The sequence below is a fragment of the Anastrepha ludens genome, chromosome 6 (genome assembly GCF_028408465.1).
Source record: "Anastrepha ludens isolate Willacy chromosome 6, idAnaLude1.1, whole genome shotgun sequence".
NCBI classification, from domain to species: domain Eukaryota; kingdom Metazoa; phylum Arthropoda; class Insecta; order Diptera; family Tephritidae; genus Anastrepha; species Anastrepha ludens.
In genome coordinates this window covers 108,740,587-109,028,944 of record NC_071502.1, presented here as the reverse complement: position 1 = coordinate 109,028,944, position 288,358 = coordinate 108,740,587, and the positions used below count along the sequence as shown (strand labels likewise).

At 35.8% G+C, this 288,358-nt stretch overlaps 1 protein-coding gene across 1 annotated transcript; it reads left to right on the top strand.

Annotated features, from left to right (window-relative positions):
* The first annotated feature begins 142,671 nt into the window (after positions 1-142,671).
* On the top strand, positions 142,672-241,904 carry LOC128867683 (protein kinase C, brain isozyme-like). Its single transcript, XM_054109123.1, has 3 exons — positions 142,672-142,985; positions 151,634-153,186; positions 241,325-241,904. The coding sequence occupies exons 2-3, from the start codon at positions 152,990-152,992 to the stop codon at positions 241,326-241,328; spliced, it is 201 nt and encodes a 66-aa protein (XP_053965098.1). The 5' UTR covers positions 142,672-142,985; positions 151,634-152,989; the 3' UTR covers positions 241,329-241,904.
* Positions 241,905-288,358: the final 46,454 nt, after the last annotated feature.

The window sequence follows — 288,358 nt, the reverse complement described above, 5'->3', positions numbered from 1 at the left end:
AGCTCTTCTTGCGTTTGACACGGATTATCATTGAGCATTGCCTCCAATTCAGCGTTTTCGAAGGTTTTTGCTCTTCCCGCATGCAGACGGTCGTCAACATTAAAATCACCGTCTTTGAAGCGACGGAACCAATATCGGTACGTTGTTTCACGTCAAGTAGCATCTCCATAAACATTTGAAGCTCTCGATGCGCTTCAGCAATATATATTTAAATATATTTATATATTTATACTTTAATGAAATACTACAACAATTCTATTTTTAAAACATCGGCTTGAACTATTAAAGAAGAATGTTTCTTTTAAACTACTAAATATTTTTGAAAACCAAGAATAGGCATGCATTTACGGTGTTTTTTAAAAACACCTTTCGGATTGTTTTCTCTTCATCGCCTGAAATGAGACCCGATAAATGGCTTGGATATAAAAGTGGAGGCCCATGGTAAAAAACTTTATTGGCTAAAATCGCCAGGCGGTGATTTCCACTGTGGAAATGAAACATCAGAAACCACATCTGGGTACCCGTGCCTTGAAAAAAGCTTCTTATTAAAAAAATCTCGGAAAATCGGAAGCGGCAAGAAAAATGTATATATAGGCACTTCATATTGTGGACCCAAAAAAAAGGTCTATACAAATTACGAAAAAGGTTTGACTATCTTTCTCATTATTTTCTTATACCATAGTTCCATCCAACAACCCACTGTATCCTCAAACAAATTGTCGATTCAAACTCAAAAAACGAGCCAAGCGAAGAAAGTGCTGGCATGCCACTTGAGACTGCTATTGCCGAAACTGATGACCAGCAGTGACAACAAATTGGTGCTCATGGGTGGGAAAATGCCGAGTATACTTGAGTACATAGCAAAGCATATTCACGCTAGCAGATGCGCCTGAATCTGTGTAGGTGTTTGAAGATTCTAATGGGCTTGCGGGCAAATGACACAGGCGGCTGGCTGACAATGCAGTTCCAGCTACACTAGAAACACCACCTAAAACTGTTAACGATGCCAAAGCAATTTTTCGTACCAAACGAGAAAGTCACAAAGTATGCAATGACATGAAGTTTTTCCAATGAGCGGTAGGGAAGCAGATATGAAAAGATATCATCCTTTATGCGGTGTTCGAGCAAACAATATTTGGATGTGCTTGGTGTGTGAGTAAATATTGCAAGTAAAGGCGAACATAAAATATTTTTACAAGGTAAATAAATATATGCGAATGCGAAATATATTTAAAAGGTGCTGCTGCTCTTTTTATGCCACTCTACTTAAATTCAAATAAATTTTCGTTTGAGTGGGTTTGAGTTTGCTGCTTGCCTACTTTCAGGCGCATTTACGCAGTATATACATATATCATTGCTTTTGTCAGATATATGTTTATTCTGCTGTTTTTTGTTTTTATTTTTGTCTCACACTTCAGTGGTTTGTCTGCGCTTATTGGCCTGGAAAATTGTGCGATAAAGTTCACAGTAGAATTTTTTTAAATTCCTTATTTTTTATATGCGACAAATATTTGCAGCCATTCTCTGGCTTTTATTACTGCTTTTGCCATCAATCGAAAAGCTATAAAAGTGTGAAAAAAAAAAAAAATGTAAATAAATAAGTGAAAAAGCCGTCGTTTATGTGCAGAGATCGCCGATAAAGATCTGTAATAAAGTGTGCGCGAACATCGTGAAATAATGCGCTTATCACAGATTCCTTGTCATATTTTTGGATACGCACTTTCTTCGAATGATGACAAATGGCTAAACACCACCTTTTCTTCCCCACCTTAGTGAATGGAAGATGAGTATTTGTCACAATTTGTTTATTGTAAATTATTATGCGTCTAAACAATTTGGCTGTAATTTACTTTTGTGCTCCGCACCCTAAAAATATGCTATGCAAATTTGTTGTTGCAAGTGCGTAGGGACTTAAAATGAATATTTTCAATGTTGCCTTAGGCGAGCTTTAAGATTTTCTCGCCGTCAAATATGATAATTTTTAGTTAGTTTCCATTTTCTTTTATTCGTAGCGTAAAACGAATTTCTAAGCAAATATTTGCATATTTGTGGTACACAAATTCTATACGTAACTGTTTTAAGGCTACTTTACAAAAAGAATTTAAGTGTAAAAAAGTTTACAAAACAAAACAAAAGATTTCGTTAAAAATGTAGCCAATAAAGCCATAATTAAAGGTGATGTCTAATTTTGACCCCGTTTCCGCCATCGTCAAATTCTTCGTTATGCCCTCATGGAATAGCTACTTTCTATTTCAGATGGCTTGAAGTTAAACGGAAGAGTTGGTGGGGAGTATTCTGCGAAGGGCTCCCCTCTAAGCTGAGATTTAGGCTTCCGGACCACTGTAGTATTTTTTAAGCGAAAATAGCAGCAAATAAAGAAAGCAGTGGATTGTTTCCTTACTCCGACAGCCGAGCGGCAATCAGGGCTCGTTGTTTGTGCGTTCGAAATTAGTCGGGAATGCCTGACTTCTCTCTCGATTGGATCTGAGTACTTCAATATTAGGCTCATTTAGGTTCACAGTCACCGCGGCATAGAGGAAAACTGCTGGACTGATTAGCTGACTAGACAAGGGGCCCTGGAGACGGTTTCATCGCAAACTGAGAGGATTGGGCTTCCCTTGAGAACCTGTGGTCTGCTCTTGGGAAGATGGGACTGGTGTCAACTCAGCGAGCGCTGGGCTAGTGCGCAAACGTGCAAAGTCGCGATATCCTTCTGGCTACGGTTAGATCGAGGACGCTCGAGGGAACTTTTAAAACCAAAAAAATACGTTGCTCTCGAATTTGCTAGGTATCCTTACGAACATTGTCCGTTAGGTGTCCATGCGGTGAGGCTTGGGATTACTTCAAGGCCTTTCATCATTTCAGCATCTTCTTCTCAGCTGCGCTGCCCTCGTCGGGCAAACATTTACACATATGGGTTTAAATGTCACACATCTGGTGAGATTCAGCAGTAGCTTTAAGCGGTTAATACGAACGTAAACCGCCACCGTTGGCCATCATCTTCTACTCCAAAATCCCTTGTTGTTGTAGCAGCAAACACATTTCCCATACATGTACGGGAAGTGTTGTTGGAGTGATAATTCTTGGCCGGTATAAAGTAAAGCCGGATAGTTCCGGTAACGTAGAACCGACTGTAGTGGGAACTTCGACACATAATCTTGTTTGCGTTTCTCTTATTATGACCAATCGAAAAATGTAAGAAATGTAAATCCGGGTCATTCCAGTAACGTAGAACCGACTCTCGGAACTCTTCATCCTGTCTGGTTCCTTCTCTTCTCGTTTCCCCTCCCCTTCCACTGTCTGGTATTAAAACGGACAAATTTTTAATATTTGTCCAAATGGGCCCCTCGCAGTCATTTATCTTAACGTAAGTAAGAGTAAGAGTAAGGCCTGTCCTGTCAGTATTTCAACCAATATTTTGTATACCTGCCTTGGACTGGATAGAATAAAATGGGTTCGGGGCTTCCCATATAGACTTGCTTCCAGAGTTATCACTACGTCTACGTCTACGTCGTCTACTTCCGTGTTCAAAACTTAGAGTGAGGGAGATATGTTTCACGTACTCATCCTAGGCAAGCGGGCGCCTCCCTTAGCAACCTCTCTCATTTCTTTCTATTTCCTTGTGCGCTAGTAAAAGATTGTTTGATTCATGAAGATGTTTGCGCGAGTGTCTAGGGGAGTGAATCCCAACGCTAATTCAGCTGCTTTGGTTACAGCTTAGATCTCAGCTTGAAATATGTTTCAGTGAGTGCCTATAAGCCCATAAGCAAATAAAAAATAACGGGTTCTAAGACTGCATTAGCTCCCTTTACATAGTCACTCATTTAACTAAGACATTCACGACCATCTGAACCAGTCCAATTTCTTTTAAGAAGGGGTGACTTCTTATGCACCAAAGGTTTTGGGTCTGGTGAGGACTTGAGTTTTAAAAATTTTCTTTAAACAGTAGTGATACAGTAGAGACCCCAGTATGCCATAAAAATTCTGAGTCAAATAGACTAAATTTTGGGTAGTAGATTACGGATATGCTTTCCGGGTTTCTGGATAAGATAATTTTCTTAAAATATTTTGGTTTTCAGTTTTAATGGCTAACACGCCCATTATCTCGGCTATGGTATAATTAATGCTAACTTAAGACGCTGAATCGTTGGCAAAAGCGACAGAGCCTACCTCATGTGGAAGACGTTTGCGAAAGTAGGATGCAGTGTTGCAACGTAAATATGAAGTACAGGGTTGCCCATATTCGACGGACCCATCTGGCAGCTCTGTATCTTTTGACAGAGACGTCAGATCGCTTAATGACATACCGCGTTGGAAGCGTCAGTGTTGTCGTCGCGCAAGAATTTTTGCACTCGATCGAGTAGCAAAGAATAGCAAAAACAAAGACAAACAAGAAAATGATACGCAGATGTGCAGGTGTTCACTGAATGAAATCCAAAATCAAAGTATATTTTGTTTTACAGCTTTGATATAAAGTAAAGTAAAATGTAACATAGGGTTGCGGTGTGCAAAACTAAAAACTGTAGTAGGTGATGCCACTTAATTATGCTATGGCGCTCTGAACAGTCAGTCCAAATTTACATTCAACAAAAGAAGTCAATTGTGAAAACTCAACGTGCGTATAAAAAAATAAATAATGTGAAAAGTGCGCCTTCTAAGAACACCATTAAACGTTTGTACGAAAGCTTTTCGACTGGTGATGCTCTTTCTAACCCAAAGAGGCCAAATCAAAACCGACCAAGGCGATCGGATGAGAATATTGCTCTTGTACGGGCCAGTGTTGAGACGTCGCTTAGGACATCCCAAAATCGGGCAGTTGGGCATTGCTCGGACCACTTTACAACGAATTATCCGGATTGATTTGCATTTACTGCCGTAAAAAATTCAATTGACGCAAAGATTGTTGCCTGCGGACAAGCCTCGTCGATTGGAATGGGCAAAAAAACACATGGGTCCGTCGAATATGGGCAACCCAGTACAAAGTATGCATTTCCAAAAAATTATGGATGCCCGAAATATCCACTAAAAATTACAAACAAAATTATACATTTCTGCATGTTTCAAAATTATCAAATTCGCAAAACTTATTTGCGGTTTTAACCAAAAACTAGCTTAAAAGCGATGTAACTATGAGAGAAATTGAAATGTGCAATAACATATCCACATGCATGCATCCACATACAACTGTGCGCAAAAACTCAATAGCGGCGCAACCACAGGATATTATGCAACATGGCTTCGTAATCATTTTCACGCGAAATGTGACGCATACTCGTACATACATAAATTAGGACACATCAAAGGCTGGCTTACCGTTTAGCTATTAACCATAGGCCACCAGCATCAACCAGCTATGGATTTATACATAGAATTCCGGGTATTCGCTGAAATAGCGTTTTAACTGATTTTACCAACAATCCATCATAACCTTTGATACCGAAACTGACTAGAAATCCCGCATCTTTCAATGTTGCTGCGGAACTCCATGCTGGTATTTTGCTAAATGTATGCAGTTTGCTTACTACACATACATACATACATACATATGTACATACACACAAATATACGAGGGAAATTGCATGTTTTTGAGTGATTATAGCAAGCGTAAATGTATAAGTCTCATGTAAGTAAGTTGTTGTATTCACTGTTATGCTCCCCAATCATTTGGGTCGACAGCTGTTGACAGCTTGTCATGTTGCCAGCCGCTGGTCAGAAAACTCAATGTATCAGCAGCTTTTGTTGTTGAGGCGTAAAATGCTTTTATTGGAGCTGCTGGTCTTGCTTTTATTGCTGCAGCTGTTGTTTTCGTCACTTCTAGCCCTGTAGCTAATGACAACTGTAAGAGTAAAGAAGCCTTTGATGCTTGGCCAAATCCACTCAAAATTGCGGGTTATGACAGCTGGACTTTTTCATTGGAAAATTGGCCTTGCCAATTAAAATGCCGAAATTACGCAATGGGAATTTCGTTTGTAGCAGTTGAGGTTTAACTTAAACGACTTAAATGGTCGAATGAATGAAAAGTGAATATTTTTAAAGGAAAATGCTATGCCAAGGAGTAAACAAATTGTAGTAAATATGTGCAATAATGTATGTATGTATGTAGGAAGTACATTGCGAGATTTTACTGCATATCAGTTATTCATTTTATGCTAGAAAATGTGAAATTTTGAACTGCGTTATTGAGCTGCATAACTAAATTATTGAACTAAAGGAAAACTAAGACTCAAATCAAAATCAAAATTAAAAAGTTTAATAAAAAAAATTAACCCATATTAGTATATTTTTCATTTTTTCATTTCTAATACAATTACGAATAAATTAAACCAGAGAAATAAGCAAATGGTCTTGTGCTCTCAGAAGTTTTATTAATAAAGGGTGGTTAAATTTCAAGGGCCGATGTTGAATGTGAACCACACCTAAGCGTCAAGTTTTTTCTGCATTTCATTTGACATTCTGAACTATGGAAAGATACGCAATCGCGCAACGCGTTAAAGTTATTCAGGTTTATTATGAACACGGGCGTTCAAATCAAAATGCATATCGCGCACTTCGTGATTTATTCGGTCAATTTATTCGTTTTTTTTTTTATTTATTTGCGCAAACCGGGTCTGTATGAGATGTGAAAACACCAGTGCAGGCTCGTACAGCCCGTACTGCAAAAATATTGCAGCTGTTCGCGATAGTGTGGTTGAAGAGCCGTCCACCTCAAGTCGTCGGCGTGCCCAACAATTGCACCTCTCACGCTCGTCGTTGATGAACATTATGCATAAAGACTTGCAGTGATGAGGCACATTTTCACCTCTGTGGATTCGTCAATAAGCAGAATTGCCGCATTTGGGCAAATGATAATCCAAGAGGGATTGCCGAAAAACCAATGCACCCACAAAGAGTGACGTTTGGTGCGGTTTATGGGCCGGCGGCATCATGAGGCCGGTCAGGCAGTTACTGTGAATAATGTACGCTATCGTGTGCTGATAACGAACTTTTTATGGCCCGAATTGGAAGATATGTATGTAGACGATATGTAGTTTTAATAGGATAGTATCAGTTGTCACACAGCTAACGAAACAATGGCTCTTTTGCGCGAAAAATTTGATGGCCGAATAATCTCACGTCGCGACGATGTCAATTGGCCGCCAAGATCATGTGATTTGACACCGTTGGACTTCTTTTTTTGGTGTTATTTGAAAAAAAAGGTGTACGTCGATAAGCCAGCAACAATTCAAGAGCTAAAGGATGAGATAATTCGGCACATTAACGGCATAGAACCTCAATTATGCCTCAGCGCCTTGGAAATTTCGGACCATCGGATAGAGGTGTGCCGCCGAGGCCGCGACGGCCATTTGGCCGATGTTTTGTTTTATACGTAATTCAGCCACATCAATATTATCATAATGGAAAGAAACGATAATAATTTCCTAAAAAATTGTATTTTATTCAAAATCAACACCGGCCCTTGCAACTTAACCACCTTTTATTTTGAATTAAATTAAAATTAAAAAATAATAATAGGACTATGAATAAGTTCGTGCGGTTTTTTTTCGAAATTTGAAACTTTATTGACGTAAAATGGTTACAAATTTAATATTCAAAATATTGTCCATCGCTTACTACTACTTTTTCCCATCTTTCTGGCAATTCACGGATTCCCTTTGTGAAAGATTCGGTCGGTTTTGCCGCAATCCACGAATCGATCCATTTTTTGACTTCATCGTAATTACGGAAGTGCTGGTCAGCCAGGCCATGTTGCATCGATCGGAAGAGATAGTAATCGGATGGCGCAAGGTCTGGACTATACGGCGGGTGGGGTAGGACATCCCATTTGAGCGTTTCTAAGTATGTTTTGACCACTTGTGCAACATGTGGCCGAGCATTGTCATGTTGCAAAATAACTTTGTCGTGTCTATCGGCGTATTGCAGCCGTTTTTCTCGCAGTGCTCGGCTCAAACGCATCAATTGTCGTCGGTAGACATCCCCCGTAATCGTTTCATTCGGTTTCAGTAGCTCATAATACACAACACCCAGCTGGTCCCACCAGATACACAGCATAACCTTCAGGCCATGAATATTCTGCGCCGACGTCGATGTTGAAGCATGGCCAGGGTATCCATACGTTGCCCGACGTTTTGGATTGTCGTAATGGACCCACTTTTCATCGCCAGTCACAATTCGATGCAAAAAACCCTTTCTTTTGTGCCGTTGAAGCAGTTGTTCGCATGCCATAAAACGGCGTTCAACGTCTCTTGGCTTCAATTCATACGGCACCCAATGGCCTACCTTTCGGATCATTCCCATGGCTTTTAAACGTTTGGAAATGGTTGATTGATCAACTCCCAAAGTTTTTGCAACCTCTTCTTGCGTTTGAGCCGGATCTTGATCGAGCAATTCCTCCAATTCGGTATCCATGAACTTTGGCGGCGCACCCTCGCGTTCTTCGTCTTCCAAGCCAAAATCACCACTTTTAAAGCGTGCAAACCACTTCTGGCACGTTCGCTCAGATAGAGCATGCTCACCATAAACTTCCACCAAGATACGATGACTTTCGGCTGCTTTTTTCTTCATATTAAAATAATGAAGAAGAATTCCCCGCAAAAACACATTATTTGGCACGAAATTCGACATTTTCAAGTGTGGTAAAAATATTGTTGTTTACGCTTCAAATAAAAAACTTATACTGACGTTTGTGCCTTACGACAGTAGCTCTCCAATGAATGTTTGGAAATGTGGATCGATGGAATAATAATCAAGTTACGCCATCTGTTGTAAAACCGCACGAACTTATAAATAGACCTATTAAATAAAAAAAATATATTTTATTTAAATTCCTGAAGCCGTCCTGAACTGAAATATGTTTCACGGGATATAATTGTAGGTTTTAGAACATAATTAAGGCACAGCTTACGTTTCAAGCATACAAAAATATAAAATGTTTTGGAAAACAACTTTGAAACAAAAATTTAATTTTTGTTCGAAAATGTTTTTTTAAACAAAAATTTAATTTTGGTTCGAAAAATCTTTTTAGTACAAATAGCTATTCTTTAGAATACAAATTTTTAGTACATGTAGGTACTTTTATTTAGAAAAAAATAAGTTTTAGGTAAGTATAACATTTTAGTACAAAATCTTTGGTATAGACCAATTTTTTATCTATTTATAAAACTTGCAAATTATTTTATGAGTAATTACATTTAAAAATGAAGCTAAATTAGAGAAATATTTTAATTCACATGAAAAAACTTTTAGTAGTTGAAAGAATTTGTGTATCGGCTGCTGAACTTATTCTAATAAATTATTGGGTTGGCAACTAAGTAATTGCGGATTGCATCCATAGATAAAACACATTTTGTTATTTGATAGTTGGCAATTCAGCAGTGAATCAGTAAAAAAATGTTTTTTGATCGGTTGCGTAGTCTTCGTTTGGCGTCCGTTGGAAAATGGAAAATCAAAGGGAACATTTTCGTCATATTTTGCTTTTTAATTTCCGCAAAGGGAAAACCGCATCGCAAGCTCATAAAAAGTTAAGAGATGTTTATGGTGATGAAGCCTTAAAAAAACGGCAGTGTCAAAATTGGTTTGCCAAATTTCGTTCAAAGATGAGAAACACTCTGGTCGTCCAGTTGACGCATCACATATGTATATGCATTGAAAATATCTTAAAACAACGAGGCTATGTTGAAAAACTCGATACATGGGTTACTCACGAACTGAAGGAAACGCGGTTAACGCAAGGCATTAACAGCTCCGATTTGCTAAAGAAACGTAACGAAAATGATTCATTTTTAAAACAATTGATAACTGGCGATGAAAATGGGTTGTTTACAATAATATCAAGCGGAAAGGATCGTGGAGCAAGCCAGGAGAACCAACTCAAACATCATCAAAAGCTGATATTCATCAAAAGAAGGTTTTGTTACCAGTGGGATTATAATACTGCCTGAAAGGTGACAAAAGGTCATTGATCAAAATGGGCAATACATTACAGAAAAGTGTTATATAGTTCCATGAAAAAGTTGTCTTTGCTAAAAAAATCCGCAAATACTTAGTTGCCAACACAATATTTTTTTGTCTTTTTGTAGTAATGGCAAGAGGCAAATTTTATCACAAATTAAATAAGTTTTTAAGCACAAAGATTAAGTTTTTGGCAAATAGTTTAAATTACTAATAAAACTAATGAAGACCGTAGAGGCAAATAAAGATTTCCATCACTAAAAATCAATGTTTTTATTTAGTTAAAAAGTTATTTGAAAATAAAATTAATGTTGATTAATTTTGCGTCACCTTGTATAATCTTCAGTTCTTAAATGAAGTGCACAAAGTCTTCTAGCTTATCTTCTAAGCTTATAGCTGCTGCTCACCTCTTTTTCTGAAAAGCCCCATGGGAAACTGCATATTGCGCACGATTCATCTGGGATTTTTTTATATTATATTTTCAAATCTGAAATCGGCTGAATTTTTCTTTTAAAGAAACGAAATTACAAGTTTTAAAAGTAAAGTTAAATACATAAAATAATCTAAAGGCGTTACAAAAAGATTAAGTTTTACGTAAATAGATTAAATTACTAATAAAAATATTTTTTTTACCAAAACAAGAGCATACACTTTGAGTATACCATTAGACTTCTAGTTATAATGGAATACGTGCTGCTATTTAAATGTTTTAGTATGAAGTTAAGTTAAGATTTTAGTACTAACTGAAAATTTACCAAAATCCTAATATTTCAGTACAAAATTCAATTTTTCGGCCAAAGTTAAAATGCTTGGTACGCAATTGGAATTTTAGTACAAATTAAATGTTAAAAGTATCCTTATTTCTCAGTATAAAATTAATTTTTCGCATAAAGTTAAAGAAATTTAGTACATATTATAGTATCCATTTTTAGTACTAAATTGATAATATATACTTGTATCCTGCTGCTTCAGTATAAAGTTATATATTTCGTATGAAGATAATACTTTTAGTACGTTACCAGAGTTTTAGTACTTACTAAATGCTTGCTAATATTGTAATTTTTCAGTATAAAATTACATTTTTCGCATGAAGGAACAATTTTTAGTACAAAAATGGAACTCTGGTAACAAACATTCAAATATTTTAATTTTTTGTACACAGTTGTTATGTAATTAGACTTCTAGTACTAATAGAATATGTGCTAATGCCCTAATGTTTTAGTATAAACTTGAATAAAGAATTTAGTACTTATTGAACATTTGACAAGAGCCTAAGATTTCTGTGCAAAATTACATTTTTTGCCCCAAGTTAAAGTTAAGTTTAGTATACAATTGGAATTTTAGTACTAATTAATGTTTGCTAATATCCCAACTTCTCAGTATAAAATTACAATTTTCGCACGAAGTTAAAAATTTTAGTACACTTTTTAGTACACATTTTAGTACCCATTTTTCATTACTAAATTGCTAATATTTACTTGTGTCCTGCTCCTTCAGTATAAAGTTATATTTTTCGTAAAAAGGATAATACTTTTAGTATGGAACCAGAGTTTTAGTACTAATTTAATGTTTATTAATATCCTAATATTTCAGTACAAAGTCAAATGTTTCGTACGTACCCAAAACGTTTGGTGCAAAATTATAAATTTAGTACTAAATTCTACAAACATATGGCTGCCTTGCAATAACTGCGAATATTTCCAATTATTCCATTAATTAACTCCAAAATATCAAATTTCTTAACATTTTCGTACAAAGTTAAATGTTACGTACAAGTTCAATTTTCGCGATTTAAATTGGATGTTTAGTACGAGTGGTCACTCCAAGGACTTAGGAAACTTATTAGCATTAGAATGCACCCCTTTTTGTGTTAAATTTATTTTTAAATTTAAACCATATTTCTAGAGAAAAATTCATTTTTCGGGTTGAATTTTTTGAACATATTATTTAAGCATAAACGCAAAATTTTAATGCAAAACAGAAAATGCTTTTTAAAAAAACACGACAAAAACATTCGTATAAAATAGTTATACAAGTTTAAGCAACAGCCTAGAACCGTGTACGTTAGAAGAGTCTTGTCGAGGCCCAATGTTCCCGAGCGCAGTGGACAAGAAAAAAAAAGATAAGTAAAAAACAAAGTTGCTTAAAGGAATTGATAAATATCTTATATACGCATATATTTTTAGTACTACAGTTGTAGTACTAAATTAAGTACTAAATAAGTTGAGTACTAAGTAAAGTGCAACATTAATTCGTCCTGGTTTCGTGCAACTAACGTAATAATAAAAGAAAAATAAGGGTTTTAATCAAGAAGGACCGCATGCAAAACTTCTAATAAATACTTTTCGAAACTTTCGGATTATTTTTATTCAAGCAGTTTTGTATACTTAGACTCAAATGTTTGATTAAACCATAATTTTTTTGTAACTATATGGACATACTTTTTTTAATTTCGTTAGTGAGACATAAAAGTGGTAGTTTTTTAAAATTAAAAAAAATAAAACATAAATTATAAATAAATAAAAACCTAAATTATTAAATGGTGGCTGGGAAATAGCCAGATTAAAGTGGGCGGAGAATGCAGTGAGTGCAATTTTTTCGATTGACAAATAGTCTCTAGAAGATTTAATTAATGATTAACACGATTAACACGTTTTGAAGGAAATACAGAACATCCCTAAGTCTTTTGAAAAATGTGCTATATCTAGTTCGGATTTCTACAATTTTTCAAATACCTACCCTGTTTTTTTTACTTTGCTCCCCTTTGTTTTCAATTGAAAACTTTCTCCCAGCATTCATCAATAAAAAAGGCATTACACAAATTACAAGTTATAGTTGATGGTAGGGCTGTATTAGTTAATGTAAGTAACTACGGAAAAACACAAAAACGCGAGCGCGCATAATCAGCCAACCAAACGCATCTCCCCCAACAAACACCACACTGGCGCACAAGGTTGACATGACGTATACGTAACGCTCGAAGCATTTGAAACCTTAGTAAACAGTTGGAAATAAGTGCAAGTCAATACTACTAAGCACAGCACTTAGTTGGGAACAAACGGTACAATCAGAGCACGCGGAAACGTGAGGCCAGATGTGGAGGTGGTGTGGAGGTAAGGAAATAAAAATACAGGAATCAATTTCACCTTGAACGACAGCTCGTTGCACGCATCATTGAAAACTTTACAGCGCACACAGGGAAAGTTGACTGTTGCGGCAGTGAAGCAACATGTGCTGGTGGCAGCAGCAGTAGAAGATGAAGATGAAGAAAAAAATAGCCACAAGCAATTTGGAGATGTTATTAGTTGCGGTAGAGAGTTAAGTAAAGGTAAAGCGTCTAAGTAGGAGTAGGCAACTGATGGAGGAGCACAAGTTGTGCAGCGCAAAACAAGCTTTGGAAAATCGAACAGCGGGGCTGCTGTTTTGACAGTTATAAATTAAATGCTATGTTAAAGAAGTAGAAAGGGGAGAGAAGCAAACGGTATGGCAAGAAAAGCGAGCTGTAGCGGTGTTGGATACATTAGCGAAGCAGGATATAGCTGATGTAAGACGAAGAGCAGAAAAACTTTTGCACTCTACAAAAGGCAACTGCATTACAAGTTGTTGAGGCAGCATGAATGTCAGCCCCTGATGGTATGCAACAGCTGTTTAAGATTTTTTGTTTGCTCTCCTTTTTTCTGAAGAGAAAGAAAAGCAATTAAATGAAAAAAGAAGTTGCTTGGAAACTTAAGGTCAGTTTATTACCGGATGCAAGCTTGGGATAATTCTTCGATTTAAGGCATAATTGGCATTTTCACTAAAGGAACAATGCAGTGGATCAGGAAAAAACGAGATACAACTACATATGGGGAAAGAAGTACTATAATTTATATTAGTTTGTTTTTTGGGTGGTGCAGTGACTCAGAAAAATAATCTGACAATACTACATACCTATAAAAGAAAAAAAAATTTAATTTTTATTGGAGACGCGGTACTTCAGAAACGGAATCAAATAATATCGTACAGGTTAAAAGAAGTATTTAAAATTTTGGCATTATTTTAATCATAACAGTGAACAGTGAGATCCAATAAAAATCTGTATGTGCATTTAAGTGATAATAGTGTTTTTTTAGTATTAGTTTTCTACATATTTGTTAGGATTTCAGACTCTTATTCAACACAAAAAAAAAGCAGAAACGTACGAAAATGAATTACAGTGAAACCGCCCTTGGGCGGACAATCAGCGTCAATCAGCTTTTGTTCGTCCAAAATAGGTGTCCACTCCAAAAAGGGAAACTTCTTCCACTACATACGATTTGGTATCGAAATAAAAACTGTACTCAAGAGAGCTATCTGGCTAATAGAGGTGTCCGCTAAGACTGTTTACACTGTATTTAAAATTGTTTACTTTATTAAAGGTATTTTTGGTTTTTATTTACTCCATATAAGGTATGATTTAGCTGTTCGCTAATAGATCTTCACTTAGATTTGAAGTAGTATTATAATTTTCTCATTAACTAAATTAAATATGTTTTTAAATACCATTTTTGGAATAAATTTTGAATTTGGTTTTTTTAAACCCATCCCGCACAATTCATCAACGCAAGTCCATGTAGCTTTATTGTTAAATTTTGTCTTTTCAATGTAGTTACATTTATGATGAAATATTCTAGTCCCTCTTTCATCAAGATACATATATATGTCATATATAGGTGGCGCAAAATTAATCACCCTATTGGCATCTGCAATACACAAACAAACAACCAATGAAGGGCGTAGAGGCAAATACAGATTTCCATCACTAGAAATCAATTGTTTTATTTAGTTAAAAAGTTATTCGAAAATAAAATTAATGATGATTCATTTGTGTTTTTTTTTTTTTTTGTTTTTGGCGTTGAGGTTGGGGTAGAAATGCCTTCGCACCATACATCCTCCAAAAATTTGCGACGACATTCCATTTTTATTCGTCTATCATCATTTTCTCGATAATTCCTTCAGGTGTAAATACACCAATAGCTCATTGCAGACCTGTTCTCTCTATGTTCCACCTCTCGCATTTAAAGAAGGTGTGCGCCGCATCATTATATTCAGTATCTTCATAAATACAGTTTGGTTCGTTCACTTTTCCCATTCGCCACAAATACTTGCGAAAGGACCCATGCCCGGACAAAAACTGTGTGAGATAATAGCTAACCTCATCGTGCTTTCTTTCTACCCACTTTTTGGATCAGGTATTAGTCTCGCTGTCCATCTACCAAACCGTTCAGAGTTCCATCTTGCCTGCCAAAGCGTGAGCGTTTAAACTCTAATATCGGAGAAGCGTGATACTGGGATTTCTGTGTATTTGACGAAGCCACTCTGAGAGCGCTGGTGCGTTGCACAGTTTGCAGAGTTTTCCGCCGGCATTGCACCCTTAGCGAATCTGTTCATATTTCGCATCCGTATAAAAGAATCAAGTTCGTCGTATCAATTAAAAGTTTTCGCTTGCTCTGCGTTGGACCTCCAAGGTTTGCCATCAGCTTACTAAACATGCCGCTTACTTTGGCAGCTCTTGTGGCATCATGGTTTTGTGCGCCCAGTAAGTTAGCCTTGTGTCCACTCCTAGGTGCTTGACCACTCTTTTTGTCGACAAAGTGGCATCGAGTACTTGTATGTCTACTTCTAATGGGATACGTCTGTTCGTTAGAAGGATTAGCTCTGTTTTCTCTGTGGCCAATTTTAATCCATGGTCTTTAACTTCCTTTTGGCTTCGTCAGAGTTTTGGGCGATTATTACGGCTGCAATGCCATCTGCGTATCTCACTAAATGCACATCCTCAGGCATCTCTATTCGAAGGATTTCATCGTAGCTGATATTCCCAAGTTCAGGTCCAAGTATTGGTTCTTGGGCCGCACCTGCTGTTATTTGGTTAGCCCTTCTCGCGTTTCGATTAAGAGCACGCGATTGCTTAGATAGCTATGATGATTAATTTTGCGCCACCTTGTATAACCTTCAGTTCTTAAATGAAGTGCACAAAGTCTTCTAGCTTCTCTTTTAAGCTTATAGCTACTGCTCACCTCTTTTTCTGAAAAGCCCCACTGGAAACTGTTTACATTCGTAATTCTTCTGCATATTGCACACGATTCATCTGGCATTTTTTCATTTATTTTGTTTTTCAAAAAAAAGTAAACATTTTTTTATTTCATATATTCGAATCTGAAATCGGCTGAATTTTTCTTTTAAAGAAACGAAATTACGAGTTTTAAAAGTAAAGTTAAATATTATATAATAAATATAATAAAACTAAATAAAAAAATTGCTGAACGTTAAAATTGTCTGTATTAAACACTCTTTCTTCATACTCTTTGGGTTGTGGTTATTCTCTTTTACATACCTAACATCACAAGCGATTAATTCTCCTGTAGCTCCCTTGAGGCAAAACATGCAAATCATAAATCGACTGTCCACAAGTTACCAGATTGAAAAAGGTAATCGACCAGGAGCGGCCAGAATTGGTGAATAGGAAAGGTGTTGTGTAATAAAATAATCAATAATATTTCAATGGAAGATGCTGAGTACTACCAAAGTATACCAGTAGGATCAACAAGCTCCATAACATATTGAGTGGCTCACATAAAATCTTATCAAGTGAAGGCAATCGACTGATTTCTACAATACTTAGAAATATTATAAACAACATAAAAATAATATATTAAAAGAAATGACGTTTCACAAATCACAGTACAGCTGATCTCATTGGTGCTTAGAGCTAAACATTTACCTACAAATTAAATACTTCAAAGGCTGAATAATCAACATACGCTAAAAAGTTCATCGTCCTATTTTTCATACATCTACCTGCATTGGCCTTCAACCTGGTGTGGGCCACTCGCCGTCAATCAAAACGTTTAACATTTGTTAGCCAAAAATTTGGTGTGCCAAGTATTTATTAATAAAAAAATCAAACTTAATTAGTCTCTTGCTAATGGGCGTGGCATGTCATTGCGGCTGTGCGGGTGTATCTTATCAGACTTTTCAATTTTCATCTATTTTGGCACAGTAATTACGTTTAAATGCCAGCGGCTTTTAAACGGCAACAAAATTGGCATAATCAGCAAAAACACCCAAAAACAAAAAAAAAAACAGAAAAACCTTCTAAACAGCAGGATCAACAATGGCTGGCAGCATTTCCATGACAAGCAATTCAACAGCAATTTCAATATTGATGAATGATGTCGCCTATTAGCTTATAGGCAGTGTGTAAATACGAGTAGTCATGTTTATGGTTTGGACGCCGTAAAATATGCTACTTAAATGCATGCAATCGAGATGATTTTTGACTTTTTGTCACATAAAGAATGCTTGAAATGACTATAATTATGCTGGGTGAGTAATGCGAGAAAATTTTAGAAGCGGAGAAGCCCAAAGAAAAGGTGCATAATAAGTAGATTTTTATGATTTACATTGAAGTTATTTACAATACAAAATTAATTTGAGGGGGGATAAAATAAGGATCATACATAAGTTCCTTCTAGGAAGCGGTTCGCACTGGCGTGTTGCGGTAGCATTACTAGAGTAAACAAAGTAGATTTAATATGTTACATTCTTCTTATTTAGGCTAACTGGTGCGATCTCTCTTGAATGCATGTTTTCAAGCTTTGTATAAATACTTTCAATTGGTGAGTAGGAATGGGTTTGGAATTCCCGATTGCGCCAAACAAAATACTTTACCTAACATCTTTAGGCCTTTCGTTTGTTGCTGATTTTAATAGAAGGGTAAACGAAGCGTTGTAGGTTCTATCGGTGACAGTCACGCGGTTATTTTATATTTTTAAAGCAAGTCTGCTTTTCTTTTTCTATCATTTTGTGCCTGTTACTACTCTAACCTCTTAGATAAGACGATGGCCGGAAGCTGCTAAGTGACTTACGAGGTTAGCGCTGGTAGACGCAGGGATACATTTAGGGAGACGGATTATAAAGGAGGAATAAAGATGAAAGTATCTACTTTCAAACCATCCGACATTAGGTGAATGTTGGTTACATCTGGTAAAGAAAAAGCTATTCTTTTTGGGCGCTGTGCCAATTCTAACCCTACGAGCACTTGATTCCTTTTTACCGATGTCAGTATTTTAGAAAACTGCTATGAAAATATGCCTTAAAATAAAGCAAACTATTAAGGAAGCTATTTTTAAATGCAAAAATTTAAATCTACAAAACAGATTTCAATTCCAAAATCACAATTGCCAACAACGTTACCTTGCCCACTGCCATTATATATCGTTTTTAATAGCAATTCTCTTAACAATTATTGTTAAAAATTTAATTTCAATTAAAACAACAATTACAATTGCAATACTGAATTGAAATACAATTTAGTATTTATTATTTTATTATACAAATAACTACAATTATAATTGCAATTAAGGCTATTAGAATTAAAATAATAATTCAACTACAAATTACAATTACAAATGTAATTATAATGACAGTTGTTGCTAAAAGTATAATTAATTTTAATCATGATTACAATTGCAAATTTAATTATAACAAAATTGGACCGTTGACCGGTTACAATTATAATTACAATAGGAAATACGATTACAGTTTGAATTACTATTACTATTTACTATTACAACCGAATTCAGAGAGAGAACGTAAGTTCGAACCTCGGTGAAACACAAAATTAAGAAAAACATTTTTCTAATAGCGGGCGCCCCTCGGCAGGCAATGGCAAACCTCCGAGTGTATTTCTGACATGAAAAAGCTCCTCATAAAAATTCGATATAGCCATTCGTGAAACTGGCATTCGGGAAAATGGCATTCGGGATTTTGGTTATTCGGAATTTTAGACATTCGGGCCAGCGGCATTCGGGAAATTCGATTCGGGAAAATGACCGGATACCGTACGTGAGAATTATATAAATATACCTATATATATATTAATTGAAATTAAAATAACAGTTAGAATAATAATCATAATTACAATTACATTTATCATAATAATTACAATTACAATAACAATTACGCAATACAATACAACTAAAATTACCGCTAAAATTTCAATTATAATTTCAACTAATTATAATTATATTTACAACTACTATTATAATTACGAATACAATTACAAGTGCAATTACCATATAATTACATTTGTAATACTGCTATTATTACAAATATTATAAAATTATAATTCTAGACATAATTACAAATAATATTACAATTACAATTATAATTACGATTACGATTACAATTACAAGTACAATTATAATTACAATTGTAATGACTATTATTACAACTAAAATTACAATTCTAGTTATAATTTCAAGTACAATCACAATTACAGTTACATTGCAATTATAATTACTGTTACTTGAGGTATTATTAGAATTAAAATTAAAGTTATAATTACAGTCACAGTCCCATTGAAATTAAAATTACAGCTAAAATTATAACTTGGATTACAATTACAATAACAATTATAAATACAATGATAATTTAAATTAGTTTTGGAATTACAATTATAATTACAATTACAATTACAATTACAATTACAACTACAATTACAATTACAAACACAATTACCTTAAAGTTAAATGACAATTTTAATTAGAATTGCAATTACATTAAAGTTGCATTTTAAATAAAATCAAAATTACAATGACAACTAAAACAACAATTACGATTGTAATTATAACTATTACTTCAACTACAAGTATAATCATGGTTATAATTGCAATTGCAATAAGAATTGAATTAATTGAACTTGTTGTAATTAGAAATAATGTAACTGCATTACAACCATAATTACTTATATTATATTACAATTATAATTATATTTATAATTCCAATTCCAATGTACCAATTACCATTCACATAAGCACGAACTTTTGCATTAACATTTTTTTATCCATTTTTCCAATACCATTCATTGTGTTTTCATAACATTACTCTTTCCTGACTATTGAGTTGAAAACAAAAATCATTTTTCTCTGTTTTTCATTAAATTATCCACTGGAGTAAACTATAATAAACTCGTCAACAGAATAAATCCGAATTACTCATATGCCCCAGTGAACTCATAAAAAGTGCAATGCTGGTAATGGCTAAAGAATTTTTTACCGTTTTTTCCGTTTGCCTGCACAAATATGCAAATCTGCAGGATACAACCAATACATGCACACAAAGTCATAGAGCTATCAAATTGCTGCCTCAAAACGACAGTTGTCTGCAGAGTCAAGCTGCTGCCATTTGCCGCTTGCTGCTTCACAATTATGTGGTCACATTGAAAATGACGCTTTAAAGTGACACTAATTTGCAAAATCGACCAGCGAATCAGTAGTGGCGAGGTTAGCGGGCAATGGCAAACACATACACACACATACATATGTGGAATGATATAAATAGTAAGCATATAGGTATATGCGGGCGGTTTGAGTTGGGTGAATTTGTGCATGGAAATGAAATGCATCGCTAGTTGACTCAGCAATCGGGCAAATTCAAGCAGAGCAGAAATAATGGGTTGTATGGTCATAAGCCATTTGCCACGAGCCGCAAAATGAAATGCATATTAATTATGAATTAGCATATGATAAGTTGCACAAAAACTCTTTGTGACCATCTACTGGCGACTGTTGGTGCGTATGTGTGCAAAATGTTGGCATACAATTTTCTTAAGAAGCCATGAGCAGCGGAAGTGAAGTGAAAGCCTGAGCTGATCAGTGTGGAGTGAAATGGAATGGGAAAGCAATTTAATGAATAAATTTGTTAATGAAATAAATTAATAAATAAATAAGTAAAAAAATTAACAAAAAAAAAAACCATAAAAACACAGATAAATAGAAAATAAATAAATTATTATAAAATTAGATAAATAGAAAATATACATAAGTAAATATATTAAATAAATAAATAGAAAAGAAATAAATATTGTTGTTAACTTCTTAGAAGGGAATATCCTGCCCCAATTTATATTATACGTTTCAGTTAGCTTCACTTTCCATTTTAATCTCATTTGAATTCTCAGCTTCAATTTGGGCTCCATTTCAAAAAAATCCCATTTTATAAAAACTACCATCCATAAAGGCCACAACATCGCTGATGTGCTAACCTGCAATTCAAGCTCATCTCAAAAATTAATTGCAATTTCCACTTCAATATCAACCTCTACCTCAAGCTCCACTTCAAACTATACCGTAATCCTCGGTTGGACACCGTTTTTAAAACCTTCGGTTGGGCACCCGGGTCTGACCTTTTTTCGACCTATTCGAGGAACTTTTTTAAAACGTTTTATCCATTAAACGAGAGAAAATTTAATTTTAGGAAGCTACCTGGACGCAGAAAAGTCTGGCCAAACCTGCTTCAAAAGTATCATAGCGTTGGCAGGTTCTTTGTTTGAAAAAAAGGGAATTAAAAGCACTGTATTTTCGACAAGAAAACTATAACCTTTAAACGAAAATTATCTCTTTTAAGAAAATGACGAAACAAAGGATTATGACAACAAAAAATGTATTTAAATTAAAATAACATAAAAAGTTTATGTTGAACTGGTTGCCTTGCAGCCACGCATAGACCAATTCGGTTCATAGCGAATCAAGCATTTAAGTTATACTAAAATAGCAGTCTTTATAAACTGGAATGTTTTAATAATGTTTTATTTTAATAATTTTCTAATATTTTTATTAGGTGCGCAACAAAGTTCCCGCTGCTTGTCAATAGATGCCGCCAGCAGTGTGTGATACTCGATTCTAGCACAACCTAAATGACATAAACCAAGCTCAGACATATGGTGAACAAACTGCTTCGACACATTAGTGATTTTGTTTTGTTATACTTTTGGTTTTGTGAAAATGTCTGATTTTGTGCCGAATAATCGTCATCTGCGGGAAGTGGTAATTTTCTTCTTTTATTCGAAACAAATGGCGGCTGAAGCGCATCGAGAGCTACAAAAAGTTTATGGAGATGCTGCTTTAAGTGAAACAACGTGGCGATATTAGTTTCGTCGCTTCAAAGACGGTGATTTTAATGTTAACGGCCGTACGCATGAAGGAAGGCTAAAAACCTTCGAAAACGCTGAATTGGAGGCATTGCTCAATGAGGATCCATGTCAAACGCAAGAAGAGCTTGCTTCAGTATTAGAAGTTACCCGCCGACCCCCCAATCCATTTTCAAGCGATTTCATGCTTTGGGAATGATTCAGAAACAGGGGACTTGGGTTTCTTATGAGTGAAAACCAATGGATGTTGAACGTCGCTTTTTCGCCTGTGAACAACTGCTCCAGCGGCAAAAAAGGAAGTGTTTTCTTCATCGCATTGCAACGGGTGATGAAAAATGGATTCATTATGCTATGTATTTGGTGGGTCCAAGTTGGTGTTATTTATTATGAACTGTTAAAACCAAGCGAAACCGTCACTGCGGAACGCTATCGACTTCAATTAATGCGATTGAGCCGTGCACTGCGCGAGAAGCGATCGCAATACGCGGAGAGGCATGAAAAAGTGATTCTACAGCATAACAACGCTCGGCCTCACGTTGCCAAACCCATCAAAATCTACCTGGAAACACTGAAATGGGAAATCCTGCCCCATCCGCCATATTCTCCAGATCTCCAGATATTGCGCCGTACGATTATCACCTGTTCCGATCGGTGGCACATAGTCTAGCTGACAAGCAGTTCCATTCATATGAAGACATCAAAAAATGGCTTGATCCGTGGATAGCCTCTAAAGATGAACAGTTTTACCGCGACGGTATACGAGATCTACCAGAAAGATGGGAAAAGTAGTACCCAACGATGGACAATACTTTCAATGATTCATTTGTAACGATTTTTTCAGAATAAAGTTGTATTTTCATCAAAAAACAACGAGAACTTAGGTGCGCACCTAATATATAGAACCAGTTTCATTACTGTTGGTAATTTGTATTGTTCTTTTTTAACACACTTTTATTAGGTCGGGTTGTATGTATGTATGTATGTATGTAACGGAATCTTTGAGCTTAATTTTCACTGGCTTCTAAAAATCTGATCGACTTGGAATTTTGCACACTTATCAAGGACCGATGACAATGCAAAAATTTGATAAAAGTTTTCCATTATCCTTATTAGGATTGCCAGGATTAATATTTTCTTTTTTTACCTGTGGGCAAAAAGTAAGGTGAATTTGGTTGTAAAATGAAAAATCTTTATTTATTCTTGTAAATCAATTTCATCCCCTTCAAAACAATCTCCTCTCGATGAAATACACTTATGCCAACGATTTTTCCAATACCCGAAACATGCCAAATAGTCCATTTCCGGTAAAGCCATCAGCACCTTCTTCGATTCAGCTTTTATCTCCTCAATCGACTCGAAACGCGTTCCCCGGAGTGGTCTCTTGAGTTTTGGGAACAGCCAGAAGTCACACGGAGCCAAATCAAGCGGATACGGTGGTTGCGGAACGATATGCGTGGAATTTTTGGCGAAATGGTCACGAAAAACGAGTGCAGTGTGAGACGGTGCATTATCGTGATGCAAAAACCAAGAGTAGTTGGCCCATAAATCTGGTCTTTTTAGACGAATTGCTTCACGTAAACGACGCATAACGCTCAAATAATATTGAGCTTATTAACAGTTTGGCCAGGTGGAAAGAATTCATAGTACACCACACCACGAAAATCGAAAAAAACTGGCCAATGGAGTGGGGTAGCCGTTTCTCAGGCTCCATCACGAAATAAGTTATTCATCCCGATTACTTCTTTATCACGGCCGATAACTGCATAGCTTTAGACTCACAGTCGATAAGAAAGGAATTAAATATAACACGAATATATGGAATCATTAATTCACTGATTACAATGATAACAATAATTTTCTTTAATAATAGTCAACTACCTCAGAACAGAATTATAACTAAAATTAAGATACAAATAGAAGAATTCAAATTAGAGTTAAAAGCGTGGGATGCTTGATATAGTAAATATTACAATCATTCTATTGGCAAAATGCATCCCACGATTCGATTTGCTATTACTTCATTATAGGTCCCTTTGTCATTAAAATTTATTTTATACTTTTTAGTTCGATTGGCAATAAAAGCGTGTTTTTTAGTTTTTTTAAACTATTTTTTATTATTAGTTTGATTCGATTGCTCTAATTTGGTCCAATATTAAGGTTTTTGTGTTTTGAAAAATCTTTTCTTCCTAAATTTTACTTTTTGGTATACATTTTACTGCAGAGTGCTGAAATTTCTAACTTATTGCTTATTCTAATTTAGGAAAATATTCTGCCTATATTTGATATGGCGATTGAATCAATTGACGAAACGAATTGCAACGTTTTCGTCCTCAAAAATTCAATCTCAAAATATTTCCATATCAGTGTCGATCGTTAATTCTAGACAAGGAAAATTGATGTGGCGGAGTTCGTGGCATTCCCCTCAACTGTCTGTAATTATTTATTACATTTTTAGAGGACAATGAATGAAAGAGATTTGAAATTCAAATAGTACTACGAGGTAATTAAAGAAAAAATCACAAGGATATTCAATATATTACATTTGAAACTGTTAATCTGGCATTAGTTTTGAGGGATATTTGTGATTTCTATGTCAAGATTTGGACTTTGTTCATTTAAAATTTAAATGGTCAGGTTTCGATAAAAATCGTCTATTGTGATGCCACACAGAAAAAAAAACAAAGGAAAAAGAACCAAACAGGATGAAAAAGGAAGAAGGGGCTTTCAATTGGAGGATGACGACCAACGGTGGCTAATTACATTTGTGTTAACCGCTTCAAGCTATTAATGAAAATCACCAGGTGTGTACTATTTAATCATGCTTGCAGATGCAGAAAAGAGCAAGAGCCCAAATATCTGAAGCTTAGCTCGACGAGAGCAAGAGAACTGAGAAGAAGGTGCTGAGATGATTCCACTTCATCCTTCAGACAGCTTCAGCCGAAAGTTCTTGAAGTATACACAATTCTCACCGCATGGATAATGCCCGGTAAAGACACCCACCAAATTGGAAAGCTGCGGCTTTATTAGCCATAGAGGTTCTCTCAATCGTCCCTGATCTACCCGTGGCTATAAAGATCTCGCCAGCGATCGCTGAGTTGACGCGAGACTCATCTTTTCAGAAGTAGGTCATAGGTTATCAAGGTGATTCTAATACTCTTATTTTGCCTTGGCCCACTCTCTAGAGTCCATTGTATAGCCAGCTCTGCATGCCAGCAGTTTTCCGCTATGCAATTGTAACCGGAATGATGAGTCAGAATGAGCCTAATACCGAAGTATTCGGATGCAGTCGAGAAAGAGATTAGGCATTTCACGACTAATTTCGAACGCACAAACAACGAACCCAGGATCCCAATTGCTGACTGTCCTTGATACATTTTTCCTTTGGACAACTTAGCTACTATCCTCAGCGAAATAAGCTTAAATACTCGATTTAATATCGGTCTAAAAGTTGCTGAAAACTTTTCTGCCACCTGCATATTACGCTTTAACTTAAAGCACGACTTTCTTGTTCGGTACAATTTCCCTCTAATTTCACTTGAAATTTTACTAGAAATCACATCCTAAGTACACTTAAACTTTGACTTCAAAATTAAGTGAAACCAAATATCGACCTAAAGTTGCACCAAAGGGCATTTCATTAAATCATTTCATTATTCAATTAATTTGTATGTATTTCATATTCCATATTTCAATTTCATATTTGATTTATTCTTAAAATTTGAGTCAGGAAACCCAACAGTGAGCAGTATTGAATGCCTTCGCCACAGCACATCTATTAATATTCAGCCGCTCATTATTCGTAATCCTATTACAAATACGAAAATGCATAGCTTTCTCCTCAGTCATTATGATCTTAATGAAATTACCGCAATTAAACCGTTTCGGTATTGTAGTAATGTTGGTATTGTAGTAGTTAGTTGTTGCTTTTGGAGGCCCATTAAAATGTAATTAACTCAACACACAGCTGCTTGCTTAATTTGTATGCACGAGATGGATGTACCAGCGTTCCGATGAGTTGAGCGTTGACAATCCCACGGTCAGGCGGTGCCTGAAAATATGCAAAATGACTAAATTGTGGAAGGAAATTATATGAAAATATTCATTAAAAATGCCGTTTATAATTTATAAATTAGATTATACGAGTAAGATTACTTAAAGGAACCTGTTGCATTTTTCGTTGAATTGTCTAAAGTTGTTTAAGCGAAAAAATCTTGCATGCTTTTATGACGAAAATGCTCGCAAGTGATTGAGAAAGATGGTAAGGAATAAAACGGCTCAAATTTTAAGAATATTTATTTTTTGAAGTTGCAGTGGAAAACGATGTATATATTATATTTAGAGGCTGAAATATAATGTGTGAAAAGTTAGAAATAAAACTAGTCACATTTGATATATGAATCGGCATTACTGCGACAATCCTAGTGCTAGGCGATAGACGAAGGTATCAAAAATTGTTTTTTACATAAAATTAGATTTCGATTAATTGGATTATGGATTTATATATAAAAAATTTAAAAATATGAGTTTTTAGAGACATGCATTGATAAAGGGTGGTTAAGTTTCAAGGGTCGGTGTTGATTTCGAATAAAATACAAGTGTTTTAGGCAATTATTGTCGTTTCTCTTTATTATGATAATATTGGTATGGCTCAATTACATATAAAACAAAATATCAGCCACATGGCCGCCGCGGCCTTGGCGGCACACCTCCATCCGATGGTCCAAATTTTCGATGACGCTGAGGCATAATTGAGGTTCTATGTCGTTAATGTGCCGAATTATCTCATCCTTTAGCTCTAGAATTGTTGCTGGATTATCGACGTACACCTTTTTTTTCAAATAACCCCAAAGAAAGAAGTCCAACGGTGTCAAATCACATGATCTTGGCGACCAATTGACCTCGTCGCTACGTGAGATTATTCCGCCATCAAATTTTTCGCGCAAAAGAGCCATTATTTCGCTAGCTGTGTGACAAGTGGCATCGTCCTGTTAAAACCACATATCGTCCACATACAGGTCTTCCAATTCGGGCCATAAAAAGTTCGTTATCAGCACAAGATAGCGAACACTATTCACAGTAACTGCCTGACCGGCCTCATGTTGGAATGATGCCGCTGGCTCATAAACCGCACCAAACAGTCACTCTTTGTGGGTGCATTGGTTTTTCGGCAATTACTCTTGGATTATCATTCGCCCAAATGCGGCAATTCTGCTTATTGACGAATCCACAGAGGTGAAAATGTGCTTCATAACTGAAGATGATTTTCTTCACGATGTGCGCGATATGCATTTTGATTTGAACGCCCGTTTTCATAATAAGCCTGAATAACTTTAACGCGTTGCTCGATTATTTATCTTTCCATGATTCAAATTGAGTTAGTCTGAAATTGAAAAATGTCAAATGAAATGCAGAAAGAAACTTGACGTTAAGGTGAGGTTTACATTCAATATCGGCCTTTGAAATGTAACCACCCTTTATATAAACCAGGAAAAGGTGTTTTTTTAATAACTTGAGAACTGAAAATGATAATACAAAACAGAAATATTGTTGGAATTTTTTTCGATTATATTTTAGTAAATAATTCCATGGCATATATTTTTGCAGATGATACCCGGCATGTGTCCGCCGTAGCTACAACTTGTAGCCTACAAGTACCATTACAAAAAAAGTAGGACAAATTAGCCTAAAGCCTCCTCAGTACCTATTTGCCAAGGCTAAATTCTTTCAGTCAAAGCTTGTATAACTCCTTCAGTTTTCCTCTGATTCGCTTGAAATTTTCAACACAAAGCTACGAAGGCGTTAATATTTTTAAGGCCCATTTTCAGGTCAATTTTTTACTAGTTTTCCCAATAAATATGAGTACTAAATCTTAAAGCGCCTAAACAGCGAAAATGCGGCACAAGCGATGATACTTTGGCTTCCATTCTTGCACCACCTATATTTTATAGACACATAAGTCAATATCCTTACAAAAAAATGTCCACGTAATCGAAGGACAACGGTCAATCAGTTGGGAACGACGACGAATCGACGTTTCGGCGTCTTCATAAATATTTCGCTCTATGAATTTTACGAACAAATATTTCTTTTATTTTTCAAAATAAATTTCTTCAATTTGGAAGCATTGTTCTCGTGTTAAACGGTTCATGATGACTTGCCAAACCTTACTGAACAGAAACGTCAACACTGTTTGCCATTCTCAGCTGTCAAACCAGCGATCAGCGATAACCTCTTCATTCGACCGAAATTTCTTACCGGCGAGCATTTTTTAGATCTGCGAATCGCTGGACGCCAAACCTGGCTCTGTGGGAGCAATTCGTGGTTCAATTCATGTAGTTTTGTCATCATCAACACTTCCTATTGTTGGTCAACAGTGAGCAAACGCGGCACTCACTTTGAACAGAGCTTTTTCATAGTCAAAGGCTCATGCAATATAAAGCCTACACATTCTAACTCACGATGTCAGCTAACTAACGCATCTTCACTTTTCGATAATTCAAAACGATTTTTGGGGTTTTTTGATGTTTTCTGGTATTACCGCCTCATTTGGACGTCCACTGCGATGTGCATCATCGAATCATCGGTATATCTACGACCATATTTGGAGTCAGCAAACCATCGCTTTATTGTTGTTTCTGATAAAGTAGAGTTCCCATAACATTTTTCAAGCCATTTCTTCGCTTAAACGATATGTTTCCCCATCAAGAGCAATAAAATTAAAACACGACGTTTTTTTCAGTTAGTACTAACTAAAAAAGGGGTGAATGTAATAAAACGAGTGCTATCTATGTGTTAGGTCCGTGACTTTTCAGCCCATGTGTTATGTATAGCACACGCGTTTATTGGCAAGAGAGCTGTGGTTTCTTTGAAAAGCATGCCACTATTTTTCCTAATAATTTCAAGTGACGAGGCATAGCATACTTTTAGTTGCTTAAGCGTAATTGCACTAGTTTGGTATCTTTCAACGGTTTTTATAGTACACCAAGTATTGGAAGCTTTAGTTTTGAGTGAAAAATAAATTGAATAACTGAATTAAAAAAAAAAAAAATTAATGAAATTCCAGGGAATGGGGGACAGCATGTTATGCTTTCAGGTGAGTGCCCTCAATGGCTTTGTAAAATTTCTTTCAAAGAACTTTTCAGCTTGTTGGTTATGCAAACTAATTACGGCAGACATTTTGTGCCAATAAAAATTTTGCAGACCAATCTGTCGATTATTATTTATTAGTATTAGATTAGCATGGCAGCTTGTGCTTCGTTCTTAGAGTACAAAGTTATACGGTGAAAGTTATTGGCATAAGAAAGTGCGGGGTAAACAGATTGTCATGGGGAACTACGCAAAAATGCATATTTCCACACATTTTTATATAAAATAGTTGTTGCTGTTGCTGTTCAATTTTAATTAAACAGATCCGATATGACGTTCCGATAACTAATTAGAGAGTTCACTACAATGAAAAGTATGTAAATTGATATGCATATTCGCAGTTTTCAATACCTTTAATACAAAATCATTGCATACTGATAGGTGCTCTTGATTACTCTCAATTATTGTGTAGCCGCATTTGTTTTGCGGCTAAGGTTATTGACATGAAAAGCAGAGCACAGAATGCTATTTGAGCTAACAAAGAGTGCGAGCACCAGCAGTGCGAGAGAGTATAAGAGAGCGTGATGAAAGAGCGTCAAAAAATTTCTTAGCTGTGGTCGCTATGAACAAATAAGAGCAAGGTGAATTCTATCACCTACTGACACCGCTTCATAGTGTGCTTTGTCAGAGTATAAGCTCACACACCACGCTCTCAGAGGAGCGCTTCTGAGTAGGTCAGTAGTGAAATTGTTCACCTCGCTAGCTGTAAATATTTAAATTTGCACTTAAGGATTGGCGTGCATTGGCTTAAGGTCAGCCTTAGGCTGAGGTGGGTGCATGGCTTATGGATGTGTTTGAAAATGCAAATAGCCGTTCACGTTTGGCTAAATGGCATCGGTGTGCACAAAATTCACCATATCATTTTACAGTTTTTCTTTGATAAAGACGAGAATGCAAGCCAGGCCGCTGAAATTGTGAGTGATGTTTATGGTGCCGATACTGTAAGAGTTAATTATGTGCAATTTTGGTTTTAGCGATTCGATTCAGACATTTTTCATGTTAAAGAAAATGTCGATAAAATCACAGAAATAAGCGAAGTTGACCAACATTTTAGTGGTCGTAGCATCGCCCAGTGGCTAAAGATTGACCATAAAAGAGTTTGAAATCATTTGCATGAAAGTTTTAGCTAAAAATAATGGTATTCTTCCTCTCCAAATTAATATTAAGAATTGAAATAAAAAAAAATGGTTAAATTTAAAATATTTTAGTTTAGGTTCAGCAATGTCTATAGATTACCTTTATTATTTCAGATTTTTTCTTTTCGCACGAACCGCTTTATCTGATAGCATCAGGAAAAAGAGAAAGAGGAAGAGAACTTTACAATAATGACTGACCGGTGCTACCAAATTCTTGAACCTATAGGGAAAATATAAGAATTGTCAAGTCTTCGGTTGATGGTGCCGCCATCTGAATTTTAGCTCTATTTCCACTAGGGGTGGGACTATTCGAATAAAAATTATTCGAATAATAAAATCTTTTATTCGAGAGGTATTCGTAATTCGAATAATATTTATTCGAATTTTTTATTCGTTTATTCGAATAATGCTATTTGAATACTTCACTTTTCGAATATTTTTGGTAAATATTTACTTAGATTAGCGGACTACTAATCGGTTTCTGTACAAGTGCATGTACCTATGTATGCAAATTCAAAAACCACGCAAAGGCTTATATTAACACGTTCCCTGTCCCAATACATAAATGCAAAATTTACCGACAAGTCCAACAGGGGTTTTTGAATAATTTGTTTTTTTGTAGTCATAGGATAGCTTTAGTAATAATAATAATTAAAAAAAAAAACGGAAGTAGGGTATTTCTACCTGAAACACATGTGGTACATGAGCGTAGAGGGACATTTTTGCTTCTGCACGTTCATGAAACACATGTGGTTCATATACCCCCTGACGCACATATGGCTCAGGAACGTATTAGTGCTTATCAGGCGCACGTTTGCTGAACCATATGTGGCTCAGTGGACAGGGAACGTGTTAAATGACAATACTACCTACTTTTTATTGTGTCGGCGCTTTGTTTTTGTTTCATATTTTGGTAAATATTTACTTAGATTAGCGGACTACTCTTGCTTGAGGCATGAAATTATTTTCTTTTAGGTTTTTTTGCTTTTCGCAGAACTATTATATGCACATACATATACTCATATACTCTACCTGCTACTGACTGACCTAAGCCCGATAAACGAGTGCAGACAGTCCTACGACCATGCATACGCTTAGGTAACTGGCGATGAGAATTATATAGATGGACATTTGAGGCAAACTTTTCTTTGGGTTGAGTTAGATCACTCATTAAAATCAAGAACCTCAAGCAAGAACGTTCAGCCAATCTAATCATCAATCAAGACAAATAAAAATAATAATAATAATGCCCAGAAGCAAAGTTTGGCAACATTTCACAATCGTGGAAAATACCGGTGAGGCCTCCTGCAATTATTGTGGTGATATGCTGAAACGTATGGGATCCACCACTTGTTTATGGAACCATTATAACTTTAAGCATAAACTCAGTTATGGATTTGATAATCAACCGGAACCTTCGAGCAGCCGTGCTACAGGTGATTCAGAAGAAATTTTGCCTCCAAACCGGAAGCGGCAGTCACGGGTTAGTACTTCAACCAGCATTTCCACAAGTATTACCCAAGACCGCCAAGAACTAATTACCCAGACGTTAACGAAAATGTTAACAATGGATATGCTGCCGACATCCTTTGTTGAAAATGAAGGATTTAGATCGTTAATGAGTGTTTTCTACATGTACATAAATAAGTATATAGTAATTCCATCCTATTATTGGCCTTGAATAACTTCTAAATCTGTAGATTAAGCAAAAGAAGATTTTAAGGCTCCATATTTATCGTTTGAGAGAAAACCATTATTTCGTTCCGTTACCGAGAATGTTAAAACCGATGCGGACATAGAAAATGTGAAATCATATTTCTCCATACAATTTATATGGGAAATTGAAAAGTGCGGTGCGGGCCACCCTAATATTAATATTAAGGCGTCTAAACACAAGAATTGTTACGAGGGAAAACCAAATATTTTTTTAGAAACGCTCTGATGTTTTTATGCACATTTAGTTATGCACATACATATAAGTATGTATACCTGTCGATGTTTTATCAAGAACAATACCAAAGAAATCTTATCATATTAGCTAATTGAAACATGAAGCGGTCAAATCAAAAAATCACAATGTTCAAAAACCGAGAAAAACTGATTAGCACCGTGAGAAGGGCCAATGTAATTTTTATATTTTTAAAAGCATTTTCTCCCTGATATAAATGAATATATAGTGAGGTATTCGAATAGTGAGGTATTCGAATAGTAAAGTATTCGAATAGTGAGGTATAATAATAATGAACTATTCGAATAGTGAGGTATTCGAATAGTAAGGTATTCGAATAATGAACTATTCGAATTATTTGAAACGAATAGTATTATTCGTTTTATTCGAATAATGTTTATTCGAATATTATTCGAAAATAGTCCCACTCCTAATTTCCACACTAAATCGCCACAGCAGCGAAAATATTTATATATTTGTTTTTTTGTTTTTGGTATAATTTTTTTTCTGATATTTGTTATTGAAAGCAGAGCTGCAAGATAGCCAACTTGGAAAATGTGACTAGCTTAAGTTTTGGACTCCAAAACGTGTTTGTTGGCTGAGGAAACCTCGAAGTACTGGACAGAGTTCCGACATGACGTCATAATAAACATCATCGGCGATCAACTATTCACAAATGTACATATTGTTTGGATGATGAAGACTGTACAGAACATTTTCTCTGTCGCTGGCCTACTTTCGCCAAACTTAGATGATATATTTTTGGGTCGAATGCACTAAAAATGCACGCTCTGTATTCTCTTTCTCTCGACAAATTACTAGGACTCATAAAAATAGAAGTTTGCTGAGGAGTAAAAAATACCCACTGCACCGTTTTCTCCTATCCTTTTAAATCCTATCTGTTGGCCGTAAATGCAATGGGAGATATTTTCTAAGCGCTTGGTAACATTTTTGGCCAACCACAACTCCATTACATGCCGTTCCATTTTTCCACTTTCACCTCTATATTTTACCTTAAATACGTGTTTTAACACATAAAAATCACTTGTCTAAATACTTGTTTTTTGCACTCATTTCAGCTTAAACTTGACAGGTGACCAACACACAGACGCCACTACCCAAATGTTTAGTCCAATTTGATCTCCTTCATTGCCTCCTTTGCATAGTTCATGATTTTCATGATTGCTCTGCTTCTTCTTCAACAAACTTGCCTTTTTTTGGTCTCATCGAAGTTGGTTGCCACATTTTTCTATTTACTCATATTGGCCAGCCAACCAGCTGAATTTCAATTGATATTCATTCGGCATTGTTCTTTGCATTTTTGTTTGAACATTCATTTATTTTGCTGCATTTGAGTTGCTCTTCTTCGCATTTAAATGGTCGGTTATTGTGCTTGAAGAGGCGTTGAATGTGTTTCGAATGCAAATTTAGCTACTTTCTAAATACGGTTATAGACTTGCTGTAGTCGTGTGAGTGTGCACACTTTGGTGAGTGTGTTGGTACACAAGCTAACATAGTTGTAGAATTTCAATTAATTTGTTGATATTTACATAGCGTTGAAATGCGATAGTGGCAGAAAAGATCAAATTGCAAGAAAAACTGAGGACGATACTTCACTTTCAATAGGAAGGAAGATAAATTAAAGGCATCTACTTGAATAATTATAAGTATTAATAGTGGATGGCTGAATAAAGTGTTAGAAATTAGAGTAGAGTCGCAGAGAAAGGGATTTCAAAGGGTTGATGAGAAGTCTACATTTTTATTTTCAGAATTCGGAAAACCCTTAAGGGGTTATACGTAGTTGTGACTTTCAAAAAAATCGATTTTTTTATTGCATTTTTGTAATGTACATATATTCAAAAGTATACGCACGAAATTTGAAGTAGATCTAAGCAATACTTTCGGAGTTATACCTAAATATGTAGAGATGCCTCGGCACGTGAAACTTTAAACGTGTTTTTTTCAAAACGGCATTTTTCAAGTCGGTGTACACGATATCTCGAAAACGGCTTGTTTGATCGGTCAACCGTTTTAACTCAATCTTTAAAGATACATTTTCTAGTAATTAATCGTTCCTTTTGTAAATCTGATACTTATTTTCCGTTTTATAATCAATTTACGGCCAAATTTTAACGTAAAAATCGAAATCATTTCTTTTAAAAGCTGCCATTTTGTGAAAATTCACTATTTTGATTAGCCGAACGATTAATTACTAGATAATCTAATATATTAACAAAATTTGTTTGGTTTTTTGATTTCAGATAATCCAATCCTGAGTTACGATGTACACCGTAAATCATCTTTTTTTAAAGGAGGTTCCAGAAATCGCCTGCAGCGCGCTCTATAATCAACATTTTCATAAATAAAAAATTTTGTTATGTTCTTGAAGGATGCTTTTATAACCGCCAAAAATTTTCAAATTAAAATATTCTGAAGTTTCTTCAGGATAAATCTTTGACAACCCGTATTTTATTTGCTTCATAACTGCGTATAACCCCTTAAGGAATGGTAATCAACATTGCTAGTTCGAAGATAGACAATGGAATTTGAGTGGAATGGGACCCGAATAAATTGGGGATCTACCCATAATGTAGTCATAATATTTGTCATATAAATGCCGTGTCCATTGGTGAGACAAATATCGCATCCCATAGTAGACTATGGACAACTGGACAGGCCTTGGCAACATAGCTGAACTATGAATGCGGCTAGAAATGGTGATACTTATAAAGAAATTGGAAGCAGTATAAACTAAATTTAATTATTGTTCGCAGTAAAAAATTTTAATGTAAAAATAATTATTGTATGATCGCTAACATACGAAATCGAATAAACAAATATGGTTTAGGTTTAGATTATACTGGCTGCCTGAAGCCTCGCAGAGACTAGTTTGGTCCATAGCGATACCAGATCAGAGTCCTTTTTTGTTTAGCGAAAGTATGCACCACTCAAGATGCGCGTAGGTTCTGTTCGCGAATTTTAGAAGTCATTTCGTGCTCTAGTTCACCCATAGATTCTAGTCTTTCAAAACTGAGAGCACCCAGGTAGCATAGTCTAGCTTTCGAGAGAGCCGGACACTAGCATAGAAGATGCTCCAAGCTTTCTCTTGTGCTCGGCTCATTACATTTTCTGCAAACGACGTTAATGGTTAAATTTACCTTGTAAGAGTGTGCTTCAACTAGACAGTGCCCTGTTAGTATACCAATTAAAGTTCTGCAGTTTCTTCTATCGAACGATAGAATCGATTTAGTAGACTTGTCATCATATGCATGTTTACACATAATGCTGGCAACTTTGCAATTGGTTAGGCAAAAAGCAGATCCTTTTGCCTTTCTTAGCATGCGTTCTTCTAGTTCTTTATGAATTGTGCGCAGGGGTTTAAGTATCTGACTTATTTGATGCCCTGAAAGTTTTGTGCTTTCTTAGCTATTCCATCCACTGTCTCGTTTCCCTCTATTCCTTTATGCCCAGGAACGTAATAAGCACAAAGCCTGCCATAAAAAAGGAGAAGATCGTTGACCATCAGGATGCTCTGAAGAAAATTAGAACTTAAATAGTGAAATCAGAGATTACACAGGTTCACAAATAATTAAGTTTTATCCAAGCATCACACCATGCAATTTCAATGTAATATGCTGAGCATGAAAATCTTTCGAAAGAACCAACCGACCAGCAATTCGAAGTTGTGAAGACTTTTATTTACCTCGGCACCAGCATCAACAGCAAACATGACGACAGTCGATTAAAGGAGAATAACTCTTACCAACAGGTTTTACTTTGAGCTCCGCAAGCAATTGAGAAATAGAGCCCTCTCCCGAAGAACCAAACTGTCACTCTTCAAAACGCTCATCAATCCCGTCCTTCTAACTTTTATGACACACAAAAGCGCGAACGAAGTCAACAGCTGTTAAAAAATTTTTGAAAGCCTTCGAGTGAAAAATTCCATATATGATCTTTGGTCCCTTCCGCGTTGGTGAGAAGTATTGCTTACGGTGGAACAACGAGCTGTATGAGCTATATAGGGGCTTAAGCGTGTAAAAATACAACTGCTACTTGGCCGTGGCTGGCGTGGCTATGCCACTCGTATGAACGAAGACGTTCCAGAAAAGCCAGTCTTTGAAGCGATGCTCCGAAAAGGAAGACGAGGAAGGCCACATCTCTGGAAGGAGATGGTGGAAAGACCAAGTGCTGCAGGACTTGTCAGCACCTGAGATTTCTAACTGGCTCCAATGAGCGCAAGGCAGAAGCAGCAGACGCGCTATTTTGGATTCGGGCAAAACGGACATATGATTCTAGCGTCACATATAAAGTAAGAAAGTAAGTAAGATTTGGAGATAAAGTCAAATAATAATTTTGGATTAAAAGAAATAAGGGGATACAAAAAATGTGTAATATCTGGAAAACGCGACAAGCGATCACAGTAAGTCAAATCACATTCAACGGTAATAAAATTTGCTGATCTTTTGTTTTTCAATTAATATTTTTAAATTTTTTTTTAATTACAAAGTGAAAAAAAATATAAAAATTTTCTGGTTCTATGATGCCTTTTTGCTGTAAATTAATGTTATTAATTCTTACTTGTCTTGCTAAATCACTAAGGTGCATTTCTGCATAGTTCGTTTCGGTTAACATAAAGAATTGAACGAAATAGCGGATTAGATGAATGAAGATGATGAGGAGCTGGAGTAAAACAAGAAGTCGCCTATAAATAAAATTGTATTTTTGAAAAAGCTGAGGTTAAGAGAGGTTCAAATACGCTTATAGACAAAGTTAGAAAGGAAAGTACCAAATTCTTCACTTGACTTAACAAAGCGGCGGAACGCTTTTATAAAAGAGTGACCACTGGACTCTGTGGCCACGACGTAGCTATGTGGATTTATTGTGAATATTTTCTTTGAGTAGGTGCAGGAAGCTAATTCTCTAACCCAACCTCTTTGTAGCGAACTAAGGCCCTGTTCGGCCTAAACCATTTGCCGTCATCGATTATCTCTATCAGTCTAGGTGATATGAGTATACTCTAGTACTTATAACCAGGGTTTGCATTGCTGACTGTCAAATAGCAACAGCAATAGTAATTTGACTATTTCATTTTCAATGCATAGTCGTTTTTTGCGCAATAACCGTGACTATTGCTTTAGCTATGAAATAGCTGCATGTTAAATGGAAATGAAACATGCAAACACTCAAATGAAACGAACTGCTTAACTGACGACTATAAACGACGAACAAGTGTAAGCCGACAGCCACAGTTCTTCGTATAACAGTTAACTATTGCTGCTTATAAGAACTATAGTTGTTTGAATGCATCATTGTAATAACTGCGACAATAGCTTGGATAGCGAATTTAGGTGATCGATACACATCCCATATTTAGTTAATATATGTATACAGCTGTTAGTGTGTAGATCATCATGGCTCCGCGATTGAATAAAACCCGAATTTTTGAACATTTTAATGTGAAAGAAGATGATAATATTGCTATATGCAATATTTGCAACAGCAGTTTAAAAACAACTAGATTGTTTAATCTAAAAAAGAGGTTGCCTGTAAAGCCGGTTTACTGACGATAGTTTCACGTGACAACGTCATAAGAAAATATTGATGGAATGGTTGCAATTTTCAAAACAAAATTTTAATTTTATTTGTTTGATAGATATTTTGTATGGATATAGAGGTAAATGGAATTGCAATGGAATTGATCGAGTTACATTTACACAAACGTGAAAAATTATGAAATATTTATCAAATTCATGAAAGATATAAATTGTGCGATTTCGATTGTGCGTCAGATCTTAATAAGTCAGCAACACTAAGAGGCACCATCATCGATTTGCCATTTTCAAGACACTTTACACTCGAAACACTCCCTTTCATTTCCTACTTTTTCTATCATCGTTTATTCTCAACAGAGAAATGGTTCATTACCATGCACACAGGAAGAAGGCATATGCAAATACAAGTATGTGAATTTATATACCTACATATGCGCATATACATACATATATATGCTCACTCAAGTAGGACAGAGCCAGATGTCGAACGTTGCCGAACGCGGGGGCCGATTGTGCTCTTTGTCGTTCGTTCCGCGCTCTCGCTTGCAGTTCAAGCACATTAGCTTACATTTGCTTGCGTACGGAATAGGTTCGTATATTTGATATGTCCATATGATTTGTATGCATCTTTACATATAGATTTAGTCTTTTTTAAAATTGCGCGAAATTGTATATGTATATGCATGTTTATATACATATATTAGTATACAACATATCTTATAAGGTATGTGGTAAATATTACCATACATTTTTTCCTTCATATATAATAAAATAATAATCAATAAGAAGGCATATGCAAATACAAATACGTGAATTTATATATGTACATATGCGCATATACATACATATATACGCTCACTTAAGTAGGAGAGAGCAAGATGTCGAACGTTGCCGTTCGTTTGCTTTGTTTGCTTTGTCGTTCGTTCCGCGCTTTCGCTTGCAGTTCATTCAATGCCATGAGCGAGGTAACGACAAATGAGCAAGGTAACGGCAATGAGCAAGGTAACGACATATGAGCAAGGTAACACTAATGAGCAAGGTAACGACACATTTTTTCGTGCGTGCAGCCTGTTAAATCGAATTATAAGACGTTATCACGTCAAAATCATTTAAGCAATGTACATAAAGTTAATATTAGTGATGATGAAAATTCAAGCAGTTCTGGTAGTGGAATTGCTAAAACTGGATTTCGTAAACAATCAGTTAAAATTGAAATTAGCAAAAAGGAATTAATTAAAAGCTATATTGAACTGGTCACCGAAGAAAGTATTCCATTTAATGTGTTAGATTCTAAAAGTATGAAAAACATTATAGATCCCATCTGTCGTGGTTTGAGTGCCGAACCGAAGTTGTAAAAGTGTTTTGAAACAAGTTGCAAATAATACAAGAGAGAAAGTCAAAAAAGAACTACATAAGCGCTTATTATCATTAAACATCGATAGTGCATCTCGTCTATCACGTAATATATTTGCTCTTAGTGCACAATATATAAATAATTACAATATTCAATCAAGAATTCTCGGAATGGTAGAACTCAAGGGTGTTGCATCAAGTTCTTCCCGAAATATTGCTGCTGAATTTATGAAAATATTGAGGTGTCGGTCTTAATCAAGTTGTGTCTATCACATCTGATAATGGGGCAAACATGATTAAATCATCAAAAATTTTATCGCACTGCAGCGTTTTAAAAGAAGATAGAGACGATGTAGATGAAGCCAATGACGTTTATTTGAAAAACATAGAAATGTTTAATGACACATTAAAAACACAAATGGGAGACATTGAGATTTGCCGCTGTGCAGCACATACTGCTCAACTTTGCGCATTAGACAGCACTAAAGATCCTGTGATAAAAAGTTATTTAATGAACTGCCGAAATTTGACCAAGTACATAAAAAAAAATTCCAACGGTTACCGTGAAATTTTTGAACTAAAAAAATTAGCCCTACCTCAACTGGATTGCCCAACTAGATGGGGATCAACCTACAATATGATTAAAAACATATATAATTCCAAAGATGTATTAGTTAACATTGAGCCTGTAAAAAATATCGCAGGATGAAAACTTTGAACCGAAAGATGACTTATGGGCTTTTATAAAAAGTTACTATACAGTTTTTGAACCACTTCAAAAAACTATTATTAAATTTCAAGCAGAAGCATTGCATTATGGTGATTTCTATGCACAATGGCTAAGATGCAAACTTTTAACAGAAAAAACTTTGCAAACACATGATGATTCGTTGTCTCACACAATTGGAAAAAATCTGCTTCGCTACATTGAAATTAGGACGTCCAAGTTGCTAACAAATGATAGTCTAAACGCTTGTTTATTTTTGGATCCACGTTTCAATCACACCTTAACAGCGGATAAAAGAGCAGACGCAATCACCTATTTGAAAAAAATTTATGACAGGCTAAAAGAAATGGGATGCATTAAATCCGACAAAACAAATTCGTTCAATAACACATCAGTCAGATTGAATGAAGAGCATTGCGAAGATGAAGACGAATATATAAATGTATACCTTTGCCAAAACTTGGAGGCCAGAAATGACGATGACATCGATATATACAGCAAAATTGAAAATTTGAAATTATCTTTTCAAAGAATCAGCACAAACGTACTCGAATTCTGGAAAGAGAGGCAATTCGCTGATCCGGAACTGTATTCGCTCACTAATATATGCTTTGCGGTACCTCCAACGCAGGTAATTACTTAGAGTCAAAATCAAAAGCTAGTTAAAAATAATTTTTTTAATATCTAAAAAACGAGCAGAGTTCTAATTTCTCACTCGCGGTTCAAACATGTACATATGTATGTGTACTTAAATTTGTATTTCTTTAATTTTTTTATCACCCATGATTGAGACGCTACAAAATATTTTGCTTTGCTCACATACATACCTACATATGAACACAAAAATATTTTGGTAGTGGCTGTTCTCATAGACATTTCTATACACATACATATGTATGCATATTGTCAGTGTCCCTTCTACATCTTTCCCCTTTAGGTCTTTTGGTCAACTCATACGTGATTAATTAGGTTACCATTGAAAGGGCCAGGATATGTTAGAGGACATCCTAATTGTTAAGCTAAATCCGATGTATTTAGATAAAGCAGTTAACGAATTGTTCCTCTTTGAAGATATGGAAGGAATAATGGATTCGGTGGACTAACATATTCATATGATGGAATAAGTAACATACTGATTGAATTAATTTAATTTTCTTTTTGAAGTTTCAATGTTTATCTTTAAGTAAAAAAATTGTTATGGAATTATTTTGGTTTTAATATATACATATGTATTTATTTTTATCTGTACATATACGAAAAACTGTATCAATAAAATTTACAGTGTTGCCCCTGTAAAAATAAAAAATCACACAGAATTTAACAAAAAAAAAACCCAATTGTTTTTATTTGCGAGCATCTAGCTACTATGTATGTATGTATAACCAAATATATACTTATGCGTATACCTGAATACTGTGATTTTGTAAATATTTACACTTTGTACATATGCGTGTGCCTGAATGCTGGGTTTTTTTTTAAATATGTATACATTGTACCTGAATTTTGCAATAATAAAAGAACTACTTGAAGAATGAAAATATTTCCAAATATTTTTAACTGCATAAATTTACAGTTGGACTTTATATTTGTAAGTATATTTATGTATGTGAAAGTATACTTGGCATCACAAACGGCCATCAGAACGAAGCTAAAGAATTTTTTGTAGTTGTAATACATCGAACTTGACTTGGCTGGACATTTGATTGCAACATGCTTGCCATCGATTGCACCAACACGATTTGGAATGTTCCACATATCAAAAAAATCGTTTGCAATATCCTTGTACTGGGATTCTGTAGGTTCGCTAACGTAAACTGGAGAAAGTAGCCGCCAGATAACTTCACAAGTTTCCTGTATTATTTCGCGCACAGTCGTTGCACCTAACTTATAACTCCATGCAATGCTCTTCACAGATACGCCTTGTGACAAATATCTAAACAACCAATAAGAAATAAATATTAATCTACTTGAAGCCTCGCTTACGTCTTATCCACCTTAGTTTAACCCATCCCAATACTGACCTTCTGGTAAATTGAATTAAAGTGCGCCTAAAAGTGTGCCAACGCTCAAACCTAGTTTTCGGCCAATATGCCATCTGCATTTCTTGAATTTTTATTAAGTACCCATTCGTTTTTTTTTGCTGCTAAAAATTTTATTAAAAAACATAATCATCACACAAAATTCGTACTTTCATAAAAAATTTAAGTGCATACTTTTGTGCGCACAATTTATCATTTTAGGCCAGACAATCTTTCATTCGCATGGCCTTCAACACATAATGTATTGCCTATTTAACTGTCGTGCTGCTCTACTGTCATCGCTTCTAGCAACGGGCTGTCTGTCATGCTTGATTTAATTTGTCACGCTCCTTAAAGTAGGCACTTAAATTTCGAAATACCGCACTAGGAAATGTACGCCAACCAAAATGACTAATATTACTTAAATACATTTTTTCCATCATCCTACCCCTACGCATACTCTCCGGGCACACTTTTGGGATGCGTCAAATGCCCGTATCTTTATTGAATTTGTAACGTAGGCAGTAAAATACTTATTTTTCAGACGTCGTGTTGAACTGCACAAATCCCTTTTTTACAAATGCCTGCATTTATAAATTTTACTAGTCGTAAAAGTTGCAAGCTGTTGAGTGCTGGCCACAAGCACGTGGCACTTAGCTAATTGCTGAGTGTTGCCTACTCATAGGCGTTGAAAACTTAAAATCAATAGCTTTCACAATATTCTTCATTTCTCCGAGTTAAGTTGCGTAATCAACAGTTGAAAGCTCTGATAAATTACCCGAAGTGTTGTGAAAATATTATTTATGGTCATTGGCGACCAAAAAGTGGATTAAGATGGCAAATGTTTTGACAGAAGCATTTGCAGATGAAACAAAAATATGTATGAATGTTTGATGCAGCAAAGTTGAACGGATTTTAAAAGCTTTATTACCTTTTATAATTTCTGTGCGAGAAAATTAGCACTTCAGAGTATTGTGTGTATGTGTGTGTTTCACCTAATTTTTCGAAATATGAGTGTAAACAAATCTTGCAAACATTTTTCATATCTATCGCAACACAATTTTTACAACACTTTAATTGTCATCTCCCTTCTCCAATATAATTTATAGCATTTCTGGTCTGTTTATGCCCAATTAAAAGCAGCTTAGCTCAATTATGCTGCACGAAATGAAATAATTAGCACACCAAGTCGAAATTTTAATTGTGTTCGTCTTAAATTAAGCCTAAAGAGCCTTAGCAATGTAAGCGCCTTAAGGTAGGCTATAAAATGAAACAATTCATTTATTTATCTAAACAATCTAATTGCCCGAGCAAGCTTGCGTAAATTAATGAACGTTAAAATGGCCAAAGAAAATTTATAACCGAGGCATAATTTAACGAAAGAAGTGGAAGTGCAGCCAAATGGCGAATGCTTAAGAAAACAAGAGGGTCAATTGAATATTTGAGCTGTGTGCTGAAAAGCAGCTATTGAAGCAGATATTACATGTATCCATAGCTAATAGTCTTGTCGGAATACGTTGACTAACTTTGGTTACACATTTTGCCAGATGTGCAGCGCAGGAGTTTCAGATGCTTCACAGAACAAAGCATTGAGCTCGTAAAATCGGGGGCTTCGATTGAGAAATTTGCAGGTAGAACTAAGACTCCGAACGGCAGTTTTTTTTTTTATAAGGAGGTCTTTTATGGCAGAAATCCACTCGGAGGGTTGCCCTTGCCTGCCGAGGGGCAACCGCTATTAGGAAAATGTTTTCTTCCTTTTGGTCTTTCACCAAGATTCGTGCCTACATTCCTTGTGAATTCCGAATGGTAGTCACGCACCTACAAATTCGGCTACGGTGTAAAGTAATTTTTTTTTTTTTCTTTTTTTTTTTTTATTTATTTCCATTATAAATTACAATCTGTTAATATTAACAATAAGTAATTGGTGTTAGGGTTTGGAATTAAAATGTCCCGTCCCTTTGTAAGAGAACATTATTGTCTTTGGTGGTATTTAGTTACAATTTTACTAATACATAGTTTTCTATAATTTTATATTATTATATTTTATTTTATATTACAGTACGGGCAAGATCTGTCTCAGTCTCATCTCATGGTTTTTGTGCTCTAATAGTCGCAAGATGTGCTTACTGCTGCTTCTTTTTACTGCTTCAGTGACAGTGTCCATGCCGAGGTCGCGGTGAATATCGTCATTTTTTATATACGAATTTGCGTTTGTGATTGTCCTTAGCATCTTAGATTGACTTCTCTGAATGATTTGTAAGTTTGATTTACTGGCAGTCCCCCAAATTTCTGACCCGTAGGTCCATGTCGGTCTGATTATTGATTTGTCTATCATTTGTTTATTAAGTAAGCTTAGGGTTGATTGTTTTCCTAGTAGCCAGTAGAGTTGCCGGAATTTGTTTTTCATCTCGTTTCTCTTGTTTAGTATGTGTTTTTTCCATGTGAGTTTTGAGTCAATCGTTATGCCTAAGCATTTTGCACTTGAGTGTATTTTTATGTCTTCCCCGTTAATTTGGATTGGATATCTTACAGATTTTCTCTTCGCGTATATTGCATGTTGTATTTTGTCTTTATTTACCTCAATGCCCCATTTTTCAAACCATTTTGTTGTAGCTGATAGCGTATCTTGCAGTGTTTTTGTTCCTGCTTCTTCATTGTGGTTAGCTGACATTAAAACTGTGTCGTCTGCAAATGTAGCTATCATTGATCCTCGAGTTGTTAGTATATCAGATGTGTATACTAAGTATGGTATGGGACCCAGTACGCTTCCTTGAGGTACTCCAGCAGACGCCGTCAAGATAACAGAGCACTCATCGTCATATTTAATGAAGAAGTGTCTGTCAGTCATTTAGCTTTTAAGGATATTAAATATGTTAAGTCGTAAAATGGTTTTTAGTTTATATAGAAGTCCTTTGTGCCATACTCTGTCAAAAGCTTTCGCGATGTCCAAATACACGGCAAGGCAATATTTCTTCTTATCGAAGTCGTCTGTAATTTTGTTGACTAGTCTGTGAATCTGTTGCACAGTTGAATGTTGTTTTCGGAAACCGAACTGGTGTGAGGGGATAGCGTCTTTTTGTTTTAGAATCGGGGCAATTCTGACAAGCAGTATTTTTTCAAACAATTTAGAGAGGATGGGCAGCAAGCTAATTGGTCTGTACGAGCTAGCAACAGTGGCGTTCTTGTTTGGCTTGGAGATCGCTATAATTTGTGCAACTTTCCATGCTTTTGGGAAGTACTGTAACCTAATTATTCCGTTGAAGAGGTCTCGTATGTATTTTATTATAGTATCGGGTAGTTCCTTTAGTATTTTCCCATTTATTTGGTCATATCCCGGTAAAGTAATTAAAAACAAATGATCTATAAAATGGTATGTTTTCAGTTAAAATTTTTTTAATAATATTTCCATAGAGAGTTTTTAAATTACTTTTGTATAAGTCGAATTCTAGAGAAAGAATATTGGAGATTAGATTTGACAGACAGAATATCGGTATGCAAGAGAGTACACATACAATTTAATAATTTCAGAAAAAAAATTGTATTGCGATTGCCATTGAAGTTGTTTGATATTTTTTGTAAGAATATATATTTTGCCCACATTTTCCATTAGTTTCATTAATCTCCAAAAATTGTAAATCTTTCAGAAAATGTCGATTTTTTATAGAATAAAGAAGAAATTTTAATTTTAATATTTTGTTAGAGCTCACCAATAGATTTGCAGAAAATATGTAGAAATTTTTCTTTCATTACCCTTAATATTTGAAATAAAATTAAATATGAATGTATAAAGCGCAAACAAACAAAAAAATAATTGTTTTGTGAATATTGAATATCCCTTTCTAAAATTTGTCAAATATTTAGAAAAGTGCCTAAGCCTACTTCCACCCACTTCTTCTTCATGTCAATATTTACTAAAACAATTCAAGTATTTTTCCCAGAGTGCGAATACCTACAATTTTCCCATCATCCCGCACTTCAACGGCCATTGCATCCCATGGCTTCTTCAAATTACTTCAATTTATTTTATGTTTTTCATTGCATAAATTGCCCCATTGCATTGCTCATCGGCACCCACAAATGCCAGCTATTGAACAACGCAAATGTTAACTTTGACATTTGATGCCATAAACAGAAAGTAATTTGTTTTCTTAGACAGAAATTTACTCAACTTTATTTCAATTTCTTTTGCGTCATATATGCAACGACGTTCGACCGTGAACTGCTATGGTGGTGTGAGGTGGCTTTAACCAAATGAAGGTGGAATCACAAAAATGAAAATGATAAAAATAATATATATAAAAAATAAATGTATAAAATGCTTGCCTGAAGATGAAAAAATACATCATAAAAATAAATCGATTGAAATCTAAGAAAGAACCGAAGCTTCACTCCTCCCTGCCTCACTGCTTTGTCATGAGTGGTGTGAGAAAAGTTGGTTTCTCACTTTTTCAACTTTAATATCTTCCATTTATTTTCGCTCTATTTTCTGTGGAATTTCGTTGTTTGTTCCTTTCGTGCATTAATAAGTTGTCTTTTTACTTCTCTGCTGAATGGTGTGTATAAAGTAAATTTATGAATTTTCGGGCATACTTCTGAAAATCAAAAATACATTTCTTTACTGAGAATTTACCGAAGGTTGCATGCATTTTTTATTGATTTGAACTGCTTGCTGAAAATGGGTATAAGTTTGAAAACTTGAAATGTTTGCAAAAGGTTTTGGAGCGTACGAAAATAGCGAGCTGCGCGAATATCTTAACTGATGCCACTGCATAGATTGTAGACTGGCTGGCATAGGAGCTTCGAGGCTTTCAAACTTACACAATTGTAGACCTGTAATCATAGGTATTTATAGACTCATTGGCTTGATATGACTAAGCACTATTTAGCTAACATTTCGAATACAGTTTCAGTACTCCAAATTTCAATTTGACTTTAAAAAAATGTTGCCAGTAAATCACTTACTTTCTCTACTGAAATCTTGGCAAGTCCAGGCACATGCTTGAGAACCCGCGCTGCGAGCGCTTATCTGCATAGTACTGAATCCGAAGTGCTTAATTTAGGGTTATCCGATGAGAGGTGCTATTTTGATATTCAAAGAAAAATGCTATTTTTTAATATAAATGATCGGATGTTGTTTTCATTATAAAGAGGAAGGCATGCCATTAATAGTGGAAAATAACATCAGGCAAATGACCACCTCGACCACGCTTACAGGACAAAATTTTCATGAAATTTTCCTTTTTCCGTAAAAGGTGAAGGGTTTCGTTGCTTGTGTGGCACGTAGCGCCGTCTTGTTGAAAATAAACGTTGTCCAGATCAATACCATCAAATTCCGGCCATAAAAAATCGTTAGTAATCAATAATCACATCAAAACAACACCTGTTATTTGAAAACCCTTTATAAAAAGCGTTAGCTCGCAAGTGAGCTACTGAGCTGTTGAAGGAATTGTCCTATTGTACGACCTATCCTATGCTGACTACTAATCGCTAATGGCGTGCAGTAATAACATTGATGACTTTAGTTCGAAAGTGAATGTTTATTTTCACCACCGAGAACGCTGCGAGGAATTTCCGGCTTATCCGCACTAATTCCGCGACGACTCTCTTTACTACCTATGCGAAAGAGATTAAACTGCACCTTTGCTAGCTTGCTCTCCTTCTTGGCGTATACAACAACGATTGCTACTAAGGTCCAAAACGAGAACAAGGTCCTCAACTCGCTAAGCGGTAGCACTTGGCGCAATGACAAAAAAATTGTATAGCAGGATTTAAAGCAATTGGCTGGTCGTTTGTAAATTAGGCTGCGCCTATCTGGTTGCTGGCACTAGTGATTCGCAGTCGATAAGGTTACAGGCCTGTCTGAATACTGCTATCGAGGGACGCCTCCTTATGTCACCCGTACAACACCTTCACAACGAAGTTTCCATGCGGCCGGTTAAAGATCAGTGTAAGATGCTCAGCAAGTAGTTCCTGCTAGGGTGATATCGTAGGAATTAGCCCTGCAAGCCTATCACCTAAAGCCACCTCCAAGGCGAGTATGGAGACATCCTTTCTACTATACTGACGAGATTAAGGGCCAAACATGACTACAACTTCTAGATCGCACAGTGTACTGACGGACATTAAACGACATTCATCGGAGGACTCTCACTACCTTCCTAAACTGTCGGCCCCCAAATACCGTTATCGGAGCTCAACCGGCACCTACTACAGATGAACAGCTTCAGCTGCCGCGTAACTTTGGCTCAATTACATTCTGGACATTAAAGCAGGTTAAACTTCTACTTATGCCCTACTTACTCAATATACTGGTATGTCCGAATTGTGAAGGTACTCCGCACGATGCTAACCACCTATTCGCATACCCTTTCAAGCTTCCCTCTAGACCCAGCTCGTCGAAAGAACACTGGACTTACCGCTAGATGAGTTAGACGATGACGATGGACTAACACACCACACTGGCAGCGCTACAACAAAAACAACAATGAATTAGAAAAGTTGCCTTACTAATGGTCACGTACGAGGGGCAGCTGATAGGTTCGCAGTTTAAGACACTCAAGAATGAGAATTACGGTTTTATATTTTTGTGTTTTTCAATATAATACCCCTCAAGTGAAATCTGGCTTTCACATCGTATTTACAATGCTGTTATGTCACTGAAAAAATACTCCTTAAATTGTTTAATTCATGATCTTACAAATTTTGGGTCTCGAAAATTATTTGCGATGGTCATCTTCACGTTACTGTGCACCGAAAATCTTCCTTTTGTCCCCATAACTCTATTATAAAATTGAAAAAAATAAAAATAAAATGCTGGGGCTTAGCTTTGAACAGTGCATAAGTTGAGTGGCGAATTTCTGTAAACCACATAGGTTTTAACGCAAGCCTCGCAAGCCGATCTGTTGCATGTAATATGCGCTGCTTGTCTAACGAATGCAATGGGTTTTTTCTAATTTTTTAATTTTTTTAATATTTTCCTCGGCCTCTAGCGTTGTTTGAGAGATAAGACTAGTAGAAAATGTTCTAAAATCTATATTTTTGCTTAATTTCAAAGTAAATATTCTTAGGAATAACTTCAGATATCACATTACTACCGTTTTTGGCGTGCACTAGAAGTATTTTGACCCAAAAATACCAGTATGTTAAAATCCCAGCTACTAGTTACTAAAACAAGGAAAAATTTCTAAAATGAATTTACTAATCTACCAGTGCATAGACCTTGACGACATCAGCAATCGACTTATTCACATACAAATCGAACAGAAATTGCCAGTCTCTCCAGTTTGTCGCCACGTGCACAAATTACCGAATGATAACCAAAGAAATATGTTAGCTACACACACGTAAACAAATTGCCAAAATGTTCAAGCATCCACTTATTTGTCTAACGAGGTACTAAACTACAATTTTACGAGCGCCTAAAATGCTACTCACTTTTTCTCACACACGCACGCTGAGTTGTAATCGAGTTGGTTGGTGGGTCTACTTTATCATACAAAAAATTCGGGTACTTGCATGGGCTTCAAAGTAAATTTATGTGTATAAGCGGCTAAAAAATATGTGAAGCATCTTAGCTCAATGTTAAAATAGCTACCGACGTTTGAATATCTTCTACTACCTACTACCACCAGACAGTCTAGTCACTTAGATTAGCAGTAAGTTGTTACAAGCGACCATATCCGCATGCCAGCATTTGCAGTTACATATTTAGCATAAACGAATGTTAGCAAGCTTTTAGGCGCTTAATGATTTTCCATCAAGTTGTAGCATTGAATTAAATGGAAATCACTGAAGTATTGCACTAAAAAAGATGCTGAGATTTGCTTAAAATGCTGCAATTCGTCAATTAAAGCATACTTTTAGGCACAGACGAGTATACTCCAAAACGTCTTCTTATACTACTAATTGCTGTCGCTGTGCCCGTTACAAATTCAAGGTTTAGCAGGTACTTGTAGATGATAGGCGCCTCAAGCTTGCGTGAGAGTCATACTTTAAGGCTAATGAGCGCTACAGCTGACATTACTGAGTTCTTGTGAGTGAGTATGAGAAAATCTTAATCGCAGTCTCGATGGCAGCCAAATAAACTCACTCAAGCAAATATTTGGTTACGGCGCCGTAACGAAAGGTTTAATCCACTTGGCTGGGTTGCTACTACGAGCACTCGACAACTCGCTTTCTACTGCGCCTTGTTGCACCCTAATCAAAAATAAATAAGTTGGAAAAATAACGAGCGGAAAGTATGGATTTGAAAGCCTGCATATTGCAGCGATTTAATTGTGAATGCGGGTAAAAACAAATAATGGAATAAAATAAGTAGACGAAAATTGAGAAGTTAAGGAGATTAAAAGAGAAAATGTGTTGGAGGTGGGCGAGAGTTTAGAAACTTTGTTGGAATATTCAAATTATGAACGGTTGAGATACAGCGAATGGCAAAACATGTTGCAAAAAGAGTGGCACAGAGAACACTAAAATATGGCTAAAAGTGATTAAAATGAACGCCCGAAAATATGTACCATTACGCGATTGGTTACCTTGTACGCCACGGTAATCAACTTTTACTTAGGTTGACACAATTCCAAAGAGAGCAGGGAAGGCGCCTAAAAATGCGCTATTGAATGAGTTTTTTTGCATTTGCTTCAATTAACAAAAGAAGAAATACTGAAAATTACCTAAAATAAATGTTACATTTGTTTAATCTGCCTCTGTTGTACTCGTATTTGAGACTTTATTTTATTAAAAGCTGGTGCTAGGAATCTCAGAGGTGTGCTTGCAGCAAAATTAATTAAAATCTAAAACTAATCTTTTTCCGGTGATGTATTTCTGATTTTATAATTTTAGCGGAGGAAAAAGCACCCGCTGGTATGGGAGTACGACTCTTCTAGAATTTAAGAATTTCGCCTAAAATCATGCTTTGAAATAAATATTTTATTTGACGTACAATAAGTTACGCAGTCGGTTATTTAAAGCTCAATACTTTTGGTGGCCCTCGACACACTAAGCTAAGGTTAGGTTAAGGTTAAGGTGAAAGTTGCTAACTATACCTGGAAAGGACAGGGGAAAACATATTTAGTCATATCGGAAATAATAGTCCATTGCGATATTAAGCAAAATGATAAAGAAAAGAGAAGTGAAAACGCGAAAAGTTATTTCACACGCATAGTATCCCTGCGAAGCAAAAATTAGTATAGTCTTAGCACACTGATATGTGTTATAAACGGACACTGTCATTAAGGCAGGCAAGCTGACTCAAGGAGGAAGACCAATAGACGATCTCACACCTTTTCTCTCAAGACTTCGATTCACCATTTTAGGCAGATAATTTTTTAATGAGTTGAAAGACCTTAGTACTGTGGAAATCAGGGATCTTCTTATATTCATGAAAAGTTCACAGTGGTTTTAGGGAGATCAGGATATGTTCCCCAGGTGGTGTTACAATGTGATATGAACCTGCATGTTCTCATAGTGGACAACCGCTAAAAGCTAACCTAGCCTATCTCAAACTGATGCATTAAATGAACGGAGGTGTATGGTAGGTAAGCAAACTGCGTGACCGGTTAAGCCCTCGTAGATCATTCTAAATGTTTTTGAAGTAAGAAACAAGATATTTGAATCTCATGCTGAAAGAATTCTACATTCACATTCCGTTGCCGAGGTGTAGGAAACCGGACAGGTCTTAGGCGGCGGATTGTGAATTGCCTTCAGATATGCAGGTTAGCTGCGAATAAGTTTTTCCTAACAAATAAGCAGGCCCGGACAAGTAGTGGGGGGTGAATACAGATGTTAAAAGTTGGGCTCTGCATAATCTTATGAAAACTACATGGTTAAATCCATTATCGAGAATGCGAGGAAGTGCCGCCGGGTCTTTCAATAAGCTCTTAGTCCAAAACAGCGTCTGTCTGTCTGTCTTGTAGCAAGCGGCTGGGAAACGAAATGCTGCTCCAACCAACTAAATCTAAGATGGCAGCTCCATCGCGTGGCGAGACTTGTTTAGCTTATGAAATACACTCGATTGCACCTGAATCGCCCCAATTAAAAATATTTTGCCTTCTCACATAAGCCCTACTTGTCTAAGATCAGTTCCCAGAAAGTGAGCCTTCAAACTAGAACTCTGACTGTTTATACTGTTACAACAACAACGTCTTGCGCTCTAGAAACCCGAGTATTGAACAGTGCAAGTAGCTCTAACTTGAGGGGATTCAATGCATTCCTCGATTCTACAAATATTTGATCGAGCTTTTGAACAGCTAAACCAAAATTGCCAATATTATTCGTCAATATTTCTTTAGCCTTTCAACGACTGAGCATCGAACTGGTGTGCGTGTACGAAAATGCTCTAATAAAATCGGATGTTCTACTTTAGACTCTTACTGCTTAGAGGCACCAATTTGGGTGTCTGTTTTAAGTATAAGCAGTGTCCGGCCATAAAATTATCTGTCGTGAAAGGCGTTTGCTTGGTAATAAATTATTCACAAGCAACCAAAAAACGATTTCAGGCATTCAATCGATAATTTTCGTAAGCATTGCTAATGAAACTAGAGTTTTAAGTGCAGCTTCACTATTGGCATAAGTCTTAGCCTGCCTGCAACTTGTGAGAATCCGAGCGACTATTTTTTGATAGTGGGTATTTCTTCTTGAAGTGGACTGCAGGTATTCAAAAAATTGTCTTCGACAATAAGAGTTGTACCGTCCGCAGAAAAGTACTCAAAAGGTTCTTCTTTTTTGCAGTTCATTGATGATAACGAACGATTGATGATGATTACCACTGTCAAGGTTGTGGACGGCTAAAAGAAGGCGAAAATTTATAATTTTCCGTGCTTAATATTAGTTCATATATAAATACATAATATAAATACAAAACAAAATGGATGTGGGAAATTCAAAGCATTGCCAAAGTATCAGAACTCAATTATTAATTTTTTCTATCCATAAAAACGTAGGCATGATTTTAAAGTAGAAATTCCAAGCTTTTGAGCCTAACTGAAAAAAAAAAAAATTGTCAAAATAAGGAAAAATTTAGAAGAAAAACTTGGTCAAGAAAGTTATAAAAAAATTCTACTCAAGAAAAGTAAAAAAAAAAAAAATTCTCTAAATTTAATTTGAAAATTTTTTTTTAATTTTTGGTTCCATTTTAATCGGTAGTTATGGACAAAATACATTTGTACCGCTAATACATTTATTTTATTTTCTTAGATTGGCAAATATTTCCCTTGAAACTCGAAAAAAAAAATTGCTCAATAAAACGTCAAAATTTTGAACCTTTCCATCTCGGCAATCTCTCAATATTGCCACCTAACATTTCGCACAATTTATAATACTGTAAAATAGTGCATTTTCACCAAGTTTAATCAAAATGAAAGCATTGCAGTTTTTACTCGGGTACACATGCAAAGTGGCGCATAATTAATCATCCAATTTAGTTTTTCAATACTTCTTTCACTAAATAAAAATAAAAAAATTTTAATTATTTTGAGTTATGCTAATCTTGCAGCTGTCTAAGTCGCAAGTGTAAAATATGATTTGCGTACGACGCCGTCTGCAAAAATTATAAATATTCCAATAGGATGATTAATTTTGCGCCATCTTGGTTGCTGCGCATAATGCGGCTTTTAGCCTTAATTGAATGTTTTTGTGTGAGTTTTTCGCTACGCTTAGGAATTTGTAAACTTCCTTTGCTTAATTTAAACCTATTTAACTTCGAAACTTTGTACAACAAGGCGACACACTCTACAATGTAGTAGCGGCAAGGCATATGTAACAGCTAAGAATACCAGCAAATGAGCACTCATATACATATGCATGTCTTTATGTACACGCACACACACATATTACTGCCAGTTGAAATTCCTTAGCGTGTCGCGAAGATGCGAAAGTATTCTAAACTGCCTGATTAATTAAATTGGGGCGTACATTAAGGCGCACACACATGGTAAATGTATAATAAACTGCGCCTCACATATTTACAGAAACTTGCGTACATGCGGTGCTCGTCAGTTAGGGTGGCGTCAGCAGTATTTACCACTTACCGCAAGCTTATAGTAGATTTGCGCCTAAAAATGTGCTTCGCATGCACTCAAGCACCTAAAAGGTACCAGCAAAGAAGTGGGCTGGAGCGAAGGCGTTCACATAATTAAGAGAAATTAGTGCTGCAAAAGTTAAGTCCGTAATTGTGTTTGACTGAAAATTTGACAATGTGTAAAGGCATGCTTGTTTAAGTATTAGTAAGTATTTCCGCGGAAGCCTCCACTGACTGAACAGCCACGCGACAAGTGGCAGCAGTTCGCTCCAAAAGTGTTTCAACAGCGCGCAGCAAAGAATTGTTGAATTAAGTGCAAATGGGAGCTTATCCGTTTTTGATGTGTTTTCTATTTTTTTATTTTTTCTCTTACAAAAGGTATTTTTTCCTTTTGCTTCTGATAGCTCTCAAAATTTCGGATAGTAATAAAATTTCGTTTGCGCACGCATTGCCATTTGAATTTTTATCAAACAATCTTGCATGGAGTAAGTTCCTGTGCGTGCTCAGTGAAACGCATCATATGTCCTGATTGCTCCTTATTTCCTTATACGCCACATGGCCAAACAGATTAAAGGTATTGAAGGTGATGCGAGCCACACATTTTATTTTGATAACAGGAAGCTACAAACAAGCAGCAAAAAAGCAATCAGAGGGAATATGTGAAATGAAAGCAAAAAGGTCTTTATAACACCACCTGCTCATAAAGTGCAGGGGTGAATGTCATCGTATTTTGAAATTTGTGCACTCTAACCGCTTTCATAATGTACGGAATGTACGGCTGGTGAAATGGATGTAAAAGGCAATTTTCTGATTTTTATGATAAGTCACAATAAGTGTCAACTGGTGATAAATTTAATAACCTTGGAGAGGAGTAGATAGCACAGTAGACAATTTTCAGAGCTATTGTCAGAGTGTAAAATGATTTAAATTCAGTATTAGAGTAGTAGACCTACTATATAAGGTCCGGCACTCGAAGTGTAAATTTAGTTCGGAAAATTTCTTTTATTCAACTCAAAGTAAAAAATGTGAGAAAAGAATACAAATTTAATAATCAATTAACTTTTGCTCGATATGACCACATTTTGCCTTGACTATGACCTTGAAACGGTCCAGAAACGAATCACTAGCTGCCTGAAGGTGACTTGCAGGTATTTTGGCCCACTCGCGGGCAATGGCTTTATTCGGCGCCTCGAGACTGGTGAATATTTTAGTTCGGACCTTGCTCTCCAGAATGGCCCAAAATGAATAATCCATCGAATTCACGTCTAGTGAATTTGGAAGACATTTTGTGGACGTTGTGAAGTTCGGAAAGTTGTTTCTTAGATATTCTTGGTTCATTCGAGCTTTGTGAGTTGGTGCCGAGTCCTGTTGAAACGTCCATGGTCTGCCACAGAAATTTTTGTTTGCCCTCGGCTTCAAAGCAACCTACAGAATACTTTCCCGATAATATTTCTCATTTACCTTGACGCCCAACTGCGGTTACAGTGGCCCAAACCATTACCTGTGGCGGGTGCTGCCTCCTACTGGCCATAAGATGACTCAAAATCTGGTATGAACGGTCAGTCAAATTAGCCCTTTTTTCGTCAGAAAAAGCAATGTTCGGAAATTGACCGCTTCCGGCCAAACCAAGCAACTCGTACGCTATCTCAAGTCTGACTTATTGCTGCTTTGATGCCATGATCTCGCATCTCGCCTTTTGGATTTTGTAAGGCTTGACTTTGAAATAATTGTTCAGTATGAGGCGGATGCTACGGTCAAATATTTTCAGTTCTTTCGCCATTTGATTCGCACTTCGTCAGGCATTTCGCTCTAGCCGCTTCTTCACTTTTTGAACCATTTCACGTGACGCTGCAGTCTTTTGTTGACCACCTCCATAAGGTTTCGCGATGCTACCAGTATCATTGTAACGAGTAATGGTGCGATAAGCAAACACTTTATATACTTTAAAGCGCTCGAACTCACGAACAATCGCTGTTTGTGATTTTCCAGCAAAAAATAATGCAATCACACTATTACGTTTGAAAGCCATTACTGATTTTCTTTTTTCGCGTTTATTTTCTGCAAACTGCTTCCGCGCGCTTATAAATAATACTCTGGATAGTCATTTAGCCAACTAACAGACAGCTGATGCCCGTACAAAAGCTGCGTGAGCGGTCTGAAGTTGATTACCTTTCGAGTGCTGGACTCTGTAGTAAAATCTCCGATGCCATTACATTCCCAAGCGATGCACTATTTTTAGTGAGTTATAAAGTACAGAGCCTTTCAAGTTCGAGTTCTGCTTTTTCAATTCCAATATACTTGTATACTTTGAATTGGAATCGATTATCCGTTTAGTAGGTAGATAGTGGAAGGTTTGCAATTCACAGTGAAACTGCGATACAATGAATCTTAATAAAACGCCAAATTCAATATGAAAAAGTGTTTGCAAAGTCCCCTGAAAAGCTTTCGCTGCTGCATTTATACAAATCCCTAGATATAACACAGAAATTGTGGGCTGAACCCTGTCGCAATATTTTGACGTTTGAAATCCTGCTAGCAAAACCCTTTATACAAAGAAGTATTGACGTAAACGCCTCGATTTCCCATAACGAAGTATAGTACAGTGAATGGCTATTGTCAGTCTTATTTTAAAAAAGTAAAAAAAAAACTTACGGATCTACGTAACAAAATGTTCATAAAAACTTAGAACCAACATTTTTCCATTAAAAAGCAGCATTGCTTAAACCTTCATGTGCCCGGCTTACTACATTTGTAGTAAATTGTGAAAAAAAGTGAGATAAAAAAAAATTTTCCGAAACAACAATGCCCGAATTTTTTAGTAGCTTCCTGATTATCAAATCAAAGTCAATTAAGAGTATAATAACACTCGAACTATTATGGAGCCAAGAATGCATTTGCTTTTATCGAACAGTAATGCCTAAGTCACGCTTCAAAGAAATTGTTCGATTCATTAGATTTGACAGCGAGCGTACAAGAGCAGTTAGGCTAGAAGCCGATAAGGCTGCTCCAAGATCTGAATTGTGGACACAAATGAACGCAAATCTGCGCAAATATTACCAACCATCTGGAGAAATTACTGTGGATGAACAATTATTTGCTTATCGCGGTCGAACTAGGCTTACTCAGTACATACCCTCTAAGCCTGCCAAGTATGGGATAAAGGTTTGGTTTGCATGCGATGCTAAGTCGTTCTATCCACTCAAAAGTGAAATATATACTGGAAAAAACTCAAATGCTGGTCGAGCAAATAACGTAGGGGAAGGTGTTGTGCAAAGGTTAGTATGCCATTGGGAGAACACCGGAAGGGCTATTATTTGTGATAATTTTTTTACATCGCTAAACTTAGGCAAGTATTTAATGTCCAAAGGTCTTGCTATTCTTGGTACTGTTCGTCAAAATAAAACGTTTCTACCATATGAAATGAAAGCTGACCACAATCGTGCTGAAGAATCTTTCATTTTCGGGTTTCTCGATGGAAAGTTTTCTTTGGTATCTTATGTTCCAAAAAGAGGCGGATCAGTTATAATACTTGCCAGCACACCTTTGACAAATTCAATTGTAGCTGAAAAGAAAAACAAGCCGCAATAAATCCTTGATTACAATGCAAACAAAGGAGGCGTCGACGCAATGGATAAAATGCTTTCTGCATATTCAACGAAACGCAAAACATTGCGTTGGCCCTTGGCCATGTTTTATAACATGCTGGACATAAGTGCACTTGCATCATTCATCATTTACTCGGAAAACAATCCATATAACCGTCGCACAGACGCGCGACGAAAGTTCTTGCGGAGCTTGTCTAAGCAGCTTTTTATGCCAGCAATTTAACAACGCTCTCAAGTTCCCCGGGTGCTGGGATTCCATCAAACACGTAAAGCTATCAAAATGGCACTGGATCGACCCCTTTCTGCTACATCTAATTTGATTCATCTATTTTACCTGATATTTCCAACGATAAGCAACCAAAATATCCTGTACCTTGTCAATACTGTAAAATAAGAAGTCGTAACAACACACGAAAAATCTGCAGTTGGTGCAAAAAAACAGTGTGTAATGCACATGCCGAAACATATATTTTGGGAAAATGCTGTTCAACTCCTGAAAATTAAAACATTTTTTGTATTAAAATTATCACCTGAATTCAATATTTTTAAATAAAAAGGTTATTAAACACATAGAAGTAAAAAAAAACACCATACAAGTCTTTTTTTCTTAACATTACATTGGTTTTGTATGCAATTACGTAGTTACTACAAATGTAGTAAGCCGACCGGGTACGTAAGTCTTATATCCCGGGCACATGAAGGTTAAGTGGTGTTCCCCCACTGTGAACGCGTGAAAATTAAGTGATTTTCATGAATTTTTTTTTATAAGTAGGGATGAATATTTGAGGATAGGACAAATTATAATTTATTTAATATATATATTCAATACACATTTTTATTAAAAAAATATTAAAAATTACAATTGTTATTAATATTAATGCAATGACGTCATAACAAAGTGATGCACCCTGGTGGCCATGATACAGCGGTAAAAAATCATCTGAAAGCAAAAAACCAAAAAAATCCTAATCTATACATCAACGGCTTTCGTCGTACGAGGGGGGTTTTTTTTTAATTTTTTTTTGTTTTGAGAAAATGGTGCAGGTTTGAAAAATGTGTGTGAGTTTGTGTTTTTACCCTTTTTTTATTTTCGAAAGGCTTAAATTAAAAAAAAAAAACAAAAAAATAAATTAAAATCGGTTCATAAGTCTTCGAGAAATCGAGGCCACCGTGTTCAGAAAAGTCGTTTTGAGAAAAACGCGTTTAAAGTTTCCTTTGGCCGTTGTAACTCACTACCTGCACTTATTGTATTGGGCATAACTTCATCAATTTTCTATATTTTAATTTATAATTTTTCTACATATTTTTGAATAAATCTACTTTGAGAAAATGCAAAAAAAAAATCGAGTGTTTGAAAAATCACAGTAATGTTCCCCCTTAAAGAATTCAATTGCCTAAATAAATTTCTTTGCCGTAATTATATACTTCGTGCTGAGAATAATATTAAGTCACTCCACAAAATCCAAAGCGTGCGGCGCGAGGGTACCAACTACAGTTCAGCTGGCTGACGAAGTTGGCACCTCCGCTCTTTTCTCGCCAATTTAGTACTGTGGGCAAAAAGCAAGAGGAATTTATTTGTCAAACTTCGCGGGATTAAAATTTCGCTCTAGTTATTTCTTTCATGAGTTGGAAGCACTGTTAATAACATCGGGGCCAACTTTTATGTGAATGTCATTATCAGTAATATATTTACGCTTCTGTTTACCAAACGACCAAGAGTGCATTTTTGGATTTTTACAATGTCTGATTTGATTGAGCAGAGAAGTGCCATCAAATTTTGTTTGCGGAATGGAATTTCGGCTGCGGAAACGTTTAGCATGCAGACGGCATTTGGAGATTCGACCATGTCGCAGAAAAATGTTTATAAGTGGTACAAAGACTTCAAAGAGGGTCGAGAACGTGTTGATGACTTGGAGCGCTCCGGACGACCATCGACGTCAACAGATGACCAACACGTCAATAAAGTGAAGGAGTTAGTCCTCAAAAATCGTCGGTTGAATGTTAAAGACCTTACTGATATGATCGGAATATCAGAAGGATCTGTGAAAACCATTTTGAAAGACCATTTGGGCCTACGAAAAGTCAAATCTCGTTTGGTACCGAAAACTATCAATATCTTGGAAAAAAGTCGTCGCGTTGATGTGTGTGAAACAATGCTTTCAGACTATCAGGACAAGCTCAAATACATCATTACGGGAGATGCGACTTGGATTTATGCTTACGACCTTGAAACAACCGACCAATCAAGCGAATATCGTGCTAAAGGCGAGGCCAGACCGAAAGGAGCACGTCAAAGTCGTTCAAAAATAAAGGTAATGATGACAGTTTCTTTCGATTTTCGTGGTGTGGTGCACTATGAATTCCTTCCACCTGGTCAAACTGTTAATAAGGAATATTATTTCAGCGTTATGCGTCGTTTATGTGAAGCAATTCGTCTAAAAAGACCAGAATTATGGGCCAACAACTATTGGTTTTTGCATCACGATAATGCACCGTCTCACACTGCACTCGTTCTTCGTGACCATTTCGCCAAAAATTCCACGGATATCGTTCCGCAACCACCGTATTCGCCTGATTTGGCTCCGTGTGACTTCTGGCTATTCCCAAAACTTAAGACACCACTCCGGGGAACGGGTTTCGAGTCGATTGAGGAGATAAAAGCTGAATCGAAGAAGGTGCTGATGGCTATACCGGAAATGGACTATTTGACATGTTTCGGGGATTGGAAAATCGTTGGCATAAATGTATTTCATCGAGAGGGGATTATTTTGAAGGGGATGCAATTGATTTACAAGAATAAATAAAGATTTCTCATTTTACAACCAAATTCAGCTTACTTTTTGCCCACAGTATTATTAATCCAGTTTTTTCAATCAAAGTTTGGACGTGCAGTCACCATTGTGTCTAATATAATTTCTTCCTCAAATTTTCGTAGCTTGGATATCTCTATTGAGGGCGTCTCCGATGGAATATTAGCTTTGGAGCACTCATCCCAGATTGAGGGGGATGGACTTTCGATGAGCGAATGTACCAAAAACAGATTACAATGCAAAACCAAGTATAGCACAAGAGGCGTCCAAAGGCTTCTCAATATCTCTCAAAAGAAACACCAACAAATTGTTAAAACTGACAAATAAACTCGCTTTTATTTACCTACAAATTTTCCAAAAAGTGGAAAAAATGGTTAAGGGGACAGTTACCTGTAAACGGCCATATTTTCCCTGATTTTCATTAAAATTATTTAAAATGAAGAAGTCAGCTATTTTTTTCAAAATTGGCATACAGTTTATTTATAAATTAGAATAATATACATTTTTGTTTTTTATTTTAGTAATTTAAAATGGCGGATGTACATTCAATTCTTCCAGGAAGGTCGCAGCGGGGCTTCTCAATCGGCGGGCATTGTAGCATCGGCGTCAGTGACCTGAATACAAATAACCAAAAATGTTTTTGTTTATTAATGTCATAATTTTTATAGAAAAACTTATTTTTTCGAAGAACTTGTAAATTCACATAGAAGGTTAGGTTAGGTTAGGTTGAAACGGTTGTCCTGTGGGACACATTCAGGCTCATAGCCCATTGTTATGCCGCGTGGGGAGCTTGCCCCTATCACTCCTAAAACCAGTGCGTGCTTGTCAAAAATTTTAAAATATCTCTGATTTCTGTAGAACTCAGATCTTCCAATTCATCAAAAAATTGTTCACCCAGAATAGTAAACTTGCGTCTGGATAGAGCAGGACAGTGGCACAGTAGGTGCGAGATTGTCTCTTCCCCGTCCTCATCTAGACAACTTCTGCAGAAGTCATGTGTTTGCACTCCCATCCTTTGGGCGTGTCTACCTATTAAGCAATGCCCCGTTATAACTGAAATCAGTGTGCTAAGACTGTGTTTATTTTGGCTTAGCAGAGATTCTGTGCGTTTAGCATTTAGAATCGGCCATAGTTAACGGGCGATTTTGCAGGTGGCTTCATTGCGCCATCTTTCGTTTGCTTTCTTCACAATTTCTTCAAGGATGTGTAGTTTACGTGTTTGTAAGGGTATCCCTATGTCATTATCTATGTAGTCATCAGTCAATTTAGTGCCGAGTCTCGCCAGTTCATTGGCTCTACAGTTACCCTTAATGTCGATATGGTCAGGAACCCATGTTACCTTCAGAGTAAATGACTCAGCCATCTTGTTAAGAGATGTGCGGCATTTGATTACCTTGGAGGTTGTCTACTGTTTTGTGAGGGATTTTATCGCCGCTTGGCTATCAGTGAAAATGTATATATCATTTCCGGATATTGCATCACACTGTATCAGTGTCGCGGCTTTTGTTATTGCCATCAGTTCAGCCTGAAAGACACTAAAGTAGTCGAGGAGCAGAAAACTGAAGGAGATCCCCAGATGTTCGGAATATACACCTCCGCCCACCCTGCCCTCGACCTTTGAGCCATCTGTGTATACATGGATGGACTCGCCCTGTCTCACATCGTCCCGTTCCCACTCTTCCCTTGTGGGTAGGAGGGTCGTAAATGATGTAACGGCAAGTATAGGCGGGAGTGCATAGTCCGCCAGTCCGGGAAGCCCCAAAGTGCCAGTCAGGATTTTACCGTGACCATAATCCGTGTTTGACCACTTATTTAGAGTGTTCTGCCTTATTGCCGCGCTGCGTGCGTTCTATATTGCCTGCATATCTACCGGAAGGAAGTTTAATGTCGCATATAATGCTTTCGATGGTGTGGTTGACATGGCGCCGGTTATCAGAACAGATGCTAGTCTTTGCACCTTGTCAAGTTTCTTGATGTTCACACCCATCTGAAGGGCATCCCACCATATTACAATACCATAGTAGAGAATTGGCCTAACCACTGCTGTGTAGAGCCAATGTATCATTCTGTGTTCCAGTCCGCATTTCTTCCCGATAAGCCATGCGCAGGAGTACATTGCGGTCATAGCTTTGCGTGCTCTGTCTGCGTTTGTGAGCCCCGATTTTACATAGAAAATAATATCATGAAAAAATATGTGTGCAAAATTTCAGGTAGATCGGTCAATAACTTTTCGAGTTATCGTGTACGCTAATTCGAAAAATATAGTTTTGAGAAAAACGCCTCTAAAGTTTGAATACAACGTAACTATACCTCTCCCAGCGCTCGAACGCAAACAATTGAGTCGTCACGCATTACGATCTATAATATACGAAATACTTAAATTTACGTTCTAAAAATTTTTTGACATATTCCTAAAGGATTGTATTCATATTTTATGGGGGAAAAAAATTTTTTTTTTCGAAATTTTACAGGTATCTGTCTGTCTCATAGATAATGAGTGTGCGGCTATTGAGCTTTTTTGGTAGCTAGAACTTTTTAAATTCAATTAAACACTTTTATTTTCTTAAAATCTCATATTTATTTACAAATTGCGTGGTCGTGTGTTCTCTGCAATTTCACCGGTCAAAGCTGATGGCACAAATCGAGTATTGAAAACTTAGCTTAAAAGAGTTACTCAAAAATAAAATGAGATGATTTATTTTGTGCCACCTTTGTATAACTTAAAAAATGTTTTTTCATAAATTCAAAACTCAGAATATGCATTTTTTTCTGCTTAACCTGCTTAACTATACCAACTATTGATGTACGTGGATCACAAAGAATATTGGTCGACAAGAAATTCCCTTTTTTCTAATCTCTAATTATAGCAAAAAAGGTACGCTTATTATGCACAATACTGTACGCATATGAAACATGTAGCCAGTCGTGCACTCTCTATTAAATACGCATAATTCCACTTAACTCAAACAATCCACACATACATACACACTATACTTATACACACACACAATAATATGTACTAATTTGGCTTTGTTCGCAGCAAGCGTTAAATTAAAATTAAGTCGTCGACTCGGCTATTGTTTACTTTTGTGCGGGCGTAGCATTTCCTTTTTGTTGTTTGCAAAAACAATTGCTCATACTTATTTTTGAATTATTTCATTTTTGCTCAATGTTTGGTATTTTGTGGTGTTGTTTCGGGCTGTAATTTACTTATTACGTATTTTGTGGTTTTTGAGTAGTAACCATAAATCCAAAATATATGGCAAATAGCAGCGTCTGGTATAATTAGATTTGTGTCTGCGAGTGTATGTGTGTGTGAGTGAAAGTACGTTAAATGATATTCCTATACATTCTACATTACATTTTCTACAAAGAATGGAATAGAAAATGTAAATTAAGTTGTTTTCTTTTATCCGACTACTGTTTACAATGGTCCATAGAGAAAGTGAGGTTTATTATTTTACATCGTCTACGGTTTTCATTTTATGCTTGTGAAGTCTTGAATATCTACTGTGTCTGCTGGTGGTATTTGAATAATCTGGTGAAGTCAAACACCTGGTCATTGGCCTGCGCATATAGAACGGTGTCTGATGACGCAATCTGCGTAATAGCTAGAAAGGTACCTCTAAACCTCTTGGCAGATGAAATATTTCGGCTCTATAACGGAGAAGGAGCGCGGCCCACACCAGCAGAAAAAGCAGCGGAGCGACTGCTGACAATAGGCCGGTGGCAGCAGTGGTGTGATGAGTCACAAAGCGGTCGTTGGACCTACACACTCATACCACATGTTGATGAGTGGTTAATGAGCAAATATGGAGACACCGACTATCATCTTTCGCAGTTGCTCTGTGGACATGGCTGTTTTAAGGAATACCTGCACCGTTTTAAGCTGGCAGACAGCCCTGTCTGTCGAAACTGCCCGAACACTGACGAAAACGCAGAACACGTCATGTTTTATTGCGACCGCTTTAGAGAGGAACGAGCTATCCTGGAGCAAGCCCTGGGCCATCAACCGTCCGCCAGCACCCTCATACGAGATATGTGCGCAACCATCGGTAAGTGGGAGGCAGCGCAAACGTTCGCAGGTAAGATTATGACGCGACTTTGCCATATTGATTGGGAACGCAAAGCGTTTCAGCAACAGAAAAGGCGGACGGTTTCTGACGAACCGACAACAATCACAGACGTTTCAGTGAAACACTGAATACAGTATCGTGCAGAAGACAAGACGGTAGTGAGTTAAGATAATACTACTGCAAGTTTTCCGATGTCTCCTTTACTTTGGAACCACCTATAAACACAGTGGGAGTAATTGGGACTATCGACGGTGTATAGCCTTTATATGCCTACAGGAGAGGAACCTGGACGCAGGTACCTATTGTGTCTTCGGACATAAGCGCGGCTCTACCCAGAAGTTGTACTTTTGTGGTCCCAAGGTACAATTAGCCGAAGTGGAGGATTGTTATAGTATTAGTGGGAGCGTGCCCCACATACCATTGGTGTGACGGCACCTTTGAGATGTTTCTGACATTTCGATTTCAACCTCCTTTAAAAAAAAACCTCGTCATTTCGTTTGATTAAAAAGCTCCCAACTCCCAAAGCGTTTTAAGTTAAGTCATACTGGCTGTATGAGTCACCAAAAAGAAATTCTTTGGTCGAACGTGGAGACTGTACTCAGAGCCAATATGGTGCATTTGCAGTTTGCTGTTGTGAACCTGAGCATCCCGAAACACTTCACATTTTGTATGAACATACACTTAGGTAAGCTTGGTAAGTTGAAGCGGCAGTGGGCTTTTAAATCAACTCACTTAGACCCTAACCGGCCCGTTGTCCTCGTTAACACATTTTATTTTAATAGATCTGGTTAACAATTATATCCCTAAGGTAATCAGTATCATTCAAGAACGATGAGCCAAAGTATCTAAACTTTCTGGCATGCGCGCAGGGCAGTGGCAGAGAAGATGTCTGACAGACTCGTGCTCCTCCTCATTCCTGCAGTTTCTGCAATAGTCGAAATGAGGTATATACATTTAATCTTATCGGAGATAGTGGCCTTTAAGCAAAGCAGCTAGCATAGAGACGTTTTTCCAAAACCGATTGTGTAGCGTTTTTGAGCGCCTATCTTCTTATTTTGGCTAACCTATTTTTGTAGCGCTAAATTTTACACTATCAACCAATTTCGTGTTGGCTGAATGGGCAATGCTGTTTGTAGGTTGAGATGGGTATATCTACAATCTTCATACCAAGAGGAAGGTGAGTGAGCCTTATAATTATCTTGTATGTGACTATGCCCTGGTACCCATACCAGTGGGTTGCGAAAATATTCCACCCGCGTTTGCGAGCAATGATGGAATTAGTAACAATACCACCAAGAGTTTTAATCGCCACTTGGCTATTAGAATAAATATAGATTTCTCTACTCAGGTCAGGTACGTACTATTTGAATGCAAAAACTCTTTATTTCGCTTCGGGGTAATACATTTTCTATATACGGCCTGGTTTATGAAAAAAGAGATTAGGTATCAAAAAATCAATTTCTATCATATTTGAGTGCCAATTCGAATAGAGCTTGATGTGCATTTTCATATGGTGAACAGCAGAAAAATATAATTTGTTGAAAAGTTTGCTGAAATTGAAGAAAAATAAAAAAATTTAATTGAAAAAGAAACTGATTGAAACTGAACTGTTTACGTTTAACTGTTATTTCATCGAAAAATTGTTTTCATACATAAGCCTTTTCTCGTAGTTCCGGTCACATATATTCATTTCACTAGCAACGTTTTCACTTATAAACAACTTTTTAATAACTTTAACTGAAACTCAAAATATTTCATTGTGATCATCGGTCTGCGATATTCCTTAAACATAAAGAACGTAAAACACAATTATTAAAAAAAAGCTTGCCCCGTAGACTGAGTAAGACATGCTGCCCAGCCAATTTAAAGTGGAAGAAGCTGTAGCATGTTACCAAGGATTCCACAAGGCAGCGAATGAAAAGACTTAGCTGAGAAGTTTAGTTTACTTTTAGCCCTACTAGTCCTACCTACGCCATTGAGGGCTCATCTTGACAATCTTAATTAACTACATATAAGCTCGATGCTAATCACAGATTGTCCCACAACCAATAAAACCTGCCACAAAAGTCTTTCAGATTGAAGTCCAAACCTCCCTCTTTTCAGTCATACATTCACAGAAGATTTATTTGAAAAATTCAATACAAATTTTAAAATAATATCAGGGCATAGAAAAAAGCTCAATTTAAATCTTAGCAAGAAGCGCAACCTCCAACTCATTATCAAACTCAACTTCAATCTCGACATTTGTTTCGATTCCGACGCCAAGCGCTACTCAAACTGAAATTATGACCAAAACTGAAATTCTAGTTTAAAAAGATGTACCTCAAATCCAAAACCCCTTTATACTGTTATTATTTCTGAGTCTGAATATAATGCACTGCAACCTCTAATGTGGTCTATTGTGATTGACCGCTAGCCTGATATTGAAGGCTTCTAATGAATTTGAGTGCCGTCTCAGACTTTCTTGTTCCATATCACTATTGAATTTAGAGTCACACTCATACATAGATTTACGATGCTTCGACTTGCGAGAGCTGAATATTCGCAGATATAGTACTCTAGGGTTTCATCATCCAGTCCGCAAAAAGAACAGACGCTAATTTTTACAAATTCCAGTTTGCTAGAATAATAACGAAGACCTCAAGGTCCCGTGCATTATCCAGTAAGAGTTCGCGACTCCTCTTTATCGAGGCTTCGGAGCCAATCCAATACTCACGTATTGAAAATTATTATTTAATACAAACACAAATTAAAATTTAGCTCAAACCCGAACTTAATTTCACATTCAAACTTAACCTAAAGCCTAACTTTAGCCAAATTTTAACTATCATACCCCATTTCAACGGCCGCCGTGGCCGAAAGGGTAGCTGTGTGACTGCCATTCGGTAGTATTCGGGCTCAAATCCTCAGGCGTGAACACCAAAATGATAGAACAAGAATTTTCTAATAACAACCGCAGTCAATGGAAAACCTCTTACCGCATTTTTTGGTTTGAAAAGACAACTATAGACTCATTTAAACTTTTACCAACACACTCTTCCTCAAATTAAACCTCGAAATCGAACTCAAAATTCAAACTCAAATCCAAATTTTATCTCACATTAAAATAAAAACTCAATTAAAAATTCGATCTGCAACCAAAACTAATACGGTTTCCAAATTAAAATTCAAACTCAATCATAAACTAATCTCACCGCGCTCAAGTTTTAATTTAAATTGTATACTAATTTTGCTATAAATCTTAATCACGAACTTAAATTTAATCGCAACTGCAATCTTCTTCTTCTTAATTGGCGCGATAACCGCTTACGCGATTTTGGCCGAGATTAACAAAGCGCGCCAGTCGTTTCTCTCTCGTGCTAACCGGCGCCAATTGGACACACCAAGTGAAGCCAAGTCCTTCTCCACCTGATCTTTCCAACGCAGAGGAGGCCTTCCTCTTCCTCTGCTACCACCAGCTGGTACCGCATCGAATACTTTCAAAGCCGGAGCGTTTGTATCCATTCGGACGACATGACCCAGCCAACGAAGCCGCTGGATCTTTATTCGCTGCGCTATGTCTATGTCGTCGTAAAGCTCATACAGCTCATCGTTCCATCGTCTACGATATTCGCCATTGCCAACGTGCAAAGGTCCAAAAATCTTACGCAGAATCTTTCTCTCGAACACTCCAAGCGTCGCTTCATCGGATGTTGTCATCGTCCAAGCTTCTGCGCCATACGTTAGGACGGGCATGATGAGAGTCTTGTAGAGTGTTAGTTTTGTTCGTCGAGAGAGGACTTTACTGCTCAATTGCCTACTTAGTCCAAAGTAGCACTTGTTGGCAAGAGAAATTCTACGTTGGATTTCAAGGCTGACATTGCAATCCCTGCTTGAAAATTAATCCAACAACTTTGCTTACTTTCAATTCAATATTTCCAGCAACATGAACTTTAATCTTGCTTTTACCTTTAAGTTGAACATAAACTTTCCGCCCATATATACGCCCACTTTGATCAAAATCTTGATAGAAATGTATTTTACATATACTCTGTTCTATTTTCAATTTAAATACATCTTTTAAAGACACTAACAGTTCCCTCTCCACCTATTTAAAGCCACCTTATGTGAGGTTCAATTAAACAAAGTTTTCACTTCACGTGGCGGGGTGGTCTTAAATAGTCGTGCTTTGCGTTGACTGGCATAAAGTAGAAGCATATCTAAAGGCGCGCACGTGGTGCCAGCACTTGCAAGTAATAAAAGTATTCGCTCACGCGTACAGTAAATGTCATAAGTAATTAAATATTAATTAAGGAGATAGAGCGGAGCGCACACATACACACTCAAGCTAGCTAGTATACAAAAGAGACACACACTCATACACACTTATAGACGCTCAAGTGCGCTTAATGCTTAGCGTGCATTTGCGTTGGTAAGTGTTTGGAAAATTGCGGAGATGAAATACGACAGTAATACACATACAAAAGTACTCGAAATAGCACAGAAATAAAGTTTGTGTATGTGAGTGGAACAACATCAAGATGCTCGCCACAAATAGTAGAAGCTCGGCGAAGCACCCAAAAGGGGTGTAAGCACCAATTATATACATATATGTGGGTGGTTATACTGTTTTAGATATTACATACAAAACGTATGTGTTTGATTTTTTTGAAGAAGATACTTTTTTAGTTAGATACGAATTTATAAACAAATGGAAAGGAGGAAAATTAGTTTTTTCTGGACAAAAAGCGGCATTTTTAGATCGATAAAAAAGTATACAATTTTTATTTTTTATTATAATTTATTATACAATTTTTTTTATTTTTTCAAAGCTGGAGTCAAGCTTGTTCTGGAGGGTTCTCAGCTTCACACACAATTCAAATATTGGCAATTCGTCTCCTTTCTGTGTTGACCCCGTGACTTCATTTTTTTCGAAATTGAGATTTGTAGTGAAAAGCACACCTTAGCACTCCTGTTACGTCAAACAAAACATACAATGTTCATAATGATTATATAATTTTCTTCAGAGCGTTTCGATTTTTCTCGTATCTGCGTGTTCGAATTCAAAAACCTCGTATCTTCTATAAGTATCATATCAAATAAGTTATAACTTTTCAAAGAAGTTAAGTAACTCTAAACATTTTTATCGATTTAATGATTTTGTAGATACGAGGTTAACACAGAAAGGGGACGAATCGTTGATTGATTTTTTAAACAAAAAACTTATTTGAAGAAGGAGCTGTTAAGTCTAAGTCTTACCTCAACTTAAAGCTTAAGTTCCCAGTGTCACCCACAGATGAAAGTAGGTTAATAGTATTATGTTTCAAAACAAAGTAATTTTAAAACCGCGAATATTTATTTTTTTATACAAACATCAGAACTAAAAAAATTTAAACTTCTATCAAAGAAGTTTTCTTTGTAGCCAATCTTCCTGGATTAACGGCTAAAAACGTTTTGCTGTGTGTTTTGTGGGATTGGAGATCAATAATCTACAGTGAACTGCTTTCTTCGAGGCAAAACTTGGACCTTTGTTTTCGTAAATTGACCGGATTGGAATAGGGAATCTACCAGAAGCGGCTAGATTTTGTTGATAGTAAGAAGAGAGAGGATTGATTTCCACTAAGAACATTCCATTCCGTCTCAATGCCTTGGTGTAGATATCCTTAATGAGGAAATTCAGCTGGACGGATTTTTCTTCTTCAATCACTGAGCTATAAATCATTTTTAAATTGGACACGCATATTTGATCTAAATTGGATAATCCAATATATTAAAATCCCAGTTTGAAATGTAGCGTTCAAATGCTTCGAACTTTTTCTTGATCGGCGTCTCAAAATTAAAATTGGTTTCTGAAAAATTGATACATATCTCAAAATTAAAAAAATTTTTAAACTAATATATTACATTTTTTTAAATTTAATTTAATTAAAAAAAGAAAAATTTAGTTTTTATTTAAAGTTTTTTTTTTTTTAATTTTCCTTTATATCTAATTTTTTATAACATTAAAAAAAACTTTCTTATTTTTTTTTTTAATTTTGTAAATATCTTAAAAAATTGCAATTATTTTTTAAATTAAGTATAGCTAAAATATAGGAATTTTAATTGTTTCTTATTCCATATATCACTCATCGCTCAACAGATTCTCAAAATATTAGAAATTTTCAATGCTTTACTTTTTTTCATTCATCTAAAACGGTCACTTGGTGACATCACGAAAACTACATAACAGAAAAAAATTGTGTCGAATTCCGGACTCAGCGACTAAAGGGATATCCCTTTGCTTAGGAAGGGATAGTCTGCTTCTTGGGTTTTTTCGTTGTAAAATAATGTAATTAAACTTTGGAGCATACTTATATTTTACAAGTTATTAATGTATTTATTTCTATATGGCAATACCGTCTACTTGTTAAGATTTAATTTAAAGTTTTTCTTATATGGCAAAGCCCTAAAATTGTAACGACTACTAGAAGTCTTTTTACAAACTCTAAATTTGAATTTCATAATAGGATTGCCTTTGCCTATAAAAAGCCTGCGCGCTCCATGATTCAATTATTAAAGATTTGCCCACTAATGACATTCGATTTTTGGCACGAAAGATTATATTTAAGAAGGTGAATAAAGAGGAACAAATTAAATTCTTTTTGGTAAAAATTGTAAGCAAAAAAGTATTTTGTTACTTAAATGGAAACAAACTGCGAACGGTTTAAAAAATTAATTTTAATTAATATTTGAATGTAAATAATGGTACGAATACAATTTATTAGCGGAAATTGCCAAGTCTAATATTAAAACAAGCAATTATTTCATTTAATCCATTATAAAATTTTAAACCGACCGAAATTTGAAAGCTTCGCCAATATGAAACTATTTTGTTAGAAATAAATAAATAATAAATAAAAAAATAAATAATTGGCGCGTACACTTCTGTTAGGTGTTTGGCCGAGCTCCTCCTCCTATTTGTAGCGCGTGTCTTGATGTTGTTCCACAAATGGAAGGACCTACAGTTATAAGCCGATTCAGGCAGATGATTTTTTATGAGGAGCTTTTTCATGCTAGTACTGTGCTTTACTAAGCTTCCTCTGGGCACTTCATCCAACCATGGTAAGGTGGGCTCATTGGAAACAAGTTCCATCAATCCCAACTTTTTTATAATGAGGTATGCAATGTTATCGGTCGCGTCGGCTCTATCCAATTATTCTCACTGTCGTAACTCTTTGGGAAATGCTAGCTCTTTGCAAAATATGAACTCCTTCTAAATCAACACATCACAAGAAATAAATCTTTGTAAATTCTCCACTCATCGATTTTGGATTACGTCAAATACTCTATCATGTCCTAAATTAAGCGGTTGTATTTCATGTCAATCTACCGTAGTCCTGAACATACCGATGAAAACTCTTGAGGGAGTTGCTGGTCGTAAGCAGACCATGTTTTTTCTACAAATTCTACTTTTCCTCCACTTTTACTCAAAATTTCTAGAGCTAGCAAACCAGTGTCTTACTACGGGAGCCAATTTTTCAAGAAAGAACGAGAAAGCTGCTTACTGAGCAAAATCTTTTATCATTGAATCATGTGCGCGCTCTTGGAAAGGACACATTCCGTTTGGTAATCAGCGGTGAACAGAGCTTAGGTGCTTGCCAATGACTACCTTTGTAGTGTGGACAGCGTTGGCTGGCCGCTGCAGAACAGGTGTTGCTCTTGCTCGCGCAGCTTACTAAACGCATCAGTTTTTATTTCGGTTAAAAATACAAGAGTTATATTTTGTAATAAAATAAATATAGCTTTACAACTTGAAATTTTCTTTCAAAAGAATTTATTATTTGTATAACAAAGTGTAAGTTTTTTTAAGTAGCTTAAAATGTTCGTTGATTTTTAACAAGTTTTTTTTCGATGAAGTGTTGAAAATTTTCTTGCATATGAAAGACTTATGCTTGAAAATAGAAAAAATTCTGAAGATCGTATTCAACATCGACTTCAAACTTACCCTTTATCAAACCTACTCTTATACCAAAATAGAAGAGGCTATAATGCCTTAAAGTTTTCTGGAGATTTTGATTAAAAAATGAAAATTTTGGAGGCAATTTTTTTAAATCTGTTAAATTTATGAATTTTGCACAAAGTTTGGAGCTTTGAGTTGTTTGCTGTAGAATGCATTATATTTTTAAAAAGCAAAAACAAAAAAATTAAGTTAAATAAAAAAAAAAAAAAATGTGAATACTTGGTAATTCACCAACATCCTATAATTTTGAACAAAGGTGAACCATGGAATCAGAGTTTTAGCCCAAAATCAACCAACTATATACTTTGCGGGTTTCTACAAAAACTAAACTAATATTTTGCTTAAATCCTTTAATTCGGGTTACATACAAATACATATACATACATTTCATATAAAAACCTATTTTCTCTTTATCAAATTTAAAATTTTCCACTGCGGCTATTTTCGATTCTTCACCTCTTAATATACTTCGCTCACTACTTTACATAGTAAATTTACTAAGTAAATTTGTTCCCCTCAATTGCCATCGGACATTGCCACTGAATGGGCGGGTATTGCATTTTGTTGTCAATTGAATTTGTTATCGATGCGATCCATTGCAAATAGAAACAGCAATCCATGCACCAACAACAAACAGTAAAGTCAAATGGAGCTAAGGCGAGCTGCTGTTAAAGCTCAATTGCGCGTCAAGCAGTTCGGTTGGTGGTCGCAGTGACATGTGCCTTCTGGTTCGTTGGTTCCTGACTAACTGACTACGAGCTGCAACAATTTGATGATACTCGAGAGTAACGAAGGAATGCAAATTAAGTACAAGAAAACGCCAAGTCGATGGTTACGAGTTAGTTTGAAAATAACAAGGCAGCCAGGGAGTACATGTGGCTTAGTATAGAATATATTTATGGGAAATGTGCATCTAGGCGCCATCGCCGCATTTTCACATACAATGTATACGTACATATGCACTATAGTTAGTAGTAAAAGTGCAGGAGTATCCGCACAATTTTTCGCTTTTTAACTTATATTTATGGATGCAAATTTTGAGAAATATTGCAAAAACCCACCACACAATGCGTTCAATTTTCGTTTTTCTTCCCTTGGCCACAATCCGCTTATTGTGTGCCTTCTGCTCGCTGTTCCACTTTAAAGCAGCATTTTGTAGTTTTTTCTTTTACTCATTCTCCACCTCAATGTAAATGTTTACTTGAAGCACTTCAAATATGGTACATTAATTCAAAAGCGTTCTTGCTATGCTGCCTGTATGGGAAATATTGCTGGAGTAGCTACTTGTGACTGTTTGAGTATTTGCTTTGAGTTGCTGAGTTGACTTTGTAGTTAAAGGTATCTTCTTACGAGTGAATGTTACAAATTCAGTTGGAGTGATAAAAAATATGTATCAAGTTACCTCTACGCATGTTCTTGTTTCTTCGCTTTACATAAGAACAGACTTCATGTCGCTAAACAAAGCCACAGCGGCTAAAATCCAGGCTGATTCTGGGCATCGGCGGGAATTTTAATTAGCGAATATTTACTTCACGTACAGAGCCGGAATCACAGTAAGGCTACAGATTCGTAACCAAATATACCAACTGAAAACCATGCATACCTCTAGGGATCCTGATTGAAGTTGTGTGCAATATAGCGGCTTCATTCAGCCAATAAGAATTTCAAAGTTATTATCCCAGGGATAGGGATAGGAATGAAAGGGGAAAGCGAAAGTAAATGCAATATCAGTTTAAAACTATTGGTACTAAAATTTCTCAAGTGGCAAATATAAGCCCCTAACTTATCATTAGCAGTGTTAAGTAATAAAGTAAAAAATACGATAAATGCACCTTAACCTGATCAAAATATGACAGCTCTTACACTGTGTGACAAAAAAAAAAAATTAAATATACTTTTATGGAGACCTAGCACAACTTGTGGCTATAGAAAAACTAAAAAAAAATGGTATAGGAGAAATTTCCAACACACCCCCAAAATCTCATTTTATGGCCATAAAACCGTTTTTCAGTAGGTTGATGTGAAGAATAACTCCTAACTTTGCCAATGCGCATCCGATTTCGAATTTGATTTTTTAGTTCGAAAGAACAAAAACAAGCCTTTTTGACAGTGTGTTGACATTTTTTCTGAAATGACAACTGACGAGGCTGTAGACGGAAGTATTTGGAATTTTTTATTTTTTCTCTATTTTTCAGCTTTGACATCATTTTTACGATGTTATCCGATATTGAGGATTTTTTTTAGTACACTACTGTTATAGTAAATTTAATTTTGCGTCGAATGAGGTATATTTGACTGTAATTGAATTAAAATTAATAGAGTTGTGTGGGTTTTAATATTTTTTCTTTTTTTTACTACGAGATTGGGTATGCGTTTCGAAGCATGAAAATAATAACAAGTGTCATTATAAACACATAATATTTATTGGCGTATTGTGCAGTGCAGCACTGTACGGTATGGTACGGTGCGGTACGGTGCGGTACGGTGTAGTACACAACGGAACTGGTTCCAAACTTAAAAATGCATTGGAAACGGCCCTTTGGAGTTTAGTATGGTACGGTACATTTGTCATTCTCTTCATCAGTTTTGAATACTTCTCTGTAAGAAATTCGATCATCATCATTCATCTTAAGTCGTCATCAACTAAATTCCATTGTTTCAATCGAGAAGCGAGCGTTTCAGATTTATAAAAATAACAATCATTTGGTTTATGATAAGGCTGATGATGCCACATCATCGGAGAATATTGAGAAATTCGACTTTTCTGGCAACGTTTTAATTTATATCTCTTAAATTTCAATGAAACAAACAATAAAACTTTGACGTTTTAATAAGGTTAAATTATAATAACAAACTTCTTTTGTTAATCAATGTACAGTGTGAACTTTGGTACACTTGGGAGCTTTTTCATATTTCTATTGAAAAAAAAAAGTGCTATAATATGTCAGATATTTTCGTAAGTTCTAACCAGTTCTGTTGTATGCAGTACAGTACATATATACTCCAATAAATATTACGTATCTATAATAACGCATCAAAACACGTCCTTATTCCCATTTAGCATAAGCCATACCTACATACCAAATTAGTAAAAAAAAAAAAAAAATCTTAAAACTCACACAACTCTACTAATTTTATTTCAATTACAGTCAAATATAGCTCATTTGACGCAAAATTAAATTTACTATAACAGTAGGGTACTAAAAAAAATCCTCAATATCGGATAATATCGTCAAAGTTGAAAAAATAGCAAAAAATAAAAAAAATCCAAATACTTCCGTCTACAGGGTCGGCAGTTGTCATTTCAGAAAAATGTCAACACACTGTTAAAAAGGCTTGTTTTTGTTCTTTCGAACTAAAAAAGCAAATTCGAAATCGGATGGGCATTGGCAAAGTTAGGAGTTATTCTTCACATCAACCTACTGAAAAACGGTCTATGACACCTTTTTATCCTACAAATAGCTTGTAAAAGAAGAACTAAAAATATATAAGTGTTTCGTGTGTGTTTCCGTCTGAGAATCCCTTGATTATAGAAGATTGCTTCAAACAAGGAGACTTCCAGTATTACATGTTCTGGTATTTGCTCATTTGACAGTTACTGTTAATTGTTCCAAAATGGAGTTAAGAAAGAGAAATTTTGAAACTTTAGGAAGCCCAAGGCACAAAAATGGAATAAGTTTCAGCCAATGGATTCTGATAAAGCGGTAAAAAAATATACGGGTACTGACAACTTCAAAGTCCATTTCGGTATTTGTTTAGGAAGGGACGAAGTTCTCACCCTTTCGAAAATTTTCAAAAAACATCAGCGATTTGAAAGTTTACACTTCAAAGTTAAGTTAAAGTAGAAATGCCATACCTTAACCGTTAAGTGCATTTCGAAGTGCAGAAACTTAAAAATAGGTAGCAACATGAGCAGTAACGAGGAAATTAGTAATTTATTCATTCAATACCATTGCATTGCAACTGGTTATGGTTACGGCGTAAAACCTGTTGGTCTCTACGGTTATGGTTATGACTACGGAATTATGGCAGGGCAAGGGTTACCTCTAATGGATTATTGTGTTGCCCATATTTGGTGCAATCAGCAAACTTATGGCATTGTGGTTATGGCACCTCTACTTTGGGCTTTAACTCCTTTTGAACATTTTTGTGGTAAGCACGTATAGGAAACTATGTGACCCCAACAGTTTAGATATATGATATATTGAGCAATTTCATGTAAGAAACAACGAGGGCAATTTTTGTGGGCCATCGCCGCGGTCTAGCTCGTCAACAGATACACCTCTTTTGTCGCCTTTGTGGGTAAAAGTAACAGAGTAAGGGGTTAAAATTTATCACCAAAAAAATTTGCCATACTCAAAGCCCAAAAATTCAACTTAAACGCTAGAGATAATACACGACGGAAATGCAAATACATGGTAACTTAGGTATACAATAGGGCGGGTCGATTTAAAAATCGCTCATTGCTCTGTGAAAATCGTATTCTAGGGATCAAAATAAGAAACTTTGCCGAAGGAACCATACCTCTAAAACGAATTCTGATGTCCCCCAATTTGGGTCGAACGAAAAATCACACTTTGACCCATTTAGAGTGCTCCAATCGAGTCCAAATGTATGACCGACCCCCACTAACTTTGGACGGCCGATCCACCCATGCCAGTGGCACACCCCCTGGAACTCCGCTGGGGGGTTCCCCATACAATAATTTCAAAATATCACCATTTTTGGCCTTTACATGACAAAAGAAACTAAAAAGTTCGACCCAAATTGGGGGACATCAGAATTCGTTTTAGAGGTATGATTCCTTCGGCAAAGATTCTTATTTTGATCCCTAGAATATGATTTTCACAGAGCAATGGGCGATTTGTTTGCCTCCCCACAAATCGACCCGGCCTGGTATACAGGCCTGCTAGCTTCCTAGTATTTCTAATTACTTAGTGGCATTATTACTTAGATATCCAAAGAGGCACAATATTCTAAGAATACTGGAATTGAATACCCAGCAAATAGTCTATCGTAACGAAACTCCATTCTAAACACTGCCCATTTAGTACCAGTCACAATTTAAGGTAGTAGTCTGGTCAGTACTCATTTTTTATATATAATATATTTTTCAGGAATTTTGTTTTTAAGAAAATAAAGTACGATCGGTTTGATTTTATAGTATGCTATTATCATAGTATACGAAAACAATTTTTTTTTGACATATCTTTTTTTTTAAACCCGCTTACTTTGGTGCCACCCTACAACAAAAAAATATGTGAAAAAATGGTTTTTTGTATACTATTTGATGTCAATAATAACCTTAAGCAATTGAAGTAAAATTGAAGAAATTTTATTTTGTTTTTTAATTTGAGGAAATTATTGAAATAAAGACACAAATTTGAAAAGATTAAAAAAAAAAAATTAAGAAAAAAGTAAAAAGTTTGACTTTTGATTGAAAAGATTGAGATGAATAAAAAAGTAGACACTTAAGTTTCGTGTTTCAGTCAAACATTTTTAAAATTTTTTCCTTCTTATTAGATTTTACATTCCACTAGTTCTGATCCCAATCTGCCTTTTTCTTCTTTGATTTAAGTATTGGATCTTTCATTTTGGATAGCTGAAAGGACATATGAGTTTCTAAAATTTTTTGAATAATAATAGGACTATGAATAAGTTCGTGCGGGTTTTTTTCGAAATTTGAAACTTTATTGACGTAAAATGGTTACAAATTTAATATTCAAAATATTGTCCATCGCTTACTACTACTTTTTCCCATCTTTCTGGCAATTCACGGATTCCCTTTGTGAAAAATTCGGTCGGTTTTGCCGCAATCCACGAATCGATCCATTTTTTGACTTCATCGTAATTACGGAAGTGCTGGTCAGCCAGGCCATGTTGCATCGATCGGAAGAGATAGTAATCGGATGGCGCAAGGTCTGGACTATACGGCGGGTGGGGTAGGACATCCCATTTGAGCGTTTCTAAGTATGTTTTGACCACTTGTGCAACATGTGGCCGAGCATTGTCATGTTGCAAAATAACTTTGTCGTGTCTATCGGCGTATTGCGGCCGTTTTTCTCGCAGTGCTCGGCTCAAACGCATCAATTGTCGTCGGTAGACATCCCCCGTAATCGTTTCATTCGGTTTCAGTAGCTCATAATACACAACACCCAGCTGGTCCCACCAGATACACAGCATAACCTTCAGGCCATGAATATTCTGCGCCGACGTCGATGTTGAAGCATGGCCAGGGTATCCATACGATGCCCGACGTTTTGGATTGTCGTAATGGACCCACTTTTCATCGCCAGTCACAATTCGATGCAAAAAACCCTTTCTTTTGTGCCGTTGAAGCAGTTGTTCGCATGCCATAAAACGGCGTTCAACGTCTCTTGGCTTCAATTCATACGGCACCCAATGGCCTACCTTTCGGATCATTCCCATGGCTTTTAAACGTTTGGAAATGGTTGATTGATCAACTCCCAAAGTTTTTGCAACCTCTTCTTGCGTTTGAGCCGGATCTTGATCGAGCAATTCCTCCAATTCGGTATCCATGAACTTTGGCGGCGCACCCTCGCGTTCTTCGTCTTCCAAGCCAAAATCACCACTTTTAAAGCGTGCAAACCACTTCTGGCACGTTCGCTCAGATAGAGCATGCTCACCATAAACTTCCACCAAGATACGATGACTTTCGGCTGCTTTTTTCTTCATATTAAAAAAATGAAGAAGAATTCCCCGCAAAAACACATTATTTGGCACGAAATTCGACATTTTCAAGTGTGGTAAAAATATTGTTGTTTACGCTTCAAATAAAAAACTTATACTGACGTTTGTGCCTTACGACAGTAGCTCTCCAATGAATGTTTGGAAATGTGGATCGATGGAATAATTATCAAGTTACGCCATCTGTTGTAAAACCACACGAACTTATTCATAGTCCTATTAGTTTCCAGACAAAACTTTGCTTTAATGATGTAAGGTAGGGAATATATATATATATATATATATATAATTGGCGCGTACACCCTTTTTGGGTGTTTGGCCGAGCTCCTCCTCGTATTTGTGGTGTGCGCCTTGATGTTGTTCCACAAATGGAGGGGCCCACAGTTTCAAGCCGACTCCGAACGGCAGATATTCTTTTATGAGGAGCTTTTTCATAGCAGAGATTCGAACATACGTTCTCTCTGTGAATTCCGAATGGTAGTCGCGCACCAACCCATTCGGCTACGGCGGCCGCCGTAGGGGAATACTTAGAGAAAAATTACAATTTTAAAATTTTAACAAGCAACCATTTTTAACTGTCAGGGCTGTTAAATTTTATTGATGATTTTTATTAATTTGCATACCCTCTAGAAGTTTGGAATTTGGATAGTTCGGCCCAAGGAGCACCAAGAGATTTGGTGGCTATTAAAACACTCAGGCTAAAAAGTCCATTGTATTTAAAACTCTAGAAAGACGGTGGATAGTCGATAGGCATACTCTCTAACTAAAAACAGAAACAAATTTTACTTTTGAACTAATCATTAAAAAAAGTGGATCTACAGAAAAATAATATATTTTTATTAAAAATTCTTTAAAATCATGTATCTCGTAAACGGTCAACATTTAATTTTAATATATATTAAAGGTTTAATTCATTTAATTAATCAAAAATTAAAAACAAACAGTTCAAACACGGTTTATGAGCTTGAGAATATGCATTTTACAGGAATTCTTTAACAAAATGGATTCGTGTAAAGGAGTTTAGGTAGGTTAAGAGTTCAAGCATGCAGCTCCAGTTTTTACTCTCCCTCTCCTCAATTTTTTTTAAACATATAAAAACTCTAGCTTCCTATTTCAGAATTGCGCGCTATTTATAAATATGTGGGTATGCAAAATATGAACATAAATTGTTTTCAATGAAATCGACACAATAAATTTTTGCCGAAACAGGTGGTGAATCAAGTACAGCACAGATTAAAATGCACGTTACACGACGTCCGTCTATTGCTTAACATTTCGTTTTCATATCATTGACACGCATCCGTGAATGCGTTATGCGAGAGCCAAGAGTTTTCACCTCAAATCAATTTCAGTCACGTACTGGGGTGTAGAGCAGATCGCCTCCGCGTGGTGCACCCTGGGTAGCGCTAAATGATCTGCGGCCTTAACGGCCTTCCTGAACGATGACGACGGTGGCGGGAACTCGGAACCGAGCCCCAAAACCAACTCCCTCAAGACAGGAGGAGCGAAATCGCCTCCTAGGAAATTTGTGCCCCGGGGAGCAGTCTCTAGTGGGGGTAACGCATCGGAATCGATGCGTAAGGTAGTAACCAAGGGAGACACCGAGGGAAAGTCGGAACCGACTTTCAATATTAATCGGGGGGTAAAAGGTGGGAATCCATGATATGTAGCGGAATACAGGCGGAACCGTCTGTAATTCCTAAAGTAGGGGTGATAGATGGGAAAGCTAGCACCAGCAAGGGGCTTTCCCCTAGTTTTCCGGGGACTTCGGGAGCATCTCTCCGGGGACAATCCACTAAGCCTAAACGACAGCTAGGGCAGAGTAAACGGCCCTTCTCTGATCTTCGTATGGCTACCAAGATCCTGGAGCGCTACGGTGGGAAGAATGACTCTCAGGTATCTGAGAAGCATTCCCAGACGCTCGAGTGGGCCAGGAAGGTCATTAGGGGAGCAGAGGTGGGCAGTGAAAAGGGAGTGGAAGCGAAAGCGCCACAACCGGACTCGGGAGTTAAAAGACAACGCTCCCAGGAAGAGGACATCCCGCAAGAGAAGAGGCCCAGGATTGGTGGTGGCCCGCCAAAATCATTTAGCGAAGTCGCTAAACAGGCGGGCTCGATCATTCTTCGAGTAATGGACAGCGGTAAAGAAGACGGCGCCATCTCTAGGGAGGAATGGAAGAGGGTAGCGTCCGCCATCTCCGCAGTATTTATGAGGGTAGTGAGGGAAAATCCTCTGCTACTGCAACCCTGCACTTCCCACGCACAACTGGAGGGTGGTGAAGGTGGAGAAGACTGAGGGATCCTTTCGGCAAGCGCTGATTCTGCTGAATGCAGAGTCCCTCAGTCCTCTCGCTGAAGCAAAAGGGGTCATTAACTATGGCTTCGAGAAGGTAGTCCTTAAGGTCTACCAAACCGATGCCAGAGGAGATGCCCCTGCACATCCGGACGTGCTGGGAGACGCAATGCCCACAGTGGAGGAAGCTCCTGTGGACATGGAAGTGGAATCCGTCATGTCGGAGGGTGACAATGCTGATGACGTTCGCTCTTTACCGCGGTCCGTCATAAGCATCGGGTCGTTCTTCGACAGGGCGGAGGAGGAGAGGCTTCTGGCCTCGGAAAGCGAGGACGCCGTCCTTGGGGTGATGGAGAGGATACTGGAGGATGATTATTCTTCAGATAAATCTTCAACACTCTAAGGAGGCGTCCGCCAACCTACTAATCCACCTTGAGCAAGGTGGAGCTGACATAGTCCTGATCCAGGAACCGTGGCTGAGCAGCAACGGCATTTCTGGGCTCAGGACGAAAAGCTACAATCTGGTGGCGTATAGCGGGACAGGTAAACCAAGATCCTGTATACTCATCAGCAAGGAACTTAACGCATTTATTTTGCCTAATTTCAGCAATGAAGACATTGTAACGGTGAGCCTGGAGGGCCCTTCTGGGAAACTATGGCTGATGTCAGTCTACATGGCACATGACGATGAGGTGGAACCACCTCCGGTGCTGCTAAGGAAAACCCTAGCTGAAGCAAAACGCAGGAAAATCGGCGTTATTATAGGCACTGACGCGAACTCCCATCACACCTGCTGGGGAAGTTCAGACATCAGTGCAAGAGGTGAGTCACTTTTTCATTATATTCTAAACGAGGACTTGTTTATTTGTAACAGGGGTAAAGACCCCACTTTCATTACCGCAGCCAGGGAGGAGGTGCTTGACCTCACTCTGGCTTCTTCTTTACTGATAAACCGAATCTCCGATTGGAAGGTGCTAAATGCTCACTCCTTCTCGGACCATAGGTACATTCAGTTCTCTCTCGCTGAAACCCGTCCAATAAGATCCCCCTACAGGAACCTGAGGAGGACGGACTGGGATGCATACAACAGAAATCTACTGAACCTACTCCCCAAAGCACCGGGAGGAAATCAAGATCTATCGGAAGAAGCGATCGACGAACTGGTGGAGACTTTCACCTCAGCTTGCAACAACGCCCTTGAAACCTCTTGTCCAACAAAAGCTTTTCCCAGGAAGGAAAAACCGCCTTGGTGGACAGCGGAGCTCTCTGAGCTTAGGGCCTCATGCAGACGCCTTTTTAATAGGACTAAAAGAATAAGATCTCCCTCGGGATGGGAGCTTTATAAGGCAGGGCTAGGAATATATCTGAAATTAGGAAAGCTAAAAGGGACTCTTGGAGAAGCTTCTGCGAGAGCGTAGAGGGCTGCCATGAGTCTTCCAGATTTAGACGAGTATTCACGAAGAGTTCCGCTCCCTTGTGGTACTTAAGAGACGAATTGGGACGTTGGGCGATGAGCAGCGAAGACTCACTAAAGTTACTTCTCGACGCCCATTTTCCGACGAGCCCAGCACCTAGCAGCACCGGCCTGGAAAGCAGATCAACCTGCACTCGAGACCGGGGCTGGTTGATGGATAAGCGTCGAATGTCTTGGGCCATTGAATCCTTTAGACCCTTCAAGTCCCCTGGTCCTGACGGCATCATTCCTGCACAACTGCAAAAATCAGTGGAGGTATCATGTCGTTGGTTGAGCCCTATCTATGCGAGCTGCGTAGCCAGGGGCTATATACCGAGGTCATGGAGGGCCGTGAGGGTTGTCTTTATACCCAAGGCAGGCAAGTGTTCGCATGTCTCCCCTAAAGACTTCAGGCCAATCAGTCTCTCATCTTTTTTGCTAAAAACCCTTGAGAGACTGATTGGCCTGCACATAAGAAGCGAAATTCCTCGGGGTCGGTTGTCGCATACCCAACATGCTTACTGCAAGGGAAGATCGGTGGAATCTGCCCTGCACACAATTGTGAAAGAGATTGAGGAGTCTCTTTCTCAGAAGAAGCTTGCGGTGGGCGCCTTCCTCGACATCGAGGGGGCTTTTAACAACGTCCTCCCGGAGGCAATCACCCGGTCTCTGGGTAAACTGGGGGTCGAAACCGACCTGATCAGATTTATCTATAAAATGCTTACCGACAGAACTGTCGCGGCAGAATGGGCGGCATCTCCATTCACCGGCAGGTGAGTAGGTTCACTCCGCAAGGTGGTGTTCTCTCGCCTTTCCTCTGGGTCGTTGTTGTAAATGACTTGCTGGAGGAGCTGGTGAAAGGGGGCTGCAGGGTGGTTGCCTACGCGGATGACGTCGCATTAATCGTCAGAGGAAAATTTGTGGATACTCCGTACAACCTGATGCAGGGATATCTTAACGTAGTTGTTAGATGGGCAACGGACTGCGGCCTGTCGGTGAATCCTCTTAAGACGGAGCTCGTCTTATTTACGAGGAAACATAAAATACCCAGAGCTCAACTTCCCTCACTAGGGGGCGCTCCGCTGATGCTTTCTGACAAGGTTAAGTACCTAGGTATTATCCTTGACAGCAAGCTTACATGGAAGCCCAATATTGAGGAAAGAGTGAGGAAAGCAACAATCGCCTTGTATGGATGCAAGGGCGCAATTGGTAAAAGATGGGGCCTCTCGCCTAGAGTTGTTTTCTGGCTATACAATACTATTGTAAAGCCTATCTTGTTATATGGAGTCATAGTCTGGTGGAACTCACTAGAGAAGACGACATTGGTGAAGAAGCTGGAGAGAGTCCAGAGGTCGGCACTCATTGGAATCAGTGGGGCGCTTCGAACGACTCCTACTCTGGCGCTCAACGCAATGTTAAATGTGGTACCCGTAGACATCGCAGGCAGAACTGCCGCCTCGCGTACCGCAATCAGACTGAGGGGCTGGAGCTATAAGCTTAACCTCACTTATGGGCACTCAAGCATTCTCAGAAACTTCGGGTTCATCCCTCTGTCAACGGATCAGTATATACCCTCGTTCAGTCCAACCGGAACCTTCTCCACTCATATTCCGTCAAGGGAAGAGTGGAGGGAGGGCTACACTTGGGGACAGGGCATGGTGAACTTGTCCACGGATGGATCGAAGTTGGAAGGAAAGGTTGGCGGAGGAGTCTTTTGCGAGGAGCTCCCCACCAGACTCAAATTCAGGCTACCGGACCACTGTAGTGTGTTCCAGGCAGAGGTAGCCGCAATCAAAGAGGCAGCCGATTGGCTGCTCAAATGCGTATTAACGGTCAAGAAAGTAAATATTTACTCCGACAGCCAAGCGGCAATAAGGGCCCTCGGGTCTACGACGGTGCATTCGGAATTGGTCAAGGAATGCTTGACCTCGCTTTCGACTGCGTCCGAATTCTTTAACATCAGCCTCATGTGGGTTCCTGGTCACAGCGACATTGCTGGAAACTGTCAGGCGGATGAGCTGGCCAGACAAGGGACATGCGAGGTGATTTCCCCGCGAAGGGAGAGAATTGGGATCCCCCTGACTACCTGCGGTCTGCTCCTGGAAAGATGGGCATCGCACCAACTCAGCGAGCGCTGGGCAAGTACACGAACGTGTAAGGTTGCGAAATCCTTCTAGCCACGTGTGGACCGAAGGCGCTCGGGCGATCTTCTGAGGCTGACAAATTATCAGCTCTCTAATCTCATGGGTTTTCTCACAGGACACAATGCGCGAGGAATGCATGCTGTGAGTCTTGGAATCACCTCGAGTCCCTTTTGCGCTGGATGTATGGAGGATGAGGTGGAATCATCTCAGCACCTTCTCCTTAGCTGCCCTGCTCTGGCGGGGGTAAGATCTAGGCATCTTGGCTCCTACCTCTTTGTCACGCCTGCTGATATAGCTGGCGCTGACATTAAAAATCTGATGAATTTCATCAGCAGCATAAAGCGGTTGACGCAAACATAGTCATCGTTCGTAATCCGCACGCTCCCAACTATCCCAGCACCACCTCTCCCGCCCTCTCCCTGTATCCCATTGGTCTTTCTCTCCCGCCTCACCCCTTCATAATGGCATCACAAAGGACGAATCCTTCTTCGTCCAAGTGTGCCCATTCCCTGGGCAACCATATCAACCTAACCTAACTGGGTATGCAAGTGTTTATTGCCCCAAACTCAAGCACCTGAAAGCAGACCATGCCATTGATTAGATAATAAGCCAGCGAGTGAACTAGTCGGCCAGCCCACACGCAGCATGTGCAATCATTTCAATTACCCATCACTTCCTCCACTTCGACTATGGCCAAATTGCGCTCAGCCCACCTGTAGCGCACACCCTTAGCTATTGAGGAGTATGTACGGGTATGTATACGTGAGTGGGTCATCCATTGGCATGAGCCGACGATGAAAAATCAAATTTACGCTTTAGATTAAATTACTCGACAAACAAGCTGTCAATGGTGGGATATCTGTTTTCTATTTTTTTTATTGCTTTTTTGTTTTTGGTGTTCAATACAACTTCTGTGCTTGCCATTGGTCGGCAAAAAGTACTTAACAAGAAATTGTGTTGTCAATAAAAACAACAATAAGGGCATCGTAGATGACAGAGTTGTAGCAATATTTGACATAAAGCCGTAGAATGGAGTGAGTGGTGAACACGCACACATAGACACATATTTGCTTCTGGCATTAAGAACTGATTGGCATGACTGGAAATCTATTTATTTTGCACACATTCATTCTCACATAGATATTTATGTAATATTCCATTTCTTTTCGTATTTGTTGTTGATCAATTTTGCAATTTTCTATTCCTTTTGCTACTGGTTTTACGTACAGCTCGCACAAAATTATTGCATCGCAACATTCCAATTTTTTTTTTTGTTTTTGTAATGTTTACTATTGCTTTTTTATAAAAGTATAACTCTTTGGTAGCAACAAATGATATAAATCCAAGTATAAAATTTTATTCAAAATTTCAAAAACTCTAAAAAGGTTTATCAAAATTTTAAACTTTTTCAAACAAGTAAAAGAAAAATTATGTGCGCTGTTTTATTGAACAATAAATTTTAGTAAAATAAAGTGCACCAAGTCCGTAAAATATCTATTTGATTTTTTTTTCAACAGTATTGCGCATTTTCTTCATATAAAAGTCTTTAAACTTCTTTTACATACAAAAAAGAAAAAAAAAATTATTTTAATTTTAACAAGTTGACCCTGCCGTGAAATGAAGAACAATATTTAAATTTTTTTAGGCTTTTTATTTAACTTTTTTTACATACAAAAACGAAATTTTTTTTGTTTTTTTAATTTAAAAAATGGCGCTGAAGTTAACCCTCCTGAAAAATTGGGTCTGAACCGTGTTGTCCATTTTGGCTCTTCTACTAGAACAAAAAAAATTTGACAAAATGGCGCGGTTTTGAATTTGAAACTCTAAAAATCGGGGTTTTCAGTCTTTTAATAAAGAAATAGTTGTAGTACGGGCGATAGTCCATATAGATGGCAGTAAAATGGATTGTGCTATTGGAGCTGGTATATATTCTTATAGACTTAAAATTGAAAGATCTGTGCGTCTCCCTAATGCGTGCAGTGCCTTTCAGGCGGAAGTATTGTCAATTGGGGAAGCTTGTAGGCTACTAATCGCATATTTCTCTTTTAAGAGCAATGCCGCTATTCTTTCGGATAGACAAGCTGCAATCCAGACACTGGATTCGGCTACAACAACCTCTAAAGCTGGAATAGCCTTACCACTTTGAGCGCAAACTATAAAGTTACCTTAATATGGGTCCCGGTATGAAGGTAATGAAAATCGGATGAACTAGTAAGAGGGGGATCTGCCAAGAGTAACGTTCTTGCAGAATCGGTATTCACATTTCAAGAGTGCAATTCCCTAAAATACCTCCGAATCGCAGATTGTAGATGGAGAGACCAGACGAAATGCAAAATCAGCAGAACGTTATGGCCCACCTACAACGACAAACAATCGTCGGCATTAATAAGAATGAAACGACGGGATGCCTGGAGACTAACGGCAGTCATAACTGGCTTTTGGTCTGTCGGAGAACAAGCAACCAAAATGCGCATCCCTCACAACACATACTGTCACAGTTGTAAACAACCGGAGAAAAAGGAAACAATCTTCCATTTCCTTTGTGAATGCCCTGCCCTATGGAAGGACAGAATGTTAACCATAGGTAAACCGCTGTTCGAGAGCCTTGAAAAATCAAATTTACGCTTTAGATTGACGACAACCTGATAAGCGACCTGAACCGCACAGACTGGATATAGTCATGCTGTAAATAACTGGTAAACAAGTTGGTAACGAGGATATGGCCAGAAAAAGGTGCGGAAGCGCTAATTGGATTCTGGAAGAATCCCCTCTTAAACCACCCAACTAACCAATGGGCGGTAACCATTGATATTGTAAACATTACATTAAAATTCCAGACGATTCGCTTGAATAGTTGGTTGACAACACCAGGCCGAATAAAGTCGTTTCGAGATAAATGAGTTCAAAGTTTGAGGTACAGGATCACGCGGACCGCTCTCTACCTGGTTAATGGGCTATAGAAGCTATAATATTGGGAACTTCCGCATGAAAATTTCAAAGTATATTCTCAAGATACTATACTTTCGAAATACCATATAAACAAAAAATCGATTTTTTGAAATTTCTAGACCGCCACCAAAATTTTTCGAGGTTTTATAAATTTTGTACAAATTATGAGACTTGGTTTAATGTGGTCTTTGTTATAGAATCAGCAATATTTTCATACAAAAATAATGTTATTTAGGAAACTTAAAATATAGTTGTGAAAATGTTGTTGTACTATATTTTCTTTGCGGACTGTATATTATATATGGTTTCTATGTGTTTCACAGTTATTGCACTGCGTTGCTTGTCGCAGTTGTTGTTAAACTTGTTGTTGTTGTTGTGTGGTGATCCCACTGACACATAAAAAATTGTGCATTGATAAAGCCAACATAACGGCAGGCGCCAGTGGCGGGCAGCAGGGGCTATAAGGAAGGGCTGGAAAAGCAACTCAAACGATGTTACGTACGAATGACAATTTGAAATTTGTTTAACATACATTCAGGCGTGTCGAGCCTGATTGGTATGAATTCACAAATACACAAAATTGCCAATGCAAATTCTGTTGAATAATGCATACATTAGCAATACAGCAGACAAATGGAATATTCAAGCACTGAAATTCACACATACCCACATACACATACATACATGCAAATATATTGCATACTTTTGCAGCTATTAGTAGATATTCTTCTTGCTTGTGAGTAATTGGCTTGTTTGATGTAATATTGAGAGATGTATTTTTTTATTTTCAAAGTGTAAAATTTTGTTAAATTTGTTGGCGTATTTACATTTGTTGACAAATAGTCGCAGTTGATAAAAGCGACTAATTGATTTATTCAGGAACCAAATATGAGCAGAGTCAGACTTGTTGTAAGAAATATTCCATATTTTACCTATTTGTATATTACGCCAGCAAATCGATCGTAGCGTCGCTACGTAGATATCGATGTAGCGTCATTTTTTACTGCTTCGCTGTAAGTATTTGAAAATAACGCGAAAAGGTATGAATCCCATAATGAAAATTCCAGGGGTCTTAGTTGTTTGATTTATTAACACACAAAAAACAACAAAAACCAAGTAAGAGTATCTTTTTTTCAAAAAAAAAATGTCAAAGATTTTCAACAAAATAATTAAAACAAATTTTTTTTTTTACAAAAAGCTATTGAAAAAAGCATATTTTATGGTATATAAATTTTAAAAAGTTAGAGAATGCCAAATATAACCAAAGATAGTTCTCTTTAAAAACTTTACACTAAAATTTTCCACTCTGATTAAACATCAAAATTATACAAAATTTTTCATAATTTCTTAGTCTAATTCATATTATACTCAAGCCTCTAAATACACCGATTTTTAGACAAATTGGCGACAAATTTCAAAATCCTAGGATCACTTGACATCGAATCACGCTCGCATATGACAGAAATTTAGACTCAAAAATACAAATACAAAAACAAAAAAGAGTGAAAAATAGTAAAGATTTCCCTTGATAAATCCCCTAAGTGACTATACTGCCCACTTTCAGAGGGAAAACATCATGTTTAAGCCTTTTTGTAGCTTTCCTCGCCTCTAATGAGTGCGACTTCTTTCGCGAAGCGCCTTTGCCTTGGCCTTTAGTTGATTTCGGAGATAGACTAGACTCAAAAGAGCTTGTTTGGTAAGGTTTGGGTTTCGCACTTGATTAAGAACAATTTATACGGTTCCCTGCTAAAGCTTCAGCAAAATTTATTTCTATAGGAGAACTTAAGACTCGAAGTTTCGCGTTGTTTGAAGCGAAGTATCATGGGCCTTTATTTCACCATATATGCCAATTTATAAATTGTTTGGCTACCCCTACTTTTTGCCTTCTTCTTCGTCAACTACTTAACGTTTGAAAATTTACAAGTGATTCATCTTCCTCTTTCATGGCGTTACAACGCGGGGCGCGTCAAAGCTTCCTTCAAAATGCTCCTCCAAAGTGGTCTACCTTGAGCTGTTGCTTCGTAGTTACGTCTATCCAACTGTTCCTCGGTCTACTTTTGGCCTTCATACCCATTAGCTTTGACAGGACTTCCTTCACGGTACAGCCAGCAAGCATACGGATCACATCACCTATCCATCTTATGCGTTGCGCTTTAATAAAATGTACAGCTGTATCGTTCTGAGTTAGATCATTCAGTTCAGAGTTCAATCGAATTCTGTAGGTACCATCATCCATTTTTATTGAGCCAAATCTCTTTCTTAAACTTTCTCTTTCCATGCTGGCAACCTGTGCACAGTCATCAACCTTAAGAGTCCATACCTCACAACCCTACGTTAGGATTGGTCTCAAAAATGTAATCTGCGGAGCTTCATGGCTGCCCTGAAGGTTCTTGACTACTTTGTGATTTCAGCGCCACCTGGCTGTCAATGAGCATACAGATATAATTTCCCGGAATCGCATTACATAATACCGCATAATATACAGGGCTGCCCATATTCGACGGACACATCTGGCTACCCTGTATCTTTCGACAGAGACGTCAGAACGCTTAATGACATACCGCGGTGGAAGCGTCAGTCCAAGCAGATTTTTACCATGGAACAGTAAACGCGAGCGCTCCCAAATTATTGAAACTTACATTCAACAAAAGAAGCCAATTGTGAAAAGAAGAAGAAGAAAGGAAGAAAATTGTGATGTCAATTATTCGTCGAAAGCTTATGAGGCAGTTCTGGATTCAACAAGACGACGCTCAACCACACACAGCACGCACCACAATCGATTTTTTGAAGAAATTGTTTCATCGTCGTTTGATGTCGAAAAATGGCGATTTCGACTAGCCACCGCGTTTGCCCGATTTAACGCCACCTGACTTCTTCTTATGGGGATATTTTAAATCAAAGGTTTCTATTAATAAGCTAAAGACCATAGAAGAGCTCAAGAACAACATCCGTGAGGAAATAGCCGCTATTTCAGCCGAAATGTAAGCTAAAACTACGGCCAGTTCAGAGATATTATATTCAAAAAGTAATGTCAACAAATTAACTTGTGTTTTTCTTTGATTTAAAAAAAAAAAAACACATAGGTCCGTCGAATATGGGCAACCCAGTAGTAAGCAATAAAATTATACTAAATCTCTAACCATTGGTACCAAATGTACCATTTGACTACAGGTAAATTCCGCCAACCAATCGATTCATGAATGCGTAATTTTTAAAAACATCGAAAAATAGTTAATCAAGGTTGTTCAGCAACACTTTGAGCTGCAGCAGAAATATTCTCAACATAAGTCCAGTTTTTGGTCTGCCATTTCTTTTTCTATCCTTGACAAAACCAGTTTCTTGAAAATTTTTCACCGATCTTTAAGGGGTTGCATACGTCCAGAATTTTCAAAAAATCGATATTTTGTTTTTCCGTTATTTCGAAAGTATAGTCTCTTGAGAATATACTTTGAAATGTTCATGCGAAAATTCCCAATATTACAGCTTCTACAGCCCCGGTCCGCGCGCTCCTGTACCTCAAACTTTGAACTCATTTATCTAGAAACTACTTTTTTCGGCACGGTTTGCATGATAACTAAAACAGTTCTTAATATTTATTGATGCGGTTTTTGCGGGAGAAATGATGCTGACCGTGGAGCAAATTTCGTTGATTGTATTTTGGGTCATATGCTTTTTTTATACTAATTTTTGTAAAGAAAAATTAGAATACATTTTTTTATAAAGTGTAAGTACTATCAAGGCGGTCGCCGTAGCCGAATGGGTTGGTGCGTGACTAATATACCATTCGGAATTCACAGAGAGAACGTAGGTTCGAATCTCGGTGAAACACCAAAATTAAAAGAAAAAAAAGAAAAGCATTTTTCTAATAGCGGTTGCCACTCGGCAGGCAATGGAAAACCTCCGAGTGTATTTCTGCCATGAAAAAGCTCCTCATACAAATATCTGCCGTTCGGAGTCGGCTTGATCCATTTTGTTGAACAACATCAAAACGCACACCAAAAATAGGAGGACGAGCTCGGTCAAACACCCAAAAAGGGTGTACGCGCCAATTATATATTATTTATAATATTATAAGTACTATTAAGCAACACATAACATTTTTTTATATTCACATATTTTTATTGTTATCCTTTCTAGGGTTTCCTTCAGAGCATTTTGCAATACGTCTTTCTTAAAGATCGATCATATTTATCGACCAAGTTTCAATAACTTTAACGAATTGTTCTATTCTACATCCGTCTACTTGTCAAATGTCGAAGATGACATAAGCAAAGGTAGCGTCTAGGCATTATTCACTAATTTGACATCTAGTCGTCACTATTGATATCCCTCGTCTCTGGGATAAAAAATAAATTTATATGAAATGCTGACGAGATTCCGAGCCTGCCAGGCAGCTAATGGTGTAAGAGTTTAGTCAGCGATATCGCGTACCGGCAAGAGCAGAACATTTGTGGAAGAATAGTGTGGATTTAGTGTGCAGTAAAAAATACCTATTAGTTGCAGCTAAAGTATGATAGAATGGGTGCGAGTATTCTGCCTTCCGGCTACTCATATCTACCAATGTAGCTCAGCCTATTTCATAGAGCGATTAATCATTGAGTTGAGAAGCTTGCTGCAGTTTCCAAGGGCTCCTTAATAAAGGTGGCTTCTAGGCAAATTTCCTTCTTTTATTATTGATATCTACAAGTACTTCTTAATTTGAAGCGCGTTCGTTTTCCTCCGCCATCTAACCTTGTGGGCTTGAAATAAATATTTAAAAATTCTTCTTCTTTTCTTCTTCTTAATTGTCGCGATAACCGCTTACGCGATTTTGGTCGAGTTTAACAAAGCGCACCAGTCTTTCTTTCTCGTGCTAAGCGGCGCCAGCTGGAAACACCAACTAAAGCCAAGTCCTTCTCCACCTGATCTTTCCAACGCAGAGGAGGCCGCCCTCTTCCTCTGCTACCACCTGCTGGTACCGGATCGAATACTTTCAGGCCCAGCTAGCGTAGCCGCTGTATCTTTATTCGCTGCGCTATGTCTATGTCATCGTAAAGCTCATACAGCTCATCGTTCCATCGCCTGCAATATTCACCATTGCCAACGTCCAAAGGTCCAAAGGTCGTTTACGCTTCTGCGTCATACCTTAGGATGGGCATGATGAGAGCCTTGTAGACTGTTAGTTTTGTTCGTCGAGAGAGGACTTTACTGCTCAGTTGCCTCAGTAGCACTTGTTGGCAAGACAGATTCTACGTTGGATTTCAAGGCTGACATTGTTATCGGTGTTAATGCTGGTTCCTAAATAAACGAAGTCTTTTACAATCTCAAAATTATAACTGTCTACAGTGACGTGGGTGCCGATACGCGAGTTCGCCGACTGTTTGTTTGATGACAGGAGGTACTTCGTTTTGTCCTCGTTCACCACCAGACCCATTCGCTTTGCCTCTTTATCCAGTTTGGAGAAGGCAGAACTAACAGCGCGATTGTTAAGGCCGATGATGTCAATATCATCGGCATACCCCAACAATTATACGCTCTTATAACATATATTGTGCCTGAGCGATTAAGTTCTGCCGTACGATGCTCTCCAACATCAGGTTAAAGAAGTCACACGACAGCGAGTCACCCTGTCTGAAACCTCGTTTGGTATCAAACTGCTCGGAGAGGTCTTTCCTAATTCTGACGGCGCTGCTGGTGTTGAGCAACGTCATCCTTTGAGCCGTATTAGTTTTGAGGGGATTGCAAATTCAGACATCGCGGCATAGAGATAAATCCTTTTTGTACTGTCGAATGCAGCTTCGAAGTCGAAAAGATTGTGTGTGTCGATTCTTCTTTCATGGGTCTTTTCCAAGATTTGGCGTATTGTAAATATTTGGGCGGTGGTAGACTTTTCAGGTCTAAAGCCACACTGATAAGGTCCACTCAGTTGGTTAACGGTGGGCTTCAGCCTTTCACACAATACGCTCGCTAGAGCCTTATGGGCTATATAGAAGACTAATCCCGCGGTAATTGGCAGAGATTGCAGGATCGCCCTTTTTATGGATTAGGCACACTTAAACTCCTATCGGCAGGCATGCTTTCATCCGACCATATTTTGCTGCTGCATGCACCTTACCAACTTCTCGCCGCAATGTTTGAATAGCTCAGCCGGCAGTTCGTCGACGCACGCGGCTTTGTTGTTCTTTAGCCGCGTTATCGCTAATCTCACTCGTCATGGTCGGGTAGCGGAGCGACAATTCCGTCGTCAACGATTGGGGTATCGGGATCTTCACATTATCTGTGACATGCACAGCTATCACTAAACAAAAAGAAAATTAAAAAAAATTTAAAAGAAGTGAAATTAATATTTACTTTTAGTGCAAATGAACTTTGTACTTGAAGTCCTGTTTAAAACGAATTCTCCTACACGAAGAAACTTTAAATTTAAATTTAAATTCATCCACGAGAAAGAAATTTTCATTGGAACTTAGTGACAACATTCAACTGCTTTTAATTAATTTACGTGGAATTTTACCCCAAAACATATTTTTGTAAATTTAGGTTTTCTTAGAAGTAAAACATTTCCGAACTCATTACGCAAATAAAGTAGAGAATAACATAAGTTATCAATTATATTACATTTCTCCGGCGAGTCGCCCGCCCGCCAAGTGGCAAACTTCCCCAAGTGCCAAAGAAGTGTGCAAGGCAAGGTAATATTTACATACAGACACACACGCATACATATTTACTTATTTGAGTGCATAAGAATTTGCTTAAGTCAGCAACTTACCCTCATTTTTGCTGTTGTTGCTGTTGTTATTACTGTTTTTGCTCCTGTTCCTGCTCTGCTTGGCTTGGGTGCCAAATTAAAATTGTTCTAATTAGTTTGGAAAAGTTTTAGCTTCGGAAATGTATACCCTATTCAGCTTGGTGTTATATTTAATTATTTTACCCAAAATCTGCCATAGATAGCGATACCAAAGGCTACAGAGAGACTGGAATACTCTAGTAGCCAACAACAAATGGCTCGTAACGCAGGTGGCGCTAGAGCTTTAGTGAATATGGTTGTGTGCGTGCGCCTGTAGGTATATAGGTAACTGTTACGTTTGTATGTCTTTCTGCTATCTACATACACCCATACCTCTCTAATATCTCAGCAATTTGTGTGTTGATTTCATCGAAACTATAACGGATTACCTACACCACTACGAGCAACGAAGTAAAAATACAGTAAAACTTAATTTTACTTCAGCAGTTTGAGTCGCTGTGTGTTGCTGGTGACTCGGTCAAACTTTTCAATGAATACCAAAATAACCGTAAAGTTTTTGACCAAACAGCTAAAACTGTTGTGCTATGAACCTATTCTGTACTTTTGGGGCCAATGGCAGGTTAAATGCTGCACGTCAAGGCGGAAGCAGAGAAGAATTTGTAATTACGAAAAGTAGCTGCAGATTTATGAGAAATAAATACTAGAAGAGAAAGTGGGAGGCACTCAGCGTTTGAGTTGAAAGTTTAACTAAATAATTTGCACTTCCTCTTATAAATTATTCAATAAATTCTGTGTTATAAATTCAATAACGCTTACTGCTGGATCATATGGCACCGAAGACGTATCATTAGTATTTTGCCATATTATCGAAAAGTCTTTTGTTTCACCAGTTGGATAAGTGAAAGTATACCAACGTCATTGATAAGCGTTGCACCAAATTTCGAAATGCTAAACGGAAAGATTTTAGGGGATAAGCGAAATGTATTAAAGTTTAGTTGGAGCAATAATTTTTACTTATCATCTTTCGTTTTGCCTATTTTAACCAGGGTTCGGCACTTAATGCACCTAAAAATAATTGCAGGAAGCGTTCCACTATCACTACTTCTTCAGTGGTAGTTACGAGTAAAACACAAATTTCATCTTCGCTTAATATTAAGTGATAGTGAAAATAATTAGTGATAAAATTTTTCAGTAGCACTGCTTTTTGAAGAATAAAATGAGTTGAAGCAGTATAAGCAAATATTTTCATAATACAGGTAAACTATAATTTCTGAGCGAAAAATTCTAATTATATGGCAGCAAAAGTAGAAAAAAATAATTAATTTAATACCAACTTTTGAAAATTATCGTCAGTGAGAGTTTGCCAGTGTCGACTGATTGACGATTCCTGCAAAGGAAAACAAGTATTTCCACTGGCGCAGAAGAAGGAAGAGGTGTGTGGTATCTTAGAACTATTTGTTTTTAACACGCTTGTATTAGCTCGGGTTGTATGTATGTATGTATGAATGAATGTAATGGAATCTTTGAGCTTAATTTTCACTGGCTTCTAAAAATCTGATCGACTTAGAATTTTGCACACCTATCAAGGACCGATGTCAATGCAATAATTTGATAAAAGTTTTCCATTATCCTTATTAGGATTGCCAGGATTAATATTTTCTTTTCTAGATCTTCTGTAGAAGAGTAAGAAAGACAGAGCTAACGCGCGGTCTGCGCATGCCTGCACTCTCCGAATTACTCTTACTGATTTCGGGAGTCTACGACTTACTCTTTCGAATTCGAACTTGCTCGGGCACGCGGCAATGCAGTATGAATAGAAGGCTAAAATGTTTTCAGGGAAGTTGCATTCTCACTTTGTATAGTCTTTACACATGTGTAGATACTACAAGTCTCATATACGCAAATTTACTCTATTCAATTTTCATATAAGATGTAATTTTGTTAATTACAATAAAATAATCAAAACATAAATTTTGAAATTATTTTACGGAACAAAATTTTGGCAAGTAAAGAAGGAATTTATCTTTACCATAGTTTCATTTGTAAAATTTTATCGATTAAAGTACCATTCACAACAAAAATGAACTAAAAAACCGAAACTGGAACTTTACATCTCGTTTTGATTGTGTCAATATATTCCACGGTCTCCTTTTTCTGTGCTGAGAGTATCAATTTTTGTCAAGGCCAATGCTGGCCTATCTTTGGACATGTAGTCGGTAAAGAAGGAATTAAATATAACACAATTAGATCGGACTATAAATCACTGACTAAATGAAAACAATAATTTTCATTCAGAAAAACAAGGCTCGACCTTCAATCAATGATCTATATGGGAAAAAGTATGTAACATATTGATTATGTCGGCATATTTTGTTGTTACCTCTCCGTTTCAGGAGTGGGGTAGTCGTTTCTCAGGCTCCCTCCAAGAAATAAGTTCTTCATCCCGATTACTTCTTTATCACGGCCGGTAACTGCATAGCTTTAGTCACACAGTCAATAAGAAAGGAATTAAATATAACACGAATATATCAAATCATTAATTCACTGACTGCAATGATAACAATAATTTTCATTCATAATAAAAAATAGTTATATTACATATTACACTTTCTATTATAATAATGAATTAAGATAATGAACAACAATAAACAAGCAATTAAACATTTCAAAAGTTCGCGTAATACTGTTTTTTAATTGCTAGATGTAAAGAAGATTAAGACCACTGAAAATATTCAATTTGAGATTAAATTAAAATCTCACATAGTGGAAAGCAATGACAGTTAAATCTTCAATAATATTGATCACTGCATATACTGACGAATCTGTAAATTATTCACACTTATCTTATGATTACTTAAATGTTTTTTGAGATCGGATATATTTTTTTAAATTGATGTTTTTTAAATTGAGCTAAGAAATCCAGAAAATGAAATTTTTTAGCAAATTACTTTATAAAATTGCAAACTCTCTTCGACTCTACCATATGATACCATTTTTTTCTTTTATTTTTCATAAAAAGTGGACGTGATTGACAACTAATTTCGCCCATCTAAATCCAATACACTCTGAAATGCACAACTGCAAATAAAAATAAACAACCAATATTATATACTTACATATGTATATAAATCATGAATAATAAAATCAACAATTTCCAAAATTGAATCCCACATTTAACAACTGCGGCAACTCTTACTCATAAGTTTTGACATTTCATAAATAAAATTAGTTTTTTCGTGATTTCTTCATTTTTCGACGATATTTTTTGAGACCGTAAGTTACATATTATTGTCGCATAAAAAACCACTAATATTAAGTGTATTTGTATGGTGTGGATGCAGTGAAAGTGCTGAAAATTCTATTTAAAAATTTGAAACGGCGAACGTCAAAACAAAGTGCACAGTGTTCAACTGCCGACAAAAACCTAAATTTATTTCTAATGTGTAATATATTACTCTGTTTTAACTTTTAATTTAGATAAACAAAGTTAAATAAAATATTAAATATAAAACATTTGGTTCAGCGAAGTGGAGTGTAACTTTTTTATGCAAATATGTAGACGGAGAATCACAATGCCTTGTATGTGAAAAACGTGTGGTGTGTAAGGTTTTTAACATAAAGAGACATTATGAGCTGCACAGGAGTGATTATGATGAATATGTAGGAAAATAAAGGAAAAGTATATACAAATCCTTAAGTCTAAACGAAGAGCCCGATTCGATGTGCCAAATTACAGAAGGTCGGAAAAATTCAAATTATTCAAATTTTTTTTTTAATTTCTTAGGAAAGCGAAGATTACGTTGGATGCAAAGCGTGCAAATTATGAAATCGCGTTAAACCTTGTTCGTGAGAATCGTGCATTTCCGGATGGCGAATTGGTGAAGTTTTGTGTATTAAAAGCAGTAGGATTTTTGTCCCCTTATCTCGTAGAACTATAAGCAGACGAGTAGATGAAATGGCGGAAATTACAGAATCGCAGTTAAAAGAGCGTATAAAATCATTCACAGCGATTTCATTGGCAATTGACAAAAGTACAGATATATCCGACATAGCCCAATTAGCGATTTTTATCCGAGGAGTTGATGCCCACCTAAATATATGTGAAGAACTTTTGGAGATTATTCCAGTGACAGGGACGACTAAAGGTGAAGATTTATTTCAATGTGTTAATGAATGTACTGAACGTATGTGTGTATCATGACGAAAAGTGGTTTGCGTTGCCACCGATGGTGCGAAATCCATGAGCGGATGCAAACAAATTTCTCTAATCATTTTTGTGTACTTTGTCATACTGTGCGCATTGCCATATGTGTGTGATTTGAATTTGAGAGCAACTAAGTACTCACCAAGAATACCCACTCTGCTATGATAATTTCCTCAATGTTTTTTGAAAAAATCCTCTATTTCTTTTTAATGGAAACATGTATAAATTGTCCTTTTTAACAAAATAAAATGTATAACATCCATTGTTTAAATAAAACATGGCTGGTTGAGATTACTGCTCGCTGTTGTGACCAGCATTCTTTAAAAAAAATGCACTAATATAAAAACATACGATATACATACATACTTATATGTAAACGAAGACATTTTTTTCATTCAGAAAAATATACACCGATTTGTCAGTACAAATTTATCTCCACATAGTTTAGCAACTATGAAACTTTGACATGCGAATGTTCAAACTTCTTGATTATAAAATCGCCTATGCTTCTTGTTTACAAAAATTATAAAAGTAAATAAAATAGAAATTTGCAAAGATGATGTTAATATTCAAAGAAGCGTTTCCAATAAAAAAAAACCAAAAGCTTTTATTATTTCATATGAACGATCAACACTTCGAAATCCCTTAACATGGAATGAAGTCCCCTAATCTGGTAACTTTGCTGTTAGCAAAGCTTCACTCTCTTTTTTACAAACACATATGCGTTGCTCAGAAGTGATTAATATACGTACACGCCTATTGCTTACCCTTCTAATGTAAGTTTGTCGCCCCCCCATCTAGCACTTTGCTAGCACGCTCTGCTGCGAGCGTGCCACGCTGCTGCCCGTCCCTATCTTAAATGAACAAAAAAAAAAATTTCCATAAATTTTTCACAAACACGAAAAATTTTTGATTTTCATAAATAAGAAAAAAATATTTTTTGGTTTTCTTAAATGAGAAAAAAAAAATTCCTACAAATTTTTCACAAGTAAATGAGCAAAAAATGTTCTTTGGTTTTCATTAATGAAAAAACAAAAATTTCTTAAAAATTAAAAAAAAAAAAAGACAATTTTTTGATTTTCGTTAATTTGAAGAAAAAAATTTGTCCTACAAATTTTTAAACAAAACAGCAATATTTTGGTTTTCATGATTGAAGAATTTTTTATAAAAAGAAATTTTTTTGGTTTTCATACAAGTGAAAAAAATCTTTCCAACAAATTTTTAACAAATGAGAAAATTTTTTAGATTGTATAAATCTGACCTACAAATTTTTGGTACAAAACTATATATTTGGTTTTGATAAATGACAAAAAAAATCTTTCCTAAAAAAAATATTTCCTTTAAGAAAAAAAACTTTGTTTGTTTTTCATAAATGAGAAAAAAATTTTTCCTACGAGTTTTTAATAAAAAAGAAAATTTTTTGGTTTTCATATATGTGAAAAAAAATCTTTCCTACAAATTTTTAACAAAAAAAAAATTTTTCGGTCTTCATAAATGAGAAAAAAACCTTTCTTACACATTTTCAACAAAAGACAAACATTTTTGGGTTTCATAAATGAGAAAAAAAATGTTTCCTAAAAATTTTTAACAAAAAAAAATTTTTTGGTTTTCATAAATGAGAATCAAATCTTTCCTATAAATTTTCAGGAAAGAAATATACCTACTTAATCAGTGTTTTTACCAAATGGAACATTCCCGAACCTTCCCGATCGAGATCTTCCAGAATATTCTCGGACAAACTGGTCTCAATATGTAAATTTCCTTTCCTTTTTTCCTTTTTTTAAACAACAACAAAAATGTAGGAATTTGACAGTTCTACATGATCCTAGTGCAAAAAAAAAGGAGCGTCATAATCGGGCCACCCGCTGAGTCAGAAACGGGTCACGACGCCTTTTTGTGTATGACAAGCAAATTTTTTATAGACACCATATAATCACATAAATCCATATAGAATCACAAAATATACGGCAAATACAATATTTTTATGCATTACACTCACCTTTTCACTGTTAATTTCACAAAATTTTGGTACTTTGAAAAAAATCATAATAACTTTTTCGCACGATTTTCAACACGATGTTTGGTGCGCGCATACACAATGCGACTATTAACGTTGGTGTCTGTCCAAAAACTGCAGAACGTCAAACGAAGATGATTGGCAGGGCTCAAACTGTCATTTTCATACCGCATGTCAAAAATATTTAGCTGCGTCACAGCCAAAAAAATATTTTTGGGGAAAAAATAAAAATATATTACAAATATACATATTATTTTTTCAAAACATATGTTTTTGAAGAGTATATTCCTTTCTGAAAAAAAATTAATAAAAAATGTTAAAAGGAAAGGAAGATACTTCATATTATAAACTTTTTACCAAATTTTTCACCATTGTACAGAATTTAAAATTAATACATTTTTTATTGTATTTTAATTAGAAATTCATTATTTTTTTTTTTATTTGTTTCGGCTTACTTCGTATAATATCAAACTTAAAAATAAACCATTTTTCAAAAAATGAAAAAACCATGTCTTAAATACTTGAATCTCTTGATATGGAATCGCTTCTTTAATTTACTAGGTGATTTACAATTTTACTGATAATATAATGTACAATAAATAAAATAAGGTAAAACCAAAATATTCTGTTAAAAATTTAAAAATATATTTAATTAAAAATTAAATTTTTTCTATATTTTTAGTATAATTCTTAATAAATATTTTGTATTTATTTTAAACTATCTTTTGAGATTATTATTAAAATCTTTCCAAAAATTTCCCTGTAAAAAATATATGCAGATAAAAAGTGAGTGATCGTTGTCCCCTTCTAGTGTCCACAACTGCATGCGACTTATATACGCACGTGGATGTATATGTGCATGTGTGCCTTTATTGTAGTTATTACAGTTAAGTATCACATTTCCGACATGTCTGATAAGGCTTTGCTCTAAAGGTCACCCGTGCAGGAGCTATTGTTTTGCCACATGGAATCATACACCATCTCGCAGCACATGCAACAAACATACAGGAAGTGATTTTTATTTATCAGCGCACAGCTCAAAAGCCCAAACACGCACACGTGCTTTTAAGTATTTATACGTATACGTATACACTACTTGTACGACTAGCAAACTGTGCATGTAATTCACACATGAGCCCTAGTGAGTACAAGTATTTACGCTTATTTGCAACAAACGAGAGTACCTACACAGCAACGGAAGCCCGTAATCCTTTGTGCCAACAAAAGTCACGCTCCCACACGTACTAATAGAGGTCGCCGCACAACCTTTGTGCACTCTTACATCCACATACTCGGGCATATCTATACAGCGAGCGTGAAAAGCGGATAGCGTAAAGGGCAAGGTCACGGGGGTTAGCGTGGGTGGAGGTCATCCTTACTAACCTCTGCGCGCTGCGTAGTAGTCTTTTGAGCTATAAATTTGCATGCTTGTAAATATTTAACAACAGTTTACCTTCGTAGATTTATATTTTTGTAAGAAAAAATAAATTTGAACGTTGTGTGCGAAGGCCCAGGCAAGTTTATGTCAAAGCCATTTTGGGCTGGCTGACTGATAGATTTATTTGAGACGAGCGAGCATTAGCAGAGTAAGTGCAACATGAGGTCATGTGTGAATTTTGATACGCCGATGAATTCAGATACGCCGATTTGAGATTTTTCTACTTGATGCTTTTTGCTTTTTCGCACAAGAAAGTTTATCACTTAGGTACCATTCGATTTGCAATGCCTACTTCCGTAACTACGTTTTACGTGCATCCCAAATTGCTTACTATTCCATACATTTTCCTCTTTTGCTCGTCCTCCGTTACGAAGATCTCCTTCACTTCGCTTTCATTTTTGTCATCTTCCTTTTGTCGCTAAAACTAATGCCACATGTTGCTTTTTCTGCACTGCTTATTTATGCAATTGTCAAAAGTGTCAAGGGAGAAAAGACACGTTGAGGAAAATGGAAAGTTCATGCATTTTTACTTTACGTACATCTCACGATTTGCAAATATTTATATTAATATTTCAGTGCGAAAAGTTGCCAACCTGACAACTGGTTTTACATTTGGGGGGAATTTTTGTTAAACTGAAATTAAATTTAAAAAGCAGCCAACGATGAAAGGATGTCAACACCATTTTGTAAGGTTGTGAAGCTTTACTGGCAGACGCGTTTAAAATGCCTGGGAGCCCCATTGTTTGAGGGTCTGGAGGACGTCTCAAAAGCGGATCTCCCAGCGCTGCTTAGATTCGCCAAAAGCGCTGACATGCATGATCTCTATTTTGGGTATTCATAGAGGTCGGTCTCCATCTGGTATCGCTCGGGACCAAGAGGTCTATGCGTGGCTTGTTGCCAACCAGGCTAACCTAACCTAACCTTTACTGGCAGACGTGGGCTGACCAGAAGCAAACTTTACAATTTCCAGGGCTAACTGAGCGCCAGCTTTCAGCAGTGGTGACACACATAAGTAAAGGTCCTAAGATATATGCAGTAACGGGCGAAGTACCGCAGGGATCTATACTGGGTCCGATCCTATGGATGAGCTACTGCGACTCCCAATGCCGAGAGAAGTGCAAATAATAGGAGACGCACACGACTTTCCTTTGATGATAGTCGCCAAAACACTTCCTCAGATTCAGAGTATCTGCAGCAAGGCAACAGCAAAGGTCAAAAATGGCTATTGGTCGTTAAACTTCAGTTAGCAGGACAAAAAAATGAAGCAGAACTCATTACGAGCAGAAAAAAGTCAGAAACGCGTCACACTAAACATTGATGGGTGTAACGTCACAACACAAGCGGCACTAAAATATTAGGGCGTTATTATCGATTACCGACTATGCTTCAAGGAGCACATTAAAAAAGCATGTGGAAAGGCAGCCATGGTGATGGCGGCACTGTAAAGGACTATAGTCAACATTAGTGGTCCTAGTCAGAGCAGAAAAGCGCTCCCGGCTAAAGAGCTAAACAGACTAACAAACAAACGAAAAGACGCTTGCGATAATCACTCACTTATAAATTTCACATTGTCGCAAAATTTCCAATGCACCATTTACTTCAAAAACACTGAAGAGGAAATGGATATTATCGAAGGTGTAGAGTCGATGAGAGTCTCCATAAGGTCACAGGAGAGGAACGTGGACACAAGCACTGGTTGTGTTAGCAGAGATAAACGTTGCTCTACTCTGATGAAATATATTTAGGTCACAGAGTGGAATTTAGCCAAGGTGGGGGATTGTTATAGTATTAGGGACAGCATGCCCCACATACCACTGGAGCGACGGAATGATTTTTTTATTATAACCTAGTACATAATTCCATGGCAGTTATTTTTTTAATATGATATGCCGAATATGTCCACTGCAGCAACGAGTTACATGGTCCATTCGATCAATGCAATTTTTGACTACTTATTCCAATAAATCTGAATAATAAATCTAAATTAGCCTAATATGCCAAAATGCGATGCAATCGATGGTTACTTGGCTTCAACTCTTCCACGAGCTGTGCGTGAGTGTTGGGCACTTAAGCGTACAATTGTTGGCGTATGTCGACATCATCGGCCTTAACAAACACGCTGCTAGTTCTGCCTTCCCCAAACTGGATAAAGAGGCAAAGCGAATGGGTTTGGTGGTGAACGAGGACAGAACGAAGTACCTGCTGTTTTCAAACAAACAGTGGGTGCACTCGCGTATCGGCACTCACGTCACTGTTGACAGTTATAATTTCGAGGTTGTAAAAAACTATAATAATGTCAGCCTTGAAATCCAACGTAGAATCTTTCTTGCCAACAAATGCTACTTTGGACTAAGTAGGCAACTGAGCAGTAAAGTCCACTCTCGACGAACAAAACTAACTTTACCTTACACTTGGTAAGGAATTTTTCGTGCTTCAGATTACTGCGAACCATTTCTCCATGAGGCTAGATAGGCATAAGACTGGGTATGTCTATGCAATGTTCCTCTATGATCGCCTAGTGTGAACTCTTCGAGTCTATCTCTATCCTACCCAGACTATTTAACCAAGACTACAATATACTCGTAGGCTCAAATGTCAGCTTTTGTATGCATAGTTCCTCTTCTCTAAGTTTCTAATGAAGGTTTCACTCAAATACGCAGACGAATCCTATATGCCATATTGATTCACTTAAAACAGTAACTAATCACTAAAAAAAACACTAAAGAAATTATAAAGCATATTCATATTTCAAAAAATAATGAAGCTAACCCTCAATAGTTCAAAATGAATTGAGAGCAAAATTTAAGGCAAAAATTCTGTAAAGCCGCGAAAAGCCACACAAAATCCAACGAATATTCGCAAAACGCAAAACATAAGAAAAACAAATATCACAAATAGAAAATCAAGAACAAACACTTTGTAAAGTGGTTACAGTATTGCAATATTAGTTACAGTACAGGCAGGTACGCGCGTGTTTTGTGGAGCGGTGAATGGCTATTTGGTAATTCGAATATAGAAGTACATACAAAAGAAAAATTAAATTTGTATATATGGATAAGAATGACTGTTTACTAATCCCGAACCTTCATAACACATATTTTAAAACTAAATTTTTTGAATACCGAAATCGGGTTCGATTGGTCCGAAATTGCGTCATTTTCTTACATACGCGTGTGTGCTCTTGAATATAAAATTCATTAAAAATATTTTCAAGCGTCTAATCGGCTCGTTAAATGCTTTTTCGGTAGCTCAAATTTTTCTGGACTAATTTCTGTTAATCGCGCAACTCGGGACGACCATCTCTAGTGCATGCACAAATGTTTGTTCGTGACTACAATATTCGTTGTGTAAAGTTCTACGTCAGTTGTGCATTTTTTTGTTTGTTCAATTCTTGATCTTCATCCCCGCTGCCCACTTTCAGCTTCAAACTAGCAGCTGCTTGCTGGTTTGCTTGACTGCCAGTTGTTTGTTTATGTACTTTTTGTTGGGTTTTATATTTCTTTGCTCACTGATTTTCTGCTATTGTTTGCATTATTGGCTTGTTGCTCGATGAGAAGTTATTTTTGTTGTTGCGACAATGTTGTTTTGTTTTTGCTTTTTGCACTTATGCACATAAATTTCAATTTATTTTGGCGTCTTACAAGAGCGTCAGTTTGTATCTTTCGGTGGTTTTTAGTTGATTGTTTTCTGTCCACAGCTCTCCATTGCGGGCATTGGACTCGGTCAGTAAATCAGCTGATGACGATGATGATAGACCTAATGATGAATGCGTACAGACTTTCATGTATTGCCCTTAATTTGTACTGCAACTCATTAAATTAATATTATATTTCCAAGTGAGTGTTTAAGTTTTATAGAGTTGTGCAGTTGAGAATGTTGTGCAGACACATTAAATTTAGTGACAGTGTATTTGTACAGGGTGGGCCATATAACGTTTGCTTTTTGAACCACCTACTTTTTTGAGAATGGTAACACAAATGACATGTCAAATGTGTTCATAATTTACTTAAAGGTATGACATTTACGAAACGGGACGCTACACGCTTGAACAAAATTGGGAAATATTGAAAACCTATTTCCAAAGTGATCAGTTTTCTCCTCTTCCGCGGTTACAGAAAATGGCGAGCGTAACCGTGACATGCTCAACGAGTTTTGGTTTCCAAAAATTGAAGAGGATGAAATGGACGGCATTTGGTTTCAATAGGACGGTGCAACTTGTCACACTGCCAAAGTTACTATACACTCGAACTTTTGGCTACCGTTTTGGAAAACCGAATAATCAGCCGAAATTCCGATATCAATTGGCCGCCTCGGAGCTGTGATTTAAGCCCGTCGGACTATTTTTTGTGGGGAGCCGTTAAGGACAAATGCTATGCGAACCATCCAGAGACGATTGATGCTTTAAAACACGAAATCGAAAATGCCATTCATGAAATTGGAGCCCAAACAATCGAAAATGTGCTTAAAAATTGGGTTGATCGAATGGCCTACTGTAAAGCTAGTCGTGGCAGTCATTTGAACGATATTCTTTTTCATTCATAAATGATAATGTTCAATCTTCAAAATAAAAAAAAGTTTGAAAAAATATTGATCAGTTTTTTTTTTATAGCCGATTCAAAAAGCAAATTTTACAAGGCCCACCCTATAGTAAAAGACGACGTGGTCAGTGTAAACAGGCTTAGAAGTTCATGGCGGAGGCGGTATATCCAATTGGTATATAAAGTAAGACCTAGAGGAACCGAAAAGGTTAGAAGACACCGCTCACATCTCCAGCCACTGTTGAATTGAAAATATCTTTGGGCCTCTGCTTTTCGCCAAGACTTAGCAAGTGGCGAATATGGTAGATGAAGCAACTGCACAAATGAATATATGTCGGCAATGCACTGCCTTAAGTTGCATGTGCTGGTAAGGCAGTGCTTCTAATGAGACACAGCCATACTCATTAGCGACGAATTTTACACTACAATTTTGCTGTTGCTTTCGCATGCAAATTTTTAGTCAAGTTAATCGAGCATAGAGATAGCGAGCGGGCAAATGGCGAACAGAAGAGGCTTTGTGAGAACTGCTATCGATATCGGAGAAAGGGAAAACCTCAAGAGAGCTGAATTTGGTGCTCGTTATGCCATTCATCCAACTTCCAATGAAAAGTTAGAGCCATTTTGACGTAGAGCCCGTCAACTGAAAACTGACAAAAAAGCTAAGCTCCAAAGGTATTTTCACACGAGCGCAAGTGTAACTCGTTAATTTTATTTTAAGATGCCTTTTATAGCTGGTATGACAAACAGTAGAAGCACAGTATAAGATTAGCGGTGGATTAGGGGTGTTTAGTAATTAACTCTAGCATTCACTCTGGCAGACGAAAGGTTGAATGGAATATTCGTCAAGAGTTTAAGGCTTATCGGCCGCAAAAATACCACAAACATACTACAATTCTTTTATATTCTTTATAGAATCAGTTACTTCTCGCCACAAAAAGTATTTACCCAAGTGGTCACGTTGAACGTATGCTCTGAATGATGTACGTAAGTGCAAGGGCCTTAAGTTGCTGGGCAATCAAGAAAAAGTTCATTCTATTCCCACAGATCGCCTTAAACCGAGCCATCGAAGAGTGTAAGCTCAAAGAGTTTGAGCTACGGACCTATCAAGCACTTACTCCCAGTAGGCAACGTTGACCTGAGCCGTTAAGAAGGATGCTGAAGCATACTGAGCAAATTGGCTGCAATCCGGGACTAATTTCTGTAAAGACACAAATGGTCAATCGGGAAACTGTTGGCATAAGAAGAAAATGAACCTGTACACTTCTTCATCCTGCTGAATTACGACTGAAGTTAGGGCATTGAAGAGGATGAAGGGCACGAAGTGTAGCACGAATGTGATATTACATGAAGAGATTATCGCTGAAAGTGAGGCCTCTTTTGGGGCAAAAGATTAATCGTTCTACAAAAGAGGTATTGAAATATTATTTGGATCGGCGCTAGAATGACTGCGTTGTTCTTGATGGGAATTACGTTGATGAATAAAGCTAATTTTGAACAAAAAAAAGCGAGTATTCCTTGCTAGACCTGCGACTTTTCAGCCCATGTGTTAAGTATTGGCTCGGTTGAAAAGCCAATACGTAACCATCTGAGTTATTACAATACAAAAGAGTGAAGTCCTCCCAAAATTTGCCATCTTCTCTTTTCTATAGGTATGTGTTAACCCATTTTTCTACAACAGAAGAGCCACACGTCTATATACCATTATAGGTAAAGCTCCCCTGCTGGTCCACCAAACTTATCCTCCTGTTTGATGAAATGTGCGTTCGGTTTCGATGAATGAAATAAGAAAAAATACACGTCTTCTTTGCACTGAACAATTTTAGTTTTGCGTGAGAATTTACATTGTTCTAATCCCGTCAGAGAAGTAGAATACTGTGGATGAGATATTTCTCAAACTCGATTAAAATTTACTCGATGACTATAATGGCAATTAAAAGAAAAATCATAGGAAAAAATCTCTCAAGCAACTATGAGCTCAGCATGAAGAGGAAAACTCTTTAGAAATTTTCCGGTTTGGATAAGCCGTATTGAGCTCATTGAACTGACTGAAGGATAAACTTAAGAATATTCTCTGTTCCTAAGATCGCTCTGATTCCTCAAAATCTGAATAAGAAAGAAAGCCAATTGTATTTGTACTTAAACCAGAGCAAGACGAAATATCTTTTCTTATTAAACAAACAGTTACTGCAAGCGTATCTTGGAATCCAAATGACACATTGAAGTAGTTAGCTTTTGGTAAAAAATGTAAGCCTTGAAAACCATTGAAGAATATCCCTAGGCAGCGAGGAATACTTCAGGTGAAGATGGCAGTTAAGATTAAAAATACACTTTCGATGAATAAAACCAGCCTATTGCAGATTCCAGAGAAAGGCTCTGCCAACAATTCATGAACACGTGCGCGTTGGCGACGGCCAATATTGCCATCTATGAGATAGTGAGCTCTAGTAGCTGTAGGACGCTTACGAGGACATAAGATATAAGGCCGCATGAGTTTTGCTTGCTAATTCAATGTATTTAACTGCTTCTGCCTTGAAAGCATCCTATGTGGTACGTACTGGTGTTGACAGTGGAAAAGAATAACTCCGTTCGCCTTGGAAAGACTAAGAAGAAAGTTGAGAAGAAGTTGGTTTCGGATGGTGTTTGTATACTTTCACTGGTCAGCATGAAAAAGACAAGACTGGCGTAATTTGCTGAACTTGGGGAAAATTGCTTAGGGTACAACTAAGCCTGCTTAGCATAAACATTCCGCATCTTAGGATGATTGAAAATTTTGCATCTTATCCAGGATGATTGTCTAACTCTCTCATTTGGTCAACGCTTTGCGAATTGTTGATAAGTCAGCTCGATTGTTAAGAAACTTGATCAGAAACCTGAAATGTGTAATCTGCTTGTCTCTGCGAGCTGTTATTCATACTTCCGAGTCTGTGTAGGATTAAAAATATTTTGGTAGGGCGATAGCTTCTTTATAGGTAAACATTTTTCTGTCGTTTAAACTTTGATCCCCAATAATGTAAATAAGGTCAGTGAGTAAAAGCCTCTAGCAATCAGAGAAATGTGTGCTGGAAATTCCCGTTAGGCATGAGAGGCATGGTCGACAATGATCTGTTATATATTGGCTACACTAAAACTGAAGCGGGCTGAACTTCCAGAGGAGTGGGCGTTTTGAATGTCATTTGCTCTGCTTGCGATTAAATAAAAAAGAAATTATTTTGTGTAAGCAAAATTTAGAAATTATATAAGTAAGTACTTGAGCGGTACTAGGTTTCAGTGAAGGTCGGTACATTTCGCTACTTCTAAGCGCTTACATACATACTTACCTTCATATATATAATATATGTACATACTCACATATATGCATAAGTAATTTTGTAGTATATAAATTTCATAGCTTTCTCTATCATTTCATTAATTTCCATCAGCTGATCATTGAATAGACCATTGAAAGGCAAACAAGCGGACGTAGGGCAATACAAAAGCGGGCCAATTGAATGCAGTGACGTAAAACTTAAGTCTGAGATGCTTACAGACCGAAGCTAAGAACTATTGCCGCCTCTTTTATCGTCTCTACATAATATACATACACACACATACTCATGCTTACTTCTGCCACCTCCACCGGCAAGACGCTCTGCTCACTGCTTAGCACTTCTTTGCTACATTTACAACTTTTTCTGTTGCTAAAATATTTTGCTGCTTAGCGCTTTGTTTACTTATTTGTTTATTTTCTTTAGCGCTCTTGTTGTTACAGAAAAAATAGTGTAAAAAAACGCAAAAAAATTAACTTGCGCATAATGAACGAGCTGGTGGCGATAGTTGTACTCGAACGTACGGCTCGACTCGCTGCGGCTATCCACTAAGCAAATTTCAATGCAAGAATGTCAGTACATACGTACAGATGTAGGTGCGCCGTCTGTGCGCGGTGTTCGGTGTCAGCGACGTGCGGTAATAATAGCGTGGAAACTGTAAAAATAGATTGAGCTTTTTTCTATTGTACTATAAAATATTGAAGCGTAAACATAATACCATTGAGAAGGCACTTGAAATTTCTTCTTCCTCATCTTCATCTTTGCTGTGGTCGAAATTCGATGCGATTGAGATGTAATGCGTTGAAGAGAAGATAGTGCGCGAGAGGGAATTTAAGGTAACGAATAAAATAAATAAATTACACAAAGTAAGCATTTTGACAAAATAATGCATATAAAAATAATGAAGCGTTTTAAATTAACTTCGCAGTCACTACAAAACCTAGTGAGTACTGACTTCAACTGTTTCCAAGGACAGAAGTGCCTTTCACTTAATTAGAAAATGTTTACTAAAAGTTTAGAACATTGAGCAAGAACTCAATGGACAAACTAAAGAGTTATGCGCTAGTGTGCTCAGGAAGCATCAGGTTTTTAGCACTCATAGCGTTTCATAGCGTTCCTGACAAGCTTCGTGTAAGAAGTCAAATTTTGACTAGAATGGTAAGTTCTTTGACGCTGACAGATATTTTCAGCTCGGAATCATGACTGATCAAGATAGTGTAATTCAAATCAGAAATATCGGCCATTTTATATATTTTTATTTCATTTTATTTCGTTTTCAATTTTTTTTTTTTTATTACCTTTTCATATTTTTTAGCATAAATGCTTATTATTTTATTTTATGAGATTTTGTTCAATATTATTATTTTACTCCTTTGATTTAATTAAATTTTGCTTTTATTTTTATTATATTATATTATTATATTTATTTTATTGTATAATATTTTCTTTTGTTATATATTATTTAATTTTATTATATATTTTTTTATTATATTTTAATTTATTTTATTTTATTTTTTTTTATTTCTTTTATTTTATTTTATTTTATTTTATTTTATTTTATTTTATTTTATTTTATTTTATTTTATTTTATTATTTTATTTTATTTTATTTTATTTGAGTTTAATCCATCTCGGCTATTGCCAGAGATTACACATCCCGGATAAAATGTTCAGGGGATTTTGTTTTTGGTGGAGCGTAGTCCAAGTTCTACGCACATGCAGTTGCTATTGCTTAAATATTGAAAAATCTTCAAACTATTGTACATGTGTCCAGTATAGATGACTTCCTCATATCCGGCGTTGGCAGTCATACTTCTTCTTTTTATTAGGTGCTTAGGCACTAATTCAGTGGAAGATATAAATATTGGCATTATATCAGGTCAGTCAATAGGTCGAGCGTGTTTTACCAACAATTTCACTTTTGTACGATTTTCGCATACAAAAAAATATTCGCGGAATATAACGGAACTATTTATATTTTCTTTGATATATTGTGCATTCAACAAGGGATTTTAATCGCGGATAGAAGCTTCAGAAATAAACACTGTTCACGGGGAGGATACCGTGAGAGTAAGGACTGCGCAAAAGTGGTTTTCAAAATTCCGAAGTGGTAACTGCAACGTCGAGGATGCTCCGCGCACTGGTCGTCCTGAAGTCTTTAACTCCGACGCCTTGCTCGAACTCGTCGAAGCTGAGCCAAATTTGACAGTCAATATGATAACTCAGAGGTTAAATTCATCGCATGGAACAGTTCGCAGGGACCTGGTTCAGTTGGCAAAGGTTTTAAAGCTGGGAAAATGGGTTCCGCATAGACTTCCCATCGCCAACCTTCAGCAGAGAGTGAATCTGTGTTCTCAGCTGCTGCAACGGCTTGAAAATGAAAGTTTTTTGAACCGTATTGTTACTGGTGGTGAAAAATGGATCCTTTACAATAATCCTGTTCGCAAATGCCAATGGTAAGATAAAGATGAAACACCAGAACCTACCCCTAGAGATGGCCTTCACCCCAAGAAGATTCTCCTGTCTATTTGGTGGAATATGGCCGGTATTGTTTATCGTGAACTTCTGGAACCAAACCAGAGGATAACTGCTGATTATTATTCCCATCAGCTATCAAACCTGAATGAGGCCCTTAACAAAAATCGACCGTCTTTAGTGAATAGACGCAAAGTTTTGTTTCCCCACGATAACCCAAGATCTCGGAGGGGAGCTAATGCCGCATGCACCATACTCCCGGATATTGCACTTTGTGATTATCTCCTTTTCCGTGGACTTCAATCCCATATGAGTAACAAGAACTACTCTTCAAAAGAAGCTATAAATACCCTTTTTATTTTGACTCCAAGGACAAACCATTTTTTGAGCAGGGAATTAAACATTTGCCTAAAAGTTGGGAAGACATTGTAAATAATGGAGAAAAATATATTATTGATTAATAAATACTTTAAATTTCTTTTTGATTAATTTTAAAACCACCTTTAAAAAACGCACGAACGTATGGGCTGACCGATATTCCCATCCTTCGCTTTGTACATTCGTTTGAGTTCTATGGCCAAAACTACATTCTACGATATTTTATTTTATTTTATTAAATTTTTCAAAATATTTTGTTTGTTGTTATTATTATTTTCTGCTAGTACCTTATTTTAATTTACTTCTAAATTATTTTATTGTACTTTTTTATTTTTGTGTTATTTTATTTTACATCATTTAATTTTGTTTATATTTGTTTATTTATATTTAGTACACGGTTGTGTTTGGATTACCATATAAATCTTAATATTCTATTTATCTATATATTCTTCTATAATTTCACAATCTTATTTTGTCTTACAAGTCCTATTTTAAGCATTGAATAGTTTAAGTCTGCAAGTTCTATCCGGACTTCACAATTCAGCGAAATTACTGTATCTTAAAAAAGTTGTCTGCCTATGTCATTGTAAAGTTAACGCAGCCTCAGGAGGTTATTCAAACACTCATCTCGAGCACTTTGAAAATTGCAACTAGATTTCGCAACCAATAAATGGCTGCTCCGCCGAAGGGCTTAAATGAGACTTTCTTGCTGCATCCCATGGCCCTAAGAGTTCAGAAACCTCGGCAATAGATCAAGAACTGAGTGACCTTGTGCAATTGTAACCACATACCACCCCAGCAGACCCCTTCAAGTTTGTGTTTTTCAAAAATTTCATTACGTGATTTCCTTGCATTTTCTATCATAAAAGTAAACAATTAAAAAATTTGCATTAACCGAACAAATATTTATTATTACACAGACGTGTTAAACAATCTTTTGTGGTTGAGATATATTACAGTTGCATACACGTAAACGCGCAGAGGTGTAGGTAGGGGTGCACACACATATTTGAACACTCGTTTAACATTTATGTGCAAACTAATTTCGCACTTTACTGTCAATGCGGGGAAAAAGATGGAAAAATTTACGCAATGCTAATACCTAAGAAGTACACTGAGTGTTTTTTTTTGCCAAACATGCATGCATAGTCGTACATATGTTTGTAAGCATGCAGAACTTTGCCATGTATGCCTAGTTACGCTTAACTAAAACCCAAAAATTTAGCGATTTCATCAAAGAAGTAAATGAGAAACCTCAATTTGCACTTTTAATTCACAAATTTCTGTTATGCAAACACACGTACTTGCATGCGTATGTATGTATGTGCAAGTACAAGTAGCGTATGTAGATAGATATGTGCGTGGCCTAATCTGATATGTAGTTAGAGGTGTAATTTATGTGGGCAATCACGAAAAGCATAAAATATTGAACATTCAAATGAAAGATAAAAGGAATTATAATTTCGGCAATAAAACATACCGATAAAAAATCTACATAAATCAAATATACGCACGGCGCTACATAGGAAAGGGAAAGGCAGCAAAAGCAAATAAAAGCGTGAAAATTTTAAAATTTATGACCAATTTGCGCCTATTTTAGGTTTTTGAAAGGAGTGGCTGGTTACTTGAACTGGTTGTTATCAATAAAATGCAAATGTTACAACAAAAATTCTTGCATGTGGAAGCAAATATTTTTGAAAGGCATATTCCGTATTGAGTAACTGGAAAATTCCAAAAGCGAAGAGTTGGTAATCAGTTAGTATTAAAAAAAATTAAAAATATTCTTATATATAAATAGCAGAGTTTGTGTTTCTATGTTATATACATATTTATTTAACATTCATCTCAGTTATTATGAGCATTCACCCCCTACGTGGTACTGGGTTTCAAATAGTCGCAAATAAATTATTTTTAGGCAGATTTGCTTCGTACTTAGATTATATATAAACCTGTCGAAAAAACTTTGGTTTATAAATTTTTAAACTAAGTGTTTTTGTTCTTAATTATTATTTAACATATGAATCAAGGTTCTACTTATACGAAATGTAGAAAAAGTCAAAAAATTTTCATCCTCAAAATTTCCCGCTTTTTAATCAGAATATTCAGAAAACTTTTGAAAATACAGTTTTTTAGCTCATTACATTTTAGTACAAAAAATTTAATTACTCAAAAATACTCTAAAAATTCTGATTTAATACGGCAATTTGAAGGTGATTTTACGCCTCAAAACAAATTCTTTAACAGGTTGTCTTCACAAGAAAAAGAAAATTAGATAGTCTTTAGTACCACCACTATCGAAATGAAGAGTCGGAGCAAGCGACCAAAAAAATGTGTGTGTTTATGTCTTCCATATAGTACAGAATGCAAGTGAAAAGTGGTAATTTCAACGACTGAGTTGGTGCTAAAATTAGAAAATTTAGCAAAATCATAAAATTGTCGAGTTGAAGCGGCATAGGCGCATTTATTCTATTGTTCAGTAATTGAAGATTAGCCAAAAAACTGTTATAACTATATTTGTGAATTTCGTCGAAGATATAAAGCGAAAAACGTCAAAAAATTCAACTGATATTTAACCTAGCAATTTGAGATTATTATTAATAATTAAATAAAAATAATTAAAAAATTGGCGCGTACACTTTTGTTAGGTGTTTGGCCGAGCTCTTCCTTCTATTTGTTGCTTAAGCTTACTCTGAAGGCCATATTACTTTTTAGGACGATCTTTTTCATTGCAGAAACTTACGTGGATATCCGTTTTTGCCTGTCGAGAGGCGATAGCTATTAGAAGAAAAATTATATTCGTTATTATAATTATTATATATAAAATTATTATTATAATTAACGGACTCTTATTATGTGTTATGTGTTGATTTAGCACTGTGGCCTGAAATATCTATTGTGCTCCCTTCACGTTTTTAGAAGACATATTTATTTTCTTATATATTGTATTTATTTTATTTAAGTTTTTTTTCATTTGCATTTCCATTTTTGACTTTAATTTATTTTAGTTTTTTTTTTAATTTTTTTTAATTGAATTTCATTTTGCTTTACTCTAATTTATTTTATTTTTTAGAGTACTTAATTGCTTGTAATCTTGATTGAATTTTTTTTGTTGTTGTATTTAATTTTTTATTTTACTTCTTATTTAATTCTTATTTATATTTCTATTTTTGATTGAACTTTGTTTTTTAATTTAGTTTGTCTAATTTTTTAGAGTACTTAATTTTTTTTAATCTTAATTTAAATTTTTATTTTGATGTTTTTCTGGGTTTTTTTTTTTTTAATTTTTCTTTTTTTCTTATTTTAACTTGCATTTCTATTTTTAATTCAGTTTATTTTATTTTCCCAATATTTTTCAATTGAATTTCAATTTGCTTTAATTTAATTTATCTTATTTTTTTAGAGTAACTATTGTAATTTTTTTTTAATCTCAATTTTAATTTTAATTTTAATTTTGAAATTTTTTTTTTGTGTTGATTTACTTAATTTTTTATTTTGCTTTTCACTTGATTCTGATTTTCATTTGCATTTTCCATTTTTACTTTTGAGTTCTTTTTTGTTTTTTTTTTTTTAGTTTTTTAATAGAATTTTAGTTTGCTTAAATTTTGTTTATTTTTTTTTAGAGTACCTAATTGTTTTTAATTAAAATTGTTCTTTTTATTGTGATGTTTTTTTTTTTGAGTTGATTTATTTAATTTCTTATTTTCCTTTTTATTTTTATTTTTCTTTATTTTCATTTGCATTTCTATATATTATTTAGTTTGGTTCATATTTTTTTAAATATTTTGAAACTAGATTTTTTTATGGTTTAATTTATTATATTTTTTAAATAACTCCAGTTCTTTTAATTTTAATTTAAATTTCGATTTCTTATTTATTTTAATATTTGTTTTTGTGTTGATTAATTGCATTATTTATTTTCCTATTTATTTAATTCTTATTTTAGACTTTATTTCCGTTTTTGATTTGGCCCATTTTATTTATTTTTTAATATTTGTAATTTTATTATGATTTAATTTAATCTAAGTTTTGGTTGGTTGGTTTAAGGGTGACCCCGCATCGGAGTGCCACATAGACCGCAACTGGTTTTTATAGTATTTAATTTTTTAATTTCAATCTAAATTTTTATTTTTGTTTTGATGATTTTTTGGGTTGGTTTATTTTTTTATATTGTATTTCTTTATTAAATTTTATTTTGCTTAAATTTATTTATTTTTTTATAGTACTTAATTTTTTTAATCTTAATTTAATTTTTTATTTTTATTTCGAGTATTTTTTTCCGTTGATTTGTTTCATTTTTTGTTCTCCTTTTTATTTAGTCCTTATTTTAGTTTGCTTTTTCATTTTTGATTTTGATTTATTTTATTTGTAGTGGAATTTTATTTTGCTCTAATTTAATTAATTTAATATTTAAAGTACCCAATTCGATGGTTTTTACAATATATTGGTTTTTATTTTCATATTTTGTTATTTAACTAATTTAAATATTTAAAATAAATTTCATATAATTAATTTTCTTGAATTTAATATACTTCAATTTAATTTGTTTGGTTTAGCTTTATTTTAGTTTAATATTTTTTCATTTTGTTCTGTCTGACATTAGCTTTCTTTAATATATTTAATTTAATTTTTTTTATTTTTTTTTAAACTTAATTTTTTTTAATGTAATTAAAATTTTAATACAAATCTAATTTCGCTTTAATTTGATTAATGGACTTAGAGTACATATTTCGCTGAACCCAACTTTCTTAATACAATGAAGGCAGTGTTCCCATCGGCTCTAAGTCGTTTCCGTACTTGCTTCGCTTAGCCTATGATCGTGGGGTGTATGCCGCTAACTAACAGGCTGAGGTGTGGATTTTAGACGCTTCTTACGACAAGCGTTCAGTACAGTGGCCACATCATAACGCCCAACCCACTGAGGGAAATATAAATATGTAGATATCACAACGCTTCTGCTGACAGAACCTTATCAATATTAAATATCTATAAAGCTTTCGAACTAATATATTCTAACATTTTTCAGCGCGCTCCTTATTCTCTAACTCATCGAAAATTCAACTAATCAAGTATGTAATTTAAATAATTTTTATAATTTTTTTTCAATTAATTCAAAATTAGTTACCCCGTACATAACTGTTTATGAAATTTACCAAAACACTCCTCAAAAATCGCGGCCTAAGGTCAACAAGTCAACAACTATTCTCTTCACGTAACCGGCTTTTGTAATGTTTCCTCTTCCTCTTTGCTTCCTTTTGCTTTGTGTTTTAAATTATTATTTTTTTTTTTTTTGTTTTTGTTTTTTTTTTTGTCTTTCACTTATCCAATATCAATGACGTCGATTTCGCGCACCTCAGCTGATTGGGTTGCTGTCGTAAAAATACTACAAATACCTTTTAGTGCTATTCAAAGCTTTGACACGAGTACTCGTACTACCAACCGATCAAACAAAAGACTGTGCGCTGCGCCATATAGCAGAGAAAAGTGGTTCAACAAGCTACTAGTATTCAATATCTACATGCCTACATACATACAAATGTATGTGCGAACGAGTGCTTTGCTAAGTGATAAATGGACTAGAAAGTCAGCGATCGGCCGATCAGCAGAGAGTCAAAGATTGGAGTTGTTTACATATGTACGAGTGCGTGTGTACATATTCGTGCAATGATCGGTGACGTAAAATAAAGTAAGCCCAAGCGTGTGTGTGTGTGTGTGTATGCTGATATATACAGATGTCTGTTTATGACCCATTATTGATTTTGCGCATCCGTGGGGAAGATAAATTAAAGTAAATGAAAATCGAATCTATTCAGAACGTTTTATTGTTTATTGTTTTTGATTGAAAGCAACAAAACAAAAAGAAAAAGCAAAAACAAAAACACAATGTGAGGATCGTTGATCGCGTATGTGAATGAACGTTTGAAGTGATGACGAAAGCGGATCCATGTGAATACGAAATTGTGGAATAAAGAATGAAGTATAAATAAAAGAAATAAGAAAAAATAAAAATAAAAAATAATATATAAAAAAATTCAAACGCCATGCATCATTTAGATAAAAAAATATTCATACTAAATATAGTGCAAAGTGAATAAAGCAATTTTCCTTAGGTGAGTATGGCAGTAAATATGTAGACTTGTGTATGCTAATACAATTTCGAATAGCTGAAGCAGCAATATAATGAAAAATTAATGGCTGTATAAATCTTAAATATAACCAAAAACAAAAATTAATTCTTTAAAGCAACACAAGCTTATTAAAAATCTCGCCGATCTCGTTTAATGATTACCTACTTATACGGTAATTAAAATCGCTAGATGGGTAAAAGATAAGCAAAAATAATTAGCTAGATTCCCACTGATTATTCACAAATCTGTTTCGAACATCTTGGAATATAGTTTTTGTTTGTTTGGTTTGTATCTTGGAACATAGTTTTTGATATGATGAAGAAGAAGAAACAGAGAAGTGGCAGATCAAAGATAGCCTCTCTTTCTATTCAATGGCTCGCTTGGTGATAGCACTTATGTTGATAAAGCAAGCTATTATGGGGGGTTTCCTTGAGAACCTGTGGTCTGATCGTGGAAAAATGGGACTCCCGTTAACGATCGCTGGGTTAGGGCCCAGATGTGCAAAATGGCTAGATCGGGGCGCCCGCGGTAACTTTTGAGGCTAACAAAGCCGCAGCTCTCAAATTTGATGTGTGCCCTCACCAGATATTGTCCGTTAGGTACGAGCCCTTTCTTCGTAATCTGTATGGAGGTTGAGGTAAAATCATTTTAGCACTTTCTCGCCAGCTCCCCTGCTATCGTCGGGCTAAGATTCAGATATCAGTGCTATCACTTTTTTGCTAAACCTGCGAAAGTCTAAACTTATACACTTGGTGAATTTCATCAGCAGCTTGAAGCAGTTAATGCAATGTAATTAGTCATTGTTTAGTCGTCATCCTCCAATTACTTATCCCACTTTGTTTTTCCTCTGTATGACATCAATTCGATTGTTTGTCCAAGTGCTAAGCTATTATCCGAAAGGATGCTGCGCTTTTTTGTTTTTTTTTTTTATGCTGCGCTTTTCTACTGAATGAAATAAAAAATAGTTCAGAAATTAAATTTGGTAAAAGAATTTTGTTAAAAATACCGTTAAAAAATTGATTTACGATAATATAGGCAAGCTTCGAATTTCATTTCATGCCACTATTTAAATAGCTACATACGTCTTCTGCTACATTTTAATATATTTTGGCTAAATATAGTGGGAATAATGTTTCTATGTATTAATTGCTTTGCTGAAGAAAATTTTAAAAGTTGATATTTTATTTAAAAAGTTATATTTTATTAAAAAAAACTTATTTGTTTACATCTTTATGAATGGACGATGTAGGGTAATTATTTCGAAAATATTTAATTTATTTAAAAATCAAACATAAAGGGTCTATAAGAAGTGATGCCTAGACGGCAGTAGTGAATAATTTCTAGACGTCATCTTTTCTTATGTGATCTTTGGCATTTGCCAAGTGCCGAGGGTCTTCAAAACGTCGCCCAAAGTCAGAGAAGAGAGATGGCACCACTGTATAGCCACTTCGTCTTTAAATTATATATTTTCAAGATTATAGCTGGGCTATCTTAAGACTGAGTACGTCATGAAATAATACGCAGAAGCTTTCTAATGATTCTGATTAAAATGGTTACGAAAAGTGTAAAAAATTAATTGACTTAATTGTGTAGTGTGTGACAAGTGTCCCTATATATTAAAATTATTATTAAAAAGAAAAAAACATAAACAATATTCTCAGTGAAACTTTGAACTGTCAGTGCAACTGGCGCACAAACAAGGCTGTTACAAAGTATGTATAAATATTATTGTTGTTAAGCGAAACGAAGGGTGTTAGTTTACAACTGTTCGATTGATCAAGCAATCGACTGCCCAGCAATTGCAAGCAAATGAAATGAAATGTTGCTATAAAAAAACTCATTCAGCTCTTTTACGATCGTACTTTGTCTAATAAAAGAGATATACTCAACTTTTTACTAACGAGACGTAGCTATTCTTTTGGCTGGGAGAGTAGCAAAGATAGTGGTAGTCTCCCTGGTTCCACTCTACTTATATAAATGCAAATTATGACAATTTTTAAACAAGCACTGGTAGGCATATCTTATAAGAATGATGAGAATTCTTGAAAATTTAAAGCGATTGAAATTCAATCAAATTGTGTGCCAGTTTAATTGCAATGATGTATTATGGTGAAGTCAGGAATGAGTCTGATGGGCTTGGAGATCGAGAAAAGAAATTCATTGATTAATTATCAAATTCTCTCATAAAAAAAAAATATATAAAACGAGTAAAAAATTATAGATTTTTCTGCAATACTTTATTTATTGTAAAAAAAGTGAGAAAAATTTAGAATAGGCATTTGCACATATTCAGAAATCTGACAATAAAATTGCATATAAAATGAAATAATAAACACGTGCATATAAAGGCAGATTTTTAAGAGCTATAGGAAAGTTTTTCAAAAAAACACACGTAAAATTCAGAAAAATAAATGAAATTTTTATTTAAATCGATAGTACAGTCCATATAATTTAATGTTTGAAGATTATTTCATGCAAATGTTGACCGCGACTGCGCTTCAAATCGTCCATCCGCTTAGTCCAATTTTGGCATACTCTTTCCAATGTTTCGGCCGGTATCTCACATATAAATGCTTTAATGGTGTCTTCCAATGCGTTAATTGAAGCCGGCTTGTCTGAATAGACATGAGCTTTAACATAGCCCCACAAAAAATAATCTAAAGGCGTTATATCGCACGATCTGGGTGGCCAATTGACAGGTCCCGAACGTGAAATAAAATGTTCACCGAACTTGCCTCTCAACAAGTCCATTGTTACGCGTGTTGTGTGGCATGTGGCACCGTCTTGCTGACACCACATGCCATGCAAGAGAAGCTCTTGCATTTTGGGCAAAAAAAAGTTGGATATACTTTCACGGTAGCGCTCACCATTCACAGTTACTTTACGATTCGCAGCATCTTTGAAGAAGTACGATCCAATGATACATCCAGCCCATAAACCGCACCAAACTGTGACCACTCCAAAATCGACAATTCTGCTTATTTACGTACCCATTGATCCAAAAATGAGCTTCGTCGCTGAACACAATTTTTCGATAAAAAAGTGGATCTTCGGCCAACTTTCCATGAGCCCATTCACCAAAAATTCTGCGTTGCGGTAGGTTGTTCGGCTTCAATTCTTTCACCAACTGTATTTTGAAAGGTTTCACACCTAAATCCTTTCGCAAAATTTTCCACGTTGTTGAGTAACAGAGGCCCAATTGCTGCGAACGGCGACGAATCGATAATTGATGGTCATCATTAACACTGGCCGATACAGCTGCGATATTTTCTTCAGTTCGCGCTCTACGTAAGCGTGTTGTTGGTTTGATGTCCAATAATATAAATTTGGTCCTAAATTTAGTCACAATAGCTCGAATAGCCGCTTCAGTGGGTCGATTAAACTGACCATAACATGGAAGAAGCGCGCGATAAACTTTCTTAACAGAACACGTATTTTTATAATAAAATTCAATGATTTGCAAGCGTTGTTCGTTTGTAAGACGATTCATCGTTAAATTATAGACCAAACTGAAGATGCTTGACAGTGAAACAAAACACGAAACGTGCGTCAGCTGTTTAAACCAACTGCTTAAAAAGATAACAGCTAAAAAATCACCGGTTATATTGTATAGGTTCTTATAAGAGTTGTGTTGAAAAAATACAGTGAATTTTGATTTTTCTCTACACATATTTATTCATTCATTTTCAAATTTCTATTTTACCTCTTTCAAAGTAGTCCCCCTCAGATATAATACACCTGTGCCAGCATTTTTTTCCAATCCTCGAAGCAGTTCTTGTATGCACTTTTCGGCATGTCCTTGAGCTCTCTCAGCTTTCATGGGTATCTTCAATCTTGGGAACAGGAAAAAGTGGCAGGGAGTCAAGTCTGGTGAATACGGTGGTTGAGGTATGTTAACAGTGTTCTTGTGTTTGGCCAAATAATCTCTCCCAAGCAAAGATGAGTGACCAGATACATTATGATAATGCAAAAGCCATGCATTTTTTTCACAAATACGCACGTTTTTTTCGTATCGCCCCACGCAAACGGCGCATGTAGATTCCCATCACTAAAAACTATGTTTCTTTTAGTAAAAAAAATTATTTAAAAACAAAATTGGATGATTAATTTTGTGGCATCCTGTATTCAAATTTTAAGTCACTCACTAGCCCACCCTCCTGCTCTTGTACTCAATGCCTTTTTTCATTCCCTTTGACCAGAATGAGATTCATCTTTAATACTGAAACTTCCAGAACAAAAGCCAAAATTTCACTGTGCTCTTGAATATTCATAAGGAAATGACTAATTGGCTGCATAAAATTTGAAAAGATGCTTATGAAATATTAATTGCTTTTGTTGTTCCTTTTTTTTCGGCTTCACTGCTTCACAATAAATTTCGCAATACTTGTGCGCTTCAGGTGGATTTGAATTCAAATGCGAATTGCATAGAGCAAATATTGATCTTTGGCGCAATGAAATGTAAATGATAACAAAATGATAAAAAAAGTTGGCAGAATTAAGCAGCAAAAAAGGAGAAAGAAAATTGCAAACAAATTCTAAAAAGTCAATAGAAATTTTCTTGCGCTTGTTTATATGTATGTATTGTTTTTTTTCGCCCTATTTGCATTTCCATTGTACAATGCAAACAATCGGAAGAAAAATCCGAATAATTGCTAAGCAGCAGTAATAGCAAGAAAACACCGCAACAACAACAAATCCAATTATTACGTATCCATTTATAAAAACAATCATAACAATAGCTATAAGAGCACCACACATCCAACCGCAATAACAAAACAACAACAAAAAGTTAATAAAACCGTAATTGTAGCGACACAGCACACACATACAACAACAAAGCGATCGAAATTCAATGGCTACGCAGTCACATAACTGGGGTGGAAAAGGGAGTTAAGCACTGCACGTCCCAAGAACCAAAGAAAGGCAGTGCGCACCTACAATAGAGGTGTGTGTGTGTGTGTGAGTGGAGGTGCGACTGGCGTACGCTTTTGATGCGGGAGTGCAAATTCTTACGTAGTGAGCAATACTTGTCTATACGAGTGTATGAGCGAGTGAGTATGTCTGGTATTCGGATGCTCTGCCTATCTGTCTGCGCTCAATGCTAATGTTTATATTATGAGCAGCAACAAAAATAACATTACCGTTAATAGCAGAGTTAGCGAAAGCAGCAACAATTTTAGGAATCAGTGTATGTACAAAATCAAGTAATGCAAGACTCACAAAAACAACAACAACCAAAGGCAACAACTAATCGAACAGAATGGTGCGCACGGAACAATGCACGGAATTGAAATTCAAAACATTTTGAATAGAAAAAAAAGAAAAAAAAAACCAATTTAGGAAAAAAATTAAACCTGCAATATGTGGAATTGTGCAATAATTGAGGCGTGCGAAGCAAAATGCGAAGCAAAATGCAAAGCATTGGCTGTACAATAGAAGAACACTAACATTTTCACATCTAAGTAATGAATAAAAAACTAAAAATTGCAGGCAATTAATAAAAAAATAATAATAATTGGAAGCAATTCGGAAGCGCTGATGAATATGAGTTTCATTTGCGCAATAAAGAAGCAAAAATAGATTGAAATGAAATGGCATGGAGATTGATGGAATTGTATAGAAAAAATTAAAAGATTTAAAATTAAATTGAATGGAATTAAATGTAAAATAACGGAATGAGATGGAAGTAGAGAGCATATAGTAATATAAAATGGAACGGAATAGAACCAGTAAGTTAACTGGAGGGAAATGGAGAGTGAATTAGAACAGAATATAATAGTGATGGAATACATTGAAAGAAAATAGTTGAGGAGTGAAATACTGCAGACTTGAAAGCAAAAATAAAAATAAAAAACAGCATGAGATGAAATGGAATGACATGTAAAGAAACGAATACTATAAAATTTGATAAATTAAAACCTAATGGAAGCATTGAATAAAAAGTTGAAAAGTTGAAACTGGTTACAGAAATACTTTGGCATATAAAACGATGAGGTATTGAAAGTTGAAACACCAAAATTAAGAAAAACATTTTTCTAATAGCGGTCGCTCCTCGCCAGGCAATGGCAAACCTCCGAGTGTATTTCTGTCATGAAAAAGCTCTGCCGTTCGGAGTCGGTATGAAACTGTAGGTCTCTCCATTTGTGGAACAACATCAAGGCGCACACCACAAATAAGAGGAGGAGCACGGCCAAACACCCAAAAAGGGTGTAGGCGCCAATTATAAATATATATATATATATATATATATTGAAAGGATATTATATTTTGGAATAAAACGTAGTGAAATGGAATAGAATTGAGTGAAAATAAAACAACAAAATCGAAACAATGTATATTGTCTCATAATGAATGGAGTTTAATAAAATGGAGTGGAACTGAAAAATAGCATAAAGTGGAAATACAGCGGAAAAAATGAAATTAAATTAAATAAGCGCAACGCACAATAAATTTAAATAAACAAATTTAAGTAAAGAAATATGTCATTAATTGAATTGTGAATTGTTAAAAAATTGCTTAAATTAAATAAAGATTAAGTAAACAAAAAACAAAAGGGAAAACTAGAAAAAATGAATTAAAATAAAATACTGCATTTTAAAAATACATAAAAAAATTAACTCATTGATATAAAAAAAACCAAGCAAAGTTAAATTAAACAAATTCAAATAAAATATGGTAAAAAACTTGAGTAACATAGGCAATTTAAATGAAACAAATTAAATTAAACAACTTTTTTTAATAAGTAAGATAAAGGAAATTTAAAAAATTTATAAAAAAATAAAACAAAAATAAAAATGTATTCTAAAATTAATTTAAATTAAAAATTTTAAGTAAAAAAATATGATATAAATTGAACAAAATTAAAATTGGTTACAGAATAATAAAAAAATGCAGAAGAAGTTGTTCAAAATAATTCAAAAATTATAATAAAAAAATAATTGAATAAATTAAAGTAAAAATAAAAAAAAAAAAATATTTACAAAAAATTTAAGAAATTGAGTTAATTGAATACATTATAAAAAAGTTAAAAATAAAAAAAATAAACTTAAATAAAATAATGTAAATTAGAATAAGTAAATTCAATTTAAATTAAAAAATTAATGAAAAAATAAAATTAAGAAAATAAATGAGAGTAAAACAAATTTAAATAAAATACTGGAAAAAATTTAAATAACATTAACAATTAAAATAAAATAACTTAAAGTAAACAGCTTATTTTAATTAATAACACAAGAGAAATTTAAAAAAAATTAAACAAAAGAAAAAAAATTAAAAATGTACTGTTTAAAATAAATAAAGAATTCAGGAAAGAAGTGTAGTATGAATTAAAATAATTCAATAAATAGAATAAATCAAAGTAAAAATAACAAAATCAAATACAATAAGAAATACTAAATAGAATAAAATAAATTAAATCAAACTTAGACAAAAAAAACTAAAATAAAACGCAGCAGTAAAAAAAACTTAAATGGGATGTAATAAACTAAAATAAAAAATTACATAAAATAAAGTGGCTAAAAAGAAAATAAAGTTAAATAATAGACAGCTCCCTGGTATACGTCAAACTGCTATATTTTTTCTTGCCATTTGTTAATTTTTTAATGACAAAGTGATCTCTTATTTTGTTGTTATTTCCCTTATTTATATAAATTTTGATTTAAATTTGGGTCTTGTACTACTCCCTTCTCCTCGTACGAACTCGGGTTGATTAAAACAAGTCGTCCAATTGCTGGATATATGCATAAGACGAAACAAAATAGAGCTACTGTAGATAAATTTGAAATATAATCGCTTTCGGGTGTTAATTTTCCAAGCTGGATGCAAAAGTAAATTAACTAAAATTTTATCAAATTAAATGAGAAAAATACTGCTGATATTCGTAATTTTTGGTTTGACTGTGCTAGAATTTTTATTTCATTTAAAATAATTTCAGAGATAAAACAAAGCAAAACCCAGACAGCTCCTCGACTACTCATTCAGAGCATTTCATGCATTTTAATCAAACGCTTGCCTCCTTGGTAGTTGCCATAAGCTCTTTTGTTTACTATTTTAGTCATAAGCACGACCTGCCTGAATTCATGGCTGATTTATTAACTCTATAATGAACTTCAAGTACTCTTTCTCACAGAAAACATAGAATATTTTACAAAGTTTTCGAATTAGATTGACCGCACAAACAGGCCAAACAGTGAATCTGGCGAGTATCTGTTCATTTGCGTGCTGAAATTAACTCCGGTGTAGCCAATTACATGCAGACAGCCCCAGACAATTCTAATGAAATTCCTCTTCATGCATTCTATGAATTCCCCAATTGCTCACATACCTTTCCTTCGCTCAGCAAGCTATAAACAAACTTAATCATTTATTATTTCTTGCGCACATCACACTTGAATGGAATATTCGTTTAAATTGCTTAACGATTCTAATTGTTAGCGATCCATATTTTAATTGTTCAATGTCTAGGACAATTAAAATTACTTAAGGCTGTCATGAGTCTCGCAGGGACTTGATGAAATTCGCGGTCAGTTATAAAATAAGTGTAGATAAATTTATGAATGGGGATTCGGTGAAAAAAAATTAAGATTTCAGATGATATATGGGCAAGCTTTAGTTAGGGTATTCAATGAATTATGATTGGGGAAGAAATATAACTCATGATGCTGTTGGGGGTCAGCTGCCAAGAAGGGTAAGGAAACTCCTATACTCAAAATAGATTTAGGCTTAAAAGCTAACTGCATATTATTAATTTGAATATGTGCTAAGAAAGTCCTGGAAATGTACATAAATATTTTTGTATGAATTTGTAAGCTCATAACACTTAAACACATATTCGAAAATACTTTCTTTTTGCTCAATCATTCATTTTTCTTTTGTGTTCTTATAATTTTCTCAGTGCATTCACATGAATTCGAAACCTGTTCGGTACATTTATGACTTTAATTGGGAAATGAGGCGCAAATAGTAAAATGAAAAACTCAAACAAATGTCAGAAAATAATTACCAGCAAAACATGTCCAAAATTAATTTAGCCTATGTTCTACAACAATAACAACACAAATCAAAAGCCAAACAAGCATGAACTAAGTTGTATACAATACACTAACAGAAAAATACGCAGACGAAACAAAAGTTTTAGTCAAGCAAAAAAAAGTCGTATAAGAAGTCAATGAAAATATGTCGCTTACACAGCCCAAAAGCGGAATTCAAGCCAGCCAGTCAACCTCAGTCAACAGCGCATTGTTTCCAAATATACAACATGAAACAAAAATAAACAAAAATTAATAATAAAAACAAAACATGAGAAAACTAAGAAAATAATAATAAAGCAATAAAGAGATAAAAGCAATATTTTAAAAATTTTAAAATAAAAATAAAAATAATTGTAGAGTCTGTTTCTAATTTTCAATTTAGGTAGACATTTGGAGATTTTTTATGCGCTTGCTGGATTTACACATAGGCGACTACGATCGATTTAGACTGTTTAAATAGCCAATTGCTTAAGTTTCTCGCGCTTTGTCGTGCACAGTCAAATGGATCACTACACGAGTTGAAATGAAGTCTGACAGGAAACTAATTTTAATTAAATGATAGAAGCCGGAGAAATTTCGATCAGTGTTAGTCCATAATTTTTCGTTTTAAAAAAAATTGTAAAATTGAAATTAGGAAAGATTCCAAAGTTGAAATTGGGTAGCGCCATAATTTTTTATATAAAAAAGTTAATGAGAAAGCATTAAAGTAGAATAAAATTTAATTTTTTAAGAACAAATAAAAATTAAGCTTATTAATAAAAAATAATTGGGGCGAATGGAATTGCCGCCTAATTTCTCGTTTTGAAAAACTACAAACTAAGTATAAAAAATTAGAAGGCAATAATAAGAAATAGGAAATGGTGGGCAAAGGATTACCCAATAATTTTACGACATAAAAAAATTAATGAAAAAAACATTAATGAAGGCTTTTTGAGCGGGTAAGAATATTTACCTTATGATATCTTGGCAACGAAAAAAAATTAATGATAATAACAAAAAATAATAAATGAAAAATATAATAAAAACAATAATGAAAAACAGGAACAGTAAAAAAAGTAATTTTTTATCATAAAAGGCAGCTTTTTAAAATAAAATAAAATTTAGATAAAACAATTTTTAGATAAAAAAAATTTATAATAATATAAAAGTAAATAATAATAATGATTAAAAATAATAAATAAAATAAATAAAAAATATAAAAAATAAGGAAGGAAAGGAATTTAGGACAGTGAAAAAAGTAATTTTTTAGTGTAAAAACAGTTTTGTAAAATAAAAAATGTGAGGAGACTTATAATTTTTATTAAAAAAAAATAATGCTTACAGTAGTAATAATAAAAATAATGATACGAAATGAAGAATAAAATAATAAATAAAAAATATATTGTAATAAAAACAATAATGAAGAACATGAATTTATGACAGTAAAAAAAGTAATTTTCTGGTATAAAAAGCAGTTTTTTAAAATAAAAAACGTGAGGAGACTTATACCTTAAAAATGTAATACAATAGTAATAATAATATCTCACTCCCAACCAGGGAAGAATGGAAGACAAATCTTACCGAAATCGATCTGATTATATATAGAGATGGTTCAAAACCAGACGATAAAGTGGGATTTGGAATCTTTTCCAATTCCGAGCACTCAGCTCATCTTATACCCACTCAGATGTGGTTCGATCCTGTCTTTTTTCTCTTAACGAGATAAGTGTTCAGAATTCTGTCCAAGTTATCTGGATACCGGGTCACAGTGTATTCGAAGGTAACTGCAAAGCTGATGAGCTCGCGAGAGCTGGAGCTGCGCAATCAAATGTTAGTAACTTACCCACAATCCACATGCCGCTCTCAACATGTAAAATGATCATTGATCGAGAATTTCACAGCATTGCTGATCGAGGGTAGCGAGTGGAAACTACTTGCGTTACCACCAGACAAATCTGGCCATCCTACAATCTGAAACAGACAAAAACCCTTATAAGTCTTTCGAAACACGAACTAAGGCATATAATATCTCTTATCACCGGCCACTGCCTTTTGGGCACTCACGCACGTCGGCTCGGGGTTCCTCAAAACGACCTGTGCATATACTGCGAGGACGAAGATGAGGAAGTATCGAGCAGACTTTGCTGTGCAGTTGTCCCGGTCTAGCCAGAAGTCGACTCGCTCTTATTGGCTCTCCAACAATTGACAATCTTTCAGTATTCTCGAACCTGAAAATCGAATCTCTCATTAAATTCTCGAAACGAATTAATATTTTGCACCAAAATCTATAGTCAAGATCTCGGTTAGGGGGGGGGGGGGGGAGGGAATAAAATAATTTTTTTAGTATAAAAAGCATTTTTGTAAAATTAAAATTTTTAGTAGACTTATACCATAATTTTTAGATAATAAAAAAATCAATAAAAAAGTCTATTGAAATAAAATGAAAAAGTCAGAAAAATAACTTATATCAGTTTCTTGGCATTTGTCCAATTTATTTATTTATGAGAAATATAATTATGAAAAATTTTATTACATTACGAATTACATTTTAGCTAAAGATTATGAGCTACTTTTTTTATTTTTTTTATCGATATTTGAAACGATTGTATCCATGATTAGCCCAAATTTGTCTCGCCGCTTAATCTGGCTATTCACCACTTTGGAACACTGTTGCTCTCAAAAATTATTATTAAAATATGCTTAGTTCATTCTCTAATCAATGCAATAATAATATTGGGTTCAAACTTTATGCAAGATTTATAAAAATGCGAAAAGTTTTAGCAAAACTCTCAACGTTTTTGATAAAAGGGTTTGTTTTAAGTAGTAAAGTCCTCAACAATGACAAACAAAACTAACACTTCATAAGTTTCTCATCATGCCCCATCCTATTGTATGGCGCAGAAACTTGGATGATGACAACATCCGACGAGGCATCCCTTGAAGTGTTTGAAAGAAAGATTCTGCAGAAGATTTTTGAGCCTTTGCACGTTGGTGATGGCGAGTGCCGCAGGCGATGGGACAATGAGCTGTATAAGCTCTACGTTGACATAGACTTAGCACAGCGCATAATGATCCAGCGGTTCCCGCGGGCTAGGTCATATTCGCCGAATTGATACAAATGCAGCGGTTCCGAAAGTATTCGATGCGGTACCAACTGGTGGTAGCAAAGGAAGAGGCAGGCCTCCTTTACGTGGGAAAGATCAGGTGGAGAAGGACTTGGCTTGACTTGGTGTATCCAACTGGCGCCATTTAGAACGAGAAAGAAACAACAGGCGGGCTTTGTCGAGCTCGGCCAAAATCACGCCAATTCAGAGGAAGAAGGAGTTTGAAAAAAAGTTTAGGTGTAGAATTTTATAGCCTTATAAGTTGTATCATAATAAAGTACTAGTTTGAAATTTTGATAATTTTTCCTCCTAAAAGTTTTGCGCATTTTCTCCAGTAACGAAATCACGACATTTTTTATATGAAGTAAATGCAAAACGAAAATTTTGAGTGACTTCGAAATTATACTTTTTGGACTAAAATTTAATGGGCTTTGAAACAGCGTATACAAATATTTCCCAAAAATTCTGATTAAAAATTTTAAGACTTTGATGATAATTCAGTAATATTTTTTTTCATTTGCACAAAGATTGAAACTAGGTTTTATATGGCTTTCATAGGAGAATGAACTATATTTTCGTGAAGAAACAATTAAAATTTAAAAATAGATAGGTAAATAGTCAATATTTGGTACTTTTATAATAAATTCGATAGATGACACTTGCATTAAGAAAGCTAAGAAAGAGCATCTTTACATATCAAAAAACATTTCTATTTCCCTAAATTTTTTCCTCATCCATGCCGAAGTCTCGAACCACCGTAGTTTATTACATTTAGTGAAGTTTAAAAATCCAAGTCATTGCAAAAACGTTTAAGCGCTAAATGACGCTGCTGACAGCGCCACAACTCAGAGCCAACCGGCCAGCCAACCAGCCAGCCAACCAGCCAGCCAACCAGCCAGCCCAATTGTAGCCACTAAGTACTTACTTAGCAAACCACCGTTATTCATACGTACATACATACATATTTATTTTAGTATTATTGTTAAACTGGTCAAGAAACGGCAGCGATTGTGGTTTAACTCATGCACGTATGAACGAGTATATGACACGCGCTTGGAAACGTTTTGCCTTCAAATTCACCGGCCAGCTGCTCATTAAGTGGCTCATTATGTGAGATGTGTGTCGCGTCGCTAAATGAGCGAAAACGAGATTTTTAACGCCGACGATTACGAAATATTCCACAAGATGCTGGAAGGTAGACACACTAATGGGCTGAGAGGCAGTACGCAATTTAACGAAAGTAACAACTAAATAAGTGAACTCGCTCTGTTGCATGAGAAATTCGTATTTTTTGGTATTGCATAATGAAAATTTTTGGCAGTAAAATTATTGATTGATTGAATGGAGTTACAGAGAAGTAAGGATGCATATGGCATAGATGATTCACAACTGGCTGCGGCAGTTAAATGGTTTTACAAGATTAAGAAATCGGCGTTTAATGTATGGGAAAATAAAGACACTGGTGAGCAAAACTGGATATAGGTGATTTTTTTTGCGGAAAAATCGCTTTGATTTTTAATGTATCTTTCCTTTTAGCTGATCGTTTTTTGCCTTTATTCCATATAAAAATGAATTTCTTTAGGTAGGAAACACGCTGGACTGCATTTTTGTAAATTGCACTCTCGAATAATATGACCCTCATCATTTAAGATGTATTAAGAATTGATATCTATCACATGCACCAATGACACACGCAGACAATTTCTTCGGAGCGATTTAAAGTATTTTCTTTCTATATTATAAGTTCTAGCAGATATGCGTTTCGTGCTCCCAAAGCTCTTACCTGTGTAGGCCTGTGTCCGCCAATGACAATGTGCCAATCCACCAATCCCTTGTCAAGTAAGAACCGAGCCGGCCAAAGCCGTACTGGCAGATAAAAACAAATTTTCCACTCTTTTACGCTTATCTATGCGATGAAAATTAGGAAGGATAAAAAGCTCGAAAAACTCTGTCACAAAAAACTCTCAAATAGAAGAACTATGCAGAAACCGGAGTTCTAGCACAGCAGTTGATGCTAAACTTCCTCGTCACAAGAGCCCTTGAAATAACTCTTAGTAAGTGCATCTCATTTCTTTGAAATAAAAGAATTATTAGTGAAATAAGGATGTCCACACCTATGCAATAGAGGCACCAATATTTTTACTAGGCGTTATCAACATACCTATTTCTCTGAACTTCGGACAAAACTCACTATCCGCAAACTAGGGTTTGAGGGTCGGGTGGGGCAATATTTCTATGTAGGAAGGATTGGAGCGATGAGAAAATCTGCACCCAGGCTGGCACGTCTGTCCTCACTTACGGCTCCAGGAATCAAGAGTCGGGATAGGGACTTTTTTTTCAATCAGCCAATTTATCTATGTCCTTTGAATTGACGAATAAAAAAAAAATAAACAATTGGCGCGTACACTTCTGTTAGGTGTTTGGCCGAGCTCCTCCTCCTATTTGTGGTGTGCGTCTTGATGTTGGTACACAAATGGAGGGACCTAAAGTTTCAAGCCGACTCCGAACGGCAGATATTTTTATGAGGAGCTTTTTCAAGGCAGAAATACACTCGGAGGTTTGCCATTGCCTGCCGAGGGGAATACTTTTAGTGTTTATCAGTTAGAAGTCTTTGCGATCCTGCAGACATGCAAAATACGAGGGAGATACTAACATTTTTTCCTATAGTCAAGCCGCGATCAAGGCTCTGACGACGCCATGGTGCAGAACGGAGCTAGTAAACACCTGTAAAGGGGAGATCAAATCTCTTGGGTGTGCAGGTAACATTTTTTTGATCTGTGTTACAGAACATAGGAACATAGATGGAAATGAAATTGCTTATGAGCTTGCCAGGAAGGGAACTGAATTGGTCTCAGAGATCTCCTACCTGGTCAGCGGCATCCACCTGACTGTTGCTAAAGGGGGATGGCACAACTTATTTCTCAGGAAACTCATGGAGTTTCATTCCTTCATGTGCTATTTCATAAATACTTTGGCCTCAATACAATAAATGGTGAGCTCAAAAAGTTCTGTGAACTCCACGTTTTTCAATTTCCAAATTAGTAGGCGGGTATTTACCGGTCATTGGACGATCGGCACGCACGCAGAAAAGCTAGGTTTACTATTTTATCCCCATTTCAGAAGCTGTGCGGACCTTTCAGGGAAGGATAATGTTGCGCACTTTCTCTTTAAATGTTCGGGTTTGGTAGCTAGACGATTCAGGTCACTAGGTGCTCCTTTCTTCGACTGCCTGGGGAAGTGCGCCAACCTAAGTCCCATCAATCATCTGTATTGCATATCGCAGGCAGTATATATCTTCCTGCTCATAATGGTTTCAAAACGGCGCTTTAGTGCTACTTGGGGGTACCAGAGTGGTACTTCAACCATTTCACCTACCTATCAACATAGTTTTTTTACAAGCAAAATTTTTTTAACAAACATAGTAATTTATTCAAAGGCACAAATTTTCAATTACCAATGTTCGTAATTTTTAATTCATCAGCGCTCCTTAGCCAGTAGTCATTAACCATTAACCATTAGGAATTGGTAAATAGTCATTACCCAATGCTCATGTCAAAAGAAGCACTGAAGTGGACAGCATCTAAGGATCATAGGTTGGTAGTCGCTAGCAAGTGTGAGTTCGTTACTAGTCAGTAGCCTTATCTGAAGAAATATTTGTCAGTACTCATTTACATCTAATATGGATCAGTGTAATTTGTCAATAGTCCTTGGTCAATAGTCAGTAGGCAAGAGATATCGAGCAGTAGTCACTAGTAGATTGTCGTCAATAGCAAAAATCATTGGTCAGTAGTAATTTCTTAGGAAATATTGATTAGTAGTCATTTCCTAAGGGTCCTTAGCCACAAGTTACTAGTCATTGGTTTAATATAATTGCTCAGGCGCATATGGAAAGTAATAATTTTCCGGTAGTTAATGGTTCATTTGGCAAAGGTCATTACGATCCTTGATAAGTAGTCACAATTATCATTAAAAAATTGTCATTAGTCAGCAGAAATTTTCAAAGAAATATTGATCAGCACTTATTATCTAAGGGTCATTGGGTATAAGTCTTTAAGACTGGAAATTGGTCACTAGTTAGTAGTCAAATTTCAGAAGCATTGATCAGTTTAAGGCTCAATGGTCACTAGTCATTAGTCATTAGTCATTAGTCGTTAGTCATTAGTCATTGGCTTATAATCATTGTGAAATGCCAGTTGACTTTAATTATTTCCTATGGCAACTGTTGGATTCGTCAAAAGTTATTGGAGTCCTTGATGCAAAGGCTCGCGCCAATTGTCATTATGCAGAAATCATTATTATTATTATATTATTATTTTTGAGTTGTGTGAAAGGGCTTAAAGAGATAGAAGCTCTGAGGAAGTAGATTGGTGACATCGTATCGAGCAACATAGTCAGCAAAATGCCTGAAAGTGAGGATAGCTGGAACATGGTAAAGAGATACATCGAAGACTACGTACAAGGCGAAACTTCACAGACAGATGCACAAGAAGACGAGCCAATAGCATGAAAGCTAGCTACAAATACGGTGGACATAGACGTGGGTGAATCAAATTGGTCCTTTATGGATGTCTTCTTCTGGAATGGCTTCCTTCTGGACACTCCCTAAGTAATGCAGGAAGTAGTACGGGAAGTGTGTCTCCCTAGAAGGAGAGGAGCGATTATTTTAATGGCCACACCACTAAACGCAGTAAACGACGGTCGCTGTAAGTGCGAAGGCATTTTGAGCACATCTCACCCAGCAAAGAAAACAAAAAATAAAGTATTATTACTTTAATTTTTTTCCTTTAACTCCTATTGGAACATAAAGCGTCAACTAAGTATCTTCGCCAAAGCACACGGTTTTGAGCTATATATCCCAGCTCATTCTATGTTAAACCAAGAGAGTTAATTTCAGCTAGTGTTGAGCATCCCCAGATGGTACATGACCTACCCATTCCTCAGATAGGCTGTTGGAAGAGCTTCCAACGTAGGGCTTGCCTAACAACATTGTCACCATTTTTCCTAAGCGTATGCCCTATGTGGCCCTATAGTTCACTATGAAGCGGAGAAATAAATTTGGGTATATACCTATGTCCCATATATATATATATATATATGTCCCATCGACTCCCATCTCTTTTTTCGAATTTCAGTCGTCACGTCAAGCTGGTTACCTGTTTTTAGCGGGTCCGAATAGGCTATTGCATGGGTCCATAAAATTCGCAAAATATGTGACAGGAAGTGGTTGGCAAAAATTTGCAGGCACCTCGTGATTGTCGCGGTTACTTTCCATGTGGTGCAGTAAAGATTGATCAGTAAGAAGTAGCCAGCATTGCTAGAGTTTTAAAAGTCATTGGTTACAAGCCTTTATATATATATATATATAATTGGCGCGTACACCCTTTTTGGGTGTTTGGCCGAGCTCCTCCTCCTATGTGTGGTGTGCGTCTTGATGTTGTTCCACAAATGGAGGGACCTACAGTTTTAAGCCGACTCCGAACGGCAGATATTTTTATGAGCTTTTTCATGGCAGAAATACACTCGGAGGTTTGCCATTGCCTGCCGAGGGGCGACCGACTATTAGCAAAATGTGTTTCTTAATTTTGGTGTTTTCACCGAGATTCGAACCGACGTTCTCTCTGTGAATTGCGAATGGTAGTCACGCACCAACCCATTCGGCTACGGCAGCCGCCTTTACAAGCCTTTAGTCGGTAATAATTAGGCAATAGTGAGTTATTGGTAGACAAGTGGAGTAGTACTGAGTTAAAATCAATACCCAATACTCGCCACTAGAAGTCACTAAGCGGTGGTAATTAATCCATCGTCGTTGCTCAATAGTTTTTGTTCATTGCTTATTTGTCATTCAAAGAAATCTCGGACATGGACTTCCATTGTCCGTATGCCATTATTCGTTTTCAAAGTATCGGCATTTATGGCAATAAAATTCTATTCATTTACTCTGCCTCTACTTCAGACCTTTGCTCTAGACAAAAAGGAGCGTTTGGTCTGACATCTAACGAAATAAATTATCTATTGTGGTCTTCTAGCTTATCTTCTCTCTTAAACTGAAATCCATTAAAGAAACAGACAGCAGGTCATGACTACAGGCAGGCTTTCTCATTATTGCGTCGTTTAACTATAATATTGACAGATAAAATTACCATCTTTTATTTTTATTTCCAATATTTTCTCATTTCTCAGAAACATCAAAAGCAAGAAGAAATGATTGAAAATATACCATTTAGTAGATTATCATATTTAAATTCAGGCACAAATCCTGCGTGCAACCGCGTTTATCAATCATAGGCAGCATAACAGTGAACGATCGTACATACACTAGCACTTACATATAGTCATTTATTCTACCTTGCAGCCTGCGAAATCCGCAGCAACCAGCACTGAAGGCCTTGACATGATAAACGACTGAATGAGTGGCTGAATGAATGATTGTATTTCAAAGCAGCCGAAGCCTGAAGTAGATGTTGCACTAATAAAAGCAACAACTGCAGCCGGAGCAAAACGAAATGACGGGGAACAGCAGCCACTGCAACTGAAAATAGCCAGCAAAAGTGAATAAAAAATGTACTCGCTATCAGAGTCAGTAGGAAAAGTGCCAGCAACTTTACAGTGCCCTTAAAATGAATATTCATATGTACCTATACATATTTACATCGACAAGTGTGTATATATTTGTATAATTGTGCGCTTGTTGCATAAAACACTGACCGCAAGTATTCCTGACTTGTTGAGTTTTTTCGTTGGTTTTCTTTTGCTCATGCAAATAGGTAGTGCTTCTAGCCAGCAGGTAGTGGTGGCTGTTGCAATGTCTGCGTACCAACATGCAAATAGGGAGAACAGTATTTGCATTCCAGCAAACGCACACACACATGCACACATGGTATATATGGTGAATGTACATATGTATACGTGCAAACAAACATTGTTACTAAATTACACGCCGCATACGAGTTGGTAAATACTCCGTTCAGAAAGCAAACAAGTGTGCCAAAGCAGCTAAAGAACAAGAAGAAAAAGAACAAGAAGAGGGAGGTGATGAAGAAGAGCGAGAATATGCATATAACCCTGTAGAACAGCAAATGAGGAAATAGCAGCTGCTACAGCAGCAGTATGATTGAGAAGAAGAAGGCCATTGACTTGGACGCAGTAGGCAAATGAGTGCTACTGCACTAGGACTGTTAATATTTACATGCATACCAGCAAGCATGCATACATACACACATACATACATAGCAAACAAATCCATATATAAGCACTACACACTTCCCGAGACTTGTATGTTTATTATTGGGCGTTAATAGGTTATTAGGGTGTCGCCTGTAAGGGGCTGTGGTGAGTTTATGAGAGTAAGCGAACGTGAGCGCATAGTCGTGGGTACGTGTGGAGCGAGCGAGAGAGAAAGGTAGACAATTGTTAATATATATTGTTCCGGGGTTGTGGAGAATGCAACCCTTAGCGTTCGAGCGCACAAAAAAGGTGAAAAGAGAAGTGACGCTCTTTTTCGCAAAAATGCTGGGAATGCAAAAGAGAAAGACAAATTCAATAATTATGGAAATATTTTCTGAACAAATTTGAGTGGCGTACACTTATATATGATTTCATTCGACATGAAAAAATTGAAAAATTTTAATTAAAAAAAAAAAAATTGTACTCAACTATTTACAATTTAAGAAAATTATTTTGGGAACTTTAATTTTTAAAGCTATACGTATTAGTAGCCCGGATATAAAGAAAATATATGCTATAATATTTTTTCTAATCTCAGAATATTTCTTTATATGACTAACTTTAAGACTGAATATCGTTGAAAATCGCTACGCAGATCGGTAAGTGATCCAAGTATGTGTCTAAAATAGTAGTACACATTTTTTTCTGAAATATGATTCATTTGTTGTCTTGAGTTTAATAAGAAATAAATTGAAAAAGTTAAAAAAAAAATAATATTATAAGTTGAATATTTTGGTATTTGGAGAAAACCAATTGTATTTTTTTTCTTATTTGATATTCCTTGGATTTTACCAACAAAAAAAATTTTTAAATCTTAATTCATGTTTTTTTTTTGTGGTATTTCAAGTTTCTTGGATTTAAATTAAATTAAAAATACTTAGTTTTTCTTGGACTAATAATATTGGAACATTTTTGTGATTATGTTTTTCTTTAGTAGTCAAATCTTTTTGGTCCCAACATTGACAATAAAAATTATGGTGCATTATGCTAATGAAAAAAATTATATTGTTTTAATAAAAGTTTGTCAACTAAAAAAAATTTTTTTTTACTACTTTTCACTACTGAAGAAAAAAGAAAATATATGTAATAAAAATAAATATAAAAAAATTAAACTTTTCTTCTCCTTAATATTGGATCATTTCTTAATCATTTTGTTTTTTGGAATTAAATGTTTTTTGGTCTAAATAGTGGGAATAAAAGTTATGAATATCTATACTAATATTATAAAGAGGAAAACTTTGTTTGTTTGTAATGAATAGGCTCAAAAACTACTGGACCGATTTTAAAAATTCTTTCACCATTCGAAAGCTACATCATCCACGAGTAACATGGATTATATTTTATTTTGGAAATAGAGCTCAAGATATAGGTCAAAACGTGGACCCGGGTAACCTTCGGATGTGTATGTACAATATGGGTATCAAATGGAAGCTGTTGGTGAATGCTTTAGTCCAGAGTATTTTTCATGCCGCTCCGTGACTAGGGTCTCGAGATAGAGACCAAAACGTGGACCCTAGAATGTGTTTGTACAATATGGATATCAAATTGAAGCTGTTGGTGAATGCTTTAATACAGAGTATTTTTCATGCCGCTCCGTGACTAGGGTCTCGAGATATAGGTCAAAACGTGGACCCGGGTAACCTTTGGTTGTGTATGTACAATATGGATATCAAATGAAAGCTGTTGATAAGTGCTTTAATACGGGGTAATTTTCATACCCATTGATGACTAGGGTCTGGAAATATATACCAAAACGTGGACCCGCCGTGTCTTTGAACCGAATTAAACCAAACTTACACACATTGTTAAGTAGGTATTGAAGATGATTTCCGTATAGTTTGAATACCTATTGGTAGATATGGTCTCGAGATATAGGTCAAAACGTGGACCCGGGTAACCTTCGGACGTGTATGTACAATATGGGTATCAAATGAAAGCTGTTGGTGAATGCTGTGGCTCGAGATATAGGTCAAAACGTGGACCCGGGTAACCTTTGGTTGTGTATGTACAATATGGGTATCAAATGGAAGCTGTTGATAAGTGCTTTAATACGGAGTAATTTTCATACCTATTGATGACTAGGGTCTCGAAATATATGCCAAAACGTGGACCCGCCGTGTCTTTGCACCGAATTAAACCAAACTTACACACATTGTTAAGTAAGTATTGAAAATGGGTTTCGTAAAGTTTGGTTGTAATTCGGAGCACTGGCAACGGGTACAGAGTTCTTTTGAACCAGCCATAATGTCGCTTACTTTTTTAACGCTTGGGGCAGAACTGAACTGTCAAATTGACAGTGTGAGTTACAATGTGTCAATATTTCTTTCTGATTTGGATGCCATAAGGAAAAAACGTAAGTGCAACATGTAAAAATTGTTTGTGAATTTTTTTGGAGTGGATTTTGGAACAGTGAATAATTTCTTACGAAATTTGAGAATTTAATGTGAAATCCGAATGAAATTATGTGTTCGTGGAAAAAAATTTTTTTTTCGTTTTTTTTTTTGAAAAATATAAATGTAATTATAATTGTTAAAAAAGCTCCAATGCTTAATAAAACATATAAATTGAAACGAAAAATGCATGGATGATCAGGAAAAAAGACGATTGTTTATTCATATGCGTTGATTTGAAATTTAAAAACAATCTTCTTGTTTCCTGATTTTCAATTTATATTTTATATTTACTCAAAAACAAATAGAAAAACAAAAAATATTGTTTATGCCAAAGCGCTTGAATAAAGAATAAAGAAATTAATAATATGAAAACCATATATTTTCTGTTCTAAACCATATCTATTCTATTTTAGTGTGCCCAGCGAAGCGGGCCGGGTTTGCTAGTCAGATAATAAAAAATAAATTTTAAACTAATTTTATTTTAAGAAAATTATTTTTATTTAATTTGCTTGGTTTTAATATTAGAAACAACTTTTTTTGAATTAAAGTTTTGAATAAAAAATTTTTTTAATTTAAGTTTCCGTAGTCTTAATATTGGAAATAAAAAATATGAACATTTTATTAATGAAGAAAAAGGAAAATGTAATTAAAATAAATTAAAAAAAGTTTACTTTTTCTTGGACTTAGTATTGGAAAGGAAATGTATGGACGTTTTAGTAATGTAAAAGAAAAGTGTATTTTTTTAAATAATTTTTTGTTTCAGTTTTTCCTGAACTTAATATTGGAACATTTCTAATTATTTTTTGTTGTTTTTTAATTAAGTTTTTTGGTCTAATATTGGAACTAAATATTTCTTCAAAATATATTTCTTTTTTTATTAAGTTTTTTTTAACTAAATTTTGTTTTAATTTTTCTTGGTCTTAATATTGGAAATGAAAAATGTGAACATTTTATTACAGAAGAAAAAATAAAATCTAATTAAAATAAATTAAAAAACAATAGTTTTTCTTGGACTTAGTATTAGAGAGAAAAGATATGGAAATTCTAGTGATGAAAAAATGCTTTGTTTTTAATAATTATTTATAAATATTTATTTTATTAAAATTTAATAATTTATTTTGCTTTAATATTGAAAAGAGAAGCTATGAGCATTTTTTAATTAAATTTTTTTAATTTAATTTTTGCTTACCTTAATTGTGGAAATAAAAGAAATGAACATTTTAGTAATGAAAATTTTTTTTTAAGAATTCTAATTAATTTTTTTTGTGGTGTAAATATTGCAGGTAAAAATTATGAAATAATAAAATATTTTTTTTGTTCGTTTTATTAGATTTTCTTGGACTTAATATTGGCGGTAAAATATTTTGTCAGCTATCTGGACTTAAATTTAATTTAGAAAGTAATTCAAAGCATTATTATTAATTTCTTTTCCCCAAGCATGACAAAAACCAAATTTGCTTAAAATCACATCGCTGAAGAATTAGCTAAGAGAAAAATGTCAGCAAAAGCTCATGCCCTCCTGAATGCCACAAGTGTTGCAATGAGCGCGAGAAAATAGTGAGAATGCCAACTGATGGATGTTGGCAAACCAAAACACTCTTGACACGAGCAGCAGCGCGAGATGTGGCGGCAAGTGGCAAAAGTATAAAGCGCAATGCCAATAATGTTTACTTCATTTTTGTTTTGTTTTTATTTATGTACTTATTTTCTTTTTTTTTGCAACAAAATTCGTAAAGCTGCAAATATCCAAAAGCAGCCAACTGTGGCAAGAGTAGAGAAGCCACATAATCATTTTACACACTAGTTGCTTAGTTGAGAAATTCACCACATGCACTAACACAAACCCGTGAATTGGATAACGTAGCTCACCACTGCTGGACTGCTCGAGTGGACCGAGCAAAATCGCTCGCATAGCTGCCAGCAGCTGGTGCTTGGCATTTTTCACAAAGTATCGGGTTGTTGAGCGTTGCGGACGTGTGTTGACCTGAACGCGGGCGTCAATCGGATATTAAAGTGAAAGAAAAATAAATTCAATAAAACTTAAAAACAGCTAAGTAGCAATTTGAGGAATTGGACAAATTGAAAAAAAAATTTGTAAAAAATACGTAAAAGGAAATAAATAAATCATTAAAAGAAAATAAATAAATAAAATTATCTAAAAAATAGGTGTTTAGCTAAGAACACAAAAAACAAAAACAATAACAAATATACATTCAACAAAGCGATTAGCGGCTTTGCGCTTGTGTAAGTGAAAACTTTATTAGCAGATTTACTGAATTGAATTCATTCGCTTGTTCGCTTATTTTTTGCTCGCAGCCACTGGCTGGCTGTGTGTCGTTGACAGGCCGACTGGGAAGCGCGCCACACAATGCATTCGATTTTTTTTGATTTTTTTGTTAAATATTTTTGCCAAAGACCAGTTTGTGTGTAGGGGTGTGGGAATTTGTGCGGGAAAATATAAAATTTATTTTGCATATGGCCAGTGTGACACTGATTGGTATACCGCCGGCACTGCATGTGAACTTTGTGCAATTTTTGGTGATTTGATGGAAGAGAAAATTGTATTTTATACCAAATTTTTTGTAGAAGAAAAGGATTATTTTGAATTTTGGTTAACAAATTTAAGAAAACATTTATAGTCAGAAGGTAGAAAGATAATCGATATGTTAAAATTTTCAAATAAGTAAAGTGTTCCAGCAGCCAGAAAAGGCTGAGTGGACTATAACAGAAAAAAACTAGATTTAAATAAAAAAGGTGGAACCAGAATAAAAAAATATACCTTGAACGCTGCTGAATCCAGACCTGCTTACGCATGACTGTTACTCGATCAAAACTCATAGAATCTGAGCCATTTCTGGTGGTGCCACAAAGCATGATGAAAGTAAATCTGAAAAAAGAGCGTAGAAAGAAGAAGGTTAAGTCTTTTAAACTGGTATTAAACCGAGGTGCTGTGCCAGGAAAGTTCTTATTGGGAATGTAGAATCTTAAGATATTTAAAATTTATAAATCTCCCTGAGAACAAATAAAGAACGCTTTCGGGCATTCTCACAAGTCACTACAGACTGTGAAGGCAGGTACACAGGCTTGGAGTATTGTCTAATTCTGCGTCGCATCCATAGAGATATTATCAGTCATGGTGCTGAACTGTGATGAGGCGAGAAGAAGAGTCGAAAATCTCCTAAATCTTGGTCTGATAGGAACAAAAAAACATATAGTCAGCACATAGCCCACTACCAACTTAGGTTCTTTTAAATAATTGGGTCTCGTTGAGAAACTGTGAGTAGTAAAGGACATAACTCGAAGGGTATACCACAACTTCAGATATGTATGTCAGTGATTGTATGAATCTGTGGCTTAAATTCAATAAATAAGTTTGAGCATACAAATAGCTTTGTTTCATTTTTATGCCAGCTCCCTCCAGTAAACAATCCTAATATTAATTTCTTCTATAAATCGAAATCAGAATTTACGACAGTGAATAAAAATGTAGATTATTTAAAAAAATTCAATAAAAAAAGTTCATTCTAATTTAAGTCGACTATCTACTACGGTATGTAAGATATGTAAATAATCAGGTCCAACGAGAGGGGGTGGATCGGGGACATTTTACCCCGGGTCCGAAGTTCTCAGAGGGGCCCGGACTCGAGATTATACGTACTTATATAAATTAAACATAATTGAAAAGGACCCACATTTGCAATTTTCCCCCGGGGCCCGGATATGCTCTCTACGGCCCTGTAAATACTCGTAATACTCAGTTATATATTACTGAGTTGGAAACCAAATAAAACAAATTCCGGAAGCGACCATCCCCCAACAAAAAAGAGCACACGTCCGAGTTCCGTCCTACCAAGATAAGGCTTCTCATAAAAATTTGTCAGCCATTCGGAGCCGGCTTAAAACTGTGGCCCCTCCATTTGCAAAACAACATAAAGATACACTCCACAAATAGGAAGGGGAGCTCAGCCAAACACCTTACAAAGAAGGTGCACGCCGATTATAAATAAAAAGGCCACACACGCACTAAGATAAAAATTGGAAATCAACTAATAGGACTATGAATAAGTTCGTGCGGTTTTACAACAGATGGCGTAACTTGATTATTATTCCATCGATCCACATTTCCAAACATTCATTGGAGAGCTACTGTCGTAAGGCACAAACGTCAGTATAAGTTTTTTATTTGAAGCGTAAACAACAATATTTTTACCACACTTGAAAATGTCGAATTTCGTGCCAAATAATGTGTTTTTGCGGGGAATTCTTCTTCATTATTTTAATATGAAGAAAAAAGCAGCCGAAAGTCATCGTATCTTGGTGGAAGTTTATGGTGAGCATGCTCTATCTGAGCGAACGTGCCAGAAGTGGTTTGCACGCTTTAAAAGTGGTGATTTTGGCTTGGAAGACGAAGAACGCGAGGGTGCGCCGCCAAAGTTCATGGATACCGAATTGGAGGAATTGCTCGATCAAGATCCGGCTCAAACGCAAGAAGAGGTTGCAAAAACTTTGGGAGTTGATCAATCAACCATTTCCAAACGTTTAAAAGCCATGGGAATGATCCGAAAGGTAGGCCATTGGGTGCCGTATGAATTGAAGCCAAGAGACGTTGAACGCCGTTTTATGGCATGCGAACAACTGCTTCAACGGCACAAAAGAAAGGGTTTTTTGCATCGAATTGTGACTGGCGATGAAAAGTGGGTCCATTGCGACAATCCAAAACGTCGGGCAACGTATGGATACCCTGGCCATGCTTCAACATCGACGTCGGCGCAGAATATTCATGGCCTGAAGGTTATGCTGTGTATCTGGTGGGACCAGCTGGGTGTTGTGTATTATAAGCTACTGAAACCGAATGAAACGATTACGGGGGATGTCTACCGACGACAATTGATGCGTTTGAGCCGGGCACTGCGAGAAAAACGGCCGCAATACGCCGATAGACACGACAAAGTTATTTTGCAACATGACAATGCTCGGCCACATGTTGCACAAGTGGTCAAAACATACTTAGAAACGCTCAAATGGGATGTCCTACCCCACCCGCCGTATAGTCCAGACCTTGCGCCATCCGATTACTATCTCTTCCGATCGATGCAACATGGCCTGGCTGACCAGCACTTCCGTAATTACGATGAAGTCAAAAAATGGATCGATTCGTGGATTGCGGCAAAACCGACCGAATTTTTCACAAAGGGAATCCGTGAATTGCCAGAAAGATGGGAAAAAGTAGTAGTAAGCGATGGACAATATTTTGAATATTAAATTTGTAACCATTTTACGTCAATAAAGTTTCAAATTTCGAAAAAAACCGCACGAACTTATTCATATTCCTATTAAAATTAATTAAAATTAACTAAAATATTACGAGTTAATTCTGAAATAGCTGAAGTGCCTTGTCTTGCCTTTAAATTCCATTAGCTCAATTTTATTTCACACATCTCTTTTAGTGTTTGCAGCTTAAGAACCTTTTCTACGTACCTGTCCAACGAAATTCTTTCTCAACCGGTTTTCACTTTGCGCTTATACACTCACCCCATTAGAAATTGGCACAATAAAACAACAAAAATAAATAAAATAAAACAAAATAACTGTAAACAAAGGCAAAACTCTTGAAAAAAGTCACAACTTGCCACTTTAAAGTCACATAATATAAAAAGGCGCGTGCAGTAGCAACCGTGACCGTCGCCACAAAAACCAACAGAGCAACACCTACGCAATTTTACGTTGTACCGCCACTCGCATTTCGAAGCGCCCACACTGTGGTAAACAATAGCCGTTAGAGTGTTAGCACCCTTGTGGCATTACTGATATTATCATATTGATTATTTTATTTTTGTTGTGTGCTTTTCGCTTAAGATTTGTTATTGTTGTACATTTACTATTACTCCCAGTAGCGCGTGCATCCACGCTTGTCGCTCAACCGTCGTTCAGAAGTGTATTTACTCGCATATCTACTTGTGTGTATTTAGTTAGGGGAGCGTTGGCGTGCGGTGCGTATACGTAACTTGTTGATACTCGAAAATGAGAGAAGGGACTCTAAGCCAGTAGCGTACGATTTGTGGTTTTCAAAGCCCGATAAGCGTATGTGAATATATATACATATATATATATAAATGTGTGGAAGTAAAGAAAAATAAAGTATAACAAAAATAAAAATATTTATATTAAGGAATTTTAATTAATTTGGTAAAACAATTATTTTCGTCTTCAGAGCAGAAATATTCGGTATTGTTCATGATTTAGACAATTGTGTATATGCCAGGCATGTAATTGTGGTTACTGAATTAGGTTTGCTTAGGCGGACCGCTGTTAAAACTAATTCATTTCGTCACTACATAGACTACTTGTGGTCTCAATGCTATCCTTACATGTCTCTAAATCGGAAGCGCTCCAAGTGAGTCTGTATGAAAACTAAGTGGCAGAGCAGTAATCCAAAGTGCATTTTTCGCAGAGATAGTCATTTGAAAAGCAAGCAGAAAATGAACTCTGCGTCTCTTTATACAGTCGGTTTTATAATTATAAACGAAGAATTATCTTACTTACCTTTTTTACTTAGTGTTAGAGAAAATATTTTTACATGCATTTTTTGGGCAAAAGTGTTAAGAGAAAAAAGTGTGGAGATTATTTAAAATATCTGTTATTTACTCACGCGCGTTATGTCTGGTATTTCATTTCTTTTTAAGAACTTTAAAAATCCTATTCGGCGTTGAATCAAGTAACTTTTGGACTAGTGGCGTGCTACGCGAGTCCAAGGATTGAAGAATGGCCTCTTTCAACTATTTCTTTGTGGAGTACAGTTTATTTCTTCCATAAATCCCTCTCACGTTCCCCATGATATGGATCTCTCGAAAAATTGATGGCCACTCTAGAAAGGGAATAACATTGTTCAACACACCAACTCAAGGTGGCATGAGATGAATGACAGGCCGCATTATTTTGCTGGAAAACAAGATTTTCGACAGAATACACATTGAGGAATGGTAGTAATTTATTCGAAAATAAGCTCATATTCTCTTCGGGTCTAGTGCGTGTTGATGGAAAGGGGGCACTGACTTTTCCAAGTATATTCCCAGCCCTTCACACTATCAGGTAACCACCGCAAACAAATTTTTTTTTTTTTTAATGATCTTGGCTCTAAACGCAAAGCTCGCCAATGCTTACTAAATCCATCTGGCCCATCTAAGTTAAATTTATTTTCATTAATTGGCAAAATTTGAAAAACCTATACGTTTTTGAAAAGCTATTTTATTTATTTTGCCTACCATATTCCAAAATGGTCTACATATGTTAAGTATTTTTCAATGCATCTACAAAATGCAGGTTAAAAAAATTGGGTGCAACATTTAATTTTTGCTGCTGAGAGGCGAAGGTCAGGAATTTATAATTTATTATATTTGCCTTTCTGAAAAGTGTCGACTTTTATCGAAGTACTAATTTTTTTTTTTTTTTTTTTTTGTTGAAAACTAAAAACAAACCGAGAGTTAAAATTCAAAAAATCCTATAACTTTTTCGAAAAATTATACTTTTTTTCTAACAAAATTTGTCAACCTTTTGTCACCTTGTTTTTTTTGTTTTGAAAATTAAAAAAAATAGTTCAAAAGGTAAAATTCAATAAATTTTTTGTCGACTTTTCTCGAAGTACTGAAATTTTTTGGTTTTTTGTTGAAATTTAAAAGGAAAAATCAAAAGATCCTTAACTTTTTCGAAAAACTACACATTTTTTCCAACAAATTTTATGGACACTTTTCTTGAAGTACTGACATTTTTTTATTTGTTGGAAATTTAATAAACAAAATTAAAAGATAAAAATCAGAATATCCATAACTTTTTCGAAAACTTATACATTCCTTCTAATAAATTTTTGTCAACATTTTCGAAGTACTAAAATCTTTTTTGTTGAAAATTTAAAAAAAATTCAAATATCCATTAAGTTCAAAAACCTAGTTTTTTAGTAACTCCCATACTTCATATCGTTCACCCTGTATATTATAATGAACGAAGGTTTTCCGTCTCGTTTTGTAATCAACGGAAGAACCGCTTCTTCCTATTAGACGGCCCATTTCTCGAGATGACTTTTTTTAGAAAGCAAAGGCTAAAATGTTACCTTTTTCCAATTCTATAAGTTGTCTGCCACGCGGCATTTTAATAATACACCTCAAATGTCTAGATTTTGCTTTTATAATTGCGTAACACTTACATTTGTTTACTCTCTTCTTGCCTCCATTTAGCAGAGAAGCTATTTAGATTCACACAGTAAGGTATTAATATATATTATCAATCCTTGCTATGGGTAGAGGCACTCAATCACACACAACGGCAGAAATTTAGATAAATGTTCTTTCCAATGCCTCAAGGTAAAATGCAAAGATTATTTGTGCTTATACAAGTAATACTAAAATTTTGAGACTCTGCAGCATGCATTTATTGCTCTCACTAGCTGGAAGTGGCCGCCGCTTAAGCCAATAGGATATTTTAGCAGAAGCAGGCATTGCCGCACAAAGCGTAAGCTCAATGCTTACTCAAGTCTGTTGACGAGCTACAGTACTGGTTTATCATGTAAACCTTACCTTTCAAAATAAATAAATAAAAAAATGCATGTGCCTTGATATTTAAATTCTTCAAATATATCACTCACATATATGTATATATAAGTCATTATTTATAGGGTGGAAAAAGGAGAAAAATATGTTTAACAAATTTCTAAAAAATGAAGAAGATTGAAGATCAAAACCATCCATTTTTCATTTCTCGGTTTTTTTCTTATCAAACTTACATTCTGTCAAAAGAGTACCCTAGGGATTTTTCAATAAACGCGAAATAATGGTTTAATCATCAAAATTTATTTTTCCGCCTTCAAAATAGGCTCCATTCGAAGCAATACACCTTGCCCAATGATTAGTGCAGTCATCAAAGCACCTTTTAAATGCGTTTGGAGAGATCTTCTTCAGCTCATTCAGCGAGTTCTCCGTAATGGCTTCCATTGACTCAAAGTGGCGTTCGCGAAGCTGCAATTTAAGTTTTGCGTAAAGGAAAATGTCACAGGGGGCTAAATCCGGTGAATACGGTTGTTGTTCGAGGATATTTGTCGATTTTTTGGTCAAAAAGGTGTTCACAATATGAGCCTTGTCAGACGTTGCGTTATCATGGTGCACGATCCATGAGTTTTCTTTCCACAAATTAGACCGTTTCCTACGCACATTCACTCTCACACGCCGCATCATTTCCAAACAATATTCTTTACCGTAGAACCATTTGGAAAGAATTTCGAGTGCACAACTCCACGATAATCAAAGAAAACGAGTAGCATGACTTTCATTTTTCACCGATTTTTATGTGGTGTTTTGGGTTTCGGTGGATAGCGCAATTCAGCCGCCTGTTGTCTAGTTTGCATGTCAGACTCATATACGCACATCTCGTCACTTGTTATGATGCGTTTGATAACCGTTGGGTCCGAATTCATTTGCTCAAGCATGTCTTCGGCCACCTTCTTCCGATGAATTTTTTGAAAGTATGCGCATCATGCCCAATTGATGGTGTAAAATATTGCGAATTGATTCGTGAGATACGAGCTACCTCCCTCAAACTTTAATGATAGTTTTCCAGCATAATTTCCTTTGTCAACGTTTTCATCCGTTGAAGACGTTGATGGGCGACCAAATCAGGTCAAATCTTCCATGACTTCTAGGCTCTTTGCAAAAGCCTTATAGCACTCATGGACCCTTGTATTTGATAAAGAGCACTCGCCGTAGGTTTTCTGCAACATTTTCAATGATTCGGCAAACGAAATTCCGTTCAAAAAACAGGCAAATTCTATGTTCCATATTTTTATCCATAGTGAAAATCGCAGAGCACACCTGCGGTTTACTCATATAATTAAATGCCAAAACCAAGTTAATTGACAGATCACACTCAAACTCTGTGGTACTATAGAGGGCAGTTGTATCAACATACCAGCAAAAACATTTGATCCTTTGACAACGACGATATGTTTTTTCAACAAAGCGGTGCCTATGCCTAAACAGCCTACGAGTAATTAAGTTTTTGCAAACGAAATTCGCGGAAAGAAAAATTTCACGATATTATAATTCATTTGCCACCAAAATTGGTTGATTTGATGCCTTATCTGCTGTCGGGAAATGTTTTTTAGGAGAAAAAAATTCTTGAAGTATCATCAAGAATCATTTTTTTTTTTTTAAATTTGACGTTGGCATATTTTCTTCTGCTGCGAAGTAAAACAGTAAGCATCTGTTATACTGTTGAAAATCTTCTTCTTTCTTTTGATGTGAAAGTAGGAGGGAAAGGTTGGCAGAGTACATTCTGACTGAAAACTCCCCTTATAACTTTAGTCTAGACTTCCGTATCATTCCTATACTTTCGAAGCGGCGCTAGCTACTATCAAGAAGGTAGTCATTGAGTCATTGAACTATTCAGTCCTTAAAAAGGTAAAAATATATTCTGTCAGGAGGTAGCCAAAGTCATTGCCGTTGCATTTAAATATTTCGCTACCTCAAAAAGTTCCATTATTACCCAGTTGGCTAAGCAGAAATCTCATGGGGTGATTTCTTTGTGCAAAGAGATGGTATGGGTGCCCTTATGTAATAGTTTGTAACTTTGAAATACTTCAGAACTTCATAAAAAATATGAAAAAAATAAGTAAATATAAAAATTTTGAAAAAAATGGAACAGTAAAGTTTTCTTAATACCTACTATTATTTTCTTTTTTTTGCTTGTTTGTTTATGGCCTAGATTTTCTTGTTGCTCATCAAAAGTCAAATCCTTTTATTTAAAAAAGAAATATTGTTTTATTTCATTAAATACAAAAAACAAATACGTTCATAAGTCACTCGATTTTGTTATTTAATTTACTTATTTTGAAATGATTTTACTTTCAGGTAAATTTATTTAATTTCAGCCAGATGTTGCGTACTAAAAAAGTAAAGGGCAATTAAACACCGATAAAAGCAAATACAACCTACAAAACAGAAGGCCAAGTAAAAGCAAAATAACAATAAAAGAAAAAAAACCAAAAGCAAACATAAAATACTGTAAAATAAGAACAAAAAAATAAAAAAACATGCGTTAAAAATTCCAAAATTACAGCTGTGCGATATCCGCATATATTGAGCAAATACCATCACTCCAACACATACATCAAAACACACACAAGTATACGGCAGCTTAAACAGCTATAGGCAGTCAACAATAACTCCTACGCAACGCAGAAGCTACAAAGAAAAAATTGTGTGATATTTCACAGAAAAATTTGGTTGAAATCAAAAAAAAAAAAAAAATTTATTAAAATAAAAAAGAATATTGCCAATATTCGCAGTCAAATGAATTAAACAATAATAATAAAATATGCCAAAGTGATTTGTATACAATACTGTAACCAAGCGTTGCAGAGTGCGAGTAAAATGGCTAAGTAAACAAAGGTAAGGAAAATTGCGAAAAAAGTTGTGAAAAAAACAATAAAAATAAACATTGTGAGGGAAATAAAAGGAAATACATAAAAAAATCGATGGGCAATAAAATCGATTGAATAAATATAGCTGTCTGTGTGTGAGTGACGATATTTAGTGGAGGAAAGATTGCGAATAGCTGAAGGTGTGTCATAAAACCTAGTTTAAATAAAACAATTAGGAATAGCGAGCGAGAGTGTTGAAGATGTGTTGAAAGTGGCAATCTCCGTAATTAATAACTAAAAATAAATCAAAATGAAATGTTAACTGAAAAATAAATAAAAAAAAAAAAACTGCTGTATATAGTTGTGAAGCAAGTTTTCAGCGTGAAGAAGTTAAAATACAGCACATTATAAAAGTCATAAAAAATCTTATAAAAGCTATGAAGTGAAAAAAAGTTTTTTTTAATCTAAAAATCTGGATGTTGCAAAAATAAAGCTTAGAATTTAAGAAAATATACAAAAATGTTTGAAAAAAAAGAATTTTAAAAGCCAAAAAATTCTTGCGTTGAATACAAAATATTACAAAAAAAAACGCCAAAAAACAAAATAAGAAGAAACGCCATAAAATTCAACTCACCATTTTGAGAAAAAAAATCAGTTTATCGCAGCAACAAATTTAATGGATTAATAACTGACATTACGCGTACTCACAAATTCAATAAAAAAAACCATACTCTAGTATAGCAACTTTTTAAATTTTAAGTGCAAAGTAAACACTTGAAACTTAAACTCAAAACTACAATAGTAACAACCACCTTTAACACCACCTAAACACCAATTTGCCATCATGTCCGAGACGCAAGACAACAATGGCGATCAGCAGTTGCTGCAGGAGGAAGCTGGCGGTAGTGAGAATAAAATGAAGTCTCGCCTACGTAAGGGCGCACTAAAGAAGAAAAACGTATTTGCGGTTAAGGATCATTGCTTTATACCGCGTTTCTTCAAGCAGCCTACATTTTGCTCGCATTGCAAGGACTTCATATGGTGAGTTGTTAAAAATAAATAAAAAATAAATAATTGGCGCGTACACTTCTGTTAGGTGTTTGGCCGAGCTCCTCCTCCTATAACGCACACCACAAATAGGAGGAGGAGCTCAGCCAAACACCATGGTGAGTTGTTAGTATGTAGAAATTGTTCAAATATAATGTAATAAGGAATAAGTTATTGCTTAGAAGAAACTTGAATTCAAAAAAAATTAACTATTGCTTACTTAGCACAAAAAAATATAAATTAATAAGTAAAATAAAACCAAGTAACAATTCGGGAAATATTCGAAGACTCATTTGTGTTGAAAACTAGTTTTATGTTCATCATACGCCATGTACTACCTAGCACTTATCGACAGATAGCATACAATAACTGAACGCTTCCTAAAATTAGTATAGCGGAAACCTAAGTTCAGACAAAAGCTAATATATAATTATATAACCCGCGTGCGCTTTAAGTTCAAGTAAGCCGCATTTCTTTACTCACGGGAAAAAATTTCATAAAAAGCTCAACTTTCGGTGACTTCAATACTAATTCTCTGGTTTCTCTTCAGTTGTTGAATAAATCTGTCACTTTTCACTAAAAACCCTACGTTAAGCCCAAACGTGCCCTTTTCTACTCTTATTACATATAGGGTGGAACCTCACCATTGCACCATCCCGCATTCACACATCATCTGGAAGTAGGTCCCAGTGAGACCGTGCACGTATGGTGCTAAGTTGAATGGATAGGTTAGGTTAGGTTAGCCTGGTTGGCAATAAGCCACGTATAGACCTTTTGGTTCCTAGCGATACCAAATTAAATGAACATGAACACTGAAAGTAGGCATCATGTAGGATGACAGCGATTTTGACGAATGTAAGCAGAGCTGGCAGATCCGCTTTTGGGACGTTCTCCAGACCCTCAAAGTTGGATGGATATTTTCGTGGAAGAATATTCCACCTGGATCTTAAATCTAGGCTTCCATATCATTGCTATACTTTCAAAGTGGAGATAACCACTAACAAGGAGGCACTCATTTGGCTGCTCATTAATGTTATATCCTTTAAGGAGCTAATAAGTGTATTCTTATAGGCAAATTGCAGTCAAAGCTCTTACAGTTGCATCTGAGAATCTCGTTACCTCAAGAAGCTACATGACTAACCAGTTGGCTGGGCAGACATATAAATACGTGTTTTCTTCGTGCAGAGAGAAAGTAAGGCTACCTGTGGTCTGCTTTTAGCTAGGTGGGCCTGAAGCCAGATAAGCAACCAATGGGCAAGTACACTAACATGCAGTAGGTCCATCTGCCTCCACGTTATGGAACATTATTATAAAGAAAGCTTATAAAGGTCAGAATGGACCTAACTCTCTATAAAGTGAGATTCAGCTTAAAATCGAGTTCCATCTACGATGTGGAAGATAATGAATGAATTATCCCGGCATCAGGTATTTCTACTCTTTCCTTTTAGCCACCCCTGAAAAGCCATTAGTTCTGGATACTAATGGCCTGTGAAAATTTTCTATTATTTAAAATCCTCCACCATTCAAATATTGCCTTTATTCGCATACTCTGGCCTTCCACAACTCCTTTATTCGGTTCTAGCACAAGCCACAGCTTAAGGGGGTAGTTTGGTATTTTTTTTTTTTTTTTTTTCATTTTTTTTTTTTTTTTTTTTTTAAATTATTCTATAACATCTTAAGATTATTGTGTGAAAGTTTGAAGTGCATTAGAGTAAAATTGACAAAGACACAAAGGATTAAGTATCTACCTCTCCAACCGGATTTCACGCTGCCGAAAATCTTTAAACGCGTTTTTCTCACACTTTTTTTTAACGGTCGGTGTCCACTGTAGATTCATATCTACTGCACCGATTCTTTTCAAATTTGGTTTTTTTGTTTCTTTACTTTATTCACGAGGTAATGACGTCGAGTTTTTTTTTTTTTTTAATTTTGTCATATTTTAAAACAACAAAGTTTTCAAGTTTTTTTTATGAAAAATCGGTGTTTTGACTTCAAAGCGCTTTAAAAAATTAAAAAAAAAAAAAAAAAAAAAAATTCAACGTTGTTACCTGCGAAACTTTATTAGCTGATGAAATCAATTTGGTTTTTTGATTTTAGTTGATCCAGTAATGAGTTCTGAGGGACACCGCAATAAAACTTTTTTATGAGACGTCCGCGAAGATTCGCTGCCACCAACTCATTTCTTCATAAAAATCAATGAAAATTTCACACAATATTCTTTAAATATGACTTTATAATGAAGTAATTTTAAAATTTTGAATAAATCAACTGTGTCGACAAAAAAAATTTCGAAAAATATGCTTGTTTTACACCGAATTAACCATACTACCCCCTTAAAATAATCGTTTAAGTGCACCCGTCTCCTGTAGAGGACAATCATCTCACTTAATCTGACTCACTAAAGTGGAGCACTTTAATAAATTTTTGAAGGGGTTAAAGCCTTTTAGTTTTTTTAACGACCTGAGCAAATAACATAAAAAATACAACTTTTCACACATTTTCAGTATTAATCATAAAAAATTGGCTGTTTTGGCAACGAGTAAAACCACCTTTGTATGTAAAGGCGGTGTGATTTTTGACTAGCTTTGCCCATTTCAAGGTGCAATTTACTACATATCAAGAATACGATATGTACGAAATTCCCTTTAGATATGACAAATTTACTTTAACGAATGGAAATTGAAATATAAATTTAATGCCTGTGGCTACCGTGGTTGTAGCTAAATTTGTTGGTGCTGACACTACCATTCGGAAGTGCACAGGTTCAAATCTCTTGACTTGAAACCCTATTTGAGAGACACATCTGTTTCTAATAGTCATTTTTTCTAATGGCCACTCCTCTGTAGGCAATGGCAAACCTCCTTCGATTGTATTTCTGCCATAAAAACGTTGTTCCTAAAAAACTAACTGCCATTCGAAGTCGGCTTAAAATTGTAGGCCCCTCAATTTGTGGAAAAACATTAAGACGCACACCACAAATAGGAGAAGGAGCTTGACCAACCACAAAACAACGGTGTTAGTGTCAAATATAGATATATAGATGAGGTTTCAGTGGTTTTAAAAAACTTTGAAAAATAATTCTTAAAATAACACATATATTTTCCATTTTCCGAAGCTTCCGTTTTCATTCAAAAATAATCAATAAGTCGTTTGAGAGACAATGTAATTTTAAAATCGTAATATTTTGATAATAAATCTAGTCTCGCACCTGTAATCTTTACATATTTCACAGTCATGGACTTGGGAGTAAAATAGCGCGGAATCTAAATATCCGTAATATTGCTTAAAAGTGCTTTAACCGAGAGATAATTTCAAACCCATCTCTTCAGCAAATAAGAAAAAAAAAAAATAACTGAAAAACCCCCATTTGAAATATCTCCAAAAATATCCCTACTTTAATGATATTTGCATCCAGACTTATTTTTTTTATTATTACTTCATACCAAAATTGATTCAAAGTCATAATTTAAGACTCATTACAGTTGTCTACATTCTAACATAAACTCAACGAGAAATGAAGTCTTTAAAATAGCTTCAGGGGAATACTAAAACAATAGTCAAACAATCTGAGTCTTAATCCTAGGTTAAAATAAGAATTAAAGGTGATACTTAGCGTTATCGTGTGGATAACCTTAGGCAAGCGCCCGATTACATCTCCAGGTTTATCGATTTACTATACGACTTGGCTAGGCTTAAATTTCGCCCACGGCCAGAATTCTTGAAAATATTGAGTCCCCACAAACAAACAAGCAGAAGATTAGGTGAAAAAACCGCAGTTTGCACTTAATATCCCTTCACCTTTAATATTTTGCCCTTCAGTGTCTTCAACATTTCCTCTTTTATGCGTTATTTAGGCGCTGCAGCCGCAGCTCACTGCGTAGCCGTTGGCCTTTAATAATATTATGTTATTTTCAGTATTATAAAAAATGCTTTAAGTCTATGCGGTAGCTAAAGCAGAAAACCAACGCTCGCTTGCAGATGGTTTGAAAGCCATAAAACCATAAAAATAAATAGAAAAAAATATATAAAAAAAAATTAAAAAAATATTTATATTAGATAGGCCTGCACTGCCTGCGCTATCCGTGTGCTTTTGCACGTGCTTACATATTTGTTTTTGTTATTGAATGTCAACCACCAGCAATGTTGTAAACTAATATTGCAAATTGGTTTAAAACTACTGCGGTCGACAATACGTATCACCTCGTCAAACAAAAGATGATACGCTAGCTTGTGGTCTTGCCAGCTATGGTACATTGTTGTCTATCTTTCTGTTCCGCCAGCCCACTCACACACACACCACCACCATATTTCATCGCTCCAAAAGTGTAGGGTAAATCGACACTGTAGCCCGTCATTCAAATAAATATAAACAATTCAATTTTCACGCCCAACTGGTGGTAGTAGTCGTTCATTGCATGATGAGCAGGGCGGCTGCCTATCAGTCTGGCTAAGTATTGTGTAAAGTGAGTCAGTCACATATTTACTGTCGCCCACTTTTGCGTCGCTGGTGTTAATTGTTATTTCCTTTTGTTATTGTTGCTTTTCGCATTTCGTGCCTTTATTAGCTCCATTTAAAAGGTAAAGTGGAAATACGAATAACGCAAAAAGCAATCATGAAAAAAGTGTGCGTGTGCGCGTAAGGTGAGAAAATGGGGAATGACGGATGTCTCGCGGAATTGTGTCAAAGTGAATGATGTTTTTGACGAGTAAAATACACAGATGCGCACACCTCCCCATCTATAGAATAATAACGTGTGGGAGTCAGTGTGTGTGTGTGTACCTTTCACAGTGTGTAATCTAAGTGCTCCCACGCGTTCTCCTCACAGCGTGAAAATAATTCATTTGATCATTCACCTACGCCCTACCTAAAAACTGCGAAATAGCGCACGTGCGAAACTTGTTTCGTCATGCACGTTGCCAGTTTAACATTAACGCGAAAAATTTTAAGTATTTTCATTTAAAATTTACAGCTCATAAAAAGTTCAAAGTTTAATGCGCTGTAATAAATAGTTTTCTTACATAGTTGACAAAATGAGGAAAAATTAATAAAATAATTATATTTGTGGGGAAAATACCTGTAGTTATCATTAAGATATCGCTGACACTGCTCAAAAATTTATCGATTATTTTTCAGATATATATGAAAATACCTGCTGCTTTTAGAAATAGACCCATAATTATAAAAAAAATCACAATAAATATAGTATATCAATAAATTTTCAATGTTATGTGGAAATATTTAACACACATTTCCAAGCATATTAGAATTCCTAGAAAGTGAAAATATGCAAATATGCAAATGAGGGAAATAAGTAGCATCGTATACGCTTGACAAACAAAAAACCCTTTATAAAAAAATACATTTATAGAAAAAAATCGAAAATTGTTTTAATTAACGAAAATGTAGACATATTTGAATGGGTATCTTCGGTGGCCGCCGTAGCCAAATGGGTTGGTGCGTGAGTACCATTCGGAATTCACAGAGAGAACGTAGGTTCAAATCTCGGTGAAACACCAAAATTAAGAAAAAGTTTTTTCTAATAGCGGTCGCCCCTCGGCAGGCAATGACAAACCTCCGAATGTATTTCTGCCATGAAAAAGCTCCTCATAAAAATGTTTGCCGTTCGGTGTCGACTTGAGACTGTAGGTCCCTCCATTTATGGAACAAGATCAAGAGGCACAGCTCAAATAGGGAAGGAGCTCGACCAAACACCCAAAAAGGGTGTACGCGCCACATATAGATATATCTTCCAAAGCATTTCAGTACCTGGAAATTTCAAGAGCGCAAATAAGTAAAGAGTGGAGATAAGCCAGTGGAAAATAGAAATAGATACTAAGCAATTTTTTTTGTTGTTCCTTGTTCACTCCACTCGGGAGCATAGGGCCTCGACAAGACTCAGTCTTGCGTAGGTTTCGTTAATCTATATTGCTTTCTGGTAGAGTAGGTGATAAGCCTGCCCTACCAGCCCACCTGTCGTTGCTTAGGAACAACGCCTTCTTACTGCTTGGAGCACCATCTGTGTTTCACAATTCTCTGCCAGAAGGATTACACAGATGGTTGAGAACTTCGCTAAACTTAGTGTGTCTGCGCTATTACCACGAGTGCCCGCTTCCTCTTGCTGGCGCCACTGATTCAATATGTAACTGTGTGTTTTTCTTTGTTGTTTTTGCTTATTTTAGCAGCAACAATGCAAGTAATGCATTTTTGTGCGGGAGTAAATATTGAAAGAATAAGGTTGTTGGGGTTCAGGAATGAATTTTTTTTAATAGAAACTACTAAAGTAGGAAAGTTTGAAAAACTGCGAGGACCGTGCTTTACGTGGAATTCGAACCCCCAACCTCTGGAATGGCAGCCTAGTGCCCTTACACTAGACTAACTAGGCCGCCAATATTATACTGTATTATATACATATTAAACTAAGCATATAAACGATTTAAAAGTAAATATTGGAATTGCATAAGTCGATATGCTGACATTTCTCAGAGAAATTTGAGAACCAAATATTACAACACAGGAACAAAACAAAAAAAACGAAAACTTGATCCTGAAACCTGATCTTTTGAAGAAACAAGAGTTGGAACATTCGCGTATGAAACTGCCATAGCCACAATTGGCACCCACCCCTATGTGGCATCCCAACAGCTTCAGAAAGGTCTCGAAAAAATAACACTTTACTTGAAAGAGTGGCGCATTAAGCCAAACAAAGCAAAATCTTCCCAAGTTACTTTTACACTAAATCGAGCGCAACTCCTAGCTATTTATGCCAGTTCGGAGAAAGTCCCTTGTGTATGACGGAATACAAGCACAAATCCCAAGTAATTAAAAGTTTTCATTTTCCTGAAATTTGTTGCTAATGTGTGGCGCAGTTTGGGGATTTTCTCATTTTTTTACTAACCGTGGTTGAGATAAAAAATTTTAGAAGAGTTTATAGTGTTTCAAAAATGAGCCATGATTATGGCAAATAAAAAGTGAATCATTCAAAACACGTTTTTTCTTTTTTTCGTTAATTCGTTTCTTAATGCATATATAAATAACTGCAAGAGCACTCGCGACATCCGGTTTTTTGTTTCGCATGTTAACAGTGCGATGCTAATAACGAAATGATGGTTTATGGATTTATGTACAGTGTGTGCGCTACGGACTAGGCACAATTCGTTGGGAATTGTGCCCTGTTTAATGTCCCAAAATATCTCGGCATGCATCTCAATAGCAAACTTACATGGAAAACCCTTTTGTTCATCAAACACAAGGCTCTAGAAATAGAACTTAAAAATCTATCCTGATTTCTACATCGAAATTCTCATGTTTCTCTAAAAAGTAATGCCTCACTTTACAAGACAATCTCGACACCGATATGGACATATGGCATACAACTTTCAGGCACTGCAGCTAACTCCAACATCGAAAGGCTTTAAAATTTCCAGTCGAAAATCTATAAAGAACTCACACGTCTGTTATCAAATGTACAATTGCATTGTGATCTCATAGTGCCCACTTTAATTAAAGAAATAAGAATAAATGTCACATCACACAGCACTCCACTTTCTCTTGTCACAGAAATAATTCCGATTTCCATAACCTTCACCAGACTCAAGAGAAGAAAACATTTCATATCATAATAAATAAGTCTATATTATTATTTATCATAAATTGCATAAATGGTTACACTACTAGAACGCTGTAGGTATTTATACATATTTACTTTCTTGATAGACATCAGAAGAACTGCATTTTTAGATGCAAATTAGATTTAAAGTCTGTGTCGGAAGAAAAGAACCAGGTTCTTTTATTGTAACTACAAGATATATTACGTTCTGCTTTTTGCTGCATAATAGTCTCACTCAAGGGCTACGACGCCAGTGCTAACTCATGTTAGTGTCTTTCGAAACTTTCCCGTACACGCAACCTGACAAAAATGAGTGAGAAGTACACGAAGCGTTTCGAGGGCCTTTTTATGCACGCATTCGAAAGGACCGAAATTATCTTACGCCGCGACTGCAAAAGTAATTAAAAAATCAAAAAAATTTGTTGTGATGTGGAATCAGCGGTATAAGGTGTACAAAAATGTTGGACGACTTATCCGAGCGCGGCTTGAAGTGGGTGACGCCAAAAGAGCAGGATGAAGTGATCGTGCAACATTTTAAGCCGGACCCTTCTTTTTGACTACGCCAAGCACGATCAGTTCTTACTAAAAAGGGAATAGATGTGAGTATCAACACCATCGAACGTCGACTGAAGGAAGCGAACATATCCTACCGTCCCACATCATCAAAACCACTGCTCTCAGAAAAACACATTGAGAAACAACAAAGACAACAGACGTCAACCCCATTGAAAATGTGTGGAGAACTATGAACAATCATCTTGCCGGAAGGCCAGTCCATGATTTAAAGCCATTTGTGCATCAAGTTCCGAAAATCTAGTCCTGTTTATCCACGAGCGACGCAGAAAAGCTTTTTCAAAGCTTGAAGAAGATGCCAGGCTATACTCAACAACGATGAAGACTACACGGCTTATTGAGTAATTACGACTCATGGTTTTATACATACTTTCAAGTAAAAAAAATGTAAATATATATATTTTATATTTCATGAATAACCGCGGTTCCTTTCTTCGGACTCAGACTGTAGATTCAAATGGACATTTTAAAATGTGATGCTCAATGCTTCCTGATACATAAGAAACTATTTACTTTTATTTCACAATGGTCATTTAAAGGGGGAGCCTAGTTTATGAGGTCTAAAAATTGCATCTCTTTGCAATTTTTTTTTTTAAGGAAAAAATTAATTTAGCACTGCAAAGTTTTTTCTATCTTTTAAAAAGTATAACAAAGTTTTGTACTGGATAAAATAAGTTGAAAAAAAATGTTTAACATAGAAATTAGTAGAGCGCAGCAAAGCTGGAGTTTCCAACTGGCGTACAAGATACAGCTCGTAATTATTATCTAAAGCAAAAAATTCAAATGGATTTCTAATTATCATGATTTTTTATTCTAGATGAACTAAGAAAACTGAGAGAAATTCCAAAATTTCAACTTTTTGGAGGTTTTAAAGAAAAAAATGCCTTTCTATAAAAAAAAAATGCACTTCAACTTGGTATAAAAATCTAGAAAATTGTTTTTTTTTTTATATTTTGTTAGTTCAAATAGAAGAGAATTTAATACTGAGGGGAACAAGCTATGATTCATTTCAAAAGGTTCATTAGTTTTTTTTTCATTCATGTACGCCAATTCAAAGAAATCATAAAAATGAAAAGTCGAGAAAAGAATATAAAGTTTGTACTATAGGTGTCCGGTCACAGCGTAACTACCTAACGCTCGCCTACCTCGCTTAAAACGAAAAAAAAAAAAAATGATTTTTTTGACCTTATAAATCAGGATCCCCCCTTAAGAAAAAAATATCCGATACATAAATTTATCGATATACTTTAGACAAAACTAAATAAGCGCGCTAAGTATTTGACATTTTTGAGACAATAATATAAATATCGATGATTTTATGCAAAATATCGATATATTACAATATCGATATATATTATTGAATCACTTATGTCTAGTACTAGCTTAGTGATACTAGTAATATTTCAATTTTACAAATATTGAAACAAGAATATGGATAATTCCTAAAAATATATCGATATTTTTGTTGATCAGAATATTCTTATGAACTCAACAAAAATTCTGGTGCCACAGTACATTTTTTTTATTTCAAATAACTAATACGAAAAATATCGATGTGTCTTAATGAATTCTGCTACTGTCTGATACAGGATTCAATATATTCATTTCGATAATTCTTGAAACAAATCGATATTTTGGTATACTGATATTCCTCTATTAAGACTAGAAACTTGTAATTTCGGCGTAATTCGCATTCAATGTTTGATAAAAATAATCGATTCCGAAAATTTGTAATAATATCGATATTCTTATATACTATATCGTAAGATTTTTACTAAGCCTATTAATTTGGGGAAGAGCGTATTTTAAGTGATATTCGAGATGCTAAGGATGAAAAATAGAGATGTTGACAATTCCACAAAAATCGAAATTTTAATATATTAACACATTTTAGTGAGGTCTAATAACTTTTTGTATGAACTTTGTACCATATAGTTGATAACCGTAAGGATTGGAAAATTATTTATGCACTGGAAAACAAATTTTAATAAACACTTACTGTGTACGAGTATTGCGGTATTTTCACATAATTTTCGATTAAACATATCGTTGTCGATAACTCTACGAAAAATCTACACTTTAATACAGCGATATTGCTAAGCTAAACTTACAATTATTCCAATAACCCGGCTTGTACGATACTCAAAATATACAGGACTTGAAATGCTGAGAAAATTTGAAAAACATAAAAAACTTACACTTTTATGTATCGATATATTTTAAGCATTCCACTGTGCTCTCAATTGCAAGCTCAGTTCGTGAAGGCACTAATCTTTTCACATTCATTGCTTCTATTATTTAGCTTCACACACACATACTATACATACAAATAACTACACATGTGCCGCCTCCATATCTATTTCTGTGTTTTGTTTCGTAAATTCCTAATATCGATTACTATTTCCCGTATGTTCGCTTTTTTGCCGTGTTTTGTCTTCGCCCTTCATCACTACCATTGTGGGTTTTTACCAATTTTCTGTTTTGCGTTTTTTTTTTGTTCTTGTTTTGGATTCCCTGAAATGCTCTATAGCTTTGCTCGCTTGCCCGATATTTTACATGTACATCGATTTTTCTTTTTCTATTTCCCAATCAACCCACACACTCAACTGCACGATATGTACATCGAAAAATTGCACAAGGATATGTACCGCCGTTCTGTTATTCACTACCAGGCAGTTTTTAGTGCCTTTAGCATTATTTGTACAGGCACATACACACACACACACGTATACCACAATGTGCACTTGCCTTTTAGTAGACTGTAATGGCTAGAGGTTTTGTGGGCGTACTTATATGTTTCGCTGAGTGGAATGTTTTTAATTTTGAAATAAAGGTACCTACAAATAGCATAAATGACATATAGAAATGATTTTTGGGCAGCTTGTGGGGAGACGAAGGAATGTAAAAAAATATATCTGTGTGGACTTTGCCTTCTTCCTACAGCTCCTACGAAAACTTCTAAACAAGGCTCCAGCATTGACCGCCTAATGGCGGGCTATCCAATGACATAAGTTTTTGAGAGTCACAGCTAATTCTGTATTCTTCAAAGGCTTCTCAATAAATCGCACTTGATGCGGAAATTTCGCTTGTTGGCGCAACCTGATAAATGAAAATAGATTTCGACTGAATTTACTTTTTCACAAAAACCAACGAATGTAACTAAACTAACATTTTCACACAAGATTTTATTACCTTAATGTAATTTTCGAACGAAATTGATTTCATTTCAATAATTTCTAAAGCCACTAATGTTCTTAGGTAAAAAAACCAAGTGTCAAAATCGTGAGGATATTAGATTTTGACCCTATTGAAAACCAGACTTCTTATTGAGAGCCCTTTTAGTTGGTCTAGGCTTTTCCCAAACTTGCAATAATAGCAAAACTAGCGGAGATCGTATCATTGGACTGGATTCCTCAAGTCCAGATACTTTACTAACGCATTCGTTTCTTACTCTTTCGCCCAGCACACCGCGTTCATATCCTTTACCAATATTTCTATGGCCAGTATGACTGAATAATCGCTGAATAACTCTTGAAAAAATCTGATAAGGAATTTAAGTGACTTCAAAGTATCACATTTTCTTTGGTCATTCACATAGGGAGTGGTTTATATTGTAATCTGTTAGATAATTTCATGGCATTTATTTTTTGAGTATGATATCCAACATACAGTCTGTGTCAGAAAAAAGGAACCGCGGTTATCCATGAAGTATAAAAGATACATATTTTAATTTCTTCACTTGAAAGTATGTATAAAACTATGAGTCGCAATTACTCAATAACCCGCGTAGTCTTCATTGTTGTCGAGTATAGCCTGTCATCTTCTTCATGCTTCGAACCAGCTTTTCTGCGTAGCTCGTCGACAAACAGGACTAGATTTTGCGAACTTGATGCACGAATTGCTTTAAATCATGGACTGGCCTTCCGGCAAGATGAGTTTTCGTAGTTCCCCAACATTTGAATGGGGTTGGCATCTGGAGACTGGGAAGGCCAGTCGAATACTGTAAAGTCATTTTCTTGTTTCGGTGATTCTCAATGTATTTTTCTGTGAGCAGTGGTTTTGATGATGTGGGACGGTAGGATAAGTTCGCCTCCTTCAGACTACGTTCGATGGTGTTGACAGTCACATCTATTCCCTTTTTAGTAAGAACTGATCGTGTTTGGCGTAGTCACAAAGAAGGGTCCGGATAAAATGTTGCACCATCACTTTATCCTGCTTTTTTGGCGTCACTCACTTCAAGTCACGCTCGGAAAAGGCATCAACATTTTTGCACAAATTATACCGCTGATTCCACATCACAACAAATTTTTTTGATTTTTTAATTACTTTTGCAGCCGCGGCGTAAGATAATTTCGACCCTTTCGAATGCGTGCATAAAAATCCCTCCTCGAAACGCTTCATGTACTTCTCACTCATTTTTGTTTGGTTGCGTTTACAGGAAAGTTTCGAAAGACACTAACCTAGTTAGCACTGGCGTCGTAGACCTTGGGTGAGACTATTATGCAGCACGAAATATATTTTGAAGTTACAATAAAAAAAGCGGCTATTTTCTTTTAACACAGACTGTATGTCCGCCGCGACTACGAGTTAAATGATCCAACCAAACAATCCAGTCTTTGACTACTTTTTCCAAAAAATCTGGTTGTATAACGGCTTGAATATTGGCTTGCAATGCTTCAAGAGTTGCTGATTTGGTGGTATGAACCAATGATTTAACACAAGGAGTAACTCAAATGCGTTAAAACGTTCGCCCAGTGGGACCAGTGAACAGAACCACTTCTGAAAAAAAAGTTTACACAAAAATTGACTTTATAAAACTTCGATTGTTAAGCCTGCTGTAGGGCAAGTTGTGCCATCTCATTGGAAACAAATGTCGTCAATGTTTAGCTGATAAATTTTGGAAACAATAATTCAATCAGGAAGGCTCAATAGAGCTCGCCGTTCATCGTAAAAGCAGCTCCTTCATCATTTCGAAACAAATAAGGATCGAACTTTGTGAACAGATTTTTTTTGAATTGCCAAACCTTATTGAACGGGAATATCAACACAGTACGGCATTTTCAGCTATCAAGCCATAAGTATCGATATCGATAGTTCTCATGCAACTTAAAAAACAGCCGATATTAGACACGTTGATTAGACATTCGGCATTAGGAAGCATTTGGTGGCATACTGAATTGAACGCTGGCAACTAAATCACTGATTACTGCATGAAGCATAGATTCTACATGCTTCAAAATAAACCGTTATCTTCATACTTACACCCGTAAGCACTCATGGACACGTGACTCCTCCATTCTTTCTGAGGTAGTTTCGTGCATCTAAAACAACTGCGCTAACCCTGAAAGTATTCGCGATACTTGCTTATGGGAAAAAGATAGAGTAAGAGACCTCTGGAATGAGCTTGAAAGAAATCAAGCTCACATATATTTCAGTCTTTAGTCAATAATAAAAGTTACAGGAAGTCCTTCTATTCTCAAAATTGTTCACCTTCGTTTCACTCTCATTTCTCCTTTCAATTTGTGTTTCTCAAAACTGCAAATAAAAAACGCGACATACCTGCACTGCATATGCACACACATATGTACATATGCCACCAGATGTTTGTGTTAATGACAGCGGGAGGCATCCTAGCAGCGAATAGCCGATAAATGACATAGAAACCAAACAAATTTGAAGTGGCGTGCAACACAATAAAGCCATAGAAAGTACAATAATATGCACCGAGTTGAGAATGCAAAGCAAATAATTCACATATCTACATACACGCATACATATAATACAAAAATACGATGCAAAATAAATAGGCAGCACCATAGACAGTATAATAGTTCTGGTAATTGAAGCACTTGACCCTGTGGTAAAATAACAGGTGCGAGGCCCATTACCGGTTTGATAGGGAAGCCAAGCAAGTAGTGAAATTTTGCTCTGCAGTAGAAAGTGTGAACGAAAACAGACAATGCGATAGATGAATGCCACAGTGAGTACCTACATGGTGGCAAAATAATGGCAAAAGATAATATAAGTAATATAAAGTTTGGAAGAAATGACTCTGGTGAAAGTACAATATTTAAAAACAAAAATGCAAGTGAATGGCCAAGGTGGCAGAAAAGTTGGAAGAAAAGACTTTCGGTTAATCGTCGGTATTGTTGCAGAACACAATCCATGGGGCCAACATATGAATGCCATTGGAATCATTGAGAACCCGGTTTGCCTGTCTTGCTTAGAGAAAGCGGATTTCTTTGAGCATTCCCTCTGTGAGTATTCTGCATTTCCTGGAGCAAGGCTGCGAATTTTAAATTCCGGGAACGAGTAAAATTCGTTGTTCAAACTGGAGGATATTTCCAAATTATCCAAAGAGTTTGGAAAATTTGCACAGGTCTAGCTACCTCTTCGTCTGTGGTCTATCCTGTCTTTTTCTTTCTGTTTATTCTCTCCTTTCCTCCTTGATTATCTATCCTTTCACTTTCCGCAGCTTTCAAAACAATGGGCTTCTTAGCCTGCGTGTTTTAGAAAATACCAAATCTCTCGGTGCGTCTTGGCTCGATTTTCAAATGGCCAATGTTATAACTGAAATTTTGATTGCAATGAATCCAACGTATATTGCCGTACCCATAATCTACATGAGGGATGCAGTCAGCATAGCAGAGCTGTATGAGCTTTACGATGACATAGACATAGCGCAGCGAATAAAGATCCAGCGGCTACGTTGGCTGGGTCATGACGTCCGAATGGATACATACGCTCCGGCTCTGAAAGTATTCGATGCGGTACCAGCTGGTGGTAGCAGAGGAAGAGGAAGGCCTCCTCTGCGTTGGAAAGATCAGGTGGAGAAGGACTGGGTTTCACTTCGTGTGTCCAACTGGCGCCGGTTAAGACGAGAAAGAAACGACTGGCGCGCTTTGTTAAACTCAGCCAAAATCGCGTAAGCGGTTATAGCGCTAATTAAGAAGAAGAAGAAGTCAACTATTTTTTGGCTTTATAATCTGCTATAAACCTAGTCCAAAAATTCCAATATAGCTTTCATCACTCCACTGAAATTCAGTTTTTAAATTACAAATATTACAAAACTTCATTTATTAGTACTCAAATTCCTGCCGGTTTTCTTCAAGAAGTTTTTATTATTTACGAAATATTGAGACAGAAGTGGTTTGCGGTTTGACCAGGTATTATTTATTAATGAGAAAAAGCACCACTCAAAACAAAAAGAGTTTCCCTTAATATTAACATCCATTTGTAATTTCACTTACAATAGGATAGAGGACTTCAAGCGTAGTCCTACCATTATCGAAAGCGATGAGTGTAGTAGATTTCCTTCTGAGACTACCTTACTTACTTACTTAGCGGGCAACTACAACCAATAGTCGGTCTTGGCCGCTAGCAAACGCTATTTCTGGCGAGTTCCATCAGTACCTTTCGAAAAGAGCACCTTCTTTGCTGGAGCGTTATTGTCCATTTGCTCAACGTGACCAAACCAGCGCAGCTGCTGAATTTTAATGTGCTTCACTACGTCGATGTACTTAACTCGTAGTTCTAATACGAGTAACCACCCATCGCTGTTCGTCAATGTCCAGGACTCAGCACCATACAGCAAGAAAAAAACGCTCTCTTCTGAGATCACCACTTTAAAACTAATCCGCAATTGCGAAAAATTAATTACTTTTGAGGCAACTGCAACCATTGACATACGCACTGAACACCTCAAGAATATTTTCTAGAAAATGTTAAGCAGTGAAAAGCAAACTTCGCGATGGGCGCCACATTCTCTCACTACGCACGCGTCTTAAAAAATTTGACAAATTTACATACATTTTTATTTCTACTTTTTTTAAATTCATTTTTTTAGAATTTTTAGAAAATGTTCAAGTTTGTAGTTTGGCATCTCATTGAATTTAGTCACTCAAGGTGTTGCTTGTTTTGCTTCATGCAGAAAAATTTCGAGCATTCGTTATAAGGAAAGGAGCAGAAGATCGGCACCAAAACAAATTTCAAAACGAACGCGATTTTTGGGCCACTTATAACTTGCCCTTTGTGGAACTAAAATTTCATATCTTACACATTTTTCTGAAAAACTTTTCTGTAAAATTTTTCTAAAACTTTTATTGAAATTTAGATTAAAATTTTTGGATTTTCTTTTTCCTTGCGCTTTGTGGGACTAAAATTTCATAGGCTATAAAACTGTGTACCCAAAATTTTTCTTTTTTTGCTATTAAACTGTTTACCCAAAAATTTCCTAAAAACTTGTATTAAAAAAATTTCTAACATTCTGGATTTTCTTTTTAAATTGTAAGTTATAATTTAATTTTGTGGCAGAATAGGCCACATTTTTATAACAAAATGTTCAAATTAAATAAAAGATATAAAAATTGTTAAAACTTTTTAATAACTTTTAGTGCTAACTTATTTAACGCAGTATGTAAAAATAGTTATCACAAATTCAGGTGCGTGACTGTAAAAAAAGTAAAAATACCGTCATAAACTGCCTATTACAAAAATATATTTTTCATGATTCTAATTATAATTACAGTAGTTGTATAAATAGCCGTGTAATTTTTGGTCTACAACAATGACGCAACAGTTTTCATATAATTTCGAGCCATTGTAAATGATCAGGCACTTTCGGTCAAGCTCTAATGACTGAATGCAGAGGAAAAACCCTCTCAGCCAGAAATAGTTAGGTAGCATAGAATATATTTAAAGAGCGGATATGAGTGTGTATAGAAACATTTACTTATAATTAGAAGTAGCTAACCCAGAATTAGTGTAAGAATTTACCTTACAAAACTTTTGACTCATTTAGCGTGAAAAGGACGAGCAATGGAAACAACAAAAAGTTGGTCAAACATACAAGAACAAACTTACAACCCACAACAATAGGAGCTCCTATAACAAATAAGTTGAAAGTGTCATGAAAATGAAAACAATACCGCAATTTCTAACAAAAAGTTATTTAATTGTTTGCTTAGTATACAGAATTGACAGCCAGTGGCCGAGAATTCTGCTCTAAATTTTATATATGGAGAATAATTCTAGTAACCTTAAAGTGGTAGGGTTAATTATATTTCGCTATATAAACAGAATTATCAAGAGAACAAATAGAGCATGGAATTCAGAAGGTTTGGGTCCCTTTTCTAATATTCTTTCTAATCTTTCTATAATAATACATGAAATGTGGCATACTTTTACCTTAGCTCTCAATTCCTAGAAGTACTCTAATAGTTTTGGTAGGCTTTATGGTCCATTGTGGAAGTGCTAAGTTTTCCCGCAATGCCGCGCTTTTTTATTTGAAATATTTGAAATATTTAACGGACTATGCATTTTGGAATAGTGTCCTCATATTAGACATCCTTTTTAAATGCCTCACAAAATATGTTTGAATATATTTGTATTCGCTCTATGCCCCCTTCAGCTTTTCTATAATACTCTATTTCAGTCCGATAGAAATATGCTCTGCCAGGTAGTTCTCCTGCAAACTCATTTATCCCACAAAGTTTTCAGGATTTAATTGTTTGAAATCTGAAAAGTCGAGCCACCGAGGGACACCGAGGGATTTGATAACTCCTAAAACACTCAGGCCAAAAAGCCCATTGTACTTAAAGCTCTGGAAAGTGAAAGGGTAGATATTCAAGAAGGAAAGGAGAGAAGTAGCAGAAGGAAATCGATAGGATAGAATAGTGAAATAGAGGTAGCTAGACCCGTGAGAATTTTCCAAACTCTCCTGTAATAATACCGACTATCATCCGAACGTCTTTTTTTACCAAGTTTTTGAAGAAAGTTTTTGTTCGGGCTTGTAACAAAATACTTTGGAGATCTGCAGCGTTCTAGACCGAACCATTGCTCCTTACGTAAATTGCACACATTATCGCTGGCAGCCGCCGTAGCAGAATGAGTTGGGCCTGACTTCGATTCGGAACTCAGAGAGAACATAGGTTCGAATATCGGTAAAATACCATAATTAAGAAAAAGTTTTTTCTAATAGCGGTCGGCCCTCGGCAGGCAATGGTACACCTTCGAGTGTATTACTGCTATAAAATATATATATATATACATAATAACTGAACGACTTCATGATTCTAACCAGTGATCCACAGTTGGCCAACTCATCGGAATTTTCATGGACTCCGCAGTGTCCTAGAACCCATATAAGTGCAACCTTATTCCGTCTTGCAACATAATTACGCTTCTTCTTACTTTCTTGAACAATCTTTGGGGTTTGTTTTGCGTTGTCAAGTGCAGCTTGACTGTCACGAAAGACTCTAATCTGTTTCCTGCTCCATCGTCTCTCAATTATCCATTCTGCTACTTTGCGTTTGGAAAACAGTTGGCATTCCTCCCATAACGTAGTGATACTTATTACTATCGTTTAACCGTCCGTTGTGTGAAAGTTTTATATTCTTTCGTTGTTTAAAATAGCCTGGCCAGGCCACGTGCTTTATTTATAGGCTGGGACGAAAATTATGTCTGTAATCAATTTAAGTGTAATACCGATTATTAAAAAAATAGATTGATTAGTGTTAAAAGAAATTTATTTATCAAGGTTCATTCTTCTTACTGTTTTTTTAAAATTATTTGAAAAATTCAATTTATAAATAAATAAATAAAAATATAAAATTTTAAAAGTTGCTATGAAGTTGACGTAGTTACTGCAGCTAGACATATGCTGCAAGTGTAGGTTTTGGTTTCTAAACCGTGAGTTAAGCACATTGCATCTTTGCAAATGTGGCAAGTAAATCGGGTTTTTCTTTTAAACTTATCCAGTTTGTTACATAGCTTGCACAATGGCCGGTACTGTGAGCTTACGGGCTTTGATGCAGTTTTTTGAGCTGGGGCCGTCGAAGTTGATGGTCGCAAAAGCTTGTATATAATATAAGAAGCCAAGCCAGTAATGTCAAGCATATTAAAAAAAAAATGGCCAATGGCCACCGGTTTGTTGCGCGTTTGCAACTGTAGCCAGAAAGCAGTTTGTCCATTGTATCAACCCCAGACTTATTTTCATTGTAGTCTAAGACAGCTGCAGGTTTATAATTGTTTGAAGTTTCTGTGGCTTGCGTGTAATGTTGTGTCGACAATACTAGCACATATTTGTCTACTTTGCCAACGTATGATAACATAGATACATTTTCATCCAGGAAAGCAAACAAAGTCTGATATAGAGGTCGAAACTTTTTATACGGTCTTGTCTTTTTGTTCAGCGGAAAGCATAGAGGAACAAATTTTCTATTTGGGCGCACTGTGCCTACGACAGCTAATCCCTTCTGCATAAGAGACTTAGCCAATTCGAGTGATGTGAAAAAGTTATCGCAATACACCGTTCGGCCGGAATTACGATACCTCTCTACCAAATCCAGTACCACTCTTTCACCTTGGTTAATTTCTCGTTCTTCATTTGGTCGTTTTCCTGTGTAAATCTGCCCCTTGAGAGGGTAGTTTGTTGAAGAATCGCAGACCCACCAAATATTTATTCCGTACTTTGCCGCCTTAGACGGAATATACTGCGTAAACCTAGTTCGCCCGGAAATAGTTGCTCATCTACTGTTATTGCTGCATTTGGAGTATATGCTTCTTGCAGATTGTGATTCATCATAGTCCAAATGTCGTCGATTGGTGCAGATTTACTCAACAGCATACATTCAGAATGAGTATTAGCTCCATCAAAACGAACAAACCGAAGCAACATTTTGAATCGATCTAACGACATTGTTGCATTATAAATATCAAAATGCCGAGAATGCCATAGCTCCTTTGGCTGCATATTATTACAGTGGAACACACCGGAAAATAAAAGCAATCCAAACCAAGCATACATTTCCATTTCGTCTGTGGGCTTCCACTCTTCTGGTTTACATGTTGGATTAGCCTCGTTCCAGGCCTTGATCATTTCTCCTGCTTTCCGACTCGACTGACGAACGATTATATCGACTATTTCAGGTGACATTATGTCACGAAAAATAGGCACTAGATTTGGCAGAAATCGATGAGCAGGTCCCACTGGTCTGGTGCTGGTACTGGTAAATCGGTTCCAATGGCGTGCTCTAGATGCTGGCGGTTCCTTTTTCCAAAACATATTGTCAATATCGCACTCGTAACATTGCTCTTTTTCACCTAGTAATCGATTCACTCCACTGGCAAGTTTTGAGACACTAGGCTCTGTTTCGATTACTTCATCCCATTCAACTTCATAAATTTCTTCGTTTTCAGGCAATTCTTCTTCAACCTCAAGCTCATTCTCAATATCAGACACCTCTCCGTCATCAACAGGAACATAATCCTCATCATTATCGTCGTCGGTGACAAACGGATCATCTTCCTCATCCTCCGCTGCAATAAATTTGCTCAACACTTCCTCGTGATGGCGCATTTGCTCACTTGATAGATTACTTCTTCTACCGATAGCTAATACCTAGAGCCCTATCTACTTCGTTTGAAAGTGCCATTTCTGTTCCGGCACAAAACACTTTATGAATAATACAGATCACTATTTCAATTGTTAATAAATACTTACTTTTCTCCACTCAAACAAAAATGATTGCAAAAAGCAAAATCAATCATACACAATAAAATGTGCACCTGTAATAAATAGAACCAAATTCAATTTTAACGGCATATATGTGGCGCCTGTTCTCGTGTTTTTTTTTTACTAAAACTAGTAAAACTGTCGAAAATGCGGTGAGAGCGACTACAGTTTCAACTTCTGAGTGAGAGAGAACCGTATTCACTCTTTCTTGTACTCTAATTAGTCAGAAGACGAAGTACGGTGCATGACTATACTAAAATTGCAGTGGTGGCCTGTGCAGGCCATTTACCCTAACATATGAAGTTTTTGTGTAAAATGTATTTTTTTTTTTCATAACCACTTCGCTGGAAATGGTTATAAAATTTTCAGAAGATTCATCTAACAGACCTGTATGGTATATTTTCGCCGTGTTTTGAAAACTTAACGAAAGAAAAAGGTATACCCCTCTAAAATTCGGAATGGCTTGCGTAGACCACATCACACAACGCACGGTTAAATAACATCCGGCTCCAGAACCTATTACATTCTTGGAGTCTGCGGTAAAGAAAATATCCATCAAACCTCTTTGAAAGCACTTTGGATTGTTCTATGGCCCATGCAATGGCAATTTGACATCTAATTTCCTTCCGAATGAAACTATGGATATAAGGTCGTCCTTAGGTGCCATAAACAGTAGATTCTGCTCATATATCAGCTTAAAGATTTCTCTGTATTCCAAAGTTCCATCATCCTGCCCGAAACCATATTTATGGACCCTACACATTGCTTTCATTGCTTCCTGTTGCATCTTAAGATCTAAGGGGAGCAACTCAAACATAGCAATTGGTTCATCGCCAGAGGTTGTGCAGCCGTAGTGCACAAACACAACATCAGGTTAGGTTAGGTTTGGCAGCCGCTTCATACATAGAGACAGCGATGCCACTCACACCACAAAATGGGTCCGTTGTGAGCTGCAGGGGCTGGGCTACATTTCCCCTTCCATACTGAACCATCCTGAGCTTTGGACACAGCGTAAAAGGTTGTTGGGACCTAAAGTGTATTGATTATCTATATTCATTAAGAAGTAGGATCTTAAATATCGGTTCCTGCTTCTGGCTAGAGCCGGGAATGTGCAAAAAAGGTGTTGAATTGTTTCCAACTCCTCCTCATTCCTGCAGCTGCGACAGAAATCGTGCATATAAACGCCTAATCTTCTAGCGTAATTTCCTATGAGACAATGTCTTGTGAGGGCCCCTACTAAGGTCCTAATTTGAAGTCTACTCAATTTTATAACATTCTTGGACAGACATATGTAGATTTTGCCTTGGCCATGTTTCCCTAGCAGTTTCGCAGGTATTGCCACTAATCCATCTTTAATTTACAGAACTGATTAGTGCTCCTTAATAAGAAGCTTATAAGTTGCGAGAGGTACCCGCATAAAATTATTTATGTTTGGCATACAGGTACCTTCTCTTGCAAGTTCCCTGTTTCCTGGTATATCTCTGTGGCCTGGAACCCAGCATAAGACAATACGATAATATTTGGCCATCTCATTAAGAGATTGGCGACAATGTAAGACACTCCTTGATGTTATTTGGAATGCAGCCAGTGCCCGTTGTAGAATGCAGATATCTGTTGATGATATAATATACAACAATAATCAAATGTATATTTATTTCCATATTTATTGCTATTAATATTTTCAAAATACGGGACATTTTTTTTTGTTTGTTTTTCTTTTCAAAAAATATTATTTGTGCTGTGTGTCAAGTTTACCTTAGCGGGAAATAAACAAGGAAATATTCTACGATTTCTATATATGCTGATTTGCTATATGGCAGCTCACTACTCTTTTGTATAAATCACAGCAAAGTGCAAGGCATTCCAATAGGAAGTGCTAATTGAGTCCACCTCTTTCTCATGCAGTGCTTAAAATAAATAAGAAATAGTTACGCAAAACCCCACAACAAACAGCCATGTATTCGCCTTTTATTGCCTCAGTAAGTTCTCTAGCACATGCCGGATATTTTCTGGTTTACATATATGAAAAAAGTCCATGATTTGATTAATCCCACAACTAATAAGCTTTTTTTTGCTCTGCAGGCCCTATTTAGATTTTTTTTGCGTTAAAATATACTACAGAACCGGGCCTGAGCGGAAAGTCTACGTATGGGCTATTTTGGGCCCGTATTTGGATGAAGAATTCATGCAAGATATAAAATGATTATCGTGACAATCTGAAAAAAGTCCAAAAATCTGAAAAAAGTATACTTCCTATACTACATCGAATTGTATATAATAGCATTAATGTGTTTTAACAACAGTAATCACTCTAAAGTTTACAGCTACTAGAAAAACTCTTTCTAGACTTTTAATTTATCACCTAATCGAAGTCAAAGTTAAGCCCACAACCTGCAATTTACTTACCGATACGCCGCGCGCAAATACGCATAGCAATGGCAGCTTTACAAAGCCCAGTAAAAGCAACAAAAAGGTTGAATAATAACAGCATAGCAAAAACGAATTTGTATTAAAAGCTTTTGTTGTCTGTTTGACTAAGAAATTAAACTTTCTTTTCAAAAACGTGTCACATTTCACACTGGAAAGAGTTCCTAAAGAATTCAAAATGCTTGGTGTGAAAATAATAGGATGTGGACGAAAGGGCAATATTTCATAGGCTCATGCGTGAGGAAAGCACAATACAAGCGAGTGATGTAAATAGAAATCAATAACCATAAAAAACATAGGAAAACTCAAACAAAAAGTAAATTCATTTGGCGAAATAAATCAAAAATGTATGTACCTATGTTCCTGGAAAAAGGCAACTCTGCTGAATTTGAATCATTTCAAGTAATCATTTCTTGTTTTCCAAAGCGCATCGAACCATTAAAAATACACACTCAAATTCATTGAAGGACACAATCCCAAATCCGGCAACAAATTATCGATTCTCTGCTTGTTATTTTTAGGTGAGTGAAAAATCTGGCATACATTTGCCAATTCAGCCAGCCAAGGTTAGTTAGTTAGTCAGTCAAGCAGGCAGTCAGGTAGATAGGCATTTAATCAATCAGGTTGTGTACGGGTATATCAAAGGAATGAAAAATAAACAAATCACTCAGCCTAGAGCAGCTTTTGATTTGCAAATTTAGTGACTTATTTATGTGCGAGAAAAGCTGAAGTGATTGATTGGCGACTAACCAAAGAAAACCCCCCAAAAAAGCGAAAAGAAATACTGTGTCGGATATTTTTAACTATTCTCTTTTTCTGCACAAAGATTAATGCGCAAAAGCCCGGTTTGGTTTACTGATTTTTACTTACAAAAAAGTTTAACAAATTCAAATCGGAATTACTCGATCATTTCCAAAAGAGGAAGTTACGTGAGAAGGTCTACGGCGGGGTTGCGTGAAGTAGATGGTGAAATATTTTCCAAGTATTTAAGCTTTGAGCGATTTCACTCGATTTATAACAACTCCCACTGCTGTGTTTAGCATTAATTAATCACTCTTTAAAAGCATTCCCTACATTTTGCATGCACCTGAATAGGTTTTCCTATTTTCCCAATTTAACATGAACAGCTTATGCAGTTGGGTATTACGTGCTAAGCTCAATTACCTAGCAAACTATTTGCGTATTACAAATATATAATGCAAATAATTGTGTTTAGCTGCATATTTCATTAAATTGCTTGAACAAAAACGTTAATGAACACAATTTAGAAAAAAATTATACAAAAATGTAAATAAAAAATATGAAGTTTAGTAGAAGAAGTGTAGAGGCTCAGAAAAAAGCGGGCAATATATAGAAAATTAAAAGGTTAGACGATATGGGCACGAATCAGCTGAAATGCAAATAGAAAATGAAGTCACACGCAGTCATGCGAGTACAACATATGAAGAAGGCAGAGCGCAGTTCAAAGCCTAGTTGAAATAGAGAATCGAGTATTACACCGAACAGATTTCAGAGACGATTTTGATATGAAATTATATCCTAAAATAGTTTATCGAGCCCTACACGAAGTCTACCACAATTCAGAAGTGGTAAAGCTACAAAGAAGGCAAACAGAAGTTCAAGGAAGATAAGATAAGTTCAAAAGAGATAATCCAATATAAACTCTACCTGGTTTTTAATAATTTTAGTAAGAAAGTATTCTCCAAACTGCTGCTCCGAAATCTTAGACAAGGTCAGCTGCTGTTCCCAACTAGCCCAGCTACAAGGAATACAAGGTGAGGTTCAAAGACAAAAGGCAGCTGGCCCAAATCTCACGAAAAGTAAAGAGAGTGACAAATATTACATCGATCGAACTTATCTGGATAATTTTGGAAAGAGTACCACACGAAGTCAATTCACAAGTGGCCAGATATTAGACAAAGCGAAAAAATTTCAGAGGCAAGTTAAAAGAGAGAGTCCAGTCTTTTTTTTAACAATTTTTGCCAGACATTGATTTCAAAATGATACACCGACTGCTACAATTCATAAATAGCAAAAAAGATAGAATTTTTATAAAACAAAAGCAGTAAGTACAAAAATGAGTCGAAGTGTGAGGGTGAGTAAAAGATTATACTTTATATAAGAGCAATTCCATATCAAGCAATCGAGCTATAAGGTTAGTCCATAAGTTCGTGCGTTTTTTAAAGGTGGTTTTAAAATTAATAAAAAAGATGTTTAAAGTATTTATTAATCAATAATATATTTTCCTTCATTGTTTACAATGTCTTCCCAACGTTTAGGCAAATTTTTAATTCCCTGCTCAAAACATTGTTTGTCCTTGGAACCAAAATACGCTTCGATATCCCTGTTTATAGCTTCTTTTGAAGAGTAGTTCTTGTTGCTCATATGGGATTGAAGTCCACGGAAAAGGCGATAATCACAAAGTGCAATATCCGGAGAGTATGGTGGATGCGGCATTAGCTCCCATCCGAGCTCGTTCAGCTTGCCTAATGGTATCCTCTCCGTGAACAATGTTTATTTCTGCAGCAGCAGTTGTTGCATTTTTACCACTTTTTAAAAAAAATACAAAATATGCCTCTTATACGCGTTCAAAGATTCCATTTCATTTTCTAACAACATGTGCTTCTATCCGCGATTAAAATCCCTTGTTGAATGCACAATATATCAAAGAAAATAAAGCGTTTTTCAGTAAGAGCGCTTCAACTTTTGAACTTTTTTGAATAAAACACAAACGGTTTGACTTTTTTAACTAATTTTTTTTTTTATTATCGAGTTTGAACATATACATTTAAGTATGAAATTCGATTTCTTTTGCATGACCACCGCGTGCACGTTTTACGAAGTCCAATCGTTGAACCCAATTTTCGACCACTCTTTTGCATAAATCGGCAGAAATTCCAGCAATTTCGCGTTCAATATTGGCTCTGAGCTCACAAATCGTCGCCGGCTTGTTACTGTAGACCAATGACTTCACATAACCCCAAAACGGGACGGCTTGTTAAATGGACCGTAAAATGGCCGTAATGCTCTTAAAGTAGCAGCAACAGAACGAATATTTTCATAAAAAATTTGCACGATTTGCAATCGTTGCTCAAGTGTGTAGCATTCCATGAAGTTTACAAATGACAAGCGAAGAATAACAAATATTGCGTCGTTCGCCCTCCCTATCGGAAAAAAGTTAAAGCGCACCTATTGAAAAACGCTATATAAATAGTTCCGTTATATTCCGCGAATAGTTTTTTATATTCAAAAAACGTACAAAAGTAAAATTATGGGTAAAATACGCACGAACTTATGGACTGACCTGATATTTAAGGCATTGTCGTAAACTTTTCTGAAAATTGGTTTATTTGTAGGCTGGAGTGGAGTAATAAAAAGTATACTGAAAAACATTTGATAATTTTGTGGTTTGTTTATTGTCGACAATTATGATTTTGGATAATTTTTTTAATGAAATATCTTCGAATCTTTCTAACATCTAATTTAAATTATTTTAAATTAGATATAACACTTGGGCTGAAAAGTACCGGCCCTATAACAATAACTCACGAACTAATGAATAGAAAATCATGAAATTCGAACAGTTGTCTTTTTAAGGTTAGTACTAACTGAAGAAGAGGGCAACGCAATAAAACTAGTGCCATCTATGTGTTAGGCCCGGAGCTTTTCAGCACAGGCTTTATTTTAATTTAATAAATTATTATTTAAATTTGTTTACTTGTGGGCTTCAGTAAAATAAGAAGTAAACTCAATAAAAAAGAAAAGTTATAGTTTTCAGTTATAGCGGCCGCCGTAGCCGAATGGGTTGGTGCGCGACTACCATTCGGAATTCACAGAGAGAACGTAGGTTCGAATCTCGGTGAAACATCCAAATTATGAAAAGCATTTTTCAAATACGGGTTGCCCCTCGGCAGGCAATGGCAAACCTCCGACTATATTTCTGCCATGAAAACGCTGCTCATAAAAAATATCTGCCGTTCGGAGTCTGCTTGAAACTGTAGGTCCCTCCATTCGTGGAACAACATGAAGCGGGAGGAGCTCGGCCAGACACCCAAAAGGGGTGTACGAGCCAATTATACATATACATACATATATAATTTTCAGATTTATTCAATGTTGAATGTTTTGATTTATAGATTTGTTAAACGAAGTATTTTCGGTTCTTTCTAACATTTTAATATTTTTTTTTTAAATATACTTAAAAAAATTGTTTTGCAAAAAATTTCAGTTTTGGGGAAAAGATAAAAAATTGTTTTTTTGTTTTTGAAAAAAAATATAATTTTGGGAAAATTAAAAAAAAAAAACTGGAATAAATTTAAATTTGGAGAAATTTTTTTTTAACATTTTCTTCTTTCTAACATTTTTTTGAAATAAAATATGCTTAAAAAAATTTTTTTTGGGAAAAATTTAAGTTTTGAGGAAAATTAAAAACACTTTTGTCGAAAAAAATGTAATTTTTGGAAAATTATATTAAAAAAAAAATTGAAAAAAATTCAGTTTTGGAGAAAAATTTTTTTTTAACATTTTCGAAAAATTCCCCACTCAGAATTTCGTTTGTATATTTTCCTTTAATAGCTGAGACTATTTGCAGTAATCCCTGAATGTTTCATAGTGAAATTCCTGTAACTTCTCGAGTTGTACTCACATTGGACTACGTACAGCAACTCACTTCAGAATACCGCTCTAGCGAAGCGCTGCCCTGCATACGATTCCAAATTACTTCCGGTAGCAAATCGAGTGAAGTTTCGCTATGTGCATTTAGAAGGAGAAGCATCTGCGTAAGATCTTTATAATTGCAATATAATCTTTCTTATAGCTAGTTAATCAATGTGTGAAACAAACCATCTTTATTCTTGAGAACTAAATATTTTCATTAAATGCCATACATACTCGGAGGTGCCAATTTAATCATGCCATTTTGTTTCTGAATACTTTCTCTGCTAAATAAAAAAAAGATTTTGAGTAGCGGAAATCTTTATTTTGACCTTTACGCGCTCGATTGCTTGTCTTTTTTGTATAATGCAACTATCTGGCTCACAAGTGTCATATGTGATTGACACGCCATTTACAAGAATTTTAAATCTCCCGTTAGGTTGATTAATTTTGCGCCACCTTATATGCCAACTATTTTTCACTCAGATACATAATCTTTGTTACTGGCTACATTTTTCTAGGACTCTGTATGAATATGCGCGAGCTCGACTAGACAGGAAATCTTTGAGCTTCCTGCTACTTGCAAAGAGAAGGTGGGAGCTTTTTCTGGATATCTTTTATCTGACTTTAGATATTTCCACTTTGAATCAGCTCTAAGCAAGGACATTTACATCTCAAATCGCAAGGTCTTTTTGGCCATGGCCAAATCGTAAGCATTCGAGGGTGTCTCTGAGTTTATTGAAATGTCAGCTCTCGACAGTGATGCAGATCTCAACTGGGCATTCTCCGATGAAAATCCACACTGCCAGACTCACTATTATTTTGATTCAGCTAATCAGCTGTACTGCTTTTCCGAGGATGGGGTTCAAGCATTTTGGCTCTCACTTTTTAACTACTTCTGTAAGACGAGCAGCTTTTTAGCAACATACAGCGTTTTTCTATCGGTCTTCTGTTCACTTTACCTGCTTTGTTTAATGTCTATTGTCCTTTCTCGGGCTTTGTCTATTTCCATATTACTCTAGAGTTTCGTTAAATGATGCCACATTGGACGAATTTTTAGTTACCCAAACAAATCACAACATCAACTGATGACTTTAGATTTAGTAGAGACAGAAACTGAGAAAAAACGTTAACTGGGCTAGTTTCCAGAAAAAAAATGCATAACACCCTGTAAAACCCTCTAAAGAATAATAATATAAAGCCCATTGACTCTGCTTATAGGGAATAAGTTATACCTTCCACTTTTATATATATCTATTAGAACAGAGCAAGAACAGGAGGAAATATTTAATAGGGTCCAGGCACCAGATGCCTTTGTACCATGGTAATGGTAACGGTTGTACGGGTTAGGCTAAGGCCTTTACGTACTACGACCAGGTTACTTAAATATAATTATTTAGTATACCGAGGAATCAAACCAGCTGCTTAGGAGGAAGCAATTGTACGTCTTCCTCCTGTAGTATGTACGAGCATAGGATTCTGTGTCTGCTGGGGCCTAATGCCTTACAGTACCATTACCTTTGTCCGATTTTTTTTTATTGGATACGCCTTTCCCGCTCGATATGTTCACAAAAACTCAGTAGCGAACTCTTGGAAGATGCAACTAGAAACTTAGAATTTAAACAGCGGCTAAAGTTGAAGAATATTGAAAACTTATTTATTGAAACATAAAAATTTTGTTGATATCGAGCTGAAAATGTGTGATGTATGAGCAATTCATACCAAGGTTCACATGAAGAAGTTCTGGGAAAAAAAGAAGGATATGGGAAAAAATTGGCTTTTCCACAATATCACAGATTTTCCCAAATAAATGAGCTAAAGATAGCAAAGTGGCAGTTTAAAGTGGTTAGAAAATCATGTTAATTTAAAAAAAAATTGCTAACAATCTTCTGCGTTTTTTGCGTATAAAAATTTCGAGTATTGGAAGACAATGTAAAACAGATTATGAAAGATCAACGCAAATTTTTAGTCACTTTTTTTACCCCTTTATTATATTTTTTTTTTTTTGTCGTTTATTTGCAATCTATTTTTAAAATAATAAGCAAATTATCTAACTATTAACAATTTGACTTATATTATTGAGCTCCATTGAGGTCAATAATGATATATATGTATACTACGATTAATGTACACTTATATTCAGACTTATGTGTTAGATTTTAATGCATTTTAATATTAGATTTATCTATTAGGTTCTGAATGGAATGTCTAATACATGATGTCTTTTAAGTCTATTAATTTCATTAGTTTCATCAAGTAATGCAATTGCTAGCGGGTTATCGTGATAACTTAATCTCTGTAAATATTTTGTGGTAATTTTTTTAATTTCATCTTTTATAAAGGGAATTTTTAGATCAGTATGTATGGCTTTATTTGTGACGAACCAGGGTGCACTTGTGATAAGCCTTAAAGTTTTTGACTGATATCTTTGCAGAATTTCTATGCTAGAATTGTAAGCAGTTCCCCACAGTTGTACTGCGTAGGTCCATACTGGCTTTAGTATAGCCTTATATATTAATATTTTGTTATTTAGATTAAGTGTTGGTTTTGGTCCTAGTAGCCAGTAAAGTTTGTTTGTTTTTATCTTTAACTGGGTTTTTTTTGCTTGAATATGGCATTTCCAGGTTAGCCGTTTGTGCAAATGTATGCCAAGGTATTTGACCGTATCATGTTTGGGAATTATATTACCATTTAGATAGAGTGAAGGGCATTCTTTCCATCTCAATGAAAACAAAACATGCACAGATTTGTTTGTGTTAACCTTTATTATATGTACTAATATTATATAGTCTATAAAACTGTATATCCAAAAGTCTTCTAAAAATTCTTATTATAAAAGATTGAAAATTAAATTAAAAAAAAAATTTAAAAAAGATTGCAAATTTCAAGAAAATATTTCGATTTTTTTTTTTTGTTTTAATTTTGTACTAACTTCAAACTTTAAGTTACATGGTTTATATTTCTCTTACACAAAAAAAGAAAATAATAATTACAAATGAGCAAATAGAAAAACTTGTCAATAAATCCTAGTCGTATAATTATTTAAGGTAGTGTACGAGTATTTACATCTGTTCATCAAAATGTTTATACCTCACCAGGAATGTGTTTTCGCGCATTAGAACCAACTGGCATTCACTTCTATTTTTCTGAGTTGTGATAGAGAATTTGAAGAGTGCGCCCATATCCATGTGGGCTTAAACGCCCACACCTGTTAATCCAGTGGCTGCTAAATACCATAGACTACCGAGCAGCACAGACCACTGCAGGCGCAGTTGTGTTGAGCCGAATGTGTATGTATGCAAATGTTTATGTGTATGCAATTCTATTTATTTTGTTTCTTGCTAGATAGGCAAACTATTTTATTTACAAATACATGTACACAAACACATGCTCGCATATATATATTAAAAAAAAGCCAGCCTACACAAATAAGTAAATAATAGACAGTCCCACACAAGCGGCCACTAAGTTGTGCGTACAACGTTTTCCTTTGTAAATATGTGCTTGTATCTACGTATGTGGTTGGGCAACCTTACCGACACTTTGAAGACTTCAAAACGACACCAATGTATCCCTGAATATGAAGTGATGTCATATTTTTGTTTAGCGGCAACCAACAAAAGCCTTGCAATGGCGTTTGAAAACTTTCCAAAGCCTTCGGGGAATTTTACCGGAGTGTCATTTTTGGCAGAATATAAACCTAGGCCGTTATGGTGGTTTATCCCTAAGTGTTTTAAATCACTATAATGCGCTGTTGATCAGCGTGTCGCTCAAAGGTTTGACATGCGTAGAAGTTGGCGGCTGGCATAGTGGCGTTTGTTAATTTATGTTGTATAGTCGAAGGTGGAATTTGAAAAAAAAATTATGGATTTTTATGCCGCAGAAGTAGCTGTGGCAGAAGTAATATAGACTTTGTTTGTTCATTAACTTAATAATGGACATACACCCAAACCTTAAATATAAGATATTTGGCTGAACAATTTTCTTACCTTTTTAATACCACAAAGGGCTGCATTATCTAAAATATAGAAATTATTCCCTTTGAACAATTTTCAAATCTTTGCTGAACTGAAAATCCTCTATAAAACGCTGTAATGCTAATTCGCGAAATTAAAACTTTGGAAATTTGTTACTAAAAACTTTATTTTATCACTGCCTAGACAAGATTGCAAAATGTTGGTGGGGCACAATCTAACCTCTCATCACGCAGCCGAAATGGGATTAGTCCAGAGCGATGCGTGAAACACATGCAACAAAGCGAACCTGAAGGTACTTTAAAACACCTACTTTGCCACTGCCCTGCTCTCTGTAAGACTCCTTCCTTGAAGGATGTGACTGGCAAAACGCTGACCGGCTTGCTAAAGCTCGCGAAGGCATGCATTATGAATTATATAAAATGATATTTTCGACTCCAGATACATAGCACTGGCAACACAGTGGACACTGAGCGTCTAAATGAGATCTTTTTGCAGATCAGCCAGCACTACATAACCTAACCTAACCTTCTGATGTGGCCAAGTCAGCCCCTTCTATGCCTGATTTATGGTCTACCTGCCCTAATTACTTTTTATCATATCCATACGATTTCTTTTCATACATACCCCGTTGCAAAATTATAAGCACAGTGCTATTTTTTTATAAAACTATAGTTCATACTCCGACGAAAACCATAGGGCACAAAATTTCTAGCTTTGTAGAATCTTCAAAACAAAATGTTAAAATTTCATTAACACTTTTAACTTTTCCACCAGAATTTCAGTAATTTTTCTGGGTACGAATTTTTATAACCCAGTGTATTTTAGTGCAAACCAGTGGCTACAAAATACCTCTGGTTTTTGGCAATATTTTTCTTCCATATAAAAAAAAAGTCGGGCATCTAATTTGTATGGATATAGGCCATGCGCCATCAGATACTTTGAGACAGCATAAAATTATGACTCAATTACAAAAAATGTACAAATACTATTGTTGCAAATCTCAAATATATCACAGAGGATGTCAACAAGTATTGAAAGAGAGGCTTACTTATAAACATAGCCTCAATTATTTTATATTAAATGTAAATACAAATTGTGGAAAGTAAATTGCCTTCACTTTCAAAATCAATTGCTTATTTACAAGAGTAAATACTGAGGGAGTATCTAGAAACGTATGTAAGTGCTCGAATGAATACAGGCAATGAATAAATGCGCACATAATCATAACGCCATAGGCATAAATTGATAAACTGTAAAATATATAGGCATACATTTGGAATTCATATTTGATCCTGGCGGATAAAATTTCAATTATACCAAACTAATGAAAATTTTATCGATTTGCGAGACTAACAAAAACCCTATAATTTTTCATATTAAATAATAATGAACGCCATAACACAAGATTTCGCAAATTATTTTAATGTTGTTCGAATAATAGTTTAAATTCCCCTTCTATTTATAATAAGTAATAAACTCATTATCTATTCAAATAAATGCGTAATTACTTGTGTGTATGTGCGTAAATATGTTTGCATGAGAATATAATTCAACCGGAAATACTGCATCAAAGCATGAAAAATAAGAGATACATAAATCTTATATATAAAATAAAGTCAACTTTTTGTGTGTGTTCGCTAACCGGCCGTGTCTGCACCGAATTAAACCAAACTTACACACATTGTTAAGGAGGTATTGAAGATGGTTTCCGTATAGTTTGGATACCTATTGGTAGATAGGGTCTCGAGATATAGGTCAAAACGTGGACCCGGGTAACCTTCGGACGTGTATGTACAATATGGGTATCAAATGAAAGCTGTTGGTGAATGCTTTAGTTCAGAGTATTTTTCATGCCGCTACGTGACTGGGGTCTCGAGATATTGGTCAAAACGTGGACCCGGGTAACCTTTGGTTGTGTATGCACAATATGGGTATCAAATGAAAGCTGTTGATAAGTGCTTTAATACGGGGTAATTTTCATACCTATTGATGACTAGGGTCTCGAAATATATGCCAAAACGTGGACCCGCCGTGTCTTTACACCGAATTAAACCAAACTTACACACATTGTTAAGTAAGTATTGAAAATGGGTTTCGTAAAGTTTGGTTGTAATTCGGAACACTGGCAACGGTTACAGCGTTCGTTTGAACCATCCATAATGTCGTTTACCTTTTTAACGCTTGGGGCGGAACTGAACTGTCAAACAATGTGTCAATATTTCATTCTGATTAGTTATTCATTTGCGTTGATTTGAAATTTAAAAACAATCTTCTTTTTTCCTGATTTTCAATTTATATTTTATATTTACTCAAAAACAAATAGAAAAACAAAAAACATTGTTTATGCCAAAGCGCTTGAATAAAGAATAAAGAAATAAATAATATGAAAACCATATCTTTTTTGTTCTAAACCATATCTATTCTATTTTAGTGTGCCCAGCGAAGCGGGCCGGGTTTGCTAGTATATTTATATAATATTAGGCTGTATCACTCTTCGTATAAAGAATAGGCATTTTAAAATTTATTACATTTTAAGAGTTTTGGCGAAAATATTTCCAAAGAGTTTGAAAATTTGTGTGAGCTGAACCGAGTTGAAAGTACTTCCAAAAATGGAAATTTTTCAATGTCGCTGATAAAATCTCTTACTATTTCTTTAATATTCGTTATACATACTTTTAGAGCACAAACCCTTCTAACATTCAAGTGATTGTTTTAAGAAACATTTTTAAAAACCCGTTTAATATATAAAAAACTCTATTTTTGGAAGTACTTTAAAATTGGCGCAACTCACCTAAATCCCAATATTTCTGAAATATAAGAGCATTTATAATTGTGATGAAAAGCAACCTAAAACGCACTCAAATATTAATACCCTATGATCAGAAAATACCGGAAATGTTTAAATAAAACAAAACAGAGTTAAATTTCAGGCAAATTTATTTTATCTTCTTCTGAAGCAACACACATGTGCCAACGTTTAACCCAGTCCTCCATGCACCCCTGGTAGGCCGACGAAGGGATGGTCTTCAGTTCCTTCGTCGCATTCTTTTTGATCTCCTCTGTCAACTGAAATCTCCTTACCACTCCAACTTAGCGAAAAATCCAGTGGTCCAGATTTTGCCTGCTGAAGTTAGATTGCTGTTGTTTTTGTTGAAGTGATTGAGATTTTTACGAAAATAATCTTAACCCGGGAAGTCCCATAACTTTTTTTGTTCTGGATTTTTGTGAAATGTTGTATACTTATGTATTTCGATCTCCTGAGCACGAAAATGAAGTCCATTTTCATTTTCCTCGCCTCGATTTTCCGGAAAATGCGGAAAACTAGCGTTACCATATGGTAATCGTGGGACCTCGGGGTTCGGTCTATTCTGTTCCACCGAATATACCGCACTTTGTTCGCAAATATGTTCCAATAATGTGTCATCAAAAAATTTTTCAAACTGTTCGTGTGGCAGTGAATGGCGACAATCTTCGTAATTTACGCTTGGAAAAATTAGAATTAGAGATGACGATTTCTTCTTGACCCATTCAAATACAGTTTCCTTGTTTCCTGATGGCAATGCAACGATTGAAGGTTTCGGTTCAATTTTACGTAAGCGTTTCCTCATTGGTGATTCTGAACGATTAGCCGTTGTTTCTTCATCCTCCATCTCATTATAAGTCTCTTCAACCTCAATAACAGGCAAATCTCCTGGATTTGGTGCTGAAAAATTTAGAGTTTATAAGATTAAAATGATGGTATGCTTATACCGTCTCTAAACATGCCTCCCATATCCTCCTCTTCATCGAAACCTTGCATACGTCGCCCACTAGCCATAACAACTTCGCAGCCACCTCTTAGCTGAGCCGGGCAAACATGATCTGGAATACCCGCACAGTCATCTTCAGCGTCGTCTTCGCCAGATTTGTTGCCATCCACAGGAGGCTCGATATAAAGAGTGGTTGGAATATCACACAGTTGATTTTGATCTTCTGCTTCATCGAGTTCTTGAATGAAATCAAGCATTTCTTGCAACGATAAACCGCTGTAATTCACAAAATATCAATAAATATGATCAAAAATCTCAAAAAAAAACTACACCAAACGTAACTAAAACCCTGCACCCTAGACGTCCCACGGTTACCATATGGTAACGCCTTGAGTAAAATACAAAAAAGTTACACAAAAAATCAAATTTCAAACAAAACTAAACTTGCATTTACTAGTTTATTTCATTAGCTACCAACTGATGCAATTTTTTTGGAAATATATCAAAAAGGCAAAAAGTTATTCATATACTTACCGACGTGCCATGTTAAAAAACCACAATAATTCACTTTTTTTCACCTGAGTTTGACGTCTTATAGCTTTGCTAGCTGCACTAAAAATAACAAACAACTCATGTGTTTCCGTGAGCTGCATTTATTCCGCGTGAAATACAGTTATTCTTTTTTGTTTTTGTTATTTAGTTCAGACATAATACGTAAAATTGCAACGGGATGTTTGCATTACCATATGGTAATCGTGGGAATATTCGGGTTAATCAGCGACTAGCGCCTCTGTTCTCTTGTGATTTGTTTTTAAGTCAGATCCATTTCGTGAGATCCAGATATAACACCCAATTTTCGTCTATGTCTGTGATTTCATTAATTTGTTGTAGGAAAGATTAACTAATTTGTACCAAAAGAGTGAAGTCTTGTTCTGGCTAAATCTGAGTTTTCGCATAAATAATAGAAGTGACTTTTTTCAGCCCCTCCACCTAACAGTTTCTGCAGATGTGATTGAAAGGAAGGTTGAGTCTGGCTGCATGATCCCCTAACTTCCAGTCACCTGCAAGGGTTGCAGTATATATATGTAATTGGCGCGTACATCCTTTTTGGGTGTTTGGCCGAGCGGCTTCTCCTATTTGTGGGGTGCGTCTTGATGTTGTTTAACAAATGGAAGGACCTATAGTTTCAAGCCGACTCGGAATGCCAAATGGTAAGCTGTTTCATGGCAGAAATACACTCGGAGGTTTGCCATTGCCTGACGAGAGGCTACCGCTATTAGAAAATACTTTTCCTTCATTTTGGTCTTTCATCGAGACTCGAACCTACGTTCTCTCTGAATTCCGAAAGTAAGTCACGCACCAACCCATTCAGCTACGTCGGCCGCCGTAATATGTGAAATATTTGAGCGAGAGTATCTTAAAAGGTGATTCGTCCTCTGGACATGAAGTTAATTTATTCCATCTTCCTTCAGCTAAACCATAGTAGGCCATGCATGTTTCTATGATAACGATCAGGGTAGCAACTGCCACCGCCTCTGCATTTCTAGTGACGAACCTTTTCTTTCCAGCTCGTCTGCTTTCTCATTACCCTCTATATTTCTGTGTCCAGGAACCCATATCAGAGTAATTTGTAGCTAATGAGCAAGCAATTCTCGTTCCTCTCTACACTGTGAAACTAGTTTGAATGAAATGGTATAGGAATCTAAGGCCTTGATAGCTGCTTGACTGTCTGCAAAGATAGCTACTCTTGCACCAATTTCTTTCTGATGTTTCAGTGGTTTGCAGACTTACCTGATTGCTAGTAGTTCTGCCTGGAATACGCTGGCATAGTCAGGAAGTGGAACCGATTTGGATAAGTTGAGCGGCTCCAAATAGAAGCCAGCTCCAACGCCACAATTCATCTTAGAAACGTCAGTGTAGATTTCGACATCGAATCTATCAATCACTTTCTCTTGCCTCTATTTGGCTTTCGGTGGAAAAGCTGAAGTTGAAGCTGAAACTGAAGTTAGATTAGTCCAAGGTAATTTTTTTAATAACTTTATTTTCTCAAAATTGGAAATATTCCTATACTTAACATATTTCGTTATTGTTAGACTAATATGAAGAAAAATATAAAAAGTGATAATATATTAAGGCGTATAAAAATCCAAGTTGAAGTGGTTTCAGAAATGCAGAGTATACATTTTTTTATTCTTATGTGGGGTACAAGTAAAGGTAGGTAAGCTTCTTCTTCCAATATCTACGAGTTTTTGCTATTAATGGAGTAATTTTAATACATTCAGTCGAGCCAAATTTCAATACTTTAGCATAAGCGATTCCGGAGCAATTTGTATTTGATGAGGTGAAGGTCGTTCGACAGTTTTAGCTCAAGAACTAGTCAAAATTGCAGCTGCTCTGCTTCAGTTGTTCTATGATAAAAGTAATCAAACAAAAATTTATTCTAGAAGACTCGTCAAACTCCTGCAAAGAGGATGCCTGTAAGGTATGAAAATTTTTGAATCGCTTTGTTCTGCCCTCTAGAAATCCATTTTTTCGCGATATACAAGGTGGCGCAAAAGTAACCTTGCGATGTTTTTTGGCTGTAATTTAAAAGAAAAAAGAAAAACTTTGATTCTTCTTGTGGATTATTTTTATTTGGTCTTTTAATTTTTTTACATCAAGTGGAGAATATGATGTCATGTAAATGGCCGCCGCCAAATTTGATTGCCATTTGAGCCCTTTTTATGGCATTTTCCATCACTTTGGCCAAAACTTCCGGCGATAGGTCCTCACATTCTTGACGGATATTGTCTTTAAGAGCTGCGAGAGTCTGAGGCTTGTTGACATAAGCCCGTGACTTCAAAAAGCCCCACAAAAAGAAGTCTGGAGCGGTCAAGTCAGGCGATCTTGCTGGCCAGTGCAAATCGCCAAAACGAGAGACTAGGCGCCCGAGAAATGCATCACACAGCATATCGGTTGCGGCACGTGCAGTGTGTGCCGTTGCACCGTCCTGTTGGAATCACATGTTTTCCAATCGCAATTCATCAAGTTGCGGCAAAAAGAACTCGTTGATCATTGCTCTGTAGCGCTCACCATTCACAGTAACCATTTGGCTCGCGACGTCTTCGAAGAAAAAAGGTCCGATGACTCCTCCAGCGAAAACAGCACACCATACAGTGACTTTGAGCGGGTGTAATGGCTCTTCGTGGGTTACACGCGGATTTTCAGTGCCCCAGAAGCGTATCACCTGGCAGCATCTTGTGTTGTGCCAGTCTCTTCGAAGCGAGCCGCTAAACGTCGCAGTGTTTCACCAGTAGGCGTTGGACGGCGAGGAAATCTGCGACGAAATTCACGTTGTGCCAAAGTCACCGACCGATTATTGGTCAAATAAATAGTCAGCAATATTCCGCGTTCTGAAGCAGTGTAGTGTAACATTGTTTATTAACGTGTATTTCGCATGTGTTTACTACACAAATGTCAAAACAGAACTGACATTAGGGGCCAATCGCAAAATTTATAGCATTTTCTGATAGGAGGATTACTTTAGCGCGCCACCTGTTACAAAGACAGGGTAAAATCACGTCATAAAATACATACAAAATCAATTTTGTATTAAAGAATTTTTTTTATTAACTAATCAGAAGAAATTTTTTTATTAACTTTTAATCACAAACACAATTTAGTATTAAAAGAAATTGTTTAAATTTTTCAACCACATCATAAAATTCATACAAATACAATTTTATAATATTAAAAACTGTTTTAGTTTTTACAAAAGCAAGAAAAACAATAACAAAGATCACTAAAATGGACATGATCGATAAGTCGGAAGTCGGCTCTTTTGCCTAATTGGAATGTAAAAACAAAAACAAATTAAATCTAGTTTATATGAGTGAAATTATCACCAGAAAAATAAGAAAACAAAATAATTTTTTGAATTTAATTGCATACTGCAAACAGATTATTTTTCTCACCACTTATATTTGATTTATTTTATTATAGGTCTTTGACGTAAGAAAAAACGTATGTCAATAAAAAATGTAGCTTTTCAGCTTTAATTAGTGATTGAATAACATAAAGGAATAAAATTTGAGATGATTCAAGTAATTTCCCCCCTCCACCATGTGGCAAAAAGTACTCTCTAGTTAAACGAAAGCTTTAACTGCTGCTTAAGCTATGAATCTAGGTTAGGTTAGACCTGGTTGATCCCGTAGATCGCATATAGACCAGTAATTGATCCATAGTAAAACCAAGTGGTAGTATGGAGAGTTTATTTTGTATTTTTTCTTAAATACACGGTTAGGATAATTTAAGTAGGCTGCTAATTTTTTTCACTGCCATACTATCTAATGTTGAAAATGAGGCACAACCTGAGCAGTTTATTCGGGATTTGCAAGGTGCAGGGCAGTGGCAGACTAAGTGTTTCAGAGTTTCTCTCGCATTGACTTCGTTACATATGGTGCATGTATCGTTCTGCACTAGCTGAAGTTTGGGCTGTGAACCTTAAATATCTCCAAACTCATTGCATATATTAAGCGGCTTATGTATTCTCAACACTTTGCACCTTGAAGAGTTAAACAATAAAAAACATTTTTTCAAAAACTCTAAACCACAATATCCACTTAATAAAATAAATCGTTGGGTTAGCTCTATTGCAAATGGCCAAGTTACGTCTACTCTTATGCGGCAATTTTTTTTTTTTTTTTTGTGGTTTTTTATGGACCCCTTTTCTTTTGTGTTTTTTTATTTCATTAATTATTTTCAAAAAAGAGCTTATGAACAAATATCATATTAGTCAGAGCTTCACGACTTATAAAACTTCGACAAATTTTCAAACTTTTTATTTAGAATTAAAAAAAAAAATTGCATTACGCTGTTTTATAGCCCATTGAATTTTTGTATAATAAAACGCAAGTTTGATGTGGCATAAAATTCTCGTTGACTTTCGTTTATTCTGCTCCTGATAGTATTTCGCATTTTATTCATAAAAAAAATGTCGCTCATTGATTATATGGTGAAAACGCGCAGTCAAAAATTATCAAACGCAACGAAAATTTTAAGGCATTTCAAAGTACTTTTATATATTTCAATGTTTAATTTACTTGTTTAAGCAGTTTTTGGGTAAAAAATTAAAAAAAAATGTTATATTACAATTGAAATTTCATTTTATAAAATTCTTTTAATCTTTCTTTGTTTTCATACCAATTGCCACATTTACTATTTAAATAAATAAAAAGTTTGCACATGGCGTATGACCTTGCTCATCCACTTCAACATCGCCTTGCAATTTTAGTTTAACAGACACACTCAAGCTCACTCGGGAAAGTTTCAATATTTCATAACGCTTCTGCTGCTTCTTCTACACAGTTGGCCAATTTTTAATAACTGTGCTCATATGAGATTTTCAACTCTTTTTTCTTCTTGTAATTTTCCAGCACTTCGACTAATATCTTTGCATCACACGTTTTTTATGCCCACTTCAACACTCGCTGACTATTTCCCTTTGAAACTCATTGCGTTGTAAAGTTTTTTCATTAAAAATGGATTTTCATTAAAAATGGATGGCTAGGGATAGACACACATACACACATATATGAGTGTTAACTGATTGTGAGTGCGATGTGAGAATGCACTGAGCGGGAGAAAAAGCAATAAACGTGTTGAACTTGAAAAATATTCTGCATATCACATACGAGTACGTACGTGCGTTTTGGTGAGCTTGAAAACACAATTGTAATAGCGTGTGTGAAAGGCAAATTGCGAATGAGCTTTTTCCACATTATTACTACAATTTGTTTCGTACGTTTTCGATTTTTTTCCATCCTTACCACTTATAGCCATTCTCACGATCCGAATGAACACCTACACGCGTGAATTGTCAATGCGTTGTAAAATTTTAAATGCTCATAAAATTGCAAATAACAACTTTGGAAATGGTCAATATTTCGTTGCAGAATGAAATAAAAATGTAAGCGATGGCAATGCAAATTACAGCAATAACAATAAATATGTGTAAAGCAAAAGCGCATGAAGTGAATGCCTTTATTTATTTGTTCTGGTCTTTTCGTTCTTTCAAGGCCTATAAAATATGTATGTATTGTCAACTAGCAGGGCACTAAGTTTGTAGTCAGTTAACGAAATATTCAAACAAAGGTAAATGGAACTGGGGAAAGCAAGGAAAGGCTCCTAGTTTCGTCCGCCTTTATTCAAATTCATTGAAAACCTTAAAAATATCTGAAATATTTAAAAATAGCTAACAAATTCTTCGAAGATGTAAGGTGTTACTAGGACATCCTCAATAGGTCCAACCAAAATTTGTCTTCTTGAACCTTCAAAAGAGGTTGAGCTCTAATATAAAGTTTTAAATTGTTCCATTCTTTCTGTACTTCTGCACATGAAAATTGTGAATTATTTCTTTTGATCCCGAAATAGCAGATCAACCGGCGGTAAACGTCCAGAAAGCAGGTAACTGGGTGGCACATCAATTGAAGGAAAGGGATATCGAGAGATGTTTGGTGAGGTTTTCTGCATTGCATCGTCACTGGCGATGAAAAATTGATCTATTATGATAACACTAAACATCGAAAATGTTGGAGACTGCCACGTGAATCAGGTGCATCGGCAGCGAAAAATAAATTTTCTTGCTTCAAAGGCTATGTTGCGCATCTGGTGGGACAAAAAGGGTGTCTATTGTGTATCTATTATGAGCTCCTTAAACCATCTGATACCATCACTGGCGATCGTTACCGACTACAGCTAATGCGTGTGAATACAGTTTTCAACAAAAAAGCGGCCGAAATGGGACCGCAGACATGACAAACTGTTTTTCTGCTTGGCAACGCCAGGACACATCTTGCTAAATCGGTATAGAAATATTTAAAGGGACTGAATTGGGAAAACTTGTCCCACGCGCCAAACATTGGACTTTCGGATTACCATCTGATACAATCAATGCAGTCAGCCCTTATTGGAGAACGCTTCACTTCTTACGGGAGCATCGCAAACTGGTGAAACAAAGATGGAGTAAAGTTGTAGCTTCCAATGGCACATAAGTCACATAACATCTTGTATGTTAATTGCTTAAATAATTCGTAACTTCGACTAATAACGAACGGAAACTTATTACCATACCCAATAAATTAAGTAAGAAATATTGTAAATAGTTTTGTAAGAATTTTGGGAAAAATAAATGAATCTGTCTGTCTATATAAAAGTTAGATTTCTGAGCAGCTATCAGTTTTCTTATAATTTCATTATAATTCAAATTTCTACTAACGCTTGCTAAAAACTTTCTAAGTTTTCATATGGGCCTGCCATCATTTATTAAGCATACATTTGGAAACTCCAAATCAGATGAGTACGAAAAACACTTTAGTTCACAACAAAAAAACAAATATATTCACTACATTAACGAAATATAGCACAGGGACTTATTGACAAGTTATGACAATTCATTTATTTCTCACTTAATTTTAATATTTTTTTTATGAAAACTATATGTAACTCTCTTACAAAAACTAGAAATATTCAACTTTCAAACTCTCTGCAAATTAAAAAAAATTAACAAATTTCCATAAAAGTTCCAGAATTTTCGGAAAAATCCAGAGTACGCATACTTATAGCTTACTGAATTTTAACTCTCCGTTGGGCACCCGTGTCTAGCCAGATTGACTGTTTTGACTTTGGACATGATTTTAATATATTTATATCATGTATTGGCTAACGAATTGGCTCTCCCGGTAGCTTCCTGAAATTCAATTTTCTATCAATTTATGGATATAATCTTTAAAAAAGCATCCTTGAGCAGGATGAAAAAATACTAAATCCGAGAGCCTAACCAAACGTTTAAAAAAAGTTAGAGGGTATGTAAAGTATAAGTTCCAAATTGCTAAAAAGTAGCGTTGATTTTTGACCTTTTTTTTGTCTCTTCTTCTGTCCACTTTTTTATATAACTAGTGCTCGAAATTTTTTTATAAGACAGAAAACACCTAACACAGTTATCAAAATATATATATATATACATATATATAGGTTTTTAAAACAGCTTCCAATAAAAGCACAAAACTGGACACATTTTCATTGCAAAATATTGAAAATTTACTGTGTGATAGCGTATCTTCGGAGAGGCCTCGAAAAAAACTTGTTTTGCGGTGTAGATCATAACTCGCAACAGAATCATCTGACACAAAAATATTAAAATGTTAGAAACCGATTTTTGCTTAAACCAATTGGCAAAGATTAGTAGTTATGGGAAAAAGCTTTGAGGGATATTCAATTAATTACGTTAAGAAGAACTCTGGATAATATGAAATATATTGGTCCAGTAGGTTTTGAGTTACAGCAAAAATATTATTAATGATATATAAAACAAAATTATGAAATATGTTAGTTAAAATATTGACATTAAACGACAGTTAAAACAATACAATATTTTGCAATATTGGCTTAAGACAAGTTTAATCCAGATAATGGACTATGAATAAGTTCGTGCGGTTTTTTTCGAAATTTGAAACTTTATTGACGTAAAATGGTTACAAATTTAATATTCAAAATATTGTCCATCGCTTACTACTACTTTTTCCCATCTTTCTGGCAATTCACGGATTCCCTTTGTGAAAAATTCGGTCGGTTTTGCCGCAATCCACGAATCGATCCATTTTTTGACTTCATCGTAATTACGGAAGTGCTGGTCAGCCAGGCCATGTTGCATCGATCGGAAGAGATAGTAATCGGATGGCGCAAGGTCTGGACTATACGGCGGGTGGGGTAGGACATCCCATTTGAGCGTTTCTAAGTATGTTTTGACCACTTGTGCAACATGTGGCCGAGCATTGTCATGTTGCAAAATAACTTTGTCGTGTCTATCGGCGTATTGCGGCCGTTTTTCTCGCAGTGCTCGGCTCAAACGCATCAATTGTCGTCGGTAGACATCCCCCGTAATCGTTTCATTCGGTTTCAGTAGCTCATAATACACAACACCCAGCTGGTCCCACCAGATACACAGCATAACCTTCAGGCCATGAATATTCTGCGCCGACGTCGATGTTGAAGCATGGCCAGGGTATCCATACGTTGCCCGACGTTTTGGATTGTCGTAATGGACCCACTTTTCATCGCCAGTCACAATTCGATGCAAAAAACCCTTTCTTTTGTGCCGTTGAAGCAGTTGTTCGCATGCCATAAAACGGCGTTCAACGTCTCTTGGCTTCAATTCATACGGCACCCAATGGCCTACCTTTCGGATCATTCCCATGGCTTTTAAACGTTTGGAAATGGTTGATTGATCAACTCCCAAAGTTTTTGCAACCTCTTCTTGCGTTTGAGCCGGATCTTGATCGAGCAATTCCTCCAATTCGGTATCCATGAACTTTGGCGGCGCACCCTCGCGTTCTTCGTCTTCCAAGCCAAAATCACCACTTTTAAAGCGTGCAAACCACTTCTGGCACGTTCGCTCAGATAGAGCATGCTCACCATAAACTTCCACCAAGATACGATGACTTTCGGCTGCTTTTTTCTTCATATTAAAATAATGAAGAAGAATTCCCCGCAAAAACACATTATTTGGCACGAAATTCGACATTTTCAAGTGTGGTAAAAATATTGTTGTTTACGCTTCAAATAAAAAACTTATACTGACGTTTGTGCCTTACGACAGTAGCTCTCCAATGAATGTTTGGAAATGTGGATCGATGGAATAATAATCAAGTTACGCCATCTGTTGTAAAACCGCACGAACTTATTCATAGCCCTATTATATTTTTTATTAGGGTTGTCAACAATATAAAAAATTAAATTGTTAAAAATTGTAGTATTGACGCCAAAATAAATCTATTTTGCTAAAACTAGACATATTTTTGAGGATTAATACTAATAATCTATAAAATTAAAAATAGCTTCAAAATAAATGCTGATCGTTATTGGAGGTATCGGATTTTATATTGAAATAACACAACAAAAATTCAAATTGATTGAACACTTTTTATTATTTTTGTGTAGCATCGTCCACGACATTTATTTTTTAAAGATAATCCTTTTCAAATTTTGCCGCAACTGCGCCGTAATTCGGTCAACACCAGCAACACCAATTTTGACCGACTCGCTGGAAGACTTCGGTCGGTATTCCGTAATAATTTTAGTAATGTTGGCTTCCAATGCCTTAATCAAAGCTGGTATATCCACAAAGCATTTAGACTTTACATACGTCCACAAATAAAAGTTCAAAGATGTGATATCACAGAATCTTGGTGGCCAATCCACTGGCGCGGTAAATGCATTGTTTCACGGGCTGTATGGCTAAATTGTGCCCTCCTGTAGGACCCAATTGTTGTGGGTATTGTTAGTCCCAATTTTCGGCTTCAAAAAGTCGTTTATAGTAGCGTGATTGAGTTCATGATTCACTGCTGCATAGGCGCCAGCCTCATCTTTGAAGAAATGTGGGCTAATTATTCCTCCAGCCCATAGCTCACACCAAACGATTGTTTTCAATGGATGTAATGGCTGTTCTTGGATGGGATTTTGGTTGAACTTCAGCACAAATACGTCAATTTTGCTTATTGACGTAGCCGATAAACTAAAAATGGGCCTCATCACACCACAAGTTGGCCTGAGCGCGCGATAAACACTTTTCACTGAGCGTCGATTTGAGTAACGTATTTGCACGACATGTAAACGTTTGTTGAGGTGTAAGTCTTTCCAAGAAGAAATGTAAATGAATATTGAAAACAAATGTGCAATTAATCCAAATACATTTCTGAACAAGAAATTCGCACTGGAGTAACAGCTGCTTAAATACTCATAGCGTCGTTAAGTTTGCTCTTCTCTCTCTTCTCTTTTTGCTCCTATCTGCTAGAAATCTTTGCAGAAGACCCTGGGCAAACAAATTGGTAAATCGACAGATGCCACCTTTTCGTCGGCGTTAGAATGTAGCTGTAAGCACGAAAAAAATCTAGGCAGTTAATAAGTAATGAGATCTTCGCTAAACTTATAGGGAAATGAAGAATAATATTGATCACGACCATCTGCTTCATTCAAATCAGTAAAGGCCTCTCTAAGTCTTTCGAAAGCAAGAAAAGGTTAGGAAAAGGAAGGCTATGAAGAACACGACCATCAGCTTCATTCAAATCAGTAAAGGCCTCTCTAAGTCTTTCGAAAGCAAGAAAAGTTTAGGAAAAGAAAGACGACCCTCTGTCTTGTGATTTCTTCTCTCTGGTGTTGGATATCGAAATTCTAGCTGCCCAGCTCAACTACCACGGCGCAATAAACCGAAAGATTCATATAACTAATTATTGATTTATTTTGAAAAAAACCTAAAAACCTAAAAACTTTCGCTTATCACGTATAGAAATTAGCCTCCTCCTCTGCGCGTGTGTCATATATGTATTTCAGCACCGTCATGAAAAGTATTGTACATAAATTTTTAGTTTAAACCATTCGGCTGAGATATTTACTTTCTTGCAAATGTCGCCTTATGTGCATACCAAGGAAAGAGCATCTGTAGAAAGTTTGACTTTTTTATTTTATAAGAGTGAGTGCGGTTGGAGGTCATTAGAAGTGGTGAGAGGCAATGCGGTTCTCGCTTGTACTAACGATATTCATTTCAAAATACAAATTTTCATTAATGCAGTAATCTCAATATTCCTTTTACGCAACATTTGTGTCCACAATTTCGCCAAAGAAACTATCGTTTGCTTTCAGCAAAATGAACATTTTGACCTTTTTTGAACATTCGAGCAGGAAAGTTCAATTTGTGTGTGAGTGTGATTTTTGAACTTCTCTGCGCGGACATGGAAATGTACCAAATGTCATTAAAGCGAAGCTATCTCAGATATTATCTACTAAAACTTCAAAGTTGGCAATACATACAAAAATGGCATATGTATATATGTATGTATGTGTGTGAGTTGTTTACATCGTTCGCATGCCATTAAGCGGAAAATCAGATTTTTAACCAGTGAAGCATGTGCAACATGCAAGTGTGGAGTAGATGAATATTGGAGATATTCAAGCAAGATTTTAAGTAGATAAGGGGTAGCCATAAGTACGGAATTTAATGATTTTCTGAAAATTGCATTGGAATACGGTTGCCAGCTGTCTAAAAAACATTAAAATTAATTAGATGTGGTAGATAAATAATAAACTTACAACAATATTTGTAACAAATGCAACCTGTTTGGGAATACTTCTATAAAAACATGTTTTTGCATAGGGTTGCCGTGTTTCTATATATTTATGTGTCTAAAACGAAAAATTAATTATATTTAACTATAGCAGCTAAAAATTATAAAACAATATTAGCTCAAAAAAAGCAAAACTGTGTGAAGAAACTTGAATTTAGGCATATATTTGTACAGGGTTGCCAACAAAATACGAAAAATTATGAATCATGGTAATTACGATACAATATTGATGCAAACCAAGAGTTTAGCTTTTAAATAAAAATATATTTGAATAGGGTTGCCACCTCTTAAAAAATTAAAATATTACAATTTTTTTTACGAAAAGATAAATATAGATATATTTTGAAATAAGATAAATATAAAAAATAAATAAATTGCTAAAAAAATAAATATGTTAGTGACAGTAGTGACGCCAAAATAAAATTTTTTCTACTAAAGCTAGACATATTTTTGAGGATGACTGCTAATAATCCATATAATTAAAAATAGTTTAAAACCACCAACTTTGAAAAAAATTTAAATTAATATGAATGTTCAATAATATTCAAGCATAAGATCCACTATTGGTATCAAACTATATTACACCTGACTGAGAAATTGTATTAATCCACAAAAATTTTTGAACATCCATCTAACAGGTAATAATTTAGTTAGTAAGATACTTGAATCAAATATTTATGGAATATGCAAAAAATATATTATATAATACTATAAGTAGCAAACTAAAATTGTTGGAAAAATCTTTATTCTACAAATATTCCCGAATAGGGTAACCAAATTTACAAAAAAAAACTAATTGAATATAATTTTAAATGGTATATGAGATACGCTATCAGGGTCAAATAAAACCTGCATGAGCATACTTTAATCCGGATACATGTTTGCATAAGGTTGTTACCTATTTCAAAAATTATAATTTCGTTAATAAGATATTTGAATACGGATATCAAACGAGAGGAGTCTGAGGGCACACTATTGGTCCAGATATATTTTTTCACAAGGTTGCCACCTAATTTAAAAAACATAACTTAGTTAAAGAAGTATTTGTATGCGGACATCAAACGAAAGGAGCCTGAGGGCACACTATTAAGCCGATTATATTTTCGCATAAGGTTGCCTCCTGTATGAAAAGTAATAGTTTAGTGAATAAAATATTTCAATACGGGCATCAAAGCTGCCTTAAAACACATGAACGCTGTAAACTTTTTGAGTAGGGTTGCCACTTTTTAATAATAATAATTTTTTTAAGGATTTAAAATTTTTTCTTTTTTATTTGATAGCTGAAACCTGTTTGAGAAAAACTTAATGCAGGTATATTTTTTAACACAGACCTAAAAAATATGAATTTAGTTACTAAGATATTCAAATACGGACAGAATATAAAAGATATACAATATACAAATATTTAAATCTAGCAAAATTTTGTGGTAGAATTGGGTAAATTTTTGGTATTTTTGTAATAAGAAATTTTTTTTAATGCATCTTTTTAGGTTCATTGTTAAAGCACAAACGTTATAACGTACGATTTTAATTATTTTATTACCAAAGTCCCGGACTAGACCAACATACGTTTTTTTGTTCATTCGCAGAAGCTTCTTGTCTTCGGTTACACCTAGTAAAATTTCTTGTATACAATTTTTCTTTTTCACACTCAATGACATTTATGACAGATTTTCACAAAATTTTATTTAGAAATTGGGGAAAAATTATTCAAATTATTAAAAAAAAATTATAAAAATTATAAAAAAATTGCTCGCTAAATTTTACTATGGCTTCCTGATGTTATTTTAACCTTTTAACTACCAGTGTTGATGGATTTTTACAAAATTTCTTTTGAGAAAAAGCGAACTAAAATATTTAGTAACGTTGTAGTTAAAATTTAGTACGAAACCAAAAACACAAAAATTGTCGGCAAATTCTAATATTCTCCTCCTAAAGACAGGTATTAAATTCGGACTGAATTGGAGATAATATTTTAAGTAAATTTATTGCATTTGTAAAAGGAGAAGTAAATTTTGCTCATTTCAAAAAAAATTGTGATTTGGTTTGGTTGAGGCTCCAAGGAACACCCCTTGCATTAGTCCACACTTAATAAATGGTTTCATTCGATTTACCTGGCATGCCACCTACTGTAATTGCAATTGAAAATCAACATGTCAATTTCGGTTTTTCGAAATACTAACCAGCCAGAATTTTGTATCCAAACACGAGTAAAAAAAAAACTGGCGATAGCCAAAGTGAGTATACATATTCCAACTCCTCACCTTCCTATAACTCCAACGTATATGTGATTTCACTTCTAGATTTTACAATTCCCAATTTGATTGGCGTTTGCAATCGCCATCAGAAATACTCTTCCCAGTTGTGCTCATCAGATTCGTACACGAATTGCTTCTCATATGGGCAGTTAAACAAGTTGCTTGTGCTTAAGTCGCCCAAGCACACAACCACTGTTGTATTTGCACAGAAAAGGGCAAGACTACAAATACTGAGTATTGTGGGTTTTTGTTTTTTTCTTTTCCTTTTTCTATTTAACCATTAAACCAGACCGAGCCACAGCCAGCCGGTGTCCGCCATATTCTGCTTGCCGCTGAAAACAATAAAAGCAAACATTCATTTAATGGAAGTTGTTTTGCTATGTTGAAAAAAGAAAAAAAAAGACAAATCACATTATCACCGCAAGCGTTCACTCATTCACCTGACAACTTGAAACTTTAATTAGCCGTTAACATGTTTGCTTTCCAGGTCATAAAATATTTCCTTGTTCTGTAACGAAAATTTCATATAATATACCATTTTCCACTAAATGCAAGCTCATTTCCAACTTGTTTTTCCCAGCCTTCTAACGTGAAATTTACTTCCATTTTTTTCATAAATTTCTTCCGATTTTTGTTTTTTTTTTGCTAATTATCCTGCACTTATCTAAAACATGTGGCATGTGCCGCCCAAGGGGCACAACCGCAATAGTCAAACATGCGAGGAATTTTTTTCGTTTCTTTTTTGGTTTATGCCCCACTAAACATGCAATGTCGCTATCTACTATGCGACCAGGTTTTTTGTTTTTTTGTTCTTTTAGACTGTTTTTTTACGCTCACACATTTCGGTTAGGCTATAAAACTGTCACAGCGCCACAGAAAATCGTAAGAGAGATGAAAGGGAGCCAATGAACTACGCACAGCGCCGCTCTTAAAATCTGCTACCAAAAGCCAAGTCGTTATTTCGAAATTGCTGTCCTGTAGTAAGCGTTGGATCAGGTCCCCCTTCTCATTCCTCTCTTACAAATATTTACTTATGTAACCGCTTTGTGCTACCTTTCAATGCTGCACTTAAAATATTGAATCTTCAATTTTGTATACCTATGAAGATGTGGGTGTAGATGTGTACGCTGATGGCTGTTCATATACGTGGCATTGGTATGAGAGGAAAAATTGGTGGATTTTCTTGGTGTAGCTCTTACTTTTTTATCTTCCTGCTAAGGCGAAAAGCTAAGTGGGCTTTATGAAGCGGAAAATATTCGAAATATACACTCAGGGTAGATCCGAGAGCATTCAAAGGAGTCAATACACTGATAATAGTGGCAGGGCGACCTATGCCTTCATCGTCTATGCAGCTGTGAGGAAAGTTATTAGATGAAAACTTCTTTTCATGTATCTCCAATCGATAAATCCATCTTACTAATCTAACCCTTAATCAAAATGCAGATACAACAGAGATAGCTAACCATTTTTGATTCCTTTGGCTAGATTTTTCTAGGTATCGCGAAAACTTTTTCTGTGCTCACACCAAAGCGATTTCATACAAGGTGATTTGTATCACCTAATCATCTAATTGGTTCCTTTTTTTTTATTGCGAATCTGTATCTTGACACTCCAAGTTTGCTTACATTCTTTTTGAAATTTTTAAAATCAAAATATCAAATCGCAAAAAACAAAAATAATTTAAATGTTGTTGTTTTACCGAAGTCACCTCGTATGAATACGCGTTGATGCCAAGAGATATTTGCACTTTCCCATGATATTAGGCCTAAACTGTTATCTCGTAGGAGAATATGAAATGTCAGCTCTACCACAGCACAGTTTCCGCCGTAACCAAATAGATCGGTGCGTGACGATAGTGCACGGGTTGGAAACCCGGCAGGCAGTGACTAACCTCTGAGTGTATTTTTGCTTTGTAAAAATTCCTAATGAAAAAATCACTGTCGTAGGTAGGTGGCATAATGTTTATCCCCTGCATTTGCGGAAAACATCAAGACGAGCACCACACTTAGGAGGAGGAGCTCGGTCAAACACCCAATAAAAGATGTAAGTGGCAATTATTTCTATATAAGTATAACACATATGGTGATCTTCGCTATAAGAAAAAGTTATTTTTATATCGCTCAGATCTAAGTATCCGACGCCCAAAGAGTTGAAAGTAATCAGAAACGTCTTCAATCATTATAGGTTCATCACTGCAAGTACCTTATGGCTCTGAGCTATGGATCTGTGGATCTATGGACGAAGAAGATAAAAGTTCAGTCTATTATTCGTGTCTATGGTACAACGATTGCGGCCGTGAAACACTCAATAGTCCGCTCTATCTCACATCGCTTACACAAGAACGGTCACGACTAAATTGCAGCAACACAATAAAGTTTTACAATTCATCGGAAGAGAATTGCAAAGGGAGGATTTCTGGTTTCGCATACACGCATACTCCTTGTTCAAAACTCAGACACATCATAAGCATATCAGCAGCCATATTTTCGAACAGACTGGCGCGATTCACAAATATATTCGACACCACATCTCCCTTAAAACTTAGTTCACACCTCTCAGGAAAGGCAAAATCCTGTTATAAAATGCTCAAAAACACTTAAGAAATACATTCCTTTTTCGACCACCTTTTATCTTAATTTTTTATACAAAGAAACTAATTTGGCAAAAAGCAAATCCCAACTCATGCAAGAAGTGACTCATCACCACCCAACCTAAGCAAGCAATATTGTCAACTTCAAGGATTTCCTTCAACATCTGAATTTTCACGCTATGAATATCCTTGAAAGTACAAATCAAAGGGAATTTCTTAAATGTGCTCGCTGAAAAGGACATTCAAGCGATTAACCTTTTTTAAATGCATGGCGAAACCCCGCAGTAGCTGGAGCAAACTCAGCAAATGCTTTAATGATAGTCATCAGTTTAGCAGATATGCGGACGAATACAAAAACAAAAGCTATATGGACACAAGCACATTCAAGTAGATACTCAGGCATACGTAGATATTTGAGGACTATCACAGCAAACGCTTAATTGCTAGCATACCAATGTGCGAGGGCATAGCAAAGGGCAGGAGAAAATGCAAACAAGCAAATACTTTCATAAGCAAAAGATGCAAACAAACAAATATTTATAAAAGTGTGCATATTTGTGTGTGTGGCTGTATGTGTGTGTGAAAGATAATGTCGATTGTTTTTGCTTCTACGATAGAAGTGTAGGTCGACTTGCTAAACGTCCATTAATTGCAACAACTAGCAGGATACACCCAGTCAGACCAGCTCGACGAACGTTGGCTATAGAACCGAGAAACCTGAGTGACATTAGTGAGCACTTACTGGCAGGCAGCAGCAAATGATTGCGAAAGCGATGACTCGAAAAATTTTCATAGCAGATCTAGTAAAAAGCAGAGAAAGTAGAGAGGAGTAAAGAGACAGAAAAACAAGCAGCTATCGACGATTGCAGTATGAAAAAACAAGAATGATTTAAACTTGCCAGCATGAAATCGTGGATTGCTGTGGGCAATGCTGCATAAGGGGCAAACTGGCGATACCCCACTTTTTTGCACACAATTTTGAGTGCTGCTGGTTGGTATAGGCCACCTTGATGAAAATGTTCCCGGAATATATTCAGAAAATTTAAAATGCAAGTTTTTTGATTATTCCTAAAAAGTGATATGATCGCCCTCAAAGTGTTGCGCCTCAACTGCAACGCACTAATGCCAGCGTTTGATCCAACCCTCGAAACGTTTCGCGAACTCTATTTTAGGTATAGCCATGACAGCTGCTTTCGAATTTTCCATACTCGCTTTCGTCTATTACAATGCGTTCCCCATAGTGATTTTTTGGTTCGATCAAATAGAAGTCAAGTGACTCACTGTTCTATGGTATTCGTTTCGTGTTTGATCAAAAATTCACGGATAATGATGGCACTCTGCGAGGGTGCGTTACCAAGTTGCCAATTCCACGAAATGCTTTCCCACAAACCCTTTCATGGTGTACAATGCCGTTGTAATCCATAAAAACTGTGAGCATCGCTTTCTTTTTTGACTGAAAACGACGTGTTTTTTTTTGGTATCATTCATGCATTCGGTGCTCTCATTTACCTCAATGTCCTGAACGCATCCATGAGCAATGTTCAAGACCTCTGCCATGTCACTGATGATTGATTTGCTGACATTTTTTTTTTTAACTTTTTTCCACTTCAATGCTGTTTTCGTCCGTTTTCGATGTCCCTGGCCTGCCACTACATTCGTTATCCTCAATAGACTCCCCATCTCTTCTGAAACGTTCATGAAACTCGTAAACGACTGTTTTCTTTAAAGTATCATTACCGAAAAGGGTTTTCCAACACTTTTTAAGGTTTCGTATCATTGAAATGATTTTTATGATAAACACAGTAGCTCCGAATGCAAATCCATTTTTAAAATTGTAAAAAATTAAAAACACTGGCAGAGGTAGATTTACTCAAGACGTCGTAACTTTTACAAATGTCAAGCAATAGTGGTGCAATTTTGGTGGGAATCTTAATCACAAATGTGGCAATCTAACAAAAACAGAAAAACAGAACTCAAATCAGTCGACTTAGAGCGTCACCTTGCAGTTGTTCCGGTAACTTTTTGATCAAGGTGGAACAGTGGCGAGCATAACTGAATGCGTGGGGTTTTTTCAATACTTACAATGTTTTTCGAGCTACAATTTTCTTTTTATTATTACTATTTTTTTTTTAATCGAACTTTCAAACTGTATAAATCAAACTTTCTAATTTTATACAAAATCTAGAAAAACTCAGCAAATTTTCATCAAAATTTTATACTTTTTTAATCTGAATCTTTAGAGCGTGTTCGAGTACGCAGCTTTTCTTTTAGCAGCTAAAAATCTACTGGATTTTTTATATTTTTTTGTGACGACTTTTTGCACTTTATTCCAGATAGAATGAGTTTATTGAGGAAGAATATGCGCAAGACTATTTGCAAAACAAAAAAAGCTTAAAAAGCATCAACTCCAGGTTTTGTAAATTACAATTTTTGAATGTATGAAAAACCGGTAAGGGTCATCAGCAAAAAATATTTCCAAAATCAAACCAATTCTTAGCCTTAAAACTTGCATCTTTTAATACCAAAATTCAATTGGCAAGAAAGCTATTAGGTGCACAACTAAGTTCTCCCTGCAAGTTACAAATGGTTACAAGTTAATCACTGAAAGTACTGCCCATCGCTGGTTACTACTTTTCCCCATCCTTCTGGTAGATCTCGTATACCGTCGCGGTAAAACCGTTCATCTTTTGAGCCCATCCACGGATCAAGCCATTTTTTGATGTCTTCATATGAATGGAACTGCTGGTCAACTAGACCCTGTAGCATCGATCGGAACAGGTGATAATCGGACGGCGCAATATCTGGAGAATATGGCGGGTGGGGTAGGATTTGCCATTTCAGTGTTTTCAGGTAGGTTTTAATGGGTTTGGCAACGTGAGGCCAAGCATTGTCATGCTGTAGAATAACTTTTTCTTGCCCCTCCGCGTATTGCGGCCGCTTCTCGCACAGTGCTCGTGTCAATCGCATCAATTGAAGTCGATACCGATCCCTAGTGATGGTTTCGCTTGGTTTTAACAGTTCATAATAAATAACACCAACTTGGACCCTCTAAATACATAGCACAACCTTCGCAGCGTGAATTTTCAGCCGAGGCGACGACGTAGAAGCATGACCGGGCAGTCCCCATGACTTTCTTTTCTTTGGATCCAGAACTGAGTTGCGCCCCTAATACATACTCGATTTTTTTTTTTAATTTAGATTAAAAATTCTAAAATGAAAGAGAAAATTATTGAATTTTTCCAAATTTTTTATAAAGTTTGATTTGTATTTTTAGTTATTTTTTTTTTTTTGTTATTTGTTTTTGTTATTCCTTGACAATATAAGTTGGGAAAAAGAAAATCATTATTTCCGCGAAAAATTCAAAACCTCATTTAAGATATTTCGGATTATCCGTTTTGGGTCAAATATGCACCGTTTTGTTGTATAATTTGTTGCCATGGTTTTAGTCCTAATTTCTTATCACTCAAAAAGTTTTACAATGAGAGAAAAATGTGGTAATCGCTTGGTGCTAGGTGCGGACTATAAGGGCTATATGCATTGATACTTTCCGATCAAGCTCCCGGAGTTTTTGGCGAGTCACTACAGACGTGTGTGGTCTTGGGTTGCCCTAATGAAACACAACATCTCTTCTGTTGGTCAATTCTGCCTGTTTCTGGTCAATCGCTAGTTTCAAAGGATCCAGTTGTTGATAAATTTTCTTGATCCAAATTTAGAGATCTAAATTTCTCATAATAAATTATTCCTTTCAAATTGCACTACAACTTCCTGGTCATTAGTCCTGGTTTGGCCACCGTTAAAGCTGATTCATCACGTTTTGACCACGATCGTTTTCTCACAGTGTTGTCGCATGTGAACATTTCTCATCCCCAGTCACCGTCCGTTTAAGACATAGGTCGATTTTATTCCGTTTGGCCAAGGCTTCGCAGATAGAATTAATTCCACCATTTATTTTTTTTTTTGTTTGTTAATTAGTGTGGGATCCAAACGTCGAGCTTCTGATAGTTCTAAAAATAACTAAGGATCTGCTATAAAAAGACATCTCTCGGCACATACAATCGCTCCTTGTCGGTGCATAGCATTTGAAAAAAGCTACAAAATAAATTTAAATTTTAAAAATTATTGTAAATATTAAAGAAAAAATCATCAAGCACTTAATTTTGCTCACCACTGTAAATATACGTGTGTATATGTATGCCATTTTATGTGCATGTGTGCGCTCACTTATTTGTGTGAGTTAACTGATTTTGCTGCTCTGTTGGCCAATGTTTGCTCGCATCGTTTTATGTCGCTGTGTGAACATCAAATTACAGCGTTTAACTGTAAAATGGTTTCGGTGTCCTTTGACAGCCTGCGAAAAGGATGTTGAGCAGCCCTTACCTTCAGCATTATTTCACAGAGTTTTTTGTAATGTTTTTTTTTTTTTTTGGTTTTTAAAATTCTCTTTTCATTCACTTCTTCTTAGACGATATGCGCTTCGGTTAGTCCTTTTCATCTGCTTGTATATTCTTCGCGCGCCACATTTTTCTATCCTTTTTATACGTTTACTTAGTGCTCAAACTAGGTTAGCCGAATCACAGGGTGTGATAAAGGATAAATTCGTGCCGATTGTGGCGAAATGGTGTTGAGGGCGGCTAAAAATATTATTGTGGGACGAACAAAAGCTAACAACCACCGAGAGTCTAAGGAAATTACAGCGTTTACATAGGAAGACGCAGCAAATAATCGTCGAATTTTTTTTTATATTTCCCGAACACAGATACCGACAAGCAATGAGTGCTTAAATAGCGAAAAGCATGAAATTCCTTGGAAATAAAAAGAGTAAAAATAAACCAGAAAATAAGTAAAACTGAAGAGGAAATAAAAGAAGGCCCAAAAGTATTCATACAAACAAAAAAAAAAACAAAAACAAAAATCGAATTAGAAACAAAAAAGTTCAAATCTAGATGGAATCGAAGTTTTTGCAATAATTTACTTAATGAAAGTTAAGTAGATAGATGAACTTTGCGTACAGCAGAGAATAAGGTACACTGCGACCTAGATACAATTTTGTAGCCTAACAACAAGTCCCTGCACATCCCAAACTTTGAATCCCCATCTACCTTCATACCGCCTAACGAAGAGGGGTTAGCTTAAGGTGAGTGCGGAATCAGTTGCTAAGCAGAAAAATGAGGTTGAAATATAAACGGCCCACACTTTTTTTTTATTTAGGAATATTTTTGTATGGCCATTGAGTGCTAAAACTCCAAAAAGTATTTATTTGAACTGAATAGATCGAGGCTGGTCAGTGCTTCAAAGGCGCAGTTCACTAAAATGTGGCTCAGTGGCTAAGCAAAGCTAAAGTAATCTGCTAGATTACCACCTCTTTACGCATGTAAAGCTATGAAATTAAGCCAGATAACAGATGCCAAGTCCTCTACTAGTATCACAAGCCCGATGAGAATTGCAGATAAGTGAGCAAATACATGAAATAGCACCGCTGGTTTTACCATTTCTAAAAAAAATTACACCTCAGCTCAGAAACTTTGGAAAGGGACTTGCTTAATTCCAACGATTTGTTTGCTGTTTGGCAAAGGGCAAGCATTCAATCGATAGAACTCCTTCTGTCCTACAAAACTACGTTAATTGTATTTTTAAGTTATTTAATTTTTTATTCATTTTGAGGCTTAGATATGCAATACCCAGCAGGCAAAAATCAACATTTTCGACACTTGCTCTTCTTTGCCTTTCAAAGCAAAAGGCCAAAAGCTACCGAAGCAGCCCGGAACATTTGCGACGTGTATGGAGAAGGTATCATAGGTGAGTCGGAAATGGTTTGCAAAGTTCAAAAATGGTGACTTTGACATCGGTGACTAGTCCCGCAGCGGAAGGACTTCTGAATTTGTTGGAGAACGTCTCAAATCAGTTTTGAAGGGAAAATAAGCTGCGATCATAAAACGATTCCCAATCACCTTCATTCAATGGGGCTTACCGAAAAATTGAGAGCCTGGGTGTCTCACGAGCTCAACAAAAAAAGGAAATTTCTGATCAGCATTTCGCCCGCCATCGAGCTACACGCGGTTATAAACAGAGCTTTGTCTACCGAATCATGAGATGAGAAATGGTGCCTATACATCAAAGAAAGAAGTGGGTGGCTCCAGAAGATACGCCAAGGCCAAGAGTCAAGCTCGAAAATCAAAATATATGTGGGTGTGAGAGAGCATTGTGCACTGGGAAATTCTCGAAAGAATGCCATGGTCAACAACGAGCTCTACATTGCCGCGCCAACACCGCGTGAATTAGGTTATTCGGGTGAAAAGACCTGATTGACATGGTCAAACCATACTGCTTCACGACAACGCACAAGTCGTCAAAATCCGCACTCCAAGAGCTGGAATGGGAGGTTCTTCATCATCTGCCTTATTCTCCAGACCTTGCACCGACCGATTACCATCTTTTCCACTCCCTGTCAAACCATATGAAGGGCGTTACCTTCGGTAACAAAGAAGTCCTTAAAAACTGGCTCAACAAATTCTCTACCACCAGACCAGACGATTTTTGGCGAAACGGCATCAATAAATTGGTCGTGAGGTGGGAAGAGGTTGTACACAGTAAACTTATTGATGTAATTATGGTTTTTTGTTTAAATAAAAGTCTGCGGTAAAAATGCTACGAACTTATTTCCCAACCCAATAAGTCAGCTCTCAATCAAGACTGTTTGCGCATTCTGTCCGCAGCCTCGAAGTTGGTTCCTCTGAAATTTTAAGAGCATTTTCTCTCATGCGGAAAAGTGCTGAATGGTTTTCGATTTTATGTTGTTCCACAAATATAAGAGCCATCATTTTTTATGCCACCGAAAAAGCAGATGGTTTTTTATGAGAATATTTTTCGATCTTGCAAGATATTCAAAGCTTTTCCATTGCCTGCCGAAGGGCGACCGATATTAGAAAAATACTTTTCCATCGCTTATTGATTCATGCCCTCATTTCAAACCTGGGCTCTACCTAAAAGTATGCAGGCACGAACTCATTCGGTTACTGTGGCTGCCACTTTTAGGTCAGGCTACGCTAACTTAGCCTGAACTGTCCAGATCCTTGATTAAGTGAATCCCTAAAAATATGAAGTGCATTTATTGAAGTTCGAGGCATTCGCATAGAAAACTTAGATACTGAACGCCACACCATCTTTACCTCTGCAGTAGTTGTGATTCGTGGCTTCCAACCAGGTGGCCAATAGTCCGAAGACTCGTTAGTATTCCCGCAAGAAGTTATGTATTGTTCAGTAAGCTGCATTTCTTTCATTTATCGATTTTTAGGAAAATAAATTTAATAGCTTACAGCTGTATGCTTTGCTATTAGTAGCCGCCCTAGTCGTCTTATCTACTTTGAGGAACAGAGAACCAAACGAAACTTGCATGTTTTGACTCAATATCTAAAGCTCTGCCTTAGGCCTCGTCTCGCGCACTCATCCGCTACCTCATTTCACTAAACACCGATTTGTTCGGGAAGGCAATTCAGATTGACGCTGTACTTTCCAAATTTTGAGAGCCTTTGAGAGTCTTGAACACTTTTTATTTAGTGTTTATAGACCAACTTGGCTTGATTGCAGTCTGACTGTTTCGAGTCTAGGCAAGTCTACAAGGCCTACAAGGAAAGCGCCTTATTTAGGAAAGTGGTGCCTCCTCTCTATCGACTTTACCGACATGTGAATAGTATGGATCTTGGCATGCAAAACACTACCGCTGTCTGGAAGTCTGTAAACTTCTCCCGATGGCAGTTGCTGAGAGCAGACGTAACTATACAAGGGGCAAACAGCGTAGCCTTTCAATAAACTATTTCATAAATGATGTGAAAATTGCGGATTTGTGCTAAGTTAACAAAAAGCTAAAAGATTATAAAATTCACTGTTCTCAAGAAGTTCCATACAAAATTTTGACAGCTTCACTCTTTTAATTGCTAGAGTAAGACACAGACGCACAATACCTTCAAAAGTTGCATGAAAATCAAAATAAAATTGATAGTCTGTCTCGATATACAGGTCTAGCCAGTGCATTGAAAACTCTGTCAATTGGGACTAATGAGGTCTACACTTAGCAATCTTAAAGCAGCTCTTATTAGTTTAATAAAACTTCTAAGAAAACTATGGAAAGCTGTTTAATTTTGCTTCACTCACTTACCGCATATTTTAGGCAACCAAAGTCATCATCCTTAGCAGAGTCCCTTGGCGGGTATAGGCTATGTAGCGAGTATGTGAAAATAGCTTAGAAATGTAGGCAAAATGAAAATGCCAATCGATAATGAGCTCATAATATATACATACATGCATACAAAATATTACTGTCCACACATACATACACACGCACACACATACATGCCAAAATCTGCTTATTTCATTTGCCATTTGCAAAATCACATTAATCACTGCAAGTGAACAGCTGTAACGGTCATTAATTTGTAGACTTTGCCACCATACAAGGGTGCTAAACGAAGATGATGAGACGGCAATAAATATTTACAAATGTAAAAAAATGTAAAAAAATAGAAAAATATATATAAAACTTTACTCATGTATGTGCTGGTAAGAGGCATTTATTTAAGGAAGTCGCTAGACAATGGGCACTTATTTTTGGAGTGCTGTGTACAACGCACACTGTTCTCGCCTGAGAAGACTCCTACTGAAATTTTCAGAGAAATATTTTTGTAGAGCGTTTTAACCCTCCATCGACCACAGAAATGTACTATTTTTAAAGTGTTCGAAAATAAGGGTCAGAATGACCCACACAGGTAAGAAATATTGAGCTGAAATGTTCGACAAAAATATGCGCTATTGAATTTTATTATATACTTTCAAAAACAATATTCGTAGAAAATATAGTTTAACAAGAAATTTTTCAATTTTTTTGTGGCCAAATGAGGAAATCCCAAATGCACTGTTAGTATAAGAAAAATGGCGGCCGCCGTGGCCGAATGGGGTGGTGCGTGATTTGGAATTTAGAGAGAGAACGTCAGTTCGCATCTCAATGTAAGATCAAAAATTAAGAAAAAGTTTTTCTAATAGCGGTCGCCCCTCGGCAGGCAATGGCGAACCTCCGAGTGTATTTCTGCCTTGAAAAAGCTCCTCATAAAAAAATATCTGTCGTTCGGAGTCGGCTTGAAACTGTAGGTACCTCCATTTGTGAAACAACATCAACACGCACACCACAAATAAGAGGAGGAGCTCAAATAAGAAAAATGTTGACGTTTAGGAACAAAACAGCAGCTGATTCAATATTCTACATCTATTCCTCTTTCAACACTGGAATACCGCATTCATATCTTTTTCCTTCGTCGCTTTTTGTCACCCAGTGTATTCACACGAAAACTGACTAGACAAGAACTTCCCTCCTAACTTGCACACTTACTAGGGTATAAGCTTACTTATTTACATAGCGATTTGCCTTGCAATTGCTTAGGGGCATTGAAAATCAATAATTTGCTAGTCGCCACTGCTTATAGTTATTTCTTTGTTGTCTTTATATTTTCTGCACCATTTATTATATTCTCACTTACACTTGCCTAAAGCATTTCTTCTTATACACACAGCAGGCGAGCAGACGGAAATTCTTTGATGGGTGTTTTTTGTATATGCATACTTACCATACTTACATATTATATATTTAAATACTAATGTAGTTTCGATAAGGGAAAACCTCTTGAAATATATCAACGCGTCTCCCAAATCCATGTACCATCTGGAGGAAATTTCATTAGGTCAGGACGGCCATAAAGTCTTGCAATGGCTATTTTACTATCTCATATAAAATACATTTAGATATCAAGCACTGAGGTTTCGCTCTTGATTCTTTAGTTCAATATCCCGCTTTTACTTTCGAAAATAACATACAAGTTTCCATAATTTGAACGCGTTATTCTATCAGGTAAGTATCCGAGGTTAAAATTATAAATCTGTCTACTTGAAAAACGGCGCTTTAGTGCTACTTGAGGAATGCCAGACTGGCACTTCAACCATTTCACCTACCTACTTGACAAATATCAAAGATGGCAGGAAAAAAGGTACCGTCTATGAATTATTTACTACCGACATCTAGGCATCACTTTGTAATACCCTTTATAAGGCTTATGTGGGTACCTAGTCACAGAGATATGGCAGGAAACTGTGAAGCGGATAAACTAGCCAGACATGGAAACTGTGAGGTAGTTTCCCGCTAAATGAGGAGGTCGAGATCCCGTTAACTACCTGCGGTTTGTTCCTGAAACCTGCTCTTTGCGTCAACTCAGCTAGGGCTGGGAAAGTACATAAATATGTACCGTCGCGCAATCATTCAGGTGTAAATCGGAGGTACTCGAAGGATCTTTTAAAGTTAACAAAATACCAGCTCATGAATTTGAAGGGTGGACGGGGGACTTTTTACCTCGGGCCCGGAGTTCTCAGAGGGGCCGGAGCTCGAGAGTAGTTCGAATTATATGAATTAGACATGTGAGACTGTTGCACTTCGAGTCCTATTTGCGACAGCAGCATGGAGAATGAGATGAAATTAACTCAGCAAATTCTCGTTGACTGCTCTGCTCTCGCGGGACTGATATTTAGTTATGCTGGTTCTCATTTCTTTGCTATGCCCGCTGATATACCTATCAGTCCTTGATACTAACCACCTAATCAACTTCATTAGCAGCATGAAACACTTAACACAACCGTAACTCATTCTGTCCTTTTAATTGCCTCCTCCTCATTTATTTTGCAATCATTAAGCCTAACTTAATCTAGCCTAGATATTTGTGTGACCTTTACATTCCGTCACTCACTTTGCATCAGTAAAATTTGTCGGAGGTAAGTAATGTTTCGAGCTGGTAAACCAGTTTATAGTGCCAACTTTTTCAAGCATCTGTGCGTTTAGTAATTTTAGTAGGCATTTTTACTTAAGCTGCCAAAAACTTCAGTTCAAAGAGTCTCCCAAAAACTCAGGAGTAGATCGAAATGTAAGAAAATTAAAAATAATTTTTGTATGTGGAAATTACTCAAACTTGTTTTGAGAAACAACGAAAACTTGCTATAAAATGCAATGGTAAACGTAGGAAACGTATCTAAGGTTTTTGCAGCGAAGACTTGGCGTTTCCCCCAAAGCTTCTTCAGACGTACTCTGTGGGCAAAAAGTAAGGTGAATTTATTTGTCACACTTCGCGGGATTCAAATTTCGCTCTAGTTATTTTTGTCATAAATTGGCAGCACTGTTAATAACATCTGGGCCAACTTTCATGTGAATGTCATTATCAGTAATATATTTACGCTTGTGTTTACCAAACGACCAAGAGTGCATTTTTCGATTTTTTCAATGTCTGATTTGATTGAGCAGAGAAGTGCCATCAAATTTTGTTTGCGGAATGAAATTTCGGCTGCGGAAACATTTAGCTTGTTGCAGAAGGCATTTGGTGATTCGATCATGTCGCAGAAAAATGTTTATAAGTGGTACAAAGACTTCAAAGAGGGTCGAGAACGTGTTGATGATTTGGAGCGCTCCAGACGACCATCGGCGTCAACAGATGACCAACACGTCAATAAAGTGAAGCCGTTAGTGCTCAAAAATCGTCGGTTGACTGTTAAAGACCTTACTGATTTGATCGGAATATGAGAAGGTTCTGTGAAAACCATTTTGAAAGACCATTTGGGCCTACGAAAAGTCAAATCTTGTTTGGTACCGAAAACTCTCAATTTCTTGAAAAAAGTCGTCGCGTTGATGTGTGTGAAACAATGCTTTCAGACTATCAGGACAAGCTCAAATGCATCATTACGGGAGATGAGACTTGGATTTATGCTTACGACCCTGAAATAACCGACCAATCAAGCGAAAATCGTGCTAAAGGCGAGGCCAGACCGAAAAAAGCACGTCAAAGTCGTTCAAAAATAAAGGTCATGATGACAGTTTTTTCGATTTTCGTGGTGTGGTGCACTATGAATTCCTTCCACCTGGCCAAACTGTTAATAAGGAATATTATTTGAGCGTTATGTGTCATTTACGTGAAGCAATTCGTCTAAAAAGACCAGAATTATGGGCCAACAACTCTTGGTTTTTGCATCACGATAATGCACCGTCTCACACTGCACTCGTTCTTCGTGACCATTTCGCCAAAACTTCCACGCATATCGTTCCGCAACCACCGTATTCGCCTAATTGACTTCCGGCTATTCCCAAAACCCAAGAGACCACTCCGGGGAACGCGTTTCGAGTCGGTTGAGGAGATAAAAGCTGAATCGAAGAAGGTGCTGATGGCTACACAGGAAATGGACTATTTGGCATGTTTCGGGGATTGGAAAAGTCGTTGGCATAAGTGTATTTCATCGAGAGGGGATTATTTTGAAGGGGATGAAATTGATTTACAAGAATAAATAAAGATTTTTCATTTTACAACCAAATTCATCTTACTTTTTGCCCACGGGTATGAACGATTTTCCGTATTTGGTGATCGAATATTTTCTCTAAACCCAAGTTGAGAGGAAGGTTTTAATAGTTGTTTTTAAATGGTCATCCTTTGTTGGGAACAACGTATGATTTTTTTGGCTTGAAGTGATTACAGTTTAGCAAGTTTTCTAGTGGTTGATACATGCATAGATATATGGTCGTTATTGGCTTGGTTCCTGAATTATTTTAGTTAATTTTTATTTATTTACTTATTTTAATACTCTACAGTATAAATTACTTTACAGACTAGACGCATATGTAAAGAAAAGCAAACCAAATCCGGCAACTATAATATTAGGAATCAAGATAAATACAATATTAAGTAACTCAATTTAATTTTTTTACCAAATCAGATCTGGATAAAGCAAAATCAAGCAGACTAGTATTAGGTAAAGAATTATAGTTTCGAAATGCGTGAGCGACAGGTGCATTACGCGCAAATTTAGTCCTGAAGTTTTCGCCATAAAAAGGGTAAAATTTGCGAAGACTTATTTGAGGACCTTAAAGCTTTTCCGCTCAGGTAGATCTGGATAGTCGACGATGCCATTAACAACACTGAAAATAAATGAAAGTGAAACGATTGTCGTTATTTTTTCAAGAGGTTCTAAATTAAGTAGGCTTAGCCGAGAAATGAAGGATGGGATAATCGTAGGGAACCAGTCTGCTTAAGAAAAAATTTTAGAACGCGCTGTGAACAGCAGTTTATAGGTATAGGGATCGGAAAATTCAGATATTGAAGGAGGTGCTAAAAATGTACTGACGCCTCGAAAATGAAATGAAATGTTAAACGAAAACATTTTTTAATATTTAAAGATAGATGTGACCTTCTGCACCACCGATGAAGCTTCTGAGCATCCGTTGAATCCTTAACAGATAAGAAAATTTTTAAATCATCCCGGAAGAGCAAGAAAATAGAAAAAGTAAAACATTTGCTTATGTCATTGAAAAAAGTGGCAAAAAGAAGTGACCCTTAGATGCTCCTTCAGGAGACACCATAAAGAGGTTCGAATAAATTCAATTTTTAACACACGCTCTCTGTTCGTCAAATATGACTTAAGCCTTTGCAGACTGGGGTAGTGATAGTCCAAGCAAGCCCACTTTTTTACTAAAATCTCGTGCGATACTTTCCCAAATGCCTAATTGAAGTCAGTGTAAGCGCGGTCAACTTGGAGTCCTTTAGACAACAATTGCATATACAATTAGCTAAAAGAGCCCCCCGTCTACTAAGTCATATCCTAGCTTTTCTTTGACTTAAGTCTGACGATTTGTGTTTATATTTCATATGAGATAAATGGTTGAATTTATCTGAATTCTTGAACATGCTAAGGGCAGTTTCTTTTTCCTAACTTATGTTTCCAACTTCTCGTTGTGCTAACTTGGAAACTCTCCAATTGCACCAAAGGGGTATTGTGAAGGATTCATTTCTTAAACGAATTGATCTCTACTGTCCTCCCTTCATATCAAAACGGCGCTTTAATGCTACTTGGGGAGGGCCAGGCTAGTACTTCAACCATTTCACCCACCTATCCTCTCTTCAAGTAGTAGTCTGGTCAAATACTCATTTTTTATAGATATTTTTTAAGAATTTTTTTTAAGCAAATAAAATGCGATCGTTTTGATTTTATAGTGTGTTATTATTGACATCAAATAGTATACAAAAACAATTTTTTTTTACATATTTTTTTGCCACCAAAGTAAGCGCCTTACAAAAAGATAGGTGGCTTGCCAACAGGGTTTTGGCTCTTCAGGGCATCTGAAACGAAAAAGTTGAACTGATTATTTTTCTGTAGGCTTGTCACTCGGGCAGGTGCTACCATGGGAACATTTTTTGAACAATACCAAAATGGCGTACTTTTTTCAAAAATTTTTCAATTTTATTTGACCAGACTAGTACCTTCATATTCACGCACCAAATGCCCATCTAGTCTAGTTGAACTTTATTTTCGTAACTAACTAACAGACTAACAGAGCCCTACGGATTTGCTAATAAAACCTCCTCAATATCTGATTCCTGCAAATAATATGAGGTGGCGCAAAATTCACCATCCAATTTTGTCTTGAATACCTTTTTTACTAAATAAAAACAATTATTCTGAGTGATAGAAATCTTTATTTTGACCTTTACAAGCTCCATTGCTTGTCGGTTTGTATATTGCAGCTGTATAATTAACAACCACGTATAAGTGACGTACAACGTCACTCACACTGAGGGTGATTAATTTTGCGCCACCTTGTATGCATAAAATCTCCGTTAAATTGGCTTTTCAACACTTGCCCTAGCATAAGTCCTAGCATTACCAAGAGATTGTAGGATCAAATTCTGTTAATAATGCATCTTCCGCGTGTTCCTGTAAATTTCTTATCCGCCGATCTGCACTAGCACTTAATGGCGACAAAAGCAAGACCAATACAGTTGAGCAACAACAAAGCAGACCCTACAGGTGGTCTCCTTAGCATTACCTTCATTAGAAGCCACGTAATGAAGGCAATGCGCCACCTTGCACCACTCCTTGTCTTGCAGCCTGAAATAGTGTTAAATGGTAAGATTTGACCTCAAAACCCATTACTTGTCTCTGCATGCTGTACACACACACCCTCATAGATACACTTCAGCATTTACTGTCAGCATTTACTAATGTACTGTCTATTTGTAGTTTGAATTAACTATAAATTTACTTGACAATCATTTTGTAGTTGGACCGACAATTGGCTATTCAACAATATTTTTTTTCTTTATTTGTTTCTGGTGCTTGGTTTCTTACCACTCTTATATGCTACCTCCTTTCCTTCACTTCTAATTCTCTCTTCATATCTTCCTTCTTCATTCAGTTCTACGTTCTTGCCCTACGCATTGCTTATCTGATTATCTGTCGCTTGGGCTGTGATGCTGTAATTCATGTCTTAAACTCGAAGCCGTTTAGCCGCCGAGTAGACTAAGGGTGGCGATCTGTCCGACTGCTATTTGGGCTTCTCTGTATCTGATTATTTAGCTGTCAAGTTGGCTTTTGTGGTGTTAAGTATATACAGCTGGACACGCGCACACGCATAGATACATAGTTCATTCCAACAACCGTACTCGCTTGCAGAAGTTTAATTCAACGTAAATCAGAGACGATAGTTAACTGCTTGTACTTGCATTAGTGTGAGTATATATATGGTCTGCTGGTTTGGCTTATTTTGCTTTGCTTCGCTAGCTATAAAGGGTGTTAGGTGTTAAACAGGAGAGATGAATAACGGGTCTTTATGGCCGGAATTGGGTGGTATTGATCTGGACAACGTTTATTTTCAACAAGACGGCACTACGCACCACACAAGCAATGAAATCATTGATCTTTTACGGGAAAAGTTTCCGGACCGTGTTATCTCGCGAAGGGGTGATCACAATTGGCCACCGAGATCTTGTGATTTAACACTTTGTGATTTTTTTCCTTGAAGCCACGTGAAAGAGAGGGCCTACGCCAACAACCCAGGCTCGATTCAGGATCTCAAAGATGGAATTCGTGAGGCTATCGTGGACATAGGGCAGCCACTTTGCAATTGGGTTATGGAAAATTTCATGAAAAGGATATTGCCCTGTAAGCGTGGTCGCGGTGGTCATTTGCCTGATGTTATTTTCCACTATTAACGGCATGCCTTCCTCTTTATAATGAAATAAGCATCCGATCATTTATATTATTTAATTAATAACATTTTCTTTGAATATCAAAATAACACCTCTTATTGGCTAACCATATATATACTTCCTATTTGGTTATTTATTTTCTAGTAATGTCTCATCAGCTATTCCTTGAAGGAGCTCCCATGAAACTTTTGCTACTTCTAAAAGTATGTATATGAAGAGCAGTCAATATTAGAAGGGTATCCTTTCTGCAGTTGAGCAAATTCCACATCGACTCTGCCGTCGAGATACAAGCTCGTCTTTGAAGTTTACTTCCATTCGTTAAATTCGGAGAGATAACTGTATCGTAACGCCTCCACACAAGCTTTCAGTTCTGTCACCATTTCTTACGAAAAAGTCATCTTCTGACGCATATTCTGTGGAGCTTTATTTATACTTTTACTAGCAAACACTGCCCGCTTCGCTGGGCACACTAAAATAGAATAGATATGGTTTAGAACAGAAAAGATATGGTTTTCATATTCTTTATTTCTTTATTCTTTATTCAAGCGCTTTGGCATAAACTATATTTTTTGTTTTTCTATTTGTTTTTGAGTAAATATAAAATATAAATTTAAAATCAGGAAAAAAGAAGATTGTTTTTAAATTTCAAATCAACGCAAATGAATAACTAAGAAACAATCGTCTTTTTTCCTGATCATCCATGAATTTTTCGTTTCAATTTATATGTTTTATTAAGCATTGGAGCTTTTTTAACCATTATCCATTTATATTTTTCAAGAAAAAAACGAAAAAATTTTTTTTTTTTCCACGAAAACATAATTTCATTTGAACATTCGGATTTCACATTGAATTCTCAAATTTCGTAACAAATTATTCACTGTTCCAAAATCCACTCCAAAAAAATTCACAAAAAATGTTTACACTTTGCACTTACGTTTTGTCCTTATGGCATCCAAATCAGAAAGAAATATTGACACATTGTAACTCACACTGTCAATTTGACAGTTCAGTTCCGCCCCAAGCGTTAAAAAAGTAAGCGACATTATGGCTGGCTCAAAAGAACGCTGTACCCGTTGCCACTGCTCCGAATTACAACCAAACTTTACGAAACCCATTTTCAATACTTACTTAACAATGTGCATATCTCGAGACCCTATCTTCCAATAGGTATCCAAACTATACGGAAACCATCTTCAATACCTCCTTAACAATGTGTGGAAGTTTGGTTTAATTCGGTGCAAAGACACGGCGGGTCCACGTTTTGGCATATATTTCGAGACCCTAGTCATCAATAGGTATGAAAATTACCCCGTATAAAAGCACTTATCAACAGCTTTCATTTGATACTCATATTGTACATACACAACCAAAGGTTACCGGGGTCCATGTTTTGACCTATATCTCGAGACCCCAGTCACGTAGCGGCATGAAAAATACTCTGTACTAAGGCATTCACCAACAGCTTCAATTTGATATCCATATTGTACAAACACATTCTAGGCTCCACGTTTTGGTCTCTATCTCGAGACCCTAGTCACGGAGCGGCATGAAAAATACTCTGAACTAAAGCATTCACCAACAGCTTCCATTTGATACCCATATTGTACATACACATCCGAAGGTTACCCGGGTCCACGTTTTGACCTATATCTCGATACCCTATCTACCAATAGGTATTCAAACTATACGGAAATCATCTTCAATACCTACTTAACAATGTGTGTAAGTTTGGTTTAATTCGGCTCAAAGACACGGCGGGTCCACGTTTTGGCATATATTTCGAGACCCTAGTCATCAATAGGTATGAAAATTACCCCTTATTAAACCACTTATTAACAGCTTTCATTTGATATCCATATTGTACAAACACATTCTAGGGTCCACGTTTTGGTCTCTATCTCGAGACCCTAGTCACGGAGCGGATGGAAATACTCTGAACTAAAGCATTCACCAACAGCTTCCATTTGATACCCAAATTGTACATACACATCCGAAGGTTACCCGGGTCCACGTTTTGACCTATATCTCGAGACCCTATCTACCAATAGGTATCCAAACTATACGGAAACCATCTTCAATACCTCCTTAACAATGTGTGTAAGTTTGGTTTAATTCGGTGCAAAGACACGGCGGGTCCACGTTTTGGCATATATTTTGAGACCCTAGTCATCAATAGGTATGAAAATTACCCCGTATTAAAGCACTTATCAACAGCTTTCATTTGATACCCATATTGTACATACACAACCAAAGGTTACCCGGGTCCACGTTTTGACCTATATCTCGATACCCCAGTCACGGAGCGGCATGAAAAATACTCTGTACTAAGGCATTCACCAACAGCTTCAATTTGATATCCATATTGTACAAACACATTCTAGGGTCCACGTTTTGGTCTCTATCTCGAGACCCTAGTCACGGAGCGGCATGAAAAATACTCTGAACTAAAGCATTCACCAACAGCTTCCATTTGATACCCATATTATACATACACATCCGAAGGTTACCCGGGTCCACGTTTTGACCTATATCTCGAGCCCTATCCACCAATAGGTATCCAAACTATACGGAAACCATCTTCAGTACCTTCTTAACAATGTGTGTAAGTTTGGTTTAATTCGGTGCAGACACGGCCGGTTAGCGAACACACACAAAAAGTTGACTTTATTTTATATATAAGATTTTTTTCAGTTTGTGTCCGAAAAATCCAAATATCTTACGGAACCCTATTTTTTTCCAAAATAAAATGTAATCCATGTTACTCTTGGATAATGTAGTTTTCGAATGGTGAAAGAATTTTTAAAATCGGTCCAGTAGTTTTTGAGCCTATTCGTTACAAACAAACAAACAAACAAACAAAGTTTTCCTCTTTATAATAGTATAGATGATTTGCGAAGGACCCATTGGAAATAATAATAATATCGAGTTGGTAAAACAAACTGAGTTCCCTTTCGAGCTTTGTGCTCAGATACTTGTGATGTTCTGTGTGTATAAGCAATGGTCTTCTGAGGCTAAAATCTAGATTGAAAGCTTGTCTCGATAGACTATTTCACTTCAAAGGTATCTTAGTCGGAGCTGCAAACCGAAGGTCAGTTCAACTCAGTTCTACCCAAATTGAGTGAGAAAATATAAAAGATCCATTTGTTCCCTTCTACAACAGAGCGTATTTCTGGGTATAACAAAGTGTGCTGAAAGCAGAAACTGAAGAAAAAGAGAAAATAGTTCGAAAGGTTGGGTCCTAATGAAACTCATTCTTTGAGTTTCCCATACTCAAGTCATGTGATAACAGTTAATGGCAGGACCCCTAAAAAGTCTGGTCGTATGTAGATTGTTACAGATAATTTAAGCAGCTCTCAACTATCGAAAAATAGAGAAGTGAAGGATTTACTGGAATATGAAGCTACTCAAACGAAGAACAGGCTTGGCTAAACTACTACTAAACCACATTTTTGTGAAGCAAAGATGAAGAAGAAGAAAAAGTCTATAGAGGCACACATTCTTGGCCAATGCAGCATTGCTAGTAAAAACATTTCAGTTTTCTATGGGTCTGGATTGGGTTAGGCTAAGTTATGTGTTGACCATGAGAAGACCCGCTTGGGCGATAAATCAAAGAACGTTGTTTGTGCTACTATTGCAAAGAGGGAAAAGGAGAGGACGCAGGAAATGAAAGCATTGAGATGGGGATTGAATTAAAGTGGTATGAGAAAAAGCCCGAACGATGACTAATTAAGGTTGTGTTAACCACTACGTACTGGTGATGAAATTCATTAGGTAGGTTATATCTAAACCTACTATATCCGCAAGTCGAATCAAGAAGTTACAAGCAGGATGCCTAAACTTTAGCCCCGCTAAGGTAGGCTGATGAGAACAACGCGTTGAGTTTTCTTATTATCCTTGGTTGATGGTTAGTAATTATCCTTATCGATGTCAAATCTCGCATTGGTAAGGCTAGAGCCCCCTTTGGATGGTGTCTTCTGCGGGGCGCAATAACAACATCAGCGTTAACACAAAAATGAAAATTTTAAAATCCAACGTAATATCGGTTCTACTTTATTCTAGCAGTACATGGAAAGTGACCAAGTCCGTCAGTACGAACCTTCAGGCTTTTATAAATCGCTGCCTGAGGAAAATCTTCCGTTTTTTTTGCCCAAAACAATTTCAAACTCAGATGTACTGAAACAGGTGCAAAGGGAGCCAATCCAAATGTCCATACAACGCCAAAAATGGAGATGTATTGGGCACACTCTACGCAAAATTATGCATGTATTGCACGAAAGTCATTGGAATGGGACCCTCTCACGAATGTTGGTCGCAAGCCTGGTAGACCAAGGGAAACTTGGAAACAAATAGTTGAAAGAGAGGCTGGAAACATCGAAAAGAGCTGGAACTTTGCCAAAAATCGCACAAGATAGCGCACAGGCGTGGTTGATGCCCTATGTCTTGCGAGAGATTAAGGGCCTGAAGAATTAACCTTGGATTTGCATGGATGCCAAGGGGCCACCAACAAAATTCCAGAGCTGAACACTTTTCCGCAGACTTGAATAGGCTAAGTGCCATCTAGTTGAATGGATTGGCAGAACTTGGCAACAGTGTGAAAGGGTATTTTGAATAAGAGAGAAACCTATTATTTACTGGATATTGCAAAGGACTTTCGTAATAACCGAGTGACTTCTTCATAGAGTCTCATATACTGCATAGCCTCTCTCGGCGATTTCTTAAACAGTTGTGTTCTAATAACAATGAGAGCCTTACCTAGGTTCCTAGTAGAGAATGGCCTTTCCTGTCGTTTAAAAAATTGTATTTTTCTATACTAAAATCCACAAACAGAACTAAATTTTTCTTATTTTGTCAGTGAACTGTCAGCTTTTCGGTCTCTCCACATTTTGTTGATTTCGTAATCAATAAATTTTGCTGTCCACTATTTTTGGAGGAATACCGCATGTGTACGCACATACATACAAATATCAGTATATATGTGAAATCAAGTCTATTCTGTAATATTAGCTCACAACTATTTGTGTGCACAATTGAATTTCGGTATTATCCCCTAACTGCTCTGTTAACAGGATGAAAATTTATCGATTCGAGTATTAGATCATGTGTGTGACATGCACACATACCCACATGCACTTACACTGTTAATCATTGTGTGTGTGTGTGATATGCTACTTTCATTGTATGAATACATATATATCCATTAATACATACAAACATATGCATGTACGTACATACTTAGTTAAGTACCCACTTAAGTGTATCTGCTTGTTCAACTGCCAATTACAATTGTGTGTTTGTTTTTATGCCATGCACACACATACATACATACATACATCGAATGTTCATATGTATGAGCGTATTTGTACTCCATTTAAGTGCACTTGGCGATTTCCCATGTTCAATTACACAAAAAAGTATGCATTTTACGCTTTTGTGTTTTATTTAATTTTAAATTTTTTATACAAAAGCGCACTCAAGCAAACCTAAGTAAGCATTTATATTCCAACATATATACTTGTGCGTGTGTGTGTATGCGTATGTTTAAAAAGCCTTCAGCTGTCACATTGTATTTATATCAACGAATTCACTTTTACATTTTTACATAAATATTTCATTAATATTTTTGCAACGAAAACTTACACCTCAAAGCACACAGACTTATACCTCCACCGATACACGTACAAGCGCGCTGGCCTCCTTTTAAGTAGCTAATTGAGCGGCAATGATGGCATTAAATGAATATCCGTACGAGTTGGTTAATTAACTGAATGAAATTTAATTTCTTGTGAAAAATTCAGGTACTCACATAAATTTAATCTGGATCAACTATCGTTGAATGCAAATGCAATTTTGAAAATTATCCAAATTTTCTTTTTGTCTTTCTTTTCTTATTTAATTACTGAAATGATGAATAAATGTACGAGGGGTGCCTTTTATATTTCGGATTTTGGCAACCCCGGTGTTGCAATCTGGCAACTAACAGCTGTATCGCAAAGTTTGACATTTGTTGGCTTTTCCGTACTCAGAACGTTTTGAAATACCAGCGCTATTTGTGTTGTTTACAGTAACTTAAAAGATTCATCTCGGTCCAAAAATGGAATTAAATCGTGAACATTTTCGTGCGATTATTTTTGACAACTTTCGACGTGGATTAACTCAGCAACATTGCGTGGATGAACTTAATTCATTTTTTGGCGATGAAGCTCCATCAAGGACCAGTGTTTATCGATGGTATGGTGAATTCAATCGTGGTCGTAGTTCACTCCAAGACGAATTTCGTGAAGGTCGTCCAAAATCAGTTGTTGTTCCGAAAACCATTTATGCTGTGCGCGAACTGATATTGCAAGATCGTCATGTGACCTATCGTGAGATTGAGACAATCTTAGGCATTAGTGGAACCAGCACGCATTCAATATTGCATAAACATTTGACTGTCAAAAAAATGTGTTCGTGTTGGATCTCACACAATTTGTCAATCGCTCAAAAAAAGGCTCGTGTCGATTGGTCGAAAGAAATGCTAAAAAAATACGATCGCGGGGCTTCGAAACACGTCTATGACATCGTGACAGGTGATGAATCATGGATTTACTCGTATGAGCCCGAAAGTAAACAGTAGTCGACTGTATGGGTGTTTCAAGATGAGCCAAATTCAACAAAAGTTGTTCGCGCACGAAGCACTTCCAAGCAAATGGTCGCCTGTTGGTCGCCCTGTGGTCGCCAAGAAATTAGGAAAACCAATCGGCAAAGACGGATTACTCTTCACCAGGACAATGCGAGCTCTCACACATCGGCTCCAGCAACTGCATTTTTGAGCACCCAAAACATCGAATTAATGGGTCATCCGCCGTATAGTCCTGACTTGGCACCGAATGACTTCTTTTTATTCCCGTACGTAAAAAGCTAACTGAGAGGTCAATGTTTTTCGGCACCTGAAGAAGCAGTTGCTGCATTCAGCATGCATATTTTGGAGGTACCTCATTCAGAGGGGCAAAAGTGCTTCGACAATTGGTTCAAACGCATGCAAAAGTGTATAGATCTTCATGGAGAATATTTTGAAAAACAATAAAGTGATTTTCGATGATTAAAATTTGTTTTTGTTCTCTAATCCCGACATATCAAAGGCACCCCTCGTATGTTACGTAATGATGCATTTAAAAGTTAACATAAAAAATTAATTTAAAAACTTAACAGATTAAAAATAAAGTTTTTGGCATGCCTTATTGGCACAACCTTTTTATAATTTTGGTTACACAATTTTCAGCTTTTTAAAATAATTTTATGAGTAAAATGTAATTTTTTCAATTACAAAGGCATTAATATAAAGAAACTAAATAAACTGAAACACAGAAAGCGCTAGAAATATTAATGAAAATTTCAATGAAAAAAATTTTAAATAGTGAAAAATGTCCAGGCTCCTGGTAACTTGTTAGCTATTAAGCAAAAGACACGTTGTTTAACGTTGGGCGGTTCACGATTTATTGAATGGAATAACAAAAATAGCATAAGGTTACAGTATAATATTGGAAAGTGATAACGGATAAACATAGTGGAGAATTGGGGTTGTACTTAACATAGTACATAATCTTACATATACATTAGGATCGCACTTAACATATTATAGTACGAGTATATGATCTTACATACTCCGGCTCAGCCATAATTCACACCATTTTTGAAAAAAAGGTACAACTAAACAATGTCATTAAATTATATATCTATACTGCTCAATAACTTTTTACAACACTTTTCATGTTTGATTTTACTTAAACTTTTCGTAAAACCATCTGCTACATTATCTGTAGTGGAAACATATTTAATTTTTAATTCTTTTAGACTACATTGTTCCCTAATATAGTGAAACTTAATATCTATATGTTTGCTCCTTTTCTAAGTTGACTCGTTCTTCGCCAGAAATGCAGCTCCTTGATTGTCACAGTAGATGACCGTTGGGAACCGAACGTACCGCTTGAATCCTAATTCTCTTAGTAAATTTCGTTGAAACATAACTTCTTTCGCCGCTTGACACATAGAAATGTATGCAGCTTCAGTTGAGCTTAAAGCTATTACATGTTGTTTCTTAGATTCCCATTGTATCGGCCCATTTCCAAACATAAACACAAAAGCACTGCATGATTTTCTATCTGAAGCATCAGATGCCCAATCGGAATCTGAGTAACATACAAACTCATCAGAATTAGAATATCGCAAACTCATGTTAACAGTGTGTTTTAAATAACGTAAAATATGCTGCGCCACAAGAAAGTGCTCATGGTGAGCATGGCTGCAAAACTGCGACAGCTTCGAAACAGCAAACGAAATATCAGGCCTTGAAATAATTGACAAAGTTAAGGCACCCATTAACGACTGAAACTTTTTAGTATAGTCTCCGACACAGTTAAGATTCGGGCATTTCTGTAATACACACCCACTAGGAATCGGTGTGACTGCAGATTTACAATCTGACATACCCCATTCCTCGATTTCGATGTACAACTTTTGATGAATTTTAATTTCACCCCGACTTCCATCTCTTTCGATTTGTATTCCAAGGTAGTGCTGTATTGGACCTCTATCTACGGCTTGTACGATTTCATTCAATTTATTTAAAATGTTCTTAATTGATTCTCTCGAACTACTAGCAACTATTAAATCATCGACGTAGACGACTATTATATTGATACCTTTTAGACTTATTTTTTAAAAATCGCAGCAGTCTGACTTCGACCGATTAAATCCCATTTTCATTAATATATCATTTATTTTTTCTGACCAATCTCTGCCGGCCTGCGTTAAGCCATAAATCGACTTTTTCAAACGACAAACGCTTTGCAGATTTTCTTCTTATTTTTTAGAAAAAATTCAATTGTATATTATTTTATGTAACGCAACTGCAAGCAATTATAACACCATAATTAAAAAAAAGTCGCTAAAAGTGTAAATAAACTTTCTACCTATAAAAGTTTTTTTTTTCATAAAAATAAAAAAAATATCTACCGTTCGGAGTCGGCTTGAAACTGTAGGTCCCTCCATTTGTGGAACAACATCAAGACGCACGCCACAAGTACGAGGAGGAGCTCAGCCAAACACCCAACAAGGGTGTGCGCGCCAATTATATTAGGTATATAAAACTTTTTTTCATAATAATGAAATTTATTTTTATATAGTTATTTTTTTAAATAAAAATTGTATGGTAGAGTATTTCCTTATAATTATTTTTTAAGAAGCTAGTAAAAATTGAACTAAAATTTATTTTTACAAAATTAACTTTTTCATAAAAAATTACATAGCATATTATTTTATGTAAAGAAATTTTAATTATGAATTTACAAAAAAATTTAGTAAAATTCATTTTCATAAAAGATTTTTTTTCAATAAAAACTGTATGGCAGCGTATTTTACTACAAAGTAACTGCAACAAATGATAACCAGTTTAATTTAAGATGTTATTAAAAATTTTCATAAAACTTATTCTTATAAAAGTGACTTTTTTAATAAAAACTTCAGTGTAATTTTTTCTACAATAAATAAAAATTTTTATTAATAAAAGCAATTTTTATTTCATACAAATTTCATGGCTTAGTATTTTATATAAAAATATTTTAATTAAGAATTTATAAATAATTTTAATATTTTTTTTTCTATTTCCAAGCCTAGTTTTTCATACTAAAGTAGCTGAGCAGAGGCTATTCCAACATGAAAGAGATCACGTAAAATCATCTAAAAATAACAGAATAAATTAAAGTCCCAACCGTTTAACAAAACATGTAAAAATCCGCTAAACTTTCATAAAAATTTCGAAAATGAAGATTTTTATATTTTCCAAAATTTTTTGACTCACACAATTTTGTCTTCCACTATGTTCTAATATCATATGGCACAATTGTGAAGTGACTGTTGCTAGCAATCGAGAAGAAATTAGGTTTACTGCTAACTGTCTTGCGCGTTTTCTCCATAAAACGCAGACGTATGACAATATGCCAAACACCAAAAATGCTTAAAGAAACGATTCTCAGTGACTCACTATTTTATTTATTTTTTTTTCAAAGACCAATGCATTTTTTTCACTTTGCGCTTAGCTTCTTTACAACACCAACAATTTTGCTTCACATAATTTTTTTCTGGCTTCACTACGTGTGGAAGGACATTTGCCTATTACTGTATAGAAAACGTGTGAGTATGCTCCTTTGGATCACGTTTCGCAATTGCCACTGACCAAATTATCCAGTGAAACGCTTGCCATTTTTGTTGCGGTTACCATTGTTATAACTGCCGCCACAAATATTTACGGATGCCAATGCTAAACGAGAGGAATGTAAATTTGTGCACACGTTTCAGCAAGCGGCAATGCTAACTAACACAGATGCACATAATTGTTATGTATTTTACACAGAATACAAACTTAGAAACTAAAATTGCTGGAGAGAGCTGAGCATAGAAATATTTTGGATTCAACTGAATGCTATACAAGTACATATAAATATTTAGATATACTTATATACAACATATACATACAAACACCTCCATGTGTACATCTATTCTTCTGTGTTAGTCCATATGATTATTTGCCTTACCCCACATTTTGCCTATCACTTTCATAGTGCCTGTCCAGTAACTGGCGAGAATGCTAAGACATATTTTGCGACTTCACAGCCAGACGCCTTATCTAAAGACACTATTCTCCGGCATTCCTTGCATAGTAGACATACTTCTATGTTCTATCCATACAACAGAGCTAAGTGCCGACCAATCACTTGTTCACTCATTGTGCAGCTCATTATGCACTGCAATTATTTCTTCTACTTTTTTCCTTAACTTTCTTCAACTACTTCCCCCTGCAGCTTTTCTCCTGCCCCAGCATTGAATTATCATTAGCAAATGTGGTTTATGAGCTTGGAATGGGAAGGTGACAGTGCATAGAGAAAAAGAGTGCGAATGCTTGTTTTCTTTCATCACTTCATGCTAATGGATCTGGCTGACAGTGCAAATACATCCAACACCCGCATTTCAATGATTTCAAGTACGTGCCAGTAACATTAAGTTGCACAAATGAAGCGCTTTTGTGTAGTTATTGGAGGCATTAATATAATTCAGGGCCAAATGGAAAACGTAACTGTGGCTACAAGGAATACTGAAGCGACTAAAAGTGGAGGGATATAAAATAAGCAGATAAGCAGGAATGTGGGAGAATCGAGCAAGTGGAGCAGAGTAAACATACTTATAATACAAATAGCCTGTTGGAATGAGCGATAATAATAAAGCGAAGTGGCGCATATATTTGCCTGGAAATTTGCCGACAATGCCGCTACTGATTCTGGTGCCCTCTTGAGAATATCATGGAACTTCTTCTGGAAGGAAAAGCAAGTGATGAGAGCGTTCATTGTATGACTCTATGACAGTCGGTGCTGCGTAACCGGAACGACCCTAATTTATATCCGGCCAAGGATACTCCTCGTATATGCATGGGGAATGTTTATGCTGCTACAACAAGAACAGCATTCATTGTACAGACCAATAAGTAAAACCACTCTCAGCTGGTTGTCAAAAAAATGCCCACGGCTGAGATCATCTGCTCTTTAATATAACAGGGATGCATAAGAAATGAATACATTTCATGGAAAATCATATCTAAATGTCTAAAAAATACTACAACTTCTGGTAGTTCTCAATGAAAAGCATAGCTAAGAAGTATATTAAAAATATTTGTTAATGTAAATTTTTCAAGTAAAAGACATTATTTTGCATTTTTTTTTTTATTACTTTTAATGTTGTCATAAAAATTCTAATATGGCATAGCAACCGCGTCAATGCGCTCAAGAAAAAATACCAAGCACTCATACCATCGCACACTTGGCTGCATATCAAACTCACACCAAGGGTGCCTGCCAGGAATAGAAAACTAGGAAAAAGAAGAAAGTTTTTATTTGTATTCTTGAATAATGGCAAAGAGCGAGTCCATGCCAAGTATTTTGGAATTTTGTTAATAATTATTATTTTAGTAATAGAATTATATTTAAAAAATATTGACAAGAGTTAATAATTTGAAAATTTCTTATTTATTTTCAGTTTATTTCAACATTTCTATGAATTTTTGATTTTAGGATAAAATATACTTTAAAACTTTTTTGAGAAAAAAGTTATGTAGTTTTTTGTTCAAAATTTTTAATATCTTAGACTTTGCTGAGTAATCTTTCCCAGTTTCATAATTGGAAAACGTGCAGAAAATCTGTTCGAAATACCGCTCTAGCGAGGTGTTGAGTAAAGTTTCACAATAATTTTAAACAAAAAAAATTAAATAAAAAAATATGCACATTTGAAAAATACAGTGTTTTGAATACATATAAAATTTCTAAAAATTATAAATTAAAAAATGTTACAAATTTTGAAAAATGTATATTAATATTAAAAAAATATATAAAATTTAGAGTAGAGTAGGGTTTTCAATAAGTATAAAATGTTGAAACAATATATATTAAAATTTTGAATAAATATAAAAGTTTGAAGAACATATAACCTTTGAAAAATTCTAAGCTTTTGAAAAAGAATAAAATTAAAAAGAAATGTAAAGCTTTACAAAAATATAAAATATACAAAAATATATAATTCGGTAAAAATATAAAATTTTTAAACAAAAAGAGTTTTAAATAAATAGAAATTTTAAAAAAAATATTGAATTTAAAAATATATTGTATATATAACTTTGAAAAATGTAAATCTTGAAAATATATAAAATTTGAAAAAAAAATTAAAAAATAAAAAATTTTGAAAGAATATAAACAGTTTTGAATAAATTCTACCGCTACTGAAGCAGCTGACGGTTGGTTTCGTCATCCATTGGATGGCGTCTGCCTTCAGTATTAAAATCAGTCGGCATGAAATGATGCGGTCAAAATGACCCCTACCTTTCAATTTTTTTACAAGTTCACCTGTTCAGCTGACGTGTTTCCCCCCCTCTACCCCGCAGCTGACTATTTTTTTTTTATTCTACTAAATGTCAATAATACATGAAAAAAATTTTAACCGGTATAAAATGAGTTGTTAAAAATTTTTTTTCGACACGTTTCGCAGCCTCGTACGCACGTACCCATCGCTACTGGACCAGGTGACGGTTGGTTTCGTCATCCCATGGATGGCGTCTGCCTTCAGTATTAAAATCAGTCGGCATGAAATGATGAGATCAAAATGACCAGCGGCTCCCGAACTAGAAACAAATGGTAATCAGAAGGAGCTATGTCTGGGCGGGTGAGGTAGAATTTCCCATCCGGAATTTTCCAAATAATTTTTGACCGGTACTGCAACACGTGGCCGAGCATTGTCATGATGGAAAATCAATTTCTCGTGTCTGGTCGCCCATTCTGGCCGTTATTCGGCTATTGCTTGCTTCAAACGTATCAATTGTTGCCTGTATAGCTCTCCCGTGATAGTCTGACCCGATTTTAACAGGTCATAGTACAGCAAACCCTTCTGATCCCACCAAATACAGAGCATTACCTTAAAACCATGAATATTCGGCTTTGGTGCTGATTTGCCTGGTTGGCCTGGCTTCACATATGATCTTTCACGCTTTCGGTTGCCGTAATGAATCCACTTTTCATCGCCAGTGGCAATATGATGCAAAAACGATTTCTTTTGTTGGCGATTAAGCAGCATTTCAGACATGCATCGTCTCTCAACGTCTCACGGCTTCAATTCGTGTGGCACCCAATTTCCTTGTTTGTGAATGTATCCGGCAGCTTTTAAACGTTTAGAGATGGCTTGTTGAGTGAATGTTTTTCAAGTTCTTCTTGAGTTTGACATGGATCTTGATCGAGTAATGCCTCCAATTCTTGATTTCAAAGTTTTTTTATGGACCTGATCGCTGTTACCTTCTGTGTCAAAATCACCACTTTTAAATCGTGCAAACCACACTGAGCTTCTGAGAGTAAACGATGTGCTTCTCTTGCAAAAGCAAACCTCTCGCAAACACTGTTTTGTTGGAACGTAATTTGACATATTGACTGTAATGAAAAAAATTTGTGTGTTTTTGATTTTTTGGCGTGCTTTAACATAGAATAGCTGTCAATGTCAAAATATTAACTACATAAATAGATATGAGGTTAGTAACAAATACGAAATTAATTAGTTGTACACGCGATAAAATATTGAACATTGTGAATAAATAAATATAAAATTTTAAAATAAATTACATTTTTAAAACACATACAATTCTGAAACAATATGGAATTGAAAAAATATGAAATTTGAAAAAATATAATGTTTTGAAAGAATATAAAGAGTTTTAAATAAATATAAACGTTTGAAAAATCTAAAATTTTGAAGAAATATAAGATTGATGGTTTTGTGAAAATATAAAATTTACTAAAATATATAATTTTGAAAAAAAAAAAAATATTATGAAAATATATAAAATCTTTAAAAATAATAAAGAGTTTTGAAAAATATAAAATTAAAAAAAATATATAATTTTTAAAAAATATTAAGAGTTTTGAGTTAATATAAAATCCTGAAAAAATACAAATTTTGAAAAGATCTAGCAATTTAAAAAAATATGGATTTGGATGGATGGATGGATTTTGAAAAACATACAATATATTAATTTTGAAATAACATAAAAGTAAAAAAAAAAAATCAATTTTAAAAAGTCTGTATTCTAATAACTTAAAATTTTTTTTAGTTATTAGAAGAACCAAAGTTATTTCATGGTGATTTCTCTTTCAGTTGTATCCAATATAGCTTCACGTATAAGTTTTTCGAACATTGGAAAGGAGAGATTTCTTGCATGCATTTCACTTGGTGGGATCTTTTATGTATAAGCTCTTTAGCTCGGAAATAGTATTCAAATCAAAATATGAGATCTAATTTTTATTACATATCTGTTTTGATGCCTCTCAGTTACTAAAAAATTTGAATTGCTGTAGTGTACAGAGCGACTATTGCTCAGTGTTCGCATTCACTGGAGATGCAATTATAGTGACTCCTGTGCAGCCGAACCACGGCAACTTTCTTACAAACGTTTCTACAATCTTCTTTTACACAAAGTTATAAATGCATTTATGGCATTAATTTTTAAATTTTGTATTCATTTTTCATAAAACTGGAAGCAAATTCTAGATCAGTGTTTTATTTGGATTTATTTTGAACTAGTTACGAACTAGTCGCAAAGTAACTGGTTCGCATTTTTGAAAATACAATATTAAAGCCAAACCCAAAATTCCTTTAACCTTTTTAACAGATTTCTATTGTATCAAAGAATTGAGTCTTGTAGCAATGCGTGCTGCCTTTTTGTATTGCAAATTTTGTAGCAATCATTTGGGCGCATAATTTTTCATTGAATTCATTTGGTTGTGATCGCAGCGTAAATCATTTTAAATATTAATAAGCTATGCGGATATGAAGAATGGAATGCAATGAACTGAGAAATAAATGAATAGAAAAGTAGAGATAAAATATATAAGAAACAAGAAACAAAGAACCCCAATAAAAGGACTTCTGCTGTGGGTCACATATAGTAATAGAGCATGAAGGTGGAGAAGATGTGTGAAAATGAAAAATATTTTTACCAATAAATGAAGTTTTCTTGGAAAAATAAATGCCTTTACAATTTTTTTGTAGTTGTATTTTTTTATTTTATTATTTTTTTTTCTATCAAAAATGCCTTTACTATTTTTATAAATTTTTTTATTCACCTTGCAGCCTTCAAAACATTAAAATGCTTTTATTTTTAGAATCCACATACTTCCTGTGTAAATACATTTGTACATATATGTGTATATGCTGGTTTTTGCAATAACATGAAAACTTACTCTGTCTTATACATTTTTATTGCCTCGCCATAAATTTGTTCAATGCTGACTTTGCGTGCCAGCAAGTAAAAGCACATATTTTGCTTATCACAAAAATAACAATTAAAATAATTGCCAGCAGTCATATATTTTTTCGTTAGCATATGCCATAGGGGGTGTGTGTTTGCGTTGCTAAAAAAATTCGCAATTCATGTCATTAATTAACGACGATTGCGCATAATTTATTAAAAACAAAACCGGAAGTGCTAGGTGAGGCAGACTGAAACCAGAGTGGAGTGGGTCGGGATGAATGAGGTAGCGTGTAATGGGTTTAGAGATACGCAAACATGCATTGAATTTAAAGCAAAAAAAAGAAAACAATTAGTGCAAAATACGGCTGAAGGAGCGCCTGTAACTAGGCTATTTTCAGTAAGTCACAGCAGTAATCGTTAATGTAATGCGAAAAATTTTAAAGGTAGAGTATTTTGCTTTTTATTAAAAAAATTTCAAATGCCTGGAAATGAAAAGAGGTTTCAAAAAGAAAATATAAATGTTGGAAATTTTTATAAAAACTGTATCAAAAATAATTTTATTGAAACTGAAGAGTGATTCTGTGTCAAGTGATGCAGGTATTGAAGAAATTGTTGTAAAATATTCGTAAAATTGGTTTATTTGTAGGTATGAGTATAAAAAATTATATATTTATAAAAGTAAGCTGAACAAATTTTAAATTTTTCTTTGAATTTTTGGTAATTATTTGAAATTTTACGATTTATGCAATATTGAAAAATTTTGTGTAGTGCCTTTCAAAACGAAATATCTTCACTTCTTTTTATAAATTTGTTTACTTTTTGGGACATAAACATATTAAAAAAAAACAAAAATTTAATTTTTTTGTTAAAAACTTTTTTTGTAATTTTTGAAAATCAGTATAAGGGTATCCTAAAATATTGAAAATACAAACACAAGAAAAAAAAGAGGAAAATCGGAAGGCAAAAATGAAAGTTTTGCTTAAATTTTCTACACCAAAAACAAAAAATTCCTTTGCAACAAAAAGTTTCTTAAAACGTATATTTTGCCGAAAAAATTAAATAAAAATTATAAAACTCGTAAGAAGAACTCTCATAAAAGATCACTCAGAATCTTAGGCTAGCAGACATACAGGTATGTATGTATGTATATATACACTTTCGAGCCTCCAATTATTTGTTGAAAAAATAAGATAAAAAAAGGAGGAAAGGAGTTTTTTCAAAAATGGCAAAAATAAAGGTTTTGTTGAAATGTTTAACAAAAAAAAGTTTTTTTTTTCAACAAAAAATTTTTTAAATAGTATGTTTTTCCCAAAACAATTAAAAAAAAAATTTGTTGTAACATTTGAAAAGAACCATCAAAAGGTTCACGCAAAGCCTTAGGCTAGCAGGTTCAAGCTTCCAATAATTTAGGGAGAGCTGAAGTTTGGAGAGTGTCACGTTCTAGTTTTTGTTTTAACCCTTTCGGTACGGAAAGCCGCTAACGGAAATACAAATTATTTTATATGTTTAATAGTTGCAATGGGTGAAATAAAAGTGTTTTGTGCCATCAAAATTGTATTCGGTTAAAAAACCGCCCCTTTATATGTCCCCTCAGTATTTTTATGGACGCATTTGTCCCGTTTAGTATTTTATGATCCAATATCGTTTTATATAAAAGTTTGTTTTATTATGAATTCAACATATATTTAGTTTCAGTAAAGTGAAAAGAAGAAAACAATGAGCAAGTAATACACTATAAAAAAATTGGTTTTTACTTATGGTAAGGAGCAAACAAGAATACTGGTGGGACACATAAGTCCCACCAGGATAAAAATGCCAGTAATTTTTTATATATTATATAACACAAAAACTTTTACTTACTTACCTCAATATAATAATAGAGCACTAGCACAATAAATAAATATATTTTCAGTAAACTTTGAAGAAACCACGAAAAATCGCAAAAAACCTACCACTTGCAAAATTCGCGTCCACTTTTGCGTTTGTTTTTTGACTAATGAACACGTGTTTACCATTTAACTTCAAATAACGGAAGGAAATACCGTTAAGAATGGCATTAACAACGAAATGGGATAAATAAAGTCCATTAAATTCGCTTAGTTTCCAGGCTAGGTATCTTCAAACATGTGCCGGGACATATAAATCCCGTTCGGACCGAAAGGGTTAAGTGTCCTTTTCTTTGGACTTTCATCATAGAATTCATTCACAAACCCTATAAGAAAGAGTCATGCATCTCTCTGACTGCTTTTGTTTTTTGTTGACTGGTATTCTAAATTTTGAAAATTTAAAAAATATAAATTTTGAAATTATATAAAATTTGAGAAAATTGCGATACTCTAAAAACGAGCAAAGAACTTCATAGACTATTCATTTATTTTCTCTTGGTACTTAGAACTATGCTACCTACTATAAGATCTATTCGGCTACGCTACTGGGCGGAAAACATTGATCCCCCCAGCGATTCTGCATTTTGACCTTTGAATGCTCCGCAGGAGGCATCTGGACCACGAGTTTCACCAGGCAATCAGCTGTTTCGTTACTTTCAACTCTCTCATGCTTCTCAACAGATCACAAATGCTGCTTTTTTATGGCAGCCCCAAAAGTTGAAGAGAATTTTCCAGACGCCGACAAGCTCCGAAGTTCTTTATATTCATTTAGGGCCTTTATAGCAACTTAACTACATGACACTAATCGTATTTGTATTTCGAAAACCTCTGCTTAGAATATGACTGGATAAGTATACACTGGCAGGCTTTTGTGGAGCCTCGGTTCAATATAGCAGCAGCAATTCCTCCATATTCGTCCTTGTCAAGAACTATGAGCTGCTACCGATTTTTGTGAAATAATATCCGAGTATTTTATGAGAATAGTTTGAGAATTCTTTTGAGACTACCAAGTCAAAAATTTTCGGGCTATGTGTATTGAACCGGCACAGAGATCCAAAAAACCGCTTTTAAATTCAAATCGAGGGGTCGAAATACCTATCTTGATGCCACGAGCAGCAGTGGGGCAAGTACACAAAGCCTCTCCGATGGGCGGAGTTCACCGAAAACAACAACGAAGCTTACTTGCTTGGGGTTTGGATACCAGAACAGTAATGACTTTATCCCCATAATAAATGACTTTCATCTCCAATTGTGCCTATGTAATATTCCTAAAAATTTTTCAAGAATCTGTTGAAAAAATTTGTTGCTTTGTTGGTAGTCATTGTGTGTTCTGGTTTAATTTTTTACCTAGGACTGACCTAGGAATTCCTTTTGTCTGAACTGAAATTAGGTTTCTCTCTAAATGTATTTGAAACAAGGAAACTTTCTTCATCTTTTTTAATGCAGGCCATGTAATAGGTCTATCTCCACTTCCTTTCTAGCACACTAAATTTCAGTTAAATTTAATGCTGATTGAAGTCTTCTAAAAATTGTGCAACTAGGACAGTACGCAATATATAAACTTTCCACTAAAATTTAGAGAATCATAATCCGGAGAGGAATACATATTTTGTATTTTATAATTCTACCTATAAAACTGCAGGCGTATAAAATTTCAAATATATCTTCTCTCTGCAAGAGTTTTTCTTTAATTGGCAAGCGGTACAAGAGGCTACAAATGAAACATCTGAACAGCAAACGAATAAGTCATTTATACATTTTATCTGTACCCTGAGTATATCATATTAAAAACACATGCACATGTACCTATACTTATATATATTTGCACACATACATATCTGTTCCAATCACTAATATTTCATTTTTCCTGTTTCTCTTTTCAGGTAAGTCTGCAATTCAGTTCAACCGTAAAGTAACAATTTTAAAATTGAATAAAAACACATTTTTATAATTGCGTGGTAAGCTCGATGGCATATGTAGTGGGGCTTGTACTTATTCATGGAGGTACTTAATTACATAGCAAATACATAACATAAATTTTCAATTAAATTTTTAAACATACAGGTATTTTCTTAGTCTATGTACTTGAATATAGGATGGAGAGGGCAATGAAAATTATATTTTAATTTTAATACAAGTTTTTGCGTTTTTAGATATTTATGTTTATAATTCAAGTTAAAGAAACTTGAAAACTATTAGTTATTTTCTAGAAATCCAAAATTTGTGCATGCGCCGGAATATAACCTCAGCTATTCGACTTTTTGACTTTTCAGCTTCCCGCTCCGCCTCCTTGAAATCCTCGCCTTTTGGTAAATTCATTTTTTGTCATATCAACTTCTTTTTTCGGTTCGGGCCTGGACGGTGTTGTCCGTTTTGGCTCTTCTATTTATCTGAAACACAAAAACCAAAAAAAATATTAAACAGTATGACTGTAGTTATGTTCCGTACTATACTAAAAAAATTAACCAACTGACGCCGTTTTAAATTTTACACTCTGAAAATCTGGTTTTTTCTTCAGTTGTTTAATCAAAAATATACGAAATAATTTAAATAATAATATGATTCTAGTTTTGGCCATTTAAATGCGCCCAATGGTGCTGCAATACTGTATATTCTTAAAAGCCTGTACTTTCACCTTCAGAGCTTGGGTTAAGCCGCGTGAGAATGTACGCCGTCAAAGGTACTCCTCAAGGCGGAGTACTTCCACCCCTTCTCTGGAATCTCGCTGTAAACAGTTTGCTTCGAAATCTCGAAAAAGCAGGCTGCAAGGTTGTAGCCTATGCAGATGATATTGCTCTCTGCGTATCAGGCAAACACCTGAATACCCTCACTGAGCTCATGCAACGCTCAATCAATATTCTGTCAAAATGGTGCACCGAATGCGGACTAAATGCGAATCCAGCAAAGACAGATCTTGTTCTCTTCAATAGGAAACAACAATCTCCTCCACTGCAAACAATAACTTTAAAAGGGAAATCATTACTTCTATCTGATTCAGCTAAATATCTAGGAGTTATTCTAGATAGGAAGTTGAGTTGGAAATTGAATATTGAAAACAGATGTAAAAAAGCTTTCATAGCTCTCTATACTTGTAAGAAAGCTATAGGCAAAACCTGGGGTTTTTCACCTCGGATCGTTTATTGGATATATATACCTCGATCATCAAACCGATACTCTTCTACGGTGTGGCTGTATGGTGGACAGCACCCGAAAAACGGTGTAGAGTAGCCACAATTGATCGAGTCCAAAGAACAGCCTGCCTCCTGATAACAGGATGCTTAAGTACAACACCTACTAAGGCTCTAAACACGTTGCTTCACTTGCTCCCTATCGATCTGGCTGGCAAAGCGATTGCAGCGAAAGCAGCGACACGCATGAATGCTATATCGAAATGGAAAAAGTATCTGTTATCTCTTCCGACATAGACTATCATGTAAGTCTTCCATCACCACCCTTGCTATTCTCCTGTTCACTCCCAACTAGGGAAGAATGGAGCACAAATCTAACCGAAATCGATAGCCCTCTGATTATAAATACAGATGGTTCAAAACAAGACGGTAAAGTGGGATTTGGAATATTTTCCAATTCCCCCCACATCAGTCTATCATTTAGATTACCCGACTACTGTAGTGTATTTCAAGCGGAGGTATGCGCTATCTGGTATGCTGCGAAAACTATCTTAGAAAAGAGAATATCACTAGAGGATATCCGCTTTTTCACCGACAGTCAAGCGGCCGTTCGAGCACTCAGCTCCTCTTATACCCACTCAGATGTGGTTCGATCCTGTCTCTTATCTCTTAACGAGATAAGTGTTCAGAATTCTGTCCAAGTTATCTGGATACCGGGTCACAGTGGATTCGAAGGTAACTGCAAAGCTGAAGAGCTCGCGAGAGTTGGAGCTGCGCAATCAAATGTTAGTTGATCGACAATTTCACAACATTGCTGATCGGAAGCGGCGAGTGGAAACTACTTGCGTTACGACCAGACAAATCTGGCCATCCTACAATCTGAAACAGACAAAAACCCTTATAAGTCTTTCGAAACACGAACTAAGGCATATAATATCTCTTCTCACTGGCCACTGCCTTTTGGGCACTCTCGCACGTCGGCTCAGGGTTCCTCAAAACGACCTGTGCAGATACTGCGAGGACGAAGATGAGGTAGTATCGAGCAGACATTTGCTGTACAGTTGTCCCGGCCTAGTCAGAAGTCTACTCGCTCTTCTAGGCTCTCCGACAATTGACAATCTTTCAGTACCCTCGGACGTGAAAATCGAATCTCTTATTAAATTCTCGAAACGAATTAATATCTTGGATCAAAATCTATAGTAAAAATCTCGGTTAGGTGGGGAAGTCATACAATATAATGAGCTCTAGGGCAACACAACGGACCCAACTTGCGGTCTATGTGGCACTCCGATGCGGGGTCTCCCTTAAACCAACCAACCCATACTTTCAATATATAAAAAAAATATTTTTGAAAATTCTAGACCACCGGGACCACTTAAAGTCTAACACTGACATTTCCGGACGTTTAATGGGAAAATTCGACTCTGCTCAACCGGTTGAGGTCCCCATGATTAAAAATGTATACCACCGGTATCCAGGTGGTTTTAAATCTTTAATTTTGGAGACCACTAAAGTTTATAATAATAAATTTATAATATAATAAATTTTTATAATTTCAGAAATTGAAAATTGCTTGGAATAAATTTTCGATTACAGCCCTGAATGCAAATACAGTCTTCTAATAGCAAATAATGACCCTGAAAGAACCTTATAATTTATTTGAATCCAATTACTTGATAAAATTTCTTCACGCCCTTATGGATTTCTAAAAATTCAGTTCTTAATCAGCAAAAACCACATACTGAAAATTTTCAACAAAACTTCACAATTTTTTAAAACAGTATCGTCATATTGATCAAATATTTCAGTGCAGCAAATCATAAAATTTTGGGCGGTCGCCGTAGTCAAATGGGTTGGTGCGTAATTACCATTCGGAATTCACAGAGAGAACGTTAGTTCGAATCTCGGTGAAACCAAAATTAATAAAAAAAAATATTTTTCTAATAGCGGTCGGCCCTCGGCAGGCAATGGCAAACCTCCGAGTGTATTTCTGCCATGAAAAAGCTCTGCCGTTCGGAGTCGATTTGAAACTGTAGGTCTCTCCATTTGTGGAACAACATCAAGATGCACACCACAAATAGGAGGAGGAGCTCGGCCAAACACCTAACTGAAGTGTATGCGCCAATAATTATTAATATTTTTTTTTTTTTTTAACTCATAAAATTTCAATAAATATTTAACATCTTGTCCAACATTTTTTAGAGTTTGCGGAGCCATTAAAATATTAAGTCTGACACATAGAACGAAATAAAAGATATGAGCTACCATTATTTTTTTACTCATCAACAGAGTTTTCAGAATAGCAAATAGAGCCAACAAATTTATGCAAAAATTTAAAAGCAGAGAAAATTTATAAACACACAGCAAACATCAAAAATCTCTAATAATTCTCAGGAGAAAACTCGAAAGGAACAAAAAACACACAATATCTCGTGCTCATGCAAATATTGGCACGTGTGTGCGTGGGTGCTGTTAGCCAATGTTTGTTTATTTTCATGCTTCTGTTGCAGCTTATTTGCTCTCACATAGTTTGACAAGTGCACTGGTGTGAATGTGTGCGTGAAGTTATTATACCCAGTAGACAATAAGACTTGAAGTAAAGGTACATTTGAGAATGGCCTGCCTTCAAATCACTTTTTAGGAAGTGGCAAGCATTTGAAAATAATTTGATATTGACTTGAGAAAGAACTACAGTGAAAACTTTTAAGAAGCAGCTGTGTGGGCAAAAGCAAAAATGCGAATAAGAAGATTTGGAAGCATTACACAACGAATACTCATGCAGAATGCCAGAAGAGTTTGAAGGCATCTTTGGGAGTGGTACAACCAGCTGTTTCCAAGAATCTGAACAAAGTTGGACTCACGCAAAAGACAGAAAAATGTGTGTAATGTGAGTTGAAGCCTGATTTAACTTTCAAAACTGTCTCTTGAATCCAAAAAACAGAAACTTTTCTGCATCGAACGGCAAATGGTAACCAAAAAGTGGACGCCCTATGGAAAAACATAGCTCAGAAAATTATATGTGAAGACCCTCAGCACACATTGGCTCTCAAGCCGAGTGTTATTGATGGAAATATTCAAGATATTGTGTGGTTTATGGAAGCATAATGTCTCTTTGAAATGAGCTTTGGCAACCAGAATATATTTAAAGACATGAGCGCGTCATTCTCTATCATGATAATGTCCGATTTCGTGTTGATACACCGGGATCTCGTATCCCAACCAACTTATAATGCTCTTTCATGAATTCACTTAATTGAGATTGCAAAAAATTTTCTTGATTCCATCTTAGCCTTGAAAGATGTAAGTTTTCCTTTTTCACGATATCCACAAATAATAAGGGAGATGGGAAACATTATACATTCTGATAATTGGCGCTTCTACCCTTTATTGGGTATTCGTCCGATCTTCTCCTCCTATTTGGGAGCGCGCGATATTTTTCTAGTCATGTTTTTGATTTGGCAGTTTTATAGTGCAGATTGCTTTCTATGAGGTGTTTTTTCTTGAGAGAAATACTCCCAAAGATTTTCCTTTCCCTCCTAAAGGGCGAACGAACTTTCTTTATTATTTGGTGCTCCGTTTCCGGGGTTTCGAGCCCGTGTACTTCAAAATAATAGTAAGGCATCAACCCATTCGACTACGGTGATGGCTAGGATGAAGGGGGATGCTTTAGATAAAGCCATATTCTCACCGATGTGTGATTGAAATACAGCCACAATTTTGCATAAAAAAAACTATATTTTCAAGTAATGCAGTCACCCAACACTTTCATATTTAATTTTATTTAATTGTTTTTTTTTTTAATTTATTAGCAATTTTTTAGTAAGATAATTTTTTTGTCAGAAGTTTTTTCTATATTTGAAAAACTCAAGTGTCGTACGAACGAAGTGTCAAGTTCAACAACTGTATCGTTTGGTGGACTCATCCTATTACGTAAACTTGTTTCTTTTATTAAAAAGAAAAAAAAAATTTGAAAAAGTTTTTGTCTAAAAACAATTCGTTTCTAAAATTTTTTTGTTTGCATAAAGTAAATAAATAAATATTTTTTTATTATAAATTGAATAAAACATAGACAATTATTTCAGTATTCAAACTCGATTGTTTGTGGCCGCCGTAACCGAATGGGTTGGTGCGTGACTACCATTCGGAATCAAGAGAGAGCATTGGTTCGACGCTCAGTGAAACACCAAAATTAAGAAAAAGTTTTTTCTAACAGCGGTCGCTCCTCGGCAGGCAATCTTAAACCTCCGAGTGTATTTCTGCCATGCAAAAGCACCTCATACAAAACAATTTGCCGTTCGGAGTAGGCCTGAAGCTGTAGGTTGTGGAACCTGACGCACGCCACATATAGGAGGAGGAGCTCAGCCAAACACCAAAAAAGGGTGTACGAGCCAATTATATGTATATACATATATGTATATATATATATACGTAAATTTGGATCCTCTATTACATTTTTTTATTTTTTTTTTATTTTTCCTAAACAAACATTTTTTTTTACTTTTTTTCTAAAAACATTTTTGTTAATATTTTCTACAATTTTTTTTTCTAAAAATAAAAAATTATAAGTTTCTAAAAATACAAATTAAATTAAATTACGAAATTAAAAAAAAAATTGTTAATTCTTTCTGAAATTTTTTTTTTAATTTTTTCCAAATTTTTTTTTTTTATTTTTTTAAATTTTGTTTTCTTAACAAAAAAAGGAAGTTTTTTCTGAAAATAAATACGATATAATAAATTTTTTTCTAAAAATAAAAAAAAAAAAAAATTTTTTTAGTCAAATTAAAAAACAAAATTTAGAAAAAACTAAAAAAAATTTTGTAGAAAAAATTAAAAAACATTTTTTTTTTTTAATTAAAAAAATTTGTTTTGTAATATATATATATAATATTTTTTTTTATTATAAATTGTTTAAAACATGGGAAATTATTAAGGTATTCAAAAGATTCGACTCAAGGTTGGAGCGTTAAATGCATAAAAGGAGTGTGTAAAAATGAGAGCCCATTCGGATGTATAGAATTTCGGGGGCGCGTATTGCACTACGAAGAACAGTGGTTTCGAGAAAAACGTATTTTTTTACGTTTTTGTATTAACATACCGATTAACTAACTAAGGAAGTATCAACACTTCTTAAATATGTACAACCAGGCCCGACGAAAGGGGGGGGATCGGGTACTTTTTCCCCCGGGCCCGGAGTTTTCAGAGGGGCCCGGACTCGAGGGTAATTCCAAGAAATATCCTGCTTGAAAAAATATAGTAAATAATACGTCTACCAGTGTTCCGTCACAGACTTTTTTTGGTGTCACCATATCGAATGTTATGATCACGATTACGAAAAATAAATATAATATGGTGATACAAAAATGTATATTATTGAGCTCTTATTAAAATGGAACATTTTATGCTACTGATTTATAAGGTAATTAATAATTATAGAGATGATTAGATTAAATTTAGATAGTTGTATTTTAAATGAAGACCAATTTTGAAACGTAGTTAGCAAGGAAACTCGACTTCGATGATATTATAAGAGCTTTTGCCTCAGCTAAAGCAAGAAAAGCAAAATTCTAAGGTGTATTTGACTTTCACAGTAGTTAAAAAGCAAGATTTGATTTTCTGAAGTACGATACTCGTTCCATAATAGATATTAAATATTTTATGTTTTTTTAATTCAAGAAATTCTAATACAGAATACAACCCACTTTTGAAATTCCCACTGATTGGAAAGTAAAAAATGTAATATACAATATATCAAATTTAAAAATCACATTTCATTTCAAAACTTTCGAATTGTGTTCGCTTGGCGCTCTAAATGTGCACACACTCCCACATATATGCACATACAAAAATGTCACATATTCGCTTCCATTGTCATAGCTAATATTGAGATTGTTGTTGTTTCTAGGTGTTATGGCATTTCACATCATTTTTGCTTCTCTGCTGCTCCCGTGTGCATTTTACGGCTGGTATTCTTGTGACACTCAGCAATGCGCGTTTTTCTATGTATGCACATAAAATATACACGCATACTTAAACATATGTGGGTGTGCGTTGTTTATTTGCGCACGTGAGTTCTCATTTGTTTCGTTTTTCTCATTTTCGCTCAAATATATAGCATTGGAAAATTCATAAAAAATCAACAGCTAGAACTAATGTACGTATATGTGTGCATAAGTGTGGGTGCATATTTGGGATTGTGTGTGCACCTTTAGATGAATGTGTGTGTATAGTAAAACCCCTGCAAAGTAGAAGCGCGTATGGGGGATCGAAAGCTTGCAAATTTGCTAGTCCCTCTGGTGTTTACGAATAAATTTATTGATAATGTTCAGGTGCGTGCGTTGGTGTGTGTCAATGGTGGGAACTGGTGTTGGTAAAAGTTTGAAGTTGGTAAACAGTGAGTGAAGTTGGCAGATTTTCGAATCATCCTGATGTGCCATCATTCAACACTGCACTGAGTTTAATAGTAAAAAGTATGAGGATTCCGGATTTCAAGATTTTGTGAAAAATCAAATTTTGCTTGAAGTAAGTTTTTAAATCTTAAATAAATTTATCTACTTTTTAGTTTATTGTCTGGGCTCTTTTCGAGGTACTATCCATTCAGCCTTAACCCTTCCATCTAACTTAAGACGATTTTTTCCTTCTAAACGTAATTTGTGTGTCGGTATTCGCTTCCACATAAAAAATGCCGAGAACTCATGATATTGTAAAAACGCAGCAGACCGCCAACAAAAAAAAAAAGTTTAAAAACTTGAAACTTGCATTTTATTATACCAAAACTCGATGGACTATAAAACTGCATACCCAACATTTTTCTAAATATTCCGATAAAATAGCGTGAAAATTTTTTGAAAATTTAAAGTGAAACTCACTGTTTCGTTTGTAGTATTGCGCATTTACTATATTTCGAAGAACCTCTTTCTGCAGGCGTGGAATGGAAGCTATGTACTTTTTACTTGCACATCCCCAGAATTGGATGCCATAGATCAAGACAGACTTTAAAATTTTTTTATAAATAAAAAATTTGTTGAAAGTTGATTATTTATAGCGCCGACCAATTAAGTAATGTAGTTTTCGAGTTTCAAATCGAGCTCGTCACGTTTTTTTACGCTATAAAAAAAATAAAAATAAAAAAATATATACAAAAAAGTTATTTTTTTTTATTTATTTATTTTTTTTTTTCACTTTCCAGCGCAGCTTTGCATCGAGTGTAACACCTAAGTATTTGGCTTCAGTGAAAGATCGGCTTGTCGATTCATCCATAAAGATTGGCTTTTATTCTCATTTTCTATTTTTCAGAGAAAAAACTTGTTTAGTTTAATCCTCAACTTTTTGCTCCAGGAAGTAATCTTCAACCTTAGTAGCAGCCCCTTGAATTGTATCGTGCACTGCAAGTAGCATCGTATCATCCGCAAATGTTCCAATTTCATACTGGTTTGCCGATGGTAGGGCTTGTGTGTGGAGGCGATACAGCAGAGACTCCAAGAAGTTCCCTTGTAGTAAGTCAGCAGTAATTTTTTTTTGAAGAAGAATAGCCATTTTGGCATTTAACGCATGAGCGCCTGTCTTCGCGATGTGACCCAATCACCTCGCAGACTTATGTCTTGTACTTTTATTCAATTCAAAGTAAAAAATGTCAGAAAATAATACAAATTCAAAAATCAATTTACTTTTGCTCGATATGACCACATTTTGCCTTGACTATGGCTTTCAGACGGTCCAGAAACGAATCGCAAGTTGTCCGAATGTGACTTGCAGGTATTTTAGCCCACTCGCGGACAATGGCTTTTTTCAGAGCCTCGATACTGGTGAAGTCTCTACTAATTCGGACCTTACTCTCCAAAATGATCCAAAGAGAATAATCGGATTCGCGTCTGACGAATTTGAGAGCCGTTGTGTGGACGTTATGAAGTTCGGAACTTTGTTTTTTAGCCTTTCTTGGTTCACTCGAGCTTTGTGACGCGGTGCCGAGTCCTGTTGAAACGTCCATGGTCCGCCAATGGAATATTTGTCTGCTCACGGCTTCAAGGCCACCTCCAGAATACTTTCCCGATAATATGTCGCATTTACCTTGACGCCAGGCTCGATGAAAACGATTGGAGAGCGCCCATCTGCGGTTACAGCGGCCCAAAGCATTACCTGTGGCGGGTGCTGTGTCTTGGTGGTCAACCGATGACTCAAACTCTCGTATGAACGGTGGGTCAAATAAACGCTATCGTTTTGGGAGTGCACGAATTGCTCAATTTGAAAAATTTTCTCTTCAGAAAACACAATGTTCGGAAATTGACCGCTTTCGGCCAAACTAAGCAACTCCTTCGCTCTCTCAAGTCTGACTTATTGCTGCTTGTGAGATCATGATCCTTTTGGATTTTGTAAGGCTTTTTCAGTATGCGGCGCATGCTAAGGTCAGATATTTTCAGTTCCTTCGCCATTTGATTGGCACTTCGTCAGGCATTTCGCTCAAGTCGCTTCTTCACTTTTGAACCATTTCACGTAACGTTGCAATCTTTTGTTGACCACCTCCATAAGGTTTCGCGATGCTGCCAGTACCATTGTTACGAGTAATGGCCCGATAAAAAAAAAACTTTATATACTTTAAGGTGCTCGAGTTCACGAACAATCGCTGTTTGTGATTTACCAGCCAAATATAATACAATCACACTTTTGCGTTTGAAATCAATTACTGATTCTCTTAGAATTTGGTCGATTGTTAAGTAGTTTTTTCTGAAACCAAAATGGTGAAAGGAAATCGAGTTGCTCTTTGCAATAAGTGGCAGTAGAAGTGTCGGTAGTATTTTCTCAAATAATTTTGACGTTACTGGCAGCAGCGATATTGACCTATGTGAGGTGACTTCGTTAGGAGATTGCCTAGGCTCGGGTATCATTATAACTTTTGTGAATTTCCAGTGTAGTGGAAAGCTCAAGCTCAAGCATTTATTAATTAAGCTGGTCGAGTAAATTATGCAGTTCATTGAAATATTTCGTAACACTTCGGCGGCTATTAAATCAAAACCAGCAGACTTTTTCAACTTCATTTTATTGATGTCTTTGCCAACTTCTTTCGCTAAAGCTGGAGAAATGTTAACATCGCATTCATGCAAACTTTTTGTTGCTTCGATTGCGTCGCAGCTGTCATTTTGGCTAAAGATTTCCTCAAGATGCTCAGCAAATGTTTGCACATTTTGCTCATTTCAATATCTTTGTATATGTTCGAGTTTTTGACTTTCCATTGCGCTGGTGCTATTGTTTTAAGTATCTTAGATTGAACCCCCTGTATAATGTTGAGCAGGTAAAGCTCGAGAGCTGTATAGCTGGCATCCATATTGGCTTTATAATGCAATTATATGATAGGTCTTGTAGTCTAATTTGAGTGCAAATTTCCGGCGCATTTACAAAAGTAAATTCCAAGTTTTCAAGTTAAACGTATTCTAAGTATCATAGGGAAGGTACTTGTGACTAAGAAATTCACATTGAGTTAGTTAAAATGAAGCATGAGGACCAGAAAACAACAAGAACTGATAACGCAGCATAGCACGCCTCCTTTTGATGTTTTAGCATTGCACTTTTGGTAATTAAATTTTGCATAGTTCATCATACCCCACTAATAGTTTGAAGTTGGTTCATGCTTCTCTTCGTAATCACCAAGCGTTAATTTTCTATAAACTCCTCATAAACTTTCAATCTGTATTTGCTCTTACAACAACAACAACTATTAACTAATTATTAAGTAATTGCAGCTTAAATCATCTGAACTGTCAAAAGCAAAACAGGCCAGTCACTCAATCACTGCCTACTACGCTGACACTAATCTGCCAATAAATTATTATGAGTAGTATTCGGAAATGTAATTGACATTAAGAAATTGCCCGATTAAGGAACTTTCTTACTAACACACACATACATAGATGCATATATTCAATCACTGTTGGGCGCACTTACACGCATACAAGAACGTTTACTATTAATTAAATTCATATATCCACAAATCAGAGTGAGGCTATTGTTAATGACTGCTGGAATCAAGAAGTTTGGTATACTTCGAGAGAAATCTGTTCGAGAAAAATTAATAAATCAATAGAGACTGGTTACTAAGTGCCGCAGTTTGTCTTGTTTTATTCCCTAATGAATTTACTCAATGATATCTGCTCCCAAGTACTCTATAATTTATAGGCAAACAGTGGTTCGCAGGTTGGCGAAAAGTGTAAAGAAGAAAATTGACTGATTTATATTCTATCTGCGTACTCCTATGATTGAGAAGCTTACAAACTAAGATGTGAAGATTTCCTATGGAAAATGACGTCCATTCGTAGAGTAAAAATATGCTTATAAAATATACTAAAATATAGAAAACAAAACAAATTCAGAATAAGAAAGTATTCAATAAGTCACAGAAATCAAAATTATTTTCCAACTGGATATTAAAAAATGTGAATTTAATTTTGGTTATGAAATTCCAGGCGCTGGTAAGAGTGAAAAACAGTTTAAAAATTACAACAATTTAACTTTTTATGGCTTAAAAATTGTTTAGGGTCTGAAAATAATACCTGGTAAGTTCAATAGTACAATAGAAAAACGTTTTTTGAAGGCTCACAGCGCACATATAAACGAGTGCCCAAAAATCAATTTTAACAAATTAACTCTTTTATCCAAGGAAAGGGCTAATGCAGTAAAAGCAGTTATAAAGGGGTTTCCAATAAGAGATGTTATTTTGATATTCAAAGAAAAATGCTATTTTTTAATATAAATTATCGGATGTTGATTTCATTATAAAGAATTTTTCTTTTATATATATAAACCCCTTATTCAATTTTTGACTCAAAGCAAACTCAACGACCTTGTGAGGCACTCTAAAGTTGCTGGACTCAAAGTCAATGTAAAGAGAACAAAATTTTTGGCAATAAATACAAATGACCCGTCCGTCAATATTGGTGAGAACAACATTGACAAAACTGAATGCCTTTGAATATGTTGGAATCCAATTCATGGCTTGTATGGGGAATGCAAAAGTGATGTTTTCACAAGGCTGTGTGACTGTCCAAACAAATCAGCGTGCATACCAAACTTCGAATCTTTCATTCAAATGTTAAATTTGTCCTTCTGTATGCTTGTGAAAGATGGTGGAACATCCCGCACATTTGGTGGTCAGACAATTGGATATCGAACGCCAGCTAACACTGACGATGCCAACAAAAACCATTCGCGCAAGATATCAGAGAGCGCGTGAGGAAGTGGCTCGGTCATACACTACGCAAGGGAGGCACGGATATCAACAGGCAAGCACTAGACTGGAATCCCCAGGGTCAGCAAAACCAAGGCAGACCTAAGGGTTTATCGAAAGTGAAATAAAAATTGTGAAAAAACCCGAATGTGGCAGCAAGTAAAACCAAAATCAGGAAACAGAACGGAGTAGAAAGCTTTTGCTTTGGTCCTATGCGCCGCAACGGAGCTCGAGGAACTATGATGATGATGAGGTGGTTCTATTTGCTCTACCGCGCCACATATTTAGGTTTTTCTGGTAAAAATCTGATGAAACCAAAAAAAGCTACTTTATACAAATTTAAAACCCACGCACTTCCGTGGAGCTAATAGACCACAAGTATAGAGTATTCACAAACTTTGCCTATTTACAGAATATTTTTTTTATGTTTTTCGAATCTCAAATATTTTTTTATAAAAGTATGGGTTTTTTAAATCTGCAAAACCTGTAAAATGCAGATTTTTGGTAAGCAGTAACAAAATTTGAAACAAAAAAACCGTAAAAAATGCCTTTATTGGGTCGCCAATAATGGGCTTCTGACTTCGGTCTTACGTATCCCGCGATATCTGTCATTTATTTGAAAGTCAATATTATTTTCCTAAATATACTGGCGGTCATCTGATGAATTATTTTCTTTTCCTAGCATCATAGCCGTATTTCATTATTATTGTTAAGTTATATTGGTTTAGTCTGTTATTGAGTAGTTGCAAAAATGTTGATGATGAAATTTTCATGTTAAAATCATTGGGGTTTCATATAACAACATTAAAAGTCCTAAGTTTTACTCTGTACTACTTACTGGCATGAAATGAGAAAAAAAGATTCAGATAGATGATGAGATGATGAATAAGCACTCTTCCTTTACTAGAATTTATAAACTTCGTCCCTTTCGACTTCCCAAATTAAACAGCCACGTTCTCCCGCTCTCATCGGAAGTTGGGTATCTGGGAGTGACACTTGACTCAAAACTCCATTGGAAGCTACACATTGAAAATCGGGTAAAGAAGGCCAGTATAGCCTTCTACTCCTGCAAATCTAATTTCGGTAATAAATGGGGACTGACGGCACAGGTCGTGCTGTGGATGTACAACGCAGTGGTTCTACCAATTTTAGCGTATGGATGCTTAGTTTGGTGGAAATCTCTTCGGAATGGATATAATAACACTAAACTGGGGAGGGTGCAAAGGACTGCATGCATTGGTATCACCGCAGCATGTAGAACTTGCCCCAGTGCTGCCTTGAATGTCCTTTTGCACTTACTTCCTATCGACAATTTTCCCGCATTTCCATCGCAAGCAGGTTAAAGGAGATTGGCCTATGGGGGCAATCTCTCAAGGAACATGGCAGCATTTTCGGGCAGCTAACACCATATTTCTCCGAAATTTCGCAACAAGAGTTTGAGGGTCGTGCTAGGGCAATCCTTCCAAATAGGCAAGGTTGGAGCGAGGGGAAAATCTGCACCAAAGCTTGCACCTCTGCCTTCCCCGACGGTCCAAAACGGCGCTTTAGTGCTACTTGAGGAGTACCAGACCGGCACTTCAACCATTTCACCTACCTACCTACCTACTCTCCATTTGTTTCCAGAAGCAGAAGCATATACAAGCTGGCACGAAATTAATCATCCCATTTTGTTTTTTAATAACTTTTTTGCTAAATAACAAACTGATTTTGAGTATTTTCATCACTCTGTTTTGACCTTTTCACGCTTCAGTGCTTACTGTTTGTATACTAGAGCTGTATAGTTCACAAGTGTCAAATATGAGTGGCGTATGATGATATTTACAAAAATCACACTTTTTCCGATAGGATGATTAATTTTGTGCCATCATGTAAATGCAGTATAGACTGATTGTTTTTTCGGTCCTCTACTTTACTTTCGATACTTTCAGAGATATCCCTTTCTTCATAGAGGAGCTGAAAAAGTATATAAATACCAATACCGACACCTTGACACAGAATAATAAGAAAAAGTTATCTTTTCATGTTTCCCAATGCAGCGAAAGACTCGCTGAAAAAAATTTTGTATTGTTTCGCAAGCTGCCAAAACAAGTCTTGAAATTCTTTGGCCGCTGGAGTGATATTACTGAATAGCTTCGAAATATATCACACTTACTTTCACATAAATGACCGCCACTCATGTGCACTCAAGTGCTTATAGATTATACTAATCAGAGCAGCTACACGCTTACATATACACCGAGACAGAAAAACTAATCAATTACTTTGTTTCTATTTTTTTTGATTTTTTTTTTTCTTCATTACTTCAATGCCTGCCTCAGTAGACTGTTTTGCTTTCGATTTCTATTTCATAGCTTTTTTTTTATTCTTCTTCTCTTACTACATAAACTTTCCAAGATGCTACAAGCTGTTACATATTTTATATCCGCTTTTTGTGCTCTCTTTGTTATCTTCGCCTCCTTAATATGAAAATGACACATGCTGTTTTCTTTTAATATGTGTGTGTTTGTATGGGCGTGTGTATAGCTTCAAGTAGTTTGCCCACTCAGGCGTATGAGTGTTGTCATTAATAAGCAGATATGTATGTATGTATATGTATATGTGTGAATCAGTATGTGACTGCCGTGAATGGTTAATATTGAATAATTCATTGGATGAGAGGAAATGTGTTATGTGTGCGTTTATGTGAATCGGCTTAATGTTTGGCACTGAAAGCATTAAGCTTTAATTTTCTTTAAACAATATTAGAAAGGAAAAGTCATTTAAAAAGAAGATTTCGAGTGAATTCAAATCATGTACACGACTATTCGCATGGCCTAATGTTTTTACAAAATTTTAAAAACGTTTATTTTTACAATTTCTCATTTCTATTTTAACCAATAATTGCACATTTCAAATAATAAACTTTTCAATTTCCACATCATGTCATAAATATTAGGCTTGATGAAAATATTGAAAGAAAATATACTTCAGATGGTATTTTTCGCTCGAATCTTATACAGCTTGCTTCTCTTCGGCATAACAATATGCAGCAGCTAACACGAAGACAAGAATGCGATATAGCAGTCACGAAAGACGATGAGCTGTCGGATATTGGAACACCTGTCAATTTATTCCTACAGCTTAATACTTTTTTTTATGCAGTGCATTTTAGTTTCCCAATTTGTTCTCAAGTTGATGTGAATTATTTGAAAAATTTGGTTTGAAACTACAATTCCCATTCATATTGTCTCTGATAAACTAAATAAAATAAAATTTAATTCCGTGAAATATTTTAACACAATATTTCTTAGTCGTGGGGGTAATTTTGACCTTCATGAGGAGTCATCTCAGCGAAAATAATGTGCTATAACGTCCAATAGTGCAGAAATCTGGACTAGTTCTGTTAGCTGGCATTGGCTTGGAAGGAATTCGTATAAAACTTATTTATCATCAATATTATCTTCAAGAGTATTTATTTAAACTGAATTACACATTCTTGTGGAGCATTTTAGCCCAACATTTCCTACCCGTGTGCATCATTCTGAATTTATTTTTAAAAATCTGAAAAACACTTTTTATGTTCTTGAAGTGACACTCAAGGAATAATATGCTTTGCGTCCCAATAGAGGCAAATCGGCCAAATCATGGCTGCAACTGCACTAAATCGTTATTTGAAAAATATAATCGATCACCGCCGCGGCCGCCATATCTGCCGTTCGGAGTCGGCTTGAAACTGTAGGTCCCTCCGTTTGTGGAACAACATCAAGACGCACGCCACAAATAGGAGGAGGAGCTCGGTCAAATACCCAAAAAGGGTATACGCGCCAATTATAAAGGGTGGTTAAGCTTTAAGGGCCGATGTGGAACTTGAGTAAAATACAATTTTTTTAAGACATTATTGTCATTTCTCCTTATTATGATAATATCAGTATAATTCAATTACGTATAAAACAAAATATTGGCCAAATGGCTGCCGCGGACTCGGCGGCACACCTCCATCCGATGGTCCAAATTTTCGATGACGCTGGGGCATAATTGAGGTTCTATGCCGTTCATGTGCCGAATTATCTCATCCTTTAGCTCTTGAATTGTTGCTGGCTTATCGGCGTACACCTTTTCTTACAAATAGCCTCAAAGAAAGAAGTCCAACGGTGTCAAATCACATGACATTGGCGGCCAATTGACATCGCCGCGACGTGAGATTATTCGGCCAACAATTTTTCGCGCAAAAGAGCCGTTGCACAGTGGTTCCGCCATAGGACATTGGATGAAAATAGTCATGTTAAAATTATCCAACAATATTTAGCTAAATTTTAGTTCATTAGTCATAGTAACTTAGAGTACAAAAGAAATTTCAACTGCACAAACAATTCACTAATAATTCTGCCTCCAAAGTAAGAGAATTTGAAAAGGGATAGTTAGCGTGGTCTCCGCTCCGTACTTACGCAGTTCCGGGAAGTGTTATTTTTCTAAGAATTACTGTGTTTATGACCTGTTGTACAATGGAAATTCAAGTTGAAGGTATGTAAAACATGTTGAACGTTTTCTTATCTTTTTTAATTATTATTTGATGGGTTTTCAGACCGTACGAAATACGTACTTTAAAATTTCCCATTTTATTTTTTTTATAAGAAGTTTGTAAAGTTTTAACTAAGTTCGCACGAATTCGCACAAATGAAACATACATTAGAATATTCTTACATATGTCCTCTTTAAGGAAAAATAGTTTCCAGCTGCGATGACCTGCGACTGCGTTTGATATAGGGTCTAATCTGTACCTATGTGACTCATCTACGAGTAAATGTTAGATTTGTGGTGCGACACCTAAAGAAATGAATGACTTAGAAAAGTGTAGAAATAAACAAGTAAACTCCAGTAGATTTGAATTTTGTTTATTACCCCTGCATTCTTGGATTAGATTTTTTGAATACTTTATGCATGTTTCTTATAGAATCGAATTTAAAAGGTGGCAAGCACGTTCATTTTAGGAAAAAGCACTTTTAGCTAAGAGAAAGGAATTTGTTCAGAGGGAGTTTAGAGAACAATTAGGCTTGATAGTTGACAAACCGCGAAGTGGAAGAAGTGGCACCTCTAATGATGAAAATATAGCACGAAAATTTTTCCTTCATTCAACCATATCATCCGAAATCACAGGAATAGACAAACACGTTATAGACAGATGTAGTTATCTCCTACAATGTCTTTCATCTGGTTTTAAAATTAATTCGAATAAATTCAAAATATACGCACTAGACACTGCTAAAATTCTAGTTAGTAAATATTCATGGTATAATTTACCTGCATCAGTTCATAAAGTGCTCATTCATGGGTCGGAGGTAATCGATCATTGTTTATTATCAATTGGAGAATTATCAGAGGAGGCAGCTGAATCATGTAATAAATTAGTGAAACAATTCAGACGTGACAATACCAGAAAGCACTCAAGAACTGTAACTAACACGGATCTTTTACACAGGCTTCTTCTTAATTCCGATCCATTTATATCTAGTCTACGAAAATTACCATGTAAAAAGAAATCTATGATGTCAAGAGAAGTGTTAGATTTACTGAGTTAAAAGTTTTGTATTTCTAAGTACATTAACTTTTTGGAAAGTGAATATTTTATTATTTTCATAAATAAGAATAAGTTAACTCATCCTTTCGGAATTTAATGTTTTCTTCTATTACTGTTTATAATTTAAGATTTATGCAAAACCTTAAACGGAACAAAAAAATTTTATGTAAAAAATGTGTGTACCTAATTTTCTTTTGACTTTTTATATTAATTATATATTACTTTATTATATATTATTATTATTATATCTTATATATATTCTTATTATATATATATTACTTTTTATATGTCTTAATGTTTTTTTAACAAATAAAAACATTTATCAACTTAAAAACGTATTATCACGCCAAAAGTTCCTATGACCGCTCTTTCTACGCAGCGGGACCACTGTGCGTTGTTTCGTTAGCTGTGTGACAAGTGGCACCGTTCTGTTGAAACCACATATCGTCCACATCCATATCTTCCAATTCGGGCCATAAAAAGTTCGTTATCATCTCACGATAGCGAACACTATTCACAGTAACTGCCTGACCGGCCTCATTTTGTAAACCGCACCAAACAGTCACTTTTTGTGGGTGCATTGGTTTGTCGGAAGTCACTCGTGGATTATCATTTGCCCAAATGTGGCAATTCTGCTTATTGACGAATCCACTGAGGTGAAAATGTGCCTCATCACTAAAGATGATTTTCTTCGAAAATTGGTCATTCACTGTTGCCATTTCCTGCCACCATTCTGACCGTTGCTCGATGGTGTATCTTTCCATGGTTCAAATTGAGTTAGCCTGAAATTGAAAAATATATAATGAAATGCTGAAAAAACTTAACGTTTAGGTATGGTTCACATTCAACATCGGCCCTTCAAATTTAACCACCCTTTATATATATATATATAATCGTTGGCATCGCTCGGTTAAGCAACTTGTCAAAGCGCGTCTTGTATTTACGACGCATGAAAAGCAATTCCATCCAGTGGAAAGTCATCCAAGTACTTTAGATATGTTAGCCAACTCTCCTAAAAGCAGCTTTATTTGTAGGCTTGAATATGAATTAAACTATGAAAACATATGTAAAAATACTTTGTAATATTAAATCGTGAACATTTTGAAAACGAGTTTTTAAAGTGTAATCATCAGTTTTTTTAACTTTTCTATAATTTTTTTTTTAATTGTTAAGGATGAAATATACTCCAGTTTCGTTTTTTTCTTAAACACAATATGGTAACACTTCGTTCAAAGTTTATGGGGAAAACATTGTTTTTCTCATTTTTGAAAAATGATCCACTCAGATATTTCTACTATTTTTGTTTCAAAAATGACAAAAACGAACATTTTTACCAAAAATTTTACTAATTTGCTTGAAACGAAAAAAAAAACAAATTTTCAACGAGAAATTTAAAAAAAAATTAATAAACAATTTTAACAAAACATTTTAACAAAAATTTTTTTACGCAAAATGTTAACAAAACATTTTTTTTGATTTTTTTGAACAAAAAATTTAAAAACAATGTTTTTGTTCAACGAAAAATTAAAAAAAAAAATTTTTTGACACAATTTTTTTTAACACAATTTCTTTTTAACAACAATATGTTAATTTTTTGTTCAATGTTTTCAGAGAAAACATTTTCTCTGAGATGATCGTTTTTCAAAAATGACAAAACCGAACATTTTTATTCAAAGTTTTGCAAACAAATTATTTTTACTTTTTCTTTAAACAAAACAAACATTTTTTAAGCAAAACTTTTTAAGTACTTTTTATCCCAAAATATTTCAAAATATATATAAAAATTTTGAACATTATTTTATAGTTTATTTTTTTATTTTTTGTTTATTTGCTTATATAAAAGAGAAACAATTATAAATACAATAATAAAAAAAATTTGAATTAAAATATAACACATTATATATAAAAATTGTAAAAATAATTTTAAAACTTCTTTTAGTTATTTATTTATTTATATAAAAGAGAAACAATTATAAATAATTGCTACGCAAGGGTCGTCGGTTTGTAACTCTTAATATAGACTATAAATTCAGTATAAAAATGTAGATATAAATATTTTTTAATACAGTCTTATTATTTTGTATTATATTTTAAAAAACTGTACCAAATTTTCAACATTAAATAGATTTGAAAATTATTACCTTTTCTTCCAAAAATATAAAATTTTATAATTTTTTTTTTTTATTCATTCATTTTAATAATTTTTTTTTTCCAGAAAATTTTCAGTTTACTTCTAATTAAACTCAAGCCTACAAATATTCCCGTTTTTAGAAGCATTGACAATAATTCCCAAAGTATTTGGGTCACTTGACATGAATCGCTCACCAACCGCTATGAATTCTCGATATCTATATGTTACTCATACGCCCGGGTGCCTACAAAAATTCTCTGAAATAGTTATTAAAAAAATGCTGCCGATATATTTTTAAATACTTGTTAAGCTGCTTGTACAGCACACATTCAATTTGCCATACGCTATATGACTAAGAAAAACAGCGCAGGTTCGTATAGTTCACGTTGCCAACGAAGTAAATTCTTTTCAATTTTATTTTAATTTTTTATATATTTTTATTTATTTAAATTTTTAACTCAATTTGCTTTATATTTATTTCTATGCACCTTACCGGTATTTTTTCCCACATTTTTTCATTGCATGTGCACATTTCTCCACATAGTTTTTACGTCAGCTATCTTTTCTCATCATCCTCGTCGTTCCATTAAGCGACTTGTTGCGAACGAAAAGTAGTTAAAATAAAAGAAACCAAAATGTGGCGATAAAAACGTGCCAACGAAACACACTTTCAGCATGTGCTCGATTTAATTAGTCCACTTTTACACCCACTCACACACACAAATTGAAATTTTCGTTTCACTTAACTGTCATTTATATTTGCTTTTTAGGGAAATTTTATACCGCCAGCACTGAGCGATGGCCACTCACAAAATTTGCGCGCTTGCTCCATTAGTCGCTAATGAAAGAAATAAAAATAAAAATAAGTAAATAAATAATAATAATAAAGGTATAAGAGTACGTATATAAAACATATATATCAGTGCAAAAAAAAATAGAATAATAAGAAAATACATTTGTTCCATTGCGCGCAGATTCTTTGTTTTACCTTTTGAGTGTAAATGTAAGCATTGCACGCTGTGAAAGCTGAATGCACGAAGTTATAAAGTTTTTGATGCTGCGCGAAAATTAATAAATTGAGTTAAGTCTGCGAAGGACGGTTGACGGTGATAATATAATTGGCATTCAAAGTTTTAAATGTATAAAATGTGAATGAGCAAATGCATTTATTCAGTTGGGGAATATATTAAAAAATTGCAAGTCCTTCAATTGAAACGAATTTACAGTAAAGAAATGAGATTCAAATTTAACGCGAAATGAAGCAAATAACGAGACTCTTTTCTATTCATCTTTCTATTGCACACACTGCAATAAGTGTGTGGCTGTTCTGAGCATCCAAGAATGGGGCTTATGACAAGAAAGAATGAAGGGCCTTGCTACCACGTTTTCTCTTTTAGCCACCTCTAAAAAGCAGTAGACTAATGATATACCGCCTTTCCAAACCAAACTTTCGCATTTGTATTTCTTAAAGTTCATTTTCTGCCGGGATCTGACTGAGACAAAAAGTTCAATATATCAGTGGAGGTTTCGGGCGTGCAAGTCTGATGGGTTTTTTTCCGCCAATAACCTCAGTAAGACATGTTTCCTCAATGCATACGCAGAAGCTGCAGTTATCATTGTCTCTCTGAACCTGGTTTTAGATATGTTCGTGTGGAAACTATCACTTTTATAAAATATTTCTATATCCGAAACCATTTTTTATATACCAGCAGCTTCCAGATGGCTTAGATGGCTTTACACTGACTGCTTGGAAACCAGAAAACCATTATACAATATTTATCTGTTTAGCCTTGCTAGTATTGTCTAGGCAGACGTTCTTATACTTGTCGACACCTTCGAAATAAGCGCTGATCCATTTGTTCAAGTATTTTGGCTGCTATTTTTACTCTAACATTTTTCACAACACAATCGGGACTGACTAAATAAAGCGAATATTATCGAATATTACCAGCGACTAGTCCTAACCACGCTAAAATTTCTAATAAATAAACATATCCGGAAAGATATCTGAGTTAGTCAGAGAGGGGTTTATTAAAGCCGATAAGCAAGGTTTAATTTCCAGCATCAATAGGTTTGATATCTATTTACCATCAGCATCTTAAAGACTCCAACCACACGTCAAAGTGCAGAATTACGAAATTGCATATGGGCTGAGTGCAGTCTTAGCTAAGCGCACGCCTCGTTCTTACTAAGCACAGACGTAACAAAAATTTTTACAGAGCATTTTAGTCCATAAACGTCCGGTTCAAACGGACTTTTCGTACTTATCTTGAAAGGAGATTAATTAACCCGGAGAAGGGAATGTTAGCAGGTTAAAAGGTTCCATAAAATGCATTTGAAATTCCGCATTAGAAGATTGGCTATAAATTCTCCATCATAAATCGGTTTATAGCGCTTCTTACAAAAAATAACTGTCTACTACCAAATCTTAAAATTTTGAACCTTTGAAAAAAACACTGAAATATGCTGAAGAATGAAATTGTTCTACGAAATTGATTAAGTCACGATTGGCTACAAAATTCTTCTGATTTTTGGCAAATTTTTCTTCTTTTTCTTCCATATGAACAAATTCGAGCACGTACTTTGTATGGAAGAAAACGCCCAATACCGCCAATAAAAAAAGTATCAGAAACCCTCATACTTATCTTTTTTACACCGAAATTCAATCAGCTATAAAACTTCATACTTGGAATTTCTGTTTAAAAATATGCAATTTTGAAATTACAATGAACTTACAATTTAAGAAGTTATTCGATGTGCTAGAAGCTTCTGCTTGATTTGGCTGTTACTTATATTTGGCCGAAAAACTGCCTTGTCTCAGACGACTCTTGCCAATAAAAAATCGCTGAGCTCTTTTCTAACAATACTTTTTATCCTATAGCAGGTCTGGGTATGAGCTGGTAGCATACATGGAACATCACCGTTTGCACCATTTTTAGGTCGGTGAACCTCACTAAGAACGGACAGCACAAGCTACTTCAGTTAAAAATGTACCTTAAATTGCAATCCAGTTCTCATTCTGAACTATTTGCAATGCGGCAAAAACCTTATTTCACATATTTTTCAAGCAATCTAAAACTGTGTCGCATTTCTCTTTATATCTACATTGCCATCGGCCAATTTCATTACACTCAAACTCAAAATCAGCCAACAAGCAACTTAATTACCACATGCGGTGTGCCTGTTGGTAGCATTTCTCCCGTATTGCTTTTGTTTTCCTTACTATCGCCGCAGCAACGCTTTGATTTTTAAGCCGCCGACCATAACAGTGCCAGCAACGCCCCGGGTGCCAAACAAATTCACTAACACATGCACATACAATTATGACTCTGCGCGCACGCTCAATCAGCCAGCCGCCACCTGACATCTCGCATAGCTAGTGGCAGCTGTCAGTTGGCGTTGACTGCATTTAACACGTGACTTTTGGGGTTTCAACGTAGTAGTTACTATTTTGTTTTTGCTTGCGTGAAACCGCAGCTGCAATTTTCTATGTGGCTGACTAAAAGCTGCTAGGAGTTTGGCAAAGTGACACACTTTAGAATTTTCCGGCGAATTCGTGTATGTGTTTTCCTTTTTCGCTTTTGCTGAAATTGCCTTTTAATTAGAATTGTATGCTAGCGGTTTTTCGCGTGAATTGCAAGGACTTGGTTTGAGGTCACTCATACGCCACGGCGCAGACTAATCGATAGGAGGTTATGGAAAGTAATTAAATGAAATTTATAAGAAAGAAATTCAAGCGAGAAATGTTAAGTAGACATTTTACTTTTATTTGAGCTACTTAATTCATGCAACAAGCGTGTCGTTTTCACGCTATTTGGCAATTCCTAAGTAGTAGAGGCTTCTGCTATTTTTAGACTTGATTTTATGTGTGCGATAGTTATCCATAGCATACTCCACTCGGGCAAAAAAAATCGCAGGTGGAGTTAAGCAAGTATCAGGTTCCGCCAATGGATTCCCGTAGAGAGGAGCGAAATAGACTTGTATCGGTGATTTAAAAGTTTACTCCTAAATAATTGTTTGGGGTTGGTCACCCGGTTGGGCAACGATTTCAGTTAAAAAGGGGAAAAAGGAATTAGTGTGCATCAGCGATTTGGAAATTTACGTCCGAATCTTCTTTTTGTGAGTTCAAATTCTTAAGGTTAGACTCTTATGGAACATCGGCACAAGGAACTGTGTGAGCCTTAAATTTAAAATAGACGATATATTCAGCAAATTTATATAGAAAACAATGCGAAACATTTTTATGGAATAATCTAACCCACTAACTCTTCAGTTGATGGTACATTTCTCTTTTCTTCCAAAATGAGCAACGCAATACTCATAGCAGAGGATTATCATCATCATCGCTTGGCGCTACAACTTCGTGTGAGCTTTGGCCTGCCGCATAAAATGGCTATTTCCAGTTGTTTGCTTTGAGTTTCCTCATGTCATCCTCCAGTTCGTCTATCCATCTTGATCTTGGTTTACCTTTTGCTTTCGTCGTAAACGTTTTCGCGTCAATTATATTTCGTTGAGTCCATTCTCACAATCCGATATTTAGGTTTATGATGAAGCCCTCAACATTCTGTCCTTTTAGTTGGTGCAGATCAGTTCATGATTTCATTTTATGCACCATTCACCGTTATTGTCTTTGAATGTCTCAAAATTTTTCTTGATTTGGTTTTCTACATTTCATTTAATATCCCTTACTCTGATCCTCAACACAAAACCGGTCGGACCATAGATTTACACATCGTAGTTTTTACAGCTATTAAGCAGCTTTGAATAACAGAGTTAATAACCGGTTGAAACTTGCCATAACAGTATTTGTCAAAAAATTATATTATAAATCTCTGAATGCAGCAAAGTTCAAAATTCAATTTAAACAACAAATCCGTACATGCTAAGAAATTAACGGGCAAGTCCATGCCAAGTAATCTTAGTATTTTTTATATTGTTGCAAAGGTTTTTAAAAAATTATAATAAAAGTATAAATAATATATATATGTTATAATAAAAAGTAACCTTAAAAACCTTTCAGAAAGTTTTATAATTTTGAGTTTTATTTAAAGTGGAAAGTTTTGGTATAGTTTTTTTTTTTAATGAAACAGCATCGACTCTTTTTAACATTTTTATTTTTTAGGATAAAATATTCTATTAAGAACATTTGATTCTATCAGAAAAATTTTCAAACGCTTTATAAGCTAATAATCGCTTTGGGTGCGCAAAGGTTCCAGCAACAGCAAAAATTACTCCTTTCCCAAACCCACAACAAATCTTTCTTCGTCGTTACTCAGAGCTTGACGTTGTATTTGTTCGACTCACAGTGATTTGACCACGCCCTTTAATAACTGCTCTCGTACGCTCTTATATGTTCTCATACGTGATACATTTTCTAGCACTTGTTCGCGTCAAAAATGTTTACTTGGTCTCAATAAAACATTACAGGCATCGATTGTTTTCAAAAGCCAGTTTTAAGTGAATTCGTGGCAGCCATACACCTCTCTTCTTGTTCCTTCTGAAGACCTGCCTTATAAATATTATTTCAAGGGAATGTCTAGCTAATCTTCAGTACTTTGGCAATGGAAGAAGTGCTTATACCTTTCTATCTATCATTTTATCTACATTCTGGATGGTTGGTGTACCAAAGCCTATATATCAAAAGGTAATCCTTGGAATCAGGACTTTGTTATTTCATTCGAAACTGTATAGGATTTATATATAAAAGAAATTTTTGTAGCTACTTGCTTCGACTATTCCTTGGTGTTCTTGTAAGCCGAATTGACTTGAGTTGAACTTTCAGTTTCCTACGTTTATTTAGAAACGCTGCAACACAGGATTGGCTTCGCCAAAAAAAAAACAAGCCATTAAAGCGCTCTTTAGGAGCACACGGCTATCTTTAACTCGCCATATAATAGGACCAAATGCAATATATGTATTCTGAGATATGGCTCACGGCAAGGTCTCTGGCGGAAAATGGGCAGAACTTTTTATTTGACTTACAGGTACATTATAAAATTTGGTGAAGCTCGATTTAGGCTCTAATCGTTTTAAATGATTAATGCTTATGACCGCTACATTAACATCGAGTGTACGTCTCACGTATTATCTGAAAGAAGTAGTCAAAAAGTGTCACTTCTGGATCAAATATCTAAAATACCCGCACGATTGTCCTGCACCTGAAATAATTTGCTTCATTAATGTCATCAAAATATCCACTGATTAAAAGAACAATTCTCATTTTCTTCCACTTTTTATTTCAATCCAACTCAATAATCATACACTTCTCCGAAAACATAATTTACTACTGCAACTGAAGTCAGCAGCTCACTGAAATATCTTTTCTTATATCCACTGAGTTTGATAACTTTGATTGCAGCTCAATTTACTTCACTGTATAGACCAACCAACCAACTACTGCGGAAATGCAGCACAGCGGCTACATTTCATATTCGCAGAAAATCAATTCAGCAACGCAAATAATAACAGAAATGGATTTACAAAACCATAAGCTATCGCACACCAGCAACAAAAAGAATCTTCCAGCAGAGTTCGCAAAAGCCACGAGAAGAAAAGAAAACGCACACCAAAAAAAAATCGAAAAAACCAATACTTCCATTGAATCAATTTCTTTATGTCTTCCTGTGCGCCACGTGCCACAATATCATTTAGCTAAGCGTTTTATCTCTCCAACGCATACATTTCCCAGCGCACTAAGTGCCTGGTAGCCTTTTAAATGAGTTTTTTTTCTTCTTCCCCTGCTTATGCAATCGCACAGCAAACATATGCTTCTTGCGGTGGGTAGCTTGGCTTGTGGAAAGTTGCTACTCGAAAACACCTTGGAATAAATAAGTATACTCGCACGAGGCAGAGATATAAAGTTTCTCTAACAAAGCTTCTTCCGCAAGTGTATTTCAAAACATCAAAATGGGCATTAAAATATGCCTGGGTGAATGCAGAGTATTGGATAAGTAGAAACTTTTGCTGCACATGAGCACACAAACATAGCAAGAGTAGTGCGCATGCGTTTGGGTGAGTGCGTAACTACAAATCTTTCTGACAATGTCAGCATTGACGCTGAACAGATGGAAAAAATTACGTTTACTGCAGCAAAGTGCGTTGGTGCATTGCATACATCAATGCGGGCTTATGCATGCGGGTGTGTGCATAGTAGAGGTGCCAATATGAGTAAGTGTTGATCCCGAAATTTCGGAAAACCGATAATTGTCACGAAATATTGGGTAGTCGAAAAAGTCTTTTCGTATTTCTAATCAAACTTCAACTCATTTTTTTTTATATTTATAATGAACTTTATTAAACCAAATATGTACCATTTTGGTCGACCACCTTTTGCCATTTTTCTTCTAGAGACATTATTCCATCAGTGTAAAACTTTTGTGCTTTCTCGGCGAAAAACTGAGACAAGTAATTTTCACAGGCTTCTCTTGAAGCCAACTTTACTCCATTAAGGGAGTTCTGCATTGACCGAAACAAATGGTAGTCCGATGGTGCAAGGTCAGGGCTATATGGTGGATGCATCAAAACTTCCCAGCCAAGCTCTCCCAATTTTTGCCGAGTCATCAAAGATGTGTGTGGCCGAGAGTTGTCCTGATGGAAGACGACGCCCTTTCTGCTGATCAGTTCTGGCCGTTTTTTTTCGATTGCTTGCTTGCTTCAATCTCATCAGTTGTTGACAGTAAAGTGTAGAATCAATCGTTCGAGCAGGCTGGAGCAGCTCATAGTGAATGACTCCTTTCCAATCCCACCAAACACACAGCACAACCTTTCGAGGCGTCAATCCGGCATTTGCGACCATTTGTTGAGCTTCACCACCCTAGCACCATGATCTTTTTCGCACATTATTGTCGTATTTGATCCACTTTTCGTCTCCTGTTACCATTCGCTTCAGAAATGGTTCGATTTCATTTCGTTTCAGCAAAGAATCGCAGATGTTAATTCGGTCTATTAAATTTTTCACAGACAATTCATGTGGTACCCAACCATCGAGCTTCTTTTTGTGACCAGCCTATTTTAAATGGTTCAAAACCGTTTGATGATGAATGTTTAGTGCCGTGGCGATGTCATGGCAGCTAATGTGACGGTCCTGGTTAATCTCTTCCATAATTCTATCGACTTTTTCAACGATAGGTCGACCGGGGCGAGGTGCATCTTTCACATCGAAATTTCCAGAACGGAAGCGAGCGAACCATTGTTGTGCTATACAAACTGATACAGCATCGTCTTCGTAAACTTCACAAATTTCATTGGTGGGTTGCGTGGCATTCTTCCCTTTTTTAAACAAAAATTTCAAAATATAGCGAATTTCTTCATTATTTTCACTCCTTTTTGAACAACTATAACTTTTTTTAACTTTTCCGAATTTAATTTTTTTTTGGTTAAATGAAGCCTAAAATGTCACCTTTCTAACACCATATGATATGACACAATGTGATTGGTAGCACTGGAGATAGATGACTCCAACGGCATCTATTGACAAAATACGAAAAGACATTTTCGACTACCCAATATATATTTCTTAAACTTAATAAAATTTCTGTAGGCTAATATTTTTTACAGAAATATATGAAAGTGTTTCAATGTAACAGGCATACTTAGTGGTAAAATATAAAACTAAATTCACTTTTCAGTAAATACACAAATTTTTTTAAGTAGTAAGATTTATATTATTTATATATTTATTCAATTCAAAACCATACAACAAATAATTAATAAAGCAGAAATTGAGGTCGTAGATTAGAATTTTTCTTTTATCATATTTTCCCAAGCTCAGGATTACGACCATCACCGTAGCTGTGGGCAGTGCATAGGTTCAAATCTCCGCGCATGAAACAACAAATGATAGAAGACGTTTCATGTAATAGCGGCCGCCCCTCGACAGGCAAGGGCAATGGCGAAGTTCCGCGCGTATTTCTGCCATGAAAAAGTTCCTCATAAATAAGTCATCTGCCGTTCGAAGTCGGCTTGAAACTGTAGGTCCCTTAATTTGTGGAATAACATCAAGACGCACACCACAAATAAGAGGAGGAGCACGGCCAAATACCCAAAAAAGAGTGTAAGCGCCAATTTGATTTACGGAGAAAAATATCCTTTATTTTCTAGGTAGATGGCTGCAGTGATCGATATATCGTAATGTATCGATCAAACACTTTAAGGTTTATGCTCATTGTCAAGAGGACATTTCACACTAAAAAACTCGTTTCCGGTTTTGTTTTTTGTTCCCTTCAGTTGTGAGTTACTGGGTGTCAACAATGGAAGTCAATAGAGACAAAATTCGGTACATTTTACAGTTTTTCTTTGATAAAGGAGAAAATGCAAGCCAGGCCGCTGAAATGGTGAATAGTGTTTATGGGGCCGATACCCTAACAGATAATTATGTGCATTTTGGTTTTTAGGCATATAGGCATTTTGGAAGTTAGAGAAAATATCGATAATGTCGCTAAAATCACAGAAATAAACTAAACCGACCATAAAAAGCTTTAAGCCATTTGCACAAAACTTTTACTCAAAAATAATGGATTTATGTTTCACCAAACTAATATATAAGAATTAGACACACCAACCAGGCATTTTCAAAGAAAAAAATTATTAAAATTAAGTTCCCTAAATATCATAATTTTAAAATATACGCATAAAACTGTAAAAACAAAAATTCTATTCCGACCAACACAAAAATAATTTCAATAAACAAAACAGTCGCTTCTAAAAAATCGGAAACTTATAGGATTTTACAGTTAATATGAGAAAAACTCGAATAATAGGAGGCACACTATTTATATACGTGGCCTTGGGTACTTCTGGTGTTGTCAAGCGCCTTCTGGCGTTTCCACTGAGAAGTTCAGCCTACCACATTTTACAGGGGCGGATCCAGAGGTAATTTTTGGAAGGGGAAAGTTTTTATCAAATTCGATATTTGGTACTCAATTTATATGAATCATAATCATTAATTTATGAGTCTGATAGCTTATTGGGGGGGAGGGAAATTTCCCCTATTTCCCCCCTTGGGTTCGCCCCTGACATTAAGGGGTTAGGGGTAGTCAGAGGCCCGAAAAAATGATGATTTTCACGAATTTTTTTTTGCTACTTAATTAATTTATTTAACAAAAATAAAAACATAGCATAAAAATATCATGTTTTAACTTGACTTCACCAAAATTTCAAAATAAAAAATTAATAATTGCAAAAGTTATCGCTGTTTGTGTGAAGCCCGTTTCTCCAGAAGTCCCTTGCGGTGAACATCACAAGTCCTTGCAGATTCATCTAAAACCAATCGGATGAGAAAATTTATTTTTATTGATAGATAATCTCGAGCCGGATCGAAGCTTTTTTTTTTTTTTTTTTAAATGAACAAAATGGCGGCCTCAGGAAATATTTTTCAGATTTTCGGGAAAAAACCAACAGTTAATTGTTAAAAAAAAATCGAAATTTTTGAAAAAAAAAAAATCCTTCGATCAGGCACAAGTTTTTTATGTTTTTCAAAAGCTGTATAAATTTTATTGAAATCTACATAGCGGTTTTTAAGTTACAGTGTTCACCAGTTTGAAAAACATAGTTTTGAGAAAAACGCATTTAAAGTTTTGCTATCGGCTCCGGAGCGGCCGAGCGCCCTTTTTTAATTGTTGAATAACTTGAAAAGTATTTGTCGGATTCACTTCAAATTTTTACACTATATTTTTAAAACATTATACTTTAAGAAAATGCAAAAAAAAAAAATCGATTTTTTGAAAATTCTGACTACCCCTAACCCCTTAAATTACCATAAATGCACTCAAAAAGTTTTGATGTCTGATGACTTACTGACTTTATTGACAAAATTTAATATTCGAACTGTGATCAAATACCATGAAAAAACTATCGCCGAAAGTAAGTAAGATTTGTGTATGTTCTCAAATTAGATATGGCGCACGGCAAAAATGGAAAATTTTGTAATTTGTATTACTTCAATTTCAAACTCACTCCTCAAACCCAAACTTATCCTTTCCATGCCCACTCCCACATAATAGTCAGAGCATTATTTGCATTGTGGCTGGTAAATAAGCAAAAACAAAGGAAAAACACAGTTACACATTGCATCAGTGACGCCAGCAAGAGCAAGCGGGCAACCGCCGTAATAGCGCTTTAGCCAAGTCCTCAACCATCTGTGTGATCCTTCTGGCAGAAAAACGTGGAACACAGATGGCGCTCCAAGCAGTAGGAATGCGTTTTTTCTAAGTTTCGGACTGGTAGCGGCAAGCTAATCACCTCCCATGTCAGAAATCAAATAAATTAACGTAAACAACGCAAGACAAATGTCTTGTCGAGGCCCTATGCTCCCAAGAGGAAAGAACAAGGAAAATTAAGGTCCCATTAATTTTATATTTTACCACTCAACATTAATTCCCCTTAACGTAGAAGAAAAAAATAAAAATAAGCCAAATAAAATAAGCCCGAAATTTACGGGATTGACATATCTACTCCAAAAATCATGCCTGAAAGAGAAGAAATACTTAATAAATTAGCCCGACACTCGCATTACGTATATTATCCCTCATTCAATCGACCATCTTTCTTGACGAATTTGAATGTGACCTGCGAAAGGCAGTTAGTATTGCAGTGATTTGCGCAATTTTCTTGTGGGCTTGGCGGATGTGTGTGAATTTTTACTTGTTGCGCAAAGTGTCACAACAGCGAACGCCGATAAAGCTTTTGAAAACTTTAGATTCATTTCAGTGTTAACTTCTATGGTTAACTGAAAGGATTGTATTCCACAGATTTCATACTCGTATGTATGTTTATATGTAAATACATAAGGTTGAGAACTTTAATTCCATTTGGCAACCAGGCAAGCGAATAGTAAGTTGCATAGGATTTTCGTTTCCGGTGATTTAAGCATACGATATAGCAAGAAATTGTCTGCTGGTGAGCTTGAACGATGGTTAACTTTGAAAGAGTGGAAGACCGCGGTAGGAAAGAGTGAAGAATTAGGAGAGAGAAAGAGAGAGAGAGAGAAAGGGTAGTGTGTAGGTTACTAAACTCTTGGGTTGAAGTTAGCTGTTTCAGCTAAGTACCTCGATTGGCTTGTTAGCACACACCAACTACCATTTATTTATTTTTTTATTAAGCGAATGAATATAATAAATTCTTATAGACTAAGTAGACATATTTTAAGATTAATAGTCATAAAACAAGAAAGTACAAACTGTTTACAATAAATATTCAAAGAATTCAATAGACGATCCTTTGAACATCAAAAATCTAATACCTTATTGAGATTTACAGATTTTACTAAACTCAATAGGGACTCTAGTAATAGGACTATTTCGAGCACAAAGAGATTTTGAGAGACCAAGATAGAAAAATTCTAAACTACGAACAGCTCTGACCGGAACATAAAAAAAATTCTCTCAAGAAATACCGACCAGCCAACAGTGCCGCGAATCAAATCTAGAATGAATGGCAAAGATATCATTATTATCCTGCTCTGCAATGGTTATAAGCTAATAAATAAGTATCGCCCTACAAAGCAAGGGATAGGATCCGAGAAACGTAACATAATTTGCTTTTCTTGTTCGCTCCTCTCGGGAGCATAGAGCCTCGACAAGACATTTGTCTTGCGTTGGATTCGTCAATCTATATGATTTCTGACAGGGTAGGTGATTAGCCTGCCGCTATCAGTCCTAAGTGGTGGAAATGTCCACCTGCTTTTGCTTAGGAACAACGCCTTCTTTACGGCTTGAAGCGCCATCTGTGTCTCACATTTTTCTGGCAGAAGGATCGCACAGGTGGTTGAGGACTTCGCTAAAGTTGACATATCTGCGCTATTACCGTGGTTGCCCGCTTCCTCTTGCAGCGCCACTGTTTGTTTATGCTTGTTTTAGCGGCCACAAAGAATGCGCTGGCTATTGTGCGGGAGTAAGGATGGAATGAATAAGGTTTTGGGTTTGAGGAAAGAATTTTTTTTGTTTTTTAGAAGCAGGTAAAGGGAAAAGTAGGTAAATTTGGAAAAGTGCGAGGACCGCGCCTTACATGGGACTCGAACTCACAACCTCTGGGAAGGCAGGTTAGTGCACTTACGCAAGACTGCCGAGTCCAACATAATTTACGCAACGCAAAATGTAAAAATATTTTCTGGATTCTGAGACTTACTCATATAATACGGAAACCAAATGAAGGGTGATTCAAGTTTCAAGCATGCAAACGCCGCATAAAAAAGCTTCAGCGTATATGGATCGGAGACATCGGATATAATACGCCTAATAAAAGCATGCCGTAAGATTTGGTAATAATAAAATTTTTAAGACTAGCAAAAGTAAGCCTCGAATCAAATATTATACCCAAGTCAAGTAAAGTGAGATGCCTGAGATGCCAATGACATTGACATACTTCGAACAGTTAATTTGGAAGCACTTATTTATGTGCAGAGATAGACAGTTATTGATAAAACTCTACATACATCTCTAGCCATACATAAATAAAAATATTAAAAATTAATCACATTTATTTAACTTATCTCGATAATTCTTCGAAATTTGTTGAATAATTGGTGACATGACTGCTCACTAGTTTTTTGAATTGATCTTTTACGTTATTCCGAATATTGAAGCAATTCGAGAAGAAGTCTGTTTTAAGGGGGGAAGTCCACGTCGAAGCCTCAAATTCGGTAATTTTTTAAACATATTTTTAAAGGTGATAAAATAATTATATTATTTTTAAGCTTTAACATAACTTTGTTTAACTTTTCGAAAGTGCAACAAAAATTTATTTTTATATTTTTTTTTTCAAAATGGCGGCGCAGGATCATTTCTTGTCGGCTGCCTACGGTACAAGGTCCCAAACTGCTCTTAATCTAAATCGATCTGAAACAAAAAAATGAAATTGGTTTTTTTATAACATATTAACGGAAAGGATGAACCTATAAAATTAAAAAACAAGTATAAAATTAGTTATAAAATAAGCCTTTGAAAAAAAGTCAGAATTTAGGACTATTTTATTGACATTTTTAACCCCCAAAAAGTAATTTATCCACGCGAAATGTCTGAAATTTGAGGTTTATCCTTCCGATAGTAATGTAGAAAGGCCTCACCAAACTTCAAACAAATCGGTCTATAACTTTTTGAGTTACAACACGGGCTGTTTTTTAAAAATTACAGTTTCGAGTAATTGAGTTTAAAGTTTGAGGTGCAGGAGCGCGCGGGCCGCTCTCTACACAGTTAATGGGCTATAGAAGCTATAATATTAGGAATTTCCGCATGAAAATTTCACAATATATTCGTCAGATACTATACTTTCAAAATATCGAAATAAAAAAAAATGGATTTTTTGAAAATTTTACATGCACTTCTCCCTTAATTCGGGATACTTCGATTCTGATAGAAATTTCGCAAATTCAATAATCGACGCATATCTATTAACATAATTCTAATACTCCAAATGCTTTTTGGGTTATAATTAAATGGGAAATGAAAAACTGACCATGAATTATGTTAATTTCAAATGGATTTAGAAAAAAATCAAGAGACGATTCAAAATATTTCAAGTATTGAATATCCGCTAATATTCCTTCTAGGTGTTTTATATAATCGTTGAGTTTTTCTTCTTTAAGATTGGACCAAAAGCAGAAAATTCATTTTCAAGTTCCTCCTTCTTTAATGCTTGAAGGAAATTTTTTGAATTGCCGATGTTATTTTGCATTGGCGCTAAAGGGACTTACTGTTTTCAAATATAATAAAATTTGTATATTCTAAATATTTTGTAACTAAATGTTCTATGTGGATTTTGCAGGGAATCGGCCTGATTAGTGGAATCATCCCTAAACACCTAGTAAAGCCGATTTTGAATACATGCAACAATGAAACGCGAACTCGGGTACATTTATCGAACGCCACAAATAATCCTTCAATATTTATTCTCCATTTGCCCTATACTCCTGCAACTCCACCCTTTTATACTCCATTCTCCTGCCCTATACCTATTCTCCATTTGTACAAATATTTCGGGTTACGGCTCATAAACTTCGACATATCAGTCAAAAATTGCGGCTGTCAAAGGCGTGTGACAGCCGCTGGTGCGCTAGTTATGTGTATTTAAAATATTGGTGCGATACAATGCACGTTAGCGATTTGCCTGTGACTCTTTTTCTCCATAAATCACTGAAATCCGAACACCCACACGTTCACGCATCAACAAATCGATCAATCAGCAACTTAGGCTTTCAAACATTGAATGAATTCGAGTAGGTTTTGTAACGCATTGCCACACAATGCGCCCAATGTGTCCATCAAGCGCTCATGCAAATAGTCAATCAATCAGTCGCACGGTCAGCAGCGCTATTGTACAACAACAATCACACAAAACACCCACAATGCCAATGAAAGCAAATAAAATCTACTGTGGGCAGTACAATTAAATTCGTATTGTTTTATTTCGTTTCGCACTCATTCATCTAATCCCTTTTTCGTTTTTCGACGCTTTTGGCAACTTCAATGCCACTTGAGTGGAGCTTGTCAACGACACTTCACGGTAGTCAACTGTCCTTGCTGCACTATGCTCTCTCGGCCTTACACCTAGATCTGTGTATGTATGCATTTGTATATGACTTGCAAGTGAATGTGTGTATGTTCGTGCCTGCCGCACACGAATCATACATATTTGCAGCTTGTTAGCCGCTGTTAGCTGTTGGCTGCTAAGGATTTTAGTTTTTAATTAATTTTGAAGTGGCAGTGCATGTTTGCTTGGTCCCTTTAAACTATGTTCGTATGTTTGTTTGTGTGTTTAGTTGTAGCTTTGCGTGGCCTTTACTTGCGTTTTATAGTTACTCCCACGCTCGCTCATTGTTGCTAATCTTTTTGTTTTTTTTTTCTGTTTTTGCAGTTGTCCTTACTATCCACATTTTGATTGTTTCCTACGAAATTTTCATTTAATTTTACGCTGCGCGTTGCTAAATTAGAATTTAATACCACTAAATCTCGAATTTATTAAATTTTGTGTGTTGCAATAATAATTTCTTCTAAGGGTTTCATTAGCCAAACTACGGGGAAGTGTGGGAGGTGTTCGTTTGGTAAATGCCAACTTGTGTGGGCACTTTGGCAGTTAATAGCATAGGGAACAACACTTGATCGCTGTATAGGAATAGCAGGAAAATAAAGGCAAAAAGATTCTTGTGCCTAAATCAGATTTGTTTTTTTTTATAGCTATTAATAACAGCTAATAATAATAACACGCGCTTGTTTTAAACTATGGTGATAGCTGAAAGCTCGAGGTCAAGGTGAAGGGAGGCGTATATTCCAAACATCTGGAGAACTCATTTAGTTTTCGGCTTCTCGACTACTGCAATGTCTTTCAGGCTTAACTGACGGCAATAATAAGAGCCGTGACACTGGTACAGTGTGATTTGAGACCTGAAGATGAAACCTACAATTTTGCTAAAAGCAGGGCTGCGATAAAATCCCTCACAAAGCAGTAGGCGGTGGTCGACAAGGTAGCCATGAAAGGTAGCTCTTAACGAGATGACTTTTGAGACGACGAGATAAGTAGTTTCACCTAAAGGTAATATGGATTTCTGGCCATTGTGCCATCGATGGGCCGACAGGTAGGGCCACTGAATCCTGTACACTTGACAGCAAGTTGACTAATGAGTACAAAGACAATGGCATAGGCATACCCTTAAAGAGTTGTAAGGTACTGGTTTTTGAGAAAATTGTAAGAGCAGGGAATGTAGTATGACGTAAATTGTTGCTGATTCTCAATGCTCAACTCACAGAAGCACTGCTAAGCCAAAATAAGCACATTCTGGGCACACTGAGCTCCATTATAACGGGGCACTGCCCAGAGGATGGGTGTGTCAACACATGGCTTTTGCTGAAGCTAGCGAAGTGAGGAAGAGAAGGAGGAAGAGACAACTTTTTAATAAGTTGAAAGATCTCAATACTGCTAAAATCAGCGATCGCAGTGATCTTAGCCTGAGTTTGAGCAACCGGTTCAATCTAACCTAACCTAGAACCTCATCAGGAAAATTTAACCAAAAATTAATATCTTTAACCCAAAGTACGCTGCAATATGAAAATTAGCTAGACATTTGCATAAAAGTTTTTTTTTTTTTTTTCGTTCGAATTTTTTTCGAAGTAAATGGCTTCAAATTTTTTCAAATTCCCTTTGTGTGCATGACAATCATGGGCTTCTTGATTACTTTTTGGGACGAAATGGGACGAAAAAAGATATGAACGCGGCAAAGCAATCATAAAAGAGGAAAAGCGGTAAAATAATAGACCGTCAGCCGTTTTGTGTGCAAACTTGACAATTTATTTCAGAGTATATTCAAATTTTCCTGAAAGTTTCCTCTCAAGTTATTTAAATTCATTGAAAAGAAACTCGTGAAAACTAGATTTTCCATTAATTTTTCCTTTGATAGCCTATAATTTTTAACCCATTACTTCCTCCCGTGTGGGTCATTTTCACACTTATATTTAAAAATCTGAAAAATGTTAAGTTTTGTGGGTCGATGGAGGGTTAAAATGTTCACTAAATATATTGCCCGAAAAATTGCATATAGAGCATCACAGAAAGTGCGCAGCATTGGTATAAAAAGGTGTCAAAAATCAAAAATGAACAAGAGTTTTGGACTCTTACGAGGGGTGCCTTTTATATGTCGGGATTAGAGACCAAAAACAAACTTTAATCATCGAAAATCACTTTATTGTTTTTCAAAATATTCTCCATGAAGATCTATACACTTTTGCATGCGCTTGAACCAATTGTATAAGCACTTTTGCCACTCTGAATGAGGTAACTCCAAAACATGCATTCTGAATGCCGCAACCGCTACTTCAGGTGTCGAAAAACGTTGACCTCTCAGTTTGTTTTTTACGTACGGGAATAAAAAGAAGTCATTCGGTGCCAAGTCAGGACTATACGGCGGATGACCCATCAATTCGATGTTTTGGGTGCTCAAAAATGCAGTTGTTTGAGCCGATGTGTGAGAGCTCGCATTGTCCTGGTGAAGAGTGATCCGTCTTTGCCGATTGGTTTTCCTAATTTCTTGGAAGACAACTGGCAAACAAATGGTTGTGTACCACTCAGAATTTACTGTTCTGCGTTGTTCTAGTGGTACGGTTGCGACATGTCCAGTTTTTCCGAACAGGCGACCATTTGCTTGGAAGTGCTTCGTGCGCGAACAACTTTTGTTGGATTTGGCTCATCTTGAAACACCCATACAATCGACTGCTGTTTACTTTCGGGCTCATACGCGTAAATCCATGATTCATCACCTGTCGCGATGTCATAGACGTGCTTCGAAGCCCCGCGATCGTATTTTCTGAGCATTTCCTTCGACCAATCGACACGAGCCTTTTTTGGAGCGATTGACAAATTGTGTGAGATCCAACGCGAACAAATTTTTTGACAGTCAAATGTTTATGCAATTTTGAATGTATGCTGGCCCCACTAATGCCTAAGATTGTCTCAATCTCACGATAGGTCACATGACGATCTTGCAATATCAGTTCGCGCACAGCATCAATGGTTTTCGGAACAACAACTGATTTTGGACGACCTTTACGAAATTAGTCTTGGAGTGAACTACGACCACGATTGAATTCACCATACCATCGATAAACACTGGTCCTTGATCGAGCTTCATCGCGAAAAAATGAATTAAGTTCATCCATGCAATGTTGCTGAGTTAATCCACGTCAAAAGTTGTAAAAAATAATCGCACGAATATGTTCACGATTTAATTTCACTTTCGGACCGAGATGAATCTTTTAAGTTACTGTAAACAACAGAAATAGCGCTGGTATTTCAAAAATGTCAAACCTTGCGATACAGCTGTCAGTTGCCAGATTGCAACACCAGGGTTGCCAAATCCCGAAATATAAAAGGAACCCCTCGTAATATTTAAGCTTTATACGCAAAATTCAAATTGCTGTAAAACTGCGTATATAGTCATTTGTTTGTTAATTCCGAATGGATGTTACAAGAATTTTCCTTAAGGGGACCCGGTGGTCTAGAGCTCGAAAATCTAGGGTATTTTCAGGAATTTTATTCTACATTTCTGGACAAGTCCAAGCACTCAGTCAGGAGACCATTGTACTACACCCGGATATAATAGGACTATGAATAAGTTCGTGCGGTTTTTTTCGAAATTTGAATCCTTATTGACGTAAAATGGTTACAAATTTAATATTCAAAATATTGTCCATCGCTTACTACTACTTTTTCCCATCTTTCTGGCAATTCACGGATTCCCTTTGTGAAAAATTCGGTCGGTTTTGCCGCAATCCACGAATCGATCCATTTTTTGACTTCATCGTAATTACGGAAGTGCTGGTCAGCCAGGCCATGTTGCATCGATCGGAAGAGATAGTAATCGGATGGCGCAAGGTCTGGACTATACGGCGGGTGGGGTAGGACATCCCATTTGAGCGTTTCTAAGTATGTTTTGACCACTTGTGCAACATGTGGCCGAGCATTGTCATGTTGCAAAATAACTTTGTCGTGTCTATCGGCGTATTGCGGCCGTTTTTCTCGCAGTGCTCGGCTCAAACGCATCAATTGTCGTCGGTAGACATCCCCCGTAATCGTTTCATTCGGTTTCAGTAGCTCATAATACACAACACCCAGCTGGTCCCACCAGATACACAGCATAACCTTCAGGCCATGAATATTCTGCGCCGACGTCGATGTTGAAGCATGGCCAGGGTATCCATACGTTGCCCGACGTTTTGGATTGTCGTAATGGACCCACTTTTCATCGCCAGTCACAATTCGATGCAAAAAACCCTTTCTTTTGTGCCGTTGAAGCAGTTGTTCGCATGCCATAAAACGGCGTTCAACGTCTCTTGGCTTCAATTCATACGGCACCCAATGGCCTACCTTTCGGATCATTCCCATGGCTTTTAAACGTTTGGAAATGGTTGATTGATCAACTCCCAAAGTTTTTGCAACCTCTTCTTGCATTTGAGCCGGATCTTGATCGAGCAATTCCTCCAATTCGGTATCCATGAACTTTGGCGGCGCACCCTCGCGTTCTTCGTCTTCCAAGCCAAAATCACCACTTTTAAAGCGTGCAAACCACTTCTGGCACGTTCGCTCAGATAGAGCATGCTCACCATAAACTTCCACCAAGATACGATGACTTTCGGCTGCTTTTTTCTTCATATTAAAATAATGAAGAAGAATTCCCCGCAAAAACACATTATTTGGCACGAAATTCGACATTTTCAAGTGTGGTAAAAATATTGTTGTTTACGCTTCAAATAAAAAACTTATACTGACGTTTGTGCCTTACGACAGTAGCTCTCCAATGAATGTTTGGAAATGTGGATCGATGGAATAATAATCAAGTTACGCCATCTGTTGTAAAACCGCACGAACTTATTCATAGTCCTATTATTTCAATAGAGAGAATAGTGATGAAAAGATAAAAAGTGGGTGTTAAGACGGATAAATTAGTTTGAGGTCACTCTTCCACAAATCTCTTGGATTCATTGATGAATCTTAAGAGAACCGGAAGAGAAAGAGTATGAACTTTATCCATATTCAGTATATCGCAACCCATTATCCTAAGTCTGATTCTGGAAAACGCCGGACACCTACAGAGAAAATGTTCTGCAGTGTCGTCATCCTTAATACAGGATATGCATTTTGGGCTGTCTACGACTCCCATTGCCTCCATATGCTGACCACAAGCGTTGTACCCTGTGATTACACCCACCAGTACTCTCAGGTCCCTTTCGCTGAGTTTTAGGAGAAAGATCGCTATTTTCCTGTTTGGTTCTTTCACAAAGCACTTGGCTACTCTGTACGAGTTCAACCCAGACCAACGTCCTCTATGGGTAGACCTCACGAAGTCGTCAATCCATAGTTGAATCGATGCGAAAATTCAAGGCCTAGTTGCATACTTGAAGAGCTTTCATTTACCAATTTATCAGCTTACTCGTTCCCTGTAATACCACAATGTCCAGCCACGCAAATAAGACTACCTTTGTTGTGTTTTGCAACATTATTCAGTTTTGTCTTACATTCACCGACTAACTTCGAAGAGCAGCGTGGGTTAGCAAGGGCTTTCAGAGCAGCTTGACTGTTACTACAAATTGCAATACTGCTACGCCGCCACTTTTTTGTCAATTAGTACTGGCTAATTCAAGATGGCATAGACTTCCGTGGCATAGGAGTACTTAATTTCTTCGTCTAAGTACCTTCCAGACCCGCTATCATCACTGGTTTTCGATCCGTCGGTGCAGAAAGTGTGCTGATACCCCGTTAATGGGTGCTCTGGACTTAACCATTGATCTCTATCTGGGATCAAAACATCATACTTCCTACCGAAGATAACGACAGGCACCCGATTGTCCACTACCATCGAGAACAGTGTTCACCGCTCCGACAACTGGTGGTATATCTGACAGTGGCCAGTGCTTACTTCATTTCCCCAGACTCCGTTTAACTTGAGCCTGTACGCCGCCTTCATTGCTTCATTTTGAATGTGAAGATCTAGAGGTTGCAAATTCAGAATGGCATTAAGGGCATCACCAGATGTCTTACTCATGGCACCTGTGATACCCAAGACTTATCACTTTTTCCTATACCGCTTCTACTTATCATATAATCATATTCCATATCAGATTAACTCACTTCCTCTCTAGCATGTAAGCTTTACACATACATATTTATACTTCTCTATGTACGAGTATGTGTGCTCATCTGTTTACCAAACTGTATGAGCAAATTCATAATCACATTTGACACTTTCTGGTGGCATGCCATTTAACTCTCTCTCTCTGACAGCAGCAGCGCACCAAGTGCACGCACTTACCCTCCAACAAAGCAATCAAACTAACCAGCAAACCAATAAATGATAAACGAGCCTATAACTGTTTGGCATATAAAAGCTTCAGCTAGTGACAAAATACGTTGATCACAAGAGGGTAAGTGTGGTAGGGAGCAAGTGTGGGAATGAATATTATTTACATTATCACTTTCAATGAAACCGTATGTCAACGCTTAAGCGCGTTCAAAAAGCTCATCGATAATTGCGTTATTAATTTTTACATGCACAGCTGTGGTGCTGCTGATGGTGGAGGAGAAAGCTAACAATGACTGAACGAAATGGGAAGAATAGTTAGCAATGAGATTACATGTGTTAGGGACATATGAGTGTGTGTGTATGCATATGTGTGCAGGCATGTATACGTGTACTTAATTGCGTATGCATATAATCCACGTATAATAATCATAAATCATTTTCATTCACATTGACAGCGAGAAATTTAATTATAGAGAAAGTTAACTGGAATTTTTATTGTAATGAATGAATTGCAAAGTACTTAATAAATATATGCATGCATGTGAATGTGTGTGTTTGTTTAACTATTAACGATCATTTACTATGTATGGAAAATGTTTATGAAAAAATTATGGAAATTCAAATATTATGGCTGATAAATAAATTAATGATGCTTTACTACTATGGGTAAATATGCGTGCAACTTTAATTAAATAATTAATTTACTAACTAAAATTGCTGGAAGAGAAGAAATACGGTTCATTGTTTGTATCCTCTAATATGTGTAGCTGTAATAAAAACTGCATAGATTACAATTACTACGCTAGTGACGTTTCATTTTTATTTCATACTTCATAAATCATCTCATTTACCGATATAAATGTTTAATAATCTAGGGGTCGATATTTAAGCAGTAGTTCATAAATAAATAACTGGCATTACAAAACATTAATTCCTGTTTTCATTATATGCTACTCAATCATAATAAAACAATTTTTGTAATGAAAATACAATGTTAATATTGGTTGAGAAGAAAGTGATTTTTGTTTTTAGTGTGGAATAAAAGCGAATTTTTTATACAAAAGATGAACTCTAAGCTTACATACATAGAGTAGCGGTCAGAAAAATTCGGTAAAAAAAATTGGTGCTTATGCTTCTTTGTTGTTTTTTTATATGACAATATTATGATAATATGTGTCTATGTAGTATTAATGTGAAGAAGCTTGTGAAAATAATTGGTTTGTTTATTTATTTATTTACTTATTTATTTATTTATTTATCCATTTATTTATATATTTTTACTTATTTTAATTAAATGCCTATGAACTTGCTCTCCGTATAGTTTTATTTGTGGATACGAGGTATGCCTTTTATATGTCGGGATTTGGCAACCCTGGTGTTGCAATCTGGCAACTGAAAGCTGTATTGCAAAGATTTGACATTTTCTGGCTTTTACGTACTCAGAACGTTTTGAAATACCAGCTCTATTTGTTTTGTTTACAGCAACTTAAAAGATTCATCTCGGTCCGGAAATGGAATTAAATCGTGAACATTTTCGTGCGATTATTTTTTACAACTTTCGACGTGGATTAACTCAGCAACATTGCATGGATGAACTTAATTCATTTTTTGGCGTTGAAGCTCCATCAAGGACCAGTGTTTATCGATGGTATGGTGAATTCAATCGTGGTCGTAGTTCACTCCAAGACGAATTTCGTGAAGGTCGTCCAAAATCAGTTGTTGTTCCGAAAACCATTGATGCTGTGCGCCAACTGATATTGCAAGATCGTCATGTGACCTATCGTGAGATTGAGATAATCTTAGGCATTAGTGGAACCAGCACACATTCAATATTGCATAAACATTTGACTGTCAAAAAATTTGTTCGCGTTGGATCTCACACAATTTGTCAATCGCTCAAAAAAAGGCTCGTGTCGATTGGTCGAAAGAAATGCTCGCGGGGCTTCGAAACACATCTATGATATCGTGACAGGTGATGAATCATGGATTTACTCGTATGAGCCCGAAAGTAAACAGCAGTCGACTGTATGGGTGTTTCAAGATGAGCCAAATCCAACAAAAGTTGTTCGCGCACGAAGCACTTCCAAGCAAATGGTCGCCTGTTTTTTCGGAAAAACTGGACATGTCGCAACCGTACCACTAGAACAGCGTAGAATAGTAAATTCTGAGTGGTACACAACCATTTATTTGCCAGTTGTCTTTCAAGAAATTAGGAAAACCAATCGCCAAAGACGGATCACTCTTCACCAGAACAATGCGAGCTCTCACACATCGGCTCAAACAACTGCATTTTTGAGCACCCAAAACATCGAATTAATGGGTCATCCGCCGTATAGTCCTGTCCTGGCACCGAATGACTTCTTTTTATTCCCGTACGTAAAAAACAAACTGAGAGGTCAACGTTTTTCGACACCTGAAGAAGCGGTTGCGGCATTCAGAATGCATGTTTTGGAGGTACCTCATTCAGAGTGGCAAAAGTGCTTCGACAATTGGTTCAAACGCATGCAAAAGTGTATAGATCTTCATGGAGAATATTTTGAAAAACAATAAAGTGATTTTCGATGATTAAAATTTGTTTTTGTTCTCTAATCCCCCCCCCTTCACCCCTCGTACTATCCTCTTTTTACCAACAACTCAACTACAATTAACAGCACTGTTAAATTTCATAAACATAAAGCGTTCACAGTTCACTACAACAGTGCATTTTTGTTTACATTTCAGGTTTATTAACAGATGGCTAGCAGAGCTCTTAACATATACATGCAAACAGTTTACATTATCATGTAAAGAGTTTACATTTTTATGTAAAGAGCATAATTCGCAAGTGCAATATTTTTCGTTTTCCTTTTATGACTTCCAAATTGTTTATATTTCCAATTTGTAGAAATACTTACTTTGTTTGTTACAGAAAATATTTTTTATGCTGAAAATAAAGTGAAAAATATGTTTCCTATAATAAAAACTGAATTAATGGTCCCTCTTTTGTTGGTATGGCAGGCAGCGCCTGAAAGCAACTTGTAAAAGTTTTAACTCTGCCAATGCTGGTATGACTGTTAACATAACATTTTCTGTTAGACCAACAACGTTCAGTTACTTCTTTTCCGAGAGAGAATTTATAAATGTTAATACAATAACAATTTCAAGCAAATTAGTGCATTGAAGATGTTAAGCCTCTAGAGTGGCTGAAAATTACGATTTGTTTTAATTATTTTTCAGGGAACTCTTACAAGAAAACCAGATTACAAAATGGAGTGTATTAAACCTTTCATGTACAGTAATTATTTTAGTGCAATATATTGCACATTAGCAACTTTTCACATTTTTTGGATACCATCTCAATTTTTGTATGGCTCAGAGCTGGCCAAATAACTTCTGTAAAACATTAATTATAAAGAGCTACGCATTTTCATTTGATTGTACATTAAAAAAGCTAATAAAATAAGTAAGATTTGTTAAATACATGTATAGATTTCTAGCCAAATTGCGCACTTCTGCATATCTGTTAAATCAAATTTCTTACAAACGCAGCTACAACTCAGACAATACTTAGGGCTCGCTCAGTATTTTCATTCATTTTTAATAAATACAGTGAAATTCCCCATTACGGACAGTCCTTATAACCAGACAGCTCCAATAACCGGACAAATTTTGGGCACACAGGTTTTTCATTCATTTTTTCATACAAATATCATCCTAATAAACGGACACTCTAATAACCGGACGCGGACAAGGTATTTCAAACCATTTTCATAAAAAAATTTCTCATAAACGGACAAAATTCAAAAATATCACAAGCAAGCTTTGTTGTTCATTATAAAAATGAAACAGGTGATTCCCCTTTTAACATGTATACACTCATTCAAGTCCTGTGTTTTAAATTAAGAGTAGTTTTCCATTCAGTTTGTTAAGTCAGTTGCATGCGAATGGTTGCGTTCAAAGGTTTTCTCCAAATGGATCAAAATGTTTTCACTGAGGACAACAATATAGAAGTTGAATTTGACCAACAAGATGATACTATGGACATAAGTGATTCAGAAGATGAATTTTCAGAAGAAATAAGTGAGCCTATAACATCATAGGATGAGGCTTTAAAACTTGTTGCGGGCTTGAAACAATATGCAAAAAATGACTATGTAGCTTTTCAGCACATTAAAAATATCGAGAGTCACTTTGAAAATGAACATTTTAAATTAATGCAATCAAGCATTACCTAATTTTTTCAATGAAACTAGTATTGAAATGTAAAGACTTGTACAATGTACTTAATCGCTATATGTACATACATATATGTATTTATATGTAATACTAAAGTATGCAAATATTCTTTACTTCCAAAAATTTCTTAAATAAACTATGTACAATACAATTCATATGTGTGGTATATAAATATTTTGTGACTTCATCCCTTATAAGCGGACATCTCCCATAGCCGGACAAAAACACTGCGACGGTGAGTGTCCGGTTATAAGGAATTTCACTGTAATTATTTACCTGAAAAAATAATATAAAAAAGGAAAAAAAGCGCTGATTAATAGAATTTTTAAAATATTCTGCTTGTATACCAACAAAGAGATAAATATTTTGACGTGATAACAGAACTACCTTTTCTTTTTAAATTGCTCATAAAGAGCTCATAGCTCACAAAAAATGTCTAAATAATCATAGCAACGATGTTGCATTCAGCTTACTTCGGCTGATGTTTAACCCTTTGCGATAGACAAATTTCTCTGATGGGAGTACCAGCTAGTCGGAGCAAATTCAGCTTCGTTTATTCAGCGGAGTTACGTAATAACGCGGTGTCTATATAACTCGTCATAAATTATTCTTCTAGTGTAGAACCATACGAGATTACTGCTTTTATCGCCATCGTACGATGAGCTAAGTTAAACGTATGCTCGATAAAACTATTCGCTTAGTTTGATATCGTTGATTTCCATCGACAATACTGTTATAGCATCATGTCTTTTCCAAAAAAATTTAGGCTACATTTGAAACTAAAGCTAAGAAGATTTAATCTTCACTTATATATGGCCCAAAATACCTTACCGAACTTTAAGTAACGAGTCGCTAGTGGGTAAAAATATTCCAATTGTATATCCATAATTGGCCTACAT

Bases quoted from the DNA above. Each gene is read 5' to 3' on its own strand.
- LOC128867683 (XM_054109123.1), top strand. From the start codon at position 152,990: ATGTCCGAGACGCAAGACAACAATGGCGATCAGCAGTTGCTGCAGGAG.